The following is a 212455-nucleotide window of genomic DNA, read 5'->3' as shown; positions in this document are numbered from 1 at the left end:
CCTTGTGTTGCGTCATTAACCACACCAGAACAATCTGACAAGAAACGAACAGTCGCTGGTGTGATGTAAAAAATTCAAACACAATAATTCTTAAATATAATAACTTTCAGTTCATAGAAGGGACAAATGACCTTAATTCAGCCTTTATAATTTATATAAGAATTTAACATCATTAAATTCTCTTATTAACTTATCAGATCAGAAATTAACGTAATGAGGTCAACCCTGGCGTGAGGGCCACCGAGCCTCGGCCGGACGCCATGACATGACGCCAGTACAGCGCGACTCGTGTACCGGGGCGGACGCACGTCCCACGGAGAGACATCATCCTTTGTCCACACCGAGTTCACTTCTGGTAACTATAGTCATTCTTCAAAACCTTTTTAATAATCTCTCCGTGTGTACCCGGTCCAGCTTTTCGGTCCAGGACCTAATCCGGCCGCATAAATATCACCCCCCCCCCCCCCCCTGCACCACACTTGGTCCGCGGGGTAGGTGCATTATCCGGTACGGGCCGACTCCCGAGGACAGAACTTTTGTTAATCTCAGTCGCTCCGGCGCTGACACTCCCCGTAAGGGAACTCTTGAGCGAATTTAGCTGTGGTCCGCGCTCCACTGCCGTGGACGCGAGCACCGCCTCAATACGCAGATTTACGGGATTGGCCGCCTCCAATCACCCTCATCCCTCGTTGAGCAGCCAGGCTCAGAAACGCCTAGGGACACGATAATACGGAACAACTACTGACGTTGTAACATTCTTTTATAAACTTGTGCAACGCAACCTCGTGTAACATTTCTTTTGTAAACTTGTGCAACGCACCCTCGTGTAACATTCTTTTGTAAACTTGTGCAATGCAACCTCGTGTAACATTTCTTTTGTAAACTTGTGCGACGCACCTCTCCACGTAACATTCGTGAACTTATATAACGCAACCTCGTGTAACATTCCTTTTGTAAACTTGTGCTACGGTAATTCAGTAACTCTCAGACTCAGTTGAGTGTAATTGTGTAATTTGTATCTTGTAACGTCACCTATTGTGCGACGTGGCGTGTAACCGACAACGTTACACCAGAGCCACTGTCGACTGAATAAATGACACACGTCATTTATTAACTCACTCCAGCGTACGCTTCTTTAAACCTGCTATCCCCAACCACCGCCGAGTAGGGAATCTCTCAGACCCACGTAACACCGCCGACGGTCCTAGTGGGCCACGCAGGGCAATCGACCCCACGACCCAACTACCGACTAGCACCAGAACTAGTCTGGCGCCCACTCGGACTCATTACATTCGCAACAGCCACTCCCGCTAGGAACCGCACCGGGACTCGAGCCCGAGACCCCGGACGACGGCATGGTAATTATCATACAGAGCTTAACTTAATAACAAAATTATATTATAACCTGTGTATTGTAAACAGCGAAATGGTATATTAACCACTAAAATAATACTTCTGACCAAAAAAAAAAAAGGAAAAGAATGGCCTTACCATACTATTTAATTATGAGTTTTTGATGATCATAAACATAACTATGTTGTTAGCGTTCTACAAAAAAAGCCGAGGTAACCCGCAGCTGAACTCTTCGGGCGTGTTTAGGCATAGTCCAACTCCTTTATACATCTTAGGCTTCCAATCATACTCCAAGCAAAGTGTCGCAGATTGCAACCCCTCCCTCTGATCAAGGGGGTATGGCAAACCCATTACCCAGCTAGGAGTAATTGGGGGTCAAACCAAAACACTACACTGCACCATACTCACACTGCCTTTAATAACCATAGCTGCTGGTTTTGAGCTTGCGGTTTTCATAACAAAAAAATGGCAGATCAAACACAAACATTAAAGAAATGGAAGGAATACTTTACCAAGCTACAGTAGGCGCTGTATATCTAGAAGCTTGGTAGACGTCACAGATTTACAGTAGTGGGGGTGCGACAAAGGAGGGAGGGAACAAGGTGGGGCGGCAACCATCGAGTCTATATTGTAACTAAAAACATTGACTTCTCACCTGACCTATTCGTTGCTCGCTGGCAATGGGGCGATGCCTTCCATTTCGTCACTTGAATAACCCGTATTACAGTCGTCATCACTACTACCACTGCCGCTGTCACTGTCCACACCTCCTAGGTTAATAATAATGGGATCAATTTCTATGTCAAAACGTGCATCCCGGTCGTGGTACTCGTTTTCAAGTGTTTTCACGTGCTCGCAGTATGGTCTCCAGTCGTCTGCCCCCATTCTATTAAATGTTTCTTCACAGAGCTGTTTTACGTCTTGTAAATTACAGGTTACATTGTGCGATGCCACTTTGCCTTTCACTTTTGCCCATATATTTTCGGTAGGATTTAAGTCAGGGTAATATGGTGGCAAACACAGTGTTTTATGTCCGTAACATTTCAAAATTTCATCTACTGAATAAAGGGTTTGCTTCGGCTTATGCTGCTTAATAATTGTGTAAAGTGTTGGCTTTAGCATGTCATCTGCAAAAGGAATACCATGCTCTCGCAACCACTGTTGCATGTGTTTAGTCGAGTTAGATGTTGGCGTTTTATTTATTTTGATGTTGTGATACGGTGCATTGTCTAGAAAAACAACAGTATTAGCAGGAATATTGGTTATAATTTTTTCCTTACCCACTTTTCGTAGTTTTGTTTATTCATGTTATGATGGTAGTCTCCTGCAGCCTGTTGAGATTTCCCATTAGGGACAAACCCATTTTCACCGCCAGCATGAACCATTATTAGTATTTGTCCTTTAGAAACAGGTGTCAACAGGCCGTGGGTCGAGTCATCACTCCAGGATTTATGTTGCACATTGGACGACAAAACATAAGACTCGTCCATGTACACAATATTACGATTTTCGTTTCTGAAACTTTGTATATTTCTCAAATACTCGATTCACTTCTGTCGTATATCAGACTTTTCAATCAAAATGAGACGTTGCGACTTTGTTTTTCACCACCGAAAACCAAACTTTTTAAAAATTTTCCGTAAAGTTGCATTGCAACCTTGGAAATTAATGTCCTGTTGCAGTTTTATTCGTATTTTTTTTTCCCACTGTGGGGACACATATTTCACTTACATAAAAATTATATACAGTTCTGCGAATTACTGCTTGGTCAAAATTATCTAGGTCGTATTTAAATGTCTTCTGTCTCTTCTTATCAGGTGTAACGAAAGAACATCCTTCTCCTATGCTCAACTTTTTTGCTTCCACTTTAAATCTCTGCACTGCGCTACGAGACACGCCAGTAGCTGCAGCTGTCCTCAACTGTGCCTTTTTTTTGGAATAGATGGTTCTATAGTTTAAGCTTCATTCTCCATTAATGACAATACATTATAAATTATTTAACGGGCTTGCGAATGCAGTTTCTTCCCCTTCACCGTCGATATTATCGGTGGCATAGTGATAACAAATCACACAACAAATTAATTTATTTAGCCACGCACTCGAAAGTGTTTCATAACACACGTATTCACAAGACGAAATTAACACTAGTAACAATAAGACAAAGTTTATTCAAGTCCAGACCGATTACAGTAGAACCATGTTTAATATAAATTAATCACAACACCTAAAGCATATAATGTAGCGAATTCAGATGACTAAGCACAAACAAAATAGGACAGTCCAATCTGGCTGAATCCTGCACAGAAACTACAGGAAAAGGTTTATATTTTCTAGTCCAATAGTATGAGCTTAACCCAAGCACTCTGCGCATGCGCGGTCACGTGATCAACCCCCTCGCAAGCGCTCTGCGCTTGCGCAGTCACAAGGTTAACCCCCTCCAAGCGCCTGCTTGCCCTGGCCGTAACGGTCACTCAGGCTTCTAGATATGATGCGCCTACTGTACTATTTTTTTTTAAATTTCTATCCAGAATAAAAACAAACTAACTGATGTTTGCCAACTTTGTTGCTGACAACTACTAAATACAAATATAGAAAACCTCCAAATATGAATATAACAAATGGTTCGTATTTTAACTACGTACTAAAATTTTACATTATTGCGAAATTTAATACAGACTCCAGTAACATTTTAGCCTACGACAGCAGCCGACTATTATTTTATACACCTTTAATACTAACCCGTTATTTGACAATTAAAGACCTGGCCTCAAACTTATATCTATAAAAAATTACATAAAAAAGTATTATAACCATTTTTGATTATTTGTTTTTCAGTTTCTGTGCTCTAATCGGCCACCCAATCTAGTAGGCATTCTTGCATAAGCGCACAATTTGCTTAAGGTGGGTTTACGGTTGAAAAATAAGAATTAAGACTTAAGACTTAGTCGTGTACTTACCATATGACTCTATGTAAACTAGTGGAATGGTTTATGATTGTCGTGTGTGAGTTTTGACGGGTCGTGTGCGAACCATATGATGACTTAATACTTAACAGAAATGGTTATATTTTATATTTTTCGTTAAGACTTAAGGGAAGCGACCAATCACAACAAACCAGAACCTTTCAACCGGAAGTTTATGACTTATTATTGGACCGAGCGAGGCAGTATTTTGGGTTAGAATTCGTATATTTGTCATTTGTAATCATCATCCATTTCGAAAAATAGATATCCCATTTGTCAATAACCTATTTCAAACCTGCTTCTCCGTTTCGAACAATGGCCGACCATATGTTTTGTGCTGTGATTGGTTAGAATTAACGACTTCTATGTCAATCATAAACTGGAAAAATTAGTTTTGACTTAATCATGTGCTCGATGTTAAGTTATAATTCTTAAGGAAATCAATCGTAAACCCAGCTTTACACTCCGAACAATTATACTTATTTTCCGTGTGCAGGGCTGCTGCACTAAGAAAAATTCAATTCCCTTGGCACTGCGCATCACTCTAGACATGTTCATTATTCGGCCAAAGTTTATATTGCACCGTCACTCGATATTCACATAGTCTTTCTCTAGTACCGGGATCAACCAAATAAATTGTGACTTTTATATTAGTTTAGGAAAATATTTTATTAAAACAAATACTCCACAAGCATGCTGCTGCGATCAACCGGTCTAGTCTACCATTAAAAATCGTTACTCCGCTCATTTCCGCACTCATCCTTGCTGGAGAACGACACCCACAAGGTAGATAAAAATTAATAAAATTGTAAAGTAATGTGCCGTAAAACTCCTTGGAACTATAACCTTTCACTACCAGATACATCAAAACAAAATACAGGAAACAACAAATAAGTGTCACAGCTTTACCTTATTACTGCAAAGGTACACTAAAAACACCCAAATTTCCCAACAGTTCAAAAGTCCGACCGTAAAACAAACCAAAAACTACACACTACACATTAAATCCTCATGTAGGTACCGAGCCAAAATTTCTGCAACACCTTAATCATTTTTTTTTTGGCACAAAGTTTAGTAGCTTCCGAAACTCAAAGTTTATCTAACTTAGGGGTGGAGCATGCAGAAACAATCTTACAGTCCTCGTTGTAGGCACCATGTTGCATAGGTTCCAAGTCTGGCCCAGCCCTTGGCCTCAAATGTATCTACGCCAACAGCTGGTTTGTACACCTGCTTGTCACCGCCGGTCGCTCTGACCATATGTACAACTCCGCTCTTAGTCCACGACTCTCTCTTCGCAGGCGCTCGTGTATACACTTTTACTTCCGCGCCGCCTCGCGGTGACGACTCGCAACACACCAAGTACAGAGCGTAGTTCCGATAGACGAGTTCCACGTTTAATGAGTTCAACGCAACACAATATACTGCCTTTTATTTTATCTACTTTTAAAACAAACACTCTTTTCTAAAATAACTATATGGTCTTTTTGGATGGCCAACTATTTTTTTAAAGAGGCGAAAAATAAATAAATAACAAATACTGAGGTGAGTTCGCTTCATGGTAATAAGGGCTTTTAGGGGTGAGGGCAATTCAATGTCCTGTAAGCAGCATCTAGTTGACAGCAACTGAAGTAGCTACATTCCGATGCAGTGCGGCTTGCACACCTCTGTGGCAAATAGTGGCATTTAGTGCAGATTGGTGCTGTAGGCTTGTATCTTCTCTTGTACTCCACCTCGTCAATTCTGTCATACCATAGGTCAGATGCTTTTCCTGCTCAAAGCTAAATGCTGGGCTCAGTTTAAAGCAGGAATTAGGTAAAGCGAAAGTTTCAGAAATCACCTTCTTTTTTTCCTTTTTCTTGTGATCGTTTGGCATAGTGTAGGAGTGATGGTAAAACATATTCACATTGTCGTGTACCCGTCTCCGTAGAATACGTGGAGACGTGGCGGACGTCTCTCGGCCGTTTTCTATTGCCCGGTGCCAGCTCTCTCGTGTAGAGCAGTCTCCTGTGGGGAGGCAGGGGTGGACTGTCCGGCCCGTGTAGCTGCCGAGGGACATCTCGCGCGCTGGAGAAATGTGCGGTGCAGGCTAGTTGTGTTAGTCCACGTGTTTTGGCCCGTGGACACGCCAGATACAAAACAACACTCATGCACACGGTAAAGAAAACGATACAAGAGATTATAACACACTATAGTACAGAAAACAAAAGCGATAATAGCGGCGAGTTTATGGAGCGTCTCGCGGCTGTGTCTAGCCTCGAAGGTGGCTCGCACGGGACTGGAGACCAGGACGCCGGCGCACTGCTCTCTTGCGCACGGAGCGGAAGTGAGGTCATTCTCAAAGCCGTGGCGCGCTGCGGACAGGGCTGTGATCTGGGCTTTAAGTCCGAGGCACGGTGGTACGACGTACGTTTGTATACAAAAAAAAAAGCTCTAATCCAAGGAAGACGTTTCATCGGTTATCAATACTTTTCAAATTTATTCCTAATCAAATACATTAATGAAACAATAGCTAATAAATGATGAACTCAAATATTTGTCACACAAAAAAAATTCTTTACATTCGTAGTACATCCTTTAGGAATAAGAAAATACCATTTTATATTAGGTGGCGATCTACCACAATAGCCTTAATCAGAACTGGAAGGCGCTTCAACTATGCATTGTTGACAATTACTTTCATATTTAGGCATTCCTTATAACTATATTAACTGCGTGAACTAAGCCAAATTTTCTCTATAAAACCAAATATTATATACACAACGCATAACCTTCATTAAAGACGTTTGAAGTAAAGACAGCGTCTGGTGAGTCGTTTTATTCCGTAACGAGTATTTTGGTGCTATTGCATAGAGTAATAGTTATCTAATTTTGCTTTAGGAATTGTCGGAGAGACATCTTTTAGATGTTGGAATCATTGAAAGAAGTTGGAGTGTAATAACAAGGGGAGAGACAGTGATGTGAATTTACGAAAATATTTTTTATTGTATTTGGGGGAATGTCTTAAACAATTAAAAACAGTAATGAACTTTTTATTGGTAAGGCTGGTTTACTTTTTGATTTTCATATTTTAAGATTGGTTTACTATTGATTAGCTTGTATGTGTGACTCCTGTGAACTACTATAATAAATGTTGGTGAATTGCTGTTTATTAAATATAAGGAGGTGCTAATTATAATGGAGGACCACATTTTCGAAAACTATAACTCATAATATTTTCATTCTAATTTTTTTCTCTTCTTTATATGAGTTTTGAATTATTGTTTAAGAGTGTGTAGTGATAATAAAAGTAACTAATCAGCATTATTCAGAATTAAGTAGTTCGTTTAGGTTAGGTTCATTAAAAATAGTAGGTAAATATGTATTGTACGGATTAGCGCCAAAAAAAATCGTACAAATATGAAATAACTTCATTATATGCTATCTTACGTCCTCTTTTCAGAACCGCCTGCGGAGATAAAAAATTCCAAATACTTTTGGAGATATGGCCGTTCTTATTTTGCTATACCAGACGTGTGTAATAATTTGACCGTCGCCATTTTATATTTTGCCGTGTGCGCGTGAATGTCTAAATAACAGAAATTTTCCATTAGGTAAGGTTAGTTACATTATAAATACTTCAAAATAAACGGAAATTAAAAATAATATCAAATTATTTTACATGTTGTATAGTTTTAAGTATTTTTAATGTAACTGACCTGACCTAACAAAATGGGACAAAGGTAGATTAGGGCTGTGTTCCAAATAGGTAAACATGCGTGCTCACGTACTCGCTCTCGGAAGTGACGTCACGAGAGTGTTGTTCCATATAGTCGAGTGCGAGCACGAGAACGAGTGCGCATATCGAGTGCGTTTGAATGCATGCTCGTTGCGTACTCTCGTAACCATTGTTTGTTTACGTTTACGTCTGGACTATTGATCTAAAACAATGGCAAATGAACAATGCACGTTTCATTGTAAGTACCTGTTCGTAATTAAACAATACGCGATGTCTTCATGTGATCTGTAGACGTGGAACAAATATGCAACAAAGATTAACAAGTATGATACCGGTAATATCACGGAAATTGACCCGGAGGTACAGGTTAGGATAGTTAATTTTAACATGATGAAAAATAAGCATATACATACATGCATTTAGGTGATTGATAAACCAACGTACATGTCTCAATGAAGCTGTTAGCATTGCACATTGTTGTAGGAAACCTCATACACATGGGTGTGCTTACTTCGGAGTATGGTTGTGTTCCAAATGGCGAGCACGCATGGAGCATGCACTTTGCACGCAAGGAATTGTGGGTGTGAGTATGAGCACGAGTGCAAGTGCGAGTCCAAGTGCGAGTGCAGATTATTTGGAACACAGCCTAGGTCAGGTCAGCTACATTATAAATACTTTGAAACTAAACGGACATTAAAAATAATAAAATTAATTTTATTGGTTGTTTAGTTTTAAAGTATTTATAATGTAGCTGACCTGACCTAACAAACCGGGACAAAGGATGAACAGAATAAACTCACGTAAGTTTCTTTTTACATGATGTATTCGTTCACGTGAGAGTCCTAAGATCCACATAAAGTTCTGCCATTCCCGATTACACCCGAATATTCACCTTCGGCCAACCTCGGAATTTATTTATTTTTGCGTAGGAAAAATGAATTGAAATATTAAAAGTGGTCGGATAGGTTAGCTACATTAAAACACTTCAAAACCCTTTGGATGGTTAGTTAGGTTAGTATAGCTACATTAAAATAAACAGAGAAATATAAATATTAATAAATAAACCCGAGGTTGGCCGAAGGTGAATTGTTCGGGTGTAATCGGGAATGGCAGAACTTTAAGTGCATCTTAGGTTTCTCCGTTCGGGAACATCGCAAAAAAAAAAAAAAAAAATCATACTTGTAAACAAGCAACCGTTATCGCCACATGAGTGCACAGGATGAAAATTAAAAAATTCGATATCTCCTAAAGTATTTGGAATTTCTTATCTCAGCCGGGTTTAATGAAAAGAGGAAGTTTAAGAGCACAGAATAAAGGTATTTTCGGATTTTTAAAATTTTTTTTTAAAAAAATCGCCAAAAAATGAAGATTAAAAAATTCGATATCTCCAAAAGTAATTGGAATTTTTTATCTCCGCAGGCGGTTCTGAAAAGAGGACGTAAGATAGCATATAATGAAAGTTATTTCATATTTGTAAGATTTTTTTTTGGCGCTAATCCGTACAATACATATTTACCAAATAGTATTTAATCTTGGGAACGGTTTGTTTGGTCGTTCGATTAGGTTAGCTACATTAAAAATACTTGGATTATCCTAAGGGTTTATGTAAGTTCTGTTAACTACAATATAAATTAAGTTTTAATTACAAAGTCTGTTCGGGTAGGAAATCATCTAACTAGCTGCTGGCAAATGATGTAGGAGTTCTTTAAGGGAGTGTGGTAGGGTCATTATGGTTTATTATTTATACTAGCTGCCCGACCCGGCTTCGCACGGCTATACTAATGGGAAAAAATTAAGCCACATCTCCCATTTATAGTAATGGTAAATAAAAAAAAATCAGTGAAAATTTATTACAATGCTTTATAATGTACCGGAGAGAAAATGAAATGGTTTCCCGAATCGTGCACGCAACGTACAACTGATCTACCCGTACTTCGCTACGGCAGTCTACAGGCAGATCACTTGCGCCACTCATTATACATGCCCCTCCTTGTGGGTACGCCACTGCCGCGCGAGGCCCGTTGCCATGGAGACGCAGAAGGCATGAACAATGCAAAATCCTGTTCTCATGCAGACAAAGTACCCACTGTTGCCTGGTTTTAACCACCCATGGGATATAATTTTCGGAAAATGTCATCCTGCGTAATATAAGGAACATTACTGTGAAGTTTCAAGTCTGTAAAATATATATACTTGAAAAAGAGGGCAATAAAAAAACAAATTAAACACAGAGAGAGGAAAAAAAAACAATAGTTTAGGTTTGCGATTTAAAGTGATAAAAAATATTTAAATACTAATTGAACTCTTATGAGGGTACTGATTGCTTCGTTGTTAATATCACACGGGTGTTTTTTACTTGTATGGGAAAATTAAGAATGAAAAGTCATCTAGTGCGTGGCAACAATGTTAATAGGCAATAGGAAATAAACTTCTAGCACCTGCGGCATTGTCAACACACACTTCGTACGTGTACTGCATCTTGTATCTAACCCCCTCCAATGCATTTGATTCTAAATTGGACTTTTAGTAAGGATCCCTAATGTTATTAATAATATAATATATCGTATAGCCTTCCTCGATAAATGTACTATCCAACACACAGAATTTTTCAAATCGGACCAGTGGTTACTGTAGCGCGTTTAAACAAACAAACAAACAAACTCTTCAGCTTTATAATATTATATAGTATATATTAATGACATACACAGTGTGTTTTTAGAGGCTAAAATGAATATGTTTGCAGATGATCTTATGTTATATGTTACTGGTAAAATTTTTAATGAATGTACTGAGGAGCTGAATGCAGAAATGGGCAATTTAAGTGCATTTTTAAGGGGAAATAAGTTAAAATTAAATACTTAAAAACAAAAGCAATGGTCTTTGAGTTGAATCTTTAATTTGAAATGAGAAGGAATAAATTGAAGCTGTAGACAGTCGTACGTATATAGGTGTAATAATAGATTTTAAGTTAAATTTTACAGCTCACATAGATTTTATTGTAAAAATTTTTGCTGGCAAGTATAATACCTAAAGAGAGTTGTTAACACTTTTTTGTCTAAAAAATGTCGAGTTTCAGTATATAACTGCATAGAATTACTACATTTCATCTATTGATTTTACAGTTACATAAAGGATGTTGGGAGGTTGCAGAAGGGTCAAAATAAGGTGATGAGTTTAATGACAGGCAGTGATAAGTACAAGAAAATATACTATGCTGAAAAGTTTAGAATGGTTAAATATAGAATGGGTTACTTAGTGTAAATTTCATGTCTTGGTACTTACTAATACTTTTAATTAATAATGGTAAAGCTCTGAAATACCCAAGGATTCTAGTGACGAAATCCAGGACATATATATATATAACCATAACAGTAGACTTGTAAATCAATTTTGTTTGCCTAAGTCAAATTTTGGGCAAGTTATACGGCAGTACAGCAGCTTACCTAGGAAATAAATGAAGCAGAGATATATGACAAAATATAGGAGGGAACTGAAAATGTTGGTACCTGTACAAAGAATTGTTATGAGAACAAAGAAATGTGGATTAATTAAAATGTTATTGGACTAATGTGGTTTTAATTAGTCACAGACTACGTAAAGGAAATTATGTTAGTAACAATCACTTTCCTAGTCCAGTGCAAGCTGGCAGCGCACGGGCTGCCACGCATGCACCACAGTTGAACAGGCCGTGCGTGTGTGTGTGTGTGTTGCAGAAGGCGGCGAGGGCCGTGGCCAGACCGACCGCGCTGCAGGCCTCCTGTGACGGGCCGTGGCGCAGCCTGCTTGCTGCGCGGGCTCACAGCACCAGCGTTGGCTCCCGGGTCGAGGTCCCTGGGGACGCACAGCAGGTAGCCCGTCCTCTCGTCATTAGCAGCAAGCGCTCCTTACCTGTTTACCTCGAAGGGCCAAACAACCTCCATTCAGCGCTTCAAAACACGGAGCACAAGGCTTGAGCAGCGCAAAGGACCTTGCCATGAAGGACAATCAGTGAAGTGAGCTTTGCAAAGAGGGTAGTTAAGTTCCGTAAACATTTATTTTTTTACTCACAACAATTCTAGAAATATCACCCTTTTTTTTTTTACAGATATAATTAACAGGGGCAGATTGTATTTATACATACCAATCGCAAAAGATCAAGGAATTCATTTCGGTAATGCAATGCAACAAATGTTTAAATTTTGGACTTGCAGACAAAAAATGTTGGTAACAGCGAAATTATCAGGTGCTCCAGTCAGGGAAATTTTGGAACATCATTGCAAGGAAAAAATAACAGTGCATCAATTGTATACAAGTGAAGAAACCAGAAAAAGACCACAAACATAATCATAATACTAAGGACAAAAATTGCCCAGTGTTCGTTCTAGCCCGAAACAGAGTCAAAAACAACATAAAATATAGAAATGATTAATAATAAATACCCCTTTTTGCAGGCCAACCTCCAGAATTCTAGAACAGCTGTTTTAGATATTAACTTAAAAATAATAAACCAAAATATTGACATTGCATTTTTACAGGAATCTTATCTATACTATAATAAATTCATTAATCTAAACAAAGACTGGCATGTAACTTATTCTAAATTAGATGGTAAAATTTTAACTGCAATTATAACTCATAGAGAAATAGAAATCTTACTGATGGAACATGTTACATTAAAAGAAATAATAACAATAGTAATTGCTAAATTAAATGGAATTGAGGTTTTTTTAATATCTATATATCTCCCCCATTTTCAGGATATGGAACACATTATAATACAGATTCAAAAAATATTAAATGAACATAAAAATAAACCACGTATTATAGTAGGAGACTTTGACGCAAAATCATTTGGGTGGTTTTCAATAATATACAATGAGAGAGGTGAAAAAATAATAACATTCATAAACGATAATAATCTAATTAATATTACTAGAAAAATGAACAGAGGATGTCCACAAGGCTTAATTCTAGGGCCAAATTTTTGGAACTTAATACTAATAAACAACTACCTTAAAATGTCAATAGATGAAAATAAAATAGAAACAATAGCTTTTGCAGATGACCTAGCATTAATTATCTCAGGAGATAGTAAACAACAAACTGAACATATCACAAAATATACTAACACAAAACAATGTATGGATGATCAAAATATAAAAATTTCTATAGATAAAACTTTTGCACTTCAAGTTAAAGGAGACCTTTATAAAAGACCCCCAACTATGAAATACAATAACATAAGCATTAAATTTGTCAAACAATTTACATACTTAGGAGTAACTTTAGATAAGAAATTAAATTTTTAATAGCACATTAAATATATTACTAATAAAACTAAATTAATTTTCTCAAGATTAAGGCAAGTGATTTGGAAAATATTAGAATATAGGTAACAGTAAAAATAGGAAAACTATTTATCATGCACTATTTTTAAATATAACCCAATATGCAGCATCTACATTTGATAATAGAACAGATAATACCCATGTAATCAGAACTCTCCTTGCAGTCCAAAGATAAAATATCATAAAATTAACAGGAATATGTACAACCACTTCATTAATTTCAGTATTAATAGTAAATCCCCATAGATTATCAAATTAGAGACTGGAACATAATATATAAATTTAAAATGTATAAATAATTAATTGAATATAGAGAAGAAACATATACAGTAGTATAAAACGATAATAAACTCTGGATCCTAGTTAATAATGATGAACCTTATAACATTAAACAATTTAAAAAATACCTAAATAATAAAAGTATCATTGAATGGGAAATAGAATTTTATAATACACAAAAATGTTTTAACAAATGATTTTATTTTTTATTTATTAATATTGTAACATGCCCACCAACAGCCGAGGGCTTTAGCGGTGGGCACGACAGGGTCGTTACCACAACGCCGAAATACCACAACGCCGAACGTACAATAACGCCGAATTCCAAATTGACCACAATGCCGACGACCCGAAAACTGCTGTGTACCACAATGCCGAATGACCACAACGCCGAATGACCATAACGCCGAAAAATGTTGCTGCGGGAGTGCCAAATGAGCAAACTGAAAACAACTAAAAGAATTTATGTGTGTTTCTCAAAAGTACCTTAACGCCGAAATACCACAACGCCGAATGCCATAACGCCGAATCGGTAATTGACAATAACGCAGAATTCAATGTTGACGATAACGCCGAAATCCAAATTGACGATAACGCCGAATCCGTATTTGACCACAGCGCCGAATCCCTAGCGTGTTGCCTACCAGCCAGGAACCTAAACGCAGTATTTGGAAACTTATTTTCTTTATAACGAAAGCAGCAAAGTTAAGAATCTTATCTGTAGTTGTAAAGTGGCACAATTAATTAAAGTAAGTTATAATTGTCAGTTATTATATGAATTGTTAGCGATGATTAGTAGCCCCGGATACTTGGTGAACGGAATAGTTATTTATAAAATCATTCCTCTCGAGCTGTCTCCTCAGTTAATGCTTCATTATCATTTCATGATAGCATTTAAACTCACTTCCATGTATCATTATTAACTAGAGATGTACGAACCTGCAAATTTTTAAGTCGAGTCGAGTTGAGTCGAATTTTACAATAATTAGTTCGAGTCGATTCGAGTCGAGTTTGTAGATCATAAATTCAAGTCGAGTCGATTCGAGTCTGAATTTTTATTTGAATCTTTGACACTTAAGTCGAGCTTGAATATTTGCACTTTATTGCTAAGAGTCCTTAGATGGTTGTCTTGTTATATCATGGCCCACTTAATCAAATATATTTAAAATACAAGTATTAATACAAATAATTCATTTAGGTTAAATTCTTAACTGATATAATACAATTCAATAATTGAGGTATAGAGCATAGAATAAAAGTATTTTCGAAATTTTTAAATTTTATTTAACAAATATCGCCCAATTGTGAAAATTAAAAAATTTGATATCTCCTAAAGTATTTGAAATTTCTTATATTCGCCGGCTTTAATGAAAAGAGGAATTTAAAGAGCATGTAATAAAAGTATTTTCAGATTTTTAACATTTTTGTTTCGCAAATACCGCTCAACTACATATTAACCTTATTTTGAACCGAACGAGTTAGCTGCGGCCTGTAGCATTCACGAGTCAATATAAAACATTGAATATAATTTAGGCTTGTTGGCGCGAAGGTTAGGGTAAGATTCACACAATCATTAGAACATTTTTGAAAACTTTCACTTATGGGAAGTGTAAGGCCGTGCTACAATTGGCGCAACATTACAATAAACGTTCCCATAACAAATATAATACATTTAAAGATTATTGCTACAACACTAACGCCGTTACGTTGCCGGCCAATCGCAAGCTGGCACTTCTAACCAATACATGCTTTTGTATTTGTATGGAATAGTTACACTTTATAAAATACTTTATACTTCATAATTAATTTTAACTTGCCACTTAACTTGGATAGCAAACAATTATACAAAACGCCATCTCGCCGAACGTAATAGTGTAAACAAACACGGAAAAAAAATTCATGTTCGCCAACCTATACTTCCTAAAATTAGTGGAGCAAAGTTATTTTTAAATGCCATTTCGTGATTGATTGGTGGCGTATCAGTCGCAAACATGCGCACAAATATAACGCTACCGTTAATTTATTATTGTAACGTTGCGCCGATTGTAGCACGGATTTACTAAAAAAAAAAGTAATATTTCTGCCGATATTGTGATTATAAAATTTAATTCGTGTTTTGTTTATTAAAAATGTGTTCGTCTTCTTTGCTATGTGGTCACACCTGTTAAGTTGGCAATATGTAAAACTAAAACATAAATAATATGGCCGATTGTCGTCATTGTTTGTAAGTACGTGTTTCGGTCTTACGTACGTAATTTTTAGTGTCGGCCGAAGTCACGTAAGGAGATTTTAAGAATTTATTGTAATTCAATTTTATTATATTTTATCATAGAGTTTTACCCGAATTTCCTTTCGAGTTTCGCCCCGTCGAGTAAAATAAACTCGAATGCCGAGCCGAGCCGAGCTGATGCTACTCGCTCGACTCGACTCGAATTTTCGAGTCTCGGCCCATCACTATTATTAACCCGCGTGCCTAAGTTTCATTGTGCACTGTGGAGGTACATATAACTGAAGTAGCTATTCAAATGCTTGGAAAACATTTAAGTCTTGCAAGATGACTACATAACATAATTATGCATTGTATTAAGGTGGTTTGGACGCAATAATAGTTGTAGTTTTATATTTGTACCAAACAATGTCCAACTTTTCAACATTGATTGCGGTTTTCAATGGTTTCCCGAAAGGATAATGCTGAAATGGCGCGGTTGAGATATTCGGGCGTTTTTAGGGTCTTGAAAATTACATTTCATAAATTCCTTACATATCGCAGGGGTTTGTGAATTTTTTCATGTTAAGAATAAATCTTGTTCTAGCCGCAAATGCGTTCTTAAATGCGATATAATTGTGTTTAACAAAAAAAAAAATAAGCATAGTAGGTACACCTAATAATTGTTTCTTGAACCATTCGTATTTATGTTACAGATTTTATGAAAGTATAATTAGCGAACATATTTTGCTGTTTTTTTTTTCATTCCCAGGGGCTTTATCTTGAGCCTAGCATAGATAGAAATTAGTGTGTTGCAATAAATAATAAATTAAATATTATTTACTTGGATACTGTAAATTGTATGCACCTAATTATAAATTTATCTTATTAAAGCGTAGCGACGAATTAGTAAAATAGCATGTATGTACACTGATAGAGCTAGAGTTAGGTCCCGTTCGTAAATTTACTGCGTTCAAGAAAGGTAATTGGTTTGTGCAGGAGCCCAAGAACAAACTATTCTCTATACCACGAGGGTAAACGTTGCTTCTGAAGAGCCCGCTAGAATGCGTGGAGTGCTCTGCTAGGAGGTGCTTGGCGTGGCCAGTTTGCTAAGGAAGGCGCGCTGTTGTCACTTACTCGTCTGTTCTTTTCCAAGTGAACGAAGAGCGCCAGAAAGTCCAGAACACAAAACGTGACAACTTCGTAGTCGACAGTGTGAATATTTATGTAAACTAAATATATGTATGTTCAGTTCGAAAGCGTAGGTCAGATATTCTATTGGGTTTGCCATACATTTACGTTGCCGTGATGCAGTAGGTACTGTGCGTATAGTGAAAAACCGTTACGTTTTTCTAGTAAGGCCTGTTCTAAAATGCAACGGTAATGGAACAGACGGGACCGAAAACGAAAACGGATCGTTGTTCCGTTCCGTCCGTATTTTTCTCTTTCTACAACTACACAGACCCGTAAGAAAAACAGCCGGTAAATAGCAAGCGTGACGTCACAATAAAACTAAGAGTATCAAATTAATTACTTTTTAAATCTTTGTATATGTACGGTAGTATATCTGGAAATATATTAAATAGGCATTTGAAAAGGAATTCCGAAATAATGGAAGGCATAAATCTCCTCGTCTTACATTTAAAAATTTCATTTTAAAGTTTTTCTCCAACTTGTCATATATATAGTAAGTTAAATATTTTACCATGAAAATCAGCAGTTCGTTAAAATTCATCACGACGAAAAACACGCGAACAATTAAATCACAACACTTGTTTCCATTTTGTTTCTGTAAAATAAAAATAAAAAAATAAAAATTTAACAAAAATAAATCAAAACAAATTGCGGGAGGTTATGCTGTCCACCCTGGATAGTCAAGGTCACTGTGCGGAATGAGCGTTTTGTAGTAGGAGTGTGGGGGTGGTGGTGGAGGGTTAAACCAAATATTTTAGAATGACAATATAGGAAACTCGAGCCTTTTAACATGGTGAAAGCTGGCGACACCCGACAGCAGCGACCCTGGTGGCTTTGCCTAAAGGAACGCCCGCGAAATTAAAATTCCCATGTATTACAATGGGAGATACCAGCACAGATTTACTCTCATCTCTTGAAATATTGTTGTGATCGTGAAATAAATTTACGGTCAATATATTTTTTACTGAAACAGAGTATTCATATTTCAAAACAGTTACCCAATGTACAGAGCTATATTGATTTTTAAGACCATTAAATATAGTGTTACTGTAAACATAACAGACAACAAAATGACGCAAATCAGACAGTTTTTAATAATGAAACATACTTAACTCTAAACCTGAAATTTTGTAAATCACATATTTTATAAATATTCCGTGAAAGTTGAAAAAAAATTTCCTCGGGGAACTGTTTAAAGTGAAAAAAACAACTTAAAAATTGAATATGAATTGTCCCGAACCAAAATTAAGTATTTTTAATGTTGCTAATTGAAGTCAACCAAACACTTATAAAATTGAGATTAATTTAATTTATTTAACATAACCAAACACTTAAAACTAATTTACATTATTTTTATGTTGAAAACCAAACATAAAACCTTTGAAATCAATAATTTTGGTAAACTGCTTGAAATACTACAGTGACAACTAAGTCATTCAGCATTATGAGTGGAGCGCAAAAATACAAATTTGAGGATATTTAAATTATTTTTTAGGTAATGCTCTGGTTTAAAAATATACAATAAAAATTTAAAAACAAAATTATATTAAAAATAGGTTAAAAAATATTTTAAAACATTGAATGTTGAAATATGTATCATTGTTTCCAATAAGGCACTATCATTTCTAAACAGTGGAAAAGGAATATTTGATTTAAACTATACACAAGTAAACATGGCTATAGCAAATATTGCAGTTCCTATTAAGATATTTGGCTATAGTTTCAGCCTTCGGAAAACTAAAAAACGAATTCTAACAGCTAGATACATCGTAATTATTGCAACCAAACAATGCACAAACTTTTCCAGTTATTATAAATAACTTAAACAGGAGAAAACAAAGAAAAAACGTCCATTCAAAATTATCAAAATAACATTGTCTCAAATGCGCTTACAACGTAGGTCCAGGCTAGGCCGCCAGAATGCGCTGCTGAATGTGTCGCCCGTTTTTTTGACGACTTTCCTATATTGTCCTAAAATATTTGGTTGAACCATCCTCACACTACCATAAACCTGTTTAGGGACTTAAGTGGGGGGGGGGGGGGGGGCGGGGTGGTACATATCCCACATTGTAAACAATAAACGTCTACCATCAACTACTAAGTACTATAACTACTATTATAAACGTTCATTTAGTAGTGTGTCAACGATGTGAGTGATATAATATACTATAGATGATGATAATACACACAGATTTACGCAATTACTGAATGCTGGTTGTGATCTGCCATACCACAGGCGCTAAAATACTAAATTCTTCCACGCTTGATAACTTAAAAAAAATTATTTTCATATTTGAATTATTTTCACCTTGTAAACACCGCTCTTAAAGTGACAATAGATGGTTAACACCACTATGCAAGACTAATTTATATTCAAAGTCATCCACCAATGCCTTGTCATAAGCTTGGAACAGTTTACCGACATCAGATTAGTCATCCCATGGCTGAGGGGATGACACTGACATCACGCAAAATGTTTATTCAGATCTGTATAATTGTGGGTGTGAGTGTACATGAACGTAATAGAATTGTAATTTTTTATATTAGTACTTAGTCTGCCACTTAGGAGTGTTTTTGTGTATTTGTAACATTTATGTAATTGTATCGTTTGAGCATTGATTTTTAAATAACATATCAATAAAAAGAAAGTGTATTTTAAATGTGTCCAGTGTAAGGAACGTTAGCATGCCCTCTGCGCTTTTAAAGACGTTCATAAATGAGAATGAATCACTGGAATATCAGGTGTAGGAATAGCGATATATATACACAAAAGCATAAAAGTGACTGCCTTAGACTTTCTCATGCCAGGTAGGCATGAATACTTATCAGCAGAAGTACGTCATAAGCACAGGGATATTGCCGTTAGGGTCCTGTACAAGCAAAAAAAAATAATAATAATATATAGGTATATTCCATATACTAATTAAACTGAAGACTGTTCATGGTAAATTTAACACTTCTGAGCACCTGGTTACTTTTTTCTCTCGATCAATTTGTATCCTTTCACTACTTATTTATGCTAAATATTTATATTTTTCTATTCAGGATAGTCTGTTTTTTTTCAACCCAACAAAAATTATATGTCCGAAACGTCCACGAAATATAATATTGGTTGTTATTCAAATAGTAGTGATTTTCAAAGTGTCCACTTTACCGTGAACGGCCTACCTTGAAAATGAATTATGTAACATGTTAGAAAAATAGGAAGATATAATCTTATTAGATGTTTTCAAAATAAATGTGTTAAAACTTTCCGCTGTGAAACAGTTCTACGCAGGAATCCTAAATATTGCGCAACGATTTAAAGTGGCCGCCTGATAGCAGGTATGTTTTCAATGTTCGAGGCGTGGGAAGGGCGGGAGAGCTAAGAGCGATACAGACACGCGCATCAAGGTCCTAACGCCTATATCCGCCAGGCGGTCTTCTGACATGCAGCAACATTGTCGAAGACTCCCCTCTAAGGCAATTTCAGTGGGGATCCTATCATTTTATGACGAAATATTAAATATGAAGGTTTTTTGCACGTTCCTAAACCATTTTTAAGTCAGTGAAACTTTATTTTCAAACCTAAAATTGACAGTGAAAATAACCATTTTAGCCATTTTCAGCTTCCAAAAGAGGTTATTTATATAGAGGATTGTATAAGCTGGCATCAATGGTCTAGGAACACGTGTAACATATGTTAAGTGGTATTGGTAGCAAGTGCCGAGCACACACGCGGTACACTTGTGTGATACGTGAACTGCTGAAGCTCTGCACAGTATTTATAGTGGCCGGTCTAAACAACTTCCTTAAATAATTTCACGTAACTGGATATAACAACTCAAAGATATCACATGAATACCAGAAGAACCTCGTATTTTACAAAAAAATTCGAAAACTCAGCAATTATAAAAAAAAAAAAAAACTATTTCGTTTTGGGTATATTTCAGCATATTGCCTAGCGCATGTAATTTCATTCTGAATAATTAATTATTGGTTTTTACTTATTGTATGCTCGTGTAACATGCATATTTTGTCTTTAACAAGCTGTTTTGAGAAAAATATGCAAACTATGCTTACAACTAATGTATACAGAATTAATGATATTTATAATAAACATCAAACTGTGAATTTTTCACACTTGAACGCCTTTAAGGGGCCCGCCTATTGCAACGCCCTTAAGTTCATTTGTATCCAGCTAGTACATTTTCTGAAATAGCACCCTAAACACCCCAGTTTTGGCTATTTAGACGCGACCTAAAAGGTGTTTATATTGCGCATGTTTTCTTGAAAGAAGTGTGTTTTTTTTTTCGTAGATAAACAGCATAAAGACACTTTACAAAATCTGTAAAAAATTATTCTGACATGCTACAATGCAGTTTAGGCACATGTAGGCGAGCTCCTTAGGGAAATGCCAGTTAGTTTTACAGTGGTTATAATTTTTTTAAATATAAATATAGTAGGCTTATTGGTATAAAAGAATCTCTTCATTATTTCGACAGTATTATACAATTATGTATAGCCTATTTACATTATTTTATAGCAATGAATCAAATAGTTTTTAAATTTATGCACCTAAAGTATTGTAAATATTGTTATGAAAATAGCCTAAAATGGTATAATACTTTTTTTTTGCAGACAAATGGTGCACTATTTGCAAAAAGCGTACATTTAAAAAAATACTTTATGTGTAAATTACGAACAATAATTTACTACACTTATTGAGACAAATGTTTTAAGACGCTCGTCCACTCACAGGTTACTTGTGTGAATGAGACACTAAATCGATATACCTCCCTTATCCTCGGTGCCTCCAACTTGAGTCGCCCTTCACGCACAAGCAATTGAACGAGCATGCAGTGTTTTCATTGTGCAGCGTGTACCTACGGGACTTTAAGCGGTAACCCTATCATTTTTGTTATAACTACGTAAGTCTGAATCGAATAATATATTAGTAACTGCAAGAGTGGAGGTTAGCTACAGCATTAGCCTCCCACCTAGGCGATCCGGGTCCAATTTACTTCCAGATTTTCAACGAAAGTTGGCAAATTTTTCGGGATCTCGTGTTTCTCCAGCCCATCATTCCCGGCGCTACTTCACATCTAATTTATTTTCTCAAATCAACTCTAAGGAGCTGACATTTCAAAAGGCCGCCTCCTCTTCTCGAAACCCTTGTAAAAACGTCGCATTTTCGAAATAAAAAACCTTCAACTTGACCTTGAATTGTAAAAAAAAAAAAAAAAATATTCTTTCAAAAATATATTTCATTTCGATCAATGTTCCATTTGCCCTATAAAAATAATAAAGTGTTATGTTTTAACTAGGGGAAAAATCAGTACTGATATTAAATGTGCAAAAAGATAAACATGTTGGCTGTATGTTTAGCTTCACAGTTGCAAGAGAGTGCGCTTATCTTACGAATACAGCATTTCAATGCCTGGCAGGTAGGCAAAAAGTTATGGTTTCGGCGTTATGGTCATATTAGAATTTCGGCGTTATGGTCATATAATGGTTTCGGCCTTATGGTCATATAATGGTTTCGGCGTTATGGTCATATTGTAGATTCGTTGTTGTGGCATTCGGCGTTATGGTATTTCGGCTTTGTTGTACATTTGAATTCTCTTTCAGTATATTTAGTGACTTTCTTCTGAGTTTGTTTTTGTGGCAGTACTGCAATGACATTTTTCAGCGTTAATGTATTTCGGCGTTGTGGTACACAGCAGTTTTCGGGTCGTCGGCGTTGTGGTCAATTTGGAATTCGGCGTTATGGTATTCGGCGTTATTGTACGTTCGGCGTTGTGGTATTTCGGCGTTGTGGTGCGTCCCCGGCACGACACACGTGTACAAGCACAACATATAAACAATACAAACAAAATACAAACAAACAAGTAAAGTTAAAATAAGTATAACTATTAAAAATAAACATCAAAATATAAAATGCATAAAAAGAAATACAAAACATAGACATTACAGTATAATGAAATTACTAATTGCAAGCTTATGTAGAAATTAATTAAAAATAAAACAAAAAAAAATTATATACCTAGCTACACTTTCACAGATTAAGATCAATTTTATTGAAATTTGAAATGAGTCGAAAAATTATATCATTCTTTTTATGGTATGTACATAAGGTAGATGTTGAACGGCTGTTGAATTGGGGAATTCTAATGCCAGTATTATCAAGAATGGACTTACAATTTAATTTTGTACAGTACCTAACAGTTTTTAATAAATACATAATTCAGATAGATACGGCGTTCAGAAAGAGAATCTATAGTAAGCTGAGAGAAGTTTTTAAGTTTAATTATTTTATAAAATTTATTCTGAATGGATTCTAATTTATTGCTATTGGAAGGATTAATTGAATTCCAAATAACTGAACAATATTCTAACTTATATCTAACAAGTGATAAATAAAGACAAAGAAGAGAGTTACTGTTTGTAGCATAGAACGTAATATATTTGATTAATGCTAATGTTCTATTTGAACTAGTAACTAAGTAATTTACATGCAAGTGAAAATATAATTCAGAGTCAAGTAGTATACCTAAATCTTTTATAGAATAAGTGATTGGGATTATTTTATTGTTAAGAAAATAATCATATTTTACAGGATGATATTTCCTTGTGAAGGAGATAATTTTTGTTTTACTTGTGTTAAGAGTTACTAAATTTAATAAGCACCATTTATTAATTTCATGTATATCAATTTTAAGTAACAAGCAGTCATTGATAGAGTATACTTCTGGAAATTTTGAAATCATCGGCAAACAATACACCACTCGAATGTATAGGTACAAATGTAATATCATCAATGAAAATATTGAAAAGTAATGGCGAGAGAGTGCCACCCTGCGGTACCCCAGATGGAACTTTAAAATATGAAGAATAACTGTTGTTGATGTAAACAAAAAAGCATCTATTATGAAGGTATTCGGAAAACCAGGTTACAAAATTGCCACATAAACCAAATTTAGCAAGTTTACTGAGTAAAATATCATGGCTAACAGTGTCGAATGCTTTCGCAAGGTCAAAGTAGCAGGCATCTACCTGACCCCTATTCGTTACCTCATAATAAATAGGATTTAGAAAGGACACAAGGTTGGTTGCTGTGGTCATACCAGTTCTAAAACCATGTTGGGAAGGAGACAGTCAGTTTTTAATTGGGAAATTTAAGAATTTAAAGATAATTTTTTCAAATATTTTAGACAAACCATTAAGGATGGAAATAGGACGGTAGTTAGATACCTTTAGTTTAGAACCGCTTTTGAGAATGGGAATTACCCTTGCTATTTTCCATTTGGTGGGAAACGTTTGACTTTTCAAACTTACGTTAAATAAATGTTTAAGAAGTGGTGTTAATATGTATGAACAGCCTTTAAGAACAAAGTTAGGTATTCCATCAGGACCGCATGACAGATGATTTTAGGGATTTAATACCCCAAAGCACAAGACTTTCAGATATAACGGGGACCAAAAAATGTTAAAAAAATTCAACACTGGTATAGCAGTCCAAATTATTTTAATAAACAAATGATATCACTAATTACTAAACGGACAACTAAAATATTACTTAAAACATACTATAAATAGAATTGAAGACGATACATGCCAATGTAATAATGGCCAACAAGATATGTACATACTTACAATATTTAAATGATTGCTCTTTACTTAACGCAGAAAGAAATGAACTTAAACTGCAGCTGCAAAAATACCAGAAAACATGGCTTTTGAAAATATGATATTTATGATAATATATTTTTAAACATCTTAAAACTTTTTTTACAGAATCTTAAATTATAATAAAAATGTTAAATGATGATTTGGAAAACTAATTAAACCCAATAAAATGAGTAAATAAAAATAAGTCAATGATGCAAAATAATTCAAATATTAATATAAATAATAAAAACCCATAATCCAATTAAATGTAAAATACCTCAAATAATTAAAAGTGTAATAAAACTAATAAGAATAATAATAACTATAACCTATTTTACAATAGATCAATTTTTATTTCTAGCACTGGATGGTTAGGTTCTGAATATATATAAAATAATATAATGTAATATTATTTTAATAATATGTATCTATTGTATTTTTAATTATTTTCATACTGGTAATTAATTTTATTTGAAATATAATACTCAACTAACAAAATATTTTCCTTTTTCTTTTTGACTAACATAACTTTGTGTTTGTATTTGTTTGTACAGTTCTGTTTATGTAATCATCTTGTAACTCTTGTTTATACGCCGTGTTCATTGCTGTTATAAAATTAGTTTGTATTTGTTAAAAACTGTAAAATAATATAATATTTAACCTTCCATATCTTATGTTATACATTTATTTATTTTATTCATATTTATATTTTATCTATCTATTTGTATTTATTTATATACTCCTTTTATGTAAATTAAATCTTTCTAAATCACTAAATTGTATTCCTGTGCAATTTTTTATGTACGTGTGTGAAAGAAAAAAAGGAAAATAAATTTAAAAAGGCGGGGCAGAAATGCTGGACGTGGCCTCCGTGTCGCTCCCCGTGGTAACCGGGCACCCATTTCGGCCCACCTGCAGGGGGCTGGGGGCGGCAGCTGGTCCTGTGGCTGTGCTGCTGCGTCGGCCTTTCCGGAGGGTGGTGCGGGCCTGTGGATGCTGGAGAGGGCACGGTATCCCCATCCCCGGTGGATTGGGCCTAGTGCTGCGGTCCCTGGTGCTCTTCCATCATGCTTTGCCCGGTGCGCCCCCCCCCCCCCTCTCCCCCCCGAAGGTTACAGCCATGTAGAATAGGTTTCTCCCTGCCTCTTGGCTGCCTGTTTGGTCTGGAGGGGTTGCTGGTAATCTGCTTCCCTGCCGGCGGGCATGGTGTCGCGAGGTGGGGTGAGACAACATCTCTATCTCTTCTCTGTCTCGCTATCTCTGCTCTGTTCCTTCTCCCTCTTGAGAGGTTAACAGAGAACAGAAACCTTAGTTCGTGGGCGCTCAGTCTTAACGGCTGTCTTCCATCCGGATGGACCCCTTCTGGGACTCATCTGGGATGGACCTCAAAACGAGATTTCCATAGCCCAGATCCTCTTCCAAAATTTTTTAATGTTACTAAACAACTCTTAACTATCATTCAGCAGTGTTTTCACAAGTAAATCAAATAAAAAAACTCTTTTAAATAAAATTTTATTTTCTTTCTGTACTAGAAGCTCCCACGGCGAGTGGGGCTTGCACCTTGGGCGGGGAAGCTGGGGGAAGGAGGGGGGTGGCCTCTCGAATAGAGGAGCGCATAGGCGAGCCACCCTTGCACTCCAACCGAGCCAAACCAAAGGGAGTGGGGTTGCTGCTTGTGCTTGTGGGATATCTGACAGTAAACCTAACCAAGAAAAAGTAAAACCCCGGAGGGCTAATGCTAGGAGGGGTCCAGGTTTATCTTTATTTTTTCTTACAAGTAGTAACTAGGCTTTAAAAAACTGACATGAAATAAACAGGAAAACATGTATTACTAGATTTGATATGCATAGTAAAAAGACATTACAAAAAGTAGCCCAATCAAAGGCAACAATAAAAGTGACCAACCATTTTTGTATTTCTTAGATTCATATTACCACTCATTACACAATCAATGCAGACATGAACTGCTGTAACATTTTATCTTAATAAGATAACATTAACAAGCATGACAAATATGAGCGTATGCAAAACAATGTGTATTACCAAATTAACTACAGCATCACGACACTGGTAGATCCCTTTTCCGTTGTAAGTTTATGCCCTATCATGCTGTAAGCGCAAATATCGCACATGGACAGAAACACACTTAACCAACAAAAAAAACCATGAGGTGCAGGAAACTGCCAAACCAGCCTGGGGGGCCAAAAGACACAAGGCCAGGCAACTTACAGCACGGAGGCGAAGTTTACAAATTAGGCTCGACTAAGTAGCGAGAGATCGCTGCTGCAGGAAAATTCAGTAAAATGGGGCAAGGTGACCCAGCAAGAAAGTATCTGAGGTCTCAAACTTATGGCAAATAAGACAAAAAAAAATCTGAAACACATTACTACCATGTACAAGGATCATTAAAAAAACTGACAATGCAAGCCAGTTAGCAAACATTATCCAACCAGATACGGACTGGCGCAAAGAAACAGAAATGCATAGCTGGAAACCAACGAACAGAAAAATTGACTGACTAAAGAGGTGCCTCACGACAGGAAAAGAGCCGAGAAAAGGGGCCGATGGGGCTTAAGATAGTAAGGCAAAGCCTTAATGCGCCGGTGCAAGCGCATTGATAGTTTGGGGGGGGGGGGGGGGTAGAGGAAAGGGAGGCTATCTCAATCAGGAGCGGCAGGGAAATGGTGCAGCCCTCTGCAACTTGAATATAATGCGATGGTTTTTACCAAAACTGCTGATCTTAAAAGTGGGGGTCGCATTATAATCTTAAACTTGTATCTGGCTTCGGTAAGATGTGAATTTACAGTGTTGGGAACAGCTTTGTTGAATAACCATATGCTCTGCCTTGTAACTGCATCACTGAAGCCATTTATCACTGAAGCCACTTTAGACTGCTGTTAAGTACTGCCTCCTGAAACTCCACTTAGTTGGAAAAAAAGCATAATATGCCTGTGAACTGTGTCACTTTTGCCACTTTAGTCCGCTCTTGTTTATGGCTTTCTGCACCTTGAGGAGGGGAGGGAACAGGTGAGACAAGATAACATTTAGGAATGCCATGAAGTGTTGGGGGAGTCGGTTCACTGCTGCTGCTAGTCAAGACACCCCCTCCCCCTCTTCATTCTGTCTCCCTGGCGACCACCATATATCACAGCTTTCTTTGCCTTCTTACGAATGGCTTAAGAACTACAGCCTGAAACTATTTTTTCCTTCATGGTGCTTATTGTTTAAAAAAAAAAAAAAAAGGCAATGTGAATAGATCACTTTACCAGGAAAGCTATTTGTAAGTATAGAATAATTTACTGATTAAAATAATATTTCATCTAAACATGTAATTGTGATTTTTACTTCATAAAGTTTTTTTTACATAATCTCATAATCAAAAAGTTTGGGTCTTATTATAGCAGTCACATTATTTTCAGGTAAATATGGTATTTAATGTAGCTAGTGTACCTGTTTTTCCATTGGTAGATTTGGATTCCATAAAAAAAAAAGTGTTATTTTACACTCAAATATATTAAATTTTATTTTCCAGTATCCATATACCTCCTGTATCTTCACTTCTGAAGAATCATTGGTACCTTGCACCATCAGGATTATCCCCAGTGTATGCATTGTAGAGTAAAAAGCTATGGTTTCCTATACCAGACTGACTTTTTACAATCAAACAGTACGGGTCTTAAGGTCAAAGACTACACTATGGAGTCACATTTCATACCCTCTCTTTATTCTTGTCCCCAGCCGCCTGCTGACCCCTCATTTGAAGCATGTATCCTAAGTTTGTCGAAAAAATGGCTATCTTTTGAAAGAGCAACGGATTAATGTGAATTTTTAGTGAAACTGTAAAAATCCACTGCAGAAGTCTATTCTTTGTTGAAACAAATATACGGTGATGAATGTCTGTCACACACTCAAGTTTTTAATGGTTTAAGCGGTTCAAAGAGGGACGAGAAGAGATTAAAGATGTCCACATCCAGGAGATCCCCATCGGACAAAAACATTGAAAAAATTGGAGATTCAATACAAAAAGACAGTCAGTTAAGATTTGTGCTGTTGCTGAGATTGTAAGAATTGACAAAGAAATAGACTGATTTTACATGAACATTTTCATATGAGGAAAGTTTGTTGAAAAATGGTTCCCAAGAACCTTACGCCAGAACGATAAGACTCATTTCTGCTAACAGTCTGAAAACCATCATAAAAATTATAAATTTCTTGAAAATGTAATATGAGATGAATCACAGTTTTTCACTTATGATCTAAAAACTAAGTGCCAATCAATGCACTGGAAGAGCCCTAATTCATGGAGACTGAAGAAAACTTGAATTTCAAATTCAAAATTCAAAGCAATGATTATATTTTTCACGTGAATTGTGAATAAGGAATTGACGTCGTCCGGGCCTGCGGCCCCTTTGAGCCCGATATGACACCGCCCAACCACCGTCTCTATTCAAACCTCCCGCTCGTGCGTGCGTGTGTGCGTGCGTGTGTTTCCAGCCCAGCAAGAGGGCGCTTAGATGCAGTGCGCCGCACCCCTAAATGTGTAATTAATATTGTAACCCTTTTTCTTTAATTCTTTTGCCCCAGTGTTTTGTAATCATGTGTTTCTTCAATTTAAATATTATGTTAATGATAAAACTATAGACGTTGCCCGGGCGGACCCGAATAGGCACGGACTTGGACGAGGGTAGAAATGTTTTATAATAATTCTCAATAACTACGTAAACATTAATGTATTTTAAATTGCGAGTAATTTTTATATATTTATTAATGTAATCTATTATTTACTTAACTTTCGCCGGGGCACGGAATCGCAGAATGTTGTAACGGTAATTGTGTTCGGCGCGAAGGGCGCCATGTTGCCACCTGCAAACCATGATCTCAGCCGAGTCTCCTTCTAAAGCCGGCCGAGAGCGGACGTCTCTGTCGACACCCCGAGGACATCACCGTTGAGTCACTGAGTAATAATTCCATAGTTTAATTTATTCGAATCTCTTTCTTTCATCCTCGGGGCCTCTCTCGGTCGGAGAGACTGTATAAATATTTAATATTAACTCCTCGGAGTTTTTGGTATCATCATTGTAATACGTAACGACTTGGGGCGGCCACGTGCGTGGTTCGCCTCTTCACCTAAGCCGATTCGTGCCTCGGGCGTTTTCACAGTTGTACCAGTGAAGGAACGTGTACGGAAATAAATCGTGAGTAAAATAAACCAATTAACTGTGTTACGTGTCTTTGTGTTCGGGGGACCACGTGGGACCCCAACCTGGTCGGCGGCGTGTGGGACGCCCTGAGAACCCACTGCGTGGTAGAAGCGTGCCCGACGCTGAGAGCGGGCTTAGGTAGGGTCGAGAGTGGCGCATTTAATATCTAGAGGGTCAAATATCTCGCAGCACACGGGCCACGTAACGCCCTGGGTTAGAGTCTCTCGCCGGGTCCACGTGCCCACTCACGTGGCGGCGCCCACTATTTAGTACCGATAATTTCTCCATAACACCGTACGCCCTCAGAATATTATCTTGAAGTCCTATCCACGATCCGTGAATTGGTAAGCATGGAATCCCTGTGTTGGAACATTCACTCTACTCACCAGATCTTGCTCCGTGTGACTGTTTTCTGTTTCTGAAAGTGAAATCTGCACTGCAAAGAACAAGATTTGAAACAGTCGAAGCCATGAAAGATAAAGAAACGGAGACCATGAACATGCATTCAGAAGATAACTTCAAACACTGCTTTGACCAGTGGGAAAATTGCATGGAGTGGAGTAAGGATCGTGGAGGGGAGTAAATAGAAAGGGATAATGTTAAAGTTGTGAAGATGTAAAAATAAAATAAAATAATGTTATAGTCCTAATCAGGTGTGTGTTCAGCCAATTATCATATGTCCTTTTATGGTCACAGTTCTTATCTCCTTCAACACTGTTCAGATTATGTGATTTAACATGTCTTCACTCAAATTACACCATTGAAGTCTTTACTCAAATTACACCATTGAAGATCATTTAGACTCTTCTATAACTTTTACCTTTTGGATATGTTTTTGAACTGTTTTCCTCTTCTCTTGCAGGAATTATTTAGATATGGCAAAATATATTACAATAATATTATAAATATCTGGTCACAAAGGTAACTCCATCATCATCATCATCATCATCCATCATCATCATCCATCATCCTCAATCATCATCCATCACCATCATCCATCATCATCATCCATCACCATCATCCATCATCATCATCCATCACCATCATCCATCATCCATCATCAACATTAACATCTATTATAATCAACTGCTTCCAGCCTGTGGCCGGGTTAGCAAAGTAAAATCCCTCCATCATCTTCCTCTGTTCCTCTTCCATTCCTCATCCTTCACTTTACTCCAATCTTCACCTCTTTTCTGCACTCCTTTTAAGTATCTGCTCTTCCCATCTCTAAACTTGGTTGGTGATTAAACAAATACACATGTACAATCTGATTATCTCATTGCGATACCCAAACCTTTCCCAACAACTTTTTATTTTTGTATTTACCCCCTGCATATGAGTCACAAAAACATTTCACATTTTCACGCTATTTCCTTGTCAATTTGGTTTTGTCAGTCCCTTCAATTAAAACAAGACTGCCGTTTACAGCAGTTTTATCATGAATGAAATGTTGCAGTACAAAGCGTGGGAAATCTCATGTAAAAACAATGTTTGGACACAGTTGTGTCACAAAATCCTGTCGAGATAAAACTGTGATGAGTTATTTACAACGAGAGAGGGAGGGAGAACTATAAACACTGTTGCATGGCCACATGCACTAACTCACACATAAGCATGCACACCCCCCTTCTTCCTCACACACTGGCTGGTTAATGTTCAGACTTTCCCCTCTTGCAGAGCGCCAGCCCAGCGGCAGACAGAAGACACGTCACTTACCGGCAGACTCAGTGCAGTGGCGTAGTTCATTATGCTTCACACGCACTGCCAAGATATTTTAACTAAATAATTTATACTTACTCGTAATATATTTACTAAAAATCAACACAGGGTAGTTATTTAAGCACATGGTCAACCACAACAGTGCATTGTTAATTTTTTTTACCAAAATGAAAATATCATATAGCATAAAATGTGCGATCCGTACACGGGTAAATACGGTGTTGCACAATCAACTTGCAGGAAGCCTTGTGAAAAGTGCTGTTTACAGACTGCCCCGTAACTGCAGTGATCGTGTCGAAGGTGAGCAGGTCCATCACAGTTGATGAGCCGAGGGTGAGACGGGAACGAAGGGCGTGCTGGTGTGCGACGTGGGCGGTGTTGCAGGCCCAGGCCGGGGATAAGGATGAGCTGTACAAGATGCTGGAGCTGGAGGTGAAGGGCCACGATGCAGCCGTGCTCAAGAGCTACGAGTGGTTCGTGACGACGGCCGCCCGGGAACTGGACATCAAGATCGGCAAGTGGTCGGTACCCACACACGCACACACACACACACACAAGCACTTTGTTCATCACCACAAGTCTTTCAAGGTAGCTGTCATGTAATTAGTGCGAGGAACTTACCATACCACAGGAGTCAGGCTTTGAGCTTCTCATTTTAAACTGAGTTTAAAGACCTTTTCAACATTTTAACTTGGTGTCAGTCAAAAAAAACAAGGGGGGGGGGGGGGGGAGAAAAATCTCTGTCTTACTGGACACTTTTTACAGTTGGAACTGCAGGACACACTTGGAAGTAGTCAATTTTAGTTTACTGACATTTCTGTTTTCAATTTTCTGTCGAAAATGTTCTGCACCTGCTCTCTTTGGGTGCATATACTAGGACATTCCATATCATCACATCCTCCGCGAAGGTGACTGGTATTTTATTTAGTTTTGGACATGGCTTCCAGAACATGAAATAGTTTAATAACTTAATTTTCTTTTTATTTGGGCTCAACATGTCACTGATAGTGAGGTCATTAGAGACTGTAGCACACAGTGACACAGTGGAAGGAACCAGCTGTGGCCAGTATTTGTCTGAAGTGGTTTTGGGAAACCAGGATGGGCGGACTGAGATTGAACCCCGGTTCTCGGGGAAACGAGTCCAGTGTGGTCTCTTGCAGACCAGACGGTTACTACAGTGGCTCAGGTGCTGGCAGTATCCTAAAGTTACTGGCACACTGGGCCCAGCACTATTCTCATAGGCGGACTTGTAGTCTTGGCCGCCCTAGGCCGTTTAGTACAAGCCGCCCCTTAAATTCTACTAATTTAGTGCCGTAGAAATGTGAAATTAAATAATCATTGTATTCGGTTCATATACAGTACTTGATTTCTTAGTTTAGAGGTTTTATTTTTACATATAATATTATGCAGAAATATTGTCATTGAGTTAATTACTGTTGTCAAATAGCTATCGCGCAGATTGGATTCCTCCAATATCTGGCCACCTTAAGGCGAGTCCGCCACTGGCTGGTCTTGAAAAATCCTATACCCTTCCACTGTGCACTCCCCACCACATTGAAGGTAACATGGCAGAGCCCGTAACACTCCTCACTGCCTTCTGTAACTCCTCCCACTGCATTGTCATTCACTGTTACTGGCTGCTTCCTGTTGATCACAGGCACTTTCCCCCTCGGGTAGTCAGGGTCTCTGTGGCATGGGGCGTACCTGGGACATTAATTTCTGGACCTTGTTGGACAATGTGATCGGCGAGCCACAGGATATCAGTGGGCGCTGCACCGTGTGCAATGCGACAGCTGACCAGCGTCTGCACTTTGTTGAGATCGTAGAAGAACTTGTTCGAAAAAAATTTGATTGGGCCGAAAATAATTTTGCTAAAATTGAAATTTGGATTAAGAAAAATATTTTCTGTAATCAACTGTGGCAGTTTTTTTTTTTAAACCATTTGAATTTATTTGTACCAAGTGTTATTCGATACTAAGCTAACCGCCACTGCAACACTCACCTCTGAAAGTCGAATTTTTGTCTCAGTGCACTAGGAGTGTACTGTGAAATATAATGCACAAAGTTAAAACACAGCGTTAAATAAGTAACAAAGCTTAACCAGGTCACACATGATTCAAGAATGTTGGTAAACTGATATGGTGAAAACTGTCAACCGGCTTTACTGTATGCTTCAAAATATTTGCATACTTGTAGTTACTTATCAAAATTAGTTTTTATTAGGACAAATGAAATTAAAAAAAAATAATAGTTTTTTCAAGGCAGCTTGGATGCCATGGGAATGATGTTTGATAGAGCTGGAAGCATTGTTCAGGCCAGTGTGATGAACTGGGTGAAGCAGAAATGGGAGTACCCTGATAAAACCTACCAGCTCATGACAGTCAACCATATTTCTCACTTACGAAAAATACTGCTGGGATCCGCTAATTCAAATGCAATTTGCCTTGGGAGGCAAGTTTCATGACTGTAGCCCTGTCGGTAAATTGGAATCTCATTTTCAAATAAATAAATAAATATGTATAGTTTGTGAATAAAATTAGTGTATCGCAGCAAACTGAACTTTTCGGAATGGACCACCCGTGGTCATTGCAGTCATAACTGCACTAAATGTAACTTCGGGATAGGCTTCACCTGACAAGCGTACGAGGACAAAACACGGCAAGCTGCCAGAAGTGTCGCGGGAGGCGACAGTGGCAAGTGAGGCTCCCGTGTGTTGGCAGCTGGGCGCTACGCAAGCCCCACTTCGACCGCATGACACTGCTCAAGTCGGTGCACATCTACAAGAAGCACCGCGTGCAGTACGAGATCCGCACCCACTACCGCTTCGTGCAGCTGCTGCAGCTGACCGGCTCCACCGCGGACACCTTCCTGGAGTACGTGGAGCGCAACCTGCCCGAGGGCGTCGGCCTCAAGGTCACCAGGGTGGAGGTGCAGCCCCTGCCGGCGCACCTCGTGCCTCCCTGCGCCCCCGCGCCGGCCCTCGCCCCCGGCCCTTAGGGGCCCTTAGGTCGCGTGACTCCATCTCGGGCCGGCTAGCTCGGTTAGATAAGGTGAATTCGAGCAAAAACTTTTGTGGTCAATGAAATGAATGGTGTATTAGTATTTTATTTTTTCTCCAGTCATGAAGGTTCAAGCCAGCATACAGTTTCTGATCGAAATATATATATATAGACACACACACACACACACACACATTTATGCCAATGTGTCTTTGATTATTGTGACTATCTTGCATTACACAATGTAAATTTTGTTGTTTTCTAAGTGTGTGTTAAAGAATAACAATTTTACATAATTACCTAATTTTTATCACTGCTTGTTACATACATACCTATACCTTTATTTGTACTATTTTGGGTAACATTAAACAATTTTTACCTTTGTATTCTAATCAGTGTGAACACCAACAAGACTCACGGGTGTAGTTAATACACTTAAAGATGGAAAGAAAGAGGAGTCAATTGGTACATACTTGCTGACACTGAATTTTAAACGATTCAACTACATGAAATGCAAGAGCTTTTTTTTTTGCAAACTTAATATGCTCAAGACAAAAAAAAATTGTTTTACTTATTTTATGTAAATTTTTAAATGACTGTATGTATTTAATGATGTGTAAAATCTATTATGCAAGTGATATATTGGAAAATATTTTTAATAATAAATATAAACACTAGTATGTGCAAATTATAAATTTTTGTTGAAGGGAAAAAAAAATACTTTGAATGACTGATGGTACTTATTAGTACCACCTTAAAATTTAATAAAAATTATAAAAAATTTTTTTTTTGTAAAAGATTCGCATACATAATTGTAAATATTTTATTCAAATTCCGCAGAAAAACAAATAAAATTTTAAGTATTTAATATGTTCGGCAAGAAAGGGTTAACGTATTGTCATCAGTGAGGTCACAGAGACGGAAAAGTTATATTAATTTTTTTTTTATATATTTAGTAAAAAAAAAGTTAGTCCAAAGTTCATAGAGTTGAATCATTTTATTTATTATAAGTAGTACACAAAAAAAAACTGTTTTTACTAAAATAAAATTAAAGTTATCCATGAAACCCGGAATCAAACAAATGTGTTGATCAGATCTGGCTGGCAAACCTTACCTGATCTTCATCTAGCTATGTGTGAAACTGACAGCACCACCTATAGAGTGAGATACAAACTAAACGTGAAAGTTACTACTGTATTTACTCGCATATAAGTCGCCATCGCATATAGCATAGGTCGTGCCCATAATTTGAGGTCTTGAATTTGGTATTTAAGATTCCCCCCATACAGGTCGCACCAGTACACATACGCATTGCACCACAGTAAAAAAAATTTTAAAAAATGGCCGCAAATTGATGGAAATTTACTGTCAATAGCGCGCCGTGCGCGGAGAAAGGTCATTGTACTCGATCAGCTGTTACGGCGCGGCATAGCCGCCGGCTGGCTCTCTCTGTTCTCCGAGTTGCGCATGCGTAGTATAACTCACTCAACGCTCCGCCCAGACTCGTGACCTTCCATCAGCAGCCAGCCAATAGATGCGAGCTTAGCGGAAAAAAATATAAGCTCCACCTCCCGTGTACCAGTTTTGTCCAGTTCTAATACCAGTTTGTTGGTATACGCACCAGTTTTCTCGCTGCCGTGACATGTTCAAGTTTACGTTCATCTTGATGTCTTGATACCAATAATTAATTAATTACGATCCCCAGAAATAAATTGTTTAAAAAAATGTGTCAACTGTGCAATACTTCCGAAATTATAAAATACGTATAAAACAGTTACCAAGACTCCGCTCATTTTATCTTGTGAAGTTTGTCTCGTACCAGTATTTCGGCTAAGTTGTGACATAAATACAGTGTCAGAACTTAACAATCAGCCACGTTTATACATTCGTGAGTTTACGTTTTTTCCTCGCGCATTTTAGATTGTCTCCTGCTATAATTACTCTGACTTTTACATGCCTGGGCTTAAACTATTACATGTTTAGAAATAAAAGCAACTTTTCATGTTATAAAATATGTATATTTTGCTATTTAAAATGTTCATTGCCGACTATAAACGTTACGTTTTTCACGATGTTTTAGGCCTACTAGCTAATCTTATCTACTCTTAAAGTACCCACAGTATTTTCTGGTTGTTTATGGTTGTTACGTGACGTAAATAGCGGGATGGATTCGATTTTTGAGACGTAATTCGCATGAAAGTATTGTATTGGACTAAATAGGAACTAAACGGGACCTGAAGAATATAGTGCAAATAACTGGAAAACGTAAATAACGGTAACGTAAATAAGGGGTTTCGCTGTATGTGTAAATTGTAAATAAATTTGCCTATACCTATATAAACTTCTTTTTCACATTTTAAAGCAAAATATTGCAAAAAAAATTCCTCAAAAATTTTTCTTCACATATAGGTCGCACTTAATTTTTTTCCCCCATCAAATCTGGTAAAATTGCCGCGACCTATATGCGAGTAAATACGGTATTTCACCACAAGAGTACATCTCTGAATAGAGGGAGAGTACAAAAAATTTTTTGTCGCTACAGCCTTTCAAATTACTTATACGCTTTCTCATCCAAAATTCTAAGTTGTGTGTTTCGGCATTGTGTGTTTCTAAGTTGCGTGTTTCTAAGTTATGACAGTTCTAAGTTGTGATAGTTCTAAGTTATGACTTTCTACGTTACGATGTTTCTAAGTTGTGTGGTTCTGCGTTGCATGTTTCTAAGTTGTGTGGTTCTGCGTTGCATATTTCTAAGTTATGATCGTTCTAACTTATGACAGTTCTAAGTTACGTGGATTTTTTTTAGGTTTCTAAGTTATGACTATTCTAAGTTGTGTGTTTTTAAGTTGTTCGAGCACATACATCAACATTCGAACCAACGCCATGATGATGTGTAACTGTCCGTTTAGTCTGAAGATCACAGCACTGTCCCAAGGTCCAACGGGTGGTGCAAGAAGGCACCAAGTCACACAATTAAAAAAATTACACAGCAACCCTCAACATTCCGCCCACCGAAAATAAGTATTTTCATAATCACCAGGTAAACATCTAGACAAAAAAACCTACTTAACTCTACGACATCCCTAACAAGAATGTGAACTAGCCAAGAACTAGTATGGTTAGTTCATGGGCAATGGGCAAACTTTAGCCACTGGTCTCACAAATGTCCCATGAGGAGTCTTCAGTGTGACAACACGCACTATCCCATCTTGGCCTGGATGGATAGCTGTGACTCTGGCAGTCTTCCATTTAAGTGGAGGAAGATTGGGTTCTTGGACCAAAACCAGCTGGTTTAGTTGTACGTTAGGTGTTGGGGTGGTCCATTTAGCACGTTGTTGAAGAGTGTGGAGGTACGCCACACTCCACCGTTTCCACATTGTCTGTTGCAAGCGGGTAAAAATTTGCCATCTGTCCAACTTATTTAGGGAAAGATTCATCAAATCGTGGTCTGGCACTGCAGTCATTGGCTCGAAAACCAGAAAATGACCTGGAGTGAGTACATCATACTCGTCAGGGTCTGTTGACAGCGCACACAATGGCCGAGAGTTCATCACCGCTGATATTTGTGCTAGCAGAGTGACAAATTCCTCTAGGATAAGCAGCAGGTTCCCCACTACTCGCTTCATGTTGTTTTGCTATTTTAACAGCTGCCTCCCAGAGGCCCCCAAAGTGAGGGCTTGCGGGGGGGTTGAAGGCCATTTGATACCTCGTTGAGCTGCTTTACACAGGATGTGCTGTCGAGGCTTGCCTGACCACAGAGTCTTGTATAGTTCCTTCAAGTGGTTACTGACACCCACAAAGTTAGTACCATTGTCAGAGTAGATTTCCGTGGGAGTTCATCGGAGTGATACAAACCGTTTCAAGGTGGCCAAGAATGCGGCTGCAGAAAGATCAGTCACCATGTCAAGATGTACCGCCTTAGTGGCCATACAGACAAACACATGTAGGTCTTATACGTCACGCTTCTTCGTGTTCTGACTGGGGTAGTGAGAAATGGCCCTACAAAATCAACTCCTACAGAGTGAAACGCTCTGACTTGAGTAAGTCTTGCGACTGGTAGTGCGCCCATTAGTGGTGTCAATGCCATAGCTCTCACCTTGAAACAATTCATACACTTGTGAAACAGCTTGCGAACTAGACTTCTTCCGGAGACTATCCAGTATTGACGCCGTGTCAGACACAAAGTCTGTGGGCCCGCATGGAGGTGGCCAACATGAAAGTGAATCACAATTAACTCTGAAAGTTTGCTTTGCGCCGGTAACAGAATAGGTTGCTTAGTCCCCTCAGGAATAGAGGCATTTTGTAACCTGCCGCCCGCCCTGACGACTCCCTGCAAGTCCATGAAGGGTGCCAATGCCTGAATATTCTTGCTACATGTTTCCCCTTTCTTGATGGCAGTGATGGCATCCTTAAAGAAATATAATTGGGTCATTTTGATCAGGTACGTTAAAGCAGCTCCCTTTCCTTGAAGGTTAAAATGTGTCCTGTAAGTACTGTTGTTTCTGGAATCCTGCTTTCGCACGCAGGACCCATGCTGTCACAGCCTGAAGTTTACTCAATGAAGATGCATTCTGGATAAGACCTAGAGGGTCCTCTGACCCCTTCTCTTCATGCTGAGCAACCAATATTGCAACTGAGGGTGGTTTCAGTTCGGGAATGCTCCCGTGGTGTTTCATCGCCTGTGATGGCCAATGTTCTTCCTTTTGCAACAGCTATCCAGGACCGCCAAACCAGCAAGACTGGTCCAGCAGTTGAACTGGCAAGCATCCATGAGAAGCTACATCAGCTGGGTTGCATTCTGAGGGAACATGCTTCCAGGCACTTGGTGGCACAGCAATCTGAATTTCGGCCACTCTATTGGCTACAAATGTCTGCAGCGTGTGTGCAGACATTCTTAACTAAGCTAGGACAACAGTTGAGTCTGGCCAAGCATGCAACACTGGAGTCTTGACCTTGGGGTGGAAAAGTGCCAAAACATGTAAGCATAGCTTACTCAATAAGTGTGCAGCACAGAGCTCAAGTTTTGGAGTGGACAATGTCTTTAGGGGAGCGACCCTTGACTTTGCCATTAGCAGGTGCACAGTAACTTCACCGCTCCTTGTCACACACCTAACATACATGACTGCAGCATAGGCCTTCTCACTTGCGTCACAGAACCCATGAAACTGAACGTCCAATTCTTGCAATGGAATAAATCGAGGTATTCGTACCCGAGATAACAATGGTAACGCTGCTGTAAAGCTCTCCCATTCAGACAAGACGTTTTCGTCAACTTGGTCGTCCCAACCAAGACCTTTAGTCCACAACACTTGCAGCAGAATTTTACTGGCTGTAATCACTGGAGCCAACCAGCCACATGGGTCATACAATCGAGCTATGAAGGACAGAATACCACGTTTGGTATTCGGTATAGTGGGTACCTTTACCTTGTAGCAAAACTCATCCTTTGATGGAGTCCAATGTATTCCTAACACCTTCACCGACTCCGTACTGTCGAATTTCATATCAGCTTGAGCAGTGTCATGGGTGCCGACTACATTTCCATGATTGGAGCACCATTTGTGAAGTTGGAAGCCACCTGCTCCGAGTAGTGCCACTAGCTGAGTTTTCAATTCCTGTGCATCACCTACAGTATCGTCTGCGGTCACAATATCATCGACAAACACATCATGTAACAGAGTGTGAGCAGCTAAAGGATAGTTAGCGCCTTCGTCTGTTGCCAACTGCTGCATGGTTCAGAGCGCTTGGAAGGGTGAAGATGATAGTCCATACGTTACTGTGTTCAGCTCAAATATATGTATTGGGTCACTAACCGAATTTCGCCACAAAATGCACTGGAACTTCCTATCCTCAGGATCAATTACAATTTGATGATACATCTTGCATACATCAGCTGTTATCGCAATTGCTGATGTTCGGAAATTCAGCACTATGTCAGCAACCTCCTTGTACAATTTAGGACCCGACAACAGCAACTTGTTCAAGGAGGGGTCCATTGGTCGTCTGCGACGATGCATCAAATACTACGCATACCTTAGTGGTTAAACTATCTTCTTTGACCACAGCATGATGTGGTATAATGTACAGTGGTCGGTTACGCGCATCTGCCCTTAATGATACAGACACCTTGCTGTCGGTATCCTGTGTCAGTGCCCCAATCCTTGACATGTGGCCCAGGCTTTCGTACTCCTCCATGAATTGCTGGTATTGCTGAAGCAACTGTGGGGACCGACATAATTTACGCTCTAACCCCTGCAATCGTTTGAGGGCAGTTGTGAATGACTCGCCCAACATGTCCGCTGAACGTGCAAAAGGAAGCCTCAACATATACCTGCCTTGGTTGTCACACCTGTGAGTCTCCTGGAGGTGCTGTTCACAGATCTGATCTTCCCTGGATGTGAAGGTCTTACTAGGGAGATTTTCAACCTCCCAGAACCGTTGAAGAGCGAGGTCTAGGACATGTCAGTGCGTATCAGTAATGATGCTGATGCCTGCTGAGTGAACTGTGCACATGGAGCATTGCCTGCCAGTACCCATCCGAATAGGGTTTGGAAGGCATGAGGCGGTCCGTGAATCTTAGTACCCATCATTACTTCTGCCACTACCTCCGCAGAAAGCAGCATGTCTATGGCACTGGGCACAAAGAACTGGGGATCTGCCAGCGGCAGGCCATCTAGATGCACTAAGCTCCCAGTGGCAGTCTTGGTTGATGGTAGGTCTTTGGTTATTCTTTTAAGAATAAATGCCCTGCTGGTCATGTGAAGTTTTGGTGATTGGTGTGATCTAATCTCGCAAATAACTGATCCCTTGGCTTCTGGAATCAAAGTGTTGCCAACCCCAGCAATACTCACATTTGTGCGATGTCGCCTTAGTCCCAGCCGTTGTACACACGCCTCTGTGATGGAGGAGGACTGCGAAGCACTATCTAGTAACGCACGAACCACTTGGTATTGACCCGCACCGTCCTTGATGCGTATCAATGCCGTCATTAACAGCACTGTGGTGGGTGGATTGACCGGCCTCATTTCTTCTGATGCACATATGGTAATTGCTGGACTTTCTTCCTCACCCCGTCCATCGTCATCTGAGCTCGCTGCGTAGTTCCTAGGCCCCTGTCCCGTGGCAATGTGGAGGAGTGTATGGTGACTGCCCTGGCAGAGTTGGCAGCGAAACTTAGACTTACACTGTGCTGCCACGTGTTGTCCCCGCAGACAGTTATAACAGAGCCTCTGCGCCTGCACTAAGTTCCGTCTATCCTCAACCGACCTTGAACAAAATTCCTGGCAGGTGTGCAATCCATGAAATCCGTCGCACACACTACACTTCAGGTTGTCTTGAGTTGAGACAAGTGTAGTCTTTCTAAAACAGGGTATTGTTACGATTTACCTGCGGGGGTTCGTAAAGGATAGCCCAATCAATAGATTTTATTTCACACACACAGTTTTATTTATTACCACTACTTGTCACTTACAAATAATCTTCTAAGATGGCAAATTATTAACTACACTTAAAGAAATGTCATTTCCCCAGTCACTCGTTTCACACACTTCGCTGGGCCGCACTTCCGGTGCAACTCTGACCGCAGCACCCCTCGTGGGTCTCCGCCGCGGGACTCCGTCGCCGCACTCCGCCGCCGCCGTCACACCCTTCGCCGAGATCCCACACGACGACTCGCTCGCAACTTCACTCGGGGCTCTGCCGCGCCCGCGACTCTATCGCCCGGAAACTCCACCGCGGGAAAACTCCCGACTCCACTGAACTCTCTCACTCCCCGCCCTGGAACCCTCGTCCAAGGACTTCGCCACTCTGCCGCACCTGCGGCACTATCGCCCGGAAACTCCGCCGCGGGAGAACTCCCCACTCAGACTCAGACTCTCCGCCCTGGAACTTTCGTCCAAGGACTTCGCCACTCTGCCGCACCCGCGGCACTATCGCCCGGAAACTCCGCCGCGGGAGAACTCCCCACTGAACTGCACTCGAAGGTCGGCCCAACCTCCTTGTATAGCCCTTGGGTTCCCGTCCAGAACAATCGGGCATGTCTCCGAGATATCGCGCGACCTTCGCCGTCGAAATGCCCAGAAACGCGTCGTGAGTCCTCGAAGGACGCGGCGGCTGCTCAAAGAACGCCGATAAACGCAACAAGCATCGGGTTCATACAAAACGCGCCGATAAACATGTCTGAGTCCTTTTATGCAGCAGTGCGGCCTCTTTTAAGTAACTCGATCTGAGGCAGGTGCGCGCTGCGAAGGTCAGGATGTCGCGAGATAGTATGGCACGAGATACCAGGGAGAGGATGCGGGTGGAAGGGGGCGCAGACAGCCCGAACGAGCGCGGCGACGCCAAGCACTGCAGCCAAGCGCGCTCGTAACAGTATGTTTGAGTCTGACACATTCATCGGTCGCCACTTATTGATGTTAAGAATCCGGTTGCTTGAAGTGTTTTGTGAGAAGACTGGCCTGGTGCTCGTAACTGAAGACAGATGGACTTGCTCTGCTGCCTTTGCCCTCCTGTCCAGAAACTTCAAGAGATTGCGGTAGGAGGGAATGTCATCTATTTCAAAGGTGAATCAAGCTTCTCTAACAAAATGTTCAATAAGAGGAAGTCCACTTTTCGACAGGGAATTCCAGTGCCTTCAGGGCATTTACATTCTCGACACAGGCTACAAACTTGCTATGGGCATTCTCACTGCGACTGTCTACTTGAGCCAAATGCAATATTTTTTGCACATGGATGGTCGCTGTGATCCGAACACTCAAGAATTTCCTTTCCAAAAGGCCCCATATTACATCATAATTACCTTCCGTGACCGGTATGTTGCAAACTAAGTCCCGCGCCTCGCCCTTAAGGCATCCTAACAGAAAGTGAGTTTTTTGCACTTTAGTCAAGTGCAAACATTGGCCAACCACCAAGTTAAATAGTTCCACAAATCCCTTCCACTCAACATGGTTACTGCCAAACACCAGTAGCGGTAATGCAGGCAACATTGATACGTGGGGAATTAACATGGCTTGCGATCCAGTGTTAGGCACTGTGTCACCTGGTGCCTTAACCTTACTTTGGCTTGACATCTGTTTATTGTATAATTTCCGCAATTCCCGGAACACTACTTCATAAACCTCGAACTGTTGCTTGACTTCGCTCATATCGACCGTATCACTGGGGGGGTTAGTGCACATTGCAAAGAAATTTGCTAGTAACTCACTCCTTTTTTCTATAACTTCCTCAAATACAATTTTAAAATCCTCCAATTTGGATGCATCCTCCTCCAACGCTTCATACGAATCACGGACTTCATCGGCCTTGCCCAATAAAAAGTTGAAAATTATGTGTTGCAATACCGGTGTTTGTGCCGCCATTGTGCTTATCTAGTGGGTAAGAGTTTCCCTTTGTTTTTGGCTTAGTTATTTTTGCGTGCGTAACTTCACTAATCCCCGCGTAAGGACTCTTGTGTGCCCTTAATAACCGTAAACATAGATGCACTGCCGCATAATTTCACTCTTCTAATAATTATCAATTTCTACCGTCGCGATGTAGGTCCTTATGCCATTTCCCGTGTAAAATATTTTGTAAATCCTTCCCTAGATGCTATTATAACACTTTCATCAGCTGCTAATCTTGATTTGCGTTATAATCCGGCCCGGAGGACCAAAAAATGTTCGAGAACATACATCAACATTCGAACCAATGCTATGATGATGCCTAACTGTCCGTTTAGTCCGAAGATCGCAGCACTGGCCCAAGGTCCAACAGGTGGTGCAAGAAGGCACCAAGTCACACAATTAAAAAAAGTACACAGCAACCCTCAACATAAGTTATGTGTGGTTCCCCAGTGGTATGAAGATCCTGTGCATGTGAAAGTCCATTTTTTTTGGTAGACTCGTGTCTTTTTCTAAATTACTCGCCATTGCACTAAATGCGTGTGTGGTGGCACCAGGAACGACATCTACGTAATTCCTTGTGGCTGCATCTGCTGCGTGAATACGAACGCCTACACCACACAGACGTTTCCCGCCGACCTGACAGTGGCCATAGTCTGTTAACGTCAGGCATGACTCTTGCTGATGTTTATTTTTGCCGCTTCCAAAATTGGAGATGGTCAAGTTCATGCTTCAAGAACGAAGCACTATGAAGTGATCGAAGCCACAGCGGTAACGTCCTTTATGTAAAGGAAAATCCTTAGCTATGACTATAAAGCCGTACCCATCATTGCTATTCCAACATGTTTATATTATTGAATGACATGTCAGTTGTGACGTGTTCGTGGTAAACATGTTGGAGATTTAGAAGATCCATTTTAAATAAAATTATCAAATTTGCTGTATCCCGAACCAATTGCTCTCGAGTTTGACTGTACGTCTGAATTCAATAAAAACAGTCACACAATACATGTTGTCCCATGGGGGGAAAAAAACTGTTGCACTATTTAATGTTTTTCACACGCAGTGTCAACAAAGACGATAATTGAATTTGGGGGAACTTTACTTGGTGGAATGACGTCTTCATTTTCACGAAATTGAAAAAAAATTAATCCTTTTAAAATTGGACAACACCTGTGCTAAACATGAATTGAAAAAAAAAAATTAATCCTTTTAAAATTAGACAACACCTGTGCTAAACATGTATACTTTGGCTGTTCCACACTTTGCTATGCAAATAAATAATCTCGAAACACACTCCGTTAGGATGCTGGATAAATTATATTAAATTACAGGAATTCCTACTATTTGAGGGTCCGGCAATTGTACATCTTATACATAGTATTTGGCAACAGCGGTCCGTGATGCTGCTTACCTGTTCATCAAATAATCATGGGTCAAGAAGCGTTTTTGCGGTACTACCTCCATTGTTACGACTAAAGCGCAGAAACTATAAAACGGCTCATTTATACATAACAAAGTTATGGTGATATACATCGTGCAAGGAGTAGTGTAGAAGGTAAAGGACTTATTAACTCATCCTTACTTAATATTATAAATGCGAATGTGAGTTGGTTTGTTTGTTTGTTTGTTACTCTTTAACACGGAAACTACTCAACTGATCATCGTGAAACTTTGTGTGCATAATTTCAAAGGTATAGTAAAGGACATAGAACACTCTTTATAAATTTTTTTTCCGAAGGGCAAAAAAATTGACATTGGTATGTATATGTATGATTGTCTGAGAGTTTGAATAATTTGACTGAAATTTAATGCCACCTGGCGTTTTAATAAGTACAGTAAATAATTTGCCTGTCTAATACTGTAATACCGTCGGTCAATTCACTATTCAATTTAGTATAGCATCTACTTCCGCATTTATTTTTATTTTTCTGTCACCGCCGAGCAATACTTAAACTTTTTTTTTTTTAATTTTTGAGGTTAGGTGTCTGTTTATTTTCTTCGGTAATGGTTGTTTGGACATTGATGCTGAAGGTTATATTTTTTTTTAATTTCAAGAGAATTTTGTAATTTAGTAGAAAATGATGTGAATCTTATTACTCAAGTTTTCCCCGACTTGCAACAAAATTTGAATAGGGATCAGTGGTTGTGCGCAAGAGCAATATTGATGCCAAAAAATTATATCGTTAATAAAATCAACACTTATATTTTAAAAGAGGTGCAAGGGAAAATGGAGTATTTGTCAATGTATATACAATCATGGATACAGAACAACGCACTTCATATCCTGCGGAGTTTTTAAATTCACTTGAACTTTCGGGTGTACCCTCACATAAACATCAACTGAAACTAAATGTACAAGTTATGTTTATGCAAAATCTAGATACTCCTCGACTATGTAATGGAACGAGCTTCGGATCACACAATTTGGGCAGAATATACTTGGTACCACTATTTTAACAGGTGTCGGTAAAGGGGAAAGTGTTATTATACCTAGAATTACAATTATCCTCACTGATCTACCGTTCCAATTCAAAAGAGTTCAGTTCCCCGTCAGGCTTATTTTTGCTGTTACCATCAACAAAGCGCAAGAGCAAACATTGCAGGTAGCAGGGGTGCATTTGGAAAAGCCATGCTTTTCCCATGGCCAACTAACTATATGTAGCCTGTTCGCGTGTGTCCAATGCCCGAAATCTACACATATTTGCACCGGAAAGAAAAAACATGTAACATAGTGTACAGGAGCATCCTATAATAATACTCCGATTTAAGATCTTTTGAAGAAAATTTAATTTATTATACGTTAATACTTTGAACTTTTTAAAATGGTAGTACGTATATAAAACTTTATTTTTTATAATAGTGAAACATATTTCAATAAAGCATGTTTTCAGTTTTTTATGCTAAATTGTAGGTTAGAATTATTAAAAAATACTGATGATCCCAGTCACGCAATAAAAAAAAATTGCCATATTTATTTTCTTTGCAATAATCTTTGATACTTATTTATTAAGGACATCAACGCGAGTGAAGCCGCGGGTAAAAGCTAGTTGATAAATAAATTGCCTTTCAAATTACATTTGCCAACTTATCAGTACTGCGGACCGGGAACCAAACTTGCGAAACGTCTAGCCCGTGGAGACCCAAGCATAAATACTTTAGACAGCGCGAGCAAAGAGCACGATATTTCGTATTCAAAGAGTAATAATTTAGAACACAGGCATCAAGCGGAGTGTATTTCAGCCGAAAAGGCGTCACAAATTGCACTAAACTTGCTAACTAAGCTAGGAGAGAAGATCGCTGCTTGGAGCGTTAATAAAATAATGGCTGTTAAATGCAGGCTAGGAGCAAGCATAAGATTCAGAAAGGAAAAAAAAGAATAAACGCGTAAAAAAGGGAGGTGTTTTGCCATTTTTTTGGCAGCACTAGGCTCGTTGGTAGGAGGCGCGGCTGGACTAGCGAAAAGAGTAACTCGGTATTGCTAAAAATCAGACGAAACTTTTGCAACGAAATTCACAGCATAATAAACATATGCAAGTGATAATTAAAGGATATGGGGATTTTTTTTTGTTAAAAGAAGAAGAAGTCTGTACCGCGCGACGGTGGGGTCACCGTCGAAGGGAGGGAGGAAAGCAGAGAGGATGCTAATAGCTCTACCCCGCGCATTGTCACACCTCGGGCTATTATCACCTTTAGCGGCCTGGGAATTCTGGGCTTACAGAGGCCGCCACGTGGAGTGGCTTGAATAAACCATTCTCGATTATTCGAGCGTTGGGTCGGCCTGGGATGACGTGACTCTTCACTGACTCTCTCATCGGTTCGAGAAGGGCGTCTCGGACACTTAAGCAGCGACGCCGGCCTCCGCGAGAGTTCCGAAAGTTCTGAGAGAGTTCCAAGAGTTCGGAGATTTCTGCGAGTGAAGGGAATGGGACATCAGCGAAGAGGGTGAGAGACTCCCTCGAGAGCGGCGCAACGCGGATCGACGGGATCGAGAGAGTGCGGCGACTGAGTGGCGCGAGACTGTGTGTGTGGACAGGCGCAAGGTAAGAGGCGAACCACTGTTGAGCCTAGCTCCAGTGAGAGCGAACTGTGTAACTGGACAGACATTGACTTACTTGCGAATAAACATTTTTAAGTGCGAGTGATTGGTGTGAAAAGACAAATAAGCATCGTGTTGGAGATACCAGATGTATTGACATTTTATCGCAAATAATGTTCGATTGTCAGGAGACTAGATACATTCATGTGCATCCGAGCCTGCATTGCGTCGAATATTGCGTTAGATATTACTATTTGTGTAAAGACTGTGAATTTTTGCCAGTGTGATTTAAATCGTGCCGCCAAAATATTCTTTTTGCATGTCTTGGGATAAATCAATGCCATATATATTATAATGAGACTGCTAACTTAATATCATTTTGAAGATAAGAACTGTTGTGTGCATTTGTGTCACCCGCTTGCAAAACTTCTCTGCACTGCCAATGAACTCCGAACCTATAGGTCCAAAATGATGAAACTTTCAGACATCTTTGACATTTGTATGCTGGGAAAAAAACAGTAAGAAACCGCGCATTAAAATATTTTGTAATTTTTTTTATTAGAGTACAGTAGAACCCCGATTTTGCGAACACGGATTTAACGAAATCAGCGATTTAACGTAAAGGTTTTCAGGAACCATTAAAAAAACACCAATTTATTAAAATAATAATATAGATTTCCAAAAAATGAAAGTAAATAGTAATGGAATCTTATTAAAAATTACACTTTGTGGTGTCAGTAATAGAATGGAGGTACTATATATTAATATGTGCCTTTGCATCATCTGTCCAAATACGAAAAAATTAAAAAAGTTGTTCAAATTGCTTAAAAACTGCGGGCGCTGTAACTGAATTGCGTAGGTGCGTGCCATTGCGCGCGCCTGGATAGATAGACTGTCCGCGACACATGACGTCATGAAGGGTTTCTTTGTCCGCATCCCCCTCCCCCGTTTCTATGCCTGCGGGCTGATTACGAACACCATCGACGACTAGCGTTATTCTTCACGCGGTAACGAAACACGTATCGCATTTGGTGATTACGACCCACCTTGCGATATGCGTTTCGTTATTTTCCACGGTAACGCTAACCTGCGATACGAATCCATGACGTCAGAGGACAAGCAACAATTGAACAATTAATATGTTCGTCGAACAGACTATTTTGTAAGTGAATCATGAATACTTAGTGTTACTGAGAACAAAATAATCTTTTTTAATGCACTAATTTCTTAAATAAAGTATTTAAAGCTTTTTTGCTGCCTTTTTCGTAGAAGTTTAAATTAAAAATGCAGTTAAAGATTTTGCATCGTCATTGTGGCTAACTGCGTCTTGCCATGTAAACATAAACATCGAACGAGAAGCATGTTTAAACTTCAATAGAATGAAAATGAGGCCACTCTACAGGTTACAAAATTAAAGGAACAACTAATTACCACGAACCCGTGTCTGTTTTTATTTTACCTATTATTGATATGATATGAAGAATGGAATTTAACAAATATTTAGTCAAGTTTGGTGTGTTTGTGTAAAATCATAACCTTATACTTCAAAGTTATACATATATGTGGTTATTAGCATACCTAATAAAAACAACACTTTTTAACATATTTCCAGCGGTGAGCTTTCTAGTTTATGTAATCTAATCAGTTAAAATTTTATAAATATATTTTAATACTCATGTGCTTTCGTGGATTTTATATACAAGTGTTTTGAAACAATGTTTCCAAGATATTAGTACCATTCGTAAATAAAAATAATTTTGCTAATATTTATATCATAGGTCACTCAAACATTTTTTACTCCCTTCGTACACTTGGTAAAGTTTAATTACAGTAAATTATTTAAATTTGTGGTTTTCTTGATTAGAGTGCACATGCCGCTATTAAAGAGGACACTGTGTTGAATATTTGTGTTCTCAGTTAAAATAAGCCTTAGAGTGGCACTGGTAAAGTTACTGCTGCCCAACAGAAATCATGGTGTGGTTTATTAAGAGCCACAGAGAGTTTGCAGCCAATTTTTCTTCAAATAATGAATGTGAAGCTTGCATGTATCTGTGGATTTAACTGGCAAAGAGGCTTAACAAACGTTTAGGGACATTAAAAACCATTAACATTGGCAAAATATTAGTTTTCTTATTATTTTTTTCTTTGGTGAATATAGCGTTACAATTTTTATGCAAGCAGCAGCCTTCAATTACAATGGAGAAGATATGGGCTACTTTTTGTATTTTCATTTTTTGAAGTCTGTTTTAAACTCTTCAGTGTGTTAGGTTGCATATTCTAAGGATAAAATTAGGCCCATAATGTTTCAATTTAAAAAGATTGACATTTTAAACAGTTATTATGGAACAGTTCTCGAAAATTTTCAGTGTAAGAACAGTATTTTTTTTTATAATCTGAGGATATGAAAGTTCATTGCTATGTTTTTTTAATTGCTGTTTAATTTAATCTCACCAATGACTTAAACAAGTGAAACTAAGTACTGAGTAATTAGAGTAAGTACTGAATAAGTACTGAGTAAACAACTTTGTTTTCAAGATGGCATTCAAGTTGGTTAATGATCCAACATGTATGTTAATTATTAATATGCTGCAATTATTTTAAAAACTGTCTTGAAATATTCAATAATTTTAATTCTCCGCCCCCCTTTTCCCATTAAGATAAATTAATAGATTACTTTTTCTCAGCAAGTTTAGAAATTGATGGTTTAATATGTAAAATAATATTCAGTTTGAACAATTTCTGATGTACATGCATACCAATTATTTAATCCATTTTTTTTTAAATTCAGTAATGGATCAACATGATATATGCTGTAATAAAAAGAGCAGCTTAAGCAATAGCTGCTAAGATAACAGCTGGCAATATTATCCAAGTTATATTTCTGAGCAGCCTTGACCAGAGAATTATCCAAATCTTCGGTACAGCATCATCATTGGGAATGATGTAGATTCTAGAAGGTGGTTTTGTCCCTCAACCTCTGGTAGACATTATATTGTGGTAGTCATGCATTTTGTTTATCCTATACTTTTCCAAATATTTATTTGAAAATTAAATATATATTTTTTTCAATACTGGTATGCTTCCAATTTGGTTTGAGATTGGTGTAGTGGGTTTAAAATAAGAGTGGTGAAAATTAAGTAGTTAAGATACCTGAAAGTTGACAGAGAGAAATTGGAGGTGTGCTACATTTAAAATGAAACACAAAAAAATGACTTGCATGAACATGGAAGTGTTAATAGTTCATATTAAAATAAATTAAAATTGAAGTTGTTCTACTCAGAAGTGTATGCAGAATTTTGTTATGAGGGAGGAAGGGGGATGGGGAGGAGGAAAGTGGTATAGCACTTAGCCTGCTGTTAGCTTTATTTTTTTTTGGGGGGGGGGGGGGGGGGGGGGGAATATAGATTTTTCTTTTAGGATTTTGGGGGAGGCATATATACCTCTTGTCCCTACATATACCCCTGGTAGGTTCATTATTAAAACAAGACCTCTTACAATCCTTGTGTTTTCATAAGATAGCCAAGAAACCTAAGAGTTTTTTTATGCATAAGTATTTGTTATAATAGCCATCAGTCACAATCAGTTACATATTAATTTACTGTATTAGTCTTTTATTTAAGTTAAATTTTACTTAATATAGTTAAATAAGCTGTTCAAAGGCTTCATCACATATTTTAAGAAACATTTGATTTGATCTCTAAATACTATCTCAAAAATTGCTTATTTTAATATTCACACACATCTAAGCACAGATTTAATGGTTATTGGTTATTCTGATGATAAATAGAAAGATAAGAACAGTGAGTGATGATAACAATTCATAAGATATTAAGATGCAGTGTGTTGACTGGGGAGGTGCAAGGAATGGAGCTGTACCAAACTTTATCGCAAGATGAATCATACTAAGTCAATATTTGTTCCTGAATTATCTAACTAAATGCAATGTGTGCCATTTAATTTGTTTGTACTTGTCTCGGTCTCAATAAACATACCTACATTGATTCTAAACTTACAATAATAAAAATTAGTTCAACATATTTTTTTTATATTCATCCACATGAAACAATGTCTATACTGTATACAAATGGGCTCACTGGCAACAACTAGCAGTTGTACCTGCTGGAACTTGCATTGATAGTCAGCTAGCCTAATGAAATTCTTCCATGTTATATCTTGTTTACACAAAAAAAAAAAGTAAAGAATGGTTATATACAAGCATTGTGAAATCTTTGACTGGAAAAACCTTGATAATACTTTTAGTCAGCATACTTTATAGAATGTGTGCTTTGTTATTAGCACCTCCTTTATTATAACTCTGCCTCTATAATACCTAGTGTAACCTATACAATTCATACTGGTAATGATTAATAGTACAATTTAAAAATAATAAAAAAAAAGAGCAGCATTCAAGAAAGATAGCTGGCAGCTGATGAGAAGCATTGGGAATATGTGCTTCTGAAATGGTAACAAGAAATTTGATTAAAAATGCATCAAAGAACTTAAAGGAAAGTTAAAAGGCATGCTGGAAGCATGTGCTAAAATTGCCAATTATGAGAAAATATTGTGTTAAGAAATCATTTTTTGTATCCTTACAGACATGTGCATTAATTTTTTTTATTGGACAGGCTATTAATAGTTAATATTAATAATTGTTTAATTATAACCATCCATGGAAATAATTGAGCTATTAAATAATACACTCTTTGTAAATATTTTTCGTTTAAAACCAAAACAAAGTCTGAAATTGCAAAATTTTTAAATAAAAAACCTGTAAACATGAAGCAGCACATGTATGTATGAGATTTACTTTAAATAACAACCTATCATTAAATGATTCATAGTATCTATTTTTTACACACAAAAAAAAACAATGGTTCAAAAAAGCCACTGCCAACTCTCTCAGGACAATGAGATCATCTGCTGAAACCAGAAAACAAAAAGTTAACATGTGTTTAATATAATATCCAAGTTATACTCAAAAGTAACATGGAAATGAGTGAACACTATTTTCATTTCACAATTTCTTTAATAAATGCAACAAACTTGATAACAAAGTATTTATTAAATTGCATAGCTTGTTTCTTCATGTTTCTTCATTTTCTAAGGTTTTCCAACTGCTATGAGGGTGCAATCTGGCAATTCGAAGGGATTTTGATGGTTTCTTAACAATCTTCTCTGCCTTCTCCTCCAGTTCGATATTTAGCAGAAAGGCAGCAAAGGCCATTGTGTAGAACCTGAAATATTTTCAAACATTAACTAAATTAGTGTAATATAGTTTGGTAGGCTACTAATTGTTAACAAGAGGGCCTGATTAATAGAAATAATTTTTAATATGGTATTATTGAGCTAATATTCCTCGATGTAATGCATAACTGCATTCATTTTTCTTTAATTTCTAAAAACAATTTTAACTTTTTGACTTCTTTTCCAACAATTCTCCATGAGTGTGTTGTAATTCCTTAAGCAGTTAAACTAGAAAAATGCCATTTTAATAGCTTGTTAGGTTAGGTAAATCAAAAAATTTAATACATGAGAATGATTGGTTGGCTTAAGTAAGCTACATTAAAAATACTGTGTGATTTTGTGAACTGTTTCTTAAGTTATGTTACCAACAAAAATAATAGGTATAAACTGTAGTGTGGTTGGTTAGGTTAGAGTTAGCTGTGTTACAATATATAATTCTTAAAAACTGTTAAAATGAGTTCACAGTATATTTAATATAACTACCATAACCTAATAAACTGTCTACACTACTTTCAAGTACTGTATTTGTAGTTAACCTAATCAAACCAGCCATTCCCACCATTAAGTTTGTTAGATGAATTAAAAATAACAAAAAAAAATAGTGTGGATCTGTGTGAATGGTTAGTTAAGATAGGTTAGTTACATTAATTGTACTACAAAATATGTGTGGATGGTTGGTTAGGTGAGGTAAGCTTAATTTTCTATTAGTAAAACAATGTTACAGTATTGATAGCCTATGTTAATTATTGGAATCAATGTCTGAAAACTAATAAATAAATTTAAAAAAAAAACATATGGAAAAGTAGCTTTTCACCAGATTTACCTCATTATACAATATTTAAAATGCAGCTAACCTAACCAAATGTAGACATGAATAGATTTGCAGTATTTGAAGTGTAGCTAACCACACATAACCAACAATTGAAACAGTAAACAACTTGAAATATCTCAACAGAAATAAGTATCAAGGTTAATAATAGGAACTCAAAATTACCGTTTTCATAAACTTATTTTTATAATAAAGCCTCGCCTCCCCTACATAAAAGCTCGAAATGTTATTTAATAGAATCATCCTGCTTAAGGAGGGGAATTCCTAAATAAATTATTCATCAAGTTATTTGTTTTATGATCAGCCCCACTTGTTAACAATTACCAATGTTAACACACTTAGGTAATAGAGCCAATATGTAAATTAATGAGCACAAATTAAAAATTTCTTGCACAATTGAACACACAAGGAGGCCGGAAATAGCTTTCTGAAACTAAATAGAGAAATATACCATTTACTGTCTGAAGTCTACAAGCGCACAGATTAAACAAAAATGCATGTTGAGCCGTTCGTAGGCAACGGTTGAGCAAATACCCAAACACAAAATATGCATAAGCAGCCTATTTGAACTATTTATAGCTATGCTATGTTCATAATGTGCGTGTAAATAATATCGCTCTTTAGGTTAGGATTAATTTGATAAGCTATGACACGGCATTTATGTATTCTTCTTACCTACTTTGATCGTATTTAAACCACTTCATAATTATTCCACACAAACTATGCATTGAAAACAATGATTTCATGGTACAATTAATAAACAGAAATAGCATGTTAAAAATAATGTTCGCGTGTTAAATATACACACGCTAACCTAAAACAATTGTTTTCGTTTAACTTCATCGCTTTACATCGTACTCGACTATATTTAAAACAATAATGTGCGATTATAATGCCGTTTTTAGGACGGGAGAACATTATTTTTAAGAGTAATTATATCACTTACCTCACAATCGCTTCGTATCACCACTTGAAATGCCCGTGATATATAACGTAGCTCGGTGCGATAAATATCACTTGAAAAGTGTGCTCGTAATCAAAGTTTGCGATATATACCGCCACAACGTCATCAATATTCGAAGTTTAACGAAACACGATGTGTTCGTAATCACGTTGCTGGTTCCTGCGATATTCTTCGCAAACCTTCGTTATTTATCGCAACTTATAACGCAAAGTGTGTGCTCGTAATCAGCCCGCTGGCATAGAGTAAATAAAGTACTAGTACAGAGTGGACACTCAATGCTATTGCAGTTCTACATTTTTTTTATTCTGAAATGCCCTAGTTGCTATACAAAAACGCAAACTTGACAAACATTAAAACAAAGTTGCAGTGGCTTAAAACCGAGATAAAATACCTTCTGGAGTAAGACTTACGTTTAAAATTATAAATAAATTTTAATTTAAATACAACATTGATCGTAGAAAGTACAATTTGCAGTTAATATGCTTAAAACACTAATTTGAATAGTAGGGAAATTTTCAGCTTCAACTGAATGTTGGCAAGCTTGTGACTTTTTTCGTGCATGCATTAATATTTATTAAAATATTGATTTCCCCCCCCCCCCCCCCCCCCCCTTTAAGACAAATCATTTAACTAAATATCGGTAAACGTAACATATAATGATTTAGGAGAGCAATTTTTTAAAACAATAAGTAAATTTCTTACCTTCGGGACAGTGTTTGCCTTAAACTCATTTTGGTTAAAAATGTTTTGTTTACGTATCATAACATTTGTTAAAATGCATAACATGTAACATATTTTCGGATTATATTAAATTGCTGCTTTTTTTTTTTTATGTCCAAGAAACAATTTCTGTTCTAGTAGAATCACGTTGATTGAAGTTAAGGTTAGGATTTTCGTAGGTACCTACCGAGTTGCATTACAAATCGCAAACAAAACTAATGCATAAAAAAAACGTGCAGAAGTATTTAATCATTAACACAGGCAATGTGTATTTCTGGCAAAATTTAACTGCCTAAGATGTACAATTTTCCCACAAAAACTGAAATGAAGCTGTTACCAATGGCATCTGATTCTTTATGGATTAGGTGAAAGTACAAATCTTTCTCGTATCTTCACTTCTTGAAGACAGGTGTATATCAATTGTTAAGGGGAAAAAAACACTTTAATTTCAACATAAAACTTAAAAAGACACTTCATTTTATCGCAACCCTCACCTGGGTAATTGTTCCGTATCACGTATCCAAGTTTATTTCTTGATCCTGTTGGCATGATCATGTATGATTTATCCGGTGGCACATGATGCTTGCTGTTTTAAATAATGTTAAAACAGCAATCATCATTACCACAGAATCATGCCGATTAGTATCAAGGGATAGACTTGGATACACAACACATAATTTTTACCCACAACTCCCTCTCGACCTAAAAATAAAATTCATACAAAACATTTAGACTAATTAAAGTACATAAGCAGCAAGTTTGAGCAGAATTTGAGACTCATTGACATTTAGAACAGTTCCTAAATATTAATGTATTGTGTGCTTGTCAATGTGCGACTACACACTACCTAAAAAGAGGAAATTCTGTAGGGCATGAAAACAAAACGCTCATCACTATTTTAATTACACAAAACTTTTATTTTGTTTCGTTTTAATAATTTACACATACCTAGTTTCGTCAAGCGGAAACTTAAAGTAAAGTTAATTATTATCTCTTCTCTTGTACCAGTAGTTAACACAACACGTAGCCGAATCAGGCATATTTCATAACAGTGATTTAAAAAGTAGTTCATGAAATCATTGATATTATTTAATGAGATTACTATTTCAACATGATTGAAACAAAATTTCCTTAGAATTTTTTTATTAAACCTAATATTGCTTATTTCAACGCCGACGCCATTAATTTGACGCCAGCCGATAGTGCGCCTCTTAGTCGCACAGGCCGCGATGCCTCTCCGACGCCTCTCAAAGCCGTGTGCCACGAACACGCCCGCGCGTGCAACATGGTGCAACGAGTGTGAGTGCACCGAACGACCCGCAGCTAGCACCACTACCGGCCACCTCGGCGGAAGCACTCCGCCGGGTGTGGCAATGTGCTTCCGCCGGACTATAATAGCATCAAGGGCACATGTTTTCTCTCACAGACATAAACTATGTAATGTATATTTCATCAAATGTTTTTATTTGTTAATTCCATTGTTCAACGTGCGAATAGGTCCTAAACTTGGCCGCGTCTGTTTCCCGCGCGCTGCGCTTCTGGCGCGCAATTGGCAGGCCTGCTGTAGCGCTGTGCTACACGAGTGAGTCAGTACCCACCGGGAGCTCGAAGAGGCTGGTTGTCTTCGCGCAACGTTGAGAGGCCACCTTCGCGCTAATTCAGCAACCGCATCTAGATCGTGAGTACAACACCACTGGTCGTGCATCACCGCGCATCACCGCGCATCACCGCGCATCACCGCGCAGGTCTTAGCAGCAACGTCCGCCACGTACTGTTCGCTCAAAACTCCCCCCTCTCCATAGTAAGCGGGGTCATCGCCGAACAGCCGTACACGCGCAGAGCTCTCTAACCCCGAACAGTCGCGGCCAGGGGATGGATAGCACCATGTAGAGGTTGATGTGTAATAAAAACCACACTTCACGTAGCAGAGTGCATCATTTGTAGTATAAGGCGTCTTGGGTGGCCTAAACAGCCCAAGGATCACCTCTACGGACACGTCCCTGCCTCCCGCCACTTGGCCGAACCCAAACCCTGAGACCCATCCCGCAAGACTCGATAGCTTTGACGGGGAGGCAGCCGGAACGGTGTCAAAATGGCGCCCACCTAGTGTGGCAACATAACAACGCCGCAAACGCCATCCGAATCGCTGAAAATCCGGCAGAGTTACGCGTAGGGACAGCACAAAGGGGAGAGAAAGCGCGCGCAGACGTGCAGGCGCCGCGGAACGGGACGCGCCGGGGTAATCAGGCCACACCACCCCCCTCCAGCACTAAGATCGTTCGCTCACTCCCTCCCGCATTCCACGGTTCCACCCCCCCCCCCTGCACGCGTACAGATCGTTCGCTCACCCCCTCCCACCTAACCCCTCGAGTGAGAGTGGACTGCCGCGACCGATCGCGCGCCGAGGACAAACGAGCGCGCCCGAAGATCACCGAGCCGTCACCAGCCGCGGCCGCGTAAACAACCGCGTGGCGCGTGCGTGCGGGCAAGACCGCTCGGTCGTAAGCGCAAGGGGGCGCACCCCCGGATCTGCCCGCGCCCGCCACCGACGCTTCATCCCGACGCTCGGGTCGGACAGCCGCGGATCGCGCATGGACAAGAGGCCGGACGTAGCCATCACCATGGAGAGCTATTGCGCCGGGTGCGGCAAGCCGCACACCACCAGCCACAGCACCGGTGAGTACCCCCACCTGTACTGCACATGCGAAACGGTACGCGTCAAGACGGAGGGGCAGCCCAGAACCCAAGCGGGTCCCCAGTGCGCCGCTGTCCACTGTCCCGGTTACCGAGGCGAAATAGCGAGATGCCAGCAGTGCGGAACAATTAAACACCGCGCATGCGCAGACGCGCTGGAATTCGTAAATTTCCGGGACGGACTTTTTCTGTGTGGGGGGTGCGAGCGACGCGCACGAGGGCACCCAGGGGGTCAGCTAGCTACCACGTCCCGCCCCCTCACCGGGCCTATTACCCTCCCGGAGTTCGCGGGCCTCAACCACGAGGATCCGCGCGTGTTTTTGCGAGCCTGCGAGGCGAGGCTCGTGCGGCACCTGATAACGCGGGAAGAGTGGGCGGAACGCGTGAGTGCGCAGCTGCGCGGCGAGGCGCGCGAGTGGTGGGCCCAGGCGGGCAGCTACGACGCAGACTGGGAAGACTTCGCCCGCCAGCTGGAGGCGCGCTTCAATGACACCCGAGCCCTGAACACATGTCGGAGTGAGATGTTTAGCCGTTGCCAAGGGGACAAGGAGGCGGTGGAGACGTTTGTTTATAACAAGCTCAGACTATACCGCCGCCTAACACCCGGGGGTCAAACTAGCGACATACTGCCCTTCATAGTGGAGCTAGTGTCCCCCGAACTTCGCCCATTCTTGCGCGAAGCAGTGACTCGCGGGCTGGATGTTTTTCTCGCACGAGCACGAGCCGTAGAGCATGACCTCCAATCAGCTCGCAGCGCCAAGGGCGTCGCGACGCCCCGGTCAGCCCCGTCCACCAAGGGGGCGGCGCGCGCAGAGGTCGAACATGCCGTAGTGCCGTACACGGGCCCGCCGCCGCCGAGGGGCAACTACCGGCCCACCGACCCGTCCCCGATAAGGGAGGGAATGCCCCTACCGGGCCCTCCTCACCGTGGCGCTGTACAGACGCGTCGCGACGACCACCGCGGGGGAACACAGGGCGCCCAGGACAGCCGGCCACCCCGCTGCCGCTACTGCGCGACAGAGCAGTACCACTGGCACACGGTGTGCCCGACCCGCGAGGCAGTCTGGCGAACGCGAGGGGGCGAGGTGAAGCTCCCGGGAAACTCCGTCTAGGGGGCGGTGATGCAGCTGGCCACCACCCCCCAATTAACAGCCCAGCTCCGCGGAAAGACTCACCCCGGCGCCGCGGAACCACCCAGCCGCCACCCCGCCCACCTATCACAGCTGGAGAGGGTCCGCCTCACCTGGTCGCGGTGTCCGCGTCCCGCTCCAGGTCGCCGGCGAGCGACGCCGTCCACCTGGCGTCGGCGCCGCCCCCGCACGCTGCTGCGGGGGCCACTCAGCTGCCATCCCATCCACCTGGCGCGGGTGGGGGCGGCCCGCCTCACCTGGTCGCGGTGTCCGCGTCCCGCTCCAGGTCGCCGGCGAGCGACGCCGTCCACCTGGCGTCGGCGCCGCCCCCGCACGCTGCTGCGGGGGCCACTCAGCTGCCGTCCCATCCACCTGGCGCGGGTGGGGGCGGCCCGCCTCACCTGGTCGCGATGTTCGCGTCCCGCTCCAGGTCGCCTGCGAGCGACGCCGTCCACCTGACGTCGGCGCCGCCCACACACGCTGCTGCGGGGGCCACCCATCTGCCGTCCCATCCACCTGGCGCGGGTGGGGGCGGCCCGCCTCACATGTTCGCGGCCTGCCCCAGGTCGCCGGCGAGCGACGCCGTCCACCTGGCGTCGGCGCCGCCCCCGCACGCTGCTGCGGGGGCCACCCAGCTGCCGTCCCATCCACCTAGCGCGGGTGGGGGCGGCCCGCCTCACCCGTTTGCGGCCAGCCCAAGGTCGCCGGCGAGCGACGCCGTCCACCTGGCGTCGGCGCCGCCCCCGCACGCTGCTGCGGGGGCCACCCAGCTGCCGTCCCATCCACCTAGAGCGGGTGGGGGAGGCCCGCCTCACCCGTTCGCGGCCTGCCCCAGGTCGCCGGCGAGCGACGCCGTCCACCTGGCGTCGGCGCCGCGCCCGCACGCTGCTGCGGGGGCCACCCAGCTGCCATCCCATCCACCTAGCGCGGGTGGGGGCGGCCCGCCTCACATGTTCGCGGCCTGCCCCAGGTCGCCGGCGAGCGATGCCGTCCACCTGGCGTCGGCGCCGCCCCCGCACGCTGCTGCGGGGGCCACCCAGCTGCCGTCCCATCCACCTAGCGCGGGTGGGGGCGGCCCGCCTCACATGTTCGCGGCCTGCCCCAGGTCGCCGGCGAGCGACGCCGTCCACCTGGCGTCGGCGCCGCCCCCGCACGCTGCTGCGGGGGCCACCCAGCTGCCATCCCATCCACCTAGCGCGGGTGGGGGAGGCCCGCCTCACCCGTTCGCGGCCTGCCCCAGGTCGCCGGCGAGCGACGCCGTCCACCTGGCGTCGGCGCCGCGCCCGCACGCTGCTGCGGGGGCCACCCAGCTGCCATCCCATCCACCTAGCGCGGGTGGGGGCGGCCCGCCTCACATGTTCGCGGCCTGCCCCAGGTCGCCGGCGAGCGACGCCGTCCACCTGGCGTCGGCGCCGCCCCCGCACGCTGCTGCGGGGGCCACCCAGCTGCCGTCCCATCCACCTAGCGCGGGTGTGGGCGGCCCGCCTCACATGTTCGCGGCCTGCCCCAGGTCGCCGGCGAGTGACGCCGTCCACCTGGCGTCGGCGCCGCCCCCGCACACTGCTGCGGGGGCCACTCAGCTGCCGTCCCATCATCCTAGCGCGGGTGGGGGCGGCCCGCCTCACCTGGTCGCGATGTCAGCGGCCCGCACCAGGTCGCCGGCGAGCTACACCAGCTACCGGGTGCCCCCGTCGACCCCGACAGCACCTGCGGTGCCTCCTTATGCACCGGCGTACCCCGTCAGGACTGACGGGGATGACCAGCGCCACCCGTCAGCGGCCCGCACCAGGTCGCCGGCAAGCTACAACAGCCACCGGGTGCCCCCGGCGACCCCGACAGCACCTGCGGTGCCTCCTTATGCACCGGCGTACCCCGTCAGGACTGACGGGGATGACCAGCGCTACCCGTCAGCGGCCCGCACCAGGTCGCCGGCGAGCTACAACAGCCACCGGGTGCCCCCGGCGACCCCGACAGCACCTGCGGTGCCTCCTTATGCACCGGCGTACCACGTCAGGACGGACGGGGATGACCAGCGCCACCCGTCAGCGGCCCGTACCAGGTCGCCGGCGAGCTACACCAGCTACCTGGTGCCCCCGTCGACCCCGACAGCACCTGCGGTGCCTCCTTATGCACCGGCGTACCACGTCAGGACGGACGGGGATGACCAGCGCCACCCGTCAGCGGCCCGCACCAGGTCGCCGGCGAGCTACACCAGCTACCGGGTGCCCCCGGCGACCACGGCAGCACCTGCGGTGCCTCCTTATGCACCGGCGTACCCCGTCAGGACGGACGGGGATGACCAGCGCTACCCGTCAGTGGCCCGCACCAGGTCGCCGGCGAGCTACAACAGCCACCGGGTGCCCCCGGCGACCCCGACAGCACCTGCGGTGCCTCCTTATGCACCGGCGTACCACGTCAGGACGGACGGGGATGACCAGCGCCACCCGTCAGCGGCCCGCACCAGGTCGCCGGCGAGCTACACCAGCTACCGGGTGCCCCCGGCGACCACGGCAGCACCTGCGGTGCCTCCTAATGCACCGACGTACCCTGTCACGACGGACGGGGATGACCAGCGCCACCCGTCAGCGGCCCGCACCAGGTCGTCGGCTAGCTACACCAGCCACCACGTGCCTCTGACGACGTCGGCAGCGCCCTTGGAGCAGTCGGGTGAGTCGCCCCACCTGGGACAGTTGGGACCTGAGGCTGGGTACCTACTTAGGATACCGGTGGCCATGAATGGGCAACCTGTGCATGCATTAGTGGACACGGCTGCCAGTCATTCCTACGTGTCAGCTCAACTCATACCCGAGGGGGACCTGATCCCGGAGCGTGAGAATGTACAATTAGCCACCGAGGGGGCGAAGGCACTTACGGTCGGCCGCACCCAAATCACCCTTGCCATTAGAGATCACACCAGTCAAACCACCGCCCTCGTGATGGATGGGCTCAGGGACCAGTTGATTTTAGGGTTGCCATGGTTAGCCCAGGAGGATGCTACAGTAGAAGTGCGGGCGGGGAGGGTGCACGTCGGCAAGCAGGAGAGGCGTACCGTATACGGCCTGGGTCGGCGGCTACCACCTCGGCGAGAGAACCCCATCACCCTAGATGAATTGCAAAATGGTGTACCACCCGAGCAGATAGACCTAATTAACCGGGTATTGGCACAACAACCGCAAGTGTTTGCTGCTACTGATATGCTACGACGCACCACGGTCGCTGAGCACGCCATTCCGACCAGGCCACATGAACCCCGGTTCGTCAAACCGTTCGGGTTCGGGCCCAAGGAGAACGAGGTCATCCAGACGCAGATCGCTGAGATGTTGTGCGATGGCGTCATTGAGCCAAGTGAGTCCCGTTACAATTGTTTGATTGTGATGGCCAGTAAGAAGGATGGCTCAATGCGCTTTTGTGTCAACTTCAAGCCAATTAACGCAGTCACCATACCTGCCCCCCCTCCCCTCATCAACATCACGGATGCCTTGGCGGGGCTGGGCGACGCATGCATCTTTACCTCGCTAGACCTAAAATCAGGATATTGGCAGGTGCCGGTATGCCCGGAGGACCGGCACAAAACAGCTTTCACCGCACCTGATGGGAGGCGTTTCCAGTTCTGCGCCATGCCGTTCGGGCTGATGGACGCCCCTGCGACTTTCCAGGCCATGATGGTCCGCGTCTTGGATGGCTACGCCGGCGAGTTTGCTGCAGCGTACCTAGACGACGTGATCATCTGGTCGCGGTCGTGGGAGGACCACGCACGCCACCTAGGCCTGGTCCTTGAGCGGCTGGCCAGACATGGACTCACATGCGCCCCCCACAAATGCCACGTGGGTGCGCGAGAGATTGAGTACCTGGGGCACCTCGTGGATGCCGAAGGCTGTCGGCCGCTGCCCAAACACCTGAACCTCATTGAATCCAAACCTGCACCCAGCACCCGTAAGCAGCTACAAAAACTCCTAGGTCTCTTGAACTGGCTAAGATCCTTTGTACCCCACTTTGCCAGCATAGTTGCCCCTATGACCGACCTATTGTCACCGAAGACCCGGTTTCGGTGGACAGAGGAGGCAGATCATGCACTGGCCACCGTCAAGCACGAGTTCCGGGAGTGCCACCGACTCGCCCGCTTGAGGCCCGACTCCCCGCTATACTTGCAGACAGATGCAAGCCAAGAGTGGATGGGGGCCGTCCTATACCAGGTAGGGGAAAACGAGGAACGCCGGATAGTGGAGTACGCGAGCGCCAAGTTCGGCCAGCCCGAGCGGCGGTACCATGTGAACGAACAGGAGTGCATGGCCGTCGTTTGGGCGATGCGGCGGTACCGACACCACCTGGAGGGCCGGCGTTTCACGTTGAGGACAGACAGTCAGTGTCTAAGCTGGCTGGATTCCGCCCAAGGCCGCAAGTCGAAGTTCACGCGGTGGGCACTCATGCTCCAGAGCTTCGACTTCGCGGTCGAGCATGTGAAGGGGCAGGACAACCAGCTCGCTGACGAGCTGTCACGTCACCCCGACCCTAGGTCCACTTTCCAGGACGACCACAGCTGGGAGGGGCTACTACCCCCACCAGGTACCCTAACTGTCGCCACCGGGGAGGAGGCACCAGCGGTGTTGTGTGCCGTGACCACGCCCCCGGACATTGCCCCAATCCAGGTGTTCGAGACCCTCACTGCCCTAGTGGCGGCCGTGCAGCATGCCCAGCAGACGGACGAGGCCACTCAGACCGAAGTGCAGGCGGGTGAGGGAACAGTCCACCCCTACCAACGGGTAGTAGACGGAGTGCTACAGACACGGGTGCCTGGCGACATGGAGGCATGGCGTCTCTACGTACCCGGGTGCGCACGAGCTGGCGTACTACATTTTCACCACGACCATGACTTGGCTGGCCACCCCGGGGCAGACCAGACGCAGACGGACATCCGCAAAACATTTCATTGGCCAGGCATCACCCGCGACGTTAGGGGTTATGTGCGACAGTGTCAGCGCTGCCAACAGCGGAAGGCGCGGCGGATGGACGGAGTGGAGCAACAGCGCCCCCGTCGACCCCGTGACCCGTTCCACACACTGGCACTCGACATCATGGGGCCATATCCCCGGACCACTCGGGGCAAAAGATTTTTGGTGGTCATCACGGACATCTTCACAAGGTGGGTTGAGGCCTTCCCAGTGTCCAATGTGCGAGCTGGGACCATAGCAGCTCTACTGGACCAGGAAATTTTCCCCCGCTACGGCTTCGCGAGGGTTCTACTGACAGACAATGGGTGTCAATTCACTGGGAAGCGCTGGCGAGCTGACTGTCGTCGGTGGGGCCTAGACCACCACACCACCCCTGTCTATCACCCCCAGGCCAATCCGACCGAGCGTCGTAACCAAGAAGTAAAAGCACAGTTAAGATTGCGCCTGGGGGACGACCATTCTAAGTGGGATGTACATATACCCAAGTTACTGTATTGTCTTAGGCGCCGTACGAATGCCGTCACAGGCCACAGCCCGGCCGAGCTGCTGTATGGACAGAACCTCGCCCTACCAGGGGAGTGCCGGGTGGCAGCGGCCATCACGGACACACTAATCCGTCCGGAGATTGAGGAAGGGAGGGAACAGGCCAGGCAACAGCAAAACCAATTCCTATCGGAGCACACACCACAGACCAGTCACCCCCCAACGCCCCTACAACCTGGACAGTGGGTGTACGTGAGGCAGCACCATCTGTCATCGGTCGCTCGCAATTTCTGTGCGGGGCTGGCCCCCAAGTGGTCGGAGCCAAGGGAAGTGCTCTGGAAATCCGGACCCACGTCATACGCGGTCCGTACCCCCCGGGGACGGCCTGCCAAGGTCCACAGGGATGACCTGCGGTTGGTAGCACCCGGGGTAATGGAAGGCGTGTCACCAGGGCCCAACTCGAGGGTGCCTCAATCAGAGGGCCAGCAGGTAACGAACCAGCAGGTTCTGCCAAAGGGCACCGCCCCACCATCTGATGATAACATTGGACTTGAGCCGATACATATTGCCCCCCCGAACTGGAAACTCCAACTGCCCGTACACTGAGCCCTCCGATCGACACCGCGGGTGGCACCCATCAGGACTCCCCGATATGGCAACAGAATGACGAGGAGGAGACAGAGGAATGGGATGAGCCATCATGGATGCTGAACATGAGCTTGGTAGATGCCAACCCCCAGATGTCTGTCGATGAGTCAGGTGATGAGTCAGAAGGGGGGGAGGAAGGAACTGACATTGGGGGAAGGTACCCATCACGCACGCGGCGGGCTCCAGTCCAGACGTGCTGTCTAGACGAACATGAGTCCATGGATATCACGCCCCTGGACGAGCCCGGGAAATACATAATTGAGGATGTCACCCCCCCGGACGAGCCTGAGAGAGACCAAGCTAGCCATGCCTACACCCTGGCCGAACATGGGACATACATAATTGAGGATGTCACCCCCCCGGACGAGCCTGAGAGAGACCAAGCTAGCCATGCCTACACCCTGGCCGAACATGGGACATACATAATTGAGGATGTCACCCCCCCGGACGAGCCTGAGAGAGACCAAGTTAGCCATGCCTACACCCTGACCGAACCTGGGACATACATAATTGAGGATGTCACCCCCCCGGACGAGCCTGAGAGAGACCAAGCTAGCCAGGCCTACACCCTGGCCGAGTCCGGGAGATACATTATTGAGGATATCACTCCCCTGGACGAGACTGAGGACAATACCTCGGACAAGTTCTTGCCCCTGAAGGGGTGCCTCCCGCCGAACATCACACCCGAGCAAGCGGCAGCCCCCTCCCCTCCACGGCGGCCACAGAGGACCCGCAGGGCTCCGGTTCACCTTGCTGAGTACGAATGGACCAATCATCAGGGCCAGGCCAGGGACCCTACAGTGCCACCACAGTGCAACTCAATGGAGCTTATCTACATCAAAACATCACTGCCCCTACTGAGGGGGTACGAGCATAGTGAGGGAGGCACACAGTCATTTTCTTGTTTGAAGAGAGATGCTCAGGGCCTAGAATCTCACCCCAGGCATAGTACACCACCCCAGTGCCGCGCTTCGAGTGCATCACTCCCGTGCGATCATTGTGAGGCGTCGGTGCACATAGCGGCCTCAGATAGAGGGGGGCATTTGACGCCAGCCGATAGTGCGCCTCTTAGTCGCACAGGCCGCGATGCCTCTCCGACGCCTCTCAAAGCCGTGTGCCACGAACACGCCCGCGCGTGCAACATGGTGCAACGAGTGTGAGTGCACCGAACGACCCGCAGCTAGCACCACTACCGGCCACCTCGGCGGAAGCACTCCGCCGGGTGTGGCAATGTGCTTCCGCCGGACTATAATAGCATCAAGGGCACATGTTTTCTCTCACAGACATAAACTATGTAATGTATATTTCATCAAATGTTTTTATTTGTTAATTCCATTGTTCAACGTGCGAATAGGTCCTAAACTTGGCCGCGTCTGTTTCCCGCGCGCTGCGCTTCTGGCGCGCAATTGGCAGGCCTGCTGTAGCGCTGTGCTACACGAGTGAGTCAGTACCCACCGGGAGCTCGAAGAGGCTGGTTGTCTTCGCGCAACGTTGAGAGGCCACCTTCGCGCTAATTCAGCAACCGCATCTAGATCGTGAGTACAACACCACTGGCCGTGCATCACCGCGCATCACCGCGCATCACCGCGCAGGTCTTAGCAGCAACGTCCGCCACGTACTGTTCGCTCAAAACTCCCCCCTCTCCATAGTAAGCGGGGTCATCGCCAAACAGCCGTACACGCGCAGAGCTCTCTAACCCCGAACAGTCGCGGCCAGGGGATGGATAGCACCATGTAGAGGTTGATGTGTAATAAAAACCACACTTCACGTAGCAGAGTGCATCATTTGTAGTATAAGGCGTCTTGGGTGGCCTAAACAGCCCAAGGATCACCTCTACGGACACGTCCCTGCCTCCCGCCACTTGGCCGAACCCAAACCCTGAGACCCATCCCGCAAGACTCGATAGCTTTGACGGGGAGGCAGCCGGAACGGTGTCAAATTATAGTGTTGTTGGATAAACAAGTGATTCAACATGCCAACGAAAACTTGTTTATTTTATTTTAAGTAAATATATTATCATCATTTCAACAACATCAATTTATGCCACAAATTTGATAAAATGTTAAAATGAATGTAAAAATTATTTAATCATCGTGGTATTTGGATTATAATTTTTGTGCTCAGATGTTGGATAAAGTTGTATAGCAACTAGAAAAATGCGATTGCTATGCCCTATGAAGTGTCCCCCCCCCTGCCCGCTGGCTTGACTCACCACGTTATCTTCCAAACACGCCCGCATAGTAACAGTGCTAGCCAATAATCAAACGTTTCCAAATATTCCCTTTCCCATCCTCCAGGTTTTTTCAACTTGTGACCACGTCACACCCATAGAGTAAATAAAGTACTAGTACAGAGTGGACACTCAATGCTATTGCAGTTCTACGTTTTTTTAATTCAGAAATGCTCTAGTTGCTATACAAAAACGCAAACTTGACAAACATTAAAACGAAGTTGCAATGGCTTAAAACCGAGATAAAGTACCTTCTGGAGTAAGACTTACGTATCAAATTATAAGTAAATTTTAATTTAAATACAACATTGATCGTAGAAAGTACAATTTGCAGTTAATATGCTTAAAACACTAATTTGAATAGTAGGGAAATTTGCAGCTACAACTGAATGTTGGCGAGCTTGACTTTTTCGTGCATGCATTAATATTAATAAAAATATTGATTATTTTTTTTCCCCTTATAAGCAAATCAATTAACTAAATATCGGTAAACGTAACATAAAATGATTTAGGAGAGCAATATTTTTAAAACAATAAGTAAATTTCTTACCTTCGGGACAGTGTTTGCCTTAACCTCATTTCGGTTAAAAATGTTAAAATGTTTTGTTTACATATCATAACATTTGTTAAAATGCATAACATGTAACATATTTTTGGATTATATTAAATTGCTGCATTTTTTTATGTCCAAGAAACAATTTTTGTTCTAGTAGAATCACGTTGATTGAAGTTAAGGTTAGGATTTTCGTAGGTACCTACCGAATTGCATTACAAATCGCAAACAAAACTAATGCATAAAAAAACGTGCAGAAGTATTTAATCATTAACACAGGCAATGTGTATTTCTGGCAAATTTAACTGCATAAGTTGTACAATTTTCCCACAAAAACTGAAATGAAGCTGTTACCAATGGCATCAATTATTTATGGATTAGGTGAAAGTACAAATCATTACCGTATCTTCACTTCTTGAAGACAGGTGTATAGCAATTGTTACGGAGAAAAAACCTTAATTTCAACATAAAAATTTAAAAGACACTTCATTTTATCGCAACCCTCACCTCCGTAATTGTTCCGTATCACGTATCCTAGTTTATCCCTTGATCCTGTTGGCATGATCATGTATGATTTATCCGGTGGCACATGATGCTTGCTGTTTTAATTAATATTAAAACAACAAGAATCATTACCACAGGATAATGCCATTAGTATTAAGGGATAGACTTGGATACGCAATACAAAATTTTTACCCACACCTTCCTCTCGACCTAAAAATAAAATTCATACAAAACATTTAGACTAATTAAAGTACATAAGTAGCAAGTTTGAGCAGAATTTGAGACTCATTGACGTTTATAACAGTACCTAGGTATTAATGGATTGTGTGCTTGTCCTCAACGTACGACTACACACAGCCTAAAAGAGGAAATTCTGTAGGGCATGAAAACAAAATGCTCATCACTATTTTAATTACACAAAACTTTTATTTTGTTTCGTTTTAATAATTTACACATACCTAGTTTCGTCAAGCGGAAACTTAAAGTAAAGTTAATTATTATTATCTCTTCTCTTGTTGTACCAGTAGTTAACACAACACGTAGCCGAATCAGGCATGTTTCATAACAGTCAACAGTGATTTATAAAGTAGTTCATGAAATCATTGATATTATTTAACGAGATTACTATTTCAACATGATTGAAACAAAATTTCCTTAGAAAGTTTTTTATTAAACCTAATATTGCTTAATTCAACGCCGACGCCATTAATTATGGTGTTGTTGGATAAACAAGTGGTTCAACATGCCAATGAAAATTTGTTTATTTTCTTTTAAGTAAATATATTATTTTCATTTCAATAATACCAATTTATGCCATAAATTTGATAAAATGTTAAAACAAATGTAATATTTATTTAATCAACGTGGTATCTTGATTATAATTTTCGTGCTCAGATGTTGGATAAAACTGTATAGCAACTAGAGGTGGGTTGGGACAGCAATTTTCGGTATCAGTCACAACCTGATACTGATACAGTAATGTCACTAGGTACAAGTCTCTGATACTTTTGTATCAGACGGTCCCAGGAGGCAACAAAGCTCCGCGTACGCAGACCGTGCGACCGGAAGGAGAATCTGATACATTATTTATCACGCCTGGTAATTCTCTACCTCTGATACTCTCATGCCCGCCTGATACAACCAGTATCAATCAGTTCAACATTCACTGCAGTTCGTCCTGGCCGTGTATCACCCACCATGTTGCGGGCTGTCATGCTTTGTAGTTAGTATTTTTATAGTGAAATAAGGAATGGATAAGTGCACGAAAAAGACTTCATTTGTGTGGAATTTTTTCACGGAAAATAATGAGTTTGCTTATTGTAATTTGTGTAAACAAAAACTGAGTTATAAATCATCGACTAATCTGAAGAAACATTTGAAACGTAAACATTGATATAGTATGCTCACTAATGTACCTATCTGTTTTTTATTTTTTATTTTTGATAAAATCGTGCATTTTTAATGTATAAAAACACTAGTTACTAATATTGTTTTCGAAAAAAGAAAGTCCATATGTTGATTACATCTGTTATTAGTGTCAACTGAGAATTTATTTGCATTTTCATAGCTGTTAGCTGCACAAATATAAATATTATATCTTGTATTAATGTACTTTTTAATATTAAATTTTCATTAGTTTTATTATTGAACGAGACGGTGCACGCACTGCGCACTGAGCGTACTTTGAAGTAGGAGAATAAACAAAACGACTTGTAACCAGGGCTGCCACTCTGATATTCATGAAAAACCTAGATAACCTACAAAAAAACCCAGACACATGGGTAAAAAACCCAGATGCGTCTAAAATGCTATCGTTGAAAATGTTTGCGTACTAATTCAAAAATATAAACATAACTGGTTTTAATATAAAACAATAAATTACCTTACAAGACTGAAAACGGTTAAATACAACCAATACAAGAAAATTACACTGCAGCAAAATGGCTGTATAAGTAATTCTTGGACCAGTACATATCATAAAAAAAAACCTACAAATATATACATGACAAAACAAACACCATCACTGCATCCTTTAAACCGGTAATTGTTTTTATAAAACTGCATCATGTATGTTAGTCTTTATTCAGAGTCTGATTCTACAAGATTGGTTTGAAGGTTAATTGTTGCATTGGTTTTGTGTTCTGCAAGCCTCTTTGAAGAATGTGTCTAATTTAATATTCGACTTAGCTTCTTGAAAACTAGTTTTGTGTTTATATGTATTTTTGTGTGTGAAACACATAGACTTGTATGCATTTATCAAACAGATATTGCAACAGATACAGTAGCTACTACCTTTATTATTGTTTTAGGTATAAAAATAATTAAAATTATAAAAAACCTAGAATTGTTGGAATTCATTATTTAAAAACCCAGAAACCCAAACACCATTGGAAAAACCCAGATCTGGGTGGAAAAACCCATGAGTGGCAGCCCTGCTTGTAACAATATCGCTTTGCGCCTCTCCTTCAAGGCTTCAACGCCTTCCCCTGCGCTTCCTCCCCTACATTCTTTCCCTTCTTTATCCCTTATTCGTCGTTCCTGCTCCCTCCCCTTTCACAAGCTCCGCCCAAGTGACCGTCATCTGCGATCGGGTACTGTATTCATTGGCCGTGGTGTTGTTCCAGCTGAATTCTGAACTGATACTAAAGTCTCTGATACTTTTCAAGTGTACTCGTTTGCCGTTCCTGATACAGGCGCGTATCAGTGCCAAAGTATCAGGTTGATACTTTTCGACCCACCTCTAATAGCAACTAGAAAAATGCGATTGCCTTGCCTTATGAAGTGTCCCCCCCCTGGTCAAACCAATACGCCATTATCATTATTCTCTAGAGGTGTAAAAGTAACGAAAAAAAGCGTCCCCGTATGTATTCGTTACTATAACAATTAGTACTCGTTACTATCGTATCACGTTACATTACTCGTTACTTCTGATACCGCATAACATGCTATGTTATGTTGCAGCAACGAATCGAGTCGTATTGCGTACGCGTACAGTATGACGTCGCGTAAATAATAATAAATAGAATATAAAAAATTAACAATATTTGATAATTAACAGTTTTTGTTAACCAAGAAACAATTAAATCTCATTAGAGCGGCTTTTTTATACTATCTCTTTTAAGATAAGAACAAAAAAAACGTGAAAATACGCGATAATAAAAACATATTTCTAATTTGTAAACAATACTTTCTTACGTTGTTTCTGTTCCAATCTCAAACTTTGTCTACACACACAATACCTTTAATAAACAGTAAAAAACTTTGACGACGAATTTCCAAATTATACTTTACTTAATAAACAAACATCGTGCTTTGTAATACAAATTCATCGAATATGCTCGCGCATGCGTAAAACATACGAAAAATGCGAGTAACGAGATGCAGCCGTGTGTAACGTTTCGTTACTCGTTACTAGATGGCGCACCAGTTACTCGGTACCGAATACATACGGTTTGCTACAGCTTTATTATTCTCAGTAAGAGCTTTGTGCGCGTTGTTTAGCTTTTGGAATACGTTTTTTATAAGTGCTGCGCAGCTGAGCGAACAAAGAGAGCCAGCCGGCGGCTACGCCGCTCCGTAACAGCAGCTGACCGAGTACAATGACCTTTCTCCGCGTACGGCGCGCTATTGACGGAAATGTTTATGAATTTGCGGCCAATTTTTTTATTTTTTACTGTGACGCAATGTGTATGTAGCTCGTATTTGTTATAAACGCTGCAGGTTGCGACTGTATTTTAATACACTTTAACGTATTTCTTACACTTTACATATTTTTAAACTTTTATTTTATGCCTCATTTTTCACGGTTTCTGAAAATCTGTATGTACGACCGAGGTGTACGTACGAACCGGGGGCCGTACGAGCGAGATTAAAAGACGTTGAAGTTGTAAAGATGACGAAGTCTGAGATAGCACGGCAGCATAAGATATCAGCGTCGACCCTGTCTACGATATGGAAACAGTAGGGACGCGATTATGAGTGCGGGGGTCATTGAAAATCGGAAAATCGGATTTAACGAAACATCGATTTAGAGTAAACATTTTCGGTAACCATAGCACTTCGTTAAATCGGGGTTCTACTGTATCTTTAAAGTTTTAATATACAAACAATTGTTTTTAAATAAGACTCAATGCCAAAAAATTGTAGTTACAAATATGATTGGTTAAATCCTTGCTGATTTACATGGGTCATCATTATTACAATACTATGTTAGGAAGTAAAAAAAAAAAATAATTTTTATATTTTTATTTGATCTATTAATACAATCATGATTCATTGTTACATCACAATTTTTGTTGTATCCAGGATATTTTGATGTACTACATTAAAACAACTTTCATCATGTACTAGAGGATTAATGTATTCTGGATCATGCCATTAGGATCAAGGGATAAACTTGGATACGAGATATAAAACTTTAGCCTTAAATACAGGGTTGGCACGTTTAAAACAAAATGTTTAAAACAATATGTTCAAAATTGTTTTAAACAATACACTCTGAATAAAACAAGTTTAAAACACAATGTTTAAAACATTCTGTTCTAAACATGTTTTTTTATATGTATTTTAAAAAAAGTTTTATTTCTTACGAAAATGAAAACTGCATATTGACATTTTCATCGCAAGCATCACTGTCTCATTGTGTCACCAATTGTGATAAATATCCAGACTAGGATGAGAAGTTTTGAAGTGAAACACATTCCTCACGTAAACATAAAATACCAGCACTGCTTGGGGTCAAACCAGTCATTCCTTTTAGGGTGCCAGTTCCACTAAGTTCATCTAACCTAATTAAAATCTGTTTTTGTTAGTTAAGTGCACGGAAAACAGTTACAAGTTTGGCAGCCTTCTCTGTTCCTAGTCGGTTCCTTACAGTACTATGCACAAACCCGAATGTGGAGAAAAGACATTCAATACCAGCTGACGAAGCCACTGCACTGTTTAACTGATGTGCCAGGTTCAAAGTTGCTTGATGAGTACTTTTCTCCAAAGCCATCCACCATACTAGAGGTTTAATCTCTTTTAGTGTTACAGGACTGAATAAGTACTCCTTGAAAGGTGAACTTTTTGCCTTGTACTTAATGATATCCGGAATGGCTACAGTCAGGGAAAACCGGGCAATGTCAGGGAATTTCATATTCAAAAATGTGTAGCAATATACCTTACACCTGATGGGACTTCTGCTGAAACCATATGTGCAAAACATATTATGGTGGTTTTGATTAAAATTTATATTAAAAACAAAAAAAAAGTTAAACTTAAAAAAACTATTTAAAACATGACAAACTGTTTAAAACAAAAAAAAAACAGTTTAAAACAATAAAAAACATGTTTTTTTATTTTTTTTAAAAAAACTGTTTTTTTCCCAACCCTGCTTAAATATTTATTAAGGCTTTGAAGCGAATGGGAATTGAGTGCTTAAAAAAAAGAGTAAATATAGATGAGAAATGTTTATAACTGCTATGAATACCAAAATACTCTATTTTAGGAAATTCTTTGAAATGAGCCATGATTTTCAACATTTCCCCTGTACTGTTCTATAACTAAGCCACTTTAACGAGCTATTCACAGAAACCAGAATCGGAAGCTTTCCATATTTGCACATGGCAGTCGCACTGTAAATATTGTATATACTTATCGCAATGTATGATTGTAGCTAGTCAGAATGAAATACATAAAGATAAACTGTTATGTAAATAGTGTTTTATTCGTGTCCGGGGCCTAACAAAATTATATAAAGTCCACTCACTCACCTCAATAACTAAGCTTTGGCAAAAATTACTTATAAATATTCTCGCTTCAATGCAGTCAACTGCTATACCACCAGAAAAACTTGTGTACGTTCTTGAAAATATGCTGAACCTCCACAAACAACCTGAAACATAATAACCCTTAGTAATAATAGGTAATTTTTACAGACAATGTGGTTAGAAAACTATAGTTGAAATATAAGCATGTTTGATAATCTGTTAATGGACTAGCATAGTATTGTAACCAACCAACATAAAACTTAAACAGAGCATATTATCTTACCTGTAAGTTGCGTAAAATTGTAGAAAAATCAAAATATTCCAATATTTTATGAGTATTCTAACACACTGGATAGAATACAAATCCTTTGCATAAGTTTGAAGTGTATTTACTGTTTATATTCGAATGTATTTTTTTTTACAACAGAGGGAAAATAATTAAATGCACAAAAACACCCCAACGGATGTGTCGATCAACAACTGTGAATATTAGGCTACCTGATTTTAAGAGCCACCATCCTAGCGAATCCTGTCAGCACAGTACTTCAACAACTGACAAAACTTGTGATGTGTCGTTCGTGAACAATTAGTTGAGAACGAACATATCTTTGAGTGAATGAAATCATGTGATTTGTTCGCGATGTAAAGAATTGGTTCTTTGAGAGGCAATTCCTTAAAAGCTGAACATGTGTTAGAAGAAGGAAACGGCAAAAGAACAAGATGAGAACCGGTCACGCAGCCAGTATGATTCGTTCCTTGGATTTGTTTGTGAAATGAATCATGACGTCGGAAGTCAGAGTAATCAGTAATCTCTGCCTGAGCGTGTGTATACCTACACAAGAGCAAACAATATTTGATAAAATAAATTAGGGTAATATGAAAAGTATCTACACCTGACAATTTCAACGGTTTAATAGTAGTTTAAAATTTATTTTTCAACATACACTTTGTAAATAAAAAAAAACCATGCAAACTAAAAGACCATTTTTGGGTTAATTCACTTTGCTTGTGCTGGCTTTTTAAAGCAGTCCTAAAACCAGGTTATTTAGTTGTTGCTTGTATCTTTATTAAATGATAAATTATAAATATCATATAAAGAAAAATATGTGAATAAAAGTTTATTTAACAGCAGCCTTTATTTTAGACAAAAATATAATATTAAAATGGTCATCAGCTGTCGAACTTACATAAATATTGATGTAATTTTGCTAACACTCGCATACATGTCATTATCTAATGTAAATATGCCTGACATGTTTCACTCATGTATTGAGCTCCTGGTTAGATGTTCGGCCGAGTAGAGCATTTTTCACTTTAAAAAAATTCCCACTCAGGTCCAGGACTGGGGGTTGCGATTTCCTTCCACGGAAAGCAATGGTAAACCATTGTACAATTAACCTGCCACGAAAAACCCAGGTATACCTGGGGTAATCGTACTTGGATACGAGTATAAAGGAATCTTCATCAATGTGATTATGTATGCAAATACTCCTGAATTGTTTATGTATCACAGCGAGAAACATTTGCAGCGATCAACAGTCACAATATTTTTGTAGACAGCTAGACATCTGGAATTACAGCTATTTGAGCCGAGCAGATTACGATAACCAGCCAGGCACAAAGACATAACTAATACTAAAAAGGATAAAGGAGTTATGATTCTTGATAAGAGCCACATCCTTTAGAACAGAAAGAACGAATCATTACATGAAACATTCAAAAGAATTGATTCTACCCATCTCTAGACGAAACTCAGCACATCATAAACCTGCCTCATTATTGGATACAAAACTTATTCTTATGATTATTATGAAATAACCCCTCTCCCCCAGCCCTTTTTGAGGGCTCCCTCTCATCTGTACTTGTGTGTGTCTCTCTCTCACACATTTTCTCTTTTTAATTTAACATAGAATTCAGGATTCTCCAGTCAGATATTTCCACGGTCTGTCTCTCTATTACATAAAATACATGTGTCATCGCACCTCTGTCTTTCTTTCAGCACAATTCTGTCCGTTTTAAAACCACTTTAAAGCCATACATAAAATTATTATTATTATTATTATAATTATTATAAAAGAACACAAATGCATTAAAATACTGAAATCCACACTACATAAATTATAACCAAAATGAAACCAATAAAATATAGTAAAGAGGTTTTTGTAAATAAAATTCTTATAAATTTAAATTAATTACAAGAATATTACAAATAATAAAATATAAGTAGGAAAAACTAGGTCACTATGACCTTATAGCCATATAATCAGCTTATCCCTTCTAAATGACAAACTATAATATTTATTCTTTTAAACAATACTTTTAAAAGCTTGGGAGGTCAGGGTCTTGCAATGTTACAAGTTGGCAACTAAAGTATTGTAGGACTACGTACGTACATCTTAAAAAACACTAGAACGGCAAGGAACAGAAGGATTTGTAAATTATTATTTTTTGAGACAAGGTAGATAATAGACAGGTAACTACAAATGTTATGTACCTTTGATATATCAAATGCACAGCGCTAGCCAACACTAACGTGTAGCGCTAGTGTTATGGCACACTTGCATTTTGTTTTTGCATACAATCCTGTTTGAAAAATCTACATCTATGGTATAACAGTGATTGTAAACAATAACGTAGGTACCTATAACCCGACAAGATAGAGCTGGACCTTTTACTGCGCATGCGCGAGTTCCCGATGACCGTCGAGGGGAAGTAGGGGGAGGGAGTGACTCCGCCCTTGTCCTTGTCCATCGCGTCGGCCCGACTTACTCGAACATGGTATCGTACCCAAGCAGTTGGCCAGTAGCAAAGTCAACTCTGTACGAAGACACTCTTCGCCGCAGCTTTGCGCCGGCAACACTCAAGTATTTAATACCTTTTGTATGTATCTGAGCTCATCTCGCTCAGTCTAAGTTGTACGCCTATTGTTAAGAATGTAAAGAGTAAGGCTAAGTATATAAACAAAAAACCATAACGACAAAAGGATGGCAAGAAAAAAACTAAGTTATTTTAAATGTAATAACTATATTGAATGAGATTATTGGGAACTAGGATTTCGTCAGCTTTTTCCAATACGCCAATCGTCTACAAAGGAAACCTAAGTTATTTAACAAGTTATTTTACAAACACGAATAACAAACTTTACTGTCAATTAATACAAACAAGGCAGACGCCCACACACAAATAAAATTAACGCAGCGAAAAAGTAAACCCAGGGCCTGAGATACACATTTTGAGCATTTTACATTATCGGAAAGGATTTGTTATGAATTAAGAAGGCGGACACTCCAGACAAAAACGCTAGAAAGTTGAGAGTTTAAAAATCGCTATGTTGCGGTCTTGCGTCGTTCTTTGTTTAGGAACCATCACATCGTTCAACTGTTGTTTAATTTCTGGAAAACATGGTTACCATCAAGAACGCCAGAGTCGGGATTCGAACCCGTTGGCAATTAGTTTTACAAAGGAATTTTTGTAAAAGTACAAAAACATTTATAACTATGTATAACAGGGAAGTACGGTTAAAATTTATTTGAACGCGACTCACCTATTCCGAGCTCGAGTCTGAGTTCAGACATTCGGCCGTTTCTGTAGTGCTAGATCCTGTGTCACCCGAAGAACTTTCACCACATGAGTCAAGATTCACTATTATCTTGTCGATTTCGATGTCCACTATTGCATCGTTCTTGAAATATTCGGCTTCAATGTTTTTAACGTGATCACAGCACTTTTTCCACTGTTCCACCGTATAGGAACAAAATAATTTCTCACACAGTTTTCGTTTATCGTCCAAAGATGTAGATATTTCCTCGCAAACTTTTGCTTTGAAATCTGCCCACACTAGTTCAATCGGATTCAAATCCGGGTGGTATGGAGGCAAACGAATAGTGTCATGGCCACACTCCTCTATTATTTGATCCACTTTGAATCTTTTTGTGCTTTGGTGGGATTTTACCAAAAGTAGCAAATCGGCTTTGGTCATGTGTGTGGAGAATTGAATGTTGTTGGCTTTTAACCAGTCTTGCATGCCAGATTTCAGAGTAGTGGTCGTAGGCTTTTTATTTATTTGTACATTGTGGTAGCTGGCATTGTCTAGAACTATGACACTATTTTCAGGTAAATTTGGAAGTAGCTTCTGTCTTACCCAGGTAGAAAAATTTTGGTAGTTCATGTCATCATGATAATCACCAGACTTTTGTTTTGATTTGAAAATTAATAAAGCATAAGAAACGAAGCCTTCTTCTCCACCAGCATGCACGATTATCAAACGTGGCCCCTTGCCAATTGATTCTGTTACACCTACTTCAGTGCTCGACTGCCAGCAGGAATTAACGCAATGTGTTGCATGTAGGTATGTTTCGTCAACATACACGATATTTCTACCTGCATTTCGATATTTACGAATTGTTTGTAGATACCTCCCCCTCCAAGCAGAAATTTCCGGTTTTTCTACCAAAATCTTTCTTTTTGATTGGCATTTCTTCCACCTAAATCCTATACGTTTTAACAAATGCCGCAAGTACTCTCTACTGCAATTTAAAACTCCGTCCTCTCGTAATGCCCTGGTCAGTTTCTTTAATGTTGGAATTGTTTTTCTAACGGTGTAAAACTCGTGAATTTTCCGCCGTATAGCGCCGCACGTAAAGTCATCTACTTCGATTCTTTTTTTTCGCTCCTTATTCTTTCCCGTGGGAGTAGAAAAACTTAAACTATTTTTGCTTTTTACTTTACCTTCTGCCAAAATTCTTTTTACAGTTGACTGAGAAACCCTTGTTGCAGCACTTGTTGCTTCGACAATGTTGTACTTCAAATTATGTAATCGCTTTTGCTCTTTCAAATGTGCCGCCACATTGTACACAATCTCCCGTGCCTGTCCCCGCAACGGCGTGCCGCTTAAAATCCGTGACTTATGACCCGACGTTGATGCCATGGATAGCGTTGGATCGTGTAACTAGGACCGCGAGCTGACGGTACCGGACAACTGTTTCCCGGAAGCGAGCGACAGCTCAACTGGCCCCCACCCCCGCCAGAAGCTTCGGTCACGTGACTGCCACCTCCCTCCCCAGCTCATCCAAGGTTCTTTTATAACTTGTCTGATTATATGTAAATGCAAAGTAAAAGTTTTAGCACGTTAAGGGGCCCGCCTCGTGGCCGATTTTTTCACCGCTCGAGCTCAAGAGTTGTAGTTTTTCCTCCAAGCAGGGTGGCGAGTCGAAGAAACACTGAGCAGTGAGGAGGGCAGCTGGGGAGTGGGGGGGACACAGCTCCGGCCACCTTCCTCTTCCCTTCTTCCTTGACGCGACCTTGAACGCAACGCGGGAGGAGGGGAAAAGACAGACGCAGAGAATGAGAGAATGATAGCAGGCCGTGGTGATAAGGAACGTGTAGCTGGCGACCGCTCGCTTCCCTGTCCACAGCAATGCATATTTGTGTCCTGAATAATCTACACGCTAGGCTATCCCGTACAAGACGCACAGTATAAGCCTATATTACGCCAACAGTTTCCCAAATTATAATGCTCTATCTGCTTATTATAGAAACACAAGTCTTGCAATTTTTAAGATCGATATAATATTACCTAAAAGTACAGACCTATTAAATTACTGGTAACTGAATGATAACATTTTCTAGCTCTGCTTGAACCAATAAACATGCCCAGTTTAATACATTTTCCTGTCATTAAACTTTAGCGTAGATTTAACTTATATCGGTTTAAAAAAAACCTTGTTCTAAAGGGGAGTATGTGCAAGTAAAAAAGGTAAACATAATTTCTGATGAAAAAGAATTTTTGGAATTGGTTTTTAAATGACTTTGAAGAAAGCATTTTTTTTTTAATTTAGTTGATAACCTAATCTGGAACATATGTTTCGTACGTTGGCGTTTCAACTTCTTACACTTCAGAATTTAATCCTCCAGTTATTGTTTGTGTATGTTAGGACCGCATATTCTTCATTTAAATTAAGCCCATTACACAGCTGCCAAATTTATGCTATACCTTCAATTATACCCATGGGGATAAAAATGAGCAAAAGTTTATCTAGCAGAAGAGAAGAAATAATTAGTTACTCCATTCACACGATACCTAGAATACTAACAGAAAACCTGCCAACGCATTTGCCGACAAATCATGCTTTTTGGGCTAGGATAGACATGTTATTGTCCATTCAACCAATTACTAAAAAAAATATATAAAAAATCTCACGGTGTATTTAAAAATAATGTAACCTGGTGGATGAACTTGGTATTTAATCTTCCTGACTTCACTTGCAAAAAATAAAACAAATTTGTGCGGTATTAAAAAAACCGAGCAATTGTAAAATTAATGAAGTTTGCTCAAATGTAGTTTATTTATTATATATTCATAAGATAACATAAATAAGACAGCTCATTCAACTAATTCACAATATTAAATGTGCTATTTGTATTGTACTAATTCAAAATGGTCCCGATTCACATATTTTATACGCACGTACATACTGATTGGTTACTAACTTATTCTACTACTTAAAAGAAATTGTAACTAACAATTTTCGTTAACAAGTGAGACAAATAAACACGCTCAGTTTAATGTAGTAGTTCGCATAGTAAACTGAAATCTGAAGTGAAGGAAAACCATCGCATTTTCGTTTAGACTAACAGGTGTGGGGTTTCTATGATTTGCTTAGTTTATTCAGTAATAATATATGGAGAATAATTTCCTAATAAATTTAGATAATTAATTAGTTGTTAAAACTACTTGTATTAAACAATCAAACCAAATGACTAAGCTATAAATTTAATTTTATTATAACAATAGGATAAACAAATAAAATATTTTAGTACGTATTTGCTGTAAGCATATTTTTTTGAATCAGTAATATTTTATCGAAAAAAAAATTATATTCCATTACCTAAGTTGAAAAATAGCGCGCTTTATAGACGCACAACAAAGTCAATGGGAACTTTTGTAGGAGATTATGTATTATCAGTAGAGCAATGCTGTGACTATTTTAGTTTACCAAATATATTTCAGAATACTCCAATACCATAAAATTTAATTTGGGAAACTAATACGTTTCCTAATATTTGCATAAGTTAATATATACAGGTTTATGTTCTTACACGCGGGTCAATCATCTTGGCAACATTGGCTCGTGGGTAATGCAGAAAAAATCGAACACGTTCTAGTACGGTTTTAGCTAATATTTTCGGTATGAAAACCTTTATTCCCACTTCCAAACCCCTTGAAAGGTTGCTGAAATGCGGAGCAGGCGCGCTAACAGAAAATTTTTATGGAAACTGCTAAGGGAATGGGCATCGTAGTGGTCGCAATCATAAATGTATATATATATATACATTTGATATGTAAATATGTGTATGCATTTAAATATATACATATAAAGTGTGTGTGCATATAAAACTAGATTTCTTATTGTTAATTTTTTTTCACATGTATTGTACAACTGTGGAGTTGGTTAAAAACCAGTGATTTTAAACAAGGGACCTTACAGTACAATAAGTTCAAATTAAATTTAAATCTACCAAATTTAGACCAAAGTATCACTCACTTAGATTTACTACACCTCTAATTTACGTCATAAACAGTAGGAAATCAGTCATGGCATATCTCATTTTTATGATTCATGCTTTGCCCAAATTTATGTTTCATAATGTATGTGGCAGTATTGTTTTGTTGTTTACTACATAATTGACACTCTACAGGTCCCATTTCTGTATGGTTCTAACTGCTACAACGACAAATATAATATGTGGTTACGCTAGATAAATTGTAATTATTTCGTATGCTTTAGCCCGAATCAAAAGGAAAGGAACTTGTGTGTCACTGTCATATTAAAACTTACTTAAGCTTTTCCTATTCAGAATTAAAGTAGTTCAATATTGCTGTATGCAAAGTTACTTGCTTACGCAATCCTCCAACATACACTGACTGAATTTCTTCATGGTACTTACAGGCATAGTTTTTTACTGTAACAATATGTAAAGCAATTTCGGTTGCGGACAATCCATTTATACAGAGAGCCAAGATGTTAAACATCAAAAATTACAACTCAATCACAAAACATACCACTCAGTCACACACTTCTTGATAGAGGTGCCTCACGACAGAGGTGTAAGATAGCATAGTTCGAGATTCTCAGCCTGTACCTAATTATTAAGTGCACATCAAACTCGGCATATAGACAGATTTACTTGGAAACAATAAAATAATAATTCAGAATCTAAATTACAAAACATTTCACAGTATTAACTTACGTGACATAGCGTTAGCCTAATAAACACTCTCTCCGAGCGACTGGCTCGGCTCGCCGGGCGCAGAGATGCACGACACAGGGCAAAGCACTCAAGGTCAAAATATCTAACGCGCATTATCTGTTTTGTAAAATGGCTGGCAGAAGATAAAAACAAAAATAATATACAGAATGAAGCACCCAGTGAAATACATTTTTTTAAATATAAACATTAATGTTTATTTTCTTATGAATAAAGTACGATTTTTAGAAGTTGAATAAATGCTCTTAAGTTAGATGAAGTCATTATATTATTTTCAGCGAGAGCATTTTGAAACATTAGGCAGCGCAAGGAGTCCCGATATATTTGTATGCAACTTCGTCATATTTTTTGAATAGCCTACTATGTCACAATAAGTGAAAAAAATAATGGAAATAAGAATGCAATTCGACGATATTATAAGGGTTATATATTTACTAGCTGCAGTACCCGGCTTTGCCCGGGCTGAACACCGGGTGATATATTGTCCGCGAGTTACAGCAAAATGGATAGCGATATGTCCAGTGTGTTGGACATTAAGAAATGATACATAATTACTGTTTGTGTATCTGTGACCTATGATTTTCTGTTTACCCATGGCGATCGGTTGAAAGGTTTAGAAGTTGATGCGCTACAGCGCCATCTAGCGGCGAGTTACAAAAAAAATGGATAGCATAAAAACCTTCTTCATGATAAAAACACTTCGATGTGCCAAATTTCATGGCGATCGGTCAAACGGTGTAAGAGTTTATCGACGTCATACTTGCCAACATCCAATTATATATATTCTTATATTTCGAAATTTTAGGGCTTTCACTTTTGCGGAAAGTGGATGTTCAGGACCTCGAATGGTTTGGAACACTCCATCTCGAAAGAAATGATATTTGAAATTCCTGAAATTTTCGAAATTTTGGGGCTTTGTCCCCAGAGGGGGAGTGGTGATTTTGAGGACCCTGAATGGCTGGGAAACAATAAAAATCGAAAGAGAATGATATTTGAATTTTTTTAAATTTTGGGGTTTTGACCCCTGAGGGGGGTGGGTGTGTTGTTGAGGACCACGAATGGCTCGTAAACACTCCAAATCGAAAGAGAATAGGCTTTTGGAAATTTTCCGAAATTTTTTAATTATTGGGTCTTTGACTCCTTGTGGGGGGAGGGTAGTTTGAGGACCCCGAATGGCTTGGAAACACTCCAAATAGTAAAAAAGTATTCTTAAATTTAAGAAATATTTCGAAATTTTGGGGTTTTGCATCCCCCCCCCTCCCTCAAAATTGGGTGGGAAGTCGACTTTGGGTAAAAGTTCCACCATGCCCCGGACACTTTAGTTCGTAATGACTTAATTTTAATACAATTTCCTCCAATTTTTCGAAATTTTGTGGCTTTCACTTTTGTGGAAGGGAGAAGGGGGGGGGGGGGGGGGGTGGAGTGGAGGTTCAAGACCTCGAATTTTTCGAAGCACTCCATCTCGAAAGAATAGATATTTGAAATTCCTAAAATTATCGAAATTTTGGGGCTTTTTCCTAGAGGGGGTGGGGTGTTCGAGGACCCTGAATGACTCGAAAACACTTAAAATCTAAAAAGAAAGATTTTTTAAAAATTTTAAACTTTCGAAATTTTGGGGCTTTAACCACCTGGGGTTGGGGGGGGGGGGGGTGATGTTGAGGACCCCGAATGGCTCGGGAACACTCCAAAACGAAAGAGATATAAAGGAATATAAGAATGTAGGCATTTACTGTACTCCTATCTACCATAATAACAATATTGACAAATAGAAAAACTTATTACCTACCTATTAATAATTTTCTAAATAAATTAATAAATAACTCTATGTTTAAGAATTTACGTACATACATAATATTAAACTTCAAACTATACAAATATAAATATTAGTAGGCCCTACCAACCTATGAATAAATTTCGAAGAAATTTATAAGTTTACGAATTTATATACCTACTTAATATTAAACTTCAAACTATCCACACAATAAAAACCTAAGAATATTAGTGTAATTAATTTTTTTTATTTGTCATAATACCTAAAATACGTATGTTTCCAAAATAAAACAAAGTATAAATAATGACCAATTTGACAAAAAAAAATTGTACAACTCGAATGACATTGAAAACATACACGTGAAATTTAAAAGAATTATGAGTGCCCTAGGTAGGGAGAAAAAATATAGAAGAAATTAAATTTAAAAAATGGGTGCGTGTACTTAGGTACGCGCATGAGAAGTTATACTTCTTTGGCATCATTAAAAATAGTTTTTAATTGCATGCAAAAATATTGCGTGGAGTCCCTCCGCGCGGAAGAAGTGAAACTTCGTAATGTGGAAATGAAAATAGGAAGGGGTAGAAATAGATTTTTAGTGAAATCATATTGTATCAAATCAAAATAAAAAAATAAAGGAAATAAATGTGTAACGATTCATAGATTGATCTTCAGAGAGAGAGAGAGAGAGAGAGAGAGAGAGAGAGAGAGAGAGAGAGAGAGAGAGAGAGAGAGATACCTATTGAATGACTATAAAACTTATTTTTTTATGAGAGCAGATTTTCATGAAATAAATCATGAAATCATTCAACGATAAAAGCTGTTTATTTAATTAAGCGGACGGGTTCGCCCGAAGGAGAAATTTGACGCGGCAAGACCTCGTGGACATAGAGAAATGACACACACTCACTATTTATGTGTTTATGAAACATGATTTTTTTCTGCAATTTAAATTGTAATATACTAAAACGGTATTGAAAATTGAAACAAATATGGTGACACTACAAACTGTCAAGATCTTTATTTTTTTCTTACTCTCTACTTAGTTCCTTACAATAGAAAAACGTAACGTAATGGCTTGAAAGCTATTGCACGGCATGCATAGAGGAATGACACTAACAGTTTGTATATCTATGACACACATTACATAAAATTAAGATATATTTTTTTAACACGTTTAAATATATATATATTTTTTTTTAGACAAAATATAGCCTATGTCCATCCCCAGGATATAATCTATCTCCTTGCCAAATTTCATTACGATCCGTTCAGCCGTTCAGCCGGGAAAAGGTAACAAACAAACAGACAGACAGAGAGACAGACAGACAGACAGACAGAGTTACTTTCGCATTTATAATATTAGTATTTATGAGAATATTTTAAGGAAAAAATATTAACTAAATATTTTTGACAAAAACAATTTTTTTTTGTGAAGACGCGTCGTTGTAGATGGAAAAGAAAGGTCCATTTACAGTTCAAAAATTTTCATCACAAAATTTTAAGTTTTCCGTACCATGAAACAACTAGGGTCGGCGTTACATTCTACATCAACATACAGTATGTACGAAAGATTCATCCTTGGATCGTCTTTCATCAGATACACATTCCTAAAATAATTTCATTTCTAGTGATGCATTATTTTTAATTGCACGTTTCCTTTGAATAAGCACAGCAAGTTTAAAAGGAATGTTGCCTCAAATTTACATATATACGTATTACAAAAATTTTACGAACGATTGTTTCGTCAATAGGCCCTACACGTGTTATTATTACATTATAGGAAAGTTTCACAACAAATGCTGATAATCCTTCGATTGTTTAATATTAGTTATATAGAATACGTTATACATAAAACATGTAAAAACGACAGTGTTCATGAATATCGTAAATAGAAAAAACCTGATATACGACAACGGGCCGGTTTTATTAAAGCTTTAAAATTGGTATTATCATTAATATCGATATTAAAGAAGGTAACATAAAAAAATCAATTTTAAAATTTGAGATATTTGCTAAATATTTTCATTGCAGGGTTTTAGGTGGTAAATGTTTTTTGTATAATTCCAAAGCAAAATTTAGGATTGCAGTTAGCGTAGCATCGGTAGGCAACACGTAGTTCATAGTCAGCAGTCCGGAGTCGCCAGTCAAAATTACATAACATGACCAAGGGAGTATTTGATTAAACCACATCATCGCGAAAGATTTTCTGATAGGTGAAAATATTTTGACAGCTGGCGGTCTGGCAGTCCGAAATGAAGTTCGATGATATCCCACTGCTCGACTGGCGACTGCTGGACTGCTGTCTGTGGAACAGTTTATCTCCGACTGCCGCCTGCCGGTTGCAAGTTGTCAAACTGCGGACTGCGCATTGTGAATAAGGTCCTAGATGCCGAAACGTCCGGCGTCGCCTCTTCGTAAGCAAAAGAAACTAAAAATTGAACATTTATATCCAAATGGTTTTATTCTGCGGGCTATAATGTCAGGCATGCAGTCCGACTGCCGGGCTCGGGTGCTTGATGAGAATGTGACGTGAGACGAGTGGAACGGTATGTGCACAGACGATAACTTTTTTCCGCGATGCGTAACACGCCAGCGCACAGAGAGGTTTAAGTGACACGAGATATTGGTATAAACACAGCGTCGTTTTTTTCTTATTTTAGCGGCGGCTACACATTACACGTCTCTTAGTAACCTGTGGAATTCGTCAAGGTTTTACAATTAGCAGCGGCGATAATGCAATATGATACTTTTTTTGAACCGCTCTCACGGAGTTCCGTTTGTCAACTGTGAGTCTGAGCTTAGCGAGATTGACACGTGTACGTCTCCGAACGCATACACTTCCAACTTCCAGAACCGCACGTATGTTGCTAGACTCCGACGTTTATGGTTTGAATCACCGGAAAAAAAACATAGAAGTGTGTACTAATCGTACGGCCATTAATAACATGCAACAAATGCTATTTATGACTTATTATTCTTGTTTGCTGTATAAAAATTTTCAAATGTGTAGAGGTGTCCCCACTACAAAATATCACAGTCAGCCATGGACAGCCGGCAAAATACTATTTGTTTTAATTGTGACTATAATGACAAGCTTCTATGTCCAAATTAAACTTACACTGTCTGAAATACTGCAATATTTATGCATGTTTGCACACACCGAACAGTTTGTAGCTAATTGCTTTGGGCACCAAATTCTGCTTACCAAATAAGAACCCCCCCCCCCCTCCAAAAAAAAAGGCTCTTCTTATTCTTACGTTCATTCACAATTGCAGTTAAAAAAATACTTTTTTAAATGTTACGTGAAATTCTTTATTTCAACTTGGCGTTTTTAAAATGGTTAAATGCATATTTTGGTTAAAAGTGTTGATTGCATATAAATTTATACCATTAAAAATATTAATGGCCACATATAAAATAAAATAAATAAATACGTAACTAACAAAGCCATATAAAATCGATTTGAATATATCACTTGTATAATGAAATATTACTTATGCCCAACGATTTGGCGTTTACTTCCTTTAATGGTTTTGTTCTTCTTCCGAGGTGCATTCTGTCGTAACCTTGCCTTATGACCCCGCCTGCAGTCACGCTGAATTCTAAAGTCGTTCGGCCTCAACACAACTAACTGTGGAATACGCGTGTACTCAGCCCGGTCTGGTGTCCACAGGCCCGCCCTAGCCGGGGTGAGTATTCAGTCCGGGCAAGCGAAGCACAACTGAAAGAGGACAGGAAGAAAGGCAGCGCGGAGACCCCCCTTCATCCTGCCTCGTCATCCAAGGTCAAGCGGCCGTGGCGGCGCCACATACCGGGAAGAACATTCGCGCAGCACACGTCGTAGAAATCACGGTTTTTCTCAAAATTTTCCGTTGTGACCTAGTGCAAATTATATACGCAGCGAAAGAGAAAGGATTGGTGCACGATCCAAAAGTGGTTTTACGCAATAGTAATGAAAACTGTGAGCTTGGCGTGCCTCTGAAAATACGCTAATTAGGCTTATTCAGCATGCATTTACTAATCGACTATATGTCTGAGACATCTTAAACAACTTTAGGATCATGCCCGGTACCTTAATCTCTTTTATATCCGAAATCGGTAATCGCATGTCAAATAGTTTCGATAAAAACAACTAATTGTTAAACCTCTGCAGCTCACTTTGCACTGCATGTAGGCGGGCCCCTTAAACTTCACAGATAGTATAAGTGTTGGAATAGTTAGGTTTTAAAACTTTTTCAAATTTATTTATTGAGTGTTAGAAAGCAAAATTTAATGTTATAAGCAGGAAATGCACCATTTGTGAAACGTTATATGTAGGAAATAAATATATTGTGCTTATGGGGAAAATGCCGGGACTTAAAAAGAAAAGAAGACATAAGTAGGAATATTGTAACAGAGTTCTACTGTATTTTCTCTCTATAGTACGAGACAGCCATAGTAAAATTGTTCACTGCAGCTAACTTAAGCAAAAACAATTTCTTCATGGTGAAATCTCCCCTTAACAGAGGCAATAAAGGTTTTTTTTTGTCAGTGATTCTGTAGATATCTTCGACAACTTCCATAGTTTCCCCCAGACTTTAGTCACACTCCCCAAAAACTTATTTGCCTATGCTGCAAGAGACATCTGACACAGAAAATACTGTAGACTCATTAGTGTATTACTAAATTTCTTGATAGCATTGGTTATTCAAATAAAACTTTGAATGCAAAACAACAATAAAATAACCCTACTTTATTTTTTTTACTTATAAAGCATTGTAACCAGGAAAATTGTTTGTTACATGTATACATGGAGTACTTTCATTTTTTTTTACAAATTGATCAAAATATTTTATTAAGATTGCTTCAAATAGTCTTTGGTACAGCAGATACATGTATAATTTTTTGTAAACTTTAAGAAATTGGTTTCCGATCACTAAAGTTCCTTGGTAAAGAATCCTGTTACGTACATTCACACAGTCCATACTTGAACACAAATGCTAAGTAACTAAAGTACATTTGGATAATATGGCACTTTGCCATCATCACTGTAATAGAAACAGTCGTGCCAACATTGTACCTACAAATACACACTTGCGTAATAGCAAAACATTGGCTTGCCGTTGACTTAAAAAAATATATATATTTTGTCTGTGGGGTTTGTTCTTCACCATTTAGCTTCAATAAACTTTGTTTTGAAAGAAAATTTACGTGATGTGCAAAAAACTTTATTGTTGCAGTACAGTGAAACTCCAGTTTTACACTTCTGACTGTCCTTGAAAAAATCGCACAAAATGCAGGACAGTTAAAAATCTATGAAGGTGGAAAAAAGGTTCCATCATTTATTGTATGTTTGGGGATGTTCTGGTGCATATATTAATGACATCGTACACATACATCCTGGACTTATATTTTAGGGCTAAATATAAGGGAATTGTGGTGGAGGGGGGAGGCAGGAGATGCTAGACTTGTAGTGATGAATTTGTTGTTATAGAGAGCATGACTAAGGTACTTCATTACTTGCATGAAACTTCATGGACTTTCAAACAAAGCCTGAAATGACTGAAGCAAAACCATCTCCTTATTGTACCTCAGTTAGCTAGTTATTTATGTTTTTATGTATTTCTTGTTCTGCATGCAAAACAATATTATTTTAGGCAATAGATTTTATGTGACAACCATCAGGAAGTGTCACTGTGTGTATTGTACTGTGTGCACTAGCCATGCTGACTCAGATGGAATAAAGTTGATCATCCGAGGAATAATAAAACATAAGGCAAACTAAATACATGTAGAAATTGTATCAATTTAATCTAGTTAAACATAATATTTTATTTGCAGTTGACAATGACAAGACAGTTACTAACAGTGATGATGGCATTAATAATAGCAACAAAACAATTCACACTGACATAACCAACCTGAGCTAACTTAAACTGAAATTTGCACTATACATATATATTTTTGTTGGTACAGTGGCTGCATCATGTAATCTCTTGTGATACCTATTTTTGTACATTACATGCACACTTTTGATACGACACCCTCCTCATCTAAACTATTCTGAATTAACGTGCAAACATCACATTTGTAAATGCAACAGATCATCCAGTGAAGTGACACATCACTGGAACTTGTGAGAGTGCCGTAATACAAAGACTCAGCCTGAGGACTTCAAAAATACATTTCACTTTTATTTTAATATGAAAGGCCATACTACAGTACTCTTAACTACAGCATAGCATTATCATCAAGTATTTGTAAAGTTCAAATTGAAAATCTGATTTAAGATTTTTGAAACTGGTTATAGTCATATATATAAAGAAAAATATGCTCTACAGATGGGCCAATTCACTTATAAGTAGGACCTTGTACTTTTCGCAAAAATATTTCCAGACCAGAGGCACTATTCTTGGTGCTGTCAGAATAATTCCGCTAACGGAATTGCTTAATTCAGACGGAGATTTGCTAAACCCTATTCTTGAACACTCGCTAGCGGAATTACGTATCGGAATTACGTCACAAAACTGTCGGAATTGTTCCACCACCTCCTTTGCTGGTGAAATCACAATTCCGATAGAGATTTGAGAGTTTGCTGTTTTTAGGAACTTTTATTTGTTCATAATGGAGGCTTTGTTGTGGTTCTGAAATATTTTAAAATTTTGTGGATGGTTGGTTAAGTTAGGTCAGCTACATTTAAAACCACCAATAACTTATCCACCTTGTTATATTATGTTATGTATATTCGGATAAAAATATGTGACGTGATACTGTAGGTAGGCCCATTACAGAGCTGTTGATTATTTGATTGAAATTTAATTTATTCCCAAAGGAAACCAAAACATTCTTTATATAAACTCATATGCGATGGGTTTAAGAATATTTCCAATTTACTGTATTTAAAAATTGTAACACGACTGCCATTTCAACCTTAAAAAATTTGTGTGTTCGTGAGTAATAGTTTGTAATTGAAGTACAATTTAAAGTCTAAGAATATTATAGTTTCTGTGATTGGCAATGTCAGTTTCTTTAATATTAGGTCACGAAAGGTATATTTAAATTTTTTATTGCATACTTAACATTTTACCTACTGTACATGAAAAATATGGAAATTTTTGCTGTGTAAAAATATGATACGTATTTGTTATGTTTTGTGGTAAGTACTGTTACGAACTGGGAATCTGAGCCGTGACGCAAGCCACATACTTGAGCGGGCCCTCCAGCGGTAGTCTGGCCCGGGTGTCTCACATGGCCACTGACATGTGCACATTAGCGCGACTGGACCTGACCACCCCTACTCCTCTTCCTCTGTGTCATCCTTCCTTGGTACTATCTATCGCTGAGCGATCTTGGGAATTCCACGGGCTGTCGAGTGGAGTGGCATGAATAAGCACAGTCTTTCTGGACTTCACAGGCATTGGGTCGGCCCGGGATAGCGCGACTTGTCACAGCCGCTCTCATCGGTTCAAAAATAGCGCCACAGGTACTTAAGCAGAGACGCCGGCCTCTGCGGGAGTCCCACGACAGTTCCGGAAGTTTGGAGAGTTCCACGAGTGAAGGGAAGTGCAACATCAGCGAAGAGGGTGAGAGACCCCCTCGAGAGTGGCGCGACACAGAGCGATGGGAGCAAGAGTGCGGCTGAGTGGCGCGAGACTGTGTTGTGTGGACAGGCGTGAGGTAAGGGGCGAACCACTGTTGAGCTTAGCTCCAGTGAGGAGTGCGAACTGTAGAACTGGACAGACATTGACTAACTTGCGAATAAACATTTTTAAGTGCCAGTAATTTGTGATTGGACATTTTTAAGTACAATTATTTATTAGTAATGTGCACATTAGTAATTAATAAACTGTAATAAAACTTAATTGTACTATCCCTTACGAACCCAGTTCCCCCCACATTAGTTCATGAGTACTATTACATAGTTTCCGTATAACGTAATTCGTCTTTTACACTAAATACTAAAAAAATGTGTCACGTTTTGATTGGATCAGAACTAGAGTGGTAACCTAATAAAGGCTATGCTCATTTTATTCGTAAAAAGTACATCTATTCAGGAATTTACATGCAGTCAGAATGAGTCCATTTATAAATGAATTTCGCTCAGTTACAATTGATTGTGAAAATAAAGTTTATCCTTTTATCCCCTTCCTATCTTGCAGACTTAGCCAGTATACCTACCATGCAGGTACACACATGTGGAAAATATAGTTGAAAAAATACTCCAATAAAAACCCACACAAGTATTATTAAATAAATAACGACAGAAAATATAGTCGATGAAAGATTTTCTGATAATTACATAGATTGTTTCTAAGAAGCCTCTACTCCAAACATTAAAAAAATTCTCCCCAAAATAAGTGCCAAATAGCTGTCCATAAAAGTGAACATTTTGTAATGATTTGCAGTGATTTTAAAAATTTTAACGTACACATTCATAAATGATTCATTGCACCAAGAAACAGTGCATAAAATTTATTTTCACCTCAAAGTATAGGTATACAAAAATATGACACGAGTTGGATCCAATTTAGCAGAAACTATAGACTAAAAAAGGCATCTTTTTAAGTGATAAGAATTTTTTAACTGCTAAATAAACATGAATCTGTAAACATTTTTGTAAATATTTGTTTGTACTTTTGCCCACAAGTAATAAAGTGACATTTGCATAACACAATAGTATTTTTCCCTGCTTAAAACAGATTTTTTTCATAAAAGTCAGAATTTTTTCTTTCTTGGGCATAACTTTACAACTCATTTTTAATTATTATTTATATATTCATACAGATTACTTCCACATTCATCAAAAGAGACAGAAATAAATAACCGAGAAAATTGGGTTGTAAACAGTAAAAGAAATTATAGAGATAAATAGAATGGAAAAATAACACACTTTCATGAGAAATGCTGCTTTCCTTATTGTGATTGGACTTCTACCAGTGACGTCAACACTAAAAGCAACGTTGCCCCACTTCCATAGAGACTTTTCATCACGTGACAATGTTGATTCCGATAGCCGCTATTGCAGTTACAAGAATATACATTTAGCTGTCTGTCGGAATGAACCTTGAGTTCCGCCAGCGTAATTATTCCGATAGCATCAAGAATAGGGCCCCAGCTGTGTGTTAAAACTTTGTAGCATTTTCTGTGTTTTGTGGTTGACTGGGTTTGTTTCAAGAACATGTCTAGTACCAGCACCCAATCATAGCCATCCTGTGTGGAAGCAAAAATGTCCCGAATGGCCCGGCCAAATAGGTGTGCCTTCTCTTGCATATGGCCACCAATTACAAGGGAACAATCGCTAGCGCGGGCATAATTTATTGCAGTCTAATGAGTGATCCGATTATTTCATGAAAAATCCATGCCCCTACTTATAAGCAGCTTTCGGTACAATTTTCAGATCCAGACATTTACCAGTTCTATTCAGATTACCATGTGAGGAGAAAGACTGTTTTGACTTAATTCGTCAAACATAATCCTGATCTATTCCACTCCAAGTGAAATCATTAAAACAAAACAAATTAATACAACCGATGTAAAAGTTAAAATCAGATAGAAATTTTTCATTATTTTTTGATTTTACAACTCTTAATTTATAAAAACCATGATGTAAACTAAGAATTGAAGTTACAGCTCACTCGGTCAATGCAGACTAAGTACTACAGCATTGCCTTAAATTGTGTTCTGACATGATAGTAATGGCATTGACTAAGTTAACTATAGCAGTTTCTTGCTCAAGTACGTACTGATTAGATCACACTATCCAGTCTGTTCCTTTGACAAACATTCAATGTTTGCAAACATTTCATGTTATAGCTGTGGTTACAACTCCACCATGCTCTGAGATGAGTGTCGAACAGTGTTACATCGCTGGATGGCAGAGGAAACAAAAAATCAATGTGATAAACTATTGAGCATTTCCCTAACACATTCGGGTAACAACTTCTACACACTACATCTCACCCATGTGCACACATGATGTACATATCTTAAAGTTCTGAAACCACATATATTCTAATTTAAAAACTGGCTCAAGACACCTGGCTACTTGTTTCAGCTGTTCTAGCAGTTTTGGTGTTTGTTGGTGGTGCTCGCTGATAGTCACGTAGGCTGGAATACATTGGCAGTCCTCCAGGAACCCTACGTCTTGTTCTTGTTTTATAAATTAAAAATAACAATTTTAAATATAAAATAAATTCTATTAAGCAATAAGGTTTCAGTCTCAGTTATAAGAAGCTACACTAAATGCACTTAAGAAAATTAATAATGAAAATGTATAAAAAAACAATTTAAAAAATAATAAATATAGCTATCTTAAAGTTTTAAAAAATACTTGAACACGGTATTCCTTATATGACAGTTAAAATATATATCAGTCATACCCTCAGTTCCCTTATTTCACACAATATTAAGTACAGTATCATGTCAAGTTCTGAACTAAACACAGGGTGGACAGAGTAACCAAGATTCCTACAAGATAAATATTTCTATTTGATTGTCCTGAATGGTAGATGTAGCACAACAGACATGATTTTGCATAACAACAAACTACAGTAAATGCAGTTAACTGGTTGGTTGCTAATGCAACACACATATAATTAAAGGTTGCTTGCATTGTAGTAGGTAACAATTTTTATTCCTGAATGCTCTTAATGAAAACTATTTAAGGAAATGTATTTACATCTGACATCCAGGCTGCATGTGTTATTTGCAACATTACATTTTGTCTTGAATGTTTAAGAGAAGTTGACAACCCACATGAGAAGTAGAAATCTTATTTTTACCTAGTATGAGTTGTCTTTGAAATTTTAAAGTCTCATCTTTATGAGATGATTACTTTCTAGCGGAGACATCCGGAGGTTTAACCTGTTGTTCAACCTCTTGACGCGCAGGATGCTCTCGAGAACTCATCAGCAGAAGCGAGAGGCCAGGTGGCATGGCCGACAGCAATGAGGAAAAGGTGGGGAGAGACTCCTACTTGAAAAGGGCGGGAGACACACAGTTACACGGCACGATGCGGCCATTTGGTGGCCGGTGGGGCCCGACTCGGAGATACTTCTCCTTCCTGCTACGATACGACGAAAAGGTAGAATTATAAATAAGCTCTCGTGAAGTCTGAAGTTTGTTTGTCCAGGCATGTGCTGCCCCCCGGAAGAGTCTGTCGTTGACACACTGGTTTGACTAGGACGTGGCCGTCTCTTTGCGGGCAGAGAAGGACACGATGGATCGAATTCCCTTCACCGATGTCTGGAAAAAAAATCATTTCTCTCAAGGTAACCACAAATATGCCCCTAGGTATTCACTTCTAAAACAAAATAGGTGACTTGTCTTTCAAGGGGTTCATTTCAGATGAAGACATTCAGCTTTGAGAGACACTGTGCTCAGATTCAAAACTGTTCTGTCAGTAAGATCTAGCTTGTCAGAGCTTTAGCAACGCAACAGAAAGTTGAGCTTTCTTATGCAACTGCAGAAAAAAGCTTATTCCTTAGTAATTTAATTAGTGGTTGTACACTTCTACTCTACATTTTAAATAATATGTCTACCTCTTGCAACATTCATTACAACTAAGTTATTTTTCTTGCATTCATTTATTTTATTTGGCTGCATTTCTCTTAGACAAAACACAAGGGTGTGTGTAGAGTCCACGTGCGACCGAAGTGAAACTTCTTATTAGGTATAGTTAGACATATATAATTACTGTTTTTTATTGAACAAGAGTTAACAATTAAGAATAGTAAGGATGCAGGTATTATCTCAAATGAAAAAAAAAAACTGAGGAGTAGACAAACAAGCAGCATTACCAGAATTCCGTAGCATCGCTGCTGTGTCATTTCTACATCGCCCCTGCCGTCTCGTACACTACCGGTTCCCTCACCATGTACCTAACTATTCCTCTTATGTGATCAGAATAATTAAGCTGGTCTAATATAAGGAACCATCTCAGCATTTAGCCAGAGTGATTATGGGAAACCATGGAAAATGAAATCGGGTTGCTAGGACAGCAGTTTTAACTCGAGTACTTCTGAATATGACACTGCACCATCTTGCTTTCTGCTTTACTCATAACTGGATTTAAATACTCATAACTGCATTTAATAAAACATTATCATATACACCAATCCCTCACTTAGCACGTCTTCAGAATGCGCAAATTACTTTAGCGAGATGTTAATTTTACTGCCCCAGGAAAAATAAAAGTCGGCATTATGCCACAAAGTCTGTTACAACTCTGTAAACAACAGATGTACCGTGGCATACAGCTAGCCATACGAGGGAGGAAGAGATGCGCGCAGGTCTGACTACGCTATCGGCTGTTGTACAAACATCAGCTATGGCAAGTGAAGTTGCGGTTATGGAGTGTGAAGTACCAAATGTTTTTACGTCCGCGCATATGCCACCGTGCCGTACCATTGTTACCTGGCCACAGACTGGGCTGTGGCAGCCTAGCCAGTGGCTCGGAACTCCCACAAATACAAGCAACTAGAGATAATACAAACCAATATTTTTCGATCACAGTCCAAACTGTGATTGCTCCTTTTGAATATCTGTCATTTTTTAGCTGTGATCCAATCACAGTTCAAGAACTTCTTGTCTGTTCTAATAGTGAAAGTAATAATTGAGCAAGTGGCAAGTACTGACATAACTTTACGATTGCGAGTCGTTTCTTAACATGTACACATAAAAGACAATATTTAATGAATTGATAGTAACCAATGTATTTAAAATAAACTGCAAAAAGAATGTTTGTTACAAAAAAATAATATAACAAAAGAGTTTCTTAATTATTGAAGTAAATATGCTGTATGTGCTTCAGAGCGAAAATCACTAAAGTTCAATTATAATATACAGTACTAGTAATGTTAACACTAAAAATTAAATTCAAATTGTGACTGAAAATATAGCGTCCTTTTCCTTATCTTCGACAACAGTTATAATAACTATACACTACTAAAGAATTGCTCCAGAAAACATTATTATTATACAATAGTAAATTACAAATGAAAAAGACTGAAAGTCTGTATTTATTGTGGTGGGAACAGGAGATGCAATCTAACGCCAAGTGAAGACCTATTGGCGTTTAGTTCATCTATAAAGCACTTCAATGTATTCAGGAAGTTGAAAAAATTCCCAGACGGTAAAATAAAATAAGATGTGCAGCTATTAGTGTTTTAGGAACAATCACATTTCATGGGAACCGAAACTCTGTTGCTATTGGTGGTTTAGGAGCATTCACAGGTTAATGAACGTGGCCTTGTCATTGGTGCTATAAAAGCAATAGCAGTTTTCATTCACAGTTTAGTTAAAGTGAACTTGCCATTGGTAGTTTGGGAACAATCACAGTTTCAAGGGATCTAGCTGCCTGCATTACTATTGATGGTTTGAGAGCAATCACAGTTTACTGAAAGCTGCTCTACCATTGGTGGTATGGGTGCGACCGCAGTTTCCGAACTCCTGTATTTGCCACATCTGCTGGAGCGCTAGTTACGTCGCACTCAAGACTGCGACCCTTGGTATTGCTACTCTGATCACAGATACTTCGCGAGATGAATCACAGACTGCGACTGCGATTTTTCGATACTTGCAACTAAATCACAGGTTGTGATTTTACAACCCATCTCTACAAGCAAAGTCTGCCTATTCATCTGCTGGTAACTGTACGTGCGCAAGGACCTGCAGTTGGAATCATAGTGGAATCATGGCTTCCAAGTGAGAGCGTAATCCATAGTGTTCAAGAATTTAAGGCAAAACTAGAAGTATTACGGCGTACAGAATGTCATGAAGATCACACTTATGTTGGTTGCACTGATTTTAAGCAAGTCAACTGTGCGCACAATCGTACAAAATAAGGAGACTCTATCAAATGTTTATTTAAGTCTGATGCTGTTGGTTGTACCAGCGGAAATATATTTCACATAAGATACCAGAACAGAAATGAACATATGATTCACATGGAAAAAGTTGTTAAATGAATGGTGCAATGAAAAAAATATCATAGGCCTGATAGGATTGATGTGAAAAGCACTTTAATATTTGAAAGATGAAAACGTAAATATCTGGACAGTAATATCGGTTTCACTGCCAGTCAGTAAAGGAGGGTTTGGAAAGTTTGCGGAAAGGTACGCGACGTGAGTTAAAGGTCACCCCCGGGCAAACAAGTCAACCAGCCGACTGACAACAACTATCTCCCGTTACACTGTGTCGTATTTGTCATACAAAGTATTCAATGGTAGGCTTATAAAGATAAATGGTGTGACATATTTATACAGAGTGTTATTCTACACATTTATATTACGTAAAGAATATTTCCCTACACATTTTGGAACACATTCAGTAAATTAGCCTTGCTATTAACAGAGACCAATGCTTCAGAATATGTGATTTAGGATAAAACAAAAATATTTACGAACACATTAGTTATGCTAAGTGAGGGATTGGTTTATGTCTTAATCATAAGCCTGTAACTTTATTTTTAATATAACAATAGAACTGGGTAACTGAAAGGCTATTACTGTCACATTATTGTGACTATGATTATAGATGTATCTACTGGGATCTAATCCACAAATGGAAATATGGAGATGCTGCAGTAAGCCAGATGGTTTTTTCACGGTACTCATAATTTTTTCATACTAAATGCTGTTCTTCACTGCTCCACCTGATCCTACTTCGTCACACATTTCTCAGGTGTGAGCCTCCGTCATAGCAGACAGCTCCAAATGAATTGAAGTTTCAGTTCATCCATGCTGACCCTGCTTTAATCAGGTAGCATGTGCCACGCATACACTGCCTCAATTCCTGTGGCTTTGCAATCCCAGAGCCGTGAGGAGGTGGCAGCTCCAATGGTATAGATCAGGAGTCGGAAGACTTTTGAGCGAGATGAGCCAAAAATTAAGTAAACAAATTCTCCAAGTTTTTAGAGAGCAGCAACATGTATTTCCCTTTGTATCTCTGTCGAATTTAATGACGACATAAATTAAAATATTTTATTCACAAATTCAACATAAAGTCTTAAAAATGAAGGCTACTTAAGAAAAAATCACATAATTAAAAAAAAAAAATTGTAGTTATTAGTAGTGGTGCACCGATATGACTTTACCGATTACCGATTCGATTACCGATTATGAGAGCAATAATCGGCAGATATTGATTCAGTTACTGATTATAATGAACAAATTTTTTTAAGTGTAATAATGCACAGAAATTTTTTTATTCCCATGTGAATTAAATTACAAGATTAGGTAAAATTGAGAATACAGTTACAATAACAGTATAAAAATATATAAAATACACAATTAAGTTATTGCAAAGTGTAAATTAAATTAACTTCTATTTATATTTTTTATTGTAAACAACTTGAACTACAGTCTAATAATTGTAATTTAAAGTGAGTAAGTTTTTGTTGTGGAAAACTAGCATTATTATCGACTATCACATAAGGTTGCATCGAGAAATTACCGTTTAACAATGTAAACATGTTGCTATATTTTGTTCACTTGAGTTTATAGAAAAATGTTTCCACACTTCACTTTTTTTCTCCCTAGTCACCATCTCACTATAATTATATAAAAATGACTCAAAACCAATTCTAGCACATGTGATTTTATTTATGTTGACTGAATTTATAAAATTATAAATACTTTTTCACTTTTCACGTCACATACAAATAACACAACGGATAATGTTACCAAAGACGCCCATAACGAGTTTGTAAAACGCAGTGAGAAACTCTGAAAGGTATCGGGACCACGATTTTGAACCACTACTATCGACTCGAAAAGATCGATTCTCATAGACTTCACTGCAACTGCTTGTATTTTGATTGCGTGCCATCTATTTTACGTCTCTGGCTATAGGTATTAGGTAATGTACAAGGCCACTAAACAAAAGACAGAACAAAACGTCGGTCTAATTAGCAAACCTCGTAACTCCACTTTTTGTCAAAAATTGGTTTTTGGTACTACTATATACTCAGTTATGTGTTCTATTACCATTCCAAAGATCATAACAATAAACAATCCCTATGGGCTACAATCCTATTTTCAGAAAACCTCTTATCTCCAGCTGTCGATTTCCTGCATATTAGCATACCTCGTAACTCCATTTTGTTAGTAAACAAACACAGTGTTATTGTTGGACTGTCTATTAATTGTTTTTAAAATACCTAATATTCTAGTTGTTTCGATATTGTTTGTACGTATGGAGCAGGTACATTTTATTATTATCTCACACTTTAACTATTGTCCATCGGTTATTTATGCATACAAAACACTTATTGCAATAAATTATACTTTTCAAACTTTTGTAATACAGGCCATGCTATCAAATGTTTTTGGAGGTAATGTCTAAACTATTTTATACGATTTAGCTATCCATTCTTCATTTCAGAATGTCAAGAGCCAAGAATGATTTCGGCATGGATCTCATGAGTACCCCTTGTAGAACATCATACATTCTTTAAGATATTGGCACTTTCATTGTTTTCTTTTACTGTTTTCGATTTGAAAGCCAAAGATGGCTTCTGTTATCTGTGGAACGAGACTGAGAGGGGCCTTGGTTCAAATGAGTTTGCTACAATAATTTGCAACTTCATCTTGTCGCAACTACCTTTGAGGAACGATGCCGACAAATTGATACTGTATAGTGATGGTTGCTGCTATTAGAACAGAAATGTGACTCTCGCCAATGCACTCTTACAGATATCTGTGACAAAGTGTGTAACGATAGAGCAAAAGTTTCTGGAGGTCGGACACACACAAATGGAGGCAGACTCCATGCACTCGAAGATAGAAAATAAGCTGAAAAACAAGATGATTAATGTTCCAGCTGACTACATTGCAACTTGCAGGGAAGCATACAGAAATCCACGTCCATATGAAGTTCATTATTTGATCACAGTTTTTTTAAAAAATTTGATCATGCTCAAGTGTATAGCTCTATCAGACCAGGCAGAATAACTGGGGATCCATGTGTTACCGACATCAGAGCCTTGAGTACACTCCAGATGGGGTTATTTCCTACAAGTTGGGTTTCACAGAAGAGTGGAAGAACTTGCCTATTCACAAAAAGAACATTCCTGCTAAGCTATTTGATAGTTTGCCAGCACTGTACACTGAGAGGCTGAAGATAAAGAAAACTAAACACGACCATTTGCAGTCCCTTAAAACAACTATGGAGTCAGACTATCACTTATTTTATGATAGCCTTCCTTTTCAAAACTGAAGCATTGATTTTCTTAGGGGTAATTTTTTTTCTTCCAATTTGTTGGAGTAATATTTATTGCCTCATTTATCAGTATTTAAAAGCTAGTTTTATCTTGATCTTCTTTCAAACGAATTCATAGTCAAAGTTGATTTTATGTATTATACAATATTGCTGTTGTGTATTGTATACTGTCCTTACTGTTCAATATCAGAAATAACCCTTGTATTGTTAGAGATACTTTTTTATAATACACGAATAAATTTGGTGCTATAACTATTAATCTCAAAGTTGTTCTAATATCAATATGTATTAAGTTTACGCCAATAAGAAGATTTATATCTTATCAAACCTCGTACCTCCATATTTAGTTTGAATTTATGATTGTAAAACCTCGTAACTCCATTAAAAAAAGGTTTAGTAGTTAAAAACTGACACAGAGTTTATTGACAAACGTCAGGGGGTGTTTTAACTTTTATGTGATGAATTAAACACATATTTAGTACAAACAAAAAAGTTATTCAGTTTTTTGCTTCTCTTGTAAAATTTGTCTTCAGGGAGTTACGAGGTTTGCTAATTAGACCGACGAAAAGACGAAACGTAAATAAACGTGTAGGAAAAATATATTTTTTTATTGTTCGAGGCAATGAAATTTATTAAACTTGACGAAATATCTGTAATCTTGATATGACGGAGTTAGATGAATTTTGAAATATATACAAATATTACCGTATTTCGTCCTAAAATGTGTAACAAAATATTACACGGTAAAAACCTACTTAATTACGCCGGGACGTAGATAATCGGCAAAGTAATCGTTAAGATAATCGCCGATTACGATTAATCGGTAAGTACCCATAATCGCCGATTACGATTCATCGGTATCCGCATCGGTGCACCACTAGTTATTAGTAGAGCTCTACTGATGAAACAAGACAACCTAAATTACTTTAATTAATTACTGAATAATGAAAAGCTCCTGGGCGAGTGCAGTGAAGGGGCGTGCGATGGTAAAGTGCGAGCGTACAAGAAGTTGAGGACGTGCGTTGTGATTGTGCTGTTTGATTTTGTTTAGCTTTTTTTTGTGCTGTCTCAGCACAGTGAGTTGTAGAGCTGTAAAATGCTATAAAAAGAGCCACATGCGGCTCGCAAGCCACGGTCTGCCGACCCCTGGTATAGATGATTATGCTTGTACCACAATCGTATTTGGTTTGAACAACACTGGATTGTTCTGGTAGGCGTGGTGGTGCGTGGATGGTTTTTAAGCGACCGCGAGTGGTTAATAGGGGCGGAAGCTATGCCTCTCGCCAGTGGTAACACGTAGGCTAGGAGATTAATGCACTTAGGCACACTCGGCGGGCTCTATGCCGTTCGTAACTAGAGTTTTTGAGGTAAAAGTTTGTACGGTACAGAGGTCAAGAAATGAACCCAGTTACATGTTGAAATTGAGAACAAGAACCTTGACATACACAGTGCGAGTACGAGACCATTTTATTTAAGGGATACTTTTAATTCAAGTAAGATTATGCTAAGAGCCGGTTGTACGAATGATGCTCTCTCGCTTTCTCTCACTTTCTAATTGTTTTTAGTTATGGATTGTGACTAATGTTATATTTTGCTGAAGTCATCTGTAATCGTTAACGCTCAGTTTGTTTTGGAACCATAAAAGACTAACTTTAAGTTTAAACTTTTATTTGTAAATGAATGTACTTTGCTTCTGAAGTAGTGTTAATTTATTTTTAGTTTATGCTGGTCCTTAATTTTTAAGTGGTTATAATTCCTTTAGAAGCATCCTGTAAAGGGTGTGTGAAAATTAAAGATCCTATGTATGAACAAATTCAAATTTTGTTTGAATATTTTTATTTCTTTTTTTGCTTGCAAGTATATTTTTCCAAGAATTAAATTTATTTTTAATTCTATTGAACTACACTTTTTCCCACTGTGTGTGGTTCGGACTTGGTCTTATCACTGTGCACTTACAAATCAGAATGCATTTGGCTTGCATGAAATAAATGCAGTTCCCACATACCAATCACAAGGGTTACACCCAATCTGCACTTCACTCTGTCGGCACTTGTAGAGGCAATGTAAAATGTATATTTGGGAGACATCGAGACAAAACCAAGTTAGTTTTACGACACACAACACAGAAACATACCTTTTTCTTCGACCCGTTGAGGAAATCTTTATACATTTCTGAGCGCAGGTACCTGGAGTAGCTGTCGCTCTTCATTAAATGGTACACGTGAGCCTGGAGAACAAGTAAAAAAAAATTTTTCGTTACAATCAGTGTCGGTCCAGTCCCCAATCTAGACTAGTGAAACTGATTGCCTGAAACCCAGAGTTTTATAAAACATTGTTAAAAGTACACCTTCTATGTGCCTGATAGGGCCAGAGATGGCAGGAAGTAGACAGGAACTGTTTCTTCTGAAGGCGAAGTTCAGCCCTCTTCCTCAATGAAGAGACTTTCAAAAGGAATACCTGTACACTGCTTCACATACAGAGAGAGAGAGCAAGCATTTAAGTGGTACACTGTCCCTGCCAAGAAAGTGGAGCAATGGGGTGCATACCTACTGTATTGGTGTGCAAGTTTAACAGTTTATTTACAATAGAATTCAGTTTTAGGTGGCTTAGTTTCAAAAATCTCCTTATTTCACATACAAAAAAAAAGATGTTACCTAAAAGGTTTGATTTTTTTTACAGTCTTACATGTATGATTATTATGATTTTAATGTGATCTGTAAAAGATCAATTTGCAAATGTTGAAACCCAGTTCAAAGAATTACTTTTAAATACCAAAAGTTATGCTCTTGTCAACCGGGCCTGCGCCCCAGAAGCCTGGTCAGCCTCCGCCACCTTCCCCCCCCAACCCCCCCCCCCCCCCCCCCCCCCGTCCCACTTCCCGTACTGGCAGCCGCTCCGCCACGAGTACGTAGTCCGTAGTCGTGTGTTTGAACAGCGCGCCACGAACTACTTCAAGAGAGCGTTGTAGCGGCAGTGCGATGTCCCCCTAAATTTGTAATAATTATATTGTATAGCTTTTTATTTTTTGCCCATTCATTTGTGTCGCCACTGACGGGCGGGAGGGTATTTGTGTTGTTTAGAATATATGTTTTAGTATGTAAGTTAAAGACGTTGCCGGGCGGACCTGAGCGGATCCGAACACGAACGAAGTTGACATGTACATGTAATTTAATTAATTAATAACTCTAGGTTAAATAGAAATAGAGCTGTGGGAGAACGTGTATTAATTTTAGGCGTGTTTTTGTATTTCTTTATATAAGATTACAAGGCACTTAATCGGAAGGGCGTAACGGTAATCTGGCAAGGCAGGAAGACGCCATGTTGTTCCGAGGGAGCCCTTCGCTCAGTCAGTTCTCCACCGCCAACGACCGAGGTAAGACGCTGCCTTCCGCACCCGGGGACTTCACTCTTTGTTCGCTGACTATTAATTCCGTTTTCTGCTTAATTCTTTCAAATCTCTTTCACATATCCCCGGGGCCTGCCTCGGTCAGGGACTGTTTAACGTAATCATTTTTCAACTCTTAACTTGTCTTTTCACGTTCTAATATGTAATCGCTTGTGCAGGCCACGTGCGTGGGACTTATTCCCGCGTTCCAATTAGGTGCCTGGGATCTTGGAGACGCACCTCGTGAGAACGTGTACGGGAGTACGTGCCAGTATTAAACATATTAATTCTAATTGTCTCCTTGTATTTTTTTGCACCGACCACGTGGCGACCTATACCTCGTGAGCAGGTGTGTGGGATGCCTGGAGAGCCCACTATTACGTGTTATACCATAAGCGTGCCCGACGCTGAGAACGGGTCAGGTCCGAGTGTACTACAGGAGTTAACCGAGGGTCCAGTCTTGCCTCACACGGGCGACATCACGCCCTGAGACGGATGATAGCCGGGTCCACGTGTCCTTCAACATGGTGGCGCCCATTACCAAACACCGTAGCGACCCTCTTGAAACCTGAACCCCGACAATGTATTACACTTTTTAAGGCCAGCTATGTTATAACATACACATACCAAGCAGTATTTCTGTCCCCCCCCCCCACGTCTAAGAACTCATTAAGATTTCAACTCTAGATCCTTATAAGTCATTGAGAAGGCACTCAGAAAACTGCAGGAGGTCTACGTTCCAAAACATTAAATAAGACAAAACACAATTAGCGGAACATTTCTGATACCAAACCTATTTTGTAGCTTAATAATTACGGATTTTCGAGATGGCAGACGTGATGTTATTCAAAATGGAGGACATGACATCTTAATGGTTGAGGTCATGACCTAAGCGGCTTACTGGGGGCTTATAAATGGGAAATTTAAGCCTTTGAAATTTTTGGGAAATAAAATAAGAAAATTTCCCTCAAAATGGGGATTTTTCTTTGAAATATGGAAATGTATTTTTTTGGTCAAAATGTTTGGCAAATCTATGGCATATTTAGAGTCTTTTTGGCAAAAATAGGAAAATTTTGAAGGTCAAGGTCAAGGTGATCAAGGTCACAATGTTTGAGTGTAAGAAATGAGAAAGAGCAGGCATGCTTACCGCAGCAACGTCAAAGCTCCAGCGGTCCGGACTGTCCATGTTGCGCTTGGTGATCTCGTAGGAGTGGGAGTCAACGTTGATGGGGCAGCTGGCGTCCGGAGCCAGGAACTCTGCCCATATCTCGTCCGCGCGGTGCCACACGTCCTTCTGGGGCAAGGCCTTCAGCTCCTGCACCGCCTCCCAGAACCTGCGACCAGCACGAGGGTCTCGCACGTGTCCTCCCGGCGTCCCGGGTTCGCACCTTGGCCGGCCTCTCCGGCCCGCGTGTTCAATCCCTCTCTCTCTTACAGTGAGGCAGCCGAGTCCTCTACTTCTGCCTGAGAGGGGGACTCGGCACACGAAAGCCATGCTTTATTACCATCTGCATGTACAAATTATAAGGCAAGTTTTGTGGTTTTCCTCCTAATTTCATGGGAAGAAACTACATTTACAGTCTAGTATTCACAAAAGTGTTTTATGTAATAGTGAAACTTTAAATTATAAAATTGCTAATAACCATGGGTGAGTGTATTTTTGAATCACCACCACAAACAAGTAATCAACATTTTACATATACCTATGTATATATTTTGGCTAGAAATTTTGTTCATTTTTGTTCTTTGTTTTATTCATGGTTGAATTTTTATGACTACACCATATTTACTGTATGTAATTGTAAATGTATATGAGTTTATTTGATGTTGAATTTTAGGAACCTCTTTAATTGTACAAATCAACTAAATAAGTTCAGTAATGTTTTTTATTCAGTGATTAGAGCACAGTAACAAAGCTTTGGATCAACTCTGCACTTGTTGGCTGAACCTCGTGAATTAATTTGAGTAAAGGAATTTGTATGTTTCAGAATTTTTGAGAGCCCTCTAGGACTGGGAACTGACAGTTCTGATGCAGGGGTGTGTTTGCAGTGTTGCCGAGCAGTCGAGCGCTGTTCAGGCCTTGTTAAGGCTTATCTTGCACAGCATGTTGCATTATTATTCAAGGGTTATTTCTGTTGAACAAACATGACTAGGAATAAGATTAATATATGGTGGATTGTGATAAAACCGAAATAACCCAAAAAGTATGTCAATACACCATATAACACTGAAATGCAAGTTAATACAACATTTAGCACTAAAATGCAACTAATTATTACTTATTATTAATAATTATTTTTTATTATTATTTATTAATCAAAATTAAACTCAAATGAAAAACCCTAATAGTTTGATATAAACAACTCAATTAATGTAATTTATTTTACATGGTTGATACAGGACTAGAAAACCGGGAAAACCGGGAAACGTCAGGGAAACTAAAATGGTCAGGGAATTCCGGGAAATGTCAGGGAAAATTCTACGAATTCTGGAAATTTTAAAGTTGCTTATAATTCAAACAAAGCTTTGTTTTGATGCGCTCGTACCGCTACCGAACGACTCCGCTAAAAGGCTGCTGCTTAAGGCACACTGCAACTGCATTTTTTTTTTTTACTTGGTCTACGATTGTTCGTTGCAATGGGCTGTTACAACCACCCACCATAACTTCTGGCCAATCCAGGCACTCGTTTGTTCACTAGGCCTTCATTTGTTCGTGTTTTGATCCTTTTTAATTTGCCCTTGAGACTTTGTGTTTTGTTCTGTTCCATGAAGCAGTGATGCCAACTTGGGGGTTTTCCCCCCAAATTTAGGGGTAATCAAGATGTAGAGGGTTTTTTTTAGGGGGTACATTTATTTAGGGGGATTTTTTAGGGGGCACATTATTCCAGAATTTTTTTTTGAGAGCGTGAAATCAAAGTGTAAATCTTGGAAAAAAATAAATAAAAAAAGAAAAGGCATGTAAAATGACACAAAACATAATAATTTTTAAACTGAGATAACGCTCAAGTGAACACAAAAAACCATGAACTCAATACAAACAAAAACGTACGACTCTATACAATTTATATTAAGCCTCGAACCCAACCAACAAACTAAACCAAACATAAACTCCAAGCGCGGCTATAACTAAAATATCAGAAATAATAGCTGAACGGTCAGCGTGCTTGTAAAATGCACCCACGTAAATACAACAGCTATTTTATACTACTTGAATGTATTTTATATTTATATTAGAAATAACCTCTCAAACAGAGTGTACGACAAAAACTTTAGGGGTTTTTAATCGAAATCCAGGGGGATTTGATGTTGGTCCTAGAGGGAACACTCTGTTGGAGTTGGCAACACTACCATGAAGTGAACTACAGAACGGGCATGGCGTCGTTTATCTTTTGAAGGCTATTTTCACGTGGAATAAGATGAGTACAAAGCTTATTACGTGAATTTAAAGGCGTTGTTTCAGGTGAAGTTAGTTTTTGATGCGATCATAAGAAAATAAAGTGCATTTTGATAAAGAAGCAATACCAATTCTCATTTTGAAAACTACCAAGCTGATACGAAAACACGTGGCTTTTGTTGTAGATGTTATCTATGTTAGAGTTGGCAACCTTGTGTAGTGAGTAACAACTGAAGGCGGTATGTCGCCATCACAGTGTGTGTTGTATGTGGTTAACAAGTTATAAGTAAAGATATGTTACCTACAAGATTGTGCTGTATAACTAATGCATTTACAAGATATAAAAGCGACTAAAACATGGCGCAGTCTCGTGGATTTTTCATGTAACCTATTCATGTATAGTTCTTCACGGGGATGATTGTTTGCGATTTATTCACCTGCAAGCATGGTTGGTCGCGCTATCCACATTCTACAGCGAGAATAGAATTGGTGTGTGGCATACGAGATTGTGTGTTGTGGATGTCTCGGATTATTAGTGTACCGAGCTTCTGAGTGACTGACGTTTGCGATGGCCGGCCTCAATATTGTGAAACTTCCAGAGAGTGTTGATTTGCAGAGCTCTACTGCACGTGAGGCCTGGGAAATTTTTGAGGGCGACTTCGACAATTACTTGATCGCCACGGGTCAGGATGAGTGCCCTGACAAGGTGAAGATTGCCCTTCTGAAGAACATGCTTGGTTCGCAAGGACGGTCTCTATTTGAAACGTTTGACATTACTGCAGCGGACAAGTTAGTGTTTAGTAAAGTGAAAGATGCTTATAGAACATTTGTAGCGCCCAAAACCAATCCTCTCTACGACCGATTCATTTTTCACCAGCGTGTACAGCATGAGGGTGAGACTTTTGACCATTTCCTGACGGACTGTCGTCGGCTAGTGAAACCGTGCGGTTATGATCGTCCCGTAGCGCAAGAGGAAAACATGCTGATAGACCGTATTGTTCAGGGAATCAGGGATTCAACGTCTCGAGAGGCGCTATTGCGAATGGAGAATGCAACATTGGTTAAAGTAGTTACACACTGTCGACTGGTTGAACAGAGTCAACAGCAAGCCAAAGAAATTCAGGCCAAGACTTGTTTTCAGGATGGTATAAGGGCACCGGTCGATTTCGTAGCAACAAGAAAGGGGCAATTTGCAAAACCTAAGGCCAATGTTCACCCTGCAGCCAGTAGCAATGGTGAGTACACATGTTCCAGGTGCCAAACCAAGCACAAACCCAGGCAGTGCCCCGCCTATGGGAAAAAGTGTGCCAAATGTGGTATCTTAAACCACTTTGCTGTGTCGTGTAAAGTTCGCAAAGTGCGGGAGGTGAAAGTAGAACATTCCTCCAATGAATCGTTGTATTGTGACACTGTAGTCATTCATTCTGTAAGCCCTCGCAGTTCTAAAACATCGCATCCTAATGAGTGGAGGGAGCTAGTTTTGATTGAGGGCAAGCCCATTGACATAAAACTAGACCCAGGGTCTGAGGTCAATATCCTGCCTCTCAAGTTATTTAAGAAAGTAAATCAGCAGTTTAAAGTTAGACCAACGGCTCTTAAAATTGAAGTATGGGGTGGCACTGTTCTTCCCGCCACGGGAGTCGTTGAGTTACTGTGTTCTGTCAAGGGACACGAACGCTACACACAGTTTGTTATTATTGATTCTGATAGCACCCCACTGCTGGGACTGCAGTCCTGTGTTGACTTTAACCTGGTTAAAAGAGTTCACTCTACTACTGAAGTTGCTAAATACAGCTTTGTTAAGAATAATTTTGAAGTATTCTCGGGTATTGGCTGCTTTCCGCAAGTATGCAAAATACGTATAAGGGATGCTAGCCAGCCTGTGTGAAAACCTCCACGACGAGTACCCCGAGCTATAAAAGGGGCTTTAAAAGAGGAGCTAGATAGACTGGTGCAGAAAGGGGTCATATGTAAAGTGCATAAACTTGATCCCAAAGCCTGGGTAAGCAACCTTGTTCTCGTTGAAAAGTCTACTGGCAAACTACGACTTTGTTTGGATCCAACGGAACTTAATAAGGTCATTGTGCGGGACTATCACGCTATCCCTACACTCGAAGAGATGTCAGAGAAGCTGACTGGCAAGAGCTCCTATTCAGTGTTTGATCTCAAGGAGGGGTTCCATCAGGTGCAGTTGGACGAAGATTCATCTCTGAAGTGCTGCTTCTCCACCCCCTTTGGTTGCTACCGCTACCTGCGTATGCCATATGGCATTACCAATGCGCCAGAGACCTTTCAGAAGTTTATTGAAGAGAATTTCGGTGACATCCCAGGTGTGGTGATTTTTTTTGATGATATTTTGTGCACCGGACGAACTGAAACAGAACATGATGAGTGTACGCAACAGGTTGTTGAGCGTGCTGCACGTCTGGGGATAAAATTTAATGCTGACAAGCTGCAGTACAAAGTTTCGCAGGTTCGCTATGTTGGTCATATATTTTCTGCGGAGGGAATGTCACCGGATCCAGAGAGAGTTCGAGCTTTAACCAGTCTCCCTGCACCCAGTTCTCGCAAAGAAGTCCAACGAGTTTTAGGTATGTTCAATTATGTCCGTTCTTATGTCCCTAACATGGCCAGTATTTGTAGCCCTTTGTACGACCTCCTGAAGTCCGATGTGGAATGGGCCTGGTTGCCATGTCATGATGCAGCTTTGTCTCATCTTAAGTCCCTAGTTTCTAGCGCACCGGTTCTTGCAACATTTGACCCATCATGTACTCTTATAGTTCAGTGTGATGCATCGCAGAATGGTTTGGGAGCGACTCTCTTTCAACAAGGCCCGAATGGCTTTCAAACTGTTCATATTGCTTCCAGGTCACTGACTGACTCAGAGAGAAACTACTCCCAAATTGAAAAAGAACTGTTGGCTGTCTCATTTGCTGCCTCCAAATTTCATTACTATATTTATGGTAGAACTGTGCAAGTTCAGTCTGATCACAAGCCCCTTGTTAACGTAATGGCCAAGTCTATTCATCAAATTGGCTCAGCACGGCTTCAGAGGTTACGCCTAAAGCTGCTCAAGTATGACCTGGATGTAACCTATCTACCGGGCAAGTTCATGTATTTTGCAGATCACCTGTCACGAGCCTATCTTCTGGACAAAGTACCTGAAGACCTGGCAATGATGGAGGTAGTTCACTCGGTTAGCAAACACCTGCCCATGTCCAAACAGCGTCTGACCCAATTTCAGTCGGAAACAAGCAAAGATCCCTCATTGAGTCTAGTATCAAAATTTTGTAAGTCAGGTTGGCCAGCATATAATCTATTGCCTAAAGACTGTAAGCATTATTACAAACTGAAGGATGATCTGTGCCTTGAAGGGGACATTGTATTTCTTGGTGACAAAGTAGTGGTTCCCTTATCCCTGCGGAAATACGTTCTCAAATTACTTCATGAAGGCCATTGTGGAGAAACCAAAACCAAATCCAAAGGCCGCCAGTTATTTTATTGGCCTTCAATGTCATCAGATATTGTTACTTTCATCCAACAATGTTCGATTTGTGAAATGTTCCGCCCAGCCAATTTCACGCAGCCGTTGCATCCACATCCCACTCCAAATCTCCCATATGAACATGTTGGTGCAGACATCTTTGAATTTGCGGGAAAACCTTACCTTGTTCTCGTGGATAAATACTCTAAGTGGATCGATATTTGTGAACTCTCGGCAAAATCTTTTACTGCTGTGCTTCAAGCTATGCAAACTGTTTTTGCCACTCATGGTTTTCCAAGACTTTTGTGGGCAGACAATAATCCCTTTAGCTCTCATGAGTGCCGTCAATTCTTCGCTCAGCATGAAATAGAGTTGTGTACTAGCAGTCCCCATTATGCACGCAGCAATGGGCTGGCAGAGATGGGGGTTAAAGTCAGTAAAATGTTATTGCGGAAAAGCCAAGGAAATGACTATAGAGAGATGCTTCCAGAATACAGGACAACTCCCCTTCCTGGTTTGGACTGGTCCCCAGCTCAGTTACTTTTCAATAGACAGCTCAGGACCAAATTACCTGTGTCGTACAATTCCCTGAAACCTAAGGTCATCCATCCTCGTCATGTGGTTCGGGCTCTTGTCTCCAAGGAGCAACGGATGAAGGGTTTATTCTGTGCAGTGTTCTATGTGTAAGCAGTCAGTATTTTTATGTTAAAATTAAAGAAGTGATTTGTCAAGAGTTAATCTAGAAGAGGGAAGGTGTTGTAGATGTTATCTATGTTAGAGTTGGCAACCTTGTGTAGTGAGTAACAACTGAAGGCGGTATGTCGCCATCTCAGTGTGTGTTGTATGTGGTTAACAAGTTATAAGTAAAGATATGTTACCTACAAGATTGTGCTGTATAACTAATGCAGTTACAAGATATAAAAGCGACTAAAACAGCTTTTGTGTGCGGTTATGTATTTGCATTTTTTCTAACTATTTTTTTTAATTACTTTTTTTTTTTAACCGTTATAATCCGTGAGTTCTGTTGCGTGACGCTTACATTGTGTATAAAAAAAATATGCATAACTGAACATGTTTTTCCCCAGAATCGTTAGTTAACATTGTAAAAATGTAAGAGTATTGCATGTTGTAATGCTGCTATTGTAATTCTCTAAGTAGGCCCATTATATTGGTAGGTGTGAATTTGTAATAGTTTTTGTATTTGTGTAGTAATATTTTTTTAAGAATTCATAAACAATAATTTTTTAACCTAATTTGAAAATATTAATGTGTACTTTTTTTTTTAGCTTAGAGATGTCAAAGAAAACTACTTTTAAGGAGAATTGGCTCAAGGAGTCACAGTTTCAGCACATCAAACCCTCTGCTAGAAACATAAATTCTGCGTACTGCACTTTGTGCTACAAAAGTATTCAACTCAACAATATGGGCCGAAGTGCTCTCACCAGCCATGTCGAAGGAAAAAAACACATTCGCAATTCTGCCGTCAAAATAACACAATGAAAAAACATTATTTTACCTCATGTTGAAATTTTTATATTACATTTAATCATATGCACATTAATATTTATGGTATGTACTTCATAAGAAAGTCAGGGAATATTTCTCTTAAATTTCTGGAAAACAGGGAAAAGTCAGGGAATTTTAAGATTCTATTTCTGTAGCAACCATGATTTAGCAGGAAGTTTTTACTGAAATGTATGCAGTAAATTGATTGGAAATCATTTTAGTCTTTTTCATTTTGCAACTGTTATTAGAAAATCCTTTTTTGCATCACTGCATTGGTACATTTTTCAAACAACAAATACAAGCAAATTTATTGCTATTGTTCCGAGTAGTGAAACATGCTAATTAAAAATTTGTATATTGTAAAAGTGCAATATATATTAGATGAAATCATTTGTCATATTAGTTTAATAATTATATTCTTGAATCAACCAAAATAATAAAAACATTAACACAGAAATCTCCTGTTTTAAAAATAAAAATAGCCTTAAAAAATAAAACCACATAATCGTGTCCCTAAACTTTGCATCTCTCTTGCAATTTTTGATCTGTTGCAAAAATGTTCAACTGGTATTTACTAAGTGTGATAAAATAGGCGTAAAAAGTCATGCACGTATTAATACTTTTTTTGAATACCTGCACAATTTTCTCCACCCATTATATTAGACTATTTAAAATATTTGAGACATAACAACAAATGCCAGAGCAAATGCAACTGAAATGCGAGACTGGGCTGCGCTGGCACACTCACTTGAGGTTCTCGCCGCTGAACTCCTTGTCGAGGAAGCGGATGAAGTGCTCTCGCCCCACGGGGTCCTGCAGCAGCTCTTGCAGGCTGAACGCCCAGCGCTTGACACGGCGCGCTGGGATCTCCTTCCTGCACAGCCACGTGCTCACACTAGCTCACACTAGCTCACACTAGCTCACACTAGCTCACATGCATGCACATGCATGCACATGCATGCACATGCCTACATTCCTCTCTCCCCTAGAGCTGGCCCAAGCTGCTACTTTCAACACCCACTTCATCTGCGTAGTTCTGAACACTTTCAAGTTCAACGTTTGAAAAATATACCCGCATGCACTGCACACATTTGAGCTCAGTTGGTTTCCTGCCACATCTCCAGTTATTTGCAGTTACACTGGCTGGAATCCTTATTTAAAATTTTTTTGTATTGTTACGGGTGGGAAAAACAGATTCCTAAGGATAAGCCAATTAATTTGATACAATTTTATTTGCTACTAATATTTACATTACTGATTAAATCACCACATTTAATGTCTGTTCACAAATCACTAAGTATCTGTCCAGTTCACAGTTCACACTCCTCATTGGAGCGAGGCTCGACAGTGGTTTGCCCCTCACCTCGCACCTGTCTACACAGTCTCGCGCCACTCTGTTGCACTCGCACAGTCCCATCATTCCGCATCTGTGCCTCTCGTCGAACATGCACCTCACTCTCTCGCCTGTTGGAACTCCTGCGGAGCCCGACTTCGCCTCTTTTATACCCGTTGGACATCTTTCTAAAACTGACTGGAGTGGTTGTGATGTGTCGTGTCATCCCGGGCCGACCCGGATGCTGAAAACTTCCAGAACAGCGGCGTTTATTCACACCAATCCACACAGTGGCCTCAGTAAGCCCGTGGAATTCCCAGGCCGCTGAGCGATAGACGACAGCGCGGAGGAAGGAGGGTTGCGAGGCCGGACTGCTTAATCCCCGAAGGTATGCGTGCATGACGTCAATGGTCGTGTGGGGCCACAAGACCGCTCAGGTACCTGGCGTGTGTCGCGCCCTTGCCTCCTACATTGGTAACACTGCATAAATACCTGCACGGCAATCTTATGTGGTTTGTGCGTGTGCAGCATAGTCAGTTTAGTGTCTTACTGTAGAGGCAATGAGGTTCTTGATGTGTGGGCAGTGTTTCCTTCAATACTGCTACACTTCTAAACTTCTAGCACAAAAATTATTTCCAGCCACGTAACACCTTAATGCAAAATATTTCAATTCAAGTAACCTAACTTCCTAATTTTAAGCTGATGCAAATTTATTAAATGGAGCACAAAAAATAATTGAATGGACTAAATAGTAATCTTATCTTTACATTATGAAACACAGTTATTAATTCCGAACATTGGCCAATATAATTTTTCCCCCGTCAGTAGTAAACTGGTGATACAGACTCAAAAGAGATCAAATCAAACTGTAGACTCAAAAGAGATCAAATCAAACTGTAGGACTAGTTTTGTCGTCCATTCACTTACCAGTTAACAGTTTGTGTATACTTTTTTAATTTCAACTATGTAGTCACGGAGCACAGCGGTGGATGAAAAGGGGAAAGAGGGAAAGAGGAGGTACTTACGCATTCCTCTCTAGCTCCCAGAACTCCGGGTTGTCTGCAACCCATGGGTTAGCCATCTCCGGCGCTGTGAAGAAGTAATCATACTCCACGTACTGCTCGAAGTACGCAATGTACCTGCAAACAACATGCAGCCAAGTCAACTCTGGAAACTGTTTTCTCTCCATGCAATAAAACAGTACGTTTGTACTACTGAACGAACCTTTCGCACTGCACACTTATTTTAAAGGAATTATTTTGTAACTATACAGTTTTAGCATACAAAATATGGTGGCGATACTCAAATACTTACGTAAAGCTTCATAATTTTTGAAGACAATGCAAATATTTTATTTTACAATTGGTTCTGACAAAACAAACGACCACAATGAACAATAAAATCTTCAAAAGAAATAAATATGATTTTACAGTTATATGTAGCAATAAGTTTATTAGATCATCTGAAATGTTAGAAAACCCTAAAACAAAAATGTAAGAACAAGACAACTTTGAAAATGAAATGACCTCAAGTAAAAGAACTTCCGTCTTTACATCTCTAGTTCACTCTCGGAATGTAAGAACCATACTCATTACATATGCATTAGAAGTTATACTTCTATGGCATTACTAAAAAATTAACAAGAAACATTTTAAACATTCTATGGCATTATTATAAAATTAACGTGAATCATTTTTAAACACTTACATAATATGAAACTAGTAATATGTTTGTTATTTGTTTATGCTTAAACAACTAAATTCAGGCTGTAAATACTTCCTACAATGTAACAGAATAAATGTAACAATTTCTTGAGTCTCTAGAGTGTAATGAATGCTGCATTATCTCTTGCTTTTAATTGACATCGACCGTGGCTTTGCCCTCCCTAAGCCAGATGTGCCTCACGTCTCGCCCTTGCAGGCCCCTCCTCCCACCACCACCCTCTATGACCCGGGTGTTTCAAACCACCCGCCGTAGTGTATGTATGTGTGAGTGCGTGTGTCATCAGTGCTTCGCTCCCGAAGGATGCAGAGCGTGGACGAACATTCCCGTGGCAGACTCTATTTAATATTAAATTAATTATGTAATTTTATTGTTTTCAGCCAGTAAGCTAAGTTAATTAAGGGTTTATGTACGCTCATTTCTTTTCCGGTGGCACGCTTTATTTAAATACATGGTAACAGCCGTTGGCCGGATGTGAGTGTTGCACGCGTCTTGAGGGCTCGCCTGAAGGTAGTCGGTCACCGTCGCTGCCTGAAGAAGCAGTCTCATGCGCCCGTCGTCTGCAACTCTGCACTATTACTTATCCGCATCCATCGGGCCATTTAATTAGTATAAATCATTTTTTCTTTAACTTCAGGACAAACCTCGAGCAGCAAATTGTTTTATTTACGTTTTATTAAATTAATATATCAGTGTGTTTGTGGGCGTGGCCACGCGGGGAGAAGACTGAGGCGTGTGGGCCGCCTTCGAGAGCCTACCTTATTGAGTGTTGATAAATGGCGTGACCCCCACTGAGAGGGGCCCTAATTACGTATTTTCATTGATACTGGGGGCTCGTTGCACACGGGCGACGCCACGGCCCTGAGAGTAGAGTCGCCGGGTCCGCATGTCCGTAACACATGTGGTGGCGCCCTAGGCATCAAGCCAAGTAAGTATAAACGAGAATCTGAACCCCCTTTGCGACAGCATAATATTATTTTTAAAAGATTTGTGCAATGGGAGTGCATGACTTGATGTAAGTTTTTGGACGTACGCCATTGCTAAGAACTTTTTCTGTTGAAGAAAAACTAATAAATAAAATAAATAAATAAAAATACCCAAAAAAAACAAAAAAACACACAAAATTAAGCAAACAATTGCTGTTGTCAACAAAGATATGAACACCACAAAATATTCCGAAACAGGAATATGGTCAACAAACAATGAAAAATGTACTAAGAGAATGGAAAAAAAAAAAAAAAAAACCACAAATGATGATACCACAAAAATATTGAACCCAAAATAATTCAGCACAACAGTTGAAACGAGACAAAAACACGATAAAACGAAAAGACAAACAAATACAATAGTTTTACCAAAACAGAAACAAGCGACGTTTCGGGAACTGCTATCTGCTCCCGAAACGTCGCTTGTTTCTGTTTTGGTAAAACTATTGTATTTGTTTGTCTTTTCGTTTTGTCGTGTTTTTGTCTCGTTTCAACTGTTGTGCTTAATTATTTTGGGTTCAATATTTTTGTGTTGTCATCATTTGTGTTTTTTTTTTGTTTTTTCGTTCTCTTAGTACATTTTTCTTTGTTTGTTGACCATATTCCTGTTTCGGAATATTTTGTGGTGTTCATATCCTTGTTGACAACAGCAATTGTTTGCTTAATTTTGTGTGTTTTTTTGTCTTTTTTGGTTTTTTTTTATTTATTTATTTTATTTATTAGTTTTTCTTCAACAGAAAAAGTTCTTAGCAATGGCGTACGTCCAAAAACTTACATCAAGTCAGCATAATATTAACTACAAGATTATATTAATTTGAATGCAATCTAACGTTTTTATAGTTATTGTTATGACAATAAATGATAACAAAAAGTATTACAAGATAGTTTTACTACTATTACAAAATTAATTTTTTAAAACCTATGCTATAGCCTTTGTATGTAAAGTGACGTTCATGAAATAAATTTGTCGCCCTGCCGCCTTCTGCCGTTGGTCAAGATAATGCAAGTAATTGCCCGTGGCGCCAACTAGCACATTACTCTGGTTCTTTGTGCTAGTTCACAGGTTAGTTGAGACTCTCCTTACTGGAGACATGACGTTGCCACGTGGCCAGCAGACGGCAGGTGACGGTCGAAAACAAGCAACTCTGGCTGTTTTAGCATCAGGGACGCTATACCTACTGACCATGACCATGCTACTAAAAGAAAGGTGGTATCTGGTAAGACTGACTTTAATTACACATACATGATGCTTTTGCAAACAAGACTTGACTATATCCAGAGCCGAGGCTCGATGCGACACGTTATGATTGGTCACGAGGTGGTGACAGCATGTACGTAGTTATGCAGATTTTTACATACAGGCCCTCTGGTTTTAGCGTAAACTAGAGAGGGACAGATGTTACTGTAACGCTGCAACATCCTGTACACATGGTCGAAAACAATACACAGCTATACACACGGCGTGGCCATCCCCCAATGGCTGCTCACACAGTTCAAAAACAATTACCCTTGATCGCGATGTGATGCGAATAAAAGACCACCACTTAGTATTTGTAGACAATATTATGTAAAACGCATAAACTACAGGGGTGGCACGTGGTAGGTACACTCGCTCTGGTGAGGCGAGTGTGCCATAACACTGTACAGATTGGAGGAGCACCGATGGTTGGCGTCAAATATATATGAATGAATCATGCAGATCCGCCATCTTTTTGAGATTTGTGCTCTAAGAAGTTTAACTTCCGTTCGGTCATTCATGCTAGCAGTCAAAAGCTAAAATTTCACTCCCAACAACACCCTAAAGAATTATAGCTTAAAAAATGTATCCTAAATAAGAGACCAATTAAATACAGCATTTAGTAAAATATAAAAAATATTCTCAAAAGTAACAAAACCCTTAAGTAGTAGATGAGTTTGAATATATATACAAGATATTTTAATGACCCTCCTCCTCCAAATCCAAATGTTACTCATTTTAGTCTCTGCCGGTCCGTTCCGAGCAACGTGTATCAATTGAACCATGGGGCCCAGCTCGCAAGCTTGGCCCGCACTATCCAATCAGCTTGCACGGCCGAGTTAAGAGGGGGCCACTCACGACTCGGCGACCTTGGAGACCTTGAAGTTGCGGCGGTCGAGGCGCTGGCTCAGCATGGCGATGTGCTTGCGGATGGTGTCGACGGGCGTGACGAGCTCCCCCTGCGAGGCGGACTGCCCCAGCTGCAGCGGCCGGCCCCCTCCGCCCAGGCGGGTCGGCTTGTTCATGCGGCACGCCTTCTTGATGTCCAGCTCCGTGGTGTTCACGCACCCGGGCTGCCCGCACAAACAGAACCCCTCCAGCCTTCCACACTGGCTGACCGTCTCGTCCACATCCACGTCGTTGCTGACAGTATCAATAGTAAGGCACACCAGATAATTAAAAAATAATTTTCAGTAATAATCACTCAAAAAATGTACAGTTATCAAAATAATCTATACCAATATATATGCACTAATCCCATAGTTTTATCAGTGCCCCGATTCCAGCTGCATGAAATTCTTTGAGATGCTGTCTCAGTCACACTAGGTCATGCATTTATTTTATCCAGTGGCGGTCCTATGGAAAAGGTGATAGGAGTAATGATGCCTCCCCATCACTTAGGTACAAAAAATCTGAAGATTTAACAAAAAATATACCTCAGGTCACAACTGACCTCTAAAGATGGGTCATATTTTTTTTTTTTGTAAAATGTATTTTTTAAATTGTTTAGTGTAACACTACTGTGTGTAATTTTCTAATACGTTAGTGCTCTTGAAAATCGGATAAAAACCACTGTTATGATATTTCTGACATTTTGAAAACTCACTGTGTTTAAATACAGTTTTAAGGGAATATTATTTATCAATATTTTGGTCTGTTATACCCATTTAACTGGTGGTTTTCCATCCCACCCAGAATCCTCTGATCAACAGTCCCCTTCAGATGTCTAAGCTGGTTGTGCCACTGATTCTACCACATAATCATCAAGAGTTTTGAAAATGACGCATGCGTGCAATTGCTACCTTGTCAATATGAAATAAATATCAAAAAGCTGGATGATCTTGCAATCTATCAAAATTCTTGAAAAGTACTTTCTACTACTTTAAGATATTATACAAATTTGTCACAAACTTATGATTTCCCTCGTAATTAGAGCTTATGTCTAATCAAAATCTGGCTTATTTAAAACAATGAGGGATGATGGAACAAGACTGGAGCACTGATATTTCAAGAAAACGTACATCTTATGACAAAATCAATCACATATCCCACTTGAGAAAAATAAAGGTTTGACCCGGCTGGCCTTGTTAGGTGCTGTGTGATCAGATTGCTAACCAGGTTAGCTGGCAGGTTGAAGGGATGACTCACCATGGGCCGGTGCACATCCCAAAAGGCACGCTCCTGGCTGTCCAGCACCTTGCGTTCCAGCTTGTCGCGCTTCTTGTCCACTTTACTCTGTGCCTCCGCCTGCATGAAGATGAACTCCCACTTGCGGGAGAACATCTTCTGCAGCCTAGCCAGGTTCTCTGCCTCGTAGTCGGCCAGCTCCAGTCGCGTCTTGTTCTGCATCGTGCGCTTGCAGAGGTACACCGCTGCAACACAAGTGGGGTCACTGATTCTGACATGCTTCCACAGGTACACCGCTACAACACCAGTGGGCCACTGCTTCTCACATGCTCCCACAGGTACACCGATGCAACACCAATGGGTCGCTGCTTCTCACACGCTCCCATTGGTACACTGCTGTAATACCAGTGGGTCACTGCTTCTCACGTGTTCCCACAGGTACACCGCTGCAACACCAGTGGGTCACTGTTTCTCACACACACCCACAGGTACACCGCTGCAACACCAGTGGGCCACTGCTTCTCACACGCACCCACAGGTACACCGCTGCAACACCAGTGGGCCACTGCTTCTCACATGCTCCCACAGGTACACCGCTGCAACATCAATGTGTCGCTGCTTCTCACACGCTACCACAGGTACACTTTTGCACACACAACTCTAGCCCAATGCTGTATATGGATACAAAATAGTATAAAGTAATTTTTTGCAAATTACGTGATAACACCAGTGTGCACGTGATAACACCAGCTGCTGTGGTTTGGTTTTCTTTAGTTTATACTTCATTGTATTGTATTAATATTAAGGTTGCATTAAGTGTGAAAATAAGGTTTACTGTACACTCAGCAATAAATACTATATATATTTTGTCATATAGTCCTGAATACTGTAGTTAAACCTTTGGAAAAAGTCTACAAACAAGATTATGAAAAATACGTTTTTTTTTCCTGTGCCCTAATTAACTCAATACCAATTTGATATAAATGGGCATATTAATAATCTCCCATAAAGTTTTATTTAAGTAATTATTCACTCTTATTTATTATTGTTCTCAGATTAGTTATCAGTGCAAGTTTAACTTTCTATATTCTAAGACGAAAAGAAAGCCGGACATACCGTAGTCTGTATTCTCCGGTTCCCAGCAGTTCGAAGGCCAGAAATACGGAGTCTGAAACAAAAATACTACTCTTACATTTGGGCACACCATATAAACCACAGGTTTAAGCAAACTGCTTACATCTGCAAAAATAAAGCTCAGGGTGAATTCTTAATGTTTCATACTCCCAGACTGCTTTGCATTCAAGTATAACATAAACTTGTTGTTCCTCAAAAGGCAGGGTCGACATGGATGAGATGAGAGAGTGCTGCGATATAATGAAGCTAGCTGCCCAAACTGAAGGTCAGACCCATTGTTTCTGCAGAGCTGAGCAGCAGAAGTATGGAAGTGGTGAGGCAATGGAAAGACCTGCAAAAATAAATTCAAGACTAAGTACATGAGAAAGCCAGTGAAATAATTGTCAAGGATAGGATGGCAAGATATATGATGAGATTAGGAAAATAAATTTGACTGGTTAATTAAGAGAAAGCCTAAGTTCGTTCAGTTGCTATATTACACGAGTTCTTGTGGATGTATAACAGCTTGGAGATCAGCAGAAATTTCAGGTGTGAGTCACTTAGGCACTTAACACCAGGCTCACCAAGAAATTTCTCGGGGCCTGGAGGTACATTAAAATTTTTTAAACCATATTAGTTCCTTGCATATACTCAAATCTTCTATTCAGAATACTTGGCAGGACAGTCCACCACAGTTGCTGCCCTACTTCACGAGTCTGTCGACCAAGATCATTTATTTATACATTTACCATTTATGAATGTTGTTGCTTTAATAAAAAAAAAGTGTATACTGCTAATAAACACAATTTGTTTAATAGTTTTAAAGTATAATTTATAATTTTTGTAGCTCCTTACTATGTCGGGCCCGTAGTATAGCGCACACTGAGAAGGTCTGCTCAACAGAGTGTAGGTAACCATATACAAGATGTTCACCAGTTTCAGGGCATACATTTAATGGGTGATAGGAAATACCAAAACAAGCAATTTTTAGTGAGAAACATGTGTCCGGAAACGAAAACCTGAAAAATTACAGGCGCATTAGCGCGAAAACTTGAATTTGGCGGGCTTCAAGAGACTCCTCTGGCTAAGAGGACACACGATTTCAGCACAGTAGCGTCCAAACGTCCTGCAGGAACCAGGCTAAGAGCCAGGTGCAGACGTTTGAAATGCACTAGCAACCAGCTGGGTTTCGTTCCGGACACATGTTTCTTAACAAAAATTGTTTGTTTTGGCTTTCCCAGTCGTCCAGCGAGAAGTAGGACTCCCAGCTCACCTGGAACCTGTAGAAAGTGTTGTCGTTCTTCACGGTCAGCATGTGGTCGTCAATGGGGAAGAAGTAACCGTGGGCCGCCATCAGGTGTGCCAAGTGCAGTGCCTCCGCTGCCAACATGTCCCGCAGTTTTACCAACCAACCACCAATCCACTCCTCACAACAATGAATCCACCCTGCATTTTAAACATAATGGCTAACCATGAGCCGTTGTATTGCAGTCTATCTTTACACTCGCACAGCAATAAAGCTTGTCTTCTCCACATCGAGGATATTGGAGACTATAGAAGGTAATTGTAATGAGAATGAAGCATTGAAGGAATGAAGGCGGGGGAAATGTTTCTCTCTTGCGAAAAGTATGGGGTCTACTCCACCGGGAATGGAACTGTATTCACCCTGATGGGAACCAGCATTGCCCCAACAATGAGTGGAACATCTCACAATGATCAAAGGAAGAAATAGTTCTGCTGTGCCGAAACAACATTAGTAGATAGTAATACGAAGCTAGCAAAATTACTATATGAGCGTGAATTTAATTTATAGATGCAAATGTATTGTTAGGTTTTGTAGTAGTTATTATTTATATAGGTCTAAATTCACTGCACTAAATACCTAGGCCATTTTGAAGTATAAGGCAACCAAGGAAGATATAATCCTGATCAGCCCTGCACACATGCATTCACCCTCTTCAATCCTGTAATGGGGAAAAATACAAATATTTGACAGTAAATATCTGTCTTATAATCTTATATATTGTTATGCTTCAGAATTTTTCAATACCATCTCATTCAAACATCAGTGAACCTTGATTCGAACTGAGTGGGTGTTGCAGCCATGGTGACATTACGGCGCGCATAGGTGTTTGTTGTGTAAGCACACCGCTGCTGTGTGCCTGGCGTGGCCTGATGCGAAAACGGGTCGCGTCGTGGCACAAGCAGCACGCGTTACGCCCACGTGTCACTTGCGACTAGAACACCAACTCAGCTCGTGTGGGCTCGAGTTGTGAAATTTGGGTAGTGTAGAGCTGAATTGTTCTGGGACATTGCACAGAAGCTTTTTAAGCATACATGAGTGGATGAGCGGTGCTCACTTCAAGGGGCTATTCCCCTCCCAGAGGTTACGAGTAGGTTGTTGAAAAGTCAGTAGGGATGTAAAGTAAAGTAACCATGTCAAGTTCATTAAAGCCCCGAGGGCAGCAGAGGCCCGAATTTGAGTGTGCAAATCCGGGCTAGAAAATGTTTTTCATGAAAATCATGTTTAGATACTATTAAGGAACACGTCATAATGGTTAGGATAATGTTTGGTTAAGATCTCTCTTATTGTTCCCAAGTCATTGCTTAAGAATAATCTTAAATTATTCTGCTGTTAACTATAATCTATAAATAATTAATTGGCTAAGGCTGACTTTAAGTATCAAAATTCTTAAAAATAAATGTACTTTGGTTTGGAATTAATGTTAAGTTATTTTTAATCAATTTCAGTTTCTAGTTTAAATTGGTTAAACTTCCCTATCAAAATGACCCGTATAGGACAGTAAAACTTAGAATCCTGTTGGTACGGATGTAATCTCTCGCAGTTGGTTTTGCTCTACCGAGTGAATGGTAAATTTTAAGTATACATATCTCCCAGTATTTTGATAAATTGATGATAATTGTGCAGTTATTTTTCACTGGAAGTCTATGATTAATTTTAACACCCATTTATAAATAATTTTTCTTTAGTAACTATTCCACCATTTATTTATTATTTATTCAAACCACCGCATAACCACTTGCTCATCACAAATTCTACGGAACTATAAGGACTGCAGACTTGAAATTTGGAATGAATATTCCTTTTGCTACGTAGACATCCGCAAAGGGTTTTACGAAAATTAGTTCCCAAGGTGGGACGAGGGGGCGTTATATATATATATATATATATATATATATATATATATATATATATATATATATATACATATATACACACATATATATACATATATATATACATACACTAGCTGCCCGACCCGGCTTCGCACGGCTATACTAATGGAAAAAAATTAAGCCACATCTCCCATTTACAGTAATGGTAAATAAAATAAAACAGTAAAAATGTATTACAATGCTGTATAATGTACCGGAGAGAAAATGAATAGCACCGATGGTTTCCCGACTCGTGCACGCAACGTACAACTGGTGTACCCGTACTTCGCTACGGTAGTCTACAGGCAGATCACTCTTGCGCCGCTCATTATGCATGCCCCTCCTTGTGGGTACGCCACTGCCGCGCGATGCCCGTTGCCAAGGAGACGCAGAAGGCATGAACAATGCAAAATCCTGTTCTCATGCAGACAAAGTACCCACTGTTGCCTGGTTTTAACCACCCATGGGATCTAATTTTCGGAAAATGTCATCCTGCGTAACATAAGGAACATTACTGTGAAGTTTCAAGTCTGTAAAATATATATACTTGAAAAAAGGGGCAATAAAAAAACAAATTAAACACAGAGAGAGGGAAAAAAAACAATAGTTTAGGTTTGCGATTTAAAGTGATAAAAAGTATTTAAATACTAATTGAACTCTTATGAGGGTACTGATTGCTTCGTTGTTAATATCACACGGGTGTTTTTTACTTGTATGGGAAAATTAAGAATGATAAGGCATCTAGTGCGTGGCAACAATGTTAATAGACAATAGGAAATAAACTTCTAGCGCCTGCGGCATTGTCAACACACACTTCGTACGTGTACTGCGTGTTGTATCTAACCCCCTCCAACGCACTTGATTCTAAATTGGACTTTTAGTAAGGATCCCTAATGTTATTGATAATATAATATAGCATATAGCCTTCCTCGATAAATGTACTATCCAACACTTAAAGAATTTTTCAAATCGGACCAGTGGTTCCTGAGATTAGCGCGTTCAAACAAACAAACAATCAAACACACTCTTCAGCTTTATAATATTAGTGGATATATATAAAGAAGAGTCTTCGTTTTATTTCATTTATATATCTATATATAAAGAAGAGTCTTCGTTTTCTTTCTGAATGATTGATATTTAAGGGAAGTTTCTCAACCACCACAGTGATATATATGTATATATACTACTATATTAAAAAATGGTTCAGAAGGTGAACACATACTATTGTTACCTTGATCCTCAACGTCTAAGTTTTTCATCATCCAGGCAATGAGGTCAGCTCCTAAAACAATTAAGCATTGCAATAATAGTTACAGCTGAAATTACAATGCAAATAAATGTTGAAAGTAGCAGTCCATGCAATGCGGTTATGCACCATGTATGTTTTCTTAAGGCTACACAACACCCAAACTTATAGCGGGCTCCAACCCACTCGGTTAGTGACTCGGAGCTCTAGTACAGTCATGTCGAGAAGTGGTATTAAACCACAGACATTCACCATAGGAGCGCGAGGCTACACCAATTCCAGTCACTGAGAACCCAGAATGCCACAAACCAACATACAACCGCTATTTTTCCTGTAAAATGCATTCACTGATTTAGCGGATTCCGTATCTTTTATTTTATACTAATATTAACCCCTGTTGATACTTAAGGTGTGATATTTCGGAGAACGTTAAATAAGAGAAAATAGCTTAAGATATTTATATTAATAATTTGCAGTATCAGAAAGTGAGTTTGATTTGATCAGAAGATATTAAAATGTTAAAACCCTATTTTAAATACCACCCCTTAAAATTAGTGTTTTAGCAAGTACGTAGTAAATAATCGTTGGTAGATTTTTATGTTTATAAATAATACGACATAACGTACAAGCCGCTTGATTATCTTCAGAGATACGACTTTTATAATAAAAAAAAATTGACTGCCTTTTCACTCTTTGTGCAGTTGAATGTATAAAATGCCAAAGGTAAAAAACATGCTATTAAATCACAATAATGTACGTTATTTTTAATCAGTTTCTTAACTCCATCTTAATTTGCTTAGATATATGATTTATAACTACAGTTTCATTATTAGTTTGGATATTCTAAACTGATGGAAATAATATAACCGTGAAATTGTTCAAATAACTTTAAAAAAATGACATGCATTAAAACATATTTTCGTTCTTGCTTTGTTAAAAAATTAAAACTATAAACATTTACGTGTACTATTTATGTATGTATTTAGCACACGAACGAAGATAAACACGGCAGTTATTTCGTCATCAGAAACTTCAAAGCTGACAAATAAAAAAAAAAGTGTTGGTAGTTTTGTTGACCAAATATAGTTACATGTCCATTTTGCATGCAAAAGGAACTAACTGGACCACAACCATATAGATATTGCACGCATTCCTTGTGTGTCCCGTCTTTCCCCCGGCCATGATGCTCACCTGTGAAGACAGACGGGATTTTCGACATGAAGCTTTTCACAGTCTTCACAGGCACACCTGATGTTTCATCTTGCATTTTCTCGATGATCTGTTCCATCTGAGAACATCAGGGAACGCATGCTGCCTGTTACAGCGTTCATTTGAACTGTACGCGTATACCACAAATCGCTGTTGTGTTCACGAAGCTGTGTTCACTCAGTAAAAACACTTATAGCTAATGACATGAGGTGCAGCATGAACACCAATTTAAACGAAGTGGAAATAATCTGAAAGTTTCATACATAACATTATTTATTTCATACTTAGTTTTAAAATTATATCTACAATTTCATTATCTACCACTCTTTTTTTAAAAAAAACTTTGGTACTATTTGTGTTACGGTAAATTGATTTGCCATGTTTTAAAATATAACACGCACATGAATACTAGTGTTTAATGTCAATTTACCAGTTTCATTCCAGCATCTATTAGCCAATCAGGCAATCACTTGCCATCGTTGTAGCACACATCCTTTGCCTTACTCCAGTGCCATGTCGCAGTGTGTTGTATAAGCTATATGCCAAACATGCAGAGTAATGCAAAAGGGGCTAAGAAACCTACTATTAAAATCCCTTCCTGTGTGATGTAAATGGCTAGAGAAAACACTTCTCAAATGAAACATGTTCAGTGTTCAGGCTGACCGGGGTAAACATATCACCTGACTTTCAAGAAAAACAGGCATTATTCAAATCTCATATTTCTAAATAATAATAATATTAATAATAATAATATTAATAATAATAATAATAATGCCTGTACTTATGTACGCGCGTGAGCAGTTATACTTCTTTGGCATCATTAAAAATAGTTTTTAATAGCATGCAAATAATTAATTACAATAAAATAATAAAAGGGCTGGAAAAGATAGTCAACACAGTCAATAAAGTTCAGTTTAAATTTGAAAAATTAAATAAATACAATTTAGAGAATAAAAATATATATGACATAATGTGTACTAAATATTATAAGATTCTTAATTTTAAATATTTATTATTGATTATTTAATATTTTAAAAGAAACTAAATAAATTTAATAATAAATTCAAAAATTTAATTTAAGTTTATTTATTTTTAAGTATTTTTTTAAATTTAATTTACTCTTTTAATTTTTATCAAAAAGTTTTCATTAAATTTGTTTATTTATTTTTATAAATATTTATTAGTTATTCAATTTAATAATAAATATTAAAAATTAATATTTTAATTTGATGTTCGATATTAATTTTTATCACAAATATTTTATTAAATGTTTTATTAAATGTATTTCTTTATTTTGTAAATATTAAATAACCAATAATAAATATTTAACATTAATAATTTAATAATATTTAGTATTAATTATATTAAATAATATTTTAATTTATATAAATAAATAATACATACGGATAGTTAACCTCAATAATATTAGAGCACTTGAAAAAGTATATACGCATAATTTGTTTTACTAATACTTACGAATATTAAATAATATTAATCAAAATATTCAATTTAAATCACTACTGTGTCACACCTGTGTTTCCGTACCATGTGCGTCTCTGCCTGAGGACGGGAGCAGATAGCAGTTCCCGAAACGTCGCTTGTTTCTGTTTTGGTAAAACTATTGTGTTCGTTTCGTCTTTTCGTTTTGTCGTGTTTTTGTCTCGTTTCAACTGTTCTGCTGAATTATTTTGGGTTCAATCTTTTGTGTTGTCATCATTTGTGTTTTTTTTTATCGTTCTATTATGTATTGGAAAACTATTGTGTTTGTTTCATCTTTTCGTTTTGTCGTGTTTTTGTTTCGTTTCAACCGTTGTGCTGAATTTTTTTGGGTTCAATATTTCTGTGTCGCCATCATTTGTGTTTTTTTTTTGTTCTCTTAGTACATTTTTCTTTGTTTTTCTTTGTTTGTTGACCATATTTCTGTTACGGAATATTTTGTGGTGTTTATATCCTTGTTGACAACAGCAATTTTTTGCTTAATTTTGTTTTTTTTTGTCTTTTTTGGGTATTTTTATTTATTTATTTCTTTATTTTTATTTTTTAGTTTTTCTTCAACAGAAAAAGTTCTTAGCAATGGCGTATGTCCAAAAACTTACATCAAGTCATGCACTCCTATTGCACAAATCTTTTAAAGATAACACTACTGAATATAATTTATTAGCACATATATAATTCGCACTTGTATGAAACTAAAACACGTGTTGTGAATGTAGAAACTAGAATCATGTGGATAAATATTATAAAAATGAAAACAGTGATCAGAGGCGACGAGCGTGCCAACATGCGCGACTAATAGAGGTTCTATTTCTATTTTGTTGGTAGCTTTTTTTTATTTCGAGACTTAATGAGCGCTTTAGCGGGCAGTTTCAACCTGTTAATTTTGTGTTACAGTGATGCGCGCGCATCTTAAAATTTCACTCTCATCATTTTTTCATAACGCGCCTAAAGAAGTATAACTTAAAAAAAAGTTTTTTTTTTTCAATTTGTTGTACAGAAATGTAAGAAAAAATTTAAAACGAATCTGCATTGTTTTTATTTGATTATATTAGTCACTTTAGAAGGCAGAAACAACCGACGAAACAGTTAATAAGACGTCTTCAGCAAAATAGATTTCGAAGCAAAATGATTCGTGTCAGACATCATTTGCAACAAAAGAAAATGCTCCAGTGGGTAAAAGATTACACGGAATTGTGCCAGGAACATTTTCTGTCTTGAGGTTTTTGCAAAGGACTGTTTATACTCTCAACACTTAACAGTCAATACGAGGATTATGTAGAAGAGATGCCGTTCTGAACTACTTTACCTGTTCAGGTTGAATGAGAAGTTGCCTTGAAAGGAACATGTAGCCTTTGTGCATCCGCACGCAAAAGTTGAATGTCCACCCAAAGTAGTTCAGAGTCCCGTGGAATCGCGCTAACCCAAGACCCACGGCCCGCCAAAGTGTGACAGAGGCACGCCAAAGTGTGACAGAGGCACGCCGAAGTGTGACTTTACCCACTACACTCTAGGCATACTTATTACAGGGGGTTTAGCAAAAACAGGTCCGTCGTTGGCATATTTATGACTCTTGTGAAGTGTGCAGTGTGCAAGTTATTAGAAATAAATGGCATGAAACCAATCCTGGCAGGCTGGCATGACCTAGGGTGCAATGATAATTCGTTTTAGGAACAAAATTCGAAAAAAAGCTTCAAAGTATCTCACAATGACCAGCAAGTTATGGGGTTATGCATTAAAATACTTGTCAAGGTATCTTTGATAACTGAATTTTAATGTTGGGCTAAAAATTACCTTATGAATATCCAACCATAAAAAAAAAGTTGTTTTCGTACTACATCCTGTCAGGAAAGACATTTGCGTGCCCTATCTAAGAGATATATTTTTTTCAAGAACATGCTACTCTAATAATTAACTAAACATGTAACATTTATATAATCCAACATGGTGACCGTAACGATATGTGCAACTGTGATTTTTAAGTACTATTTTATTAAATTTTTATTATTCCATTCGAATGATTAATTTTTTTAATGATTTTTAAAAATTTTTCCCAATTTTCTAACATAAAAATTACGGATTTTCAAGATGGCGGACATGACATGCTAGATGACAATATATATCTTGACATAAGTGGTGGGAGGTCAGTCTGCCGGTGGCTTGCATGGAGGAAGAACCTGATGTCATTTTTTTATTTTTGATCTCGTCGGGTTCGAACCGAGGACTGATAGCTCTATGTCGTAAATATATGTTTTTAAAAAAAAATTATTAAAATTTAATTAATTGAATTTTTTTATAAATTTTATTTATTTTTTCCATTAAAATTGGATATAAAATAAAGATTTTCAAGATGGCGGCCGTAACGGAAATTGTAACGGTGACGTCAAAATCCTATATGACGTCAGCGGCTTAGAGCGGCTAGCTCTTAGGACTTTTAAGCAGCTTTTAGGAATTTGTGTTCTTTCTAAGGCAGAAGACTTTTGAGGTTTTGGAATTCCTAATTTTGCTCCCTGCACGGGCCGGCTTCGAGCCGGGGCAGTTCGGCCCGTGCACGTCGCGACGAGGGAGGTCGGACAGAGGTGACTATGCTCGGGCAAGGGCCCTCCCTCCCTGCACGCGCCGGCTTCGAGCCGGGGCAGTTCGGCCCGTGCACGTCGCGACGAGGGAGGTCGGACAGAGGTGACTATGCTCGGGCAAGGGCCCTCCCTCCCTGCACGGGCCGGCTTCGAGACGGTGCAGTTCGGCCCGTGCACGTCGCGACGAGGGAGGTCGGACAGAGGTGACTATGCTCGGGCAAGGGCCCTCCCTCCCTGAACGGGCCGGCTTCGAGCCGGGGCAGTTCGGCCCGTGCATGACGCAGCGAGGGAGGTCGGGCAGAGGTGACTATGCTCGGGCAAGGGCCCTCCCTGCACGGGCCGGCTTCGGGCCGGGGCAGTTCGGCCCGTGCACGTCGCGACGAGGGAGGTCGGGAAGAGGTGACTACGCTCGGGCAAGGGCCCTCCCTGCACGGGCCGGCTTCGGGCCGGGGCAGTTCGGCCCATGCACGACGCAGCGAGGGAGGTCGGGCAGAGGTGACTACGCTCGGGCAAGGGCCCTCCCTGCACGGGCCGGCTTCTGGCCGGGGCAGTTCGGCCCGTGCACGATGCAGCGAGGGAGGTCGGGCAGAGGTGACTACGCTCGGGCAAGGGCCCTCCCTGCACAGGCCGGCTTCGGGCCGGGGCAGTTCGGCCCGTGCACGTCGTGACGAGGGAGGTCGGGAAGAGGTGACTACGCTCGGGCAAGGGCCCTCCTTGCACGGGCCGGCTTCGGGCCGGGGCAGTTCGGCCCGTGCACGACGCAGCGAGGGAGGTCGGGCAGAGGTGACTACGCTCGGGCAAGGGCCCTCCCTGCACGGGCCGGCTTCGGGCCGGGGCAGTACGGCCCGCGCACGTCGCAGCGAGGGAGGTCGGGCAGAGGTGACTACGCTCGGGCAAGGGCCCTCCCTGCACGGGCCGGCTTCGGGCCGGGGCAGTTCGGCCCGTGCACGACGCAGCGAGGGAGGTCGGGCAGAGGTGACTATGCTTGGGCAAGGGCCCTCCCTGCACGGGCCGGCTTCGGGCCGGGGCAGTTCAGCCCGTGCACGTCGCGACGAGGGAGGTCGGGCAGAGGTGACTACGCTCGGGCAAGGGCCCTCCCTGCACGGGCCGGCTTCGGGCCGGGGCAGTTCAGCCCGTGCACGTCGCGACGAGGGAGGTCGGGCAGAGGTGACTACGCTCGGGCAAGGGCCCTCCCTGCACGGGCCGGCTTCGGGCCGGGGCAGTTCGGCCCATGCACGTCGCGACGAGGGAGGTCGGGCAGAGGTGACTACGCTCGGGCAAGGGCCCTCCCTGCACGGGCCGGCTTCGGGCCGGGGCAGTTCGGCCCGTGCACGACGCAGCGAGGGAGGTCGGGCAGAGGTGACTACGCTCGGGCAAGGGCCCTCCCTGCACGGGCCGGCTTCGGGCCGGGGCAGTTCGGCCCGTGCACGACGCAGCGAGGGAGGTCGGGCAGAGGTGACTATGCTTGGGCAAGGGCCCTCCCTGCACGGGCCGGCTTCGGGCCGGGGCAGTTCGGCCCGTGCACGTCGCGACGAGGGAGGTCGGGCAGAGGTGACTACGCTCGGGCAAGGGCCCTCCCTGCACGGGCCGGCTTCGGGCCGGGGCAGTTCGGCCCGTGCACGTCGCGACGAGGGAGGTCGGGCAGAGGTGACTACGCTCGGGCAAGGGCCCTCCCTGCACGGGCCGGCTTCGGGCCGGGGCAGTTCGGCCCGTGCACGTCGCGACGAGGGAGGTCGGGCAGAGGTGACTACGCTCGGGCAAGGGCCCTCCCTGCACGGACCGGCTTCGGGCCGGGGCAGTTCGGCCCGTGCACGACGCAGCGAGGGAGGTCGGGCAGAGGTGACTACGCTCGGGCAAGGGCCCTCCCTGCACGGGCCGGCTTCGGGCCGGGGCAGTTCGGCCCGTGCACGTCGCGACGAGGGAGGTCGGGCAGAGGTGACTACGCTCGGGCAAGGGCCCTCCCTGCACGGGCCGGCTTCGGGCCGGGGCAGTTCGTCCCGTGCACGTCGCGACGAGGGAGGTCGGGCAGAGGTGACTACGCTCGGGCAAGGGCCCTCCCTGCACGGGCCGGCTTCTGGCCGGGGCAGTTCGGCCCGTGCACGACGCAGCGAGGGAGGTCGGGCAGAGGTGACTACGCTCGGGCAAGGGCCCTCCCTGCACGGGCCGGCTTCGGGCCGGGGCAGTTCGGCCCGTGCACGTCGCGACGAGGGAGGTCGGGCAGAGGTGACTACGCTCGGGCAAGGGCCCTCCCTGCATGGGCCGGCTTCGGGCCGGGGCAGTTCGGCCCGTGCACGTCGCGACGAGGGAGGTCGGGCAGAGGTGACTACGCTCGGGCAAGGGCCCTCCCTGCACGGGCCGGCTTCGGGCCGGGGCAGTTCGGCCCGTGCACGTCGCGACGAGGGAGGTCGGGCAGAGGTGACTACGCTCGGGCAAGGGCCCTCCCTGCACGGGCCGGCTTCGGTCCGGGGCAGTTCGGCCCGCGCACGTCGCAGCGAAGGAGGTCGGGCAGAGGTGACTACGCTCGGGCAAGGGCCCTCCCTGCACGGGCCGGCTTCGGGCCGGGGCAGTTCGGCCCATGCACGTCGCGACGAGGGAGGTCGGGCAGAGGTGACTACGCTCGGGCAAGGGCCCTCCCTGCACGGGCCGGCTTCGGGCCGGGGCAGTTCGGCCCATGCACGTCGCGACGAGGGAGGTCGGGCAGAGGTGACTACGCTCGGGCAAGGGCCCTCCCTGCACGGGCCGGCTTCTGGCAGGGGCAGTTTGTCCCGTGCACGACGCAGCGAGGGAGGTCGGGCAGAGGTGACTACGCTCGGGCAAGGGCCCTCCCTGCACGGGCCGGCTTCGGGCCGGGGCAGTTCGGCCCGTGCACGTCGCGACGAGGGAGGTCGGGCAGAGGTGACTACGCTCGGGCAAGGGCCCTCCCTGCACGGGCCGGCTTCTGGCCGGGGCAGTTCGTCCCGTGCACGACGCAGCGAGGGAGGTCGGGCAGAGGTGACTACGCTCGGGCAAGGGCCCTCCCTGCACGGGCCGGCTTCGGGCCGGGGCAGTTCGGCCCGTGCACGTCGCGACGAGGGAGGTCGGGCAGAGGTGACTACGCTCGGGCAAGGGCCCTCCCTGCACGGGCCGGCTTCTGGCCGGGGCAGTTCGGCCCGTGCACGACGCAGCGAGGGAGGTCGGGCAGAGGTGACTACGCTCGGGCAAGGGCCCTCCCTGCACGGGCCGGCTTCGGGCCGGGGCAGTTCGGCCCGTGCACGTCGCGACGAGGGAGGTCGGGCAGAGGTGACTACGCTCGGGCAAGGGCCCTCCCTGCACGGGCCGGCTTCTGGCCGGGGCAGTTCGGCCCGTGCACGACGCAGCGAGGGAGGTCGGGCAGAGGTGACTACGCTCGGGCAAGGGCCCTCCCTGCACGGGCCGGCTTCGGGCCGGGGCAGTTCGGCCCGTGCACGTCGCAGCGAGGGAGGTCGGGCAGAGGTGACTACGCTCGGGCAAGGGCCCTCCCTGCACGGGCCGGCTTCGGGCCGGGGCAGTTCGGCCCGTGCACGTCGCGACGAGGGAGGTCGGGCAGAGGTGACTACGCTCGGGCAAGGGCCCTCCCTGCACGGGCCGGCTTCGGGCCGGGGCAGTTCGGCCCGTGCACGTCGCAGCGAGGGAGGTCGGGCAGAGGTGACTACGCTCGGGCAAGGGCCCTCCCTGCACGGGCCGGCTTCGGGCCGGGGCAGTTCGGCCCGTGCACGTCGCAGCGAGGGAGGTCGGGCAGAGGTGACTACGCTCGGGCAAGGGCCCTCCCTGCACGGGCCGGCTTCGGGCCGGGGCAGTTCGTCCCGTGCCGCGCCTTGAGCCTGGCCGAGTCATCGACGAGTCAACGGCTCTCTTTAGTTATGAAGTTATACTTCAGACGTGTCATGAAATAATTATGGGTGAAATTTTATGATGCGCGCGCACCATGCAACGGAATTTTCACATGATAAAAAATGACTACATTAAAAATGTACTACATAAAATTAAAAATTATAAATGTGCTTTTAAATCTGATTGATATTGAATACTGGTCCATATAAGTTTTAAAAAATTATAGTGACCATTAGTGAATATAAACATGTGTTCATAAGTTTTTTCAAGTGTATTTTCCAGTGCATTTATGTAAGAGAGGTTATGTTTCTGTGTGTATAATTTATTTTCTTTATTGAATTAGGATATTTGTTGATTTTCATTATTAATATCATTAAAATTAATTTGAATTATTTTACTACATTAAATATTTAATTTTATACACTTGTTCGTAATAATAGTGAAGTCTGAGTATTTATTTAAATTTTTTAATTTGATTGAATTTATACTTTACCAACTGTACTTATAATATCATTCCAGTCCTCTTATTGTTTAATCTCTATTACTTGTTTGCATGCCGAACTGATGCCAGTGAAGTGCGAGTCGCAGTACCTTCTTGTAGACGAGGTGGTTGGGGGTGTCCTCCGTGCTGGGCGGAGCCTGGGAGGGGTGGGACGGCCCCGCCCCCGCCCCCGCCCCCGCCCCCGCCTGGCCGCCATTGCTGGTGTCCGCCTTGCGCCGGCCGGAGGACCGCTCAGAGCTCATGGTGACCATATCACAGGGCTTCTGGCGGCATCACCGCGGTCACACCTGCGCACACACCACCGCCACCGCTCCTTAACACCTTTTTACACTGCTTGCAAAATGGTTCTGCGCAACCACATTTGGTGATGTGAGGAGGAATTTATACTTTCGCCGTTTTTTACAGTCTCCTCAGGTAGGGCACACACCAACAGTTCCAGCCTCAATTTGGTTAAGGTCTATTACCATTCATGTATCAGAAATTATAATCTTAACACTGAATATAGTAGACATATATTATGCAAATCCTTTTCGAGCAGTTTACATATTGTCTTATTTTATTGAAACTAAATTACGGGCGTTCAATCTCAAAACATTCTCCTTGCTCAAGAGCTCCAATTCAGACATAACAGAGTTAAAATCCAAAATTTGACGCAAAAAAAAACACCTCTGAGCTTAACTATTTATTACTGAGTTAGAATTTGTACAAGTTGTGAAAAAAAATGTTTGGAGTTAAAAAAAATCCAACTATAAGGTTAAAAATATATAACCAATCCTAGTAGGTCTCTCCTGGGGGTGGTATATAGCATTTACATGTTTGTTACGAGTAAGATACGGTGAACGAGAAAAATAATACGGCCTGAACCACCTGATGTTTCAAGCGGGGATCAGGGGCATCATTAGGGATAGACAATTGGGGCGCAATAACAAATTTGATGGGCCAATATTAAGCAGCTGTATTTTCAGTTAAAAACACACTTCACAAGTTATGCCGATGGCATATTGTCGATGTTATAAAATATAATGACCCTCTGAATGTCGGAGTTCAATGCAGAAAGTGCTCGATAGTTCGTTACAGGCACTTTTACATATGCACTGCATCAAATTACAAATTTCCATGTAATAGTGTTAGCAAAAATACCACTGTGTAAATGCCAAACATGTTAAATGTGCGTATCATTCATCTACAGGTTTTCCCTACCCAAAGGGTTTGGACAATAACTATTGTCTGTTTGTTAATTTATATCTCCGTCGCAGCATTGTATATATATATATATATAATGTACATTATATATAGTCAGTGGTCTCAGGCTGGAGCTTCCCTTACAGGAGATACTGTCATTGTACGCTTCAACCAAATGTTGTTTGCTGTTACCCTTCCAGAACCCCGAGGCTGAAGATAGCGTGTGTCACGACATTGGTGATACACCACGTGTATACGAGTAGAGCACCAGCATGAAGAGTGTGCGAGGTACACGCCCAGGTTGAGAATATTCCTCATGTTTTCGAAAGTGCCCCCCCCCCCGCCCCCCCCCCCCGCCGCCCGGTCCCGTAAAGCGTCGAGGTGGCGATGTTTTCAACCTAGTAACTGCTGAAAGAGTATGTATGACAACACGTAATAAAATAAAATTATGACGCGATCTTTTGTTAGTAAAAAACTGTTTTATATCGATGCATATCTTGGTGAAGAAGCGTCTCCAGAAATCTGCCTGCAGTCCAAAGTCGTTCATCAAACCAAAAAAAATAAACGTGGGATTAATTAGGTATATTTATTCTAGTAGCCCTATTATTTTTATAAAAAAAATACATTCGTTTTAATTTCTTATAATCGATAATCTTGTCTTAAGATCCAGTTAATTCACTTACAAGAATAAAATAATATGTACCTAACTCTTGTTATCAGAATACATTATTGTGTTACAAACTAAAATATTCTACAATTATTAATATATCATTTACATGTTAAAAAACATGTGATTTCTGAAACACTTCAGAAATACTGTTAACGTGTTTCAACGGATAACACGGATAAATGTATAAATGAAATTGCTGTGTCACTAATTTAATTACGAACTATAATGAACTTTCGTCGCACAGGTTATTGATTTAGGCCGTGTCCAAATTCACCTGAAGAATGAACTTACACGAACTTTTCCCCGGAAGTGACGTCACAAGACTGTCCGAACCTGAAGTAAAATATGCAGGTATGCAAGAAAACAAACATGTGTGTATCTCGCGTACTTCCAGTTAAAATACAAGTAGCCATCTTGAAAAGCGTTTTGAATGTTGTATCAGTTTGAAAATTTCAGTAAAATAATTTCCACTTCGTATTTTACCAGGATTAACATATTAAATAATAAAAAAAAACATTGAAAGTGTTATAAAATAGTTCAAACAAATACTTGAAAAAAAATATCGACCGAAGATTACGAAGCAAAGGTAGCAAATTTAGTAGATTGCCATAAAAAAAAATTGGTTGTCTGTAAAGTCGGTTTACGGACGATAGTTTAACGTGACAACGTCATAACAAAACATTGATGAAATGATTGCATACTTTTATGAATAAAATTGAATATTTTTTATTGAATTATCACTATTTTGTATGGATACAAAGGAGTGAAATGAAATCTACAATTTAATCGATAAATTTACTTTTATTTGCACTCATTAATTCAAATATGTTTATTACTTTAACGAAGATATTATTTTAACTATAACTTTTATACATGTTTGCTATTTAACTTCTTCCAATTTGTGTTATTCTGTTAAGGATAGGACGATGATAGGAAAAGTAGGAAACGCATGGGAGTGTTTCAAGTTTAATGTGCCTCAAAAAAGTCAAATCGATGGTTGTTCCAATCGAGTGGAAGAGAGATAGACGCGGCGCAAGCGTACAATGAGCATAACGGGACACAGCGTAACGGGACACTTTCGTGCGTGCAGCCGGCGTTCATAGATTTATTAGACGTTGTCGCGTCAAACATATAATATCAGATAACATATATTTTTTTCCCTGGAATAAATATATTTACAAAAACAAATAGTGCGTGTAACTCAGTACACGTGATAGTGAAACTTTTTTTTTTTGTAATTCAAACCTCGACTCTTAAGTGCTCTATATCTCTTTGGCGACAGAGAAGTTTCAAAAGAATGTTTCACGAAAACATTGCATTAAAATTCTGTCTTGGAATCTGTAACTGAAACTTGACTCCGGTCGCGCCCGAAGAAGTTCCTCTGAAAGGCCAGTGGAGACGGCGGAAGGCTGGCTGACGGGCGGGAAGGCAGGTGTGTACTCGCTGCCGAGGCCTCCCGGGGACCTCAGGGGAGCGGGCGACGCGCCGGGCATCTTTATCGCGGATTATCGCGCCGTCCGCGGCTATATTTACCAGGCGTGCGCCCCGCCACGGCCGAGCGCGCGCCTCTGTCCCCCCCGCTTCGGGCCCGCCTGCTCGCGTCACTGCCGGCCTCCACGGCGTCTCCCTCTCTGCACGACGCTACCTGCGCCCTCTCACCACACACACACACACACACACACAACTTCCTTAATGTGCTTCCAAAACATTTTGAAGTGAAACTTCTTCGGGCAGAATTTCAATGCAAAGTTTACGTGAAACATTGTTTTGAAATGTTTTTGACGCCAAAGAGATAAAAGAGCACTTACAAGTCGAATTGTTGGATTGCCAAAGAAGTTTCACCATCACATGTGTTGAGTTGCACGCACTCTCTTTTTTTTTTCGTGTAAATAAATTTATTCCAGCAAATAAAAATATATATTATCTGATTAATGCAACGTTTTCGTGAAACAAGAACAGAGAAAAGGCACTTAGCCAAAGATATAGAAAGAGAGCACTTTGCTATATACGTTGCTGGGCTCTCCTCTTTGTGCAAGGATTCATCTCCCGTAGAAAAATGAACCGAGATATATAGATGAACGAAAGAATAAGATAGTGTGCGCATGCGCTTGTTTCAGAAAATAGATATAGGTATCCTATACAGTCGGCTGTGCGTGCATATAATTTTATATTTTGCTAACAGCGTGCTCGCGTTTCTCCCTGTTCAACCAGCAGCGTAGAGAGCGCTGTTGAGACAGTCCCTGCATTTCCCGCATAAATAACGCTACCTGTTATGAATTTCATAATTTTTTCAGAGATTTGGCGTTTTCCAAATTACAGAATTGTTTGAATAAACAGTAACAAAGACAGTTTTTATTTATGTTGTATTTCAACAGCGAGAAATACTTATTTAGAAAATTGTCTCTCTCTCTGTTTCAAACACTTCTTTGTCAAATTATCTTTAAATGTATCTATGATAAAAAAAAATTGGTTGTCTGTAAAGTCGGTTTACGGACGATAGTTTAACGTGACAACGTCATAGCAAAACATTGATGAAATGATTGATCCAGAAGAAAAGGAAATATATTCGGCCAGAGACTGAGCCGTAATAGGTTTTTGCAACCAAACCATTTAGGCATTAAAAATATTATATTCTTTGAGGAAGAATTTTTTTTTAAATTTTTCAATCTTTTGTATGATAAAATCTACCTCTGCATACTTTTATGAATAAAATTGAATCATTTTTATTGAATTATCACTATTTTGTATGGATACAAAGGAGTGAAATGAAATGTACAGTTAAATTAATAAATTTACTTTTATTTGCATTAAGTAATTCAAATATATTTATTACTTTTGAAATGTTATATGCTCCGTATTTATTTTATAAGTACAAAAAAAAATTTCACACCTGCCGGGATTCGAACCGACAACCCAACAATTAGAAGACAGCGCCGCTGATCGCTCAGACACAAGGCCATATTTGATAATATAAATTTTCAGATGATATATATACATTTATAAAAATTTTGTTCACAGTAGGGGAATACTATTATTTCGTTTTTATAACTCGATTTTATAACAAATACGCATCCCAAATACACCAAACTTATTTATAATGTGTTACAATATGTTTTAAAACATTGTGCAAAAGATCCTGGTTGTAATTTGAATTATTATGTGTAACTGTAAAACACCATTGTTGGTTCAAAACGTATTTGAATATTCAACATTACTTTTAAATAACTGTACCGATTGTGCTGAAAATCGGTGGACCATCGTTAAATTACATAATATTAATAATTCAAACGACAAAAATATGATTGAAAAGTCAAATTGATGGTCGTTCCAATCGAGTGGAAGAGAGATGCCACGCATGCGTAGGCCCTACAATGAGCATGAAGAGAGATACCACGCATGCGTACAATGAGCAAATAGGACACATCCGTAGTGGGACATCCGTAGTGGGACACTTTTTCGTGCGTGCAGCCGGCGTTCATTGATTTATTAGACGTTGTCACGTCAAAAATTTTGTGTGCTTGGAGTCCATGCACGACAGAAGTGAAACGTCTTGCTTATTAGGTATGCATAGATAAATTATTAGTATCTTTTTATCGAAAAATAATAATTTAGAATATAAGAATGCCAGTATGATCTCAAATAATAAAAACATGCTAAAATAACACTTTTTAACAATAATTACTTACACAAGTAATTATAATAATAATATGTAGATGCAATAACTATATTTTCTTGCGAATATGGCCCTGGCACGGTGTACAAAAATAAGCCTTAACCCCTTTGTGTTGCACTCTGCCCAAGTCGGAGTGATATCATGCTTATTAAAAAATATTATATATATATATGCATACATATGCTATCCAGATGGGAAATGAAAATTTAATGTAAAATTTGTAAGTGAAGAGTGAAAGTCGAAGTTAAATAGAATGGCCTGCTTCAGCCGGTGGAAATAACTAAGAGTGAGAGGTGATTGGTGAGGGGTGAGAGGTGAGAGGTGCAGGTGTAAAAAAGCGGCGGCAGTCGGACGCTCATTTGTTTAGTTCCAAAGAGCGCCTAATGATCTCCGCTGCACACGGGAGGGGAGCGGGGAAGCCATGCCACTCCGCGCACAGCTGGAGGGAGGTAAGCGGGAGGAAGGGGGAGGAAACCGGCGAGATGCAGGAACGTAATTTGGCGACTTCCTCATTAGCGTCTGTACCACACGTTCTTTTGCAGCCAAGCACGTTCACTTGCTCGGTTCCCGGTTAATATTTTTTGTTTTGTTTTTACACTGGGGCTTAACGTCTCTTCCACAGCGAGGGCATCAGAGACGGCAACACCCAACGACACAGAAGCTGTTTCGGGAAACTATGGAACCCAGGAACACCATGGCTGGATCGGGATTCCAGCGCATGTCCTCTGAGGTGCAGGCCACTGTTACACCACCGCGCCTCTTCGCGCGGCTAGTCGAGCGGACGGCTGTCCTAACTTTAGGCTAGGTTAGGTTAGGTTAGGTTATGTTAAACATAACCTAACCTAACCTAACCTAGCCTAACCTAACGAGGCATGGCCAGAAGGGTGGGCCCCGCTCACACGCCCAAGTCTCCTGGACACCCCACAGAAGCCGGGCAGATGGGCTGTCGTCTCAGTTCTGCCATCTATACTAATATAACAAGGCTGAAGAGTTTGTTTGTTTGGACGCGCTGATCTCTGGAACTACCAGTCGGGTTTGAAAAATTATTTTTGCATTTGATAGCCCAATTCTTGAGGAAGGTTGTGGACTATTTAACATCACGCTATGAACTTTAGGAGCCGAAAGAAACAAATCAGAAAAAAACTAAGCAAAAACGATGTAATAGCACGGGAGGGCGATGCGATGTGGTGGAGGTGGGAAACAATACTGTTAGTTCCATAGATATATTAGTATAAATAATTTTCGTAACAAAAGAAAGTGTTTTGACAAAATTTAATATTCTTCTGCCAATAAAACAGTTCTTCAAGTGAAATAAATCGCTGATTTTTTTTCTGTTTTGATTATTTTGTTTAATTTATCAAAAATTTTGAGACTTTTGCGTGACAATGAAACGGGAGATGAGCGTATCAAGAGGTTGGATAGTCAACGTAACATTACCGAACAAAGCAGGCTTAGTGAATAGAGTGCTGAACGTTCTCAGCGTTTGATTGAACAGAATGTACGAACTGCTGCAAACCGTGCTCGAAGATCAAGTATTGAACGTTCTCAGCGTTGAACCCAAAAACGAACGAGGTCAAATGTTATTAGAGCACGAAACCAACCCAAATTACTAATTAATAATTTGTTTATGACTAATGCAGATTATTCCTAGATAAATGACGACATTGGCAGAATCAATAATATTTGCAACAATTACCAAGCATATAAATGGAAAACTGAAGCGCTTGGTTTATGTTTCAGCAATGGTAAAGTAAATACAGTATCTCTAAAATTCCGGAAGAAACACAGTTTCGAAATAATTATTATTATGTATATATTCAGCTCAAAACATTTTTTAGGTCATACATAGTCATCTTAAAAGAGTTTCTGAATTACATAGATCCTATCCCCTGCTCTTCCCACATGGAGATGATGGGTACTGCATCCAACATTCAACAACAACAACAACAACAACAACAACAACAACAACAACAACAACAAGAAAACGGTGCTGCACGACCTAATACAGTATCATGTATACATTTGTATGCTTTCAGGCTTATCGTTAGAACAAATTATATGAACAGTTTACATTATTTCAGAGGATTGTCGATATGGCAGCAAAAATTATATCTGAATGGCTTGAATTTATAAGAAGGATTCAAAGAAAATTGAGAGCTGATGAATACATTCATCTACAAGATGCTGTTGCAAATGATAAAAAATTTTTAATGCTTCTAATATAGGTCAGTATGTTATATAGCCTGCTTCGTTCACAAGAACGATATATGAATGAAAAGAGCCAAGATGCCATGATATATGTAAGAAACTTTGGGATACCAGTACTTTTTAACACCTTCACCTGTAATCCAAATTGGCCAAAAATTAATATTAATTTATTTCCATATCAAAAATCGCAAGAAATATATGAATTGATTTCAAGTGTTTTTCATTTAAAACAAAAAAATAGACTTCTTAACAATAAAATTAATTTTTGGACTAACTAAGGACTTTGTTTATAGCATTGAAATTCAGAAAAGAGGTTTACTGCATGCTCACATTTTGCTATATCTTACAAACAAAATGCAACCAGATTCCATAGACGACATAATGTGGGCTGAAATATTCGATACACAACAAGATCCCGGACTTTACAACATTGTAATGAAAAACGTGATCAATGGCCCTTGTGGACCAAATAACCCAACATCACAGTGTATGATAGAAAACACGTGTTCCAAAAAACCAATTAGATTTACATCTGAGACATCAAACTGGTGATATTGGTTACCCAACCTATAGACGTAGCGCTGCAGTTAGCGGGGAAATATAGGTGTATTGCATTTGAGGGAAACTGAAATGAATGTAGACAATAGGTGTGTTGTCCCTTATAATCGAGTTTTATTACGAATTTTCAACGCACACATTAACGTGGAATTTTGCCAGTCAGTCCAAGCTATAAAATATATATACAAATACTTTCATAAAGGTTCTGATCAAGCCACATTCACTTTGCACAATAATAACCATGAAGTAAAACATATCATAATGGTCATTATATTAGCATTTCTGAAGCTATTTGGAGAATATTTCAGTTATCTATTCATGAAAACTTCCCAGCAGTCGTTCATTTAGCAGTCCATTTGCAAAATAGACAAATAATTGATTTTAATGTTAGAAACCTTCATGGTCGCGTTAATAATCCTCCTGCATCGACTCTGGATTTTTCTAGCTCTGCAGAAACGACAATTAGGCAACAACTTTGTTGTACCATGAAGTGCCCCAATATTACACCCGGGAAAGAAATACATTTTCAAAAAGAAAACATGGCCAAGATGGCCATGGTTACCATGGTGTAAAATAAGACGCAGTTTTAGGCCATGTTTATAATGTTCATCCAAATCAAACAGAATGTTTTTACTTAACAATAGTATTAATGAATGTGCGCTGAGCAACTTCTTTCGAAAATATTAGAATTGTTAATGGCAATATTTTGGCAACATACTTATCATAGCGCTTGCAAATGATAAAGATTACTAGGAGGAGATGGAAAATGGTAAAATACTCTTTCAGACGAAGCTATTTCTGAGTCAGAAACTAAACTTAGAAAGTTATTTGCTATCATCCTAATATTTTGCCATCCCCCAGAGCCAACCAAATTATGGGAAAAAACTGTAATAATTTGTGTGCAGACATATTAAATAGAGTTCGAAACGAAGATCATAACCGCTAATGCAATGCTCATTGGGCAAGGTCTTGCAAGATGAAAGCCTAATAATATGGGATGAGTGCACTATGACTCATAGAGCTCACGTGGGGGCCTTAGATACAACTTTCAGAGACATAAGAAGCTCAAATAAAGTTATGGGTGGAATTATTTTGATGTTTTCAGGTGATTTCATACAAACATTGCCTGAAATAGTTAGGGGAACTAGAGCAGATATTAAATTTTGATTAAAATCGTCTACATTTTGGAAGTCTGTTGAACACTTGAAGCTTAATACCAACATGAAGAGTCACTTAGGTGGAGGAAGCACAGATTTCCCAATAACGCTCCTTTTGATTTATGACAAGAAATTACCTGAATCAGTCAAAACATTGCCATTGATTAAGACCTTGTTGAGATCCAGACCAACATTGAATAACTTATCTCTAATGTGTATCCGGTTGTGGCCAATATCAATGGGAAAAAAAATTATAAATGTATGTGTGAGAGGTCAATTTTAGCTGCCAGAATTATAAGCTTTGACATCAATGAAAAAATAATGTCTAAACTACCAGGCATCATCGTATACTACCTTGCCATTGATACCGTCATGGATAAAGAAGACGCCGTACATTACCCTCAATCCGTGTGGGCTACCCACACATTCGTTGAAATTAAAAATTAGCATTTCAATTTGTTTTTATTATGTAACCTTAGACCACCAAATTTATGCAAGGAACCAGACTTCAAGTGAAATTTCTTAGAAATAATGTCATAGTAGCTATAGTTTAGACTGGGTCAGCAGTTGGGCAAACGGTACTAATACCCCGCATTCCGATGATACCCACCGATTTACCATTTAGTTTGAAAAGTTTAAAATTTCATGTGAAGGTATCGTTTGCAGTCACTATAAATAAAGCAGGGAGACAAATTTTTTAGGTATGTAGAATATATTTCAGAGAATACTTTTTTTCCCCCCATAGACTTATGTTGCCTTATCGAGATCAGGTTGCGGAGAAAAACCAATATATACTAATACCATACGAAAATATTACTAAAAATATTTTATGTGCTGAAGAACTCTAAATAATTTATAAATAATCAGAGTTATTTTAAATAATTTAGTATATGCAAGATATTATTTGTGTTTACTTAGTATGTAACATTTTTATGTAAAAATAAAAATAAAACTGACAAAAGTATGTCTTTATACACATGTCATTTATACAAAAAAATTATAAATAAATAAATAACGACCGAAAAGCCCAGCGAAGCGGGTACTCGCAGCTAGTAGGTTTATAAGGCAGCAGAAATCACACTTAAGAACCAGCAGGAACATTCTAAACCATAGTTTGATATGTAACAGTTGACGTGTTGCGTATGGTGGTTCGTACCGCCACACATGTTTTCTCAGTGTAGTGATGTCACACTGTGTCACGTCCTAAAGAGAATACACACAAGACAAGCAAGAGAGGGTTCACTAGGTCAACGTCGAAGAAATTTATATTGACGTCGCTATTGCAACTAGGGATGCAAAATCGCTCTTAAAAACATCGATATCACGAACATCGATGTTCAAACGAAAAAGCATCGATGTTAAAAAAACATCGTTCTGACAACCGATACATCGATGTTTTAACCGATGTTTTTAAATATCAGGAAAAACATGCCAAAATGATTTAAATTATAGTATGTAGCGAAAAACCATACCTACTACAGGTCCACAATATCCACAAGATAGCTGTGAAAGTTGAGCGGTGACCGTAAAATTATATAGCGGAGAAATAACGATAAAGGTGTACTGCACTGCCCTTAAGTGGTTTCAAGATTCTGTATCGGTTGTTTTATGCCTAAAAATTACTCCAAAAACACGCCTTTTAGCCATTTTCACTCTACTAAAAACACAGTTTAAAAACTTAATCCGCATTCAAAAGTACCTTTCGGTATTCAGCGAACACTTAAATGCTTTTCGTAAACATACCCCACTCGGATATCTTGAGTAGTTTTCAAATCACGTTTTTCCTGAAGCTCTGTGCACCGTATGCAGGGGCGTAGCCAGTAGGGGGGGGGGGGGGGGGTTAGGGGGTTCAACCCCCCCCCCCTTAGCACCAAATCTTTAATTAAATTTCTTATTCATCACTCAAATAATTTCATATTAAAAATTAATAAAATTTTTACCATTACAATATTTAAATTTAAGTACCGAAAACTGCTGAAATAGCACTATTTTACACCTTAAAATCCAAATTTTCCCGGGGAAGGACCCCCGGACCACCCACTTTAATACAGGGGGGGGGGGGGGCCATGCTTCTTAACACCCCCCATACACAAATCCTGGCTACGCCACTGACCGTATGTGTGCCCGGGCAGCCTGCAGTTAAGACACAGGCTTACTTAAAATAAAATTACCCTTATTTTTTATGTTTTTAGTTATCATTTCGTGAATATATTGTAAATAGTACAGATCATGAGAGATCTATCTATCCAAAAACCATTGCGATACGACATTTAGTTTTCAAGAAACTTTTTTTTAAATTTTCGATACTTATAAAACTTACATTTTTAAGTATAAATAAATGTTGTAAACGCTAAACCATTTTGGTTGGTATCCTTATTTTTTTTACAGTATTTGAAGAAGTCTATATTCATTAAAAAAATAACTATTTTTTACACAATTTATTTTTAATTGGAAAAAAAAAATAGGGAAAAAGCATGAAGTGTATGTGCAGGTTTAAAATGTAACATTAATTTTCTCGATAGAGCTAGCGAGACCGTATCGGTACCAATTAATAGCTTGTATGTACAAAAAGCTATGAAATTGTCCATAAAGTCTCGCTGCTTTTATCCTTATATTTTTCAAAATTTAAAAGAAAATTCTTGTGTAAGCAAATTTTTTTTAACGGTACCTATTTATTTTTTCCAAATGATTTTACACATCTTAAAGTACTGGGAAAAAATTGATACTGAAATCAACCAAATAGTTCAGTAGGTGTTTACAACATTTTTGATACCTACTTAAAAATGTAGGTTTTTATAGTAAGTATATAGATAGTTAAAAAATTGTATCTTAAAAACTAAACGTATCGTAATGTTTTTTTATATATTCAATAAATATTCATGAAATGATAGCCAAAATATTATAAAAAACTAGGGTAATTTTAATGATGAACGATGTCGATGTTTTAGACTTTTTCGTCGATGCATCGGCGATGTATCGCTCTTCAAAACATCGATGCTAACATCGATGTTTCATGAACGATACATCGATGTTTTGAAAACATCGATGTATCGTTTGCATCCCTAATTGCAACTTACTTTTTGTGCGATTAATGTTAAGACTTGGCAACACTACTTCCGTGAGGCCCTCCTTTTCCCCGCGTCTCCTTCCGCCAAGGGCCATCCTTCCTTGTAGAAATTGGTCGGACACTGGCGAAGTCTGCAAGTCCTGGCTACAACGGCGCTAAAGAACTCAGAATGCCATCATCTTGTAAAGTCTAGCCCAAGTCTAGCCCACGAAGGGGTCAGAACTCAGTCACTCGCTGGGACGTAAGCGTGATATTTTGGAATGGTAACCCTGATACTGCAAGTCCTTGTCACGTGGCTTACGATGTGTTTTTTTTCCTGTTTCCTACTCCCCCCCCCCCACCCATATGTTACGAGCACACTCGACATCAGCCAGAGTTATCAGTTCAATCGGAAACCACAACATGAAGTTATCTGTGAATCACTCGGTCGATACCTCGACATTGCCTGCAAACCATCCTGTGAGCGGTGTGTCCGACAATGTTGCCGCTAGAGAGTTTGTTCCACACATAGAGTATAGTACAGAGTAGATGGCGAACACTGTTGCCAGATTGATACTAACCGTGTTGTTAAAATTAAAAGTTAATTATACTATTTCTTGATTTTTCTAAGACCATAAATTAGTATCTACCACCAGTAAGTATTATTACAGTTGTAGTCATTCTGACATAACATTAATTAAATGCTAAACACCAATTATTATTTCACAGGAGAAACTATATGTAACAGTTAGTCACTATTAATAACGAGGCATTCCACGAAAGTATGTGCAATGCTGAAAAGAGCCAAACTTCTTAAAACACATAATATAAACAAAGTGTTAACAAAAAATGGTTGAAATCAAGATGGCGTATTCTCCTTAAGAATAAAAAAATGGATATTATCAGGTGATACTCTTGATGAAATACAGCAGAAAAGTGTATTCCCACAATTCTCATTCCACATTTTACATTTAAATTTTTTTTTCGATACATTAAACAAATTTTCATAACATTACAAAGTTGTGTATGAAACCTTTGCACTCTATGACATGCATCTGGCAAGCAGGGCGCACCGAAAACAAGGACGGCGCTAGTGGCATTGGAAAGAGTGTAAATGGCCATTTAATTGGGGAAGCCTACAACTCACGTAGTTTCGGATTAAAAATTTTTTTTTCCTAACCTAACTAAAACTAAGTATATTTTGGAGGGGTCCGGGTTAGGGAGGGACCTAGGTGCGTCTCAGGCCGAAGCCTATACGCCTAGTCATGCTGGGATTAGCCATGCAGGGAGAGGGTCGCATGCATCATGTGCTAGGAGGGGATTGCCAGCCATGGCAGCGATTGGCGCCATGACTAACTCCCCTCACTCTTAAATCTAGACTATAACTAGAGATAGGTTGGGCCCAGGTAAAACCTGCATAGACACAGGGAAAACCCTGGGCACATTCATGCGGGATGCAAATTGGCATGCATTACGTGTAGGAATTTACAGGAGACAGAGGATGGTCTGGATGAAGTGTTGGACAGAGTAGAAAAGAGTCTACCATGCGGGGGTTGGGCACTTGGACTCGTAGTCCGCTTTGCTAATTGTCCAGTACTGGATGTAGTTTCGGTTCCCTGCAAGAATTTCCGAAGATTTCCGAAGTTTTGCGTTTTGGTAAATCAGAAGTTTCCAATGAAAACAAGCATGTTGTGACTGACCTGACCTGACCTGACCTGACCTGACCTGACCTGACCTAACCCAACCCTTCGATTTTTTAAATTTCAATTTTTGAGAGAAATCCGAAGTCGCACGAACGTGGTAGGGAACCGAAACTACGTGAGTTGTAGGCTTCCCATTTAATTGCGCAGCCCTAGCCAAGGATGATATGCGCTAAAGGGACGCGCATCACAAGTGATATCGCCGGCCCTCAATCGAGTTGAGTGACGCGAAGCGCTGCACAAGGGACTTATTTGCCCGCGTGCCAACGACATCCCCCCCCCCCCTCAAGAACCAGGGACGCAACTAGTGGGGCAGACGGGGCTTGTACCCCGGGCGCCGCATCTGGAGGGGGGGGGGGGGGGGTGGTTTAACTGCACTGGCAGAGTAACGTTTACTATAGATGTTTACTTGAATATCGTATGTTGGAGGGCAGATGAACTGAACTATTTGTATTGAAAGATACAGACATGTATATCGTCCAGTAATTTTTCACGTGTTGTCCAACTAGCGATATATTTAAAATGTAATGACTGCAAATAAATTTATTTATTTACCATCTAAGTTCATTAAAAAATATTTGGAATAGTGGAATTAATATGTGGTGGCGATATGAGGTGTTGTCGGGAAAGGTTTAGGTTTGGTTGGTTTGAAAAAAAAAGGTGCGGTGGGGGGGGGGGGGGGGGGCAAAATGATATCTTTCCCCGGGTGGAAACTAGTTCAGTTACGTTCCTACCCAGAACACGCAAACACCCCCCCCCCCCCCCGGGTACGATACAAGAGTGTGGGGTGCACCTAAAATAATATGCACGATGTCTCTGGTCTCTCACACACTAAATTCCCGGTTATCTGTTTGACAGTTTGGCGGCACGACATACTTTAACGTATCGCAATGGGCTCTGTGTCGTGAGTCACAATGCTACAGTGACTAGACTTTAAGAATCATCAGTCAATTTGGCCACATTTGAGAACTTAGGTAAAGAATCCAAAAGGGTCCAAGTTCAAGCACCGAATAACAAGTAGTCGCGTTATTTGAATGATTCTTGCAGTGAGGAAGATTGATTTAAAACATTATTTTGGACACACGCTATTCTATATTTACACAGTAAGTCACAGATATAACATGAAGAACGGGCGGCACAGAGAATTCAGTGGAATGATTTAAAACAATACTACCACACAGATGCAACGAGAACAGTAGATACAAACACCAACCTTGGACTACACAGAGACCAACAGAGGAACCCAACGATAGTACTAGACATTATCTTCTGGACAACGCAGCAATTCAGCGACGCACAGACGAACCCTGCGATGAAGATATAAATATATATTCTGACGAAACAACGATTACAAATGGAAGAAAACAATAGACAAAACAGCTGCGACGTTTCGGCACCTCAGATCTGTTCCCATCATCAGGCCATCATCAGGCCCTTCATATTTTCTCCATGACATACAGTGTAAACTTGTAGTAATGTTTGAAATGTTGAAACAGCATGTTACGTGAAGCAAACCTGCGTCAAGTACACTTCCACGAAGTGTAGACGCAGCCAGGGCGTCGAGGGAGCGAGACTGCAGGACTGGAGTGCCCTCACAACTATAGTTCCAAGAACTGCCGGTGTTCCTGACTGCGAGCCGTCCCAGGGAGCTCAGACCTGGCGCAGGGTTCTACCCCTGGGTCACGGTGGCTGTGATACTGGACTTTCCTCGCACGGAGTGGCCGTGAAGGAATGTCCCAGTTCCAATGGTTCATTATAACAGTTTAATTTGGACTATTCACAACAAACCATACATCAAATCGAAGGCAAACTAACCTAATTTTTCTTACAATTGTTCACTATGTGCACCTATCAGTTAAACGGCACATTTCCGAACTTAAAAGTTATATTCTTCCCACACTTTGGTTAACAAGTCCGGAGTAATGAAAGCAATAACACCTTCAATTCTGTGTCTCAACTCTGGAAAATCATTAGGCTGCGGCGGAACGCAGGCATTAAACTGTAAACGAAACGCAGTTTGAACTGAAATCACAGATTCCCTCTTAACAAATTGCAGAACATAAAACGCTTTACGCTCAGGAGTCGCCATTTTGCGCAGGTGGCGCTGCAAGCGAGAAAACAACAAAGCAGTACTCGCGCAAGCGCTTATCTAAAACTGTTTGGGTTACTCTTTAATTGTGACGTTGAACCAACACAATCTACAACGCTTATAGTTGATAATATTAAAATGTATAACTAAGACATTCTTTTGTCTGTACTTTCTGAACTACGCCTGCATAAGTCGACAAACTCGCAGTTTCAGACTACCTTCTTGAAGTATCCTTTAGTTTGAAGCTTCCTTGAAAGGTTCATCTTTAAGGATGTCAGCCAATTTTGTTGACCTTCTGAAAAGTTGCAAGGATATTTACACGGGGTGTCCACAAATACCTAGTGAACCTATTTCAGAACTTCTTCAGGACTTTAATAGAACTGTCTTACAGTTGTTTTATATCACAGGAATACTGTTTGCAAATGACAGACAAAATTAAACTTAATATGAAATGAAAATACATTTCGCAAAAACGTGCCATGTATTATGTTTGAAAGCTCAAACGTTTAAATTTTAAATTACACATCATTTAAGTGGACGGTCTCGAACTATTAATGCGCAACTATAAAATAAAATGAGTAGTCAAAAAATAATAAAGTTAGCAAACGATTGCTGGAATTTAAGTTTGTGATTTCCAGCAACGTAACTTTCTATTACGGGACCTTTGCACGGCTATTGTGAACAGTCCTTCAGTTTTGTTACTTTAACATGACTTCTGTGACCTGTGACACGCTGATACAGGACGAGTCATTCGCGTCATTCCATGCATACTTGGGGCCTCTGAGGCTTTGTGGCGCTATCCTTCAGTAGAAATTGAAACGCTAGTCTGTTGCTTAGCAGCCAACTGCTGGCTACATCCTTTAATGTTTATCTACTACTATCAAATGATTAATTTGAAAGTATTAAATGGAAAATTGCCTGAAAATGGAGTTAAACACTATACAGCTCAATACCGAACACTCGGCCTGTTTAGCATGGAGATATTGGAAACCATTGATAATATCGCTAGAGTTGTTCTAAACTGTTCAGATAAGTAGTGGGAAATTCAAATATAACCTTGCCTTATTTGGCACATTTCATGTTGTTTCACGTGATTTAAAATCACTCCTCGGGCTTGTAAAGTTATGACACATATTGTGTTAAGTTTTGTAAATAATATGTTGCTTCTTGCATGGTGATTACATTAATCACACCAGTACAATTGTCGCACTGTATTAAATTGAAAAATACACTCTCACAACAAAAAAAAGTTGGGAGCTTTAATGAATTAATTTCAGTTAATATAAAGTTATCAGATTTATTACACATTCCATACTACAGTGACAGTTATAATGAAAGACTGCTTTAATATATTATTTATAATTTTTTTTTACTTTAACCCAATGTTGTGACTTCTGCATATACGATAGGAATAAATAAAATTGTATGTATGTATGTATGTATGTATGTATGTATGTATGTATGTATGTATGTATGTATGTATGCATGCATGTATGCATGTATGTATGGCAAATTCCTCTCCTTCTCAGAATGTTCATAATATACTGGGAGTTTAAGAAACTGTAGGATCACGAACGATAATTATTAATTTTTTAGTTAATTTACAATATGAAAATTGTTGATATAATATTTTATTGATAGTGTGTACCTATAGTTTGCAAAAAAATGACTGCAGGCAGAAAAAAAGTATTTCTTTGTTGATATATTAGGTTGTTTTAGCATCGAAAGTCTTGCGATATCCTTTCACATCTTGTTTATCACCTAATGGAAACTATATAAAGAAATAAAGCATCCTTTGGTAGAAGCTGCATCGTTAAAGGAAACAGCCTTAGCCTACTTTTCGGGAACAGCCTCTGTTTAAAATAAAACAGATTGTGAGTTGACATTAACTCGGTGTTAAAACTTGCATTCTAAAGTATCCAGTTTAAAGTGAAATAATTATCCGACTGTATGAATGTAGACTACAAATAACGCTTCTAGTTCATGGCGTCGAGTATGGATGGTTGTGTAGATAGCTCAAGTAAAATTAAGTTAATTTACTGCCACAAGTGTGGTAAGTGTAATAAAAAGGTGAGCAACGGTATCTACTGTGAAAAATGCGACCGATGGTACCATTTTAATAAATGTAGTAAAGTACTGGATACCGACATTCCTCAAAATGAATGGTTTTGTATACGGTGCAGTGAAGATGGTGAACAAAGTAATGAAAACATTGAACAACATGTAGTACAGCGGGGAGAAGAAGGAATAGAATACATGCTTAATTCTGCACTGAATCAAATAAATGAAGAAAATAAATCGTTAAAAGTGATAATTAAAATTCTACAAGAGGAAATTGCAGCTTTTCGTGATATGTATAAACAGAACATTGAATTTAAGGAAAGTACTATAGACGGGGAAACTTCGACCGATTCCCGATGGACTGAGGTCGTTAAAAAAGGTAAACAAGCAGTTCAACGGCCATTTGTTATTAATACTGTGAATAGATTTAGTCCATTACAAAATGGTGTGAGTACTAGTGTACCCAATGCGAATATGGGTGAAACTTTGCGGGGAATTAGGCCTACTTCAAAAGGAAGGGTACTCATTTACGCTGACAGTCAAGGACGAAACCTAGCGGGTGAAATAAAATCACAGTGTAAGGAAAATGTGAATGTATGTGGTATGATAAAACCAGGAGGTCGTCATAAAGAAGTGACAAAGGAGGTAAACAAGGACACGCAGGACTTTACCAAGAAGGATACGGTGGTGCTATATGCTGGTGGAAATGATGTATACAAGAATGAAGCTAGTGCTGCAATAAGGATTATTAAGACACTTCTACCAACATTGAGTCATACTAAGGTGGTGGTATGTAATATACACAAACGTCATGACCTGATTGCTAGTTCAGCTGTAAACATTGAAATTGAAAGGACAAACCAGAAGATTAGTGATTTTTGTTCAAAGTTTAGTAATGTGAGGTTAATTGATGTTCATAACCTACCGAGGGACTGTTACACAGCTCATGGTTTACATACAAATTCTAGAGGAAAAACAAAGGTAGCTAAGGAAATTGTAAGTATTCTTCATTTAGTCAATGTGACAAATTCATTGATAATACCATTGCAAGTCGAATCAAAAAATTGAGTGAGGGCACTAACTTGGATCACTATTTATCTAAACAAATGTTCAAAATTCCAAATCTTAACCTAAGTCTGAGTTATGTGCCAAATAGTATTTCTTGTTATACACATGATGTAGGATTGGGTAATATAAAAATATTACATCAGAATATTTGTAGTCTTGCTAATAAAAGATTAAACCTAAGTAATGTGTTACATACAAACCACATTGATATCTGTTGTGTGTCTGAACATTGGCTAAAAACAGATGACATTGAACAGTGTCAGCTTGAGGATTATTACTTAGCATCAAATTTTAGTAGAAGTAAAGCTAGGGGTGGGGGAACGTGCATTTATGTAAAGACTCACATAAAAACCTGTGAAATCGATTTAAAGCCCTTCTGTAATGAAAAAACCCTAGAAACATGTGGAATTACAATCCCAACTTATAATTTGTGTTTGATTGTGTTGTATCGTCCACCAAATAGTTGTAATATTGAAGAATTCTTTTCAAAGCTAGATAATTTATTTAAAAAAACTTTTACACTAAAAGGATACTTAGTTATCTGTGGTGACTTCAATATCAATTTTGCTGAAGAAAATGTAAATTGCAATCGTTTAAAAACAATTCTAAAATTGTACAACTTACATTACACAATATTTGGTAATACAAGAATTTCGAAAAACTGCTTCAAAACTATAGATAACATAATTACCAACATTCCATTGAATCACTATTTATCATTCAAACGATTTCCCAACAAGCTTAAAATTAGGTTATCCAATATTGTTTGCCGACGATACAAGTATATTAATTATGGACCCAAATAGACATACATTAGAAACAAAAACCAGGCAAACACTTACTGATACATTGCGATGGTTCTCTACAAATAATCTTACCTTAAACTCTAATAAAACTGTTATTATGCAATTCGCATTGCGGAGAAGCAATTCATTAATACAAAATAACATTAGGATAGGTGATGATATTTTTTACTATGTAAAAAGTAATAAATTCCTTGGTCTTACTATAGATAACACTCTCTCCTGGACTGCACATGTTGATAACATTTGCAAAAAATTAAGTTCAACATGCTTTGGTATATATACATTAACAAAATTGTGCTCCAGTAGTGCTGTCTTATCTTATTATTATTCAAATATACAATCTGTTATTAGCTATGGTATTATATTTTGGGGGAATTCCTCAAATTGAAAAAAAATATTTATTTTACAAAAAAGAATTGTGAGAATTATATGTGGTAAGGAACACAGAAGTCACTGTAGACAAATTTTTAAAACAAATAAAATAATGACTGTGGTAAGCATATATATATATAAAACAATATTTTTTTATAACAATAATATACAATTAGTAAAAAATAGTGATATACATAAATATTTAACAAGAAACGCTGATAAAATACATAATGTACAGCATAGAACCAAAAAATATACACTAAATCCATTTATATGGGCATGAAATTAATTAACAAACTCCCAAAAAGTATTATGGAAAATAGTAATAACCATACATTTGCATCTCAACTTAAAACCTTTTTACTACAAAAAGCTTACTACTCATTAGAAGAATTCTTTGATAAATAGTATTTTATTTTATTTTTGTATCATGTAAATATGTATTTCTGTATTGTTGTATTTTAGTGATGTTTGCTATATGTAATGTGTTTTTATAAATTGTTTATTTGTCTATGATCATATGTGTAACATATATATATGTTTTATTGTTGTTTTTTAATGATGTTTGTTATATATATTGTGCTTTTAAACTGACAACTTCTACCTGTTTGAATTTGTTTGAATATGTATTTGTTTTCATATGTAATACTTATGTAGTATTTTATTGCGGTTCTCTAATGATATATGTATGTGAAATGTGGTTCTGCAAATTGACAACTTCTTCCCATCTGCTTGGGTTGTATAGAAGGCCATAATAAATAAATAAATAAACTTCAATACCGTTTCATGTAATATGATTACTGCAAAAACAGAGTTGGTTTTTACACCAAAAAAAACTTTTCTGTGTTTACGTCTAGCATCATTGTTTTGGAACTCAATTGTTAACCTAAAAGAGAGTGAGTTTAAAAGAATGTGGTCACATCGCATCGTCAGAAGGGTAAATGGGGATGGCAACACTTAATTAGTTTTACTCTCTGCTAGTCTAGGCAAAATTCTTTGACCCTTCCATTGTTATAGCTTTTATCACTGCGGCCTCTGGGCATGAACATGGCACTGAAAAAAGAAATGGCCGTTTGGGTCTGGATCCTCCTTGGACGAGATCGAGGTCTAAGACTGAAAAGTATTGTTTCGAAGTTGCTAGACCTGCCAGCCAGTACGGGGCCAGCCTGCAGGATTCCCAGGGAAAACCCAACTCCCACCTTTCCCTTCAGCGGGAGCAACACAGGTACCGGCAGTCCCTTCCCTCTCCCTTGCTCTACCGCTACACGGACTTCCCATTAGTGGGCCTCTTTCTATCCCGAATCCGGGCGCGTCTCTCTGTCTCTCTGGAGGTTTCTGCAGGTTCCCAGAGCCTTGTCGTGTGAAGTGGCGTAACTAGCACGCCGTTTCTCTCATAGCTTCGAGTGTCAAGTCGAGGAACATTGATGACGCCACACTCCGGAGGGCTAAGAGACCTTGCTATAGCGGGGCATCAAAGGGATAATAGAGGGACCAACCTGCGAGCTAGGTTGAAGTGAAGAGGGTGAGTGACCCCCTTGGCGAGCGATAGCGGGCGACGAGCGACGGCTTCGCGTGCGGAGATCGGAGCTCCGGCGACGGTGCTGCTGCGCGGCGGAAGAGAGAGCAGTGAGAAGCAGTGCGTTGGGCGCGAGCTGCGTGGCAAGAACGAACAGTAGGAAGCCCCACTGCCGAGCCGAAGTCCATAGATTGGGTGGGAGAGGGTAAATAGTAGACTCATTAAAGTGTGATTATGTTTGTAGACAGACAATTTGATAGTTTTTTTAACCAATATTGTGAATGGTAGTTAATAAATAAAATTCTAATTAATTAGGGGTATCATTTCCGAAACTGTATAATCACTCAAATTTGTTTTCAGGAATAGGGATATCTCTAGTTAGGTTAAAAATTTAGGATTAAAAATTAATTAAATAAATCAAATAATAATAGAAATTAAAAAAACTTAATTTATTATTTTAGTCTTTAATAGGTGCTAAACTCTATGGTTACCTTGGAGTGAAAGGTTATGTTTAGTTAGGTTTATAACAGAAATCACATTAGTTAGGCTATTAGTGTATGTAAACTAGGAATATGGCCTTCTTGGTCAATATAAGAAATTAAATTAAAGAATTTAAGAACAAAAGTGAGAGTATCTAGGAGAAAATGAAGAATAAAATGAAGAGTGACCTGGAGGAAATGAAGAATAAAATTTAATGTGGCCAGAAGGAAATGCAGACTGAAATTAAGAGTGAAATAAGGAACAGTCAAGTAGAGTGAAATTAATGAGATGAAGAAATCACAAGAAGATATGCGAAACAAGCTAATGACTGTTTAATACAATATTAAAAAGATGGTGAACCCAACATTTAACTAGAAGGAAAAGTGCAGTGTTTGGAGCAACATCTGTCCGAATATGAAATGCAATATACTCCACAGCTGGCTCAGCTTGAACAGGCCACCGACAGTGTGTAGCAGCTGTGACTGAACGATGTCGACGAATAATTAGAAGCTTCAGCTGCTGCAAGCCGGAAGAGTATCCCCGGGGACGTCAAGGTAGAGGGCATTTCCACCGGCCACTCAATATTTAAGTCACCCACATGCGATGGCCAATCCTCGTGGGCAATATACAGGTGACAGTTCGAGACAGCGGCGGAAATGAATGGGTGGAGCGAGGACGATAAAGCTACAGCACTCGTCTTGGTCCTGAGAGGATCACAATTTGAACTGCTGCACACCATAACAGTGCCGGACCAGAAGGTCTATGCTGTTTTAGTAAAAGAGATATGGCAACCGACATATGAGTGAGGTGCTTTGAAGACACGTCAGCAGCGATCGCAAGAAACACTTCAGGAATTCTAGGCTGACATCGAGAGGCTTACCCAGAGGCTTCATTGAGTTCCGATAGCATCTAGTTACTGGTGCATTCATAGATGACGCAGGGATGCACAAGTCCAGCAAACTTCTCGTTGGGTCTGCCCTAAGAAGGACTGCGATGCCCTTGTTCACGCTCTGGAAATTGAAGGTGTCTGAATTGCCTCAAGAAACATGAGCATCAGGGTGAGACGAATTATAATAGATACTTACCACGAGGTTAATGACATTTCCAGTACTAACAAAGGAAATATCCTCGGGAAATTTAAAGACTGTTGAAGCTACGAATGTCTGGAGGTCGCACACTGTGTTTCGCACGTCGAGAACGGGGGCTTGTCCAGCGTGATTGCCTAAATTGTGGGAGGAAACCGAAGAAAGAGGGGCAGCGATGTGATGATGGGGTTGAGGAGGGGAAAAATTTGCAGGCTCGAAGAGCAGGAAGTTGCCCACGGTGCTTCATCTGCCAGAAGCATATTCAATGGAGGTGCCTGGAACTGGACCGTACCCAGCGGGACTATACTTAATGAGAAAGAAAAGCCGCGGTAACACGTACGGAAGAATGAGGTCCAGACTGATCTCAAAGCAGACCTATGTATGGCCTTGAAGAGTTGGAGGACGGTCGCGTTGTTATATCTGTCAAGAAGTGAGCCATATCCAGAACGAATCCTAGACGAGTAGGGACATCACAGGATGGAAACAGCAGCACACTGTTACCTGTTCAGTACTAATAGGCTTTTTTAAGAGGGGACGATGCTGCTAGAGAAGATGTCAGCCAGCCAGTCCGAGACCTGCCTGCAGGATTCCCAGGGAAACTCCAATCCCAAACTTCCCCTTCAGCTGATGCAACACAGGTGACGCCTATCCCTCCCGCTCCCCCTTAAGGTGCAATTCCATATAGCGTCTGACGCAGCATGGCTGACGCATATATAGCGATTTCTATAAAACTTCAGTCACTGTCCGTTCACAGTACTGAAAGCATGAGTGAGAAGGGTTTGTTGCTTAATTTTATGTTAGAAGAAGTTGAATATAAAGACATTCTACTGCAACTATGCGAGGGGGATGCTGAAACAACACTGATTTTTCAAATAAGGGCTGTGGAAGGTTGTTTTAAACATCGAATCAATCAATCAATCAATCAATCGACTCTTGTTAAAAGATTACAAGGCGACGAGGCTTTCGATTACATCTAAACACGATGAAACCATTCTCTCGTTGAGTTGCAAGTACTGGCTGTGAAGAAAGCTAATTTTTAACTAAGTTACCATTTTTATCGAGTTCATAGATTTCGGAAATTAACTTAACTCTTCTAAGTGAAATATTTTGTTTATTTTACCCTCCAATCAGTCTTACGTTAGAAAAGAATGTTATTTTGTTTATTGTAGCGTTCTGTTTACACAGTTTACTTAGGTATGCTTTCACACAGAAAATTAATGAAAATTAATTTATGAAATATGTAAACAGAAATGAAACACTGTCAATTGAAAATACAGAACCATTAGCAATAAATGGCTTTTGTGCGCATGGAGATGCATTTTCTGTGAGAGATTCATTCACAGTATACTTCAACAACCATGAAGATTCTGGAACAACACCCTAGCAAGGTTATCATGTTATTAAAGCTCAGTAAAATTTTAATTTTTATAACTTTTAATATTCTTAAGCCGTTAAAATACTCCTTTCCCTTATCTCCTTCTACCATTTTATCTGAGCATAACATTCAAAGTTAAAAATTAATTGAGCCGAGGAAAATACTTAAGTTAACAATTTTCCGCAAAAATATTAAGAAAATTAAGAGGGTATCAACGCAGAGCGAAATAATTCTGAGTAAACATGTATTCTTAAACTTTTAAATCTTTCTTAGTTAATTGACTCACAATATTATATTGTCATTAGAAGGTAGCTAATAGTATAAAATAGTTCTTCCGAGGACTGGTTTCTGGCAGTGGAGCCTGAGCCGGGGTTCAGGGAGTGGTTTGTGACGTCACGGCGGCCAACTTGGATGACATTTACCTTGAAAAATTACCTTGAAATTTGACCTTGAACTTCAAAATGTGCCAAAAATTGCCAACATTTGCCCAAAATCCGTCAAAATCTTTTTTCTTAAAAAAAAATTCACCAAAAATCTCAAAAAAATTGAAACTAAACAATTTCTCTTTTTTTCGAGAGAAAAATTCCCGTTTTGAGAGAAAATTTCCCGTTTAAATCCTTAAAAATCATAATGGCTTGAAAAGTCCGCCAAGTGGCTTAAGAATCCACATTTACGAACCTCCCTAAGCCGCCGATGTCATGACCTTGTCAATTAGGATGACATGGTCACCATCTTGAATCATGACTAAACTGCTGCAATTATCGTTACGACAGCCATCTTGAAAATCTGTATTGTTTAAACTATGAAATCGGGAAAAATGATAAAATTTATAAAAAAATTATGAATAAAAACTTAAATAAAAACACTACGCTATATTGTATTATGAAATCACCACCACCATATTGAATATCAGTATCTAATAATTATCAGAAAAATTGGGAACAAATTTTAAATTTATAAAAATCAATTAATAATTTTTTTTTTCGTTTAGGCTACTAATTTTGCTAAAACAGTTTTATATTGGACCCTCTTGTTTAACTTTTTTGAGTAATTAGGATTTTAAACCACGATACCTTTAACCACACAGTTACTATGATATCCTAGAACAACACACATCATGGAGTCCTCGGTTCGAGCCCGATGAGGAAAAAAAAAATAAAGACAGATCCTTTCTCCACGGAAGCAACAGGCAGACTGACTTCCCACTAATGACAAGGTATGTGTATCACCAGCTATTATGATGTCATGAATAAGTAAAACCTCTTGCCTAAACTATTCTTCCAGGGACGATGGTCTTACCCATTCACTCATTTTATAGTCATTATGTCGAAATTTTTTTGGACTTATTTGTATATATATGTGTATATATAAATTTATATATACACACATATATACACTTATATATACACACATATATATATATATACATACACCTTCCGATATAAGTGCACATGGGATGCACAAATAATCTTCTTTTGTAAGGAAAATAATAATTTAGGTTAAAAAACTAATTATTTGATGGGAGTGAGCAGTTGTAACGGGTAAAACGTGGTAAATTATGAATGACATAGGTCATAATATAATTGATTTAAAAAAGAAATATTTAAGATAATGTTATGTTTTACAGTAATATATCCCATGTAAATAAATTGTCCGACCTATGATGGTTAAAATTATGAATATAACCATACGTATACTTGACATGCAGTTGTACCAGCTCTTATTTAACTGAAATCTGGGAAAAAGAAATAAAACTCAAAAGATTTTATAATATTTTCACATGTTAAAACAGCGGATTTATTTGGACTAGGTAAAGGTAGGGTTTTGCATTGTTTGTTTATGGACAGTCTCTAGGCAATAGGATCTCTGAGATAAGATCTAAATGTCATGAATTTGATTAAACTCAAAAATATTATCCTCGGTATGTGTGTGGTAACGCATTAGATACGATAAAAAAAAAGTACTAATATCATAGGGCACAGAGTTTGGTTGTTGGTTAAAATATTAATCAGCAACTGAACAAATGTAAAATAGGGCAGACGATGACAATGTATTGCTTATTGGCCTTCATTTTGAGTTTTACGCGGTTAAAGCTCGAGATATTCAAGCGTGTTCACCGCGCGATGCCAATAGTCGGGAGCTCATGACCTTCCACTTCGGATCATACACCAGCCAAACACTCTCGCCGATATTTCAGTGCTCGAGTACCACGGTGTGCTTATTGTAGTGCCGCCTGCAGTGTGCACTACTGCCACCGACAGCATTTCTTTTCTCATTTTGGCTACGGTTTTATATTGGACCCCACTTGTATAATTTTTTTGGAGTAATTTGGGTTTTTAAACCATGATACATTTAACCACACAGTTACTATGATATCCTAGAACAACCATATCTCCTATATGGCCTACCTCAGTGCAGACATGCAAATAGGTCTCGATCATATATACTCTTAAAACTGACTCTTGAATGAAACTACAATTTAAGTATATAATAATAAATAAAAAACGTTAAAATGCTTGGGTGCTAAACAAAGACATGTAGAACAACTAGCCTACCCTGGCACATACTTTTTCATTTAGACCATCCAAGAACCCCACCACACCATATATATTTACCATCGCCTCTGTTTTTTCAGCATTCTCGGCTTTCTTCAACATTCCAACATACTCGCCCATCATCCATAGCCTAAGCACGATACCCTCATATTGTAACGATATTGGGACCCGCACATCCACAGATATTTTTTATAATATAAATATCGAATTAAATAAAAGCTGAGAGGGACAACATTTTCATTACAACGTATACATAAAAAGTAATATCTTATGAAAAAATGTTCGAATCTGCAAATAAATTACATGAAAGACCTGCCCTTTTATTTGTTATGAAAATACAACCTGTAAAATATCTGTAAATAAATTAAAATTCTTATATTATTTTTTAAACCGACAAAATAAAATAATGCCAAGCAATATATATTTTTACTAAACACAGTTTTCTGACTATAAATCACTATAAACCTGCTGGAATATATTGAATTGTGTTAATACTCATCCGCTTTAAAATAATCCATAGATACTAACTTTAAAACTCATTTCTGAATATACAGTGCTTGCTAAGTTTAATAAACTCAGAATCATGATAACCATGGTATGCTGCTTTCCACATCACCTTAGAGATAAACCTCGTGAGGTATACAGCATTGAATGCATTAACTCCATTTTTTTTTATATACATAGCGAGTTTTCCCCGAGAGGCCTATGTATCAATTTTAGCAGGATGTCAAATGAAAAAATCTTTATATAACTTATATATTTCTTGTGTGCGTGTGTATGTCACTGAACTCCTCCTAGACGGCTGGACCGATTTTGATGAAATTTTGTGTGTGAGTTCACGGGGATTCGAGGATGGTTTAGATTCACAATTGGATATTTTATCTCGATTCTGAGTTAAGAAAAACTAAAAAAAAAAAAACATGCTTTAAAAGCAAAAATTGCAACGCATTATTAGAAGCCATTAAGTTTTGCTATTGTAAGGAACTAAGTAGAGAGTAAGAAAAAAATAAGGATCCTGACAGTTTATAGTGTCGCCATATATGTTTCAATTTTCAATACCCTTTTTGTATATTACAATTTAAATTGCAGAAAAAAATCATGTTTCATAGCCACACAAATAGTGAGTGTGTGTCATTTCTCTATGTCCACGAGGTCTCGCCGCGTCAATTTTCTCCTTGGAGCGAACCCGTCCGCTTAATTAAATAAACAGCTTTTATCGTTGAATGATTTCATGATTTATTTAATGAAAATATATTCTCATAAAAAAATTAGTTAGATAGACATTCAATAGGTGTCTTTCTCTCACTCTCTCTCTCTCTGAAATGTATGTAGCTTGCTCGCGGGTCAGTAATGCAGACAATCTTTACATTCTAGCTCGAGACGGAAAAAACAGTAAATGTGGTTTACAAAGACATTTTATGAAGTGTCTTCCCGTCATTGCATTTGAAAGTAGAAACATAGTTACTCAAAATTCAGGTAGTAACATATTTTTATTGCAAAGACTGAAATAGAGGTGAAAAAAATTATCATTTGTGAACATAAGAAAACTACTACAACTGTATCAACTGTTATGTTATAATGTTTAAATTTCTAAATGGTGCAAGATAATACAAAATTCCATGCGGAAAAAGTCGTGGGCAGCAGATACGTATAGTTATAGGTGTGGGGCTATGCATGCTGATTTTTCATATACTGCATGGATGCGAACATGTAAGAATAATCTATCTATCTTACTATAATAAAACAGTACTTTTTCTGTCTGTCTGTTTGTACGCGATTTTGATGAAATTTTGTGTGTGAGTTCACGGGGATTCGAGGATGGTTTAGATTCACAATTGGATATTTTATCTCGATTCTGAGTTAAGAAAAACTAGAAATACACGCTTTAAAAGCAAAAAAACTAAGCATTGTTGATAATTAGCCTCCATGGCAACGGGCTTTTGCATTGTTGTTGCCTTCTGCGTAACCATGGGAAAGGTTTTTGGTAACGGCAGTGGCGTGCCCAAGAGGAGGGGTATGTATAATGAGAAGATACAAAATGTCCAGCGAAAAAATACTTACCGCCATATCCATATCTCACAAAAAGTACATTTGGGCAGGACAATGTCTGTCGGGTCCGCTAGAAAGATATATAGAGAGATAGAGATATAAATAGAAAGATAGAGAGAGTTATAGAGATATACATAGAGAGATAGAGAATTAGAGAGATAAAGAGAGATGCTTAGTATACGTTTAAAAAATTACAAAAAAAATTGATTGAGGCATTGCAACGCATGCCGGGCATTATCTAGTATATATATATTCCTCCTCAAAGCCTGGTCTTAATATCTTGAAATCCCAAACTAAAAAATGATGCTTCATCTCCATCACTCTCACCCAAGCCGCTGTCCACTTCATCAGCCTTTTGTACTTCATTCGCAGCCTCAATGTGAGAAAGAATGACACGATATAAACACGATACAAAATTTACGTCCTCAGGAAACTCGGCGAGAACTTTAATGATGAGGATGCGAGATGGTAACGTATCTCATCAAAAGCCATCCCAATGTAGCCGTGAACCACCTCCGTAACTAAATCATGCACATACTCTGTGGAAACATTGGTGGAAGGCATGGCGACAGGAGTGTGTGTGTTCAGAATCAGAATGAATCCTACCCCCACCACCGCGCAGGCGAGGAGGTGCCACCAGCCCAGATCGACGGTCACGGTGACCCCGGAACTGTCCGACAAACACCACACAACACATTCCCAAGCGCCGACAACAACAACACCGGCGGAGCGCTCTGCATTCCAAGGCCTCGCGCCGCGCGGGCAGACAGAGTACAAGTTTAGTCTTCGCTCGCAACGCGACTTGTTATATTTGTCTGACAGAGACAACGAGCAGAATATATATGGAAAAACACGTGAGGTTTAGTACCAAACAGTTAAATGTATAATATAATTTACAGTCCTCGAAGAGCTCAGAGAAAACCACCTATTACTATACACAATACAATTCGTAACCAAAAAACGAATGGATAAATATCCTGAACAAAAAAGAATGATACCCCCCAAAAAAGTAAATTTCCTGATTGCATGCTACAACTCGTAGAAATAGGACTAACTGCAAACATACATCATCTCATGTAAGACCAAATTAAGCAAGGAAAAAAAAAACACAGCAAAGTAAACGTATTGCGAAAGCTCAAACAAATTTGGAAGTGAGACCTGCCATATTGGACACATGATCATAGTTTAAATGCACGCCTTAGGATACAAGACAACCCATCCCGACGAATGGAGTCAATACCGGCCTGGCACGCCACCCTGCGGGTTCCCCCTACCCCCTAAACATCTGGTGCTTGTGCAGCACAGCACAGGTAGTGTGGCCACTACCACCTTCCTTTCCATCATTGCTTTCCCGCTGAGGCCGGAGATTCTCTGCATCTCTCAAGGGTTCGGAACGCTCCCGGAGTCGCGTCCACGTGAAGTGGTGTAACTAGGACGCTGATGACGCGACACTTCCAAGTGCTACAAGACCTTTCCAGGAGGAAATGAGAGGTATATAAAGGTAGGTGACCCCTTGGCGAGCGATGGTCAGGCGACGAGAAGGTCTCGTTTTCTCGACGCGTCGCGACGGTGCCAAGTCACAGCAGTGCGAGCAGTGCGACGCCGTGTGTCGGGACCGAGGTGCGCGGTAAACAGACGAACAGTACAGAGAGCCGCTGTCGAGCCGAGCTCCTGTGGGGAGAGTGAATACTGGCCTTAAGACCGTGATTAATTTCTGGACACACGTTTAGTCTTTTTTGTCTTCACAATTGTAACCATATACAATTTTTATTTGTATGGGAACCGTAAGGCGTGTTTCTTTTATACAAAATTCGCTGTGAAAAAAGATTTGTAAGTACAAAGACTTATATTTGTTTCATACGTAGCGTTTATATCAATTTGGTTTGAATGGGGTACTGGATTTTTGAAGTAACTGAACTGGTTTATGGAACCAGACTATATAATTATTTATTATTATATAACTGTATTCGATTAAAATGTAACTTTTTTATTTTTACAATATATTAAACCTTTTTATTTATTTGAGAATCTGGAAAGAATTAATTTGAATTTCACTGCAGTAATATGTGATTCTTTTAGATAAACCATAAATACACATAGTCAATCAGTGCATCTCACTAACTTCTATCATTTAGTTATCATCACAAACACATTTCACGATTTTTTGTATGTTTTACTACATATTGAACGCTAAGATATGTTTGAATCTAGTATTTGTTTCTCAAAGGCCAGCATTTTTATAGATACATTTTAAATTTTAAAAGTTTTATATTTACTAAGCGATCTTTATATATTACAAACTTTACAGTAGAGGTATTAAATTCATAATCTGTGCGAATGTTTCTTCAACAAGGAACCACCTTATTCTTAGACCAAAATGATTTTTAAAACTACGGAAAATAGAAATTATGACGACTGGTCGGGAATTAAAACCTGTATTTTTCAACTGCGTCACTTCACTCTGTTGGTGGTTTTTTAATTCGTTATTATTTATTTATATGTTTTGGTATGCATGCCACACAGCTATCACTTCATGTATAGAAAACACAATTAGAGAACAATAAATACAACACAATAATATCAAACAAAATATAAAAAAATTATACACGGAGCCACAATAAACAGTTTTTAATGCGTAATTTTAAGGGAAGATAATTCATTAATAATATACTACAAACTAATATTTCTACGTTTTAAAACAATTACTTCATATATATCGTTCTGAAAGATCAAACTAAACACAAATATTTTTGATGTTGTTACTACAGAAGCTTCTTAGTTTCAAGTTCTGTCTTGTGTTAAACCGATCTACTCTTCTCGTTTGTGGTTTGGCAACTTCAAAGATGTATACTCTACAAATAATTTACAGTCAAGAGAATAGATAAAACTTTGAAAGATAAATTTTGTCATCTTAAGATTTACACCTTAATTTCAAGAATGGATAATATAGTCAATTAAATCATTTATCTGTGCACAGTCTTCGAAAACAGCTGCGCATATATTTAATGGGTGGCAGAGAATGGCAAAACAAGCGATTTTAGTTAAGGAACTAATGCTTCGAAACACAAACCTGCAAAAAAAGGCGCAAACACTAGCGCGCCAATTTTAATTTCGCGCGCATCCAGGCAAGACTCAACTGGCTGAGAGGACGCGCGATAGCAGCGCCATGACTGTCACGTGCTCCGTGGAAAGCAGGTGTCGAGCGAGGGACAGACTTCCAGAGTCAGTCACAAGCACCAGCGGCCAGCTGTCTGTGGTGCAGCGCAGTGGATGGTTGGTTGTGGTACGTTCACGTGCTTGGCTTGGGGTCAGCGCAGCGTTGACTGTGCATGAGTACCTACGTGTAGGACATACATGGCCGCGGCGGCTGGGGCAACCTGGGTGCTGCGGTCATATAATTATATTCTTTCAATTAACTTGGTTGGCAGGCAGCCTGGTGGGAAACGACGATAGTAGTCTCCTAATAACCAGTTATGCCCAAAACCCCAATGCGGACAAAAATGTCCAAGTGCCCGTCCTTGCTTAGTAGATATTTTCTACTCTGTCCAACTCTTCTTCCGGAACCATCATTCTGTTTCCTGTAGTCAACCTGCTTGTCAATAATGAATGAAATTTTGCATCCCGCATGTAAGTGCCCAGGGTTTTCCCTGTGTCTATGCAGGTTTTACCTGGGCCCAACTTATCTAGTTCTAGTCTAGAACAGTCAGTGAGGGGAGTTACTCATGGCTCCAATCGCTGCCATGGCTGGTCAATCCCCCTCCTAGCACATGATGCATGCTTCCTCTCCTGCATGGCTTAAACCCTGCATGATTAGAGCGTATAGGCTTCGGCCTGAGACGCACTTAGTCTATCCCTAACCCAGACCCCTCCCAAAGACACTTAGTTTTAATTTATGTTAGGAAAAAAATTGTTCGTGAGTACGGTGCTGCAATTAGAGATTTGACTAATAGCACGGCAGGTTTTAAATTCGCAATTATGGCCGTAATGTGCATGGTGTACGGGGGGCGAAGGATATTGCATTGCACATTTACCAAGGAAGTTTTCCCAGGAGGCATCTTTGGAATAGGAAGACCTTCATACGTCTTGACCAGCGACTGGCTGAAACTGGGAGTCTCATGCTACGAAGGGGGATGTACACCAGCCAGCTGGTTGCTAATACTTATGGCTGACTCTTGGCATCAGCGCCCAATTTCGTCGCCTGATCCCCGCGGGGCAATTAAACATCGCGGCGTTGCGATCACGTGTTATCTCAGCCAGTGTAGTGCTGCCTGGATGCTTGCGACATTCACATTTGCACGCTAATGTTCGCACAGGAAGCTTTGCAGTGTTTTGTTCCCGGAATTATGTCCCCTAATAAAAAATTGCTTGTTTCGCATTTACTGACCCCCTTGAAATTTGTGCCCAGAATTTTCCGAACGCTCTGGAGATAAAATCAAATATTTAAGTAATAAAAATATATATTTAAAATGTTTAGTTTGTTTACATACAATAAGTGTTGCTTCAATATCCGTAATAGAATTTTAAACCACAGATGAGTATTATAATTTTAGTCTAATACATTGTACCTAAAAAAATTAAAAAAAAAAAATTAATCTTATAAATAAGTTTGGCAATAAAAAAAATCTGAGTGCAAGTGTGCTGGATAAAATATGAAATAAATTATCTGCATGAAAATGTAGGTAGGTTTTGTTATCCAGTTGAAGAATATTTTATGAAATATTTAAATAATATCACAATTGTACTACGTATACGTAAGTCGAATTACAGGGAATAAATAACATACTAAATTCTGTTTTTGAACAGTTTTAATTTATTATATAGCTGTTTAAACTCTTAAATTATTGATATGTTAATTTTCAGCAATTTTTATTCAACATGAGAACAATTGAAATTGTTTAGAGAAGAGGCCACTGATTTGTCAGTGGCCTCTTCTCTTCTGATTGGCTGGGCTGTTTAGCCAACCAGAGGTGATCTCTCTCTTGTTAGACGCAGAGCTAGGTTTTGAGGTTTTCTGAAAAGTGTATCTCATATTTGACTTAATTTGTAGCTACCTTCTCTATTTACGTTTGCTGGGTGTTTTAAAATTGCTACTGATTCTCGAATGTATCTTTTCTTGTATTGTCAGATGTTCACTATGGCGTGGAATTTGTCGAAATCAATGCTGTTATCTTATTTCCAAGGAGTGTTTTGCTATAGCTGATCGTGGGTTTTCATGTTTGTAGTCACTGATGTGTTCTTTAACCCTTATGATTATTAGTCTGCCAGTTTGTCCTATATATACCTTGCCACAAGAACATGGTTTTCGGCTGGGGTTCACATATGTCGATATTGTTTATAGGTTTGAGAATTGTATGAATTTTATGCTTCCTAAGAAATCTTGCCACTTGGTCTGAACCTTTGATGTAAGGAATGAAAGCTTTATTAGGAAGATGCTCTTTCTTTTGCTGTTGAAGTGGCTTCGTGGCTTCAAGAAATGGTAAACAATCGGATGACAGTTGGTCAACAGAGCTAGAGCATTGTGCAAAGAAGACAATATTGGGGAAGAAATGAAACATCTAAGTGTTCTTCAAGCAAATGATTATTTAAAATCAGATATCAGGAAAGCGTCAGTCTCGTTATTTGATAGCCACACCTCGTACATTTGTGGTTTGGAATCTTTAGAGATGTGTGCTCGATCATTTTTCAATAGTAAAGCAAAAATAGAAAAACTTAAAAAGGAATCTTGCATCTAAATCTTAGCGCCTTTATTTTAAATAATGAGTGTTATGGTGAAATCATAAATAAATTTCAAAACCGAATATTTTGACAAAATATTTCAAAAAACATTACAACAAAGTTTACTTCTTCTAGTTTATATATTTAATAAACGTTTCTTAATGGAATATTAAATCACAGAGTATAATCCAAATTTAGATGTAACTAATTCATAGAATAAACAAAATAGTCTGCTTTATAAGAATTTTTTGTGATATTAGAGATATTTATTTGGATACATAATATTTTTTTATTAATTAATTAATATATATATATATATATGATAAAATAAAGCTTGTTATAAAGCAGAATACTAATAATTTATAATACTTACAAAATATCAAAGTTTTAAAATGCTCACTAAAAACTACTGACAAAGAAAATTTATGGGGAATAAAATAATACCTGAACACTTTTAAGTAAGCATATATCTGTATAATCTAGTAGCTTAATTACCTCCTAGTTTTCACCCATAGTTACGGCGCTGGTAGCGTCAGTGTATATTCAAAACATCTTTTCAGGAAAAAGCAAGTATGTAAAAAAAGATAGAATAAACTAGTGAAATAACACAATATTTGGTATAAAAAAATGTGAATTATACAAACAAATTTTTTAACACGTCACCCTTTTTAAGTGTGATGCAGTAAATATCTTTGTAATTAATATGAGATACAATATAACAACGTCTTAATCATATATAAAAAAATATACGTACCTATATTAAATGTTTTGATACTTGCTCCTACGAAATTAAATTTCTATTAAATTTAAAGACCAATTGAAAGTGAGAAAAAAAAGTATAGAATGTCATTTAGTGTAACTAAATATTAAGAGATTCGGTTGTTATGTGTTCTGTTAAACACACACAAAAAATAAGTTCGAGAAACGTTGATAAACGACAATAGAGTGAATTGCTGGCTAACCAGTAACATTTTTTTTTTACGTGACGTCTAATAAATCGATGAACGCCGGCTGCACGCACGAAAAAGTGTCCGTAACGCACATTGTCCCGTTACGCTGTGTCCCGTTACGCTGTGTCCCGTTACGCTCATTGTACGCTTGCGCCGCATCTATCTCTCTTCCACTCGATTGGAACAACCATCGATTTGACTCTTTCGAGGCACATTAAACTTGAAACACTCCCATTCGTTTCCTACTTTTCCTATCATCGTCCTATCCTTAACAAAATAACATAGATTGGAAGAAGTTAAATAGCAAACATGTATAAAAGTTATAGTTAAAATAATCTCTTCGTTAAAGTAATAAACATATTTGAATTAATGAGTGCAAATAAAAGTAAACTATCAATTAAATTGTAGATTACATTTCACTCCTTTGTATCCATACAAAAGTGATAATTCAATAAAAATGATTCAATTTTATTCATGAAAGTATGCAATCATTTCATCAATGTTTTGTTACGACGTTGTCACGTTAAACTATCGTCCGTAAACCGACTTTACAGACAACCAATTTTTTAAATTTTAAAACATATCAATGCATTAGTAACACCGCTGAAAGCTTTCCCTCACCTCCCACGAAGTTATGAGCGCCTAATACCCTGACCGGTCCGCATGTACTGCTTCACTCACCCTCAAGGGTGGGTGGACACGTTATTTATGGAGTAGCTAGCCACTGAGGGGGGGGGGGGGGGGGGTGATTACTGGCCACTGCCAATGGGAACAGTGATGTTTCTGTAGGGCGGCAAGGGCTGGCAAGAGGTCTCTTGGAGTGCAGGGGAAGTAAATTGCCGTACATAGGACGAGGTCGTAGATCTGTCCATCCGCCGCGCCGCCCATCTCGTAGCCTCCTGGCGGGAGTATCCATGATTCACCGCCGAAACAGGCCGAATGCCTGTTCTCGTACACGGGGCATGCGTCAATCGATTGCATCGGCGGTTCGCTTCCGAGAAACGGCCTGCATATCGATTTCCCTCGGTTTGTTCGGTGCCTGCCTCATGATTAGTTAAAAATTTCCTAGTAATGGCCGAAAAGGGCATCGACGTCCGCGACATCGCTGACTCGTGGTTCTGAAGCTTGCTCTGCTTCCTTTTATAGCTTGTGAAATAGCTAAGCCTGCTGCGCTGATTTCAACGCGTTATTTGACGTGTTCGTGTAAACCTGTTTTCAAGTGACGTAAGCTTCATAAAATTATATCTAATTTTTTTTTTTTTTTTTGCAAAATTGAACACATTTATTCAAACAAGAGTCAACAAAAAACGAATATGTTATTAGTTAAGTACAAATAGTTTCACAAATCTTTGCAAACAATTTTACTTTAATATCACAGTCACATAAGAGCCATTATAATTAGCCATTTTTACAATATATTTACAGAGTAATTGCCAAAAATTTATGTTTTTTTTTTTTTAAAATCACATATTAAAAAATATAACGTTCTGGATTCAGGCTTAAATCCTTCAGGTTAAAATGTGCTATTACCATCTTAGTGATATATTGTACCTAAAACTTTTATCTCTAATATGGAATTATTTACTTTACTTTAGAGTCAATGTTCACTAAACTTTTAAAAATAATTTAATGCTTAATATTAAAAGTAAGGGGAACGGGGCAGTTCTATTAAAATGCGAACGAAGATCAGGGCCGGCGCGTCCATATAGGCGAACTAGGCGACCGCATAGGGCGCCAAGTAGCTGGGGGCGGCGCAGCACGACACATAACAGCTGATATAATATGTTTAACGGTTATTGAAACTAGATGAAAATGGATTTTTGTAACAGTTTGGAATGTTTATATTGATATAAGTAATTATTTAAAGTCCAAGGTGACCTATTTATGATTTGTAATAAGTAAAAAAGTAAAAAAAAAAAAAAAAACACAAGCCTGCTTACATTTGATTGTTGACAAAATCTTAAGCTTACGTGATGTATTTTGAGGCAAGGAAAAAATTTTTTGGGGGAGTCCGGCAAAAGGGGGGGGGGGGGGGGGGCTTTAAGGTTTTTCGCCTAGGGCGCCAATTTACCTTGCACCGGCCCTGACGAAGATGGTGCGGGGTAATGATCAGTGAAGTGGCAGCTTAGGGAGGTCGGGTGGTAGATGCGGGAGGTGAGGTGGCATCTGCGGGATGTTGTGAGGTGCTGCGGGAGGTGGGGTGATATATCATCACGAGTGGGAGGGGGTTATGTTCCTTTTTATCTTTTTCCTACATGCCGTCTGTGTTCGCCAAGCAGCATTGATATTCACGGCAGCGGCCTCTGACATCGACTGTGCTTCAAATGTCGTCTGTGATGACGACTTGAGATAGTATATGTTTGATACTCATAAAGGCACCTTCAATCGCGATCTAAGTATGAATTCAGTAACTCATCAGTTTTGTTTATTAAAGTATATTTGGATAAACGTTTCATTTCGAGCAATGTCTTTTCTGTAGCTCTCCTGTCCCTAAGAAAATGTTTGTTATTATAAGTCACGCAACAATGCAGTCTTTCAGAAAAACTGCGTGCACTGTGTCAAAAATTCTCACCTTCAATTTACGAAGAACACTGGTTACAAATTATCCAGGGATCTTCCTAATTTACCGTCATTGAGTTCACTTTCTTTGAAAAATTATTCAAAATTATATACTTTGGTATATTAACGCATTTTCAAAAACTTGTTAAGAACACTCTTCTTTGTGCACATGTGTGCTTACCTTTGTTTGAAACGAAACATACAACTCGGAAATAAAAATACGGTGTAGTTTCTACGAAGATTCAGTTATTTGAAATTACGGACAACTCTTCGTTTATTTTAAATTGATTTTTCTTGAAAAGCCTGTAAATTTATTATTATTTATAACAGTGTAAGTTAAAACAGCTAGATTTCGATCAAAACCACGCAGGCCAACGAATTTAAATAATGCATTTAGGGCATTACCATTAGGAAGAAAGCCTAGTTAAAACAAAACTGATATAGGCCTAGTAATACAAGAAGAGGTTACACATTTTTAATAACTAAAAAAAACTTAATTGATATGTATTTGACAGTAAGACGGCAGAATTTAATATTCAATGCCGATTTATGAAGCATCGTGGGCAAGGGTCTAAACTAAAATTAAAAATGGCTAAGTTCTACTTGCATTTTACAAAGTTTTACTCAGTAATGGGAATATTTGATAAACCAACAACTTTCGCCTGAAATAATGTTTATACATCCTACCATTACTGCAAGGGGTGGAATAAACAGGGGTTAAATGAAAAAAAATCATAACTTTCTTAGTAGACTATGAAATCAGTTCAAATTGTTTATAAACCCTAAAAATATAATTTAAAACTTTTGTCTGAAACAATTTCAGATACAACCAAAGATAAAGAGGGGTTAAAATACAAAAAAAAAAAAAAGATGTCATAACTCCCTTAGTAGGCACACCCTTAAATCCGTTAAAATTTTTCGTAAATCTCATAATTTTTAACGAAAAAATTTGTCTGAAACAATTTTTGAAAATGCAAACCATTTTTGCAAGCGGTTGAAAAAAGATGTTGAAAAAACATGGGGTTGAATAAGAAAATTAATATATCTTCCCTACCATGTACACTATGGAATCAATTCTTATTATTTTTACAATTTTTAAATATTGTCTAAAACTTTTGTTAAAATAATTTTTTATGTAACCAAACAATAAGGTTAGAATTTTTAAAAAAAAAAAACTTTTTTTAAATAGATATTCTATCAAATATTTTAAAAATTATAATATTAATCCTAAACTTTTTCGAAAACTTTGGCTGAAATATTTTTTTATGAAACGTATTACTACCATAAAAACCGGGATTGAAATTTAAAACAAGTCAAAACTTTCTTAGTATCAAATTCGTTCGAATTTATTTTATAACTTCTTATCATCATCTTAACCTTCCGATAGGCGCACCTATGTTTCAAACATGGATTGGCGCAATGCACCTGTGAGGTGCTCCTCCTATTTCCACCAACATAAATCCCCACTACTGAAGAGTTTCATTACAATACCATGTAAATTTGAACTGTATATATGTAAAGATTTAAAATGTAAATTTAAAATTTATTTAACATAAGAATCTTCATAATTTATTGTTAATATTACCACAGTATAAATGCATAAAAAATCCAAAACAATAGCTGTAGATCAGTAACAAAGAAATTCAGGTATAATATTTTAAAATTATTTTTCAGTATTTAAATAAAACATAATTTAGTGAGATATGTTATGAAATATGTAAGTTCTTATATTTCGATTAATTCCATGCATTATTTACACTTCTTATTTGGTACATACACAATCCAAATCTTTGTGAAATTAATAGGTAATATACAAACTTTTCTTCTCGTATAAATGAGTCCAGATGGAAATATGTGTTAAAGTAAAATAGCATGATAAAATGAAAAAACAAAAGCACTAAAAATTCAGAGAACACATAAAATATAAAAATTGCAGACACTGTTTGTTTTTCAGCTGTCTTTTTTTCACCAACTCACAGGCCTTTTGCACTTATTCACTATCAACTTCCAAACCATCATCTGCAGAAGATGTCTTACATTCATAACAATTTTTGCAAATAATAGTGACATGACTCAAACACAAATATTTGCCACAAGTAGCGCAACAATATTTGGTATTTTTGCGTTGTTTGTCTTCGCGACAAGGCTCACACAATTTCCTTTTATTGTTTTGGTCGTTCATCTCTTGTGATTTGCTGTTCGATTCCCTACACTTGAGAGGCTGCTTGGTTACTTCTGTCAATCTGTGCCGAAGTGTTATGTGTAAATTCTGTTTTTCAGCACTGCGTCGTGTCATTTCTTCTGAAACAAGACCTTTGGCAAGTTGGCGTAAAAATGTCCTGCGGTTGGCTACAACATAACCGTTTCCAGAGTAAATGACTTGTGCGTTGATACCGGCCACATTGAGCATAGCAAAAAATATTACCAAAGGCCACCGCCGAGCATTTCTCGCCACGTTATACGTTGTACACAATTTATCCACTGTATCCACACCACCTTTAGTTTCATTGTAAAATGTAAAGATGTCCGGTTTTTTTGAAGGCCCAGTAGAATCATCGATTGCATCGTCAAAATGAAGGCTGGATATGAGAAGTACATTTTTGTTTTTCCTAGGAACATAGGAAACTAAAGTCCCTTCTTTTCTGAATCCAAATATACTGGACTTTTCACTTCTGTTAGCCATGTGTTTGAATACGTCAGGGATTTGTCATTTATTTTTTTTCAGTGTGGCAACAAGGGATAGTTTTTTATCGGCCAGATCACTCAAAAGTGGAACATCACTGAACCAATTATCAGTAGTAACATTTCGTCCTGAGATGACTATGGGCGATACCATCCTATGAACAACATCTGTACAATGATTACTGACAGCATACGGTCCATCTGGTTGTTTCCCAGCATATACTTCCATGTTGAAAGTGTAATACATTTTGTAATCTACAAGTGCAAAGATCTTGATTCCATATTTGGCAGGGTTTGAGGGAATGTACTGGCGGAAACCGCAACGACCCCGAAATGCTTCTAATTTTTCATCAAGTGTGACATTCTCTCCAAGAGAGTAACTTTTCTGGCAATTAGCAACAAATGTTTCAAAACATTCTCGTATTGGTGCAATTCGATCTAGTTCTTTCCTTTCATTTCTCGTCTCTTTGTTGTCAAATCGAATACACCTCATCAAAAATCGGAAGCGTTTTAAGGACATGGTGAGCCTAAATGTTTCAACACCATCCCCAGACGGATCCCAAAGGTCTTCTAAGTTCAGGCGTGACCCACGATACACACCAGCTAGGTACAACAAACCCATAAAAGCCTTCATCTCTATTACATCCGTCGAACGTGCAACTCTGAGGCGATTAAATTGAGGCCTTACAAGTTCAATATGTTGGTTTGTCCATGCAACAACAGAGTCGAGTATTGACTCATCAAAAAGAATAAGCCAGGTATCTAAAATTGTTTCAGCATTCATTGCTGTTCCTATAACCCCAGGGATGTGTAATAACAAATTTTGCTTACCTCCTCCTCTTGTTCGGACATGGGCATTTGTTCCATTGGTACGAATCGACGATCTTACCAGTAGGTGTATTTGGTATGTATGGGGGCACCGGTGGGTGGTGGGGGATCCGGGGATCCGCAGCGGCCATCTTGGATTACGACACATCCGGCCGCCATCTTGGATTACGTCACTTCCGGCGGCCATCTTGGATTACGTCACTTCCGGCGGCCATCTTGGATTACGTCACTTCCGGCCGCCATCTTGATTTTGAATTTTACCTTTGACCCCGACGACCATTTTGTTTTCTAGAACATCCCGACATTTCGAGTTTCATCCGCCATCTTGAAAATTCTTATTTATTATCCGATTTTAATTAAAAAAATAAAAATTAATAATTTAATTTTAATTAAATGTTACAATTATCTAGCACCACACTCCTATACATTACGTTTACATCATCGAGCGCCCCACTCTTCTACATTACGATTACATCATCGAACACCCCACTCATCCCTGTCGCAATTTTTCGTAACACCACCATCTTTTTAAATAAATTTATTATAAAAACAATAATCTAAACCATTATCGTCTGCTGGAGGCAGCCATCCTGGATTCCGCCATATTGATTTCATCCGATGATGTCATCACCATCCTAAAGCACCTTAGTGTATGTAAGGCCGACTTTCTATCCCGTACCAATGTTGTTATGATCCTTATAGACCATAAAATCCTCAGTCATTTTGTTGTTGTGACAACCATTTATTCTTAAAGGCATAATCATTTACAGGTTTTAACTTACATATATGTTATTATTTCATTGCTGCGGATGCGATAGTTAAAGTAATTATAATTTAAAAAAAATATAAATTTATTACTCCATCTTAGCAGACCAGAAATTTTTCAGAGTCCGTGTTTGCGTACTCGTGTTTAAAAAGCTGCATGGGAGCAGATATTTAGGTGTTTATGTATAATTACATGACCATTTTACGATATCAAATTAAGTATAAGTACCTTGAGGAATAAAGGTTCTATATTTAAAATAATAAGCAGTATGTAGGTATTATCATATTTATTTAAATAACCTCGAACGCTACAAAAACAAATTCTGGATTAAAGAAAAATACATACACATCAAACGAATCTATACAACTAAAAATGAAACCATATAGCAAAAATGGAAACCATACAACGAAAATGGAAACTATAAAACAAAAAATGGAAACTATAAAACAAAAAATGGAAACTATAAAACAAAAAAACGGAAAATATACAACAGAAATGGAAACAATACAACAAAAATTGAGACTATACAAAAGATTGAAACTATACAACAAAAAAAACTGAAACTATACAACAAATTGAAACAGCAACACCCAAACTATTTGCAGAAAAAAATTATTCGTCGTCTCCTATATAGCCGTGGGGGATTGTGCGGATACCATCCTCGCAGATACGTCGCTTATCATCCTCCCACGTGATGGCCAGCTTATTACTATACTCACTATACAGCACATGCTGTCTCGACCGTATGGCTCTAACGCCTGCCCTCCTTGTGCGGTGGTCTTGCAGGGCATCCAGGTAGTCACCGAATGTGATGCGGTTTTTGACCACACAACGCTGGATGCCCTTGGCCTTTTTCTCGACCTTGCCACCGCACTTGTAGGCATAGAGTTTGGCCCGTAGACTGACAAACTCGCTCATTACTTCTCCTCCACACTCGTCCTTGAATTTGCCAACAACCTTTTTGTTGACTGGGGAGAAGCAAGGGTGGTCGGAAGGGTAGCAGCTTGTGTCGAACTTCGCCATTAATGTGAAGTCGGCTTTGAGGTCATGGTAGAAGTCCTGTGTATGGATCTCGTAGACAAAACTGTCGGTGTCCATGTATGCTAGATGAATATTATCATTGTATCGGGGTTTCATAGTATTGTAGTGGAAGTCGTACATGAGTGTTTTGGAAAGGTCGAGTACTGCTAGTCCGGCATAGATCGGTTTGTCAAAAATGATGGTCTCATGGTTCAGGTGGACAAGCGTTAAATTCGGTTCATACATCGTGCGGTCCTTGAAGGATGGGCGACACACCAGTTTCTTAAATCTCTTCTCGGAGCACACCAGCTCCATTTTGAGCCTCCGCCTCTTGTTCTCCATAAGTTTCCCGAACGTGGAGTTCACAGCCAACTTAAAGAACTCCTTCTCGAACTCGTTGGCTGCTGCTTTGCGTTTGTTGGTGTTGAGCTGAATATACGGCTCCAACCATGCCGACTGCTCAAACTGAAGGACTCTGTGTATCTTAGTAACCATCAACCCGTGTGATACTGCTTGCTGGAGGTTTCTGTAGTGTACAATGTAATGTTCCTTATTTTCCAGCGTTGTCATGAGTTTCGATTGCTTTGAGCCAGGCGGACATTGATTCACAGGAAGAAACGGCAGGTCTTTGTGACTTTCATAGAGCTCGGGAGGGTACTCCACATCACACTCGATAATGTACCCGATAGGAGAATCATCCGGTACAGACATAACATCAATGGATGTGTCTGACCATTTGAAATGACGAATGGGGAGCGGCAGAGACATTGCCCACCCATACAAATTATTGGCATCAATGTACTCCAGATAGGTGGATGGCTTGGATGCATCATATGTCTCAGGCACGTAGGTGTTATTAGCCACACAATGCCTCTTGATGCTTTGCGCTACACCACCGCGAATACCTGCTTCCACAAACATGTACATGTCATAATCTGTCAGAAGCTCGAGTTTTACACCTGTGGTACGAAGCATCGCGTCGAAAGCGAATCCTGGACAAGAAATGTAGTGCGAGGGGTCTAGACTGTACGTGTCCAAGCAAAGACTGCGAAAATTCTCGAACACATCCGTCAGGATCAGGACATCTGTCTTTAGGTACAAGTCAGCGTACTCCCCCAAAGTAGCACACTGAAACTTGTCCCAGACTTTCCCTGCATGAGCATACTCCATCTCTGAAATCCCTGAATCAGTCAGACTATTGTAGAAATCATCGATAGGTGGAAGACAAGTATCGTCTAGTCGAACAAAAGAATCTACAAAATCGTATGGGAATACTCCTTTGCGGGTAACCAATTCCAGCTCATCAGGAGCGAAAAACTCAGCAGTACTGACAAACTTGTCTGCAGGCAAGAACTCAGCGAGCGAAGCGAGACCACGACTCATGAAGCGGAACGTATCTACAAACTGAATGCTGAACTTATCATGTAACTTCTTAGAAAAAGTTATCAGCTTCTCCTCTGAATTCGGAATTATGAAAATTTCTTTAGTGTCGTACCCTAACTTCCTGATAATGAAGTTCTGGTCGTAGGCCAGGTTGTGGAAGAACACAATCAACTTTTTTGGTCTGCGCCTGAGAAGGTTGCAGTCATTACATGCAGGCCCAATAAATTCGCCGGTGAAGTGATTATGATCACGGACTTTCTTTGAATTTCCCCCGAACTTTCCTCCACAGTAGCAACAACATCTTGCTTGCAGAAAAGCGGTGTTTTGAGCATGCGTGAGCGGAGTCATTGGAACAGATGTGGAAAAGATTTTCTGGACATCATGTCCAATTTCCACAATGCGAGAAATGAACTTATCCTCTGCGTCACAACCACGATACACTTCAGGCTGTGAAGGAAGTGAAGAAGTGAGGTGTGCAGGGATGATGGTGTTATCCACTTTCATGTAAATGCAGTAGCTATATGCCTTATGCTTTTGATACTGCAGCGTGTATGGCTCATCAGGATTCGGGTGACATGTATGGATTTTCTCTAGAATAGCCTCAAAGTCGCAATATACCACGATAGGCATCTTATCAGCATGATGGAAGTTTTTGAACTTCAGAACAGGAGGCTGACCATTTTCATCAACTTGAGGCATTTCCATCCTAACAGCAGCATGCTGTTTGCAGAGCTCACTGTGTTTTTCCAAACACCGAAGACCCGTGAGTCCTGTAACCCTATCCCGATCATCGTAATGCTTAAAGCATCTTTTGCAAACATGAATAGCCTCAGTGTGTGTAGTGAGTTGGGAGCGAACCAGGGCAGAAAAATTTTTAATGAATGTGAAATGGGACGAATTGTCATTGACCAAGAGCAGCAGATCGAAATGATGTTCTTTCTCTTCAGGAGCGACTCGTGCAGGAACAACATTCAGGTTCTCGTCGATACTGTAAATGTTGATGGAGACTCCGGGGTTCTGTTTTTCAAACAGCGGTATTTGCTTGATTGGAGTAGGGAAGTCAATGTTGCTGAAGTTGAACTTCCCCTCCAGGTCACGGTAGCGCTGGTTGACACGTTCAGGATTCCATCCTTCCACGTACTTAACAAGAATTGACCACTTGAAGCACATGTGATCTTCGAGGTTTTGCGGATTTATCACTGCGAATTTGTCTTTGATGGAAGTAGGTAATTCTATGTAGGAACTGGCACGGAGTGGATCAAGCTTGTTTATTCGGAGTTGAAGTCGCTTAACGGCCGACAAAGTCCATCCGGACCCCTTTCCCATGTAGTCTTCCTCCTCCTTGCAGATCTTGGAGATGGACTCGGTAACTGCCTCATCCACCTCGTGAACTGCGTAGAGGGGTACATTAATGGTTTTGAAGGCCCTCTTGTCTTCACAGGCATCTACTGGTTTTTCGTAGTCGCACTCAAGAACGACATTAAACTTCAGCGGTCCATTCTCTTCAATCTCCTCCTCAAGTTGGCTTATTATTTTTGCCTTGATGGAGTCCAGGTACGTACAAATGTCCTTGGCAGAACTTGACGTATTTACAGCAACGTAAGTCTTCAAGTTGCCCTTGAATCCCACTTCGGCGGTGATGAAGCCATGGGTATTGGCCAAACCCGCGCCGGTCACCACCTTTGTTCGGCTGGTCGATGGTTTAGGCAGTACTGCTGGCTTAACTGCTGCCATCCTCTGCTTCTTTGTTGGAGGCGGAGCAGGCCCCTTGCACATCTTAATGTGGTTGCGAAGAGTGTCAGCCCTGACGAACTCCTTAGCGCAGTTCGTGCAGGAATGCACTATGCGGTTAGGGTTGAGGCCACAAGCCGACTTCTCATGTAGTCTGGCGACATCAGCACGGGCGAAGGCCTTATAGCAGAAACTGCACCGCACGCCTGATGTCGTGGTGACAGCACCAGTGCATGATACAAGGTGCTGCTGCATCTTGTCGCTGCGTGCGACCATCTTCCCACACAGGTGGCACTGCTGGAAGTCACGAAGCTGATTCTCAGCACACTGTCGCTCGTGCCGGTAGCGGTTGTTGCCTGCCGTGAAGGTAGCAGGACAGAAACGGCATTTCTGCATGGTAGACGACATCTCGACAATCGGTAGACTGGTCTCGACGTACGGAACACGCGAAGGAAGCTCGACGTACGGAGAACTGTAACAAAATAATTAAGAATACAATCTTGCTAGATGTTAACACGAAAACAAACATAACCTCAAAAACTCTAGCCCTCAAGCTTACTAACCTAAACTGATAGCGATGTTACTAAATAAAAAAAGTTTCAAACATAACCTCAAAACTCTAGCCGTCAAGCTTACTAACCTAAACTGATAGCAATGTAACTAAATAAAAAAAGTTGCAAACATACCCTCAAAACTCTAGTCCTCAAGCTTACTAGCCTAAACTGTTAGCAATTTTACTAAATAAAAAAGTTACAAACATAACCTCAAAGCTACTCCTTCATGTACAATCCTAAAAAATGGTAGAATATTTAAAGTACTGATTAAAGTTAAAGCTGAAAAATTATTCAATGTTAACTAAACATATTCAAAACTAGTCTAATGCACAACCTAACAATGCTAGAATATTTAAAGTGCTGTTAAAAGTTTAAGCTAAACAATTCCTGGTTACCCACACATAAGTTTAAGTCCAAGTCCTGCTGACATACACTAAAGTTCAAGTACAGAGAAGTAGTTAGCTGAAAAATATTACTGATAGCTTATACAAAAGTTCAAGTACAGAGAAGTAGTTAGCTGAAAAATATTCCTGCTAGCTTATACAAAAGTTTAAGTACAGAGAAACAGTTAGTCGAAAATCCAAAGCTGAAAAAAATATTCCTGCTAGCATACATAAAAGTTAAAGTATACAGAAAAAATTAGCTAATAACCTAAAAGAAGTTTAAGCTGATAACCTACAAAAAAGTTTAAGCTGAGAAACATATCGAAACATGTAGCATACCTCAGAAAATGGTGCAGTGGAGCTGTAGAAGGCGATGTAGCGTTGGCGGTAGGAATCGTGGTAGCAGCGAAACTCACACACGAACTAACTCACTCAAACTCCAAACTCACAATGAAGCTCCGACCCTCTAATCCTGTCCTTTTATAGTCGCGGACCTCCCAATACAGCCAATAGGAACAGAGTATTTTTACCGAACCTACCAATAGGAATGTAGTATGTGGAGGGGAAGTACCTTTGTCTTCGGAAAAACCCAGCATGACTCATGCGCAGGTCGTGGCAGGTCTATGAGAGGTGTGGAGCAGATACCCTACCACTGGTGAGTCGGGTAAAACCACTAATGACCTAGGTGATAAGGCGGCGAGGCACTGCATGCATCGTGACTCATCACTCAGGAATGTCGTCTCGCAGTGCTGAGGGGGGCCCGAACAATATACGTGACAGTGCATGTCGTAGCAGGTCCATTAGTCCGCGACTTTGTGGCGCCATGAGGTGCTCAGGAATGTCTGAGCCTGCCACAAACAGCTCGTCAACAGTCCAAGCACTCGAGCTGCAGTCATGACGCACATGCTACAAAAGGTCTGCGACTTTGTGGCGCCAGCTGACACTCGAGCAGCTAAATACTCATTATAGATATGTAAGGAAATAAATAAATCAGGTAAGTTTAATACATTGATTAAAAGTAAGAACACATTACAAAACTAAAACATTAAAAATTTATTCTACATTTATTATCTCCGACATACTTTTTAAAATCTTTTGCATTTCATTGCGTACAATCCGTTGAACATCCGCAGTATGCAGGGCTGCTGGTTCGAGACCGAAGAAAGTACTTGTAGTTTTCAAATTGTTTTTAGCAGGCTTGCGAGGATTTTTTTCTTTCTGGTACACTTTTCGCACGTTGGAAATTTGTTCTTTCGTGGTTTGAATACCAATTTCACTCGTAGTAATACAGTTTGTTGCAGGATTGTAGAATTGTATAGTAGCACATTCAGGTGAATGAAGAGGTAGTCTTTCTTGATTCTTGGCGAACTCAATTACTTGATCGATAGAACTCGGTAGTACAGTTTTTTCCCTCATGTAAAACACGGGGCACTGTCCGTAAATTTGACAGCTAACAATATTTTGACAATGTTCGTATGAATTCAAGTCATCGGAAACTATAGTATGAAATAGTCCGTCACATGTCTCCGTATAGCTTTTTAAGTCCCCGCCATTCCAGTAAGAGTAGCTTACCTGGGATAAAGCTTGTTTCACACTGACGTACGGATTAGCAGGATGAAACGTCTGCATTCTGAGGCTTCCAAACTCGTACTGACCGGCTTTTTACATATACTACCGATCGGCTTTTACATATAACCGGTTAAAACCTGTCTGTATGACTCATCGCTTAAAAATATATGCAAACAGTCGGCGAATGCATTCACAGAAACCATGATAGTGGTGATGACAGTTACAATCACAATTAATTTCTGTAGAACTTGTTTCTGTATTAGGTACATTATCTAAAGTATTAATATTAAAAACAGGACATTTTGAAGAATCACACGTTTTAGTTTCAAATATTTTTATTACCGATTTCTCTCCATGTAAATAACCAACATGACAACCATCTTTACACTGTTCGGAGAACACAACATATCCGTCCGAACTATAAGTAATGGTTTTATGACCCTTTAATAAAATCACATAATCCATGTCCTCACTGTAGCGCAACATTTTACGTACTGAGACATTATTATGTAATACACATTATTTTAAATAATTTCATGTAGTTTCTTGCACCATCCACGACTGTGCGGTGTTGAAGGTGTGTCTTGTTCAGGCCTGTCATTGTCGAAACACTCGGTGCACGGCAGGCAATCCACTATGTCCGGATCATTTTTCAAATTTGTAGACAAGTAGTCGAATACCCACTTTATTTGATTGGCTGCATACACCAGCAAAAATTCTTTAGGTAAGTAGGGTAGTTCTTCTGTCTTGTCGAGTTCAGTAAGCATACCACACTTTCCAAATGCTAGAATGGCAGACATTGTTTTTTCGTAGCACATTTTTTGTCGTTGCACAATCAGGTTAGTCTGACACATCCATGGAATTGTCGGAACTGGAATCGTCCTCGTTGTCAGAAACAGCCCAAGTCGGCTTATCGGCCAGCCATTCGTCCAAAGCTTTCGAGTTACACTCTGCACACTGCAACCTCTTTTTACGCCGTTGACATTCATGTAATTTATCGGCATATTTCACAACAAGGTATGCAAGTGGCGGGCAGCAAAACTCGCTTTGTAGGTCGACAATATTAACACTATTTACAGTACCTCGACAAATTTTCTGCAGCCAGAACTTCTGTTGACGGTCAGCCGCGTAGATCGTACCACTTAGTAGATTTCTTACAGTGTTACCGATCTTGCGGAATGGAAGTTCACCTTGACACCAGCGAAGCCCATGTTGAGTGCAGGATAGTCGAATGTTGGTTTTCTTGCATCGCTGATGAAGGTAGTTCCAGTCGTATGGTGGCTTAAATGTTTTTACTGTAGTCACACCATCTTTACCCGTAAATGCAAGTTCTTTAATAACGAACCCGTTCTGTGAGTTCAGTCCTTGCACGTTACACGTCATTCTGATACTGACTCATTCGTTTTGAATTCGCTCTCTTATATAACCACGGAACTATTTTTTTTTTGGCACCATTTCCACAGAACCCATGTATTCATCCGCGAGCTTGTTTCAACCTGCCCACAGTATTCTTTTCGAAGTTGTGCAAGCGAGGGACAGTCATACTCCTTCTGAATATCTATTATGTTAATTTCCGGTTTACAGTACTTATTAAACAGGCGTTTTTGTTCGATCCCCGCCACATGTACATCACCAAATAAAATCTTATTGAAATAGTTTTTAATTTCTTCATGTATAATATCGCCATCGTCCCATCTGAGGCCATGAAAATGTTTCGTAAGCCATTGGTTTGTAGACTTCGATTTTTTGTCCAAGTCGTTCCATTCAAATGGAGATTTGAATACACAGGTAATTGAACTTCCGTTGCTGTAACATACAAGCCTTCCAGTCCCAGTTTGGTATTGTAGTGAAAGAACTTAGTGTAACTTACAGCAACGGAAGTTCAATTACCTGTGTATTCAAATCTCCATTTGAATGGAACGACTTGGACAAAAAATCGAAGTCTACAAACCAATGGCTTACGAAACATTTTCATGGCCTCAGATGGGACGATGGCGATATTATACATGAAGAAATTAAAAACTATTTCAATAAGATTTTATTTGGTGATGTACATGTGGCGGGGATCGAACAAAAACGCCTGTTTAATAAGTACTGTAAACCGGAAATTAACATAATAGATATTCAGAAGGAGTATGACTGTCCCTCGCTTGCACAACTTCGAAAAGAATACTGTGGGCAGGTTGAAACAAGCTCGCGGATGAATACATGGGTTCTGTGGAAATGGTGCCAAAAAAAAAATAGTTCCGTGGTTATATAAGAGAGCGAATTCAAAACGAATGAGTCAGTATCAGAATGACGTGTAACGTGCAAGGACTGAACTCACAGAACGGGTTCGTTATTAAAGAACTTGCATTTACGGGTAAAGATGGTGTGACTACAGTAAAAACATTTAAGCCACCATACGACTGGAACTACCTTCATCAGCGATGCAAGAAAACCAACATTCGACTATCCTGCACTCAACATGGGCTTCGCTGGTGTCAAGGTGAACTTCCATTCCGCAAGATCGGTAACACTGTAAGAAATCTACTAAGTGGTACGATCTACGCGGCTGACCGTCAACAGAAGTTCTGGCTGCAGAAAATTTGTCGAGGTACTGTAAATAGTGTTAATATTGTCGACCTACAAAGCGAGTTTTGCTGCCCGCCACTTGCATACCTTGTTGTGAAATATGCCGATAAATTACATGAATGTCAACGGCGTAAAAAGAGGTTGCAGTGTGCAGAGTGTAACTCGAAAGCTTTGGACGAATGGCTGGCCGATAAGCCGACTTGGGCTGTTTCTGACAACGAGGACGATTCCAGTTCCGACAATTCCATGGATGTGTCAGACTAACCTGATTGTGCAACGACAAAAAATGTGCTACGAAAAAACAATGTCTGCCATTCTAGCATTTGGAAAGTGTGGTATGCTTACTGAACTCGACAAGACAGAAGAACTACCCTACTTACCTAAAGAATTTTTGCTGGTGTATGCAGCCAATCAAATAAAGTGGGTATTCGACTACTTGTCTACAAATTTGAAAAATGATCCGGACATAGTGGATTGCCTGCCGTGCACCGAGTGTTTCGACAATGACAGGCCTGAACAAGACACACCTTCAACACCGCACAGTCGTGGATGGTGCAAGAAACTACATGAAATTATTTAAAATAATGTGTATTACATAATAATGTCTCAGTACGTAAAATGTTGCGCTACAGTGAGGACATGGATTATGTGATTTTATTAAAGGGTCATAAAACCATTACTTATAGTTCGGACGGATATGTTGTGTTCTCCGAACAGTGTAAAGATGGTTGTCATGTTGGTTATTTACATGGAGAGAAATCGGTAATAAAAATATTTGAAACTAAAACGTGTGATTCTTCAAAATGTCCTGTTTTTAATATTAATACTTTAGATAATGTACCTAATACAGAAACAAGTTCTACAGAAATTAATTGTGATTGTAACTGTCATCACCACTATCATGGTTTCTGTGAATGCATTCGCCGACTGTTTGCATATATTTTTAAGCGATGAGTCATACAGACAGGTTTTAACCGGTTATATGTAAAAGCCGATCGGTAGTATATGTAAAAAGCCGGTCAGTACGAGTTTGGAAGCCTCAGAATGCAGACGTTTCATCCTGCTAATCCGTACGTCAGTGTGAAACAAGCTTTATCCCAGGTAAGCTACTCTTACTGGAATGGCGGGGACTTAAAAAGCTATACGGAGACATGTGACGGACTATTTCATACTATAGTTTCCGATGACTTGAATTCATACGAACATTGTCAAAATATTGTTAGCTGTCAAATTTACGGACAGTGCCCCGTGTTTTACATGAGGGAAAAAACTGTACTACCGAGTTCTATCGATCAAGTAATTGAGTTCGCCAAGAATCAAGAAAGACTACCTCTTCATTCACCTGAATGTGCTACTATACAATTCTACAATCCTGCAACAAACTGTATTACTACGAGTGAAATTGGTATTCAAACCACGAAAGAACAAATTTCCAACGTGCGAAAAGTGTACCAGAAAGAAAAAAATCCTCGCAAGCCTGCTAAAAACAATTTGAAAACTACAAGTACTTTCTTCGGTCTCGAACCAGCAGCCCTGCATACTGCGGATGTTCAACGGATTGTACGCAATGAAATGCAAAAGATTTTAAAAAGTATGTCGGAGATAATAAATGTAGAATAAATTTTTAATGTTTTAGTTTTGTAATGTGTTCTTACTTTTAATAAATGTATTAAACTTACCTGATTTATTTATTTCCTTACATATCTATAATGAGTATTTAGCTGCTCGAGTGTCAGCTGGCGCCACAAAGTCGCAGACCTTTTGTAGCATGTGCGTCATGACTGCAGCTCGAGTGCTTGGACTGTTGACGAGCTGTTTGTGGCAGGCTCAGACATTCCTGAGCACCTCATGGCGCCACAAAGTCGCGGACTAATGGACCTGCTACGACATGCACTGTCACGTATATTGTTCGGGCCCCCCTCAGCACTGCGAGACGACATTCCTGAGTGATGAGTCACGATGCATGCAGTGCCTCGCCGCCTTATCACCTATGTCATTAGTGGTTTTACCCGACTCACCAGTGGTAGGGTATCTGCTCCACACCTCTCATAGACCTGCCACGACCTGCGCATGAGTCATGCTGGGTTTTTCCGAAGACAAAGGTACTTCCCCTCCACATACTACATTCCTATTGGTAGGTTCGGTAAAAATACTCTGTTCCTATTGGCTGTATTGGGAGGTCCGCGACTATAAAAGGACAGGATTAGAGGGTCGGAGCTTCATTGTGAGTTTGGAGTTTGAGTGAGTTAGTTCGTGTGTGAGTTTCGCTGCTACCACGATTCCTACCGCCAACGCTACATCGCCTTCTACAGCTCCACTGCACCATTTTCTGAGGTATGCTACATGTTTCGATATGTTTCTCAGCTTAAACTTTTTTGTAGGTTATCAGCTTAAACTTCTTTTAGGTTATTAGCTAATTTTTTCTGTATACTTTAACTTTTATGTATGCTAGCAGGAATATTTTTTTCAGCTTTGGATTTTCGACTAACTGTTTCTCTGTACTTAAACTTTTGTATAAGCTAGCAGGAATATTTTTCAGCTAACTACTTCTCTGTACTTGAACTTTTGTATAAGCTATCAGTAATATTTTTCAGCTAACTACTTCTCTGTACTTGAACTTTAGTGTATGTCAGCAGGACTTGGACTTAAACTTATGTGTGGGTAACCAGGAATTGTTTAGCTTAAACTTTTAACAGCACTTTAAATATTCTAGCATTGTTAGGTTGTGCATTAGACTAGTTTTGAATATGTTTAGTTAACATTGAATAATTTTTCAGCTTTAACTTTAATCAGTACTTTAAATATTCTACCATTTTTTAGGATTGTACATGAAGGAGTAGCTTTGAGGTTATGTTTGTAACTTTTTTATTTAGTAAAATTGCTAACAGTTTAGGCTAGTAAGCTTGAGGACTAGAGTTTTGAGGGTATGTTTGCAACTTTTTTTATTTAGTTACATTGCTATCAGTTTAGGTTAGTAAGCTTGACGGCTAGAGTTTTGAGGTTATGTTTGAAACTTTTTTTATTTAGTAACATCGCTATCAGTTTAGGTTAGTAAGCTTGAGGGCTAGAGTTTTTGAGGTTATGTTTGTTTTCGTGTTAACATCTAGCAAGATTGTATTCTTAATTATTTTGTTACAGTTCTCCGTACGTCGAGCTTCCTTCGCGTGTTCCGTACGTCGAGACCAGTCTACCGATTGTCGAGATGTCGTCTACCATGCAGAAATGCCGTTTCTGTCCTGCTACCTTCACGGCAGGCAACAACCGCTACCGGCACGAGCGACAGTGTGCTGAGAATCAGCTTCGTGACTTCCAGCAGTGCCACCTGTGTGGGAAGATGGTCGCACGCAGCGACAAGATGCAGCAGCACCTTGTATCATGCACTGGTGCTGTCACCACGACATCAGGCGTGCGGTGCAGTTTCTGCTATAAGGCCTTCGCCCGTGCTGATGTCGCCAGACTACATGAGAAGTCGGCTTGTGGCCTCAACCCTAACCGCATAGTGCATTCCTGCACGAACTGCGCTAAGGAGTTCGTCAGGGCTGACACTCTTCGCAACCACATTAAGATGTGCAAGGGGCCTGCTCCGCCTCCAACAAAGAAGCAGAGGATGGCAGCAGTTAAGCCAGCAGTACTGCCTAAACCATCGACCAGCCGAACAAAGGTGGTGACCGGCGCGGGTTTGGCCAATACCCATGGCTTCATCACCGCCGAAGTGGGATTCAAGGGCAACTTGAAGACTTACGTTGCTGTAAATACGTCAAGTTCTGCCAAGGACATTTGTACGTACCTGGACTCCATCAAGGCAAAAATAATAAGCCAACTTGAGGAGGAGATTGAAGAGAATGGACCGCTGAAGTTTAATGTCGTTCTTGAGTGCGACTACGAAAAACCAGTAGATGCCTGTGAAGACAAGAGGGCCTTCAAAACCATTAATGTACCCCTCTACGCAGTTCACGAGGTGGATGAGGCAGTTACCGAGTCCATCTCCAAGATCTGCAAGGAGGAGGAAGACTACATGGGAAAGGGGTCCGGATGGACTTTGTCGGCCGTTAAGCGACTTCAACTCCGAATAAACAAGCTTGATCCACTCCGTGCCAGTTCCTACATAGAATTACCTACTTCCATCAAAGACAAATTCGCAGTGATAAATCCGCAAAACCTCGAAGATCACATGTGCTTCAAGTGGTCAATTCTTGTTAAGTACGTGGAAGGATGGAATCCTGAACGTGTCAACCAGCGCTACCGTGACCTGGAGGGGAAGTTCAACTTCAGCAACATTGACTTCCCTACTCCAATCAAGCAAATACCGCTGTTTGAAAAACAGAACCCCGGAGTCTCCATCAACATTTACAGTATCGACGAGAACCTGAATGTTGTTCCTGCACGAGTCGCTCCTGAAGAGAAAGAACATCATTTCGATCTGCTGCTCTTGGTCAATGACAATTCGTCCCATTTCACATTCATTAAAAATTTTTCTGCCCTGGTTCGCTCCCAACTCACTACACACACTGAGGCTATTCATGTTTGCAAAAGATGCTTTAAGCATTACGATGATCGGGATAGGGTTACAGGACTCACGGGTCTTCGGTGTTTGGAAAAACACAGTGAGCTCTGCAAACAGCATGCTGCTGTTAGGATGGAAATGCCTCAAGTTGATGAAAATGGTCAGCCTCCTGTTCTGAAGTTCAAAAACTTCCATCATGCTGATAAGATGCCTATCGTGGTATATTGCGACTTTGAGGCTATTCTAGAGAAAATCCATACATGTCACCCGAATCCTGATGAGCCATACACGCTGCAGTATCAAAAGCATAAGGCATATAGCTACTGCATTTACATGAAAGTGGATAACACCATCATCCCTGCACACCTCACTTCTTCACTTCCTTCACAGCCTGAAGTGTATCGTGGTTGTGACGCAGAGGATAAGTTCATTTCTCGCATTGTGGAAATTGGACATGATGTCCAGAAAATCTTTTCCACATCTGTTCCAATGACTCCGCTCACGCATGCTCAAAACACCGCTTTTCTGCAAGCAAGATGTTGTTGCTACTGTGGAGGAAAGTTCGGGGGAAATTCAAAGAAAGTCCGTGATCATAATCACTTCACCGGCGAATTTATTGGGCCTGCATGTAATGACTGCAACCTTCTCAGGCGCAGACCAAAAAAGTTGATTGTGTTCTTCCACAACCTGGCCTACGACCAGAACTTCATTATCAGGAAGTTAGGGTACGACACTAAAGAAATTTTCATAATTCCGAATTCAGAGGAGAAGCTGATAACTTTTTCTAAGAAGTTACATGATAAGTTCAGCATTCAGTTTGTAGATACGTTCCGCTTCATGAGTCGTGGTCTCGCTTCGCTCGCTGAGTTCTTGCCTGCAGACAAGTTTGTCAGTACTGCTGAGTTTTTCGCTCCTGATGAGCTGGAATTGGTTACCCGCAAAGGAGTATTCCCATACGATTTTGTAGATTCTTTTGTTCGACTAGACGATACTTGTCTTCCACCTATCGATGATTTCTACAATAGTCTGACTGATTCAGGGATTTCAGAGATGGAGTATGCTCATGCAGGGAAAGTCTGGGACAAGTTTCAGTGTGCTACTTTGGGGGAGTACGCTGACTTGTACCTAAAGACAGATGTCCTGATCCTGACGGATGTGTTCGAGAATTTTCGCAGTCTTTGCTTGGACACGTACAGTCTAGACCCCTCGCACTACATTTCTTGTCCAGGATTCGCTTTCGACGCGATGCTTCGTACCACAGGTGTAAAACTCGAGCTTCTGACAGATTATGACATGTACATGTTTGTGGAAGCAGGTATTCGCGGTGGTGTAGCGCAAAGCATCAAGAGGCATTGTGTGGCTAATAACACCTACGTGCCTGAGACATATGATGCATCCAAGCCATCCACCTATCTGGAGTACATTGATGCCAATAATTTGTATGGGTGGGCAATGTCTCTGCCGCTCCCCATTCGTCATTTCAAATGGTCAGACACATCCATTGATGTTATGTCTGTACCGGATGATTCTCCTATCGGGTACATTATCGAGTGTGATGTGGAGTACCCTCCCGAGCTCTATGAAAGTCACAAAGACCTGCCGTTTCTTCCTGTGAATCAATGTCCGCCTGGCTCAAAGCAATCGAAACTCATGACAACGCTGGAAAATAAGGAACATTACATTGTACACTACAGAAACCTCCAGCAAGCAGTATCACACGGGTTGATGGTTACTAAGATACACAGAGTCCTTCAGTTTGAGCAGTCGGCATGGTTGGAGCCGTATATTCAGCTCAACACCAACAAACGCAAAGCAGCAGCCAACGAGTTCGAGAAGGAGTTCTTTAAGTTGGCTGTGAACTCCACGTTCGGGAAACTTATGGAGAACAAGAGGCGGAGGCTCAAAATGGAGCTGGTGTGCTCCGAGAAGAGATTTAAGAAACTGGTGTGTCGCCCATCCTTCAAGGACCGCACGATGTATGAACCGAATTTAACGCTTGTCCACCTGAACCATGAGACCATCATTTTTGACAAACCGATCTATGCCGGACTAGCAGTACTCGACCTTTCCAAAACACTCATGTACGACTTCCACTACAATACTATGAAACCCCGATACAATGATAATATTCATCTAGCATACATGGACACCGACAGTTTTGTCTACGAGATCCATACACAGGACTTCTACCATGACCTCAAAGCCGACTTCACATTAATGGCGAAGTTCGACACAAGCTGCTACCCTTCCGACCACCCTTGCTTCTCCCCAGTCAACAAAAAGGTTGTTGGCAAATTCAAGGACGAGTGTGGAGGAGAAGTAATGAGCGAGTTTGTCAGTCTACGGGCCAAACTCTATGCCTACAAGTGCGGTGGCAAGGTCGAGAAAAAGGCCAAGGGCATCCAGCGTTGTGTGGTCAAAAACCGCATCACATTCGGTGACTACCTGGATGCCCTGCAAGACCACCGCACAAGGAGGGCAGGCGTTAGAGCCATACGGTCGAGACAGCATGTGCTGTATAGTGAGTATAGTAATAAGCTGGCCATCACGTGGGAGGATGATAAGCGACGTATCTGCGAGGATGGTATCCGCACAATCCCCCACGGCTATATAGGAGACGACGAATAATTTTTTTCTGCAAATAGTTTGGGTGTTGCTGTTTCAATTTGTTGTATAGTTTCAGTTTTTTTTGTTGTATAGTTTCAATCTTTTGTATAGTCTCAATTTTTGTTGTATTGTTTCCATTTCTGTTGTATATTTTCCGTTTTTTTGTTTTATAGTTTCCATTTTTTGTTTTATAGTTTCCATTTTTTGTTTTATAGTTTCCATTTTCGTTGTATGGTTTCCATTTTTGCTATGTGGTTTCATTTTTAGTTGTATAGATTCGTTTGATGTGTATGTATTTTTCTTTAATCCAGAATTTGTTTTTGTAGCGTTCGAGGTTATTTAAATAAATATGATAATACCTACATACTGCTTATTATTTTAAATATAGAACCTTTATTCCTCAAGGTACTTATACTTAATTTGATATCGTAAAATGGTCATGTAATTATACATAAACACCTAAATATCTGCTCCCATGCAGCTTTTTAAACACGAGTACGCAAACACGGACTCTGAAAAATTTCTGGTCTGCTAAGATGGAGTAATAAATTTATATTTTTTTTAAATTATAATTACTTTAACTATCGCATCCGCAGCAATGAAATAATAACATATATGTAAGTTAAAACCTGTAAATGATTATGCCTTTAAGAATAAATGGTTGTCACAACAACAAAATGACTGAGGATTTTATGGTCTATAAGGATCATAACAACATTGGTACGGGATAGAAAGTCGGCCTTACATACACTAAGGTGCTTTAGGATGGTGATGACATCATCGGATGAAATCAATATGGCGGAATCCAGGATGGCTGCCTCCAGCAGACGATAATGGTTTAGATTATTGTTTTTATAATAAATTTATTTAAAAAGATGGTGGTGTTACGAAAAATTGCGACAGGGATGAGTGGGGTGTTCGATGATGTAATCGTAATGTAGAAGAGTGGGGCGCTCGATGATGTAAACGTAATGTATAGGAGTGTGGTGCTAGATAATTGTAACATTTAATTAAAATTAAATTATTAATTTTTATTTTTTTAATTAAAATCGGATAATAAATAAGGATTTTCAAGATGGCGGATGAAACTCGAAATGTCGGGATGTTCTAGAAAACAAAATGGTCGTCGGGGTCAAAGGTAAAATTCAAAATCAAGATGGCGGCCGGAAGTGACGTAATCCAAGATGGCCGCCGGAAGTGACGTAATCCAAGATGGCCGCCGGAAGTGACGTAATCCAAGATGGCGGCCGGATGTGTCGTAATCCAAGATGGCCGCTGCGGATCCCCGGATCCCCCACCACCCACCGGTGCCCCCATACATACCAAATACACCTACTCTTACCATTTTTCTTATGGTTTGCCATGTAGTAAGATGCATTACCGGGATCATCACCATCTGATTCATTACAGCTTTGCTCAGTGTCTGAATTTTCCTCTCTCTCGTGTATCTGATCTTCACTATCAGAATCAGATTGTTCTCCAAAGTCCTCATCTCCCGAAGTATCATCAAACAGCATACTATGGATTTTCTTGACGTCTTCAGGATTATCCAAGTTATAAATTATTTTTTTCCCAGCCATCCTGAAACACATATTGTAAAACAAACACATGAAGTCGCGTCACACCTACTAGGTGATTCTATTTTTTCAGTAGTTAATGTTAAATTCACAATCTTAGCTAATAAGTGTGTAATTGAATAGAATTAATAAGCAATTTGGTGAAGATAGCAATTGAAAATATCATAGTCGAAAAACTTACGTCAGTAGTCGCGCTGCACCTGCTGGGTGAAAATGGCTGCCACAGCCTTGAAGTAACTCCGTCAACAGTCATGCATGAACTAACCAGAGAAGAAACAAAAGCTAGGAAGCTAGACGATAGCAGCCCCCTCCCCGACACACGACCTCGTGCAGGGAACATAAACAAGATAAGAATGCACCTGTCAGGCGCGCGCGCCTAACGGAAGGTTAAGAGTGGTGCAAAGCAAAATTTTTATACGACTACATTATTAGAGCAAGAAATTAAAATAGAGTTTGAAGTTAAAAAAATTAATAACGACCTTAGTTGGCATAATGTTAAATTTGTTCCAAGCTATTTAATTCTGGATGCATTGAGTAAAAAAAAACAATAACATTTTCGCTCTGTGGAAAATGAGAAAATGTTTAATCGATCCTATCGTAAAATTAGAAAACATATAGCTGTTATGTACACTTAAGTTCTTAAAATGTTCCAAAAGTGTATAGAAGTTTCCAAAATATTTCCATAAGAAACAGGTACTTTTAAATCTACCTACGCTTGTAGGCTGTGCCGAAAGGGATTTTTTGTATCCTGCATACTGATCTTGCATGTATAATTGTTTTCGTCCGTTCTGACTCTTCCCTTGTTTGAAAGTAATTTGTAAACATTCTATAATTCAGTAAATAAAATTAAAAATCATTGCTCATTCTATATCATAAAATTAAGAGACATCAACAACCTATGGTCAGTCTACATATTCCTGCCGCTCGTTCACATTAGATACTTTCAAAAGTCCATTAATGTTTGTTTTCATGTCACTGCCAGTACTACCCCGAGTGTTAATAGCAAAATTTCAGTCTGAATCATACACTCCGATATACATTTGTGACTGAACTGTATTAAGTCACTCTAGTCTTGGTTAAGTTTGTTTTGCGTGTAGGATTTTACGTCTCACGGTTAAAAATACCAAGCTTCAAATGAGCTCTGAACCAGTAGGATACTATTTTAGTGTTCTATTATATAACAAATGTGTTAAGTTAACTAAAATATAACTTCACAGACTTCTACAAAGACCTGCTTTTATTCTCTCTCCCTAATTCGCAAACAGTAATTGGTTAACCTAAATAAAAAAATCGCTAACGCCATCCCTGGAAACTAATCAACACCTTCACCTCTTTTGTTAACTGAATCCATTAACTATATGTAATGCCAACATGATTCTAGTATTTAGCCGAGGTGGTAGCCATGTTTGTTTACGTTAAATATCGTCTCAATAAATAATAACTGTTCAAGACTTGTGTTACAGCATTTTGATGTGGTTTATTTCTATTACACAGATCTGATATTAACAACAGGGTTCTATTATGACACCACACAATTTTTTCCCACTACAGTCATGTAACGTGAACGTGATATTAGAAATTAAATATAATATAGTTGGCCTTCAAACTTTAAACGTCTGCACATTTTTTTAATTACTGCTTTGGTTGCCGTTTGACGTTACAGGAAACACGCCTGTAATTAGAACATAAGTCACCGAATAAATCGTAGTGAGTGGCGTTGGAAGTTATAAAAATATCTACAAAGTCTAGCCTATCGGCAAATTAACCAACGAAATTCACGATAGGGCAATATTCAGATCACGAGGTTTTGGGCTCGAATCCTTGTTTTGGTATTTATTGAAAAACGCGGCTTATTTGACATAAGTGGAATGAGTAAACGAAATAAATTTAATGTGCATCTAAAACTATTTTCATGTTACCTCAACCCCCCCCCCCCTCGCCAAACTCAGAAAGTGACCCCAGAAGGATTGTACATCGGTAGGATTATTTACGATTTTACATAGCAATCCACAGACTCGTTCTTAGCTTTCCCGAAATAACGTTTAGATAAACGCAATTGAATACAGCCTAGAGTGGTCGTGCAAACATGTATGGCACATTTTTATTCACAGAGGAAAGAAATTTGAAAGGCTCTGTCACTCGACCTTTTACTGTATAGGCTTATTGTTTAATCTACCCTCACCTCACGCTCACCCCTGCAGTGTGCATATTCACATACACATTTATACACATTAATGCATATGCGCACATATATAATATGCATATACACACATATGCATATTTATGCGTACACACACATATATATGTATATTCATGTACACATGTATACATGTATACATGTATACATGTGCCACGAGGGACTGTGGTGTTCCGGTCAAGTCACGCCCCCCCCCCCCCCTTGCCAATCAGGGCGAGCCTGGTTCGATTTCCGGCGGGGTCGAGCAAGTGGGAAACGTAGCGGACGTTTCGTGAGCCGAGAAGTTTTTCTCGGGGCACTCTCGTTTCGTTCTTACACCCTTCCATTACATCAGGTCTTACTTCTTATCTAATTTCCCCATCACCGTCTCTAATGACCTCTATGTAGACGGGAAGTTAAGCCGTAAGTCACTCATTCACTCTCTCGTTCATTCATTCATTCATTCATTCATTCATTCTGGATGTGCAATGCACGGTCGAGGGTAGACTGCGGGCCAAACGAGTGTAAGCTCGGTTAAGTGGTGTTTACATTGCGGTGTGGTTACGTTATTTCGGATCCATTAGACACGTGTATCCGAGTGATAAACCTTATTATGAACTGTAATATTATTACCTCGTCATATATCGTGCCATTTTAATAGTGTTCTTTCTTAAATATAAACTCGTAAGCCTGGATAAAGCAGAAGGAAAGTTTCAAAAATTTTGTGAAAATCGACAAGAGGCCAGATTCGGGTTACGAATTTCGTCCATAAAAACATTCAAGACTTAACAAAAAAAAATAAAAAGTGAAAATGTTTTGATATATCAAACGCCGAACTGGAGCTCGGTTGTCGTAAACACGTCCTGCGAAGGAATGCCGGGGAGGGCGGACTGCAGCGCTGCAGGAAACGGGAAACCTTGGAACGGAAGTGCGAGTCGATAAACGATGTCCCGTCGTCGTCGCCAGCGGCCAGACAGCAGTCTGTCTCCGAGGAGAGGCTCCAGCAATCAGCCGGCGAGGGGGTGTGTACAACGAGCACATGAGGGCTGGTCGAGAGGCAGGAAACGCTGTAAGGGAACGAAGATCAATACGCGGTCCAGTCCGTGGGAACCGGTTAGACGGGCGGTCGAGGGAGAGAGGACGGAGCACAACAACAAAGAGTCGCGGAGAGGGGGGGAAGCAGGCTCTTACCTTATGATCGCGCTACGGGCCGGCGTGTGTGTGTGGATCTTCTCCCCGCAGCGGGCGAGAGACGCTGTGTTCACGCGCGCCGGGACGAGCTGGCCCCGGCAGCACGGCGCCCCGTCATGGCCGCGCCGCACAGAGCACCGACACTGCACCGACACAACACCGCGCCGAGCCGAACACAAGCCCCCCAGCGCGCGGCGCAAATGGCGGAGCCCGGGGCTTCGCACGCACGCACGCGCGCACGCAGCGCCGGCCCGATCAATCCCGCGGCGACCGCAGCGCTCCGCCCGCCGGCCGCGGCGAGCGCCGCAAGCTCGGCGCGGGAAGTTCGAACCGCCTCGACCGCCTCTCGGCGTGCAGCCAGTTGTCCTGCCTCTTACAGTCAACAGTTTGTGGAATGGGCATTATATACAGTCACGCATCTAGTTGGAACATACGTTCGTGCCATAGCAGGAATTAATATAAGTGTTTTGTTTCGGCATTAGAATATTATGATGTACATCAGGATCGATTCTGTTTCTAGTATAAAGGAATTTATATTTTTCGCACCCCAAAATGTGTAATCATGATATTGTCACGATCCACCTTCAGAGGGGGGGGGCGAGAATCGTAGCTCTTTACATAGAAACAACTCGCTTGGCATCAACTAGTCTTAACTTCATAAAATACTTTACTGTACCTAGGATCATAGTTTCGTCATCCCGTACAGGATGTCTGGTGAGAGCTGAACTAAGGAGATTTTGCAAAATAACATAATACTTAATTAAAATTATTTTATTCTTAAAGTCAAATACTCAACATCATTTTAAAGAACATTTAAATAGCGGGATTACAATTTAAAACAATAATCTCTTTACTTCCTTAACGATTGAACGACCTTACAAGAGAGAGAATGAGAGAACTTCACTAAACACTTCCCTAGTCCTTCCGAATACCTCAAATCATAATTAATACTTAAAATTAAAACAAAGATAAGTCCATACTCACATTTTCCGAAAAGCCTTTCTTGATCGATTACTTTAAAAAAATAACGTAGGGGCCTCTCCTGCCCTTGAAATCCCGAACGAACATTACATTTTAAAAACTATGACGCGTGACCCCTGACGAGGGCCATAGCCTCCGCCCGAAAGCTTGACGACTACATTATGACCTAACTTAAATTAAACGACTCGTGGCCTCTGGCGTCGACCATAGCTTCCGCCCGAAAGCTTGAATTCCTACATCACGAACGAACTAACAACTCGTGACCACAGGTGAGACGCATAGCCTCCGCCTGAGTGAGCCTCCGCCTGAGTGAGCCTGAAGTCACCACTCACTTGCGCTTAAATTTGCGCGCCCTGCCGCGCCTAGCATAACAAAAGCTCGTTATTGAAGTCAAATTTACTAAACAACTAACTAGAACATCTGGGAAGACTACCCCCCCTCTACCCCGATGTGCAGGCCACACCGCGCGGCTTGTTACGACAGCGCGCCCCAGTAACTGCGGCCCGTGGCTGCGCCAGCGCGCGGCCAAACAAACAAACAAAATTCTGCAAGCCCGCAGCGCGCCGCGCCGGCCCCGTGCCCCAATTACATGGTCACGCCACTTGCGCTGACGAGTGAACAGAGCAGCCAGCCCAGAGTCCCGTCAGTAAAGTCCCTAAATTTGATTTCAACAACCCTGCAAAATTTCAACCCGCGACATAACCCTCCCCTCACAGAGCTCGAGCCCCATCGAGCTACCTCAAAATTACAAATTGTCTTTTTCCATTAAACCATAACTATAAATTCCTCATTTCACAAAAATAATAATTTTCTTAGTTCCTTGCTGTCTGAACATACATCTAGATTCTGCATAAGATTTATTTTAAAACAACAAGTATTCATAAAATTAAATGTAAAACTTTTATCTGGTTTGTTCTCACAGGAACCTTCAGAGGCTCGAGTTCTCAATTCTAAAAAAATTGTTCTGTTAGTGAAGCTCTCTTTACAAATTAAATTACTGTTCTTAGTTTCTCAGTATTCGTTAAACAATGTGCAAATTCTTGATAATTATTATTATTTTTTTTTTTTTCGGTTTCCGTTTATTACCATACTTCTTTCGTTCTTCAAAAAAAATTAAGTGTCCTTACAGTGTTTCAATTAATTAAACTCTTATCTCGTGAAGGTTGGTGCAACTCCTCGAAGTCAGTGTTGTCGAGAAGAGTAGCTCCCTGGGCTGGCCATCAGCAAACACCACTCAACTCCAACAGCTACTGGACTGGCTTCCAGGGCAGCTCACAACTTCTCCCCACATCTGCTTCGGAGTTGTGCCATCCTCATCACGAACAGATTACAATTCTGAAACATCATCAACAGGCATTACCATCACGCCTGACAAATACAAAACTAACTACTAAACTGCAATCGATGGGCAAGGATGCAAACACACAAAAAAAATAAAATTAATTAATTCAACTGCTAACATAAAGTATCCCACCCTTAGCATAATCTAATCAGGCAAATAATTTGATAGGAAAAACTTAAGGAAGGGAAACATGACCTCCAATGATTTTCCCTAACTCTTGAGTCTTGATCTTCTCTATACAGCAAATAGTCCCCACGAAGTAACTGGGTTGAAGGTCACTTCACATGACCCACCCATAACCTTTCTACTCTTCTTTTCTTCTGGGGGCAACCACAATGCCCACCAATCTCTCTCCATGGTGCCGAACCAGCTATCCCATGAGAGTAAACAACGTAGTCAATAGGAGCGCAGAGGGGAAACACCAATCTCTGGCTTGTCGAGTCATAAAACTGCTTTATCTTCTTCTTCTTCTTCTTCTGAGTAAAACATCTGATTAATCTTGCTACTATTCTTCCCAACAATAAAAAAAAAGTTCATCAGGTATCTTCATAAAAAAACATTCTAACTAATAATAAGTCTTTTTCTTCTTCTATTCTGTTAGATGTAATAGAAGGCCATGTTAGGGAGGTTATAGGGAAAAAGAGTGGCCAATTCCCACCCCATCACCCACCTAGATCATGACTAATTAACTTTTAAACTTTCTATTTCAAACAAATAAAAAAAAACCATTTTTATTCAAATTTTTAAATTATAGCTACTTTTCCTTCATAACCTCAAAAGCAAATCAATAATTCTAAATGAAATTGTGATTTACTGCATCCTTGTTCCATCCGATCTGTTTGTTTATAACCTTTCTGGTAAAGTATAAAATTTTCAAACATTACTAATTCAAAAAAAAATTAAATTCTGGTGTCCTTTGAGTTACAATTAAATTTACTATTTCTTAGCTTGAAATAATTTAAGTTTTCAAAACTATTTCATTGTCTAATTCACAACACCTAAAAATCAACTCAAAACAACAAATCATCAAAATCAATAAGATCATCTGACCTACCTATCAGTACGGTGAACTTGAACTGTTCGTACACATTTATAATAAGCTATTGTATTGAAATTCCAACCTAAATAAGGTTTAAAAAAAACTACTAATCCCTCTGTAAATTAAGAAAATTAACTTTAAAAATTAAACTTAAGGTATTAGTTCTTTTTGACAGCTACCACAACTCACTAGTTCCATTACATTACTATAACCTAAAAAGTTCTGTAAATAATGTTTATAACAAAAAAAAACTCCAGTTACTGTCTTCCATAAAAAAAAATAAAACTTTACATGACCTTATTAATCTCCACTTGTAAGTCCATGGCTGCCAGCTTTCTCTTCTCTTGAATCTTCAGTCTTGGCTCTTGTTTCAGTGATCTTGTATCTTGTCTCTCGAACTCTTGTCATCTTGTAAACTGGACTGCTGCTCAGCTCATCTTAAGGAATCTGTAACAGTTTCAAAAATACATGTTAATTTAAATTACATAATTCCTGTTCTTTGGTCCTAAAAAAAAAATTGTATTATTAGTACACATTACCCTGAAACAACATTATTATTCATTGTTTATTACTTAAAAAAAATGCTTTACCATAAAATCCTTTTTTGTTCTTTTCATTAGGCCTATTTATTTTCCTTCTTCTTAATTAAATTCTGCTTCAAATGTTAATCCTAACTTAAGACCTACCATCTATTTATTATTCATTACCTACATTATTTATGTTACCCTAAAATTCCCATAAGTTTCTAATACTTCCTATCAAAGACATTCTCTCTAAAAAAAAATTTACTTGTGACTCTTAACTTAACAAACTTAAAAAAAAACTTTTACACTAGACTTAACTTATTATTCATTCTTAGTTACTAAATTTCTATATGTAAACTTTAGTACTTACAAACAAAAACTGCCTATTTCTCTCTACCTCTTAATCTCTTTCAATTATTACAATAATAATGTTACCTTGCATCTTTAAACTTTCTTCTTTTCAATTAAATTAGACATCTCATAACAATAAAAATTCTGCCTATACTCTTCTTATGGGTGTACAAACCAACAACAAAATTTCAAATTCTCAAGTTTCCTTATATTTAAATTATGCAATACAAATAACCTCTGTGGTGCCTGTACCCTTTAGGCCTACCACCTTCTCCTCTCACAGCATAACTCTTATTCCTCGGGGTCTGTATTCACTGTTCCAAATCAAATATCTCAAATAAATTAAAAACAAATTTATTATTTTAAGAAAACAAAAATTTACATTGAATTTACTATGGAGCCTGGAAATCTTAATGTCTCACAGCAGCTAACATGACTAAATCCCATGGAACCCCAGGTTTACATAACCTGTGCCCAAAAATTTAAGCATACCAGGCTTTCTCTGCACTGGTTTTACAGCATCACACACTATTTAGGGCCCCTGATCTGCCATCAGTCCCAAGGAGTTTTCCCACAACCCCTCTCTACACAAGCGCCTACCGCATTCCTCTCAATTGGCTATCGGTTTTACGGCATTCTTTTGGGATCCGACCATCAAGTTAGGGCTAATCGAACACTAAACCTCCATACTTCCAAACTAATGTAAATCAATTAAATTTTCTCTGTAAATTCTAAAAATCAAAAAAAATTATTCCAACATGCCAAAGAAACTTCCAAAAAAAATTCATAATCTTATCTTCAAACCATTAAAATAAAAATAAATAGATTACTCTGTTTTCTCCTTAATAACTGTAAACTGTCAACAAATATCATGTCGTAAATTTTAACTATGCTTACTGACTCTTAATCATAAAATCTCATTTGTCCTAATTAATAAACAACCGATTTCCTTAAAATCTCACTGTATCTCTCACACTCAAACTTCACTGGCTGAATATCTCAATAAATTCAAAAACAATTATCTAAACTCTTAAAGAAACTCCTCCCCAATTATTCAAATTACTTCACCTTATTTTATTTCATTACTTAAAACACCTTACTCAAAAAAAAATTAATTAATTATCTAGCTATCTTCCATTATTATTTATTTACCGAACAAAACTTTCTCCTAAATTAATTTAGTAAAATTCAATTTCACATTAGGCAAGTACACTAACTCTCTACAGCAATGTTTCTCATTTCCCTCCTTCCTAACTGAATCCAATCTTACTTAACCTCCAGGGAATTTACCTCACAAAATAACCAAAAATTTCACTGTAGTGCCTATCTGCTATAGGCCCACTACACAGCAAGGGACTCTAACCCCACCAACAAACTTCATTGAAATGGTACCCTATCCCATACAGGATAGCCACTTCGGTACTACCATGGGGAACTCCTGCCCCAAACTACTCACAACTCTCAGGATTCTCCTGACCCTTAATTCCGTAGTCAGCCCATCTCCTATGGTCTGCGCTACAATTCCCTTTCTTCCCAGGGACACAACGCCTCACCTTAGGGTCCCTCGCCCTAATGAAAACATTAATTTTGTCTCTCTGTTCTTTTGGAGTAAATTCCCTCTACACACAAAATCTAGCCTTCCCAGTTTTCTCAATGCTTATCGATTTTATAGTGTACCTCCTTAATAATGTTTACAAATCCCAAAAAAAATATTTTTAAAACCGAGGTAGAATTTAACTAACAAAAACATAAACAACTTACAACGAAACACTTCTAGCCTATACATCATACACTTCTTAAATTAAATTACTTACATACTGAAAGTTCCTCTTCTTCTAAAACACACTTAAATTTAAATTTATTTAACCAATAGTCTATTTTCTTATCGCTAAGTTACCGTACAGCTGATCAAAACAAGGTCACGGCCGTCCACGTCTCTGTACGTGCTCGTGACGTCACCGAATTCCATCAGGTGCGCCAACCCTCGCTTGCGGTTCCTCCGTTCTCCGCTAGGTCTCAGCACCTCCCCGTCACGTGTTCATTCTGCCACGTCCACTGACGTGTCGTTCTGAAACAACTCTCAACATTTTTCTAATTAAAACAAAACATCACTATAAATTCTATAACTCTCTTTTACATAAACTCTCGTTTTCTCTTTAATTCCTTTCTAACGTTTATCCTTCCCTCGACTGATTTAATTCGTACGTCTCGTCTCCTACGCGCACGACAACAAAACAAACTTCACTTGAAAATAATTCCTATTTACGACAAAAAATTTTTATTTTAAATTATAATTCTCTTAACCTACAATCTTAAATTAACTTTAATAAAACTAAACCACTTGCATTATCTTTATTAAGTATTTAAATTATAACGTATTCTCCTCACGTAAAAATCCCCGATAAACTCAACGACTTAAAACAACTTATCACTATAAACTTTATCCTTACAAGTATCCTCAAATAAACATCTGTTACGTCAAAAAAAAAATCTCAAAGACTTCCTCCACTATAGACTAAAATTCCGTAATCCTCTCCTCAAGTAAACTCTTAATAACCTGCTATCAGAAGCTGAAACTAACTTAATAATAAACATAAAAATCTACCTCTCTCTCTCTCCAGAAATAGAACCTATCCGGCGAACTCTACCATTTCTATCACGAACACCTACCCGGCGCCTCCACCATTTCTGTCACGATCCACCTTCAGAGGGGGGGGGGCGAGAATCGTAGCTCTTTACATAGAAACAACTCGCTTGGCATCAACTAGTCTTAACTTCATAAAATACTTTACTGTACCTAGGATCATAGTTTCGTCATCCCGTACAGGATGTCTGGTGAGAGCTGAACTAAGGAGATTTTGCAAAATAACATAATACTTAATTAAAATTATTTTATTCTTAAAGTCAAATACTCAACATCATTTTAAAGAACATTTAAATAGCGGGATTACAATTTAAAACAATAATCTCTTTACTTCCTTAACGATTGAACGACCTTACAAGAGAGAGAATGAGAGAACTTCACTAAACACTTCCCTAGTCCTTCCGAATACCTCAAATCATAATTAATACTTAAAATTAAAACAAAGATAAGTCCATACTCACATTTTCCGAAAAGCCTTTCTTGATCGATTACTTTAAAAAAATAACGTAGGGGCCTCTCCTGCCCTTGAAATCCCGAACGAACATTACATTTTAAAAACTATGACGCGTGACCCCTGACGAGGGCCATAGCCTCCGCCCGAAAGCTTGACGACTACATTATGACCTAACTTAAATTAAACGACTCGTGGCCTCTGGCGTCGACCATAGCTTCCGCCCGAAAGCTTGAATTCCTACATCACGAACGAACTAACAACTCGTGACCACAGGTGAGACGCATAGCCTCCGCCTGAGTGAGCCTCCGCCTGAGTGAGCCTGAAGTCACCACTCACTTGCGCTTAAATTTGCGCGCCCTGCCGCGCCTAGCATAACAAAAGCTCGTTATTGAAGTCAAATTTACTAAACAACTAACTAGAACATCTGGGAAGACTACCCCCCCTCTACCCCGATGTGCAGGCCACACCGCGCGGCTTGTTACGACAGCGCGCCCCAGTAACTGCGGCCCGTGGCTGCGCCAGCGCGCGGCCAAACAAACAAACAAAATTCTGCAAGCCCGCAGCGCGCCGCGCCGGCCCCGTGCCCCAATTACATGGTCACGCCACTTGCGCTGACGAGTGAACAGAGCAGCCAGCCCAGAGTCCCGTCAGTAAAGTCCCTAAATTTGATTTCAACAACCCTGCAAAATTTCAACCCGCGACAATATTTTCATTGAATAGTTTGTGCTGTTTTCGAGAAAGAGTTGACAAGTACCTATATATTAAAAAAAAGTGTACTTATGTACGCGCGTTAGAAGTTATACTTCTTTTTTATTTAAGACACAGAACTATTTTTAAATTTACTGTAAGAAAAATAAAAATAAATACTTAGTATTCAATATTAAATATTTAATTATGTAAACTAATAAAGATATGCTGGATGTTTATTCTAATTTATTAATTTTAATAATTTAACAAATAATATAATCATTTATAATGCAAATAAATTATACATACGGAAACATAATCTCATTTATATTAATAAACATGAAAATACTTTTAAAAAATTTATAAACACAATTTTCTATGACTAATATTCACAATAAATAAATTTCTTTAATTGTATTAAATATCAAACACTAAATATCTGAAAGCGACTCACAGGTAGTTTCGCACCCGCTGCTAGAATTCGCTACCGGAGCAGCCACGTCGACTATCAAATCATTCGATTTGCAGAGAGAAAGGTTAAACTATATAATGAAACGTCTCCAATAAAAACGAAAAAGACTTGAAAAAATACTAAACTCTGGGTTGGATCTGATTTTTGACCAGCAGTTTTATGAGAATACTGCCTACCTTTTTAAATTCATTAAAATGTTGAAACTGTATAGTTTTCGCACACGTTAGATGACTATAAACTATTACGTAATACAGTATAGTAGTACTATTATATTATTTTTTAACTATGCGACTTCATGGAAATTATTTTCCTAACAAACGTAATTAATTTAATATTGCTTTACGTAAAAAAAAAGAGGATGAAGGCCTAGGTATATAGAATGAAATAATCAAGGCAATGGACTTAGTTATGTATTAAATAATGTTGTAGCAATACAATAAACAAATAAAATAAAAGGTATTCATATATATTTTCTTGAAGCACAGTGTGTATAATCCAGTAATCTGTAATTTAAAAAGAGTATTTTTTTATATTGCAGCGGATTTAACCACGGTCCTTTCTTTACCTTATTGACCACACACTATAACCACTGGGCTATGATTTAAAGAAGAAACCATATGTAATGTTTTATATTGTTTTTATTATTTATCAAACTTGAAATTACTGTTTACTATGTCTATTTTAATTTACCAAATATATTTCAGGGTATTTCCACTATCAAGTTTATTTTGGCACACCAATATGTTTGGTGTGTCCCATAATTTTTATGAACGTGACTATATATGGGTTTATGTTCATACACGTGGGTCCGCCATCTTCCTGTGAAAATTTCGTTGTATGGTGCACTTGCATCATAAGAATTCACTCTCGTCATTTCTCCATAACGCACGTAAAGCAGTACAACTTCAACAAATACACTAATTTTTCATGTTGTAAATATTTTGCTGGTTTTGGCACAAATTTATGTAAAATAAAAATAATAAAAACACGGTTCGTTCCCATCAACAGTTTACAATGTGGGTGGCCTGTAGTGGGAAGGTAAATCAGCAAAGCATCACAGTACTGTTCCACAACAACCTTTTTTATATATCTTACTACACATCAGGGGCGCAAATCTGTAAGGTTAGCAAGGTAACCAGGGCGAGAGTTTTGAGCGTGGGGTCAACCGATACGGGATATCTAGATACGGTGCTTGTTTGTTGTATACAGCTCATATTGTGGTCTATATCCATATAATAAGCATGAAACTTAAAATACATAAAAAAGTTTTCCATAAGACATAGTTTATCCATCAAACCCGTTCCACAGTCACTCTTTTACAGTGCACGCAGGCACCCTCAGAGAGGGCCTTTTTAATTCGAGGTGACCACCCCCCCCCCTTCCTTTCGGGTTCTGCACCCACGCTATACATGTTACCCCTGCTACATTCATAACCCACCTCCAGTCAGTTGGCTAACCAGATAGCGCTCAGCAGGGTTCGTGCTGTTCTGGAGAGCATGGGAACCTGGGAAATGTCAGGGCATTTGAAAGTAATTAGGAAAGAAATATTTAAAGATAATGGCTCATAACTCAACATCAATACGAGAATAGTTGATTGACCAATTAATTAAAATTTTGAATCGGAATAAAAAATTAAAAATGTAGTAGTTTTCGAGTCATAGGCATTTTTGTTTTAAAAAGTGTTAACATCCCCATCCTGCACAAAATTACTACATACTGTAAAAAAAAATTGTTCCTACGCAATCATTAATAAACCTTCTATTAATAACTACTTATTCAAAATAAAATCAAACATTCTACACTTTTGGGAAGAAAAATATTACTTGCACGACTTATGCGGCAACCATTTGAATGGGTAATTCTGACTAGCCATACTGTAAAAAATAATACTTTGATAACTTAGCATGTTATTTGCGTTAATTAGCCATATTTCCAAATAACGTGTTAAGTTATCAAAGTAATGATTTTTTTACCGTATGACTAATCAAATTACCCGGGGTTTTTTTTGCCACACAAGTCTTCCAAATAATTCCCCCTCCTCTTCACCTTTAATTATAGCATGTTTGATTTATTTTGATTCCTATAAATAGTACGGTTGTTTGTGATTGCGTAGAAAAAAATGTTTAGTCATAGTATCTAATAATTTGGTGCTTGAAGAGAAGTTAAAAACTTTTGAAAAAATGTCTATAACTCAAAAACTACGACACATTTTGATTTTTTTTAAAATTCAGAACCGTAATTTACTGGCCTATCAACTGTTGTCGGCTTGGTGTCAATTATGGAACATTCTGAATGTGGACATGTCTATGTAAATTGTGTTTCATGAATGTTTTCCTTCATTTTCTGTATTTTTCTGTTTTACATGTGAAGACTTCTGACCGGCTACACTCGCTGCAGAACCAGAACTGGTTTCATCGAGTTGAAGATTAAAGGAAATATTGGTTGTTTGGTTGCATAATGTTTTATCTTTTTATAATTGTATTTTAGAATAGCATGACTTATGGAATGAAATTAGCTAATTGATGCAATAAATTATCAATAGATATCTATGTCCCAAGAGAGGTTCTGTAGGTGTACCACCAGGTGATTTTATTTGCAAGTCCACGTGTTTGCAGCAAACGACTGAGTGCATTGGTATAAAAAAAACACACACACACTTCTAGCGTGTTTCCTACAGCTTTGTGCAAATTAGAATTTTACGAAACTAATAATAATTATATTGCCTTAGTTAAGAAAATACATTTTTTTAAAGCAAAGACAGTGGCAAGAATACAATTAAAAAAAAATTTTTTATGGCACAGCCTATAGGCGTAGGTAGATTTCGAAGAACCCATTTCTTTTGGAACGTTCTGGAAACTTATAGAAACCTCTGGAATATTCTGAAAACATAATGTGCATAACATTCCTTATTTTCTGCATTATTCCAAAATCATCAACTAATCATTTTTTTTCATTTTCTATGCAGCAAATATGTTTCGAATGGTGATAATTCAATGATGTCAACATTGAATAACTTATGAATAATTTCATATTATTCATGCTAGAGTATTTATTAGTTTTTTGACCTTAAAACTCTCTATTTAATACCTGTCACTAATAAATGGTTGTATAAAAATTTATAAATCAAGTTTTAAGAAAATATTTAGAAGATTTACAATAAATTTGAACGAATTTAATAGCGTAAAAATCTAAAACGTTTTGATTGTTTTATTTCAACACATTTCTTGCAACCCATTGCAGTAATAGT

General features: G+C 39.7%; 2 protein-coding genes and 2 long non-coding RNA genes across 7 annotated transcripts; 1 reads left to right on the top strand and 3 right to left on the bottom strand.

Annotated features, from left to right (window-relative positions):
- Positions 1-7194: 7194 nt before the first annotated feature.
- LOC134541673 (small ribosomal subunit protein uS10m) lies at positions 7195-34905 on the top strand. Its single transcript, XM_063385288.1, has 4 exons — positions 7195-7351; positions 11745-11879; positions 31992-32128; positions 34328-34905. The coding sequence occupies exons 1-4, from the start codon at positions 7337-7339 to the stop codon at positions 34602-34604; spliced, it is 564 nt and encodes a 187-aa protein (XP_063241358.1). The 5' UTR covers positions 7195-7336; the 3' UTR covers positions 34605-34905.
- Positions 34906-51380: 16475 nt separating this feature from the next.
- Positions 51381-55290, bottom strand: LOC134541674 (uncharacterized). The gene is made up of 2 exons (XR_010076678.1): positions 55039-55290; positions 51381-53253 (listed from the first exon to the last, which is right to left on the bottom strand). It is a non-coding gene; the product is annotated as an uncharacterized LOC134541674 (long non-coding RNA).
- Positions 55291-89468: 34178 nt separating this feature from the next.
- LOC134541485 (regulator of G-protein signaling 7) lies at positions 89469-200961 on the bottom strand. Of its 4 annotated transcripts, none has more exons than XM_063384975.1 (13): positions 200715-200952; positions 136385-136582; positions 127857-127953; positions 126651-126701; positions 123516-123622; positions 122246-122297; positions 121151-121374; positions 119861-120075; positions 116083-116196; positions 114473-114598; positions 106488-106674; positions 104090-104182; positions 89469-95979 (listed from the first exon to the last, which is right to left on the bottom strand). In XM_063384975.1, the coding sequence occupies exons 2-13, from the start codon at positions 136544-136546 to the stop codon at positions 95914-95916; spliced, it is 1494 nt and encodes a 497-aa protein (XP_063241045.1). In that variant the 5' UTR covers positions 136547-136582; positions 200715-200952; the 3' UTR covers positions 89469-95913. The 4 variants fall into 4 exon arrangements, with proteins under 4 accessions (XP_063241045.1, XP_063241044.1, XP_063241043.1 ...); XM_063384974.1 differs by having other exon boundaries at positions 126642-126701; positions 200715-200951; XM_063384973.1 differs by lacking the exon at positions 89469-95979 and having other exon boundaries at positions 101976-104182; positions 200715-200961.
- Positions 200962-202751: 1790 nt separating this feature from the next.
- LOC134541576 (uncharacterized) lies at positions 202752-208717 on the bottom strand. The gene is made up of 2 exons (XR_010076661.1): positions 206766-208717; positions 202752-204523 (listed from the first exon to the last, which is right to left on the bottom strand). It is a non-coding gene; the product is annotated as an uncharacterized LOC134541576 (long non-coding RNA).
- Positions 208718-212455: the final 3738 nt, after the last annotated feature.

The sequence above is a fragment of the Bacillus rossius genome (assembly GCF_032445375.1).
Source record: "Bacillus rossius redtenbacheri isolate Brsri chromosome 4 unlocalized genomic scaffold, Brsri_v3 Brsri_v3_scf4_1, whole genome shotgun sequence".
Lineage (NCBI taxonomy): Eukaryota > Metazoa > Arthropoda > Insecta > Phasmatodea > Bacillidae > Bacillus > Bacillus rossius.
Note: the sequence above shows the minus strand (reverse complement) of the source record. Positions and strands in the feature narration are given on the sequence as shown.

Bases quoted from the DNA above. Each gene is read 5' to 3' on its own strand.
- LOC134541673 (XM_063385288.1), top strand. The intron at 11,880-31,991 runs GTAGCCCGTCCT...GCGGTGTTGCAG, and splicing joins TCCCTGGGGACGCACAGCAG to GCCCAGGCCGGGGATAAGGA. The intron at 32,129-34,327 runs GTCGGTACCCAC...GTGTGTTGGCAG, and splicing joins GACATCAAGATCGGCAAGTG to CTGGGCGCTACGCAAGCCCC.
- LOC134541485 (XM_063384972.1), bottom strand. From the start codon at position 136,546: ATGGTCACCATGAGCTCTGAGCGGTCCTCCGGCCGGCGCAAGGCGGAC. The intron at 123,623-126,641 runs GTATGTGTTCAC...ACATGTTGGCAG, and splicing joins TGAGGATCAAGGTAACAATA to CGGAGGCACTGCACTTGGCA. The intron at 116,197-119,860 runs GTGAGTGGCCCC...TGTTGTTTGCAG, and splicing joins GTCTCCAAGGTCGCCGAGTC to GTACATTGCGTACTTCGAGC.